The sequence below is a fragment of the Schistocerca piceifrons genome, chromosome 4 (genome assembly GCF_021461385.2).
Source record: "Schistocerca piceifrons isolate TAMUIC-IGC-003096 chromosome 4, iqSchPice1.1, whole genome shotgun sequence".
Taxonomy (NCBI): Eukaryota; Metazoa; Arthropoda; class Insecta; order Orthoptera; family Acrididae; genus Schistocerca; species Schistocerca piceifrons.
Window position 1 is genome coordinate 289,918,994 of NC_060141.1, and position 288,358 is coordinate 290,207,351.

The 288,358-nt window shown below is 41.9% G+C and overlaps 2 protein-coding genes and 2 non-coding genes across 4 annotated transcripts; 1 reads left to right on the forward strand and 3 right to left on the reverse strand.

Annotated features, from left to right (window-relative positions):
• Window positions 1–929: 929 nt before the first annotated feature.
• LOC124796337 lies at window positions 930–33,676 on the reverse strand. Its single transcript, XM_047260473.1, has 4 exons — window positions 33,552–33,676; window positions 20,544–20,696; window positions 16,386–16,544; window positions 930–1,904 (listed from the first exon to the last, which is right to left on the reverse strand). Exons 1-4 carry the CDS (start codon window positions 33,651–33,653, stop codon window positions 1,740–1,742), a joined length of 579 nt encoding a protein of 192 aa, XP_047116429.1. The 5' UTR covers window positions 33,654–33,676; the 3' UTR covers window positions 930–1,739.
• A 25,479-nt stretch (window positions 33,677–59,155) lies between these two features.
• On the reverse strand, window positions 59,156–161,108 carry LOC124794654. Its single transcript, XM_047258178.1, has 5 exons — window positions 161,016–161,108; window positions 125,258–125,391; window positions 85,238–85,384; window positions 74,113–74,280; window positions 59,156–59,442 (listed from the first exon to the last, which is right to left on the reverse strand). Exons 2-5 carry the CDS (start codon window positions 125,339–125,341, stop codon window positions 59,284–59,286), a joined length of 558 nt encoding a protein of 185 aa, XP_047114134.1. The 5' UTR covers window positions 125,342–125,391; window positions 161,016–161,108; the 3' UTR covers window positions 59,156–59,283.
• On the reverse strand, window positions 96,360–96,433 carry Trnat-ugu. The gene has a single exon. It is a non-coding gene; the product is annotated as a tRNA-Thr (tRNA).
• Window positions 102,949–103,023, forward strand: Trnas-cga. The gene has a single exon. It is a non-coding gene; the product is annotated as a tRNA-Ser (tRNA).
• Window positions 161,109–288,358: the final 127,250 nt, after the last annotated feature.

A 288,358-nucleotide genomic window follows, 5' to 3' on the forward strand; every position in this document is an offset into this window, starting at 1 on the left:
GAGTTGTTGATAAAAATTCTTTCCTAGTCATTACTGTTCAACATACACACTAGTGATCGTTTCACAGAGCACACTTGAAGATGCTTGTCTGGGGATAAACTACACAAATAACGTACTGGTTTCTGCCTCGCAGCGTTTCAAATGTTGTAGCTTTATTGATTTAGACTCGGAGCAAAAGTGAGCATCTTTTTATCCTTCTGTTCTCAGCTGTCCATGCTATTTAAGGTACCGTTTGTGGATGCCGTAGTTCGACTAAATACTGTCGAAGTTTTCTCAATCAGCAGCGGTTCCTTTCACAACCCTGAATTTTCCTATTCTCATTAAGGTAGGGTGAGAAACGATGTTTTTGTTTGCGTGATCACATACACTCAGGTATATCAGAGTTTCTCTCATAATACATAAATAATGCACATTGTAGGACGATGCAAACTAACTGGTATTAACCATTCTGCTCAGAAACGTCAGTATTTCGCCACATAAAATAACTGCACTTCAGCATAATGTACTCATATTAATAGCAAGACAGCAAACTCAGATTTTTATAACAAAGCAGAAAATACGTAATTTTTTAGCGTTTCGTTCTTCAGTCGCTTAAAACGGACCTTTTATAGGAGTACTTTGTTGTCTGTCTGCCTGCCTCTCTGTCTGTGCAACTGTTACAAACACTTTTTCTCAGGAATGGGCAGACGTATCAAGTTGAAATTTATATCGGATATTAAGGTCTACGGTCGCTTGGAGGTTTAATCAAAAGATATGGCCATTATGTCATATACTTCGATACTCGCAGACTCACTCATTATAACCTGTAAGGTACTGTCCGTTGAACTAGAATCATGAAATTTTGCAAGAAGGAAGGTTTCACAGTACAAATAAAGCTCTAGGATTTATTTTCTTATTCAAAATTGGTAGATTAACAGGTCCAGTATTAGCAAACTAAAGATAAATCAAAAATTGTTAATCTGTAATGACAATACATGAAAAAAATTCTAATTTGTTATCCGACTGTCTGTCCTATTGCTAAGACCACTTTTTCTCAAGAACGGTTTGACGTAGCAAATTCAAATTTATATTTAATACTAAGAGTACTGTGCCTTGGCGGGGCAAAAATGTAACCTTCTATGTGAGTGCGATCTAAAGATACGGCCATTTAATACCCATATTTTGTACACGCAGATTCACTCACCAAAACCTACAGGGTACTTTGCGTTGACCTGGAATCATGATATTTAGTAAGAACCAAGGTTTGACTGTGAAAGCAAAGGAAAAAAAAAAATTCGAAAATTGTTAATAAGTAAGTAAATTGCACCAAAAAATATTGTCAATTGTTACCCGACTCTCTGTCTGTCCTTCTGTTAGACTCCCTTTTCTCAGGAATCGATAGATGAACACGTTGCTTGTATCGATATCGATAACAGGCAAAAATCGTCGAGATTCTCGATTTCCGTGATGGACGAACCATTTACACACATAACTAAGTTATGTCGAGAGTCCCACTCGCACTCATCCATGTATTTTTTTATGAATTGAGTTTTTGGTTCAAGAGCATAGAAGCTTAAAAATGAGAGTGAGGTGGCTACTTTTTTTATTATTGGTCTAGTAGTTCCCCTGAAGGTAGAGCGAGAAATACATGAAATTCAATTTTTATCAAAACAATGTAAACAAGGTCTGCTTCAGTGTTGGGGACGATCTTTGCAGGAGAATACGGCAGATCTGTTGGCGGCCCAGAAGACGTCGTCACCTCAGGCGTCCACGTTCTCGCTGACTTCCACAAGTATCTGGTAGCAGCCCACCAGCTCTCCCGTCCCCTGCTTCAACTGGATGATTAAGCGGTAGGTGCCATATGGGAGCGACGGCATCTTGTCCAAATCCAGCAGGGGCTTCCACTCGTTCACTGTGTAGTTGCCCTGCAAGTCGCAAGTGCTGGTCAGGCGCCGCTGCTAACTGAAGAAGTTTATACAGGCTGAACTAATGTACTTCCGTCCCTGATCACCTGAATTGTAAGTGTGCGCTGCTTAATGTGGTAATTATCGATTAAGCGAAGGAAGGGATTCTACGCATAAGATTCCTTATTGCTAGTTATAACTACTTATTGCATCATGACCATCGTATTCACTCATTTTCTCTTATTCAGAATTCGGTTTTCCATAATGAATACGAGCCAAGAGCAATGAATGCATATCCATATTAGCTCCTATAAGAAATCATCGTAACTCAACGTCAAAGACTTAATTGTATTGCAAACAGTTTATTTCTGATACTTATTCACCTATCTGTGGAATTTCGTTCTTCACCTGTTTTACAATACAAAAATCGATATAGAACTCGCTCTTGTTCTCCTTCGTGTTAGAGTTTCCAGATGAAAAGGTACTATACTTTTTGATATCATAATTACTAACGAAATAAACTAACTGCTTAAAAATGTAGTATATTTTATTTAAGTTTATGCAATCAGCACCACGCTCCACTAATCTATAAACCTGAATGTATTTTCAGCCTGTCAGTTATTGGAAGTGATCGGTCTGGTTTCAACGTACATCATCCTTGCCCATGGTTTATAATGTTAAGGAAGTCTGAGCATTATTGCTATTACCAGGCAAGTCATATTTTGCGCTGAAACCAAGCACAAAACGGTGTTTTGTCACACCATACTTTTCCGCTCTCCAACAACGAATTCTGTGCCTAAGGCTTCAGTTTCACAAAGATAACAGGTATTTAATCAGTTCAAGATAACTTATTAAGCAGAAGAATTTTATTTCAACTAATTAGCTATAAAACCTACATTTTCATGATTTTGTTACTCACTTGGTATCGTCGATATGATGCTAACTTGTTTCGTGAGCATTTTACTTCTGATTCTAAAACATTTTTAAAAACCCCAACAACCCTCAGTTGCTTATACATAACTAATTCTGTTGTCTTACGACATAAAATAATTATGAATTTGCCACTTGTGAGGCAATCTTTCGAAATAACTCAGAGGAAATTTGAATGTGGCCAACATCTTAGGATCTTGAGAATTTTGATGGTTATTCGTGAAGTTTCAGAGAAGTATGTATAGTGGCTTGTTTCAGTAAACAGATAGGTTCGAAGACTTTTCTTGTAAAATGACCCCACCAAGTTGTTAAATGTTATTATTCCATTATTTTGCAACTAGGGCCGACATAAACAATTATTTTCAAGCATGACTCTAATTTTTTTAATTTTTTTAAATGTCAAAATTTTTTATTTATTTTTAATTTTTTTATAGTGAATACTACATGATTTTTTAGACACACAGGCATGTGATATTCACTACAAAAATTTCAAAGATCTTAAAAGTTCTACCAGAAGATTATCTTCAGAGTGAAGCTAATTGAAGAATGATAAAATAATAACTTTTGACAGCTTCAACAAGAATATGTCTTTTATACAAGCTGTGTCACACAATATTGATTTTATAGGTGTGAAGAATTTCGTGGAAATTACATGAGTTTTAATTTTTAGCTGCGATACTTGAACTGCTGACCATTAAAATCGCAGCACCAGGAAATATAACAAATAACGAAGTTATCTTTCTTAAACTCACTCTGTAAGAAAGACAACCTAATGGATCCGAACAAGTACAGTGGGACCCACATGCTATCAGATGCTTATCAGCTAATCCATAAGGCCCTATTGAGGAGAGCTGAAGAACAGTCTGATCATCTCATTGATAAATGTCAAGCTCCTTTCCGTAAAAGCAGTCTTGAGTAGAACAGAATATATTCAACCTCAAGAGCATTCTGAGAACTAGAGCTATAACAAGCCCGAATACAGCACTAATTCTCATCAGGAGTAAAGGGGCAAACAAACTTTATTTACGGCTTTAGAGAAATTAGGAACAAATAGAGAAACGAAGGAAATCATAAAACAAAACCTGAGAGACCATACCTAAATTAGGTTTTCTGGGGAAATATCTGAGCCCGTTGAAATATAGACAGCAGCAGACAAGGAGATGAATTATTCCAGTTCTCTTCAGTATTGGAGTGGAGCAAACAATGAAAATCTGGAAAGATGTTCTGAAACAGGAACAAAAAGAATATGTTTTGAAAGAAAGGAAATAACTTAGAAAAAAGGTGTTACTTTTGAAGACGACCTGGCCATTTGAGCCTGAAATTGAAAGGATGAGCGAAGATTGCTGGATATCTTGCAGGAAATCGCAGGAAAAACGTGTCTCAATGCCTCAAATTAAAAGACAGAAGACTTGGAATACAGGTACCAAGGAAGAAATATTTGGAGATGAACTAGAGGAAGATTAAAAGGACAGATAAATTCAGATACTTAGGAGAATGTATGCAGCCCAGTGGACTAGAGAAGGGGCAGTCAAAGGAAGCGCTATAAAATTAGTCTGACACAAAACACTCTGACACGGAACAGCTGCAAAAACCGAGCGATTTCCTGCAGAACCAAAATCAGGCACTGTAATTCAGTTTTGGAAAAGGAAGAACTCTATGCTTCCGAGCGTCCAGTCTAAAATGAAAACGAACAGATGGAAGAACTTTAAAAAAATGAAAGAAAGATTTTCAGGAAAATTATGGGCTGCAAACGAATAGTGACGGGTATATATATGATGTCTGTTCTTTTGGACATGTCCGCAAAACAGACACCACATATACAGGCTGAAGAAAAATTCGCTCACCCGGACTTGGCAGCGTGATCCCTCACATAGACGCAATACAAAAACGTCTGGCACAAAATTTCATCTTGCGCATATTTCTGGTAGTAAATGGACGTTAAAGACTGGCAGTCTAGCAAAACTGTAATCACATTCTCGGTAGCTACCTCTGTCAACAGATAGAGCAGTGCTGTGTAGTTGACGCAGTGGAGAGCGTCTTGGGTCAACACGCAGGAGGTCGAGGGATCGATTCTAAGTCGAGGTTTATTTGTTTTGTAGCAATATTAGCGTAACACATGAGATGAATTTAACTGATGAAAGGAGAGAGTACAAAAATTCAGGAAAAGGGAATACCGAAGCAGCGAAAAGGGAATACCGACGTTTAAAAATGAGATTGAAGTAAAATCCAAAATAGCAAAAGTGGAATCACTAAAAGAGAAATGTAAAGCTGTTAAAGCATGCACGACTATGGGAAACATGGATCGCAGGTACAAAGAAATTAAATGGGCCTTTGTGGAAGAGAGAAGGAGCTGTATGAATGTCAAGAGCTAGATGACAAACAAGCCCTAAGCAAAAAGGGGGAGGGGAGGGTGGTGGTGGCAGGAGAATTTCAGAAAGCTCTCGGAACAGAGATCCCTGGTAGAGCCATTCATGAAAAAATATTCACCCCTATGTCATAGATACATTTGATAATGAAATATCCTCAGACTTCTAGAAATCGAACTGTAAGGAAGCAGGTGTTGAATGAGTGAATATTACTTAACCATCCGTTTAGTAAGTCATAGAGGCAAAAACTGTGGTGTCACCGCCAGACACCACACTTGCTAGGTGGTAGATTAAATCGGCCGCGGTCCATTTAGTACATGTCGGACCCGCGTGTCGCCACTGTGTGATCGCAGACCTAGCGCGACCACAAGGCAGGTCTCGTGATACGAACAAGCACTCGCCCCAGTTGTACGGACGACCTAGCTAGCGACTAGATGTACGAAGCCTTTCTCTCTCATTAGCCGAGAGACAGAATAGCCTTCAGCTAAGTTAATGGCTACGAACTAGCAAGGCGCCATTAGCCTTACAGTGATTGTAATTAAAGTCTCCTGTGTATAGTCAAGAGCGATGTACCACAATGATTGATTAAAGATAAGTATTAATCCAGCTACGTACTTTTCTTCATAGCATTAATTACGTAGCCTGTTCCAGACTTGACGCCCGTCGGCGTGTGTGTATGCGTGCCTATCCTACCGGATACTTCAAGTGGCGTAACAGTCTTGTTACGTCACAACAGATTGGCGACGAGGCTTCAAGGAAACGTGTTTTTTGTGATTGCTTACATTTATTTGTGTCATGGCTTCGCCACAATCTCCAGATGTACTGTCCGAATTTTATCGCTTGCAGAATCAGCAGACGCAGGCGTTATTGGATGCCCTTGGACAGCTCGTCCAGGGTCAACGTGCCAGTCAAACCGATGCGGCCGCCGCCGCTTCACCGGGACCGCAGCCACAACTTGCCGTTGCACCACCATTTCGAAGTTTTGATGACACCCACGAGACTTGGCGGGAATGGTCCCGCCAGTTTGCCTTCCACCTCGCCGCCTACAGAATTCAAGGTAATGAGCGGCAGCCGTTTTTGCTTTCTTGTGTCGGTGTGTCCACCTACCGTCTGATAGTGAAATTGTTTCCCCGACGCGACGTAGCAACTCTGTCCTACGACGAAATTTTGTCTGCTTTAGATGCCTATTTCAAAGAAACAGTTAATGTGGTTGCAAAACGGTATACGTTTTTTCGTACAAAACGTACGGCCGGTCAAACTAATAGGGAGTGGGTAGCAACATTGCAAGGACTTACTAGGGAGTGTTCTTTTGACTGTGACTGTGGTCTTTCTTATTCAGATACAATGGTGCGTGATGCAATTGCACAGAACGTTTCTGATGTTCGCATACGGGAGCAAATTTTGAAACTAGTTAATCCCTCCCTTCAACAAGTGATAGACATATTGGATAGACAAGACGCACTTGACTGTGCTCAGGAATCTTTTGAACCTTCGCCAGCAGTGTGTAACATTAACCGGTCCGCCGGGCGAGCTGCGCGGCCCGGCAACTGCCCTCGCGCAAACAAACGTAGCTGCCGCCGCGCTATAAGCCATGTGTGCCGCGCCAGCCCACAAATGCAGTGCAATCATGCCCGCGGTGTGCTACTAGACATTCGCGTGAACATTGCCCGTCACGCCAAGCTATTTGCTTTTTCTGTAATAGAAAAGGACATGTTCAAAGTGTTTGCCAGAAAAAGCTCCGATCAGACAATCACAATCATTCCAGGCCCTTTGCTTCGCGCCGGAATCGAACCACGGACACTCAGGATCGTGGACCTTCGCCCATGGACATTCATGTCGTCAATTCCACTTCGTCCAGTGACACTTTCTCTAACAGTGACTGTGTTCGTCCCACAAAAACTGTGCGTCGACGTCGCCGGAAATCACGTCCATTAGCAAGTGATTCTGTACCAGTGTCTATTCAAATTGCACAAAACAGTCGCTCTTGTCGTCAGCAGGACAATAAACTTTTTGTGGACTTAGACTTTGAAGGCAAAGTGATACCATTCCAGCTCGATACCGGAGCTGCAGTTTCATTGCTCAATCACGACACGTACAAACAACTCGGCGCACCTCCGTTGCATGCCGCAAATGTTCAGTTAAAAAGTTATTCCAGACAGAAAATTCCTGTGTTAGGACAGTGCAGCCTTCTTGCAACTTACAAGGGACAAACAAAACTTGTGTCGTTTTACGTTCTTCATTCTTCGTCTGCAGTGAGCTTGTTTGGCTTAGATTTATTTCAGTTGTTTAACATGTCTATTGTAAATCAGGTCCTATCAGTGAATCAAGCTGTGCCTTCAGACAGTGTTTCTCGCTTATGTGACGAATTTGCAGACATTATTGCACTGGGTTTCGGTTGCGCTAAAAACTATGCGGCACAATTGGAACTGAAGGTCAACGCGCAACCGAAATTTTTCAGAGCGCGCAATGTTCCTCACGCATTGCGTGATGAGGTCGCAAGAACATTGAACAATGTAGAATCACAAGGTGTGAGTGAATGTGCGCAATGCCTCCTCTTTCAGCTCCGCTTCATCGCGTACGCCGTAAAGGTGTTCCGTTCGTCTGGACGACGGAATGCGAACGCGCCTTTCGCCAGTTGAAATCGGCGTTGCTTTCTAATACTTGCCTCACGCCTTTCGATCCCCAGAAACCCCTTTTGTTGATGGTAGATGCATCGGATTTCGGGATCGGTGCTGTGCTTGCGCACAAAGTTGGCTTGCATGATCGCCCTATTGCCTTTGCGTCGAAATTGCTCTCATCTGCGCAAAGAAATTATTCCCAGATAGAGAAAGAAGCTTTGGCTCTCGTGTTTGGTGTTACTAAGTTCCATGATTTCTTGTATGGTCGTCACTTCACCATCATCACAGACCACAAACCTTTGACATCGCTTTTTCATCCGAACAAGCCTGTACCTCCACGTACGGCGCAGAAATTCATTCGCTGGTCTATTTTTCTCTCGCAGTACCGCTACGATATCTTGTATCGGTCCACTGCTAAGCACGGCAACGCTGATGCGTTGTCCCGTTTGCCTGTTGCTGAGGATAAAGCATTCGATTCTTCCGAACTTGCTTGCATGTTCATTGATTCGGAAACCGATGACGTGGTCGAATCGTTTCCGATCGATTTTCGTCGTGTAGCTACAGCCACAGCTGCTGACCCTGTCCTTGCTACTGTTTTGCGTTTTGTTGCTACGCAATGGCCTTTGTCAAAGTCTCGGATCGAGGATCCGTTGGTTCGCCGATTTTTTGCTCACAGGGAGAGACTTTTTGTTCGACGTGGTGTTTTGTTGTTGCGTTCTGATAATGATCAGTCCCGAGTCGTGGTCCCACGTTCGTTACAGTCCTCTGTCTTACGGCTTCTTCACCAAGGACATTGGGGTATCGTCGAACGAAACAACTAGCTCGTCAGCACTGTACTTGGTTCGGAATCGATGCTGCGATTACGAATATGTGTTCTTCTTGCATGGCGTGTGCCGAACAACAATCCGCACCGCCGTGGAAAGTCTTTGCATGGCCCAAAGCCACTTCCCCTTGGCAACGCTTGCACATTGATTTTGCTGGTCCATTCTGGAATGCTCGATGGTTGGTTCTGGTCGATGCCTTCAGTAATTTTCCTTTTGTTGTCCGGATGTCTTCCACGACGTCCTCCGCCACCATCCAAGCGTTGTCTGCTATCTTTTGCATTGAAGGTCTTCCGCAGACTATTGTTTCCGACAATGGCCCACAACTCATGTCCGCAGAATTTCAGTCATTCTGCCAGGCCAATGGTATTCAACATCTGACATCCGCGCCGTTTTCGCCTCAGTCAAACGGTGCCGCTGAACGATTGGTCCGGACTTTCAAGTCACATATGTTGAAATTGAAAGAGTCGCATTCTCGGGAGGACGCATTGTTGCTCTTTTTGTCCTCGTATCGCTCTCAGCCCCGCGATGGTCGCTCGCCGGCTGAGTTGCTCCATGGTCGTCCTCATCGCACCTTGATGTCTTTGCTGCATCCGCCGCATCAGGTTCCATTGCAGCGGCAGAATCCTGCTTTTGCTCCAGGCGACGTTGTATTTTATCGCAACTATCGAGGTTCACGGCGTTGGCTCGCAGGGCGCATTCTTCGCTGCCTCGGCCGCGCGATGTATTTGGTTTTGGGGGCCTCTGGTGAGGTGCGTCGGCATCTCAATCAGCTGCGCCTCTGTCGTCGCACGGGTTCTGCCGCTCCCCGTCTGCTTTCAGCGACGGTGCCGTCCGGTCAGCGCCCTGGGGACCCATCTACTGGCTCGCCTCATCCCCAGGTGTTACCGACGATGCCTTCCATTTTGCCCCATGGCGACGCGCCGCCGCAGCAGCCGCCGCCGCCGCCGCCGCCGCCGCCGCAGCCGCCGGTCCTCCGGCCGGCGCCGCCCGCATTCGACGCTTCGCTGCAGCCGCCAAGCGCCTCCCAGGGTCACGCGCCGCCGATCGCTTCCCGTGACCAGCTGTCCTCCGCCATGGAACTCCCGCCCGCTCCGGACTACATGACGTCATCGCGCGTCGGCTACCCCGACGCAATGGAGGTCGACCCTTCGGCCCCTCCTGTCTCTTTACGGGCGCATACACCGCATGTTGACGTGCACCCTGGACTAGGTTTTCAGGCGTTTCCTAGCTCCCCTCGGACCGAATGGCCGGGTGCGGGTGGCACAGCCTCGCCTGTTGTTCGGCTCCCCACCTCATCGCATACGTCAACATGGGGTCCTCCCCACGGCGGGCGGAAGCCTTATCTCACGACCGTTCGCCGATTTGCGGGGGAGGAATGTGGTGTCACCGCCAGACACCACACTTGCTAGGTGGTAGATTAAATCGGCCGCGGTCCATTTAGTACATGTCGGACCCGCGTGTCGCCACTGTGTGATCGCAGACCTAGCGCCACCACAAGGCAGGTCTCGTGATACGAACAAGCACTCGCCCCAGTTGTACGGACGACCTAGCTAGCGACTAGATGTACGAAGCCTTTCTCTCTCATTAGCCGAGAGACAGAATAGCCTTCAGCTAAGTTAATGGCTACGAACTAGCAAGGCGCCATTAGCCTTACAGTGATTGTAATTAAAGTCTCCTGTGTATAGTCAAGAGCGATGTACCACAATGATTGATTAAAGATAAGTATTAATCCAGCTACGTATTTTTCTTCATAGCATTAATTACGTAGCCTGTTCCAGACTTGACGCCCGTCGGCGTGTGTGTACGCGTGCCTATCCTACCGGCTACTTCAAGTGGCGTAACAGTCTTGTTACGTCACAACAAAAACACTAACACTGATGCTTTATAAAGTAATGGGAAATAATTGGCTAAAGCGTAACACTGATTTTATTCAATCTCTACTCTGAGCAATCTCAGAAGGAAACTAAGCAGAAATTTTAAAAGGGAACTGAAGTTCAGCGAGAAGAAATTAAAATATAGAGTTTTGCTGATGACACCATAATGCTGTCAGAGACTGCAAGGGATTAGGTTGAAGAATTGAACGTAATGCATAACCTCTTGAAATGAGGTTGTAAGATGAACATAAATATAAAAAAAACATAGACAATGAAGCGTGGTGGAATAAAATGAGGCGGTTCTGACGGAATTAGACTATGAAATGAGGTGCTAAAAGCAGTAATCATTTTTATTACGCTGGTGTGCAAAACTATGGACTGAATTAACTATCAAACAGAGTGTCACAGACAAGCAACATAACTGGATAAAACTTGACCATAAATAGAAAGAACTTGTAAGAATAGCACACATGGTAACTGAAAGAAAGGCGCAGTGAGATGAACAGAAATGGCACTTCTATATATAGAAGTTAATCACACAGGAATCCACACGATTTATGATGATCCTCCGAGAATTTAAAATATCGGGACATGGTTATCAATAGGGTGTGTGATCACCACTGACGGCAGTGAGTGCCCCGCAACGTCTCCCGTGCTCGTCACAAGTTGGTAAAGAGTTCTGGTGGTGGGTCGTTTCAGTCTGCCGCCAGCGCAATCGACAATTGCTGGAAGGTCGTTGGTGCATGTAAACGTGCTGCAGTAGTTCACTCCCAAGCATTCCACCGGTGTTCGATGGGATTTAAATTGGGGAAACTGGCGGACCATTTTATATCCCTTCGTTTCCAGTGCTCCTTCATCTGCGCTGTTCGATGTGGTCGAGCATCCCCTTCTACGTCTACATCTACATCTACATCTACATTTATATCGATACTTCGCAGGCCACCTTACGGCGCGTGGCGGAGGGTACCCCGTACTATTGCTAGTCATTTCCTTTGTTGCTCCACTCTCAATCAGCACGAGGAAAAAGTATCATTTATATGCCTACATATGAGCCGTAATTTCTCATACCTTATCTTTGCGGACGCGCAATATATTTTGGAAGCAACAGAATCGTCCTGCAGTCACCTTCAAATTCCAGTTCTCTAAATTTTCTCAACGTTGTTCCTTGAAAAGAACGTCTGCTTCCTTCCAGGGATTCCCATCTGAGTTCCCTAAGCATCTCCGTAACACTAGCGTGTTGATCGAACCTACCAGTAATAAATCTAGGTGCCCGCCTCTGGATTGCTTCGATGTCTTCCTTTAATCTGACCTGAAACGGATCTCAAACATTCGAGCAGTACGCAAGAACAGGTCACAGTAGCGTCCTACATATGGTCTGCTACATATGGTCTGCAGATGAACCACACTTTCGCGGAATTCTCCCAATAAACCGAAGTCGACCGTTCGCATTTCCTACCACAATTCTCACATGCTCTTTCTGTTTCATATCGCTTTGCAACGTTACGCACAGATATTGAAATGACTGTGTCAAGCAGGACGCTACTAATGCTGTACCCTGCTCATTCGCATTAAGGGGAGGTTTACTATCTTTTGGTTAAAAAATCAATTTTTCTTAACTGCATTTTTGGATTCATAAAAGTATTTAGAATCCACCCCTGAAAAGGTTTTTCCGAATACGGTACGGAAATATTTGTTATTCGCGGTTGAAGAAAAAAATGCACTGCCTGAAATCAGCCTTTTTCAAGCACTAGTTTTTTTTTCTTTCGGAGGACGAGTTATTGTACTGGTGCTTGGGAGGAAACACACAAAATTCAAATGAAAGTTTGAACGCGTGTATTTGGAAGTTAGCCCCCAAGCATTTGCATTCTGGTGCGAAGACTGTAGAGATTGCGACTTTACCGGCAGTGAGCAGCTTCAACGAAGGGTATTCAGCAATTCTGAAGACCATGACAACGATGAACGTCTGCCTGGGACTCTATTCGACGCAGTTCGCCAAGCATTTGGACGACCACCGGATTCAGAGGCCGAAAACTTGTCACCGGCCGTACGTGCGGCTCTGGAGCAGCGCAGGATGGCTCAGATAGAGTACAACACCCTCTGTAAGGAAGAGGAACGACTAGTTTATAGACCCGGAATAGCAGATTGAACGTAAGTTGTATAATATTGCATTTATATGTAGTCGAAGCTTCAAACGCGTTTTTCTCAAAATGACTTTTTTTTTTAATCGCGCGGTAAGGTAACTTCAAATCTACTGAACCGTCTGGCATGATTCTTTGTTTTCCACGAAGCTAACTAAATTGTCTAGGAGTTATACCACTTTTATTCCGATCCATCAGCTATAAATATTTTTACTTGGCCGACGAAGTCCAAAAATCGATGAAAAAACCCTATTTTTTTCCAATGGTCACCATTTTGTTTCCTATGGTCCAAATAACTTAAGCGAGGTACAATACCTAAAGAATCTTATATACTTCGCTAACGTCAACTCAATTTCGATTTCAGATGAGCCGGCTGACCTGTGACATCCCGCGCGTGGAGGTCTACATCGAAATTTTGTTTCGTTCCGACGGCACTTCCGCCTTTTCTCTTCAACATTTCCGGTCGAAAAAACTCCAGTTTGTAGAGAAAATATTAATAAACATTTTGAGCAAATTTGACATTGATATCTATAACACTTCCCGAGAAAAAAATTCTCAAAGAACATCCGTTTTCCGGGCCAAAGATAATAAAACTCCCTTTAACTTACATTTTTTCTGCGTTTAATGCTAGATGTCATTCATCACACCAACCAGAAATTTTCTCTAAGCCGCCCTGTATCCTCCTACAGTAACTCAGTTTCGACATCTTACCGTACATCACAGTATTATCAGCACTGCTGGCCGCCCTTTCCGCCAAATCATTTATGTGTGTAGAGAATAACAATGGTCATCTCACACTTCCCTGAGGCACTCCTGACGATACCCTTGTCTCTGATGAACACTCGCAGTCGAGAACAACATACTGGATTCTATAACTTAACAAGGTCTTCGAGCAACTTATATATCTGTGAATCTGTTCCATGCTCGTACTTTTTTTAACAACCTGCAATGGGGCACTGTGTCAACGCTCTCCGTAAACCTAGAAATACAGAATCTACCTGATGCCTTTCAACCACAGTTTTGAAGTACCTATCACGTGAGAAAAGGGCAAACTGAGTTTTAGCACGAGCGGTGTTTTCTAAAACCATATTGATTGGCGCTGATAAACTTCTTTGCCTCAAGAAAATTACATTTGAACTGAGAATATGTTCAAGGATTCTTCAGCGAACCTATATTACGGATGGTGGTCTTTAATTTCTGGGGTCCGTTCTTCTGCCCTGCTTATACACAGTAGTCACTTGCGCTTTGTTTAAGTCGTTTGGGGCTTTTCGCTGGGCAAGAGATTCGCGATAAATGCAAGCTAAGTATGGAGCCATTGCCGTAGAGTTGTCTCTGAAAAACCGAATTGAAATTCCTGTCGTACCTTTTTCTTCCATTAAAATGAAGTTACGGCCGAATGCACCCTGAAAAGACGCAAATTGGGAAGGAGTACAGTGTCACAGTAGCGCAGACTGGTGAGTGTATTCAGAGATTTGGAGGTCAGTACGTCCATGCAACATTATGCCTGTCGAGTCCATAACTCATGGTTCATCAAAACAATCATATTAGACAATGTTCCTGGATACGTTACGTATTCTTCTATGGCGAGAGTTTACGACACGCATTCCCTCAGAACATTCGTGAATGGAACAGGAAAGGAAACTGCTAATATTGGTACCAATTACCTTCCACCATGCACTGTACTTTGGTTGTGGAATACATACGTAGATCCAAAAGATGTTGGAAAGTAACGGCTAGTGTTTTATGGAATTTTCTACAATCGTGAGAATGTCAGCAGAGAATATTACGCTTCACTACTTACGATAGCGAAGAAATATGTTTCCCTCTTACATAAACGTCTTCAGAGGGGATAATGCTCGTCCCTCACAAATCTTTCAGGATTGCGATAATTATCTTCCATTACACGTCTCGTAGAGTTGTGGCAAAACTGCATTATCTTTGCTTCGTAGCGATTCCACATTCGTCGCATACACCGGAATTTGCTTCCACTGATTAATTACTGATACTGGCTTTGAAGAAATGGGAAGGTAAATGGAGGTGTGTATTGATTCACAATACGACTAGATTAAAGTAGATTAGACAGCAACATATTTTACGTCCGGCCCCGGTAGTTAAGTGATCAGCGCGACAGAATGTCAATCCTAAGGGCCGGAGTTCGATTCTCGTCCGGGGCGGAGATTTTCTACGCTCAGAGACAGGGTGTTGTGTTGTCCTAATCATCATTATTTCATCCCCATCGACGCGCCAGTCGCCGAAGTGGTGTCAACTCGAAAGACTTGCACCCGGCGAACGGTCTACCCGACGGGAGGCCCTAGTCACACGACATTTTTTATTATATCTTATACCTTGTGGTTTCTTTGTCAAACATCGGACCTGTTGACTGTCCCTCGTACATTCACTATACATTTTCTTATCTCAGGAATTCGAAATGCGTTAATTATCCTGCCCTGGTCCGCAGTGTGATGGTAGTGGTTGTATCCATCTAATTCTTACCATTACGGGTGTAGACCGTAATTCAGGTATTTCCTCTCTGACTCCTTACAGCTGACCCCGATGAGAATTGCTTCCTAATCCATTCTTATACGCAAGGATTTTTTTATATTGAAGGAAAGTAAATCCTTTATGCCTTTAAAGCCTTCATTGTCCTACGGAATGCACTCTCTTCGTCTAGGTCTTCGATTGCAGTAACCTCTACTCCTCTCTCGTCCCGAACAGGCCATGAAGGCTCAACGGTACCGATCGGCCGCCGTATCATCCATATCCCAGAGGCATCACTGGATGCAGGTACGGAGGGGCATGTAGTCAGCACACCGCTCTCCCGGCGATTTGCCAGTTTCAGAGACCGGAGCTGCTACTTCTCAACCAAATAGCTCCTCAGTTTGCCTCACAAGGGCGGAGTGCACCCCGCTTGCCAACAGGACTCGGCAGGCCGAATGGTCACCCATCCAAGTGCTAGCCCAGACGGGCAGGGCTTAACTGCGGTGATCTGACGGGAACCGGTGTTACCATTGTGGCAAGGCCGTTGGCACTAATCCCTACGCAGCCGCCGATTCGGACGCAGAATGCAATTGGTACGGCGATCTCTGCTAAGAAATTACACTCACATTCTTTGTTCTTGTTTGGTTTACCATCGGTACACATTGTAATTAAAAAGAATGAACATTTACATATGGCACTTTATGTATAACCGACACAAAGGTGTTAAAACCTTTATTACCCTGGAACTACTTTCTTTAGTATGTCACTATCTGGGAGACTTCCGAAATTTAAATGGGTTTGTACCACAAGGTCATAATTTTAACAACATCAGTGTACATCAGTGAAGTGCTGTGAAAGTGTAAGGCACAAATAATAAACACAGAACCCAAATATTGGCTGAATTTGTGCCAATAATTTGTAGCTGTGATAATCGTATGGAATCAAAGGGAAAGAAAATATAGTACCACAGAAGAGACTGATTTTTCTGTGTGGTGCGGTCAGGATGTTTGGTATCATAATCACCTAAGTAATTTTAATGTAGACAATGTTTCTCTAATTGAAGAATTTTACTAACATATTAAACACATAATTAATTGATGGTGTTCATGCTTTTGTATCTGTTGTGTTTAAATAAAACTCAGACTCTGTAACACGGTAAGTAGATTATTTGCTATTCATTGTTTTGTACGAGTATTTAAAGCTCAGAATGTTCTATAGTGTTTAAATTAAGGCCAGACCATGTAATACTTCAAGAATCTTCATTATGTACTTACAGGCTGTACGGGACATTCATCTGGTATTCCAGCCGCTTTCATTAGGGAATTCCAAAATTCTGGGCTGAAGCTTTGGATGGAATGGCAGATGTCGTCATTTGTATAACTGTACACGTTGCGCCAGCCCATGCTGCCTTGTCTGAGGACCTCTGTTTCTGCCTGAAAGAGATTAAATACCGATCAGCGTTCTCTGCCACCACGATAAATTTCTATTAAATCTGAAACTGTAGACAAATCCCGTGCAGGAAGTCTCTGGACAGACGATAAAAATAAATGTAATTCTGTCCAGATAAATTCGTTCCTTGTGTTTCATACTGGTAAACAACCGGGTGCATTATGATATAAATTGCTTCTTAACCTCCTACTTTCGTTAGTACTTAAGAAAGAAACGAATATTGTTTTACTTTCGCTGAGGTTATTCCCTGTTAAATGATTTTCTCACTCTATGAAGTTTCCGCAGACTCTCTGAACTTAGGAGGCAACTACGTTGACGGAAACGATGACACGGCCTCCAGCGTTAAGTCTTTATTGTTGTTGTTGTGGTATTCGGTCCTGAGACTGGTTTTATGCAGCTCTCCATGCTACTCTATCCTGTGCAAGCTTCATCATCTCCCAGTACCTATTGCAATCTACATCCTTCTGAATCTGTTTACTGTATTCATCTATTGGTCTCCCTCTACGATTTTTACCCTCCACGCTGCCCTCCAATACTAAATTGGGATCCCTTGATGCCTCAGAACATGTCCTACCAACCGATCCTGTCTTCTAGTCAAGTTGTGCCACAAACTCCTCTTCTCCCCAATTGTGTTCAATACCTCCTCATTAGTTATGTGATCTACCCATCTAATCTTCATCATTCTTCTGTAGCACCACATTTCGAAAGCTTCTATTCTCTTCTTGTCCAAACTATTTATCGCCCATGTTTCACTTCCATAAGTGGCTAAACTCCATACAAATACTTTCAGAACTACTTCCTGACACTTAAATCTATACTCCATGTTAACAAATTTCTCTTCTTCAGAAACGCTTTCCTTGCCATTGCCAGTCTACATTTTATATCCTCTCTACTTCGACCATCATCAGTTATTTTGCTCCCAAATAGCAAAATTCCTTTACTACTTTAAGTGTCTCATTTCCTAATCTAATTCCCTCAGCATCACCCGACTTAATTCGACTATATTCCATTATCCTCGTTTTGGTTTTCTTGATGTTCATCTTATATCCTTCTTTCAAGATACTGTCCATTCCGTTCAACTGCTCTTCCAAGTCCTTTCCTGTCTCTGACAGAATTACAATGTCATCGGCGAACCTCAAAGTTTTTATTTCTTCCCCATGGATTTTAATACCTACTCCGATTTTTTCTTTTGTTTCCTGTACTGCTTATTATTATACAGATTGAATAACATCGGGGAAAGGCTACAACCCTGTATCACTCCCTTCCCAACCTCTGCTTCCCTTTCATGTCCCTCGACTCTTATAACTGCCATCTGGTTTCTGTACAAATTGTAAATAGCCTTTCGCTCCCTGTTCAAAATGCCTCTGAGCACTATGGGACTTAACGTCTATGGTCATCAGTCCCCTAGAACTTAGAACTACTTAAACCTAACTAACCTAAGGACACCACATAACACCCAGTCATCACGAGGCAGAGAAAATCCCTGACCCCGCCGGGAATCGAACCCGGGAACCCGGACGTGGGAAGCGAGAACGCTACCGCACGACCACGAGCTGCGGACTCACTCCCTGTATTTTACCCCTGCCACCTTCAGAATTTGAAAGAGAGTCTTCATTATGTTTATTAAAACAGTACATGTTTCATCTTATGTCTTTGTTATTCGCTCGTATTTGTATTCGTCTTGCTTCTGTTAGATTTACTGTCAATACACTTACGTGAACTACCGAACTGCCGAACAAACTGGAGATAGTATTGTTGGTGGTCTGTTTTTAAATGTAACTTTTCTAAATCAAGCCAAGACAATATTACCGAACATAAGAAATGTCTGTGCTCCTTATCAGATTTTCTCTTTTATAAGGTGCATTTACAGTGATTTGATTCCTTATACTCTGTTCTTATATCACAGCGAACGTAGGCTGTAAAATTTATGATTTTGTACGGCATATGGGATAACTGTAGTTGTGGGATCTGCTTAACATGGTAAGCGATGTAGAGAAGCAATAAGCGAATGGTGCATTCAGAGCACCAGAAACCGGAACTTCTGAAAGAAAAGATAAAAATTAAATGAAATAAACAAAAGTAAGAGAAATACAACAAAAATTATTAATGGAAACGGAATTCTAACAACTTGTTATTTAGGAGATGCTGAACTCTGAAACGTATTCCCTATTGCTGGCGTCATTCTCTACATATTATCTTTGTCTTAACGCCTAGATCTGATTCTGAATGTCCCAGGTTTAAAAATCAGATAATATAGATCGAGACTTTAATGCCCCTGGGAGAAATAACACAGTAATATTTGAGGTAATAGGAAGCAAATGGACGTTGAGATGATCACATAGGTCTTAAACAGTTGTAACTGATTATTGTGATCTGTATGATGGTGGAACGAAATGAGGTGTGTACAGAGGCTGACGTATCAGAAGGTACTATTTTAGTTACTCATTTGGGAAAAGTTTAGGTTCTACGACGAAATGTGGGTGTAAATTAAACCCTCACCTTGTAATTGAACAGTTAATGATTGAGGAATGCATTAGAGCTTTTATCCGCTGAGTTACAAGCAGTTCCAGACATGACACTGGACCTCATCTGTAATCCAGAGCTCATCCATAAATAAGTTGTCGCCAATGATGTCCGTCTTTGTTAATAAAAAGAAACTAATAATATCTGGTTCTTAGTCTTCGGCAGTACTCCTATAATTAGCAACATGATCGTCGGTACGTCTGAATGAATGCTCAGCAGCACTGAAGAGGGTCTACTACCTTCAAGATTTTGAACGGTGCGTCAACCTCTTTCTGAAACAAATCAGTTTCTATTTCGGAGTCACGTGTGTCTTCAGAACCTGAGATTTCATTGTGCATTTCGAAAGCACCGACAATCACAGACCATTAAAAATGTCAAACCTTTCTCATTTTTATGCTTCTTTTTATTACACTCAGCTCTACGCCGTACACTTACTTTTCCAGAAGATTTCACGACAATTCGTATAGCTCATCTTACTGGCAGTCAATTACTATTTTCATTTAATGCCCTTACTAAAATACCTTCTAACAGACGTTTCAGAAGAGGGACAGGCTGAGATTGTATCTCTTGTTTCTGTCTCTCGTCTCTCTGCTCGCCTCTCCGTTTTACAAGAGGAGCGTTGTTTTCTTCAAATGTGTTAATTATTTAAGAGAGGATATTAAATGCAAGTTAAATGTTTTGTTGCTTAAATGCAAGATAGATATTTTACCTTCTTGTTGCTCATAAGATGGAAACGAAAGCTACAGAACAGGTTCTAGAGATAATTAGAAACAGCTTAAATATTTCAGGAAGAAATAAGGTAAAGCATTCCATTATGAAATTTCGAGACTCGTCATGTCGGACGAAATACAAACGATAAAGAAGTCTTTTTAGTGCTTCAAGAATGTTGGCACACGTGTCGCCAGGTTCAGCCATTCGCATTCTTCACCAGTTGTTTTACGGTACTATATGTTTAGAAAATAGTAAGTCCGGTATTTCAGAATATTTTCGCAGTAGCCTGTTTTTAACGTATTGAAGACATTTGTACCATAACGTAAGCATATCATTCGATATCATGCAGTAATATCTTACGAAAGGAAGTTTCTTACTATCATTGTTCTTTTGAACTTTTCACTTACAGAAATCTTTAACTTCCTCTTTAGCCACGGAACTTACCATGTAGTTAGCAAGATTTAGCTGTTTCAGGCATGAAATCAATCAGTGCATCGCACGAAGTATACTGGAGGAAAATATAGTCTGTCAGTGAGACGAAGAGTTTTAGGTCCTAATTTCCATATTCGAAAAAGGGGACTACTCTCTAAGCAGTTAATCTGATATAAATCCTGACTATCTTTCTCTTGCATCCGTAAAAACTGACAGTCAAACGTGTCTTGATTGTTTAAAAGATATGCGTTGTATTCAAATATTGAATTACAACAAACGACTGAAGTTCATTTTAAGTAATTAACCAATTTACTCACTGTTAATCCTGTTCCGAAAGGGTATTTGAAGAACAGGTGTCCTTCGAACAACATGTCGGAATCGTCTCGGCGACGATAGACGTCAAACATCATCTCTGCAGTTCCTTGTTCTTCGCAGCTGCCCACTTCTTTGACGTCAATTAAGTAAGATCCCTGCAGAAGGATAATGGATTGTCGGTAAATATAATTGGAAAAAGAGTATTAAGGCACCATTTATTAAACAAAAAGCCAGCCGTTGTGGCCGAGCGGTTCTTAGTGCTTCAGTCCGGAACCGCGCTGCTGCTACGGTCGTAGGTTCAAATCCTGTCTCGGGCATGGATGTGTGTGCTGTCGTTAGGTTAGTTAGGTTTAAGTATTTTTACGTCTAGGGGACTCATGTTGCCGGCCGCGGTGGTCTCGCGGTTAAGGCGCTCAGTCCGGAACCGCGCGACTGCTACGGTCGCAGGTTCGAATCCTGCCTCGGGCATGGATGTGTGTGATGTCCTTCGGTTCGTTAGGTTCAAGTAATTCTAAGTTCTAGGGGACTGATGACCACAGAAGTTAAGTCCCATAGTGCTCAGAGCCATTTTTTTTTGTTGGGACTCATGACCACAGATTTTGAGTCCCATAGTACTCAGAGACATTTGCAACATTTATTAAACAAAACAATGAACAAAAATGTCGCAGGACGACATAAAGTGCATAAGCAGTTGATATTTTATGACAGTGCTAACCCCTCTAGAACAACGACATGGTAACAATAGTAATCTCCAGTCTAAGGCGGGATTAGAAGCCAGAACTGGTAAGGCATGCTGTAAGTCCAAACTATGAGTGCTATGATTATCACTGATTAGGGCTAACTGTCAAAACTGCAGCCTTAGTTCTGCGAGCTCAGAAATGGAGCAGTGAAGCTGAAAAATTGCAAGAACGGGCTGTGGTCAAAAATCAGTGCAATGGGAACGCTTCTGAAGCAGATATGACTTGTTAACACCGGAGTGCTTAAATGGCTTGATGTTTGGAAGTAGTTGTTTTGAACTAAAAATTCTTAGAAGCGTATGCGCTGGGACTTCGTGACGAGCCTTCTGTATAACACGAAAGTACTGTGACAACATCCAAAGTAATGGATGTAGCAAAAATAAGGGGTTGACTTCATATGAAGAGCATACGTCATGGCACTTTAAGAAGTGATGCCATAAACGCTGGACATCTGTTGACACTATGAGAGTACAGACAAATGGAAAGCTGGCTTTACGGAATTCGTTCAGTGATGTTACAGTCGAGTTAACATCCGGGATGGTATCGAAAGAATAGTCAATAGCGCTGAGTAGTACTTTAAGTAGGTATTGTTAAGAATTGCTGGAAGATTCCGTATGGTTATTTGATGAATTTATACGGTATACATCATACTTTCAGAGAATATTTCCTCATGAAAGAGAAGCTGAAAATATGATCTCGCTACATCGGTCTCTGAGAACAACTGTCTTGCGGTAGAACAGCTCTTTCGGGAAAGTCAAGAGATATATAACGACGCTAGATTACATATTGACAGTTGTCTTGAAATCTCAGCAGAACATGCGGCACAAAAACAAATGGAACTGTTTCACAACTGGAAGGTGTACCTCGCTGTACAAGTAATCTCGATTATCACTATGTCAGCGTATGGAATTTAAAGTGCCTTAGTAAAGCCAGGATGTCTCCGGAACGAAAAAAACATGTGAGCTGTGAGTCTTTAGTGTTTCCAGTGTACCAACAGATCACTGTCACGTAGACATAAATTAATGGAAATCGCGATATTTCGTATGAAATCAACTTCTCAAAAATCCCAATTCATCAAATAAGTCTGTGCAAAAATGTTGAGGGCATCACTTTGAAAGACCACTTAGAACTTGATGCGGCATCTGACCAATTTTATGGGGAACATGGGTTCCACATAAGTGTGATCAAAATTAATAAGCGGTACGACTCTAGTTCTGTGGATTTTCAACTGATATAACCATTGTTTCTTAACGATGCTTCGTACGTAAACAAAATCTTTCATAAAACGGCTGCAACAGTTTGAAGTTTTTGTAAACACTATTCGGATAGTTGTAACTATTTTAAAATCCATTTGCATAAAGCTATTAATCTAGCCTAGAACGGTTGAAATGCGCTGGGTTGTAGTATTCGCAGAACGCATGCACGTTCAAATTGCATCGTAGTCGCATGTGGATAGTGGTTTATCGCTGCTGAGGTATTAGTTGTGTTTCTCTCGCCAGTAGCTGTTCTTTTTCTTGGAATATTTTATTATTCACGCTGACAGTTTCGAAAGACAATATTGAAAATAACGTAAAAGCAAACGTCATATGGCGTTATTGGTTGGGATATCCCACTGGGTGGTTACCGCCGCCCGTCGGAAAGCTTGGTGTTGCTCACCACACATCGGCCTCTTTCCTTGCGGACGTGTGACGGATGTGTCGTATGTGTAGTTGTAGAGAGTAAGTGAGTATAATGGGTAAGTGCATCGTGTAGTTTTATGTTTATGTTACATGATGAAGTGAGAAGGGAGAGGATGGAAACCGGTGGCAGCACGTAGTGTACTCCTGTCGAATAGCATCTAGGGGACTGCCGAACTTAACGTTTGATGCAGCGGACGGACCACCGTCAACAGTGCCATATGCCATCACTTTAAGAGACGCTCCGAGATACCTGGAATCAGGAATTTTACGCCAACAATTCTCCTCCCCTTGCCGACCTCCGTGGTGAATTGTTAAATGAGAGCCACTTGTTGAACTACCCTTCTAGCCTTTGGACGTGGGTGTTATTTCGAAGTGGTATCCAAAAAACCCCGAAATTTGTATGTTGCTCCAAAATGTTTACGGGTTCAGTGAAATACCGTTAGGCGTCTCTCCATACGGCAGTGTGGTAAGTCGTTACGAGCTGAGTGATTTGGTTAGCTGTTGGTGAGCATGTTTCAACGGCAGAGTTTCCATGATTTGCTTTTTTGCAACAGCTGATATGAAAAAGTAGAGTGTTAATATAAAGTTTCGATTTACACGTGGGAAAACCGCTGCATAAAATCTTCAAAAAGCTTGTGAAGACGACACACTACGTCTTATAAAGACTTACGACTGGAATGACTGTTATAATATTTTCGAAAACGGTCGAACGCCGACTGACGATGGTGGCCGTTCCGGCCGGTAGTCAAATGGTATCAAACCAGAAAATATTTAGAAAGTGAGTCATCTGATTGTACTAGAGCGCAGACAGAGGGTCCAAGATGTCTGCACTGCATTGGTGATGAGTTATGGTGCATTTTAACATGAAAGGGATTGCAGTGAATATGTGCTACGACTAATACAAGATGACCAGAAGCCACATCACTTGGAAGCCTGTAGATAACTTAAATAAACGATACAAGGCAATATAAACGTTCTTTCAAAGGTAGTCACTGTTGACGAAAGAGGGTACTAAGGCTACGACAATGAAACCAAGCAGCAACCGTTACAATGGAAGTATCCATTTTCGCCTCGGCCAGAAGAAGCTATACAAGAGTAACATTAAGTCCTTATTAATCTATTCATTTACAATGACGGGATTGTTCGTAAAGATTTTGTCCCTTCTTGTCTACATCTACATCTACAAGGATACTCTGCCAATCACACTCAAATGTCTGGCAGAGGGTTCATCGAACCATCTTCACAATAATTCTTTTTTATTCCACCCTCGGACATTCACGGAAAAAACGAACAGCTATGTCTTTCTGTGCGAGCTCTGATTTCCCTTATTTTATTATGATGATCGTTTCTCCCTATTTAGGTCGGCTCCAACAAAATTTTTTGGCATTCGGAGAAGGTTGGCGACTGGAAGAAAGAAGATCCCACCGCAACTCGAAACGCCTTTTTTTTTTTTTTAACGACGTCCACCTCAAATTCTGTATCATGTCTGTGGCACCCTCTCCTCTATTTCTCGATAGTACAAAACGTACTCCACTTCTCTGAACTTTCTCGATGTATTACGTTAATCCCGTCTGGTAAGAATCCCATACAGCGCAGTAGTACTCCAACAGAGGACGGACAAGCGTAGTGTAGCAAGTCTGTTTAGTGGATCTGTCGCATCACCTAAGTGTTCTGCCAATAAAAAGCAGTCTTTGTTTCACCTTCCCTAAACATTTTCTATGGGTTCTTCCCCATTTAGGATGTTCTTAATTGTAATTCCGAGGTATTTAGTTGAATTTGCGTCCTTTAGATCCGATTGATTTATCGTGTAGGCGAAGTTTATCGGATTCCTTATAGCACTCATATAAATGACCTTACACATGTCACTCTTAGGGTCAATTGCTAATTTGCGCACCATATAGACATCTTTTCTAAATCTTTTTGCAACTTATTTGATCTTCTGATAACTTTGCTAGACGTAGACGACAGCAGAAGCTGCAAACAACTCAAGACAGCGCTCCGATTGTGTAATAAAATCGTCAATATACAGGGTGATTATAATGAAAGTTAAACTTTCAAAACGCTGTACAAATAACACCACTGGTCAGAATAACGCCAAATTGCAACGGAACATTATCGGAGACGGGGGAAACTGTACGGCCGAAGAAAAAAATAGAGTGAAAATCGATCAATGGATGGTGCTCTGCGTGTCAGAATACGTAAATAAAAACACCTCCCATGCGCACGATCCATTGGAGTTGGTATAAATACGCCAGGTACACGGCTTTTCCTCCTTTCGCGGCTGTGACGTTCGACATGACTGTCCTAATGCAGGATCGCGCTCTACTTGTAAAGCTGTGTTACAAGAACGATGACTGTGCACATGTCGCTCTGCAGAAGTTCCACACACTGAAGAGTTTAAAAAAGGCGTTGGTCCGATGGCTGCCGTGAGTCTGGAGAAAATGATTCGGAAATTCGAAAAGAAGGGTTCTTTTGGTGTGCAAGCTCGTACAGGGAGGAAACGAATTGATTCCACGTCAGTAGAAGCAATGGCCGCAGCAATGCAGGAGGAGACGAGTGGTGGTGTGTGAACGTGTAGTGCACGGCTAAAATGGTTCGAATGGCTCTGAGCACTATGGGACTTAACTTCGAAGGTCATCAGTCCCCTAGAACTTAGAACTACTTAAACCTAACTAACGTAAGGACATCACACACATCCATGCCTGAGGCAGGATTCGAAATTGCGACCGTAGCGGTCCTGCAGTTCCAGACTGTAGCGCCTAGAACCGCACGGCCACCACGGCCGGCGTGTGGTGCACGGAGAATTGCCCAAACATTGGACATACCCAGGAGCACGGTACGTAAAATCCTACGAAACATTCTTCTTTGCTATCCATTCAAAATTACGCATGTACAAGACTTGCTTCCTGTTGAACCATTGCTTTAGAGTTTATTGCTCGCATGAAAGTGGACAGTGACTGGCCGTGGATGATTTTGTGGACAGACGAAGCCCACTTCAATCTAACAGGAAGTGTCAATACACAGAATTGTCGGATATGGGCAACGGAAAACCCACCACTTCATCCTGAAATGATCACTGTGTGGTGCGGGTTAACGGCATCATTTATCACAGGGCCATATTTCTTCGAAGAGATAGGTGATTCCGGTCCTGTTACCTGTACCGTCACTGGTAAGCGCTATGAGTGTCATTTGCTCTACCATGTCATTTCAGCTCTCCAACAGCGTGGATGTGTGGATGGGATCATTTTTATGCTAGATGGCGCACCTCCGCACATTGCAAATCCAGTTAAGCATCTGCTGAAGCACCATTCGGAAATACTAGAATTATCATACGCCATTTCCTTACAGCCTGGCCGTCCCGATCCCATGATCTTAATCTATGTGACTTCTGGCTATGGGGCTGTCTGAAAGATGTTGTGTTTAGTGTTGCGATAGCAAACTTAGCTGCACTGAAGGCACGCATTGCGTAACACATTCTGAACGTGACCCCGGAAACACTTCGATCAGTTAAGGAACATGCATTTTCTCGATTTCAACTTGTTGCTGAAAACGGTGGACAGCTTATTGAATATATTTTGCATCAGTCACACGGAAATTAATAATTCGATTCGATTTTGATTGATGCTTTTATGCGGTTTTTGGCCTCGGGACAATTAAAAACCGTTGTGATGTGATTGGTGCTTTGCATGCACTTTTTGGCCTCGGGATAGTTAAAACAGATTTTTCCCATCCGATGTGATTTTATCTTGCCGTGGTGGATGGGCTTACGTAACTAACAATATCACACCTTTACCCCTATGCAAGTACATTTTGTTTAATGTCAAACGTACACCGCAGGCATTGTTGTATGATTCATTTGTCATTTTTAGCCGGCCAATGTTAAATTATGATGCTTACAGCACCATCTATTGCTAAATTTTGTAACCATTTACTTTTCTTCTGCCATAAGTTTTCCCCCTTCTCCTATAATATTCCGTTGCAGTTTGACGTCATTCTGACCAGTGCTGCTATTTCTACACCGGTTTGAAAGTTTAATTAATTATAATCACCCTGTAGATAAGGAACAGCAGAGGCCCTATAACACAACCTTGGGGAATGCCGGAAATCATTTCTGTTTTATTCGATGACCTTCCGTCAGTTGCTAAGAACTGTGAACTCTTTGACAGGAAATCATGAATCCAATGCGTAACTGAGACGATATTCCACAAGCAGGTCATTTGATTACAAGCCACTTGTGAGGTACAGTGTTGAATGCATTCTGAAAATATAAAAATAAGGAATCGGTTTGATATCCACTGTCGATGGCACTCGACATTTCGTGACAATCAATTTGCATTAGGGAAGTTAAATGCTACCACAGAGGCAGTTCTGATGTTGTATTTGACAATACAAATAAGACAAAAATATCAAGAATTGCATGTGGTCAGATGTAAACAGCTGTACTACTACGGTTTAAGGCGTCTAACGGAGGACACGAGGAGAAAATACTTTTACAGATGTGATAAACGATATTTTATACACTTCACCAAGACAATGTACGACGGCATATACACGCAATATTATTCGTAATTTTTTTATTAAAAACATAATTACAATTATTATTACAAGATTTGGTCCCATGTGAATTCTTCCCCTTATCCAAGATGAAGATCAAAACCTCTTCATCTCAGAGTAGCTACCAACGTTTCCAATTATTTGTTGAATGTATTCCAATCTCTGCTTTCCACAACAGTTTTCGATCTCTGCAGCTCCCTCTAATAAGTCATTCCCTGATGTTTTAACAGATGTCCTGCCATCGAGTCACTTCTCCATGTCAGTGTTTTCCACATATTCATTTCCTCTCCGATTTCGGACAGAGCATCCTCATTCCTTACCTTATCAGTCCACCAAGCATCAACATTCGCCTGTAGCACTACATCTCAAATGCTTCGATTCTCTCCTGTTCCGGTTTTTCCACAGTCCATGTTTCACTACCCTTCAACGCTGTGCTCCAAACGTACATTCTCAGAAATTTCTTCCCCAAATTAAGGACTATGTTTAATAAAAATAGATTTCTCTTGGCCAGGAATGCCCTTTTTGCCAGTGCTGGTGTGCTTTTGATGTTCACCTTGCTCCTTCCGTCATCGGTTATTTAGCTGCCTAGATAGACTACTTAAAATCATCTACTTCGTGACCATCAATCCTGACGTTAAGTTTATTGCAGCTCTCATTTCTGCTACTTCAAATTGCTTTCGTCTTTCTTCGACTTACTCTCACTCTGTGTTCTGTACCCATTAGATTGTTCGTTCTATTCAGCAGATCATGTAATTGTTCTTCACTTTCACTCAGGATAGCAATGTCGTCAACTAATCGTATCATTGATATCCTTTCACCTTGAATTATAATTCCACTCCTGAACCTTTCTTTAATTGAATCTTCGATGTACAGACCGAGCAGTAGGGGAGAAAGACTACATCCCCGTCTTACGCCCTTTTTAATTCGAGCACTTTGTTCTTGGTCGTCCATTCTTATTACCCCCTCTTGGCTCTTGTACATATTGTATATTATCCGCCTCTCCCTGTAGCTTACCCCTATTTTGTTCAGAATTCCGGACGTTTTGCAACATTTTACATTCTCGAACCCTTTTTTCCAGATCGATGAATACTATTTTTTTGTGTTGCTTCAATTATCAAGGGCAACGGCCTTGCCACAGTGGATACACCGATTCCCATCCGCACCGAATTTAAGTGCTGTCGGGTGTGGCCGGCACTGGGATGGGTGGCTATCCGGGCTGCCATGCCCTGTTGCTATTTTTCGGGCTGCACTCAGCTTCGTGATGCCAATTGAGGAGCTACCTATCCGCATCCTCATCTGAGGATGATACGGCGGTCGGATGGTCCCGATCGGCTACTTGTGGCCTGAAGACGGAGTGCTCTCCATTATCAACCGCAACAATTGGATTGCTCCTCTGGTGCCTTTATCTTTCCTAAAGCCAAACTGATAGTCGTCTAACACATCCTCACTTTTCTATTCCATTTTTCTGTATATTATTTTTATAGGCAATTTGGGTGCATGATCTGTTAAGTTGATTGTGCGATAATTCTCGCACTTGCCAGTTCTTTCAGACTTCTGAATTTTTTGTTTGATATTTTTCTGAAAGTCAGATGGTATGTCGCCAGACTCATACATTCTACACACCAACAGAATATTGGAAATTCTGATGGAATATCATCTATCCCTTTTATCTCATTTAATCTTCAGTCCTCCAAAGCTCTTTTAAATTATGGTTCTAATACTTGATCCACTCTCTCCTCTAAATCGACTCCTGTATCTTCTTCTATTACTTCAGACAAATCTCCCCTTCAAAGAGACCTTCAGTATACTCTTTCCACCTACTCGCTCTCTCTTCTGCATTTAACACTGGAATTGCCGTTACACTCTTAATGTTACCACCCTTGCTTTTAATTTTACCGAATGTTGTTCCTATATACTGTGTCAGTCTCTCCGACAACCATTTCTTTTTTGATTTCTTCACATTTTTCATGCAGCAATTTCGTCTTAGCTTCCTTGCACTTCCTATTTATTTTTATTCCTGAGAAACTTTTATTTCTGTGTTGCTGATTTTCCCTGAACGTCTTTGTACTTCCTTCTTTCATCGATCAACTGAAGAATTTCTTCTGTTATGCAAGGTTTCTTCACAGTTACCTTCTTTGTACCTATAATTTTCTTTCTAACTTCAGTGATTGCTCTTTTTAGAAATGTCACTTCTCTTCAACTGTACTGTCTGCTGAGCTATTTCTTATTACTGTATCTATAGCTTTAGAGAAGGTCGAGCATATATCTTTATTCTTTGATACTTCTGTATCCCACTTCTTTGCATATTGATTTTTCTGACTAATCTCTTAAATTTAAGTCTACTCCTCTCCATCACTACTACATAATTATCTGACTATATATCTGCTCCTGGGTACAACTTACAGCCCAGTATCTGATTTCCAATTTCTGTCTGGCTATGATGTAATCTACCTGAAATTTTCCCGTATCGGTCGCTCACTTCCAAGTATACCCACTCCTCTTGTGATTCTTGAACAGAGGATTTGCTACTACAATTGAAATTTATTACAGAACTCAGTTAGCCTTTCTCCTCTTTCTCGTTCCTTGTCCTGAGCCGGTATTCTCCTGTAACTTCTTCTTCTGCTTCTTCTCCTACAACTGCATTCAAGTCTCCCATGAGTATTAGATTTCGATCTCCATTTGTGTACTGTATTACTCTTTCAAGATCATCGTATACTTTCCCTATCTCCTCATCTTCACCTTGCGACGTCGGCATGTATATCTGAACTGTGTTGTCGGTGTTGGTTTGCTTTCGATTCCGATGAGAACAGCCCTACCACGGAAGTGTTCATAGTAACACATTCTTTACCCTATCTTCCTATTAATAATGATTCCCACTCCCGTTATGCCATTTTCTGCTGCTGTTGATATTATCCTGTACTCATCTGACCAGAAATCCTTGTCTTCTTTCCATTTCACTTCACTGACCCCTAATACTGAACCTTTGCATCTGCCTTTTCAGATTTTCTAGCTTCCCTACTACGCTCAAGCTTCTGACATTCCACGCCCCGACTCGTAGAATGTTATCTTTTCGTTGGTTATTCAATCTTGCTTTCATGGTCACCGCCCCTTTCGCTGTTCCACATCGGAGATCCGTATAGGGGACTATTCCGAAATTATTTGCAAATGGAGAGATTTTCAGGCAACATGTCCTGTGGATACACATTATGTATCTTCAGTGCAATGGTTTCCATTGTCTTCTGAATCCTTATGCCGTTGATCATTGCTAATTCTTCCGCCTTTATGGGCAGTTTCCCACCCCAAGGACAAGAGAGTGCCCTGAACCTCTGTCCGCTCCTCTGCTCTCTTTGACAAAGCCATTGGCAGAATGAGGGGACTTCTTATGCTGGAAGTCTTAGGCCTCCAATGCTTATTATTAATAAAAATTTAAGCCGTTGTAATTCGAACCCGGGACCGAGGGCGTTTTGATTATCAATCAAAGACGCTACCCCAAGAACATAGGTGCAACTTGATACACTATATGGTACTAAATAGCTTACCAAAGAAATACTTCCTATATGAATTTCGGAAGTGACAGAAACGTTGGGATTAGTGAATTCGCTATCAGGGGCATTACTTGAAATATGATGGTGCAGAATAATGTATGACACTTGAGACATATCGTCAGACATTCGGAAAAATATCGTTCACACAATCTTGAAAACAGAAAGTGAAAATAAATGCGAGAAATACGCATCCAAATTACTCACAATAATAATATACCACATAATGTGACATGAAACGGGAGTATGTCAGAAGACAATCAATTACGCACTAGGAAAGAGCCGGCCGCGGTGGTCTCGCGGTTCTAGGCGCTCAGTCCGGAATCGCGCGACTGCTACGGTCGCAGGTTCGAATCCTGCATCGGGCATGGATGTGTGTGATGTCCTTAGGTTAGTTAGGTTTAAGTAGTTCTAAGTTCTAGGGGACTGATGACCACAGATGTTAAGTCCCATAGTGCTCAGAGCCATTTGAACCACTAGGAAAGATAAAAGTCACCAGACAGGCAGTTCTGATGTTGCACGTAACAATACAAACAAGACTCAAGAAAAATAAAGATTTTTATCGATCCAGAAAATGCATTCGACAACGCAAAATGGTGCAAACGTTAGAAATTCACAGAAAACTGAGTGTAAGGTATAGGGGAATAATATATTATATACACAGTGAGCATGAGACAATAATACGAATGGGAGGCCAAAGACCGAAGGTGTATGACAGGGATGTAGTGCTTCACCCTTACCATTTAGCCTATATTTCGAAGAAGCAATAACGGAAATCCAAGGTTAAAGGTGAAACGACACTATAATCAGGTTTGCTGATGGCACTGCTATCCTCAGTGGAAGTGAGAAGAGTTGTAATTAAATAAACGTGTGTAGAATATGAACTGCAATTAAACTGTAGAAATACGAAAGTAGTGAGGGTCAGCACAAGTGGGAGCACTGCTAAATTAAACGTAAAAATTATGGACCAATAAGTAGATGAAGTGAAGGAATTCTAGTACCTTGAAAGCAAAATTACACATCATGGACGAAGCAAGAATGACATGAAAAGGACACTACCACAGGGGAAAAGGCTTTTCTGGCTCAAAGAAATCTATTAGTATCAAATAACGCCTTAATTTGAATACAGAATTTCTGAGAATGTATGGCTTGAATACAGTATTGTGTGGAAGTCAGTCACGAACTCTGAAAAAACCGTAAAAGAAGCTAATCCAAGTGTTTGAATCGCTGTACAATAAAAGGAAGTTGAAAATTTTGTGAAGTTTGTAGTCTGACTGAATTTTGTAGTGGTATTCAACAATTATAATTTAGTTTTATTTGCACATTAGTCGGGAATTTGAAAACTAAATAAAGGGATTAAGAACACCATCCATAAGAATCCAATTAGATTATCACAAAAATTAATTTTGGGAAACAAAAGTGCTATGGATCACGGCTGTAAATACTTTAACGTCACTGTTAGTAGTGAAATACGTCCATTATTAATCAAATTATTAATCAGATAAAATACTGAGATTGACGAAAAAGAGCCACATGATATATGACGTTTAAATTTATTATTCCGTTCCTACTGATTCTATTCACATTCTATTTCGCAGAATGCACCTACACCAAAGTATCACTGTACGACACATATTATCTCATAAACACAATTTAAAAACCAGCTTATCATGCATGAAGCTGTAATATATTTATTCTTTACTGCTAAGACACACCTGTAGTCGAGTCACCTTAAGAAAATCTCTGACACCTGGCAACGCTTCCAACTGCGAAGAGCAATTGAATTTAGGCGAGAACGATAGCCGTCTATAGAGCTATGAAGAAGCGTTGCCACGGAGACACTTAGAAAATAGCATTTTAGGTACGCGAAGCGGCAGCGCCCAGCTAACTGAAACCGACTGGGATCATGTTTCCTAATTTGGATTCTGTAATTATGTACATTCGTGCGTTATGCATATTTCTTTGTACGACTATTTCATTATTACAGTGACGTTTCCTCGAAAATATGGAAATGATTATTTTATACTTCACTAGAACACAGTTAATTTTTTGTTTTCATTTCTTATACAAAACTGCCAAAATGGATACCCGGACAGTGCCGGGTTTCTCAGCTAGTAATTAAAAAGAAAGGAAAAGACAACAGTAATGTGCAATTTGCAGAATCAGAGATGGTTAAAATACCGATATGAATGAACTGGCTGTGATGGTGTGCAGATAAATGTCAATTCTGAAAATGGTTCAAATGGCTCTGAGCACTATGAGCCTTAACATCTGAGGTCAACAGTCCCCTAGAACTTAGAACTACTTAAACCTAACTAACCTAAGGACATCACACACATCCATGCCCGAGGCAGGATTCGAACCTGCGACCGTAGCGGTCACGCGCTTCCAGACTGAAGCACCTAGAACTGCTCGGCCTCACAGGCCGGCTCAATTCTGAAATAAAAGAAAAAAAGAAAAAGAAGATATTTTGATTCATCATACTTGTCTATACGTACGATAGGTTTGACGCTGGAGATGGCCACCACCAGCCGACTTGGGGACACCATCAGCAGCAGCAACGCTGGGAGCAGCAGCGGCAGCGGAAGCAGGTTCGCCATCTGGGCAGAGTGCAGGGCCGCTGTGTCTGTATCGGCGATACAGCTGCGCCCCGGGGATTTATGTGGCCAGCCGCGACTATCCGAGCGCCGACATCGCTTCCTGTTGTCCGGCCCTCATTAGCGCACTGCTTTGTGCGCCGTCATGGACCGTCCTCCTGCTTCTCTCAGATATGAATCTGTTACAAATGACCCGCGCGGAAGTCAGCGCAGTAGATAACATCTGCAGCAAATTACACCAAGTGGTGACAAAAAGACCACTGTTTAGCTGTTTTGTCACGATGTTTAACGAGGAATGGAATCTGGCCGGCCTCTGTCTCCTCTCATTTCCCACAGCGACACACTAATACGTGAAATGTTCCTCGTGGCTGCTTTCATCACAAAGCGTGAGTTTCACGTTAGCCGAACGCTACGTCCTGTTTCAAACACTATGTCGTGTTGCGCAGTACTACTGTTTTGATAATTATTCTGTGGGAGACGCCTGTTCGCTTTCTCATGCGCCGGAAGGAAACAGTCCGCTGAAAAGGAAATTTAGAAAAATATAAAACACTAATCTTCATAAAGTTATCTATATTATAAAAAACATTGGTTTTGCCAATTGATGGTGTTATACAAGCGTCGCTGTAAAAGTCATGGCACTTTTTTTGCATCGAAAACGGTAACGAATAAAAAAATTGCGAAATACGCAAATGGGACGTTAGTTTATATGTAAACCTTACATGTATGGAGATGGAGAACCACCACAGAGATATAACACGAGAAAAAAGGCGAAAAGAAGTTTGTTGCTGCAAACTTGTTTTACTGTCAAGCGCAATAGTACGCAATAGTACATTACAAACTACGTGCATTCCAGGGCATCAGGAGTCTCCCCCAACATCCACAGTATCGTGCAGTGACGCTAGATGGCAGTCCTTACCAGGGGAGCGTAGAGACCCTGTATAGGGAGAGAGTGACCATAGGTGAAGTTGCCCGTGATTGGTTGATTAGCTTTGGCATAAAAATGGCGCCAAACGTCTCTCGCGCTTCCTATGTTCGCCGTGCTTTTAAGTTGAATTGAAGTTCAGAAGGCTTTTGGAAGCGATTAAAAGGTATTTGAATTATTGAGAGACTTGTTATGCGTTTTGCATGCATGTTAGATTCAGTTATATATCGTTTTTAGTACGTAATTAGCGTTAGCGATCTTAAATACGAGTTGAAATAATGAAGCGTTTTGTGATGAAGTCGGTAGGCCTACATGTTTGAAGTAAACACGTTAGTAATTGTACAGCATTGTTTTTGACATCTGTAATTCGTTCTGCAGACGTTCGTAAACGATGCCAGGTTGTGCTGCATTTGGTTGTTCCAATAGACGCGAAGGTGGATTTCGCATGTTAGCATTTCCACGCAATGAAGAAAGACGAAAGCAGTGGGCAGTCGCAGTCATCAGGGCTGAGATAAATCAAACAGGAGCCTTGTGGAAATCAACCAAGTACTCTTATCTATGCGAAGTAAGTCGTTTTTGCTTTTTACTACATATAAAACAACTTGCAATATACATAGTTAAATTTGAAAATAGACCTGTAAATTGGCTGTGTGAAAATTATTATACCACGTTATTCTTAGAAACAAAGGCATTTAAAGAATGATTTCGCCATATTGTCTTGTGCTTTTGATTCGGTGAGTGTGTGCTCCACTACTCCACTACTGGCCTTTCAAAAGTCCCGCCCGCGGTTCGACAGAAAAATGGACACCGTATCGTCCGGTTGGCCACTCTCTCCCTATACAGGCACTCTAGGGGGAGCGAAGCGTGAAGAGAGACCACAGTGTGAGTTGAGCAACCGTTCAGGATGAAAGTTACCCGATTTGAATAGCGCTCTTACTCAAAGACTGCAGTCGAGCGTGGAAGGACTATGCGACAATGCCACGAGGACCTCGTGGAGCAGTAGCAAATGCTGTTCTACCGTACCGGACGGTTGCTCGGTGGGTAGATGCACTCAGGCGTGACAGAGCTGCAACGGCCAACACGCACCGACCAGGGGGCCTGTCAGTATGCGTGTGGACTCTTCTCGTACCAAGATCGTCCAACGGCTGAAGCACGACAGAAGATGGACGCTGCAGCAATTACAGCGCCGTACTGGCTTGAAAAGGCAACAATCTACAGGATTTTACGTGACGACCTGCACATGCATGTAAGTTGCTGCGTAGTAAGTGCCTCATATACTAAGTGAAGTGGAAAAGTGGGGCACGTTACGAAACTTCTCGTGTGCATCTAGCACGTTACCAGGAGGAGGACGACAATATATTTGCGACAGTCGTCGCCATAGATGAATTCTGGGCCAACAACTATGAGCCAGAACTGAAACGCCAGGCCGCGGAGTAGCGTCATTCAGGTTCAACACGCAGGCAGAAATTTGTCGCAATCCCTCTCCTGTCAAGTTAACAGTCATCATAGCCTCTGACATTAGAGGAGTGATTTTGTGCCGTTTCGGACCACATGGACAAACTATTAATGCATCATAATAATGTCACACTTTCCTGCAACGACATCTACGATGGGAGAAACGCCCTGATCGTCTGCACGATGCATTAAATCTTCAGGGCAACACGAGAGCCCATACGGCAGCGTGTGTGTGGAATCTACTCGAGCCATGGGGATGGGAAGTACTGGAGCATCCACCAAATTCACCATACTTATCACGTTGCGATTATGACCTGCACCAAAACTGTAAAAGACATTGTGTGGAACATACTTTCGAACACATTGCGATTCACACATGGTGAGGCCACGGATATTCAGCGTCTTCCATAGCGTTGACAGCGTGTGATGGATTCTTCGGGAGACTATTTCGAGGGACTCTAAGGTGTCGCAGGTCCGTGTTCCTGCCCTGTACTATTCTGCATTACTGCAATTGACAGTAAAATACATTCGAAAAGACAAAGTTTGTTTCTTCTTTTTTCTCGTGCTGTATCTTTGCCGCAGTGTGTGTGTTTTTATCCATATCCATATATATTTGAAAGTTTTACGGTGTGTAGGTACGTCCTTTAGGAACAATATTTTCGTTTCTCCACATAATTTCCATCCCTCTCAACTGCCTTACGCCATCTTGGAACCAGCACCTGTACACCCGCACGGTAAAATTCTGGACCAACCTGTTGGAGCCACTGTTTGGCTGCGTGCACAAGGGAGTCATCATCTTCAAACCTTGTTCCACGAAGAGCGTCTTTCAGTTTCCCAAAGAGATGATAGTCACATGGAGACAGGTCAGGATTGTAAGGCGGGTGTTTCAGTGTTGTCCATCCGAGTTTTGTGATCGCTTCCATGGTGTTTTGACTGACATGTGTCCATGAATTGTCGTGCAACAGCAAAACATCCTGCTTTTGCCGATGTGGTCGAACACGACTCAGTCGAGTTTGAAGTTTCTTTAGTGTCGTCACATATGCATTGGAATTTATGGTGGTTCCACTTGGCATGACGTCCTCAAGCAAGAGTCCTTCGGAATCGAAAAACACCGTAGCCATAACTTTTCCAGCAGAAGGTGTGGTTTTGAATTTTTTTTTCTTGGGTGAATTTCCATGATGCCACTCCATTGGTTGCCTCGTCGTCTCTGGTGAAAAATGATGGAGCCATGTTTCATCACCTGTCACAATTCTTCCAAGAAATTCATCTCCACCATTCTCATACTGTTCCAAATGTTCGCTGCATACTTCTTGTTTCTTTGTGAGCCACTGTCAACATCCTGGGAACCGACCTGGCACGAACCTTATTTAACGCCAACTCTTTCAGTATTCTGCAAACACTTCATTCCCCTATCCCAACGTAGCGTGACAATTCGTTCACTGTGATGCGTCTGTCAGCAGTCACCAATTCGTTAACTCTCTGCACACTGTCTGGAGTGTGTGCAGTACGAGGCCTGCCTCTGCGAGGACACTCTTCAATATTGCCGTGCCCGCTTTCATCACGTAACCTGCTTGACCACCGACTAACTGTATGCGATCGACAGCAGCATCTACACACACCTTTTTCAACCTCTTGTGGATGTTTCCCACTGTCTCGTTTCCACAGCACAAGAATTCTATGACAGCACGTTTGCTTCTGACAAACGTCAAGTATAGCAGCCATCTTGAAGACATGCTGTGACGGCGCCACTCATGGGAACAGGTTGAACTAAGATTGAGAACAAGCGGGAAAGATGTATCTACACACTGTAAAACTTTCACACATGCAGAATGAAAACTGTATTTTTACAAAAATAGTGTGCATTTTTTTTGTAGTGACCCTCTAGAAACTATCATCCCCTGACACATATATCCTTGTGTCTAACTGAGAAGTGTAGTACCAATTTTGAAAGATTAAGCTTTAGAATGCTTTCACAATGAAATATTTTCATAAACCTTTTCAGCCTCTATTTCACTCCCTTAGAGTCTGAATTTAAGAAAACAGAGAGATACACATATTTTTTTAAATTTCTAACACAGAAACCAAAAACACTTTTTCATAGCTCTACCCTCAAAATTACGTGCATAAGGAAATATTTCCATAAAAACTTTCATCGCCTAAATCACCCCCTGGCGGTTGAATTTGCAGGAACAGTGAAACACGTGTGTTTTTAATTCTAACCTGGAAGCCAAATTGAAATTTTCAGACGTTTAGCTTTAAAAAAGGTTTCATAATGAAACAGTTTCTTAAAACATTTCGTCCCTTATCCAAATTTTCAAGAACACAGCAACCACTTTTTTTTTTAAATTTGCAACCGAGAAGTCAAATACCAGTTTTCAGAGATGTAGCTTCAAAAATACTGTAGCAGTTGTTTAAAAATGAATTTTCAAGCACTATTTCACTCCTATAGGAGCTAAATTTTCAAAAATACTGAAACAGGTATTTCTTTATTTCTGGACGAGAAACGAAGTAGCAAATTTCGTAGGTGTAGTTTCAAAACTGTCATAATAGAGACATATTAAAAAAACACCCTTCTTTCACCCTCTTAGGGGTGGAATCCTGAAAAAATCCGTTTTCAGACGTCGCCTACAATATAAGATCAACATTTTCTATAAATTTAAAGTTTTTATGTCTAGCGGTTTGGACTGAGTGATGATGTGTGTCTGTCAGGACACACAAAGGAACAGCAGCCACAGGAAACGAAACAAAAGACGACAGTGTCACGCAACATCAAAAGAAAGTACACAAGATGTATGTGCGACTACACAACATGAAAACGAAGATGCTTTATATCTAGGGTCAGTGAAGCGCAATGATATAAAAATGGAGCCATTATGTGTAAAAGAACACTTATGAATGAAGCAGAAAGTGAATAATCGTGAATATTGGTTGTAATTTAATACATTTACATCTATCTGTCTGACTGCTCTGCAGTTCACAAGTACATGTCTAGCAGAGGCTTCATCGAACTACTTTCAAGTATTTCTCTTCTGTTCTACTCTTGAATAGCGCTCTGAAATCTCTTATTTTACTGGAAACTGATCATTTCATTACATATTTTGAGTGATTAAGTTGTTCTTCGTACGTCACCAATTGTATGAACATTTCGTAAGTATTTCAAATTGACTGTTTAACTTCATAGGATCAGTTTAGTGGTACACTGATTTTTCTTCTGTTTTATTGTTGTACAGTTGTCTGGAGTATTGTCAATGACCGAAACGGTAGTAATAAACAGGTATTAGAAGGCAATATTGTGTCATGTATTTTATCATGTATATACTACGCTGTTTGTCTTACAGCCAATCAAAACACAACAGGCAAGTGTAATGACTCTGTACACATAACTGAAGTTACTGGAGTGTGGAGCTGCAATCATGTTTCTCGAGAGATGCATTTCGTCCAGTATGGTTTCAACATTCACCCATGTGAAAAACAAGTTAAGGAATGAAGTTTCCAACAGACTAAAGGAGTACTGTAATGAGAAATTTCTAAAATCGGCGCTTGAAGTGATGTATAGATGGGAGGCCACTCTTAATAAAAGCCTGTCTATAGCTCACTTATTTTTAGTGAAAATGTTAAATGGGCTTAATACTGAGTTTGTGTATGAAGCAATTGTTTTATTGACTTGAAAAAACAATCCCTCAGTGTAAGACACAATAAAAAGATGGACAATTAGGCTTTACAGCAGTGCTCCTATACTGAAAATCACTTACTTACAAATATCACATTGTAAAAGCATTAATACTAAACTTGTTGGGGGCAAGCTTCAGTCCTGGAGACAGATAAAGGCATTCCTTGGCCATTATGTATAACAAGAGTTATCTTAATTTGATTGAAATTTGTGATGCAAATTATGTTCTAATATTAAATTGTGTCCTTAGAGATACTTTCAAAAAAAAAACTTAAAAGCAAAATAAATAACATATAATTTATATTCACTCAAGCTCAAATATTGTCTTGTGATGAACCCACAACCATCCAAGCTCAGGATCCAATCAAAACTCCGTATAAATGGCACACCATTCAGGTAAACTGTTAACTACATTAATAGCCCAGGCTATGAACTTTGCCACAAATGGAAGAAATTAAGAACAACTACGTTCTCCAGGAAAAATGTATAATTAGAAATACCAGTGAGTGCAGTTCCTAGGTAATACTATTTTATGTCCCTTTGATGTGGTAAATCTGTATACAAATGTAACAGATGATGAATCTATTGAGCTGGTTAGAAAAAGCCTTCTGCAACTGCAGAAAGTAAATATCTCATAAATCATGGCACTTAGTGTGTGTTTGAGCTGTAATTACTTCTCCTTCAGTGGAGAGTATTACAAGTAACCTGACTGCCTTGTCATGGAATGCTGTCTGCTAAACAACCTTGCTAATATCGTCTGAGATAACACTGAACATTGAACACTCAATACAATGTAATAACTCTGAAGCCATTAAAAATAATTTGTTGTTGAAGGTATGTAGATGGCACTAGCATTTAATACATGGTGACATTAATGACCTCCACAACTGACTTTAGTTATTTGATGATGTATATCCATCTTTAGAATATGTGACTGAAATTGAAGACAATAGTGCTATAAATTTTCTTGATCTAGGAATAGAAATATATTATGGCAAGCATCAATTCAATATTTACAGGAAATTGGGAGCTATTGACTTTTTATAAACAATGACACCAGTTGCCCAACCATACACAAGCATGACTTCTTCCCCTCCAAGTCAGACTGGATTATCATAGTACCAGTAAAGCTGAACTTGGTTTCTTGAGACAGAAATGGATATAACCCGTGTATTGTGGACAAATTATGTAGCAAAAAAATATGAAAACCAACGAGAAGACAGACAAATATGAAATAAATTTGAAGAAAATTAAATGACAGACCAAAACTAAATATGCTATCCTTCTATATTGTGGGAATGTTTAAGGTAACATTAAACAGCTGTCTAAGCAAAGTAATATTATTTAGTGTCATTTAAGACTGGCAACAGCTTGGGGAAAAACTACAACACAGTACTGAACATGTGCCCATTTATTATCAATTTGAAATATACAGAATCATTCGTCTACAGCATTACAGAAATTAATATTGGTCAGACAGGGAGGACATTAAGGAAAAGATTTAGAGAACATTCACACCATAGCAAATATATTCACTTGAGGCTCACATCTGAAAACACACAAGTACACCCTCGGGAATATTTCTGATCAAATGGAATTGCTACCAAATGAGATAGATGTGTGCATATGAGACTGAGATTTATGATAGTATCGTTACAGGTCCAGATGGAATCATTCAGGATCACAGGCCTAAGTAAGAAAAATTATCTCAATAATTTTATTGATATTTTCAAAGGTACAAGGGGCGATCAAAAGGATACCCATTCACAGGAAAAACAGTACCGAATCGGCATGTGAATCAGGCAAAATCACCATGAGCATTGAGGCAATCATCCCACCTATACAAGAAGTTGAAGAAAGCCTTTTGTTAAAACACTGTTGTGTCTTGCTGTATGAAGAAGTCCGTGAACTGCTTGCTTTCCAGCCAGATGCGACAGAAATCATCGAACCTCCAAGAGCTTTTTTAAGGTCTTGAAGAAGTGAAAATCGCATGAGCAGACATCAGGACCATAAGGCAGGTGCATGGGTGTCTCCCACTTGAGTTGGGGTAACTTTTGTTTCATTCTCAGGTCGATTAGCACCTTGTGTTGAATCGCACCAGCACGAAGTTTGGTGCACCATTCAACAATGGAGGTTTTCCATAGACATGCAGAACCATACCTATTCTTCATTCTCTACTGGAAGTCGACCGGTGTTTTTTCTTTGGTAGCCAAAAAAAGAACAACAAAACGTTGGTTCTACTTTGACCCTATTTGGCAACAAAGTCACCATAGTTCACGTTTTCACATTTACCGCACACATGTCAGAAACCCACGAATGCCACATTAATCCGTTGGCTACATGTTGGTGCTTGTACATCCGCATTTGGGTCGTACTACGTTTCAATGCCCTCAAACGACAACTTCTTGACCGCGCTTTATATACATTGTGTTTTACAATTCAGCCAACGGCCTTGCCGCAGTGTTAACACTGGTTGCCGTCAGATCACCATAGTTAAGCGCTGTCGGGCTGGGCTAGCACTTGGGTGGGTGATTGTCCGATCTGCCAAGCGCTGTTGGCAAGCGGGGTGCACTCAGGTCTTGTGAGGCAAACTGAGGAGCGACTTGATTGAGAAGTAGCGGCTCTGGCCTCGGAAACTGACATACGGCCCGGAGAGTGGTGGGCTGACCACATGCCCCTCCATACTTGCATCCAGTGACGCCTGTGGGCTGAGGATGACACGGAATCCGATCGGTACCGTTGGGCCTTCATAGCCAGTTCAGGAGGAGGTTTTTCTTTTTAGTTTCACAGTTCATATAACACACTATTAGAGGTTTTAGAGAGGAATTAGTAGATCAAGTTTTATATAGAAACCCATGTCCGGAAACGTCATCCAACGACGTCACAGAGCGTCATAGTTATAGACGTTGGCGCCTGTAAATGCATGTATATATAGAGTGATTCCCTGATGATGGTAAAAACTTTCACGGGTGATGGAGAAGGATAAATATATGAGTCTGAGGTAAGGGTCCCTGTACCGAAGACGAATGAGTCGAAAATTACAAGCGGAAACCTTTCTGGAACCACTGACAGTAGAATACATGTACTGTGACTATTGTTGCTAAGATTGTAGGGTAGGAAACTTTAAGAGGTGGTAATATAGACCAAGGCAAGAAAACTTTCTAGTGACCATGGGCTAAAAATGCATCCCTGAGGAGCTATGAGCTTGTGTTAGACACATCTCCTCTACTGAACAAGTGATCATAGGTCTTAACGTATGCGTTTTAGAGCTCATGTTTAGCAGAAATTTTTTCTAGTTTTGGTCCATACTACCACCTCTGAAAGTTGTCTTCCCTACAATCTTAGCAACTACAGTACCGGTACATGTATCCCACTATCACATGTATCAGAACGGTTTTCGCTTATAACTTTCGAATCATTGATCTCCAGGAGAGGGACCCTTACCTTAGATAGAAACATTTACGCGTCTCCATCATCCTTGATAGTTTGTAACATCATCATGGAATCACCCTGTGTATACGTATATTTACCGGCGCCGGCCGTTATAACTTTGACACTGTGTTGCGTCGTTGGGCGACGTTTCCAGTCAAGGTATCCTACGTAAAATTAGAGCTACCAAGACCTCTCTACAAACCTCTAAAAGTGTGTAACATTAATTGCGAATAGCCTGTGTCATAAGACTCTCATATGTGGCCATGAGAAGTATTAAAAAATAGGTTTACCTCTTGGTATCCTATAACCTTTATTTTATTTCTGCTAGGTTATTACCCTCCTGCTCCCCCTCCAGCGTCACCCGCATTACTTCTCTGCACTTATACTTTGCTTACTCCAGTAAGGTGTTTTTCTATGAGTACGAATTCATATGTTGTTAGATAACTTGTGGCAGATACAACTGATAATGGCTCATTATGACTATCTCCACTTACAGTGTTGAACATCATGCTATTAGATTACCTTAGACTATTCTGAATCTTATATGAAGGTGCACAGGAATACAATATTTTTATTTTTGTCCTTTTAGCGTTCTCATTACACTAATCTATTACTATACACGTCATAAAGCCTTATTTTTTTGACAATCATACTGTGGTAAGTTTCAGTCGACTTGAATTACAAATATGGTTCTTAGGTCACACTCTGTTTAGCTGAAGTACATTTGAACTTTGTTCTGGATCAGTCTATTTCACGTTGTTTTAATGCTGGGTTTTAGTTTATTTCTGTGCATGTGAAGTTATTATTTTCACTTCCATTATTGATGGAAATACTATTTCCCCTTTTCATCCCCCTTGCCACCTCTCATTCCCCTCATCCCCCCTATTTTCTTATGTATATTAGGAAAGTGACTCATGTATTACTAAACTACGAAGTTCCTTATGTTATTTCTGGAGTACTGCCTTAAAAATTGGTGTCTTTTAACATACATTGCTGAATACTGGGTTACTCTGCAACAAATATATTATGATTCGATTATTACAGTTCATTTATAAGAATATTTACTCAAGAAATAGAATAGATTTGCTACTATATTTATTCCGTAATATGACTCCATCATATGGGAATTATGTACAATCAGTTAATGGAGATCCATTAACGAGTTTTATTTTCATATTTTCTTGAAATGTGATTTATGACATCATATATTTTATTGCATGGACATGCAGTGTCTTACATTCAACTTTCTTTATTTTTTCTTCATCTATATTAGTTAACAGGTTTTAATTAATTATGATATGGAATTTTAAAACATAGTTTTTTATTATAATTTACGAGTTTTTCAAAGGTAGTCTGAATCTTACGTGTAAGTGCATGAGAATATAATGTAATTGCTTTTCTGCATAACAGCCCTTCCCATTTTTCATTGTCTTTTAGTGCATAATTCATGAACTCTGGCATCGTGTCTTACACAACCATAATGCTACAAGTTTTTTCATCACATAAACACTCACTTAAACAGCTGAACATGTTCCTGCTTCAATACTGGAGAGGTATGCCAGCCCTATATCGAATCTGCCCAGCAAATGAATAATGAGAGATTCCATTTACAAGCAGTTCTGCTTTTAGCTTATCATTGAACGCATGGAGTAATACTCCCATGTCACCCCTCCATCACCAACCCCCTGCCTCATTATTTTGGAAGGCTATTGCAATTACTCGTTTTTTAATATTGTTACCAGTTCTCGGTACCAGCTTATTTCCGTATGTGAGTGTGTACAAGTTTGGCTGTCGAAATTTAGTGCTGTATTATCGTTGTGTAGTAGTGCTGCTGTTAATGTGAGTGTGTCTTTCCGGTAAACGTTAAGTGTGCCTCGATTTATGTGGTGTTCTGATTTAATTGTGTAGCTTGTTCTGTTTTTATGTCTGACTGGATTTTCTTATTTAATTTCATAATTAGAGATTCTTTGTATCCACTGTTTTTTGTAGTTTGTTTTATTATGTATATCTTTTTATTGTTGTATTTCTCTAGTGACACTGTGTTTAATCAGTGGAGCATGTATGTGTGAGCTGCTGTGGGTCATTTGATGATTTGTGCAGAGTTATGTCTGTAGTGGTGTTTTTCCTGTAAATACTGGATAAGTGTTTGTAATTGTTTTTTGTGGTGGTTATAACTAGAAAGTTATTTGCCCTGCTTGGTCTTTCACTAAAGTGAACTTTATATTTTGATATATTTTGTTTGTCTTTGTTTGTAGTAGTTGTACTTTGTTTTCTGTTTCATCCACCATGGTACAATGTCTTTCATGAATCTCCACCAGTACATTAGATACATTAAATGAGATCAATGTAGCTTTACCTCGAATGTATATGTCATTAATGTGGTCTATTAGTTGCTCTGTGTTTTTCACTGTTCTTTCATTTTGTGGTTTGTACAGTTATGTTAGACTTTGAACATACATCTGACAAGGGTGGGTGTGGCTGCATTTCTGTAATTTGCAACTCGTATCATTGATGTGTTTACTTTATAAATTTTTTTCTTCTTTTCAGAATTTTGGAGAATTAAGTTTCAAATGTGTCATATGAGGTTTATGTCTGTCATCAAGTGTGTTTTCTATAGTCCTCAGTACATTTTTCCTTTTTGTGCTGGACCTTTTTATTGGGTCTGACTTTGCTTTTTTTACTTTATTCTGTGTAATAAATTATTGTGCTTTGTCATTGCACTGTTATTTGTCCATGATACTCCAATTGTCTGCCTTGGTCATGATCTTGTTTTCTCAGCTCATTTTTTCTCTAAGAGTATCGACAGTTTTAGGTTCTGTCGTTACCTCTCTCATTTTATTGTGTTCATATCTTCTACCTCTGTTTTAAATTTATTCGCCTATTTTCAGCAATAAAAAAATCTTCTAAAACTACAAGGAAACTTTAAATTCAAAAGGCAATCACAGAAAGGAATCGTACAGTAAACGACCAAACAAACATCAGCAACAAAACGTTATTTAAAGTAATAAAACAAATGCTAGGTACATTGGAATCTGGCTAGCCATCACATCAACGGTATCGAATGAAAAAGTCTACACATCCACTCATGATCGCCCGCCACACTACCACAGTAAAGTAATTCTGACAAAGTATTAATTGTGCACACAGAATGTTGGACTCATATCCCTCCTCCCAGCCAAAAATGAAGACATATCTTTCCACTGGTAGAAAATAAGAGACACCATACTCTCACTCACTGCACCACATCCCTTTTTAAAAAAAATTATATAATCATCATCGCACAAATGCCCATATGGACGACATAGTAACAGCTAGTAGGAAAACAGCAGAAAGATTTGATGGTGAGTAAGTCAACAGGTCCTGATGGAATCCCAGTTCGGTTTTACAAAGAGTACTTTAAAGTTTTGGTCCCTTACTTAGCCTGCATTTATTGCGAATCTCTCGGCCAGCGCAACATCCCGAGCGACTGGAAAAAAAGCGCAGGTGACACCTACATGTAAGAAGGGTAAAAGAAGGAGTCGCAAAATTACATATTAATATCGTCAACATCGGTCTGTTGCAGGATCCTTGAACATATTCTTAGTTCGAATGTAATAAATTTAGTTGAGAAGAACAAGCTTCTGTCCCCAAATCGGCATAGTTTTAGAAAGCAACGCACGGCAAATCTCGGTATGCCCTTTTCTCACATGAGATTCTGCGAGCGATGGATGAAGGGTAACACTCGGATTACATATTCCTAGATTTCCGTAAAGCGTTTAACACGGTGTCATACTCCCTACTGTTAACGAAGGTACAAGTATACAGAATAGATTCCCATACATGTGGGTGGCTCGAAGACTTCTTAAGTAACAGAACCCAGTATGCGGCAAGCGTTCATCAGAGACAAGGTTATGGTCAGGAGTGTCCCATGGAAGTGTGATAGGACCGCTTTAAATGATCTGGTGGCTGTCTGCTGATTGTGGTTTACGAGAATGTGTCGTCGTTGAGGGAGCGTAGGAGGATACAAGACGACTTTGACAAAATTTCTAGTTGATGTGATGAATGGAAGCTAGCTCTAAATGTAGAAAAAATGTAAGTTAGTGCGGATCAGTAGGAAAAACAAGCACATAACGTTCGAGTACAGCGTTTTTAGTGTGCCGTTTGACACAATCGTGTTGATTAAATACCTAGACGTAACGTTCATAGCAGTATGAAAGTAATGAGCACATAAGGAATGCTTTACAGGAGGCAAATGGTGAACTTTGGTTTATTCTGATATTTGTGGGATTGTGTGGTTCATCCGTAAAGGAGACTGCGTGTAGGACACTAATGCGATCCATTATCGAATATTGTTCGACTGTTTGGGATCCACACCAGGTCGGATTAAAAGAGAACTTCGAAGCAGTTGAGAGGCGGGCAGCTGGATTTGTTGTCGGTAGGTTCGAACAACACGCAAGTGTTACGGAGATGCTTCGGAAACTCAAATGGAAATCGTTGGATGGTAGGCAATGTTCTTTTCGTGGAGCACTATTGAGAAAGTTCAGAGAACCGCAATTTGAGGCTGACTGCGAAACGATTCTACTGCCGCCAATGTACATTTCTCTTACGGACCACGAAGATAAGATACCAGTATAGAGGGCTCGTAAGGACGCATATAGATACTCGTTTTCCCCTTGCCCTGTTTGTGAGTAGTTCAGGGTAATCCCCCCCATTCAGCATACAGTGGCTTGCGGATTATACAGGGTGGTCCATTGATCGTGACCGGGTCAAATTACTCACGAAATAATCGTCAAACCAAAAAACTACAAAGAACGAAACTTGTCTAGCTTGAGGGGGAAAACCAGATGGCGATATGGTTGACCCGCTAGATGGCGCTGCCATAGGTCAAACGGATATCAACTGCGTTTTTGAAAATAGGAACCCCAATTTTTTTTATTACATATTCGTGTAGCATGTAAAGAAATAGGAATGTTTCAGTTGGATCACTTTTTTCGCTTTGTGATACATGGCGCTGTAATAGTCACAAACATATGGCTCACAATTTTAGACGAACAGTTGGTAACAGGTAGGTTTTTTAAATTAAAATACAGAACGTAGGTACGTTTGAACATTTTATTTCGGTTGTTCCAATGTGATACATGTACCTTTGTGAACTTATCATTTCTCAGAACGCATTCTGTTACAGCGTGATTAGCTGTAAATACCACATTAATGCAATAAATGCTCAAAATTATGTCCGTCAACCTCAATGCATTTGGCAATACGTGTAACGAAATTCCTCTCAACAGCGAGTAGTTCGCCTTCCGTAATCTTCGCACATGCATTGACAGTGCGCTGACGCATGTTGTCAGGCGTTGTCGGTGGATCACGATAGCAAATATCCTTCAACTTTCCCTACAGAAAGAAATCGGGGACGTCAGATCGGGTGAACGTGCGGGCCATGGTATGGTGCTTCGACGACCAATCCACCTGTCATGAAATAAGCTATTCAATACCGCTTCAACCGCACGCGAGCTATGTGCCGGATATCCATCATTCTGTCATGCAGTGAAACATCTTGTAGTAACATCGGTAGAACATTAAGTAGGAAATCAGCATACATTGCACCATTTAGATTGCCATCGATGAAATGAGGGCCAATTATCCTTCCTCCCATAATGCCGCACCATACATTAACTCGCCAAGGGCACTGATGTTCCACTTGTCGCAGCCATCGTGGATTTTCCGTTGCCCAATAGTGCATATTATGCCGGTTTACGTTACCGCTGTTGGTGAATGACGCTTCGTCGCTCATTAGAGCGCGTGCAAAAAATCTGTCATCGTCACGTAATTTCTCTTGTGCCCAGTGGCAGAACTGTACACGACTTTCAAAGTCGTGGCCATGCAATTCCTGGTGCACAGAAATATGGTACGGGAGCAATCAATGTTGATGTAGCCATCTCAACACCGGCGTTTATGAGATTCCCGATTCTCGTGCAATTTGTCTGCTACTGATGTGCGGATTAGCCACGATAGCAGCTAAAACACCTGCTAAAACACCTACTTGGGCATCATCATTTGTTGCAGGTCGTGGTTGACGTTTCACATGTGGCTGAACACTTCCTCTTTCCTTAAATAACGTAACTATCTGGCGAACAGTCAAGACACTTGGATGATGTCGCCCAGGATACCGAACAACATATATAGCACACGCCCGTTGGGCATTTTGATCACAATAGCTATACATCAACACGATATCGACCTTTTCCGCAATTGGTAAACGGTCTATTTTAACACGGGTAATGTATCACGAACCAAATACCGTCCGCACTGGCGGAATGTTACGTGATACCATGTACTTATGCATTTGTGACTATAACAGCGCCGTCTATCACAAAGCGAAAAAAGCGGTCCAACTAAAACATTGATATTTCTTTACGTACTACACCAATATGTAATAAAATATGGGGGTTCCTATTTTTAAAAAAACGCAGTTGATATCCGTTTGACCTATGGAAGCGCCATCTAGCGGAGCAACCATAGCGCCATCTGGTTTCCCCCTTCAAGCTAGACGAGTTTCGTTCTTTGTAGTTTTTTCGTTTGATGCTTATTTCGTGAGATATTTGGCCCGGTCACTATCAATGGACCACCCTGTATATGTAGATGTAGATAACAGTTTCTGAAGAACTGCATGACATACCGCAAAGAGCCGCGCATGAAATTTCGTTATTGATCAACCAGTTTCGGTCCATAGACTGTTATCAGGTTCAGAAAAAAATACATCATACTAGGCAATAAAATCAAAGGCGTCAAATAATAAAATCCGAGAATTCGTCACTGTTAAACAGTAAGAAGTATACCGTCAATGATAAAAATGTGCCAAACAGTGCACTCGTTCATATTACACTAACAGCGTCTCTTTTTAAGTTTTAAATCGACATCTTTACCTATATCCAGCTACCCACTTTTCAGTGTGTGGCGGAGGGTACTTTGTGTACTAGTGTCGTGACCCCGTTTTCCTGTTCTATGGTTGGCAGGAGGAACTATTGATGGTAAGCCTTCGTGTTGGGGTCGACTCTTTTTAATTTCTTCGTGGCCTTTTCGAGAGATATGCATAGGAAGAAGCAATACAATGGTTGACTCTTGTAGAACATACGCTCTTAGAACTTTAAAAGTGAGCAACATCGTGATGCAGAGCGCCTCACTTGCATCATCTGCCAATGGTGTTGGCTGAGTATCTCCTTGACACTTTCGCGCTAACTAAATGAACCTGTAACGAGACGTCCTGCTCGTCAGTCTATCTCATCTGCTTCCACTAACAATTCCTTCTGGTGCAGACCCCACACTGAAGAGCAATATTTAAGTATTGGTAGAAGAAGCCTCTTTTTTCCTGAGGATTCTTCAGTGACTCACGGTCTGGCATCTGCCTTACCCGCTATTAATTTTATGTGGCCATTCCACTTCAAACCGGTACGTATGCAGACTATTAGATATTTTATGGAAGTAACGGCTCCCAGTGATTGTTCTGCAAATGTGTAATATCCATCAAAGGGTCTTTCTGTGTGTATATATACAGTGCGTCACATTTTTTTATGTTGAGGGTTAACTGCCACTGCTTGCACAACGCGTCGATCCCCTGCAGGTCCTCCTGCATTTCACTACAATTTACGATTTCTCCGTACACAGTAGAAATACCTCATGGAACTCCCCATGTTGTCTACTGGGTCATTCATGTATATTGCGAAAAGAAATGTTCCTATTATCCCCCTCGGGAGTACGTGCGTAGTTACTTTTGAGTCTGCAACTTTCTGATTTCGATCCAATCTCACCGTTGGCCTTATATTCCGTACGCTCGTATTTTGTTCTTCAAGCAGCAGTTGGAAACTGTATCGAACGCTTTGCGGAAGTCAAGGAACACGACATCTACCTGCGTGTCGGTATTTAACTGCTGTCTGGATCTCATGGGCGGACAGAGTGAGCCACGTTTCACACAATCGTGGTTTCCGGGACCCATGATGGTTGCTACTGCTTTCTGGGTCTCATGGACTAACGAAGTGAGCTGGGTTTCATATAATCGTAGTTTTCGGGACCCATGATGATTTATACTCCGGAGATTTTCCGTCTTCAGGAATGTCATATTACACGAGCTTCACAGTTCTGTAGTAGGCCAATAGTCTGGTGAGGCTATTCGACTACCTTTCTCGAAAACCTCCTCTGAAGACCAACGATATATAGCTGCTAGAAGAGAATCAAGTTTATTCGTATACTCTGCGTAAAATAGAACTGGTACTCCGTCATGTCCAGTAGCCTTTCCTCTGTCTAGCGAAATCAGCTGCTTTTCTATCACTTGACCACTTGTTTGAATGTCTATCATTGTGTCATTCGTATGACCATTTAAAGGAGGTATTTCAGCACGATCTTCTTCTCTGCAACAGTTTTGGACAAGACATTTAGTATTTCGTATTTTCTGTGTCATCCTCTGTTCCAGTGTCATTATGGTCGCAGAGTGTTTACAGATTTAACACAAGACTAAAACATTTTAGAAATTTCTGTGAAGTCGGACTGAAGAATTTTCCTTTCGATTCATTGAACGCTTCAGGCCTAGCTCCCCCTACACTAATTTGCTCTCCGTTGTTTTACGTACGTCTCCTATTAAGTGGCATAACATTTCATGCTCTGTCCGCTTGCATTACAAATATCTTTTTCTGATGGCGACATTCTTATGAGGAGTTATCCCTTCCTGGATATTTCATTGGGGAAGCCATTATCATCAAACGACACGGCAGTGCTGTACATCCGTCCATAAATATGAAGGCCTCTTTTCCTTTTGCCTTTCCTATGTACTAATGTGACCTGCGCAACTTTCTAGTTATGAGGTGTGGTTATTTCGTCCAGGGAGCTGTCTTTGTGATTGCTGAATATGGAGGTATTACCTCAGTATACTCCAAACAGAACCTAGTTTTCACAGGAAGGCTCCAGTAAGTGGTTTATGTTGCTTCGCTACACGGACTGTATCTGCTTGTATGAGGACGTGGTGAAAAGCAATGCCTCCGAATTTCTTACGTGAAATCGCTTAAGGCTTTTTCAATGAAGCAAGCGTTATTATCTTTCTACATCATTATTGTTCGTGTCTACATATTTATATCTCAATATAGTCAACAGGACGATGAATATATTTTTATTAATGAGAGACCTTTTTGTTGGTACCCTCACAGTAGAATGTTTGATTTTGTTCACGGAGTCGCAATCTTACCTCTGCTTGCAGCACTTCATCACTAACAAAGTGAAATCCTCGGAGGTCTCCTTTAAGTTTTGGAAACAAATGGAAGTCGGATGAGGCCATGAAGAGTGAGCAAAGACGGTGTACCCAAGGCGTCGGATTGTTGCAGATGTCGCATCGTTGCCATTTTTAAGGAGACGGCACTCTGTGCGTGGACAAACTCTATGAATTCGAAATTTGATCACAGCACGCTGTTTCTCACGCACAAACATTATACATCACCATGTTACACGGTAGAATTTGGAGCACTCTAGTAGTAGAGGGCTGCAAATATGTGGACGTGAAGAACTAAGATGGAGAATGTTTATAACGTTTTTTATTTGAAAAGCTTTAAGAGCTTACACACAAAAAATTGGGAGTCATTACTATTCAGAACGTCCTCTCGAATTATCCATATTGGCAGCTATTCCACAATCTACTTTTTTTTTAATATTGATTTTCATCTTCTCTGGTAAAGGAATTTTACAAAAACATGTTTAGTAACTCCGCTGTCATGTAACGTTACCATGACTACCCCGAAGTTTCTGTAGGTTCTACTTCCTGATCACGAGTCAGTAAATGAAAAACGGCCACGAGCAGTTGTACTTTTTGAAGACAACTAGCAAGACACACCTAACAGGTTACCTGTCTACGATTCAGTTTTTCTACAGCCACAGCGCCAGTCACCGGCTTGCTTACCAAAAATACCAAATCGTCGTTCCGAAATTGTGTTGCTCTAATCAAACTCTATTCGACTTGGTTCGCCAAGCATTCGGAAGACTACCGGATTCAAGCAGCCGAAAACCGCTTGTCACCGGCCGTACGAGTGGCTCTGGAGCAGCGCAGGATGGCCCAGATCGAGCAGAACGCCCTCTATGAGGAAGAGGAAGGACTAGTTTATATACTCGGAATAGCAGTTGCATAATATTGCATAGTATTGTATTTATGTGTAGTCAAATCTTCAAACACGTTTATCTCGGAATCACCTTTTCTTTTTTATCGCGCGGTGTGGTAATATCAAATCTACTGAGCCGATTGGCATGATACTTCGTTTCCCACGAAGCTAACTAAATTGTCTAGGAGTTGTACCACTTTTATTCCGATCCATCAACTATAAATATTTTTACTTGGCCGACGAACTCCTAAATCATCATCATCATCACATCATCATCATCATCATCATCAAAGACTGATTATGCTTTTCAGCGTTCAGTCTGGAGCATAGCCCTCTTATGAAATTCCTCCACGATCCCCTATTCAGTGCTAACATTGGTGCCTCTTCTGATGTTAAACCTATTACTTCAAAATCATTCTAAAATCCTCAAATCGATGAAAAAACCTTTTATTTCAAATGACCGCCATTTTGTTTCCTATGGTCCAAATAACCTAAGCGAGGTACAACTCCTAAGGAATCTTATATACTTCGCTAACGTCAACTCAATTTGGATTTCAGACGAGCCGGCTGACCTGTGACATACCGCGCGTGGAGGCCTACATCGAAATTTTGTTTCGTTCCGACGGCACTTCCGCCTCTGCTCTTCGACATTTCCGGTCAAAAAAAAATCGTCTGTAGAGAAATTATCAATAAAAATTTTGACCAAATTTAACATTGATATCTGAACACATCCCGAGAAAAAAATTCTCAAAGAACATGCTTTTTTCGGGCCAAAGATAGTAAACCTCCCCTTAAGGAAAGATGAGCTGTCAGCATGGAAAGTTGCCTGCCGAAATGAAGTGCACCACAGCAATGTTACGCGAAAACTGAAGAATTATTTTGAGGCAAGAAACATTGAAGATATATCTCTCAGAGGCCGGCAGCGGTGATGAAAATCTTCTGATTACTGCTACTTACAAATTATTACTCTTGGGTACCCCGAGGAGACCTCTGGCTGCCTTTTTGGAGGCAACAAGGAGGGTAGTGTCTACACAGACAGCACGCATCTGCTTTCAAACGATCAACTTGGCCGCCTCCAGGCGACCATTTGAGAAACCCCTCTCCCAGCACAGTGGTGCACGAAGAAAAATGATGAGGGACCGCTTGGGATCAAACCTTGACAGATGACGCCAAGTTCTGTTTACCGACGACTGCAAGGTTTGTCTGACTCCTGATGGTCCGTACAACAGTGTGAAAGTCGGTCAGGTACCAATGCATTCATTACGCACGCAAGCAAGTGGAGAGGCACGTTTGTAGCCAGTATCACGTACAGACGCTTGATGTGCATCACCGCTGTCGAGGGTAGTATGAAGATGAACAGTATTGTTGCATAAACCTCCAATCCATTCTCCAGGCCTACAGTGAATATTGTAAACGATGAGTTCGTCTTCCGAGGTGAAAATGCTGGAGTACATCACTCCCGCGTTCCGCTAGTAAGCAGGCGTCAGTGTACCTACTGAACATGCCCGGAAGCATTTCGCAGTATGTCGTAACAGGAGCCTTACCTACACACTGCATGAACACGGAAGCGCCGCTTGAGTCTGGGTGAGAGATGCAGCTATTACCTTGAGGCTGGCGGCTGGCGCAGCCAACTGCTCCATTGTAAAGCATGGAGAGCGGCTACACCGCTGAGAGAGCGAGCGGTCCAGCCGCAACTGCAGTTCACAATACACTGCTGTTACCAAACCACTGACTGACAATTTCTGCTGTAAAAATGTCACTTACATTTGTAGATGATGAAAAATTAGTGGAAATGGTGTCCAGATTTGTTATTGAGAACTTAAGGCAGATGCATGATGACAGTGATTTATTTTTGGAAGAATAGCAAAGTCTGTCTAAAAACTGAGACTACATTTGAGCAAAGAAGCGAAAATGATGTCACACCAGAACTGGAAAATCGCAACGAACTTTTTGAAAGTTTTCAATCAGCACGTTCAGCATCCCAGACTATTAACAGCGATAAGTCCTTATCATCGCCAAATGTGAATTCTACTGCTATGCGTAACGTGACAGAAGCAAATTTCAGTTCGTTTTCATTATTTTCATGGTACCACAACAAAAGAAGTCTTAAATAAACCTGTGTATTCCTGAATTTTCTTACCTTAGTGTTATGGTCAATTTTTCTTCACGTGTTATTGGATACAAATATCAGTTGGATTGGCCCTTACTGAGATATAATTTGACCATATACAGGGCGTAGCTAAACTGTGCAATATTTAACTCCAGCACTCATAGATATTTTTGTTATCCTTTAATAAATGATGCATGATAAATCTCCTAAAGAAACCTTCGTCAGGATGGGACGTGTTTCAGATTTACCATTGTGTAACGTCTTTTTCTTTATAATTTTCTTCTGGCGAAAATTCTAAAAACAAATTGCGATCACTCACTTTGAGAAACGTGCATCTGCTTGCATGAACCGCTGACGGTTGAAGAACCTAAGAACAAAAAGGCGCAGCAGGCTAACTGCACGTAGCACGAATAGGCAACATGCTAGGTACCCATGCACTCAAATAAAATTCTTCAACCTCTATTTCCTGCATCCAATAGCGAGATGTGGCTTTCGTTCTAGTTTTAAAATTAGTTTTGGTATGTCAGCTACATATAGTATGGAGCAATGTAGCTTCTGAAGTGAACCAAACAAAAAGGAGCCAGCGAACAAAGTTTTTACTGCAGATCCTTCAAGTTTAGTGACGTAGGTTTCTTGGGAGTTAAATGTCTCAGTAACTACGACCAGTATCGGAAAAACAATTAATCAAGCTGTGATGTGAAGTTATAAGATGCAAAGACATCAGAGCTGTGTACCAATAATTTCGTCAAAATCGAATGAGGACTATTATACTGTGAAGGAAAACACCAAGCAGAAAGAAGCAGATTTTAATTTTTTAAAGAAAAAGGAGAACCTTCACATAAAAACTAACTCCATGACCACGTAGCTTCGCTTCATTTAGATGCAACATTTTTTACAGCAAGAAACTCGAGTAAAAAACCCTTTCCCTCACATACTACTATAATCCGCAGGCCTGGCCAATTCATGCGACCCGCTCTTTTTGTGTCTGCCGTGAGCGTCAGTCGCACTGCGACGACTGCCTCACTGGAACCGCTACTTCAAAGTAGCAAAATTTGTGTACGGGTTGCCAATGATGAGTAGCAACGGAACGGTTAACGTTACTTAGGAACTGAATTTGATTTCACAGATGAGCACTTCTGAACAGATTGCTTTCATTTTGGTTATTTTTTATGATTTACTTCACGTATTCGAAAAAAGTATAAGGCTTATGTTCCACTTTCTGCTCCCCTTGAATCTGTTCCCAAACACGTTTGCGGGTGTACAGATGATGCTAAGCCTTTCTTAAGGAGATTGCGTCATATGAACTTTGATTACAATACAGTACTTACAAGTTGTGGTGAAAATTAACTACTTATTCTCTTTGTCACGACAGCTACACAATTGCTTTTAATGTTGCTTATTAAACAATGGATACCATAACATAGAGAACAGATCTGATTTTGGATGGTATCCACCTTTGGCAAATACGAGTACAATATATTCTTCTTCTGCAGACATATTTCGTTCAAGTTAGAACATCATCAGAGATTTTTTTTTCTTTTTCTTTTTCTTTTTTTTAACTTTCTGTCTTGTTACTACATGTTGTGGTTTCTCGGATTCCTATGTTACACATTACAGTTGTTTTCCTTTCACAGTTCGCCAGAAAAAATGACAGACTTTGAACATAGAGTATCAGAAAAAGCACAGCATGTCGCAACAATAAAGAAAATAAGAGAAACCACTATTGGAGCTGTAGCTTTAGCGAAACATGTGTGGATAAAAGACGAAAAAAATTTTGTATCTTCAAGGTGGATTCTACACAAAAATAAATTTATTTGTAAGCAAACACGCAAACAAGATCTTCAACCTCAAGCTGACGAGAACAGATCACTATTCTCCGTAAAAAGTGTGAATCAGCTGACGTCAAAATTTTCTTTCGGCAGGATAGGAAGTGTAAGAATACAAAGATTGTTATAGAATTCAGTTCCGTCACGAACTTCCTTTTTCAGTTTCTCCGGGATAATTATGACAATGAAAAACTTTTGAAGTTGGTTTATTTTCAGTAAATGAATCATTAGATATGACAAAAATATTGCGATTCTGTCATTATTCACTCATAGTGATGACGTTCTTCGGACCAATGTATACTACACATGTATTGTCACTCCTCAGCAAAGCAGGTGTCTGCGTCGAATTTGGGAAGTAGAAAGTATTGAGACGCTGAAATTCTGGATCAGTCTCTTGTACTGGTCCTCTGTAAACGAGAAGTATTAATGATTGGCACGACACGTTTGAACAACCGTTTTTTTGTGCAAACTTCCTGGCAGATTAAAACTGTGTGCCCGACCGAGACTCGAACTCGGGACCAACTGAGCTCAGCTTCGGTAGCTCAGTTGGTAGAGCACTTGCCCGCGAAAGGCAAAGGTCCCGAGTTCGAGTCTCGGTCGGGCACACAGTTTTAATCTGCCAGGAAGTTTCATGTCAGCGCACACTCCGCTGCAGAGTGAAAATGTCATTCTGGAAACATCCCCCAGGCTGTGGCTAAGCCATGTCTCCGCAATATCCTTTCTTTCAGGAGTGCTAGTTCTGCAAGGTTCGCAGGAGAGCTTCTGTAAAGTTTGGAAGGTAGGAGACGAGGTACTGACAGAAGTAAAGCTGTGAGTACCGGCCGTGAGTCGTGCGTCGGTAGCTCAGTTGGTAGAGCACTTGCACGCGAAAGGCAAAGGTCCCGATTTCGAGTCTCGGTCGGGCACACAGTTTTAATCCGCCAGGAAGTTTCATATCAGCGCCCACTCCGCTGCAGAGTGAAAATCTCATTCTGGATTCTTGTTGTTGGCGTTCCACAGCTATTTTTTGTTCAAGTGAAAATATTTTCACAGTTAAGAAAGTTATCAGATTTGAATTAATAATAAGTGTACGATAATTCTAAATGCAAACGATCAAGTTGCTTCACACCGACCTGTTCCTAATTTATTTTACGTATATACCGACATACCAAGGTGGTTTATTTATCGGGATCTTGGATACAGAAAGACTTAACAATGTAAAAAATAATAATACTCGATCCTGATAAGAAGTTGTAGTGAATATGTTGTGTATAGCCTCATGTGAACGTAAGAGGTGTATTAACAGCACAAGTATACACACGCTCACATACAACACACAAACAGACACAAGAAAACATCACTACACCCTAAGATGCGTTCCGATGGTTCGGAGCCGGCCGCTGGTGGCCGAGCGGTTCTAGGCGCTTCAGTCTGGAACAGCGGGACCGCTACGGTCGCAGGTTCAAATCCTGCCTCGGGCATGGATGTGTGTGATGTTCTAAGGTTAGTTAGGTTTAAGTAGTTCTAAGTTCTAGGGGACTGCTGACCTAAGATGTTAAGATCCATAGTGCTCAGAGCCATTTGAACCGTTTGATGGTTCGGAGGTATTTTCTCATCAAAATCGAACTGTCTGGCCCAGAATCTGAATGTGTTATAACGTTTTAATCTGTACGAATGTCTCGTCATCTACGAATGTTAAATGACATGAGTTAAAGATAATTGAGTACACTCATTCATTATGGAGTCGGGAATCGGGAACCTGGGACTGAAATAATTGGTATTGAGCAATTTGGAATTAAGAAAGTTTCTTGCGAAAAAGTTTTAATTTACATCGCATAATCGTAAAAAAAAGAAGATAGGCAAAGTGATTCCTTTTAAATATCGAGCATAGCAATAACAGTCTAAAGGTAAGGAGATAAAATACACTTAAATTTAGTCATTTTTACACACTGATAAATATTATATTACAATATTCATTACAGAAGTGTATGGCTTTACACGGTAATGCACTTCTGCTTTATCTTTTTTTTTATCGAGACATTCGGTGTTACAGACGAGACCTAGGCTGCGCCTGCTGCCCCGTCTCTCTGTGTGACAAGGCGCCCCACGGCGGTGGCGACGCCCTCGCTACTCGGGCCTGGAGTTGTCCACCTCGACGACGATGTTGAAGCGGCCCAGCAGGTGGGTGGCGTTCTTCAGGGAGACCGCCAGCCGGAACTCCCCCGGTGGCAAGCGGCGCGTCACGTTGCTCAGGCTCAGCTCGCAGTTGTCCAGCGTGTACACGCCCTGGCAACACACCAGGACCGCGCTGATTACACAACGAGTCAGCAATCTATCGATTTCAACACACTCATCGTACACGTCACAAGACACGACTACATAATCCTGCTGATTGTTGGGACAGCATCTCATGTCCTAAATTCCTACTGCCGATGATTATTCATTGTTCACATTTGTCCCCATTTAAAAAACATTCTGGCTAGAACAGCGGGAGACATCGGTCACTTGTGTGTGTAAGTTCTGTGTGCATGGTTGTGTCAATGTGTATGAGTGCTTTGCATCCTTTCTGAAGAAGGTTTTGGCTGAAAACTTGTGTGAACACTCTTTTAGTCGGGCCTGCTTGCTGCTCGCCGTGTGAGTAGCAACCTAGCCGTTTCACAGTACAGTTATTCTCTCATGAAGTGTGTTGTAAATAATCTACTGCAGTTCAGCTGGAATAATGATGTACATAATCACAATACCAGAATAAAAAAACGACATTTTTTACGCCACATTAAGGTTGTCTGTAGCACAAACAGGGGTTCACAATACTGCAACCATAAGTTTTGATCACTTACTCACTAGCATAAAATCCATGAGAGAGAACAACGTAAAATTTGGAACTAAACTGAAAACGTTTCTGTTTGACAATTCCTCCTATTCCGAAAAATATTGTGTATTAGTGTAATGTGTGAATCGTGATGGTCAGGAATTACGACCAACAATTTTCTGTCTTTAATTAAAAAAACAAAAAAAATGAATAAACGACCTGCATTTACAGAAAAAAATTGATTTCAATATATAATGACTCGTTCGTTCCCTGTCATTATCATTTATCATGCAAATGATACATGGAACATGAAAGTAACTAAGTAATCAAACAGAGGAAGTAGACGTACATTCCATTGTTGATATGTTTGGTTATTCCTGAAAAACTGACAGAGTTACTGGCGAGAAATATTCCGAGAAAAGAAGCAAATAGGCTACTGCACGAAAGGTAGATCTACATGTTGTATAGGTCAGGCTACCACTACTAAAAAACGACTTACATACATGTTAAAACATAATATCCATTTTGCGGTGTCTAAGTGTTTGAGATTGTTCCCTTAATCACTTCTATGGCATTGCACAATGCTGAAACATTTTAAAAAATTAATCGTTTTTTACCCTGTGAACTGCAGCTATTGACCACACACTGAATAATGCATCACAGGTAAGATTTCAAAGTGAGAAGATGTGTGAAGTGCAGTGAGACAAATGCACAGGCGATGTAATAAAACGAGCACTGCTCTGTATGGAGGAGTGCATCTATGCAGTTGTATTTTATTGACAATTCAATAATCGTTCACTTTGTTGACGTGCACAAGATACGATAGCATCCCTTCCTTCTTTCCTCACTCCACGGATTTATAGGCTAACAAAGCACACGTAAGTAAGTTTTTTGCAAACGTGAACATTAAAAATGTTGTGCATACGAGCTGAAAGCTGGAAGTGTAACGAAAAAAAAAGCAATATCAGTTTGCAAATAAGCATTGGTTTTGGATTTTCAGCTTCATTTGCTATCGACACAAATACAGTAAAGTGGAATTAAACGTATTACGAAAGCATGTTTTATGCATCACTTCCTTCTCTTCTTAGTTATTCGAAATACATCGACAAAAAGAAGTTAGATGAACAAGGCCAAAAGTTTGTACGTGTTATTAGAGCAAATACGTATTTAAGAACAGAAAAATGTTCGAAATTGCCTTCTTGACACTGTGTTATTCAAGAAGCGCTGTAATTTTTAGTTTTTAAAACAGTGTTGTATGCACACGATAGATATAATGAGCAAGAAGCAGTCGTAAACAACAGTCTGCCAATGTTTTGGGCTGCGTAAACTGGCGGCAGATCCTGCTCACTCTGGTTCCAAAACAACGTACAGCGTAGGTGTACAGCACCACCTCCCTTCTTTTTTTACCTCCATGACCATTGCAGTCTAGGCGTCATCTCCCTTTGTATTTTTTTAGCTGCATGAGTGATGTCACAAACCGTATTGTTATCTGTGGTTGATGTTATCAGTTTGGGCAGTATGTATGATCTGCCTAATCAATGTGTGTGTGAGTAGCTATCTTTGGTAATGAATTCAAAGAAATTTTGTATGAAATGGTTAGGTTTTAAATCCGTTTGTTCATTTAAAATCTCAACAAGGTGCTGTGTCGGGTGTTCATAGATACCTATCTCTTCAAGTACGCTCATGTTAAATTTTCAGGTAATATGCATAAAATTTTCATTGTTAAGTCTATTCGTTATGCGTTGTGGTTACCGTTCTGTAGGTTGTTGAAGAGCATAGGTGAACTATTTTCGTTAATTCCCGTGTGCCCTTGACACCTTATTGTGAATTGCGTCCTCTCTGTCCAATTTAAAATTTATTGCAATCCTAGCCAGCCGGAGTGGCCGTGCGGTTCTAGGCGCTACAGTCTGGAACCAAGCGACCGCTACGGTCGCAGGTTCGAATCCTGCCTCGGGCATGGATGTGTGTGATGTCCTTAGGTTAGTTAGGTTTAATTAGTTTTAAGTTCTAGGCGACTGTTGACCTCAGAATTTAAGTCGCATAGTGCTCAGAGCCATTTGAACCATTATTGCAATCGTGATATTCGATTTTGTGTGTGCCTCGGTTTGTGTGTATCTGTAGTTTTGTTTGCCTGAGTGAAGTCTCCGCTGGATATTTTTTTGATTCTGTACGCGAATAGGATACTTGTGTTCTTCATTAGTGCGTTTAATTTGTTTGATATCGTACCTAAATTTTATGTCCTCCTGGATTTTTGGTTGGGTAGGTGCAGTTTTTCTTTTGTACATTTGCATTACTACATCTGGGTTGAAACCGTTTTGTAGTAGTTTATATCCTAATGTATCGAGTTCTTTTTGTATGGCAGTTTGGTTTAATGGTAGATTTTGTATTCTGTGCGTCAGGGCGTGGGAGTATACGTTCCTGTGTTCCTTTAGGTGGTATGAATTAGCATGTATAATGTTGTCAGCTGTTGTGTGCTTCCTAAAAATTTATAAAAGTGTAAATTATTGTTATTAGTGATCGCGAGTCCAAGAAATTAATCGATCTCTTCGTTTCTGTTTCAATGGTGAAGTGCTTTAGGATTGATTTTATTTAGTGCTTGATGGATATGTCGGAGCTTTGGCTCATCTCCATATATAACGGCAAGCGTGTTATTCAAAAGAACTCGATACATTACGATGTATATCCCAATAAAATGGTTTCAGCAGAAACATGTATTGGAGATGCACAAAAGGAAAACTACACCTATACAACCAAAAATTCACAATGAGATTAAATTATCCAGAGAAACATAAATAAGACTAAACCAACATACATTCCTATTACATATTTAGAAACAATATCTAACAAATTAAACACAACTAATATCGAACACAAGTAGCCAACAACAGTATCCAGCGTAGAATTCACTCAGAAAAACAAAATTACCAATATTCACAAACCCAAACACATACAAAATCGAATGCCAGGATTGTAATAAATTTTACAGAGGAATGACAGGGCCCAGGTTCAGTATGAGACACCAAGAGTACTGGAAAATTAACAAATATAATCCATCTACCTCCTTCAGACCTATATCATTGACGTCGGTTTGCAGTAGGGTTTTGGAGCATATACCGTATTCAGACATTATGAATCACCTCGAAGGGAGCGATCTTTTGATACGTAATCAGCATGGTTTCAGAAAACATCGTTCTTGTGCAACGCAGCTAGCTCTTTATTCGCACGAAGTAATGGCCGCTATCGACAGGGGATCTCAGGTCTCAGGTTGATTCCGTATTTCTGGATTTCGGGAAGCTTTTGACACCGTTCCTCACAAGCGACTTCTAATCAAGCTGCGGGCCTATGGGTATCGTCTCAGTTGTGCGACTGGATTCATGATTTCCTATCAGGAAGGTCGCAGTTCGTAGTAATAGACGGCAAATCATCGAGTAAAACTGAAGTGATATCTGGTGTTTCCCAGGGAAGCGTCCTGGGACCTCTGCTGTTTCTGATCTATATAAATGACCTGGGTGACAATCTGAGCAGTTCTCTTAGGTTGTACGCAGGTGATGCTGTAATTAACCGTCTAGTAAGGTCATCCGAAGACCAGTATCAGTGCAAAGCGATTTAGAAAAGATTGCTATATGGTGTGGCAGGTGGCAGTTGACGCTAAATAACGAAACGTGTGAGGTGATCCACATGAGTTCCAAAAGAAATCCGTTGGAATTCGATTACTCGATAAATAGTACAATTCTCAAGGTTGTCCAACTAAGTACCAACTTCAGTTGGAAAGACCACATAGATAATATTGTGGGGAAGGCGAGCCAAAGGTTGCGTTTCATTGGCAGGCCATTCAGAAGATGCAACAAGTCCCACTAAAGAGACAGCTTACACTACACTCGTTCGTCCTCTGTTAGAATATTGCTGCGTGGTGTGGGATCCTTACCAGGTGGGATTGACGGAGGACATCGAAAGAGCACAAAAAAGGGCAGCTCGTTTTGTATTATCACGTAATAGGGGAGAGAGTTTGGCAGATATGATACGCGAGTTGGGATGGAAGTCATTTAAGCAAAGACATTTTTCGTCGCGGCGAGATCTATTTACGAAATTTCAGTCACCAACTTTCTCTTCCAAATGCAAAAATATTTTGTTGAGCCCAACCTACATAGGTAGGAATGATCATCAAAATAAAATAAGAGAAATCAGAGCTCAAACAGAAAGGTTTAGGTGTTCATTTTTCCCGCGCTGTTCGGGAGTGGAATGGTAGAGAGATAGTATGATTGTGGTTCGATGAACCCTCTGCCAAGCACTTAAATGTGAATTGCACAGTAGTCCTGAGATATAGATGTAGATAAAGATCGATAGTTACAACGCAGAACGAATGGAGTCAGCGAGGAAAAATGTACACTTATTACCTAAAGGTTTAACAATGAACGTACTTGAAGGTATAGAAATATACACACACAATGCAATGTCCTGTTGACATTTCAAATGAACAAACTATTTAAAACGGAGACATTCTATACAAAATTTTATGAATTCCTAATCGAAGGTAACTATCCTCCGACAAATGTAATACAAAGATCATAGATACAGCCCAAAATGATTACATCAACACACCAAAGAAACCGTTGAAGTAAATAAAAAGAGGTTAGCTGTCATTATGTCACAAATTCTAAGCCGACGTCCGCCATCTTACATAGCCCAAAGGTTACGTTCATTGCCTTTATGCGTCGATGGTTCACCGCGCTGATACTTCCCTTCACGTCACAGTGACGCGCTCTTCCCCAGTATCGAACATGTTGGGTGCTTTGATTGTGTAGAGACGTAGCTGTTTCATCAAAAATGCCAGCTAGAGTCATTTACAGGTGTACTAATACATCCGATCGTACTCTGAAGTTATTGTTGCACTGTTTACCTATATTGTAGTTTGATTTGTGTCATTTGACTTTAGATTCCTTTACCCTACCTAGTGTCCGTTCTGTCTCTTCTTCCTGGGTTTTTCATTTCCTTCCTAATCGGAAACGCTGCAACATCCGAGCCATGTCGTATCAACGATATCGTCCCCGCACAATACACGGCTACGTAACAGCGCAGATTGTTGGGACAGCGTCTCATGTCCTAAATTCCTTCCGCCGATAATTATTCATTGTTCACGTTTCCTCCTTACAATATCAGAATAAAAAGAATGACATTCATTACGACACATGGTCTGTAGCACAAACAGGGGTTCACAGTGCTGCAGCCAAAAGTTTTGATAGCTTAACCATTGATATGAAATGCCTTACAGAGAGTAAAGTGGTAAATTGCGAAATTAAAATGACAACGTTTCTCTTTGATAACGCCTCCTATTCCGTAGAAGACGATTTTTTTATTTTAATGTGTACATGGCGATGGGTGGAAAAAACAATTATCTGTCTGTCTTTAGTTTTAAAAAATTAAAAGAACTAATAAATGATTAGCATGGAGACATATTTTGATTTAGCATACAAATGATGCATGAGACACGAAACTAACTAACTATTAGTATATCACGAAGAATGATACAAGATGATATACTTTGAAAACCTAAAAATGAAACTCTAACGTATAATCAAGCAGATAATCAAAGCAGCCGTACATTTCAATTGAGATTTGTTTGGTTACTCCTGTAAAACTAAATTTCTGGGGAGAAATATTCCGAGGAAAGAAGAAAATAGGCTACTGTTGGAAACGCAGACCTACATGTTACACAGGTTAGGCTACCACTACTAAAAAATGACTTACATTAATGTTAAACAAAACATCCATTTTACGGGACATTTTTGAGATCATTCTCTTGATTACATTTATAGCGTATCTCAATGCTGGAACATTTTTTAAAAAATTATATCATTTTTCTGTCTTTTAATTTGCGATTATTGGCCACACACTGAATGAATGACGCATTATAGGTAAGATTTCAAAGTGAGAATATGTGTAAACTACAGTGAGGCTAATGCACCGATAGTCTAGTAAACTAACTCTGTTCTGCATGGAGGTATACCTCTATGCAGTTCAGTTTCTTTGACATTTCACTTTCTTGACATGCACGATACACGATGGGGTGCGTTGCTTCTTTCCTCGCTACACGTGTTTGTGGGCTAACAAAGAACACGTAGATAAGTTTTGTGCAAACGTAAACATGACAAAGTTGTGCGTGGGAGTTGACAGCTGAAAGTGTAACGAACAGGAAGCAGTAGCAGTAAGCAGACAAACATTGGTTACAGATATGCAGCTTCATTTTCTATCTATACAAATACAATAAAGTGGAATGAAATGCATTATGAAAGCATCATTTTCAAAGCACATCCTTCTCTTCTTGCTTATTCGAAATATGTCAACAAAAAACAAGTTTCTTTAACAATGCCAAATGTGTCATATTACTAGAGCAAATAATCATTCAAGAATAGAAAATCTTTCGAAATAAACTTCCTTGTTCTATGTTATTTATGTATGCGTTGAAACTTTTCCTATTTAAAACATCCGTTGTGAGCACATCACAGAAATAATGAAAAGAAGCAATCATAAACAGTAGTCTGCTAATGTTTGGGCTATTTAAGATGGCGGCAAGCTCCACCTACTCTATGACGTCAACTCCGTTCTTTTTTTACCTCCGTGGTAACTGTAACCATTTAGCATCTCTGGCTAACTGTCACTACTGCAGTCTGTCAAATCTGACGATGAAATCAAAGGATAGAAATTACAAGAAAGGACGACTGACAACAGGAGCAAACTACGAAGTGGCTTATAGCATAAGAGTCCTAAATTCATACCATATTGTAATACAGTACAGAGTGACAGCGACCACTTAGGACACATGAACGATAAGTACCAAATTTGTATATCCGAAAATGTGATTAACCAACACTGTAATAAAAAAAAATGTAACTTTCGCAGATGGTCTGCACATTGCAGTCTAGCCATAATGAATCCATCACAATAAATACTTCATTTAACTACTATAGCAACACTCTTGAGGTTATTACGAGGACAGTTTTTTTTTCAACCTCCGATAGGCTGTAAATAAAAGAAAAGTGCATAGATAACGATTATTTTATTACAAAAAAATTTGTTCAATTATGTTTACTTTTCAACATAATCAGTGGACAAGCTTTGCAATAACCTCTTCAAAAAATGTTGCCGCCAATAATTTCAAATGCACATTGATGTTGTTTCGAAGATCTTTGTTGATTTGAAAGTGCTGACCTCCTAACCACGTCTTTAGTTCAAGGGAAAGGTGAAAGTCGCTGGGTGCTAGGTCCGGACTGTATGGCGGATGATCGAAAATGTCCCACTGATATTGTTCAAGGAGCCATTGGATTGTGCCAGCAGTATTTGGTCGAGCGTTGCCATGGATCAACACAATTCCTGAAGTCAGCATTCCTCTTCGTTTGTTATGAATGGCTCTCTGCAAACGTCATAATGTTTAAAAATAAGCAGCTGCACTGATAGTGGTTCCGCGCTGCATTAAGTCTACAAACAATACACCTTTTTGGTCCCAAAACACGGTAGCCATAACCTTTCTGTCGTTGAATGTTTGTTTGAATTTTTTTGATTTGTTTAGTGAATTTGGATGCATCTATTGCTGTGATTTCCGTTTTGTTTCCGGTGTGTCGTATTGGATCCAATGTTCATCTTCAGTAACAATTGATTTCAAAAAGCTCTCTCCATCATAATAACGGTCAAGGAAATTGAAAGGTGACGCCATTTGGTGACTTTTGTGGGTGTCTGTCTGGAACCTAATGAGCACAAAGTTTTTGTAGCCTAAATGTTCAATAATGATAGAGTGTATGGAAGATCTTGAAACTTTCGGAATTTTCATAGACAAAGCAGTTATAGTGAACCTACGATTTTTTCTAGTCATTCTGTCAACTCGTTCAACAAGATCGGCTGTAAGACAGACTTGCACGCCATTTTAGCCATCTTTGAACATTCGGCACCATTCACGCACAACACCATCAGCCATTAAGTAATCACCGAACACTCAGCTCATTCTTCGATGAATTTCTGCGGCACTATTCCCTTCTGCTTGCAGAAACCGAATTACACTTAGTAATTCACACTTGGAGGGAGCAAAAATGCTGGGCAGCCATGTTTACGTATCTGTAGTACAACGCAAACTGATGCCTTGAGGTCGGCAATGGCGGAGTGTGTAGTGCGAGAGTTGCGCAGTAACCTGCAGTGCATGTCCACGTTCTGCCGCTAGCGTAGCTTGTATACTAAGGGATCGGAGGTTGAAGAAAAATAAAATGAAATAAAATCGGCCCTCGTACATAGTATCTCAAATTAAAGTCATTTGGCAACATTGTTAACTCATGTACGACATGTACCCTCATATAATCTATGTGTGTCTGCTGCTTAATTGCTACAGTGGCTAGAGTTTGCGTTATGGTATTCGAGTTCAGTTGCAGGTGCAGGAGTGTTCTTTAGTTTTCTGATTTTGATTTGTGCATTAATACTGTAGTACACTGTTTCTCAAATGATTCACATCCTTCAACTACAAGTTTTTTACAATGAAATGAATACCCCTAGCTCCATACAGGCGTTGGTATAAGTCAACGGGGACAGGTGAAAATGTGTGCCCCAACCGGAACTCGAGCACGAAATCTCATGCTTACATGGCAGACGCTTTATCCCTCTGAGCCATCGAGGACACAGAGGATAGTGTGACTGTAGGGACTCATTTCTGGCACGCCTCCCGTGACACCCACATTCCCAACTTATTGTCCCGCACTATATTCATAGTCCGGGAACAGATACCATCTTCATATATATAAGTTTTTTTTAAATGTAGAAAATAACTATTACTGGTCAGACACGTTATGAATATTCATAATCATTAAACATTATTTCTCAGTGAACATAAATGACTACAAAATTTAAAACCGGTGGAATGTTAAGCACACATAGTATTATGAGCAAGAGTGACCAATTTTTTCTTATTTCTTTCTTTTACGTTGGAAAGAGGTATGACTGAGGAAATTGATGGTAATGCTGATAAGGGACCGGTTGGCATGGAGGTACATACTACGTTGAAGAGAAAAGCGTACACGTTTCATGGCAAATTACACTGAGCAACACAATTATAAGGTCATTTCTTTGACATCCCGTAATAGTGTCCTCCTGAGACGCAGAGGTTTTAAATTTCTATGTTGTCAGCGATGCTTATTTCTTCTGAAATGATGTAATAGCATGGAGCCCTGCAACGTCACACTCGATGTCAACACTTCAAACATAAAGGAGTCAACACGTGCTGAAAAAAAAGGTGCCAGTGCTCGAAAATTACTGTGAGGTGAATGGTGGTTCAGTGACTTCTTATTGTCAGCAAAATTCACCACGAATCTCCCCAACACCAGAGCGGACGTGACACACGATGTGAAGACCGTCACATCACCTCTTACCCACATTACCCCCTTTGCCTCTGCGATGGAGGTCAGAACCGTGATGTCCAGCGTAGGTATGACGCAAGGACAAAGAAAATATTTCAGACACCCTGCCGATCCTTAATGACACGAAAATGCCTCTTGCTCATCGCACTGCGAACTGCCGTTTTCGACCGCAAAATGTATGGGAACAAAGCCCAAAAGAAAGAGGTGTTTTCATTGATGTCGTTTACGCCATCCCCTGAGGCCTTTTCGCATCGATACCAAGCACCGTCTTGTCTGCACTTGTAAGAAAATTGCGTGATTTCGACGCTAGGCGTCGTGGTTCCGATCTACGCAGAGTGTCAAAAGAAGGGGTGAAATGTGGGTAGGCGGGATGTGACGACCTGCCGAACGGTGGCTTTGAGCGGAGCCAATGTGTCACCATTAACCCTCTTACATCTCACATTAACATCTTAGCTCTGGCTTTTTTTTTCCGCATTGGTCGGCACCTTGTTGCCTGAAGCGTCGCCGAGCCCACCTTTAATGTCCAAGGGTGCCATACTTTTCCGCCATTACAGGGAAGGTTGCAGGCGCATTTGAGGGAAACAACTGCGTAGTTTCGAAAAAGTAGCCCTTTAACTGCGTTGCGCAGTGCACGTATTTAAAAGTGGAATAATGAGAAATATTGAATAATTCTACGAGCGTTCTATAAGACGGGCTTTGATTGCAATATAACTATGACGAAGCCTGATAGCTTACCACGCAGTCTAAAATCAGAAAATTAATTAGATCCATCTCTTCCTTGTCCACTACCACATTGAATTTTATCTGTTGCGAAGCCATCGTACAACTGTCTCATGAGTCAGTATCGAGAATGTTACGCACCAGTTGTCAAATGTGTGATATTTTTCTACATGTTTCGAGACTACGTTATCCCGTTATCAAGTAAAACAAGGAACCAAATCAATATATCACAAAACTACATATACAGACAACAATGTAAATATCGAAGTCGTCTTGTAGTACGACATACCTCAAAATTTCTTTGCCATTGGTCAGCCTCAAAAGTAAAATGCTAGTAGGAAAGATGCGGTGTAAATTATAAATCTTTTCGTGAAGACCTCATGTTGACGAGTAATACTCTCACAACGTTCGGCTGTAAACTAAAGACAGTTAACTTCACCTACAAAAGATAGTACCATGTTGCAAGGCATACGTCACAGCTCCAACGGTACTACTGTCTACCGCAAAATGACCAACAGGACACATTAAAACCTGTGCCGCTAAGTAGAGTAAGATGTTGTCTGCTTCTGAAGGAGGATGTCGCTAAAGTGTGCCCAGGAATGCCGTCTGGACGCTCCTTTCTTCTAATTTAAAACGGTCACGCATTCCCTTCGTTTTATAGCAGTTGGTAACGGGACAACGTAATCGCGAAACACTTGGCAGCATATGTATCAAACATTTGACAACTGGTGCGTAACATTCTCCATTTGCAGTGGTGCCGGACACATTCATCATGCTATCTCATTGAATGGAGTAGAATTGTACTCAGTGATGAGCTCTGATTCGAAATGAGCCCCGATGACAGGCGAAGATGTCTTTGAAGATATCCTAAACAGTGGTGGGATACCAGCCTGACAGTCGCCCGATATACGAGGGCTATCCACAAACTACATTACGTTTTGGAATTAAAAATAAATAATGTATTGGAAATTTTTTTTATTATATACAGATGAAAGCCACACTTAAATACTACTTTTCTACATAGTTTCCATTTAAATTAAGGCACTTATCGTAGCGATGGACGAGCTTGGAAATTCCTTCGTCGTAAAATTCGGCCGCCTGCGCTTTCAACCACGTGGTTACCTCTTTTGGGACAGAAAAGGTGTGATTTTTGTGGATTTCCTGCAAAGAGGCACTACAATAAACTCTCAAAGGTATTGCCAAACTCTGCACAACCTCAGAAGAGCAATACCAAACAAGCGCAGGAGAAAGTTGGGCTCAAAGATCTTGCTGATTAACGACAACGCCCGGGCCCACACGACAAATGCCACTCGTGAAGTTCTCGAATCTGGGAGTTGTTTCCTCATCCGCCGTACAGTCCCGACCTGGCACTGAGCGACGTCCACTTATTCCCAGCAATGAAGAAGTGGTTGGCTGTGCAGCGTTTTGATGACGACGCACAGCTTCAAGAAGAGGTAACCACGTGGTTGAAGGCGCAGGCTGCCGAATTTTACGACGAAGGAATTTCCAAGCTCGTCCATCGCTACGATAAGTGCCTTAATTTAAATGGCAACTATGAAGAAATGTAGTATATTTAAGTGTGGCTTTCATCTGTATATAATAAAAAAATTTCCAATACTTTATTTTTAATTCCAAAACGTAATGTACTTCGTGGATAGCCCTCGTATATCCCAACAACCGAGTATGATAGTCTGAGGTGCCATTTCATTTCACAGCGGGGCCTCTTTGGATATCATTCGAGCCACCCATACAGCATAGCGGTACGTCGCCGATATTCTACGCCCCGTTTTGTTGCCCTTCGCGGCAAGCAGTTCTGGGCTTACATTTCAGCAAGATAACGTCCACCCGCACACTGCGAGAGTGTCTACTGCTTGTCTTCGTGCTTGTCAAATCCTAACTGGCCAGCAAGGTCGCCGGATATCTCCCGAATTAACAACGTTCAGAGCATTGGGGGCATGACCCTCTTACTAGTTCGGGAATTTGACGATCAGACGCTTGTAATAGAATTTGGTACGATATCCTTCAGGAGGATATCCAACTCTGTCATTCAGTGTCAAGCCGAATAACTGCTTGTATTATCGTTATTGGTGGACCAACGCGTTACTCACTTGCTCATTTTATGTCACTCTTTCTCTTGAATAAATCATCCCATTATTCTGAAATTGTAAACATTCTTTTGTCTGTACATGTACATCAGATCTACCGATTTCCGTCTCATTCAGTTAATTCCCTTGGTAAGTCGTTTTACTGTCTTAGAGTGTATTCTATACGTCGTAAACATGTTGCAGTTACATTCAAATTGGCTCACCTTATTCGTTCAGATTTATAGCCCGCCCTCCTACTTTCGTGATAATGTCTCTCTTAGTTTTCAGTGGGCAAAGTAGGTTCAACGCTAGCTATACAGGGGATACTCTAGTAACATAACATAGATTATGTAATTCTATCCACTCCACTGTCCTATTTTTAAAGTAGAGCTTCGTGGAAGGTGTATACACACTTACTTCGAGAACCATCGCCTAGAAAATTACGAAGTGAGCTAGTGCTTGTTCAAAGTAATTTCTACTGGCACGGAAAAGTTAACCTATGTGGAATTAGGCTAGCTGTAATTTTAGCATTTGTAAGTAATAACGATATAGTACTTACCTAGATGAAGAGAGCCCTTTAAACGCAAGGTAATACGCCTTATAGAAGAAACGACTTTTATGGAGGAAGGTCATTGGTGAATACCTGATGGAAGTTGAAGGAAGGAAGATTAAGTTTAACGTCCCATAGACATCTAGGTCTTTATAGACAGAGTACAAGTTCGGAATGTTTTAAGGATGGGGAAGGAAATCTGCCGTTCCCTTTCAAAGGAAAAATCTCGGAATTTGTCTGGAGCGAATTAAGAAAATTTCGGAATATGTAAATTTGGATGATCAGATGCAGATTTGTATCATCATCCTCCCGAATACTCCGAGTCCAGTGTACTAATCACGCACCACCCCGCTCGGTCGTCGACTTTGAGCTAATTAGTGACATCGCAATAGGATAAACACGGCAAAGAAACTACCTGTAATTGGTATGATTAAATTAACAGAAACTATAGAAAACTTAAATCAAGCCAATTAATCGTGTGTATTTACTACCGTACTTAATGAAACTGTCTCCAGTGTCTCGACCGCTGCAATACCTTACTTGGCGAAAAGACTACTGCAGTTATAAGAAAGAAAGAAACAAGCTCATCGTCCAGGCCTGGAAAGCCCAAGTAATGTCTACCGGCCACCGTGTCACCCTCTGCCTTTGCATTGTCATGAGGATGCTGCTATGGAGCGACACGTGGTCAGCACACCGCTCTTCCGGCCGATTTTCAGACCGTTCAAGCCATAGAGCCACTACTGTTCGGTTAGGTAGCTCCTCAACTGGCATCAAGAGGGTGATTGCAACCCGTACCAGCCCTCCAAACAAGGAAAAAGCCTCGGAAGTACCGGGAATCGAACCAGGGTTCTCCGCACGGCACTCGTCTACACTGACCACTCATCTGTGGAGGCGGACATAACGTACAATAAGGAGAACAATATTTATACATTAATTACCTTCGGGCAAGCACCATAGCAGTGGATAATATCTGAAACGTAATTATTGTTTATTTTGAACAGTAGACAGTTTCGGTTGCTGTATTGTGGTCAGGCGTTAGGTGCTAGGAACGGACGATAGTTACACCACAATATTGAAAAAAAAATTGAGAGAATTACTATTTACCAGTATAGCGAATAGGTAAAAGTTACTTTACAGGCACGAGGATAGGCCAGCAAGTTTTTCAGCTAAAAGCCAGCAGGCAATAAGTAATATATTTTCTCTTCCCCCACCACATAGTTTTAATGGAGATAGTATGCCATTATTTTACTTTCAATAGGCCCTTACTGTCACTTACCAGAGTAGAGAAGAATAAACAGTGGAATCCGGACCACTATGCTACTTCACATTATATTACCATGCAGTACCTGTACACATGAGTCACGTGAAAGTGCTGAGATTTTAGAAGGAGCTCTAATAACTTACCGCAGGCACCGGACAGACTTCTTCGATGCCCATGCACTCGGTTATGGACCGTCCGAAGCTGGGGACTATCCCCAGGAAGCCGCGGCACGCGTCAGCGATGCGGTGGATGTGGAACGTGCGGCCCCACTCACTAGGGCGGTCCATCCAACGCGATATCTCTGTCACCGCCTGTGGAGGAAGTGCGTGTAACTGGTTAAGTGTTGTTTAATAAACCTGTAATTTGTTCGTCCTAGGTCCACAGATCTGAACATGTTGAAGTAATTTAGTTGATATGAATTGCTATACATGTCGAACGTTAAATAACTGACTGTCCAATATGAGGCACAAAAAATAATTACACTATGTATAACTTTCTTGTCAGCTTTATTCTAGGAAACATCTACACTACAGTTTGTGGAAACTGCAGCACCGAGAAGGAAACGCATGAATTCAGTTTATTTAATACCACAGGTTAGGTATATGACAAGTAACAAATGATTGCCTTTTCAAATCTGTACATGTCCTTTGAGTCCTACTACTAAGTACGTCGTGTTGCCACCACGCGCTGCAATTAGAGATGCTATACGCCGTGGCATTGATTCAGTAAGGTTCTGAATACGTTCCTGAGGGATTTCCCTCCACGCAGTTTGAATCCGAACCCATAAATCTGTGACATCATTTACTGGAGGAGCGTGACGCACCAGCTACCGACCAACCATATTCCAGACATGTCTGGTGAACGTGCAGGCCACGGAAGCAATGGTACCCGTCGCTCTTCGGAGGAGGCCTGTACATTACTTGCAATATGTGGCCGGGCATTGTCCTGTTGAAATGTGGACTTTGGAGATGCCTGAATCAGAGGGAGTACCTCAGGCTCCACAACCTCCGTTAAGTACCGGTTGCTGTTCAAAGTGCCCGCAATACGTACGAGGTGAGATAGGTTGTTTCAACCAATGTCGACCCAAACCATCACAGCCGGTATTTGTCCGCTACGCCGCTCCACAATGCAGCCCTCCTGGTTGCTCTCACCACGGTAGCGCCGGACGTGTATGCGACCATCACTATAGGACACATTGATGGGGGACTCATCCGAAAAGATTACATGTTGCCACTTAGCACCCCAGTGACGGTGTTCACGTGCCCGTTGCAGTCGGACGAGCTTGTGGTTTTTGGACAATGGAAGCCGACGTAATGGCATGTGTGCAACCAGTCCATCCTGGAGCAGATGGTGACGAACCGTCGATGCAGACAAGTTCACACCTGTTGCAGTGCTCCAGCGACGAGCCAACCCTGTGGATGACGCTGTATGGTCCGTAATGGCCATGCGGACAAGATGAGGGTCATCCTATGCTGCGCTCATATTCCGTAGTCCAGTTCCCACTCGTCACTGCATACGATCTTCCTCTATCTACTGCTTCCACACACGCATCACTGTCGCAGCAGCATGCCTTGAGAGAGCCGAAATCAAATGAAATGTCATGTGGCTAGGGCCTTCCGTCGGACAGACCGTTCGCCGGGTGCAAGTCTTTCGATTTGACTCCACTTCGGCAACTTGCGCGTCGATGGGGATGAAATGATGATGATTAGGACAACGCAACACCCAGTCCCTGAGAGGAGAATATCTCCGACCCAGCCGGGAATCGAACCCGGGCCCTTAGGATTGACATTCCGCCGCGCTGACCACTCAGCTACCGGGGGCAGACAGAGCCGAAATGTCACGATATGAGAACCCCGTTTCCCGGAGACCGATCATTCTGTCCCGTTCGAACTCGCTCACATGCCGAGCCGGCACGGTAGCTCAGTGTGTTCGGTCAGAGGGTTTAGCTGCCCTCTACATAAAAAAACTGAGTAAACGGATCAACGAGCAACCTGAATGAGTGCCATAGGACGTCCGCCACAAACAAATTCAACGAACAATATAGAAAAAAAAATGAGATAAAAAAATATGGCTCCATTTGACATCGACGAGGTATACTGGCACTCATTGTATTGCTTCCGCCTTGTGTGACAGCTCTGCACCGACTACACTAGGCGCAACAACGACCCTGTCGGACAGACACGAGAAGGCTCTGCTCGGCCTATGTGAACCACATCTCGCTGCAAAACGTATCACGTATTGCATGCACACCCGTCGCCACTTCCACCAAGTGTGGCGGTATTCGGGTAATTCCTTCTCGGTATTGCACTTTTCAGAAACGGCAGTGTATATTTCAGTTTCCACGTACTTATCTCTTGGCCATGCTAGGATATTTGATCCTTTCTCATTTGAATTTCTATCCTGGGCAACCTTTGCTTCTAACTTCCTTCTGTACAATTTATATTTTCTCTTTCACCAGATCAACCCACTTCTCTAGTTCTGTTTTACAGCTTCTGTCATCTCCCGTGCCCCATTCGTATGCACTTCAGGGTAGTCAAAATTGCCAAAACTAGTCGAATTCAGCGGGTTTCTTCTGGATGCAAGGCAGTTTCAAATAATGTGGAAGACAGTTTTGTTGCCATCAGCGTTTCCGTTCATCAGTGATATTGAATTCATTTTCTGTGAGAGACCTGGTTGTGATAAGAGGGGAATATCTTGATATTAGCCTTTTTCGCTCTTCAGGAAATACATCTTTCAATAATGGAAGGTCTGTGTTATTAGAAATGTTCTGGTGTTCAAGTGATAGGGCGCTCTTCCGTCTGGTATCAAGAGGTGGAATGTGGCTCGAGACAGCGAACCAGTACGTGGGCGTACATCGTACTGACCTACAAAAAGGGGTATGACCTCGTGTTCTACGTCTATCTTTTTTACATGTGGACTATTAAGCCCAACAGACGCACAGACTCTATTGCTGAGTATACCAACACGAGTTCTGATAGCCGAAGAGTGTCTGCGCAACGAATGCCGCATAGTGTATGGAGAATGTGGTCCCTGATATTGAGATTAACAGATGTTTGTGCCAGGTGCTCCTTAAAAGAAAGAGTCCCATCTAACGTGATCCCAACGTATTTTGGATAAATGTTATGATAAAGCTGTCTCCCTCAAAATAGACATCGAGGGCTCTGTGTGCCAATCTACTGAACAGGTGAAAACATAAATCTTCTGTTTTGTTTGCGTTTGGAAATACTTCCACTTAAGTAAATGCTGGTCAGAAGTTAGGATTTCTTGAGAGGGGCATGGACGGATACTTTTGAACAGCTAGTGTCTTTTCCTGTAAATACTGTAAATGTCTTTTCAGCTAACATGTTGTGAATTAATATTTTTCAGTCTGCATGGAGCAAGTAACAATAATTTATAAAGCAGTCCTTGCCTCATACGCTCCAATTGGATCAGCGAAAGCAACTGAAGTTTTCTTCTTCACTTGGTATCCCTCTTCAGTATATTTTGTTAAAGATGAGAACCGATTAGCTCAGTTCCTTCCTGTTCGGAATCCAGCTTGCTCAACAGGCAGCTTCTGAAAGATCACTGGAGTGGCCAGATTGTATAGTCGTTCAAGGAATTTATAAATAGTGCTCAATTGTGTCACTGGGTGATAGTTCTGAGGCAGATAAAATGCTTTACCGGGCTTTGGTACTTCTATAGTTTTGACTGTTTCATTTTTTGTGGGACTGAACCTGATATCTTAACGTCGGAGAAGAAATCTGCGCACGGGCGGGGTAGCCACGCGGTCTGGGGGCCTTACCACGGTTCGCGCGGCTTCCCCCCGTTGGAGGTTCGAGTCCTCCCTCGGGCATAGGTGTGTGTGTTGCCCTTAGCGAAAGTTACTTTAAGTTCGATGTCAGATTAAGCAGTGTGTAAAACTAGGGACCGATGATGTCGGCAGTTTGGTCCCATAGGAACTTACCACAGATTTCCAAAATTTCCAAGAAACCAGCCAGCCATCTTTTAGCGTAGTTACCACTATTCGGAAGAAATTCTGCTAAGTTTCATCGTTCATGGTGCCTTTCTAGGTTTCAGAGTTTTAAGAACACCAGAAATTTTAGGTACCGAGAAAGTTCTTTGTGTCTGATGTATTGCATATGAGGCAACGGCCTTGCCGCAGTGGATACATCGGTTCCCGTCAGATCGCCGATGTTACGCGCTGCCGGACGTGGCCAGCACTTGTATGAGTGACCATCCGGGCCGCCATGCGCTGTTGCCATTTTTCGGGGTGCACTCAGCATCGTGATGCCAATTGAGGAGCTACTCGACCGAATAATAGCGCCTCCGGTCACAGAAAACCATCATCACGACCGGGAGAGCGGTGTGATGACCACACGCCCTTCCTATTCTCATCCTCAACTGAGGATGACACGGCGGTCGGATGGTTCCGATGGGCCACTTGTGGTCTGATGACGGAATGCTATCATGTATGAGTTTTATCCCATGGTGCTCTTGATGTGGACAGTAAATGTGACGCAATCCTATTAGCTAATATATGAGTGTTGTTCCTTACTTATATTTGTTTCCATCCAACTTCCTTTGTTGTGATTGTGCACCTCTACTTTATGGTTGGACACTGAATGACTCAAGCAGCATGTAGAGAAGCAAGGAAATCACTAAGAAAGTTGGATGGAAACAAAATTAAAGTAAGGAACAACACACACTTTTTTTTTTTTTTGGTCTTCAGTGCACTGACTGGTTTGATGCGGCCCTTCACAAATTCCTTTCCTGTGCTAACCTCTTAATCTCAGAGTAGCACTTACAACCTACGTCCTCAATTATTTGCTTGACGTATTCCAATCTCTGTCTTCCTCTACAGTTTTTGCCCTCTACAGCTCCCTCTAGTACCATGGAAGTCATTCCCTCATGTCTTAGCAGATGTCCTATCATCCTGTCCCTTCTCCTTATCAGTGTTTTCCACATATTCCTTTCTTCTCCGATTCTGCGTAGAACCTCCTCATTCCTTACCTTATCAGTCCACCTAATTTTCAACATTCGTCTATAGCACAACATCTCAAATGCTTCGATTCTCTTCTGTTCCGGTTTTCCGACAGTCCATGTTTCACTACCATACAATGCTGTACTCCAGACGTACATCCTCAGAAATTTCTTCCTCAAATTAAGGCTGGTATTTGATATTAGCAGACTTCTCTTGGCCAGAAATGCCTTTTTTGCCATAGCGAGTCTGCTTTTGATGTCCTCCTTGCTCCGTCCGTCATTGCTTATTTTACTGCCTAGGTAGCAGAATTCCTTAATTTCATTGACTTCGTGACCATCAATCCTGATGTTAAGTTTCTCGCAGTTCTCATTTCTACTACTTCTCATTACCTTCGCCTTTCTCCGATTTACTCTCAAACCATACTGTGTACTCATTAGACTGTTCATTCCGTTCAGCAGATCATTTAATTCTTCTTCACTTTCACTAAGGATAGCAATGTCATCAGCGAATCGTATCATTGATATTCTTTCACCTTGTATTTTAATTCCACTCCTGAACCTTTCTTTTATTTCCATCATTGCTTCCTCGATGTATAGATTGAAGAGTAGGGGCGAAAGGCTACAGCCTTGTCATACACCCTTCTTAACACGATCACTTCGTTCTTGATCGTCCACTCTTATTATTCCCTCTTGCTTGTTGTACATATTTTGTATGACCCGTGTCTCCCTATAGCTTACCCCTACTTTTTTCAGAATCTCTAACAGCTTGCACCATTTTATATTGTCGAACGCTTATTCCAGGTCGACAAACCCTAGGAAAGTATCTTGATTTTTCTTTAGCCGTGCTTCCATTATTAGCCGTAACGTCAGAATTGCCTCTCTCGTCCCTTGACTTTTCCTAAAGCCAAACTGATCGTCACCTAGCGCATTCTCAATTTTCTTTTCCATTCTTCTGTATATTATTCTTGTAAGCAGCTTCGATGCATGAGCTGTTAAGCTGATTGTGCGGTAAGTCTCGCACTTGTCAGCTCTTGCCGTCTTCGGAATTGTGTGGATGATGCTTTTCCGAAAGTCAGATGGTATATCGCCAGACTCATTAATTCTACACACCAACGTGAATAGTCGTTTTGTTGCCACTTCCCCCAATGATTTTAAAAATTCTGATGGAATGTTATCTATCCCTTCTGCCTTATTTGACCGTAAGTCCTCCAAAGCTCTTTTAAATTCCGAATATAATACTGGATCCCCTATCTCTTCTAAATCGACTCCTGTTTCTTCTTCTATCACATCAGACAAATCTTCACCCTCATAGAGGCTTTCAATGTATTCTTTCCACCTATCTGCTCTCTGCTCTGCATTTAACAGTGGAATTCCCGTTGCACTCTTAATGTTACCACCGTTGCTTTTAATGTCACCAAAGGTTGTTTCGACTTTCCTGTATGCTGAGTCTGTCCTTCCGACAATCATATCTTTTTCGATGTCTTCACATTTTTCCTGCAGCCATTTCGTCTTAGCTTCCCTACACTTCTTATTTATTTCATTCCTCAACGACTTGTATTTCTGTATTCCTGATTTTGCCGGAACATGTTTGTACTTCCTCCTTTCATCAATCAACTGAAGTATTTCTTCTGTTACCCATGGTTTCTTCGCAGCTACCTTCTTTGTACCTATGTTTTCCTTCCCAACTTCTGTGATGGCCTTTTTTAGAGATGTCCATTCCTGTTCAACTTTACTGCCTACTGCGCTATTCCTTATTGCTGTATCTATAGATTTAGAGAACTTCAAACGTATCTCGTCATTCCTTAGTACTTCCGTATCCCACTTCTTTGCGTATTGATTCTTCCTGACTAATGTCTTGAACTTCAGCCTACTCTTCATCACTACTATATTGTGATCTGTGTCTATATCTGCTCCTGGGTACGCCTTTCAATCCAGTATCTGATTTCGGAATCTCTGTCTGACCATGATGTAATCTAATTGAAATCCTCCCGTATCTCCCGGCCTTTTCCAAGTATACCTCCTCCTCTTGTGATTCTTGAACAGGGTATTCGCTATTACTAGCTGAAACGTGTTACAGAACTCAATTAGTCTATCTCCTCTTGCATTCCTTGTCCCAAGCCCATATTCTCCTGTAACCTTTTCTTCTACTCCTTCCCCTACAACTGCATTCCAGTCGCCCTTGTATATTAGATTTTCGTCCCCCTTTACATACCGCATTACCCTTTCAATATCCTCATACACTTTCTCTATCTGTTCATCTTCAGCTTGCGACGTCGGCTTGTATGCCTGAACTATCTTTGTCGGTGTTGGTCTGCTGTCGATTCTGATTAGAACAACCCGGTCACTGAACTGTTCACAGTAACACACCCTCTGCCCTACCTTCCTATTCATAACGAATCCTACACCTGTTATACCATTTTCTGCTGCTGTTGATATTACCCGATACTCATCTGAACAGAAATCCTTGTCTTCCTTCCACTTCACTTCACTGACCCCTACTATATCTAGATTGAGCCTTTGCATTTCCCTTTTCAGATTTTCTAGTTTCCCTACCACGTTCAAGCATCTGACATTCCACGCCCCGACTCGTAGAAAGTTATCCTTTCGTTGATTATTCAGTCTTTTTCTCATGGTAACCTCCCACTTGGCAGTCCCCTCCCGGCGATCCGAATGGGGGACTATTCCGGAATGTTTGCCAATGGAGAGATCATCATGACACTTCTTCAAATACAGGCCACATGTCCTGTGGATACACGTTACGTGTCTTTAATGCAGTGGTTTCCATTGCCTTCTGCATCCTCATGTCGTTGATCATTGCTGATTCTTCCGCCTTTAGGGGCAATTTCCACCCCTAGGACAAGAGAGTGCCCTGAACCTCTAGCCGAGCCGCCGCCCTCTTTGACAAGGCCGTCAGTGCTGATTATTTATCAAAATGCAGGCAGTGGTTGGGATCGAAACCGGTACCCAAGACGTTTTGATTGTGAATCAAAGACGCTATCCCTAGACCACAGGTACAGGTCAACACTCAGATCTCAGCTAATATGATTGCATCATATTTACTGTCCACATCAGAAGCACCACAGGATAAAGCTCATACAGGATACATCAGACCCATACCTACATTACTCAAGAACAATTTAAAGCAAATTACAACCTCATGTATCAGCTAATAAGATTGCATTCACTAATTCTGCGTAGGCAAGTATGTCAGTCTCAGACAATTTCGGAAGTCTTTCAAAATTTTTTATTTCTTGAAATTTCTATTATGATTCTTCCTTTTGTTGATTTCTTTTAGTTTCGTCCTACTGTTCATCAAAGTAGAGCAGTGTGTAAGCTTATATTAATTCCAGTCTAAGTAATATGTAGCTTCAACAACTCAGTCTTAAAGATTTGTTTCTATTATATTCGACTATTATGAAGAATTAGTTACCTTTAAACAGATTGTTTTACTGTAGGGCACCACCATCGCAAGAGTATTTCACACAACAGGGAATAAAGAGCCAAAAACTCATTTAAACATGGACAAATGTGCATCTTGATGTGAACAGTCGTCTGAAGACGAACCTGTATGTTCGAAACCGATTAGGAAGCTGTTTGTACAAATGGCTGGTGGCTTTTTGAAAGTTTTGACCTAAATCTTGTTATCTTTTGCATGAACTACTCCATCAATATTTGTGACAAGTGTGTTTTCCAGTTACGTGAAGTCAAATCTCTCTGGATCTGTTTTTTTTTTCCATAACTGGGAAGAATGCCTCACACTTGTACTAGCTACAAATTCCAATCACCTTCACCACAGTTTAAATCTTACATTTCATTACCGGTATTCACACTAGTCTCTATTTCCACATAACCATTAACTTATTTTATTGTTAGAAAGTGTTCATAAAGTTTCTGATATTGTGAAGAAGTTTTTAATGTGTTGGATATTATCATAACTTGTTACTATCACCAATCCTGTTAACAATGTGCGTATGCAGCTGTTAGGCGATGTCGACAGAGTGAACATTATCTTCAGGTTCTCTTGGCAGAAATTCATCGTTCTCTCCGTTGCACATCATTCAGCATTCCGTCGATCTTAGTCTGCCCGCTTCGGCCACTGTTACTATAAACAAAACGTTAACACTCGCTCCTCTTCTGAGTACCACTTCGCGAGTAGTCCCCGCTTGAGGGCAAATTTAAGGAGTGTGTTTAATATTTTGCGACTATAGACAAATGCAGAGGGTTTCATTTTCTGTGTACAAAATGGTTCAAATGGCTCTGAGCACTATGGGACTTAACTTCTAAGGTCATCAGTCCCCTAGAACTTAGAATTACTTAAACCTAATAAACCTAAGGACATCACACACATCCATGCCCGAGGCAGGATTCGAACCTGCCACCGTAGCGGTCGCGCGATTCCAGACTGTAGCGCCTAGAACCGCTCGGTCACCTCGGCCGGCTTCTGTGTACACTCTATTTATTTATTAAAATTGTGTTCAAGAGCGTCTGAAGTTCCATTCCGTTGATCTTTATTGATTCCTGCAGGTTCAAGGAATAGATCTAATCTGCCAAGCAAGGGCGTTTTCTGAAATTACAATTTCTTGGATACTACAATTTTTTTTTCTTAAAAGAAAGAAAAATATTTAAGTAAAAGGAGAACGTTTAAATGACCTGGATATTGTCACAATGAAATTAGTAACTGGTTTATAGACAGCCGTTGTATTAGGTGAATACAAGTATGCAGACACATCAATCGACGGTTTATGCCGGCAGCCGCATAAACAGTGAAAAAAAGAAAGGTAGGTTCTCCAAAACTGAAGTGTAAACCAAAATTTCATTGCATTATGCACGGAGGTGACGAAAGTTATGGGATAGTGACAGGCACATGTACAGGTGGCGGTAGTGTCGTGTACACGAATTATAAAGGGAATTGCATTGGCGGAGCTGTGATTTGTACTCAGGTGATTCATGTCAAAAGTCTTCCGACTTTATCATGGCCGCACAACGGGAATTAACAGGATTGGAGCTAGATGCATAGGACATTCCATTTTGAAAATCGTTAGGGAATTGAATATTCCGAGGTCCACAGTGTCAAGACTGTGTCGAGAGTAACAGATGCCAGGCATTACTTCTCACCACGGAAGATCGATGGCCGACGGCCTTCATGTAGCGACAGAGAGCAACTGCGTTTGAGTAGAGTTGTCAGTGCTAACAGACAAGCAACACTGAGTGAAATAACAGCAGATACGAATGTGGGACATACGATGAACGCATCCGTTAGGAAAGATCGGCGAAATTTTGCATTAACGGGCTATGGCAGCAGACGAGCGAGGCGAGTTCCTTTGTTAACAGCACGACACTACCTGCAACACCTCTCGTGGGCTCGTCACCATGTCGATTGAACCCTAGACGACTGGGAAACCGTACTCTGGTCAGATGAGACCAGATTTCAGTTGGTAAAAACTGATGGTGCATTCGAGTGTGGCGCAGACGTCACGAAGCCATGGATCCAGGTCGCGAACAATGCAACGTGCAAGCTGGTGGTGGCTACATAATACTGTCGACAGTGTTTACTTGGAATGGACTGGGTCTTCTTGTGCAACTGAACCGATCATTGACTGGAGGTGGTTCGGCTACACGAAGACCATTTTCAGTCCTTTATGGATTTCGTGCTCCTAAACAAAGATGGAATTTATATGTATGACAATGCGCTGTGTCACAGGCCCACAATTTTTCGCAATTGGTTTGAAGAATATTCTTTACAGTCTGAGCGAATGATTTGGGGACGCAGATCGCCCCACATGGATCCCATCGATCATATATGGGACATAATTGACAGTTCACTTTGTGAACAAAATGCTGCATCGGCATCACTTTCGCAACTACGGATGGCTACAGAGGTAGCATAACTCAATATTTCTGAAGGGGACTTCCAACGATATGATGAGTCATTACCACGTCGAGCTGCTGTACTACAAAGAGCATAAGGAGGTCCGACACGACATTAGAAACATTCCATGAGTTTTGTCACCTCAGTGGGTTTGACGCATTACGTTCATTATAAACTCTAAAAAAAGTAGCAAGTCGTGATCAAACAGTGTGCCCAGTTAACAACACGTGTAAAGAATGAGAGTTTTATTATAAATTGGCATGTTACTTTCAAGACACTGTTTTTAGTTCTTGTGATGAGATTCAACAGTCGAAATCGATTATGTGTAATTTTGTCCACCAAATGCGACCGACACATTTGAGAGCACAAGAGTGACCGTAAATGGACGGCGCGCTCCAGTGACCGTTACCGGCTGGCAGTGACAGTGGAGGTGGCCTCACCTGCACATTGCTGTCCAGCGGCCGCTTGAAGATGATGCTGCCCGAGAAGAGGCCGTCGTGCTGGGTGACGGCGAAGCGCAGCTCGTCCGTGCCGCGGTCCTCACACTCCGAGAAGCTCTTCAGCTGCAGCGTCTGCTTCTGCTGAAACTAGGGCCCAGGTACGTGATTATCCAGAGAACCATTAACCGTACATGACACTGGGTGTGAATGACGACACTCTATCGAAACTAACGTGTAGGTCAAGTTACTCGGGGCAGAAAGTGAGGTTCTGTCATTAGGTGCTACGCGAAGCTGATCTAACAGTTACAGTTTATCTCATTTATAACTGAAATCAAGAACTGGTCTCAACAAGAAAACGTCTTTAATTCTGCTACGTGTGTAGTATTAGAGATAACCTAATTTCTCCTGAAGTCCGAAAGTTTACGCGATTGTTATCGTTTTTACGTGTGTGATCAGCTGAAAAGTATCGACAGTTCAGTTTACAAGCGACAGAATTGTATTTCTTCAGTGAATACCGGTTTTTATTGCACTGTGAGTCTTTCAGTCCCTCACTTCCAAGGGCAAACGACAAAATATCATTTTCACTTCAAGAATACATACGAAATGTTTATTAGGCTTATACAAGAAATTAAATTCGTTTGTATCTGTATGTCTGCATTTACACAAAATAAGCGTTTATATTTTCATTTTTGCTCCATGTAGTGATGCCGATATGTAATGTTACTATCGTGATACTGTTATGGTATCTTTTTTGGTTTAAACAGAAGTCATAAATTATGGAAGCACAATTTGTGTAAAGCTACATATTACGGTTGTAAAAGAATTTCATTTCTCGGAAATATATAATAAAACAATTTTACGGGTATTTTTGAGGAATGGTGAGAAATTTAATGGTGCCTGGCAAACGTATTCTGCCATCTGTTCCTCTGGCAGCATTGAACTAAAAAACTCGTAGCGCAGCACAAACAGGTATTCTTTGAAGAAACGTAATTCCACTGTTTATAAAATGAACTGTCAATACGTAACTCTTGGCCACATGTAGAAACGATAACCATCACATGAATAACAGGAACTTTAGAGAAACCGGGTTACCTGTACTAGAACATTACAGCAATAATATACCGTGTTATTTTATTCTTGAAATCAATGCTAGGTTTCAGCTACAACTCAGAAAAACTGCAACTATCAGAGCTACTTCACAGAGCACATAATGACAAAAACTAAGCTTACTGCCCCAAGTCACACGACTTCACATGGGAACTTTCCAATCCGACATGTCAAAACCTGTCCTAATTTTTTTCAAACAGGAATACTATACCGAAAGAAACACTATGTCAGTATTTTAAGTGCTAAGAGACACTACAAAAATTTTAAACATGTTGAAGTTTTCGGAATTCGTAGCTCGCCAGGCGGCTGGAGAAATGTACACTCCTGCCATAGCTGTAACAGAAAGCGTGCGAGCAACACAGCTAGCACATATCTTTGGTTGATGGCACATTGATAAACAGATAACACGGCACAGCGCGACAGTAATTTGTGAATAAAACTGCAGTTTACGTTGATAGTTTGTCTGACACATTTGTTCACAGTTACTATTCGATCGAATATGCGACTGGTTTAATATACGTAAAAATTAGCCGTTACCTTAGCGGTATCGCTAAGTGTTAGCTGTGGAATCAAAACTTAATTTATTTTCTTTGTGATTTTTTCGTATACTCTTGCTAACAGCATCTGCCTTTGTACAGGTTTCAGAGTTTCACAGTAATGCGGAATCGAATTAATATTTTCAGACTTCCAAAGGCGAAGTATAAAGAACGTGGTACGCTGTCGAAATCACATACTTCTGCCAAAGAACTACATGTGTGTTATTTATTAGTTAATTTCTTGAACATCCATTCGAATGATGTCTACATTTCGTTAGAAATTGTGGAAGCATTAGCGGAAACAGGAAACAACTCGGCGATTAGGCCTATGTCAACTGTGGTTTGAACGCTGTTTGTTGTGCTAACTTAAGTCCAGAGCAAAAATAGATTACATTCCAAGGCAAAAGAAAACATGTAGGCCTACAATAATACGTTTCATTGAGAAAGTATAGGCTATAAATATTTGGGTAAACGAAGGAGGGAGGAAACGCTGGTGCAAAAGCAATGTGAAAAGCCGGTTTCGTTTTGTAACATCCGAACATGAATTGTGTATAGGGTAAAAAGAGTTACACTAAGTACGAAATATGTCCCTAAATGAAACTCGCAGACGTGTGAAAGAAAAACTATCCGAAAGATTTACAACTGTTCGTGAGAGTCAGTGCACTGTCACCGAGAGTGATCTGCGTGACTGGGCGCTCTGAACTGCAAGTGAGATGAACTTTAGTGATCTCCAGGTTTTTCGAGCAGGTTAAACAGATTCAGGAAATTATACAGGAAATAAAGTTACAAAATTACGAAGTTTACCTCAAGCAATCCTCCAGAGGATGTGCAACTAATATGCAATACTATAGAGAAATTCGGCGCTGACGTGAAGGCGGAGCTTCTTGCTACGCTCTAAAATACTGTGTATAAAACCAATCAGTCAGGTTTCGTGCAAGAACTGGGTGCAAACAGAACTTCATCATGGAATCCATGGATTCCTGTTTCTGTAGATTTACATCTTTCAACAGCTACTTGTTTAGTTGCAAAAATCTTGTAATCGACATAGTAAAATCTGGAAAGTGAGAGAGAATAACTTTCAATATTACATCCGATACATGTTCTTACTATTCTTGGACTCTTGGTCTTGACTTTACAATATCTCTGTCTTTAGGAGGACAACGAAAAGGCATAACATCATCATCATCATCATCATCTTAAAGTAGTAGGCCTTTTGGCCTGTTCCGTCAGAGAACTTTTTAAGCGATCTTTTTAAGGACGTCCAAAGTTCCTCTTCCCGTTTGGGTTACATTCCATTGCCGGTTTAGTTGTTCTACCATAAGACATACGTCGGACATAGTCTTTCCAATTGCCAGTATTTTTCACATATTTGTAATATATTCAACATTTAGTTCTTGTATGATATCGGTATTTCTTTTGTGGTCCAACAGTGAGTATCCCTATAAAAGCAGAGGAACTTCGTCTCTGATGACTCGACAGCATAATTTCGATTCCATCCGGAGCTAACAGTGTGGTTCAGACTCTTGGTAAAAAATTTAGTCTGCACAGAGATGGCACATGAGTTCGAGTACCGCCCTCTGTCCAAGGCAGTGCTACGCTAAGCTCAGCCACTGTAGAGGCATCAAGTGAAGCGAAAATGTGAAAGCAAGTTGACAGATTTCTTCTTGCTGGGCACCAAAGACTCGATAAATTTAAAGAAGGGTTATTTTCACCACGTTGTTCGTTAAAATGTGTACTTGTAGCACAATGATCGGCTTCGAGAGCACAGACGGATGTGGACACATCCTCCTCGTTAGTTTATATCACATATCGTGTGTTGTATGCATGCTTTTCGGTTGCTCATTCTGAAGTCGAATCCAATGACGACAGCGCTATATGAAGTTGTGCTTGCAGTCAGACATTTTGATCTACGTGGTCTTCCAGGAGGAATGTCCAGTATTAGTGGAAATAACAGGAACGACCACTCGAAGCAAAAAAAGTCTGGTAAAGGTGAGCTGTAATATACATTACTGAAGAACGATGAGCGCTTTTTCGTTCTTGCTACTGTCTGTCGATCACTAGTAGCTCTTAACTTATGCGTTTTAGAACCAACGTTTAACAGACAATCTTTTCTTGTTTTGATCCATGCTACATCCTTACAAAATATAGAAAGCAAAGTGTTCGTGGTAGATATATATTTCACAGTATCGAAGATGAGGAAGTGATCGTAGCGCCTAAGGTATGCATTTTAGAGCCGATGTTTATTGAGGATTTTTTTTTTGTGCTTCGAATGATTGGTCTTGTCATATCCCTGAATATTCCTGTCGCATCTCTGCATACCAGCCATTTCTTCAAGGATACACAGCATTCTTACAAGGAGGACATGTCCACAGCCATTTATGTACTTGAAAATGAGGTAAAACACGAAACTGAGCAGTAGTGCCAAATAATGTACTGATTTACCTACAGAGCCTGCTGGAAATGACGATATATTTTTTTTGAAAGTGCGTCTGGATCCCTTGTTCTGTGTAAAGGGCAGAACACCTGAATTTCAGCTCGTACGAGGTACGACGGTGGTTCATGTGCGAAACAAATGGATGGAAGAGAATCGCATGCAACCGTAGCACGGAATTACGTCTTACTATTTCGGACGGAGTGAACTTTCCTTCACAGCGCGGGCTCGACTCTTCAACACTAGATGACTACCTGCGATGTGATAACCTGCTGTGTGTTGCTGGCTGGACTGGTGGCACTCACTGGGTAGCATTGGCTTTCATTCTTCGGAAACGAACAACCACCTCATATTGCAATAGACAACTGAAACCGGTTTCTTGCGTGAAGATTGGCGGAATGTAGATTTTGCGGACTGGTCCAGCTTCAAGTTGCTCCGTAGTGATGCTTTTATAAGTGTTACACGACACGTGGTGAGTTCAGTCTACTATATGAACTCATGAACTGCTTAGCAAACAAAAGCAGTGTTGTAGTTTGGGTCAACATCGGATACAACATGCCCTTTCAACTCGTACATATTGGCTGCCATATTACCACATGACAATGCATGGACACGTTTATCATGGAACGTATATGTATTCTTCTTAAATGATAGGGGACCAATGTCTCCCACAACCAAATTCGCCCTACACGTTACCCTTTGAACATTCCTATGTGGAATATGATTAGTAGGTCGTTTCTGCATCGCTGTACTCTAGCTAGATACGTTTACACTTTGTCAGCTCTCATACAAATCGAATGGAGGAATATTGTCAGGAAGAGATCGTTCTTGATTCCTTCTTATGACGTTTACAGTCTCTGAGTCAGTACGTGAGGGCTTCAAAGTGCCATGAAATTTCAGAAATCCTAATTTTCGGTGCATTTTAATGTAGGAAGTGTGGTCACAAAATACGGTGAATAATTTTATTACAGATAATATAATAAGAATACACGGAATTTGTTTTAACCGCCTTCAAAGTACTGTATGTGGCTAGAAATGCACTTATCCTAACTTTGAATCCCTAACTGGAAGTATGTCTGGAAGGCTTGCTTTGGAAGAGCGTTCAGCTGCTCTGTTGTGACCCTGTCAACGTCAGGAATTGTGTCAAAATGTTTTTCCTTAACTGCGATTTTAATTTTTGGGAAGAGCCAGAAGTCACATGGTGCTAACTCTGGTCAGACGTATGCGGCCGCACAGGTACACTTTTTCCGGCCAAAAACTAGCAAATGAGAAGCAAAGCGTGGCAAGGCGCGTTGACGTGATGAAGAGGGAAGCCATTGGGCCATCTTTCTTCTTACATCGTTTCGAAAACATTGTAGCACGCCCTTTTACAATTTGACGTTTACGATTGGTCTGCTTGGAACAAACTCTGATTACACTGCGTCCTAAATATCGAAATAGGAAACGACGACCGTGACTTTGATATTCTATTTTAACTGACGTTCCTTTTACACGACGAGAGGAGATTCACTGGTTTTCCGCTAGGAACTCTGAGTTCTCGTCGTAGGGACATACCCATGGAACCGAGGTTCATTTCCAGCTACAAAACTCGACATGAAGTCTGGATACGAATGAAGACGATCTTTCAACTCCGTGCAAACTGACACATGATTTTCCTTCTGTTCGTCACCCGATAATTGAGGAAGAAATTTTACTCTTCGTAAATAGTTGTTGGCCTGTTTTGACACATTTTGCACATATTTTTCTGCTGTTGATGTTAAAGAAGGTCCCTAGAGTTACTCGTCTTCAACTGATGATTTCTGCTTTTAAAACTGTCGTACACCTTGTAAACAGTAAAAATTTCATTTTTTTTGGTGACATCTCGTAGTTAATTTGTGCATATATCCGTCTTCGTGTTGCAATTTCCTCATTCTATGTATGCATATTCCTCCAAGTATTTTCTTCTTCCTTTTTTTTTTTTCAAGTGAGTACTAATAGCGTGCAGGAAACATGTAACAGGAAACGGAAATTTATTTAAAGACCAGAATTTGCCAGGGTCCGACATTACTTGCTCTGTACAAAAAATACCATTATACCGACAGGAAAGTCATTTGAAGTTGAGAAATAAGCACGCCAAGGCAGTAATTAATAATGCAGATAATACATATATATGGGCATATTCTCAAATAATATGACAACCATTCATTGTACAACACTTCAGATGTATAACAACTACATTAAACGACAATGTTGAGAGTGACAATTCACAAGCTGCGCGTACTTTAACAATAAATTTTTAAATATAGTTCCAAAAATAGGATTAAATGGTTTATGATGACTAACTCAAAACCTCAGCTGCCGACAGGTGTTGTTGATATACCTCGATGTGGACAGCTGAAAATGTGTGCCCCGACCGGGACTCAAACCCGGCATCTCCTGCTTACATGGCAGACGCTCTATCCATCTGAGCCACCGAGGACACAGATGAATAGCGCTACTGCAGGGACTTATCCCTTGCACGCTTCCCGTGAGACTCACACACCCAACTGACCACAATTCTGCATATGTATTGTACCTTATACGGCCTTAATAGCATCTACCACTTCATCTGTGGTTACGTCGTCTTGGAGGTCATGCACTGCATCCCCCGGAAGAGTGTTCGTAGTAAGCTGAGCGACTTCTGTAATCAGTGCGGCGCCCTTCCACATCAGTGAGTACTTGGATCAGAGCTCGTCGTTGTCGTTCCTGAAGGAGGTGGTACATCGACCGACGTTCTTGAGGGATATGATTAGAAGAACAGACTACAGTTCCTTCCAAGTAACGCAGCATGATCAAGGAGATCTGCGCCTTCATGCGATGGATCATCGACTGCCGGGCTGGCGTGAAAGGCATCGTCGCACAGTCACATAGTATGGTGTAGCAGAAGTGCAGGGTTAGTTTGCCACGCCTTAAATCCCTTCCCATAACTCATCAGTGTCTTCCTGAGGGTCGGCTTTGCACAGGAGAGCCACCATGATAAGGTGGAGTCATAGGCTTCTCGACGATGGCGGCAGCGTGCCCACGCTTCTTCGACCATACGGCGACAGTCTGAGGAGGTCAGGTGAGCGACATTGAGTTTCCACAGACCACGAATATGCGACAGTCGCTGTCGGGCGAGAGTGACGTCACAGAGGTACGTATCATGGTCTGAAAAGGCCAAAGGCCAGACTTGCGCATGACGTGTGCCATCAGCAAGGGAGCGAGTAACGTAGATGCGATCTATGCGGCTGGACGAGTGAAAGGTGTAGAATGTATAGCCCGGCTGAATTCCGTGGAGCTTCTTCCAAGGGTCAACAAGTCGTAGACGGTCGATGACCACTGAGAGAGATGCACAAGGTGAATGTAGCGGGAGTTGGTCCGCAGGCTCTTGTGTCGAGTTAATATCCCCACCGAGTTCCAAATCGTCCTACGGACCTATGAAGAGGGGTGTGACGCTTTCGGCAAAAAAAAGTTTGCCGGTCATGACGGCGGCCACTTCCGGACGGAGCGTAGATATTAATAATACGCACGCCGAACTGTGTGAGGGCCATACCTCGCGCAGTGGGGAGGTAGATGACGTCCTCTGTAGGGAGTCCGTCGTGTAGCAGGATGGCGACTCCGCTACCGGTGTCGGATGCGGGGGAAACATGGGCGTTGTATCGGGTGGGAACTAGGAAGTCAGCCACAAACACCTCTTGTAAGAGTGCTATATCAACACCTGCAGAGTAAATAGTGTCTCGGAACATGGCCTGTTTGTGGGGGGCACGAATTGTGGCAAGATTCATCGTGGCGATACGATATTGCTGTGTACGGCCATCCTCAGTATTTGCCGAACGTGCGGTAGAAGTAGCCGGCAGGTGGAGACCCACCGGTGGTGCCGCAGTGGTGATAATTACTGACGGGGCGCCAGCCCCAGTGTCGCCGAGGTGGACTCCTGTGCAGACACGCTGGCAGTCTGTTCCACTTCTTCTTCAACGTCATCGGCCCAGGAAGCTGACGACTTGGACATGTGACGGTCACGTACTTCTGGAACGGGTGTTGTGGATTCCACATCATGATTGGCAGGGGGACCGCCACTGTTCCAGTCGCGTATGGTTCGCGGGAAGAACGACTGTCTGAAAGCCTCCGTGTGCGCTCTAATCTCTCTAATTTTACATTCGTGATCTCCTCGGGAGGTATAAGTAGGGGGAAGCAATATATTCGATACCTCATCCAGAAACGCACCCTCTCGAAACCTGGCGAGCAAGCTACACCGCCATGCAGAGCGCCTCTCTTGCAGAGTCTGCCACTTGAGTTTGCTAAACATCTCCGTAACGCTATCACGGTTACCAAATAACCCTGTGACGAAACGCGCCGCTCTTCTTTGGATCTTCTCTATCTCCTCCGTCAACCCGATCTGGTACGGATCCCACACTGATGAGCAATACTCAAGTATAGGTCGAACGAGTGTTTTGTAAGCCACTTCCTTTGTTGATGGACTACATTTTCTAAGGATTCTCCCAATGAATCTCAACCTGGTACCCGCCTTACCAACAATTAATTTTATGTGATCATTCCACTTCAAATCATTCCGCACGCATACTCTCAGATATTTTACAGAAGTAACTGCTACCAGTGTTTGTTCCGCTATCATATAATCATACAATAAAGGATCCTTCTTTCTATGTATTCGCAATACATTACATTTATCTATGTTAAGGACAGTTGCCACTCCCTGCACCAAGTGCCTATCCGCTGCAGATCTTCCTGCATTTCGCTACTATTTTCTAATGCTGCAACTTCTCTGTATACTACAGCATCATCCGCGAAAAGCCGCATGGAACTTCCGACACTATCTACTAGGTCATTTATATATATATTGTGAAAAGCAATGGCCCCATAACACTCCCCTGTGGCACGCCAGAGGTTATTTAATGTCTGTAGACGCCTCTCCATTGATAACAACATGCTGTGTTCTGTTTGCTAAAAACTCTTCAATCCAGCCACACAGCTGATCTGATATTCCGTAGGCTCCTACTTTGTTTATCAGGCGACAGTGCGGAACTGTATCGAACGCCTTCCGGAAGTCAAGGAAAATAGCATCTGCCTGGGAGCCTGTATATAATATTTTCTGGGTCTCATGAACAAATAAAGCGAGTTGGGTGTCACACGATCGCTGTTTCCGGAATCCATGTTGATTCCTACAGAGTAGATTCTGGGTTTCCAAAAACATGATACTCGAGCAAAAATCATGTTCTAAAATTCTACAACAGATCGACGTCAGAGATATAGGTCTATAGTTTTGCGCATCTGCTCGACGACCCTTTTTGAAGACTGAGACTATCTGTGTTCTTTTCCAATCATTTGGAACCTTCCGTTCCTCTTGAGACTTGCGGTACACGGCTGTTAGAAGGGGGCAAGTTCTTTCGCGTACTCTGTGTAGAATCGAATTGGTATCCCGTCAGGTCCAGTGGACTTTGTTGAGTGATTCCAGTTGCTTTTCTATTCCTTGGACACTTATTTCGATGTCAGCCATTTTTTCATTTGTGTGAGGATTTAGAGAAGGAACTGCACTGCGGTCTTCTTTGAGAAAGGGCGTCATCGGAAGGCGTTCGTCGTCGTTTCCTGTGCTTGCGAGGCGACCGCTGCTTTCTGATGTGGCCTTCTGAATCAGAATGTGGTCACCCGTCATCTGACGCCGAACCTGTCTGGACAAAGGCAGACGTCGGCACGACACCGAGGTCGACGTCCATGGTTCCAACAGGAACATCGGTTTCGGTCTGCAAACCGAACGGTCCTGAAGCGAGCACTGGAGGCGACGCCGTGCTTGTGTCGTCGGCGCATTGTGCTGCGGCGGGTGGCGTTGACGATGCTGCTGGCGCAATGGGGAGTGGCACGACGGGGTCCTGTGCAATCTTGGCATAGGTGATGGGTAAGGATGTGACCGTTAAGCCTGGGTCTCTTCATGTGTCGGTGTCTGTATTAAACGGCGGTGTAAGCATTCGGAACGTACATGTCCCTCCTAGCCACATCCTGCGCACGTTCGTGGCTGTCCATCATACATGACGATGACCCTCACACCGCCAATCATCAGGTACGATGGGACATGTTTCGTCAGCTCAATTTCTATTTGCCGGACGCCATTTAGTACGGGGTGGGTGGTAAATGTTTGCCACTTCTCCGCGACGTGACCCAAGACGGTGCCATATGGTTGGAAAGCGGCAATGACAACATCCTGAGGCACCTCGAACGGGAGCTCAAACACCCGCAATGGCCGGAGACCGAATCCAGCATGGGCGACTGTCACAGCACCCATATGTCCATCAGAGTGTTTAAATTTTAGTCCGGTGGCATGACGGTGAATTATGTCAGTGCAAATTTCCTCCGTCAACATCTTGATGTAGACAACACTTCCAGTGATGGAAAAATGTATGCCGATTACGTCCTGGGGGTTCAAACGTAGATCCTCTCGGATGAACCGTTCGACTTCGAAAGCTCTGGGTCGTGGATGTTCGGCCTGAAACGTTACTTTGATCGTTGCACGGCGGTACGAGTGCGCCATGATGTACGTTAGTACTGGACTCGATAGACACAAACACCGCGACGCGGAAGTAAACACCACCGAGAGCGGAGCGTCGGACGGCGCGCGGAGCAGCTCCGCACGCCAACACGGCTGTGAGTCGGCTTCGTCCCATCTGAGCCACCAAGGACACAGATGAAAGCGCGACTGCAGGGACTTATCCCTTGCACGCTTCCCGTGAGACTCACACTCCCAACTGTCCACAATTCTACATATGTATTGTACCTTATAGACATTTGCCCAACCACTCATTACTCGCGCACGCTTTGGCGATTCCCGTAAGAGTTTGGGCAACCTGTGCGAATTCGCACAGACGAAGGTCAATGGCTGGATAGCCTTTAACTATATATACCAAGACAGTAACTTGTTCTCGAAAGAACAGTTACTTTTGATGACCGTGCAGCTTTTCCCTGGAATAAATGATGACTAACTGAAAAGCTCAGCTGCCGACAGGTGTTGTTGATATACCTCGATGTGGACAGCTGAAAATTGTGCCCCGACCGGGACTCGAACCCGGCATCTCCTGCTTACATGGCAGACGCTCTATCCATCTGAGCCACCGAGGACACAGATGAATAGCGCTACTGCAGGGACTTATCCCTTGCACACTTCCCGTGAGACTCACACACCCAACTGTCCACAATTCTGCATATGTATTGTACCTTATACGGCCTTGATAGCATCTACCACTTCATCTGTGGTTACGTCGTCTTGGAGGTCATGCACTGCATCCTCCGGAAGAGTGTTCGTAGTAAGCTGAGCGACTTCTGTAATCAGTGCTGCAGAATGCGGTACGGCTGCGTATAGCCCGGCAAAATGAGCATGGAGAGCACGACCGATGCTTTGTTGGGTGTCGTGCCGGCGCCCTTCCACATCAGGGAGTACTTGGATCAGAGCTCGTCGTCGTCGTTGCTGAAGGAGGTGGTACATCGACCGACGTTCATGAGGGATACGATTAGAAGCACGAGAACGGACTACAGTTCCTTCCAAGTAACACAGCATGATCAAGGAGATCTGCGCCTTCGTGCGATGGACCATCGACTGCCGGGCTGGCGTGAAAGGCATCGTCGCATAGTCACGTAGTATGGTGTAGCAGAAGTGCAGGGTTAGTTTGCCACGCCTTAAATTCCTTCCCATAACTCATCAGTGTCTTCCTGAGGGTCGGCTTTGCACAGGAGAGCCACCATGATAAGGTGGAGTCATAGGCTTCTCGACGATGGCGGCAGCGTGCCCACGCTTCTTCGACCATACGGCGCAGTCTGAGGAGGTCAGGTGAGCGACATTGAGTTTCCACAGACCACGAATATGCGACAGTCGCTGTCGGGCGAGAGTGACGTCACAGAGGTACGCATCATGGTCTGAAAAGGCCAAAGGCCAGACTTGCGCATGACGTGTGCCATCAGCAAGGGAGCGAGTAACTTAGATGCGATCTATGCGGCTGGACGAGTGAAAGGTGTAGAATGTATAGCCCGGTTGAATTCCGGGTCCAAAATTCTGCATATGTATTGTACCTTATAGACATTTGCAAGGGATAAGTCCCTTCAGTCGCGCTATTCATCTGTGTTCTCGGTGGCTCAGATGGATAGAGCGTCTGCCATCTAAGCAGGAGATCCCAGGTTCGAGTCCCGGTCGGGGCACAATTTTCAGCTGTCCATATCGAGGTATGTCAACAACACCTGTCGGCAGCTGAGGTTTTCAGTTAGTCGTCATTTATTCCAGGGAAAAGCTGCACGGTCATCAACAGTAACTGTTCTTTCGAGAACAAGTTACTGTCTTCGTTAAATGGTTTAGTTGAAGAAGCAAAAGAGTATATTAAAATTACAACTACACGAAACTTTAAGCTACTGAAATTAGCGTCAACATCCTTGACTGAAACTAAAAGAATTATAAGAATTAGAAAAAGCAAATACTCATGCATTATTGATGGAATTTCAGACTGAATTCAGAAAAGTGGTACGAATTTAATACACACATCAAAAAAAGTTATGCGTTACCCCAGTTCCCATAACTCCTGAAGATAGATGTTGGCTGTGGATAGTCCCTTTGACTGTCCAGAGATGTCACTAAGCCCGCCCAAAGCTGCAAACAATTATGCATGAGCGGCGCCTTCAGGATAACGACATCTCTTGACTAGAGTGGTCAGCGTGTTGTCCAGACATGAACCCGATCAAAAATACTTGGGATGGATTGAAAAGGGCTGTTTATGAACGACTTGACCCACTAACCACTCTGAGGGATCTACGCCGAATCGCTGTCGAGGAGTGGGACAATGTGGACCAACGGTGCCTTGCTGAACTTGTAGATAGTATGGCACAACGAACACAGGCATGCATCAATGCAAGATGCAAGATACAATAATAGCCTTATGGAACTTGCAACTTATCCACAACATAATCTTTATCTCTTACAATAAAAGGAAATGTCCTTATGGACTGACTGACTAGTTGATTGACTGACTGACTCATCACAGCCGAGCCCAAACCGCTGACAGAAACTTGAAATTTGGAGAAGGTGTGACCCTTATACTGTAGGCATCGTTTAATAAGAGATTTTTCGAAATTCCTGCCCTAAGGGAGAGAAGCAGGGATGAAGTACTTTTTTTTTTTGAAAAAAAATGTCCCTTTTAAGAAAAATTTGAAGCTGGAACTACGAAAAGTGGTATTTGGTTTCTCGGTCAGAAATAAAGAAGAATTTTTGGAAATTTAACCTCACAGGAGTGAAATAGTGGGTGAATGCCTTTTTGAAAATACACCTTTATTAAAGGAATACTAAAGTATTTTTAAAGCTACATCTATGAGCATTGGTATTTCACTTCCTGGTTGCAAATAAAAAGAATACGTGCTTCAGTATTTTTGGAAACTGACCCCCTAAGAGGGTGAAATGGAGAGTGAGATTTTTATGAAAATATTCTATTATGGAAGCATTTCAAAGCTAAATCTATTAAAAATTTAAATTTGATTCCTCAGTTAGAAATAATAAAAGAATCCGTGTTTCACTGTTTCAACATAGGATTGTACAGTCAACCGGTTGCAAATAACGTAAGTGCATTGACCTAGGTTTCGACACCCTCTAAGTGTGGTGTCTTCATCAGAATGAAAAAATTTAGTATGAGGAAAAGTACATTACCTAAGATAACAATTGTCATGATGTACAAAGGTTACCTACGTAAAAATGCATTGCGAAGAAGCAATGGTCAGAAATTAGAAGAGCTATGCCCGAGTCAAAAATAAAATAAAGGCTTTACCACGGGTACCTAGCAAGGAACAACATCATACTGATGGGCCCAGTGGCTTACATTGCTGCCACGAAAACGATACAAGTAGCGCCGCCTATCACTGTTTTTGGAAATTCAACCCCCAAGGGGGCGAAAGAGGGTGCAACTCATTCACCGTCTCATTATCGCCCAGTTGAGGAGAGAAACTTGAAATTTGGAGGGGGTGTGGAACTTATACTGTAGGCATCGCTTAACAAGGGACTGTCCGAAATTCCACTCTCAAGGGGATGAAATAGGGGGCGAAAGACCTTTTGAAAGCATGTCGTTATTAAGGTAATTTTGAAGCTAGAATTACGAACACTGGTATTTGGTTAAAAAATATTACTTATATCAAAATTTTTGGAAATTCAACCACTAAGAGAGTACAATAGTGGGTGAAAGTCTTTTTGCAAATAATTGATTACTAAAGAACTACTAAAGGATTTTTAAGGCTACTTACATGACAACTGGTATTTGACTTCTCGGTTAGAAATTCAGCCTCCAAGAGTGTGCAATAGGGGACGAAAATTTTAAGAAAATATTTCGTTACACTAAAAAATGTTTAAAGTTGCGTTTATGAAAGCAAGTACTTCACTTTTTGATTAGATACAAAGAAATATTTGTTAGGCGATGTAAGTTGCTATGGAAATAAAAAGCTGTGAGTACCGGGCGTGAGTCGTGCTTCGGTAGCTCAGATGGTAGAGCACTTGCCCGCGAAAGGCAAAGGTCCCGAGTTCGAGTCTCGGTCGGGCACACAGTTTTAATCTGCCAGGAAGTTTCATATCAGCGTACACTCCGCTGCAGAGTGAAAATCTCATTCTGCTATGGAAATAGCTTCACAAGAACGCAAAAACTTTGGTTTACAGTGAGCCGTAGCGGCTTCTGTGAGGGCGAGCGCGCGACCCTGCTGGCGACGCTTTGCGTGCGTTCCATCGACTCTGCCTCGTCGTATCGTCTTTGCTGGATTATGTGTTCCCACTGGAGCTATATTGTGGTGAGCGGTGTGTCGGACACGGAGCTGGACGAGTGTGCCAGAGAGCTCGACATCTTGGCGACTGCAGCGAGTTAACTCCGTTGAATGTTGGGCTATGGGGGCCCGCGTTTTCCTGTAGCGTTGACCGTTGCTACCGGCGAGTTAAGTGGGCAAGCAGCAGCCCTCATCTCGAACAACCTGGTTACGACGTGCATCAGTCAACTGCGGTGAGCTACATACGCCGAGATGTATGGCACAACTTGTTAGCAGCCACGTGCGACAGGGCGGTATTGCCGTGCCTAGCTGGAACCTGAAGCTGTTGGCCTCCGTGGCTTTTGTTTGAAATTATCTAGTCAGAGAGAGTATTGTACTTAAGGATTGTTAATTGTGCGCGCTGTGAGCTGGCCAGTAATCCAGTTTCTAAATGCCTTTCGGTGACCCCTTAGGGGTTGTGTGTCTCAATCTGGAGGTTTCTGTATGTGCCAAGCTAGATTTCTGTATTTTTAATCTTGTACTTGAAATCATGGTTTGTTGTTATTGAGTGTTTGATACTAGTGATTGTAATTTCTGTTTGTTCGTCTTCTGGGGCGAGTCATTGGATTTGGCATTGCAGTTGTGTGCGCTAAGCCTAAAGGCATGCATGTGTTGGCCATGTGTGTGTGTGTGTGTGTGTGTGTGTGTGTGTGTGTGTGTGCGCAAGCTTGTATTTACGCACTCTCTTACTTCGTGTGAGGGACCCTTCGGGTTATAGTTTTACAGTTTAAACGGCGATCTGCCATTTGGAACGTATCCCAATTACAGTGTTCATTATCCCCAAAAAGGCCCCAGTAAAGCTCTACCTTGACGTTTTAAATCTTGTTGGAATTATTACGTAATTATTCTTTTAAATGACTTAGTACATTCCTTCTTGTTGTTGCTTGGAAGGTTAACTTGCAATGTTACGAGCGGGCTCCTCCCATATTTAAGTTTTAATAGTTGAATTTTTAATTGTTCGCTTAAGTATTACTGTATATGTTAATTTTTATCAAACTTAGGAAGTAACTGACTCAGAACTTCTGTTATTTTAAGACCCTTGTGGGCGTGTGATGAAAGTCTTTCAGCAAACTGATCACTCAGTTTCTTGCTCTCTAAAAGAAAATTAAGGGTTTAATTATCGTTATCATTTTAATTGTGATTTAGGTGCAAGATAATTGAAGCACTTAACGCGACTTCTGTGGAACAGGGTTGTGGTCAAACAGTGAAGTATTATTGTTGCTTCGGTTTTACGTGTGTGTGTGTATGGGGGGGGGGGGGGGGGGGTTTGGGCGGCTTGGCCGTATCTGGACTATATGAGATCAGAATAACCAGTGAAAGTGTATACATTTTAATGTTTTTTATTTAATGTTTGTTGAACTTATATTCGACTTCTGTTGTGGAATTAGCCCACAAGTGTGATCTAGTTGCAATGACAGAGTGCCGCCGCAGGTTGATTTAATCAATTAACAGTGTGTAATTTTATGTATGATGCAAATGTCCTTATACATCGTGAATTTAATTTAAAAATCTTAATTACTTTTATACATTTCGCAAGAATTTTGGTAACTGTCAGTTGATGCATCACTGAAGTGTTATTACATAATAATATTTGTTTGGGAATGATAAATTATGCAACAATTTTGGCTACCGTTCCACGTGTTTTTCTTAAATTAATCCCAATTCTTGTTCTTCGCCGCAACTGAACTGAAAGGGGAGGGTGACTATGCGAAAAAGATCGAATGACCAACAAAAGAGTAACATTCTTCGAGTTGGAGCGTGGAATGTCAGAAGCTTGAACTTGGTAGGGAAGCTACAAAATCTGAAAACTGAAAAGGGAAAAGTGAAGTGTAATGGAAAGGAGACAAGGATTTCTGGTCAGATGAGTATACGGGAATACCAGCAGCAACAGAAAATAGTGTAACGGGCGTAGGATTCGTTATGAATAGGAAGGTAGGGCAGAGAGAGTGTTACTGTGAACATTTCAGTGATAGGGTTGTTCTTATCAGAAGCGACAGCAAACCAACAACGACGACGGTAGTTAAGGTATACATGCCCACGTCACGAGCTAAGCATGAAACTATGTAGAGGACGTATATGAGGATATTGAAATGGTAATACAGTAAGTACAGGGAGATGAAAACCTAATAGTCAAGTCGGATTGATTGCAGTTGTAGGGGAAGGAGTAGAAGAAACGGTTATACGATAATATGAGCTTGGGACAGGGAATGAGAGGGAAAAAAGACTAACTGAGTTCTGTAATAAATTTCAGTGAGTAATATCGAATTCTCTTTTCAAGAATCACAAGAGGAGGACGTGTACTTGGAAAATGCCGGGAAGATAACATCATGGTCAGGCAGAGATTTCGAAATCAGATACTGGAGCAGATGTAGGCTCACATCACAACGTAGTAGTGATGAAGAGTAGGCTGAAGTTTAAGAGATTAGACAGGAAGAAACAATACGCAAAGAAGTAGGATACGGTAGCACTAGGGAGTGACGAAATACGCTTGAAGTTCTCTAAGGCTATATATAAAGCAGTAAGGAATTGCTCAGAAGGCAGCACAGTTGAAGAAGTTTTCGAATGTTTGTGAAATCCTAAGGAATCAAACTGCTGATGTAATCGGTTCCTAGATTTACACACTACTTCAACTATCTGAAACTAACTTAAGCTACCCAAGCACGACTCACGTCCCGTCCTCACAGCTTTACTTCTGCCAGTACCTCGTCTCCTACCTTCCAAACTTTACAGAAGCTCTCCGGCGAGACAGCTTCTGTAAAATTTGGAAGGTAGGAGACCAGATAGTGGCAGAAGTAAAGCTGTGAGGACGGGACGTGAGTCGTGGTTGGGTAGCTCAGTTGGTAGAGCACTTGCCCGCGAAAGGCAAAGGTCCCGAGTTCGAGTCTCGGTCCGGCACACTGTTTTAATCTGCCAGGAAGTTTCATATCAGCGCACACTCCGCTGCAGAGTGAAAACCTCACTCTGGTCCCATGTCAGTCCAACTGCACACGCCCCACACCATTACAGAGCCTCCGCCAGCTTGAATAATCGCGGCCGCGCGGGATTTGCCGAGCGGTCTATGGCGCTGCAGTCAGGGACTGTGCGGCTGGTCCCGGCGGAGGTTCGAGTCCTCCCTCGGGCATGGGTGTGGTGTTTGTCCTTAGGATAATTCAGGTTACGTAGTGTGTAAGCTTGGGGACTGATGACCTTAGCAGTTAAGTCCCATCGGATTTAACACACTTGAATAATCGCCTGATGACATGGCTCAAATAGCTCTGAGCACTATGGGACTTAACATCTGAGGTCATCAGTCCCCTAGAACTTAGAACTACTGAAACCTAACTACCCTAAAGACATCACACACATCCGTGTCCAAGGCAGGATTCGAACCTGCGACCGTAGCAGTCGCGCGCTTCCGGACTGAAGCGCCTAGAATCGCTCGCCCACCGCGGCCGGCTGCTGACATGCAGGGTCTAGATTGTCTCCATATCCGTACACGTCCATACGATCGATACAATTTGAAATGAGACTCGTTCGACCGAGCAACATGTTTCCAGTCATCAACAGTCCAATGTCGGTGTTGGCGGGCCCAGGCGAAGCGTAAAGCTTTGTGTCGTGCAGTCATCAAGGGCTCACGACGGGCCTTCGGCTCCGGAAGCCAATTTGATGATGTATCGTTGAATGGTTCTCACGCTGGCATTTGTTGATGGCCAAGCATAGAAATCTGCGGGAATTTGTGGATGAGTTGCACTTCTGTCATGTTGAACGATTGTCTTCAGTCGTCGTTGGTCCCGTTTTTGCAGGATCATTTTCCGGCTGCACAGATGTCAGAGATTGGATTTTTTATCGGATTCCTGATATTCACCGTACACTCGTGAAATTGTCGTGCCGGAAAAGCCCCACTTCATATCTACCTCGGAGGTGCTGTATCCCATCGTTCAACCTCATTTAAATCTTGATAACCTGTCTTTGTAGCAGCAGTGACCGATCTAACAACTTTGCCACCCACTTGTTTTTTAGAGGCGTTGCCGACCTCAGCGCCGTATTCTTCCTGTTTACGTATCTCTGTGTCTGAGTACGCGTGCCTATTCCAGTTTTTTTGGCACTTCAGTGTTTAAGAAATAGATTCATTTTCTGCAGTTATGTTCAGACAGATAAACTGCCAGAGAAGAATACTTATCACCACAATCAGAATAAACGCAGTGGACTGTAAAATAGTAGGGGAGAGTGCCATTGTGAGACAGGACGTTATGTGCAGTGGTTGTAAATATTAATAATTCTACACATTTAAGTACATTATAATATTGTGAAACCATTTTTAGGATATTTTAAACACTCAACCACAATGTTTTATGCTGAGTAAAATTCTGTGTATTTTTAAAACAAGTTACATAACGTATGGGCAGTTAAGCCATGCACCGCCTCGTACCTCACCTCGAAACGGTAGGTTTTCCTTCATCACGGAACACGTTATATTTACAAATGAACTGAGTCTACTTTTCCCTGCCTCTAAAATGATAATTTGTATTAATTGTCACATATAGTGTTTTTAACTTGTATCTGGTTTGATGGTGGTTTTTCGTAATTTAATTTCACTTTCTGATTGTTGGTATGCAGTACAGCAATTACGTAATAAATATACTGAATGCAGTATTGACAAGATTTACGCGGCTGTAACACTTTCAAATGAGAAAAAAATATTTGTTTCTAGATACATGACCATGTTGCAGATTTGGAAGGACTTAACTTTTCGGCTTTTCCCTGATATCAGAGTCATTAATAATGTGTCCTCGTCAACTGGGAAGTTGAGAACGGTTGTGAGTAACAAAAATGAATAAGATATCGTTTGAAAATAGTTAATGCATAAGATTCATGCAAACACTGTATGTGGTTTACATAGTAAGCTATAATAAATCTTTTAAAACACTCACCCGCTCACTTCACTCAACTGCTAGTTCCCTGATGTTAGAGGCACTCCCATGTGTTTTTAACAACGTATCCGTAATTGTGGCCTTGAAGACGGATATTAAAAGATTGTAGGTACGGAGCAAAAGTATTCGTGGGATACGGAGGAGATGAAAAACAGGAGACGTATGTGATGTCAGGCGTTGCGAGATGCGATGTACGGCACCTGCGTCGTAGAAGGAGCGTCCTGTTTATTCAGCAGTAGGGGACAGTTACACGAGCGCCAGAGTTTACTGTAGAGAAACACTGCGTGCGAAGACCACACTGGACGAGAGAAGGCAGAAATATCCTTATAAGCTTCTGCGCGGTGCCCTTGGCGTGACGTAATGGTCTTTTTCAATAGCACGAAGTCCTCTCGATATCATGTGACTGCACTGTGATCGATTCTTCCTGCTGCACTCGACGAGTTTCTACCAGCGCAAGCGATGTACTTCATTGTGTTAACGAGAATCCCAGAAATAAGTATTTCAAGAATCTCGTGTAGAGCTTATTTAAAGATGAAAAATTTGGAGAATTAGAATTCATCCTTCTTAAAAAGGTTCCTTGTCCCACAGTAATGTTGTGAAATTGCTATAAGTGGCAGCCACATGAAAGCGAGACAGATGGAAAAAGTCAATAACTGTTATTTTCCAACTGCGTAATCGTCGTGACTATCCATACATTATTTACTCCATTGTGAAACGAAACTGGCAATGCATTTGTGGAAAGATGTTCTTGGATGCGTACGGACCTATGATTGTACCCAGGAGTGAATCTATTCTTCCGAAGCAAATCGATGGCCACGAATATGAATTTGTTACTTCTGGGCTCCGAAAATGCGGAAATCGCATGGGGAGAGACTGAGACTGTAGGAAGATGTGTAAGGGCTTCCCGGTGACACTTCTGAAGCATAGTCGAAAAGCCTTGCCAACATTTGAGCCCTGAAGTAAGACGATCGTGGCTGTAGATTTGCTTCGGAAGCAGAGATGCACGTCTAGGTAAAATCACGGCTCCGAAGGCAACAGCAAACATTTTTCCTTGAAGGGACTGACCACTTTAACAGTTATGGCGATTAGTTTTAAAATAATAAACAGTTTACTTACTCTTTTCCATCTGCCTCGTTGTCATTTGACTGCTCCGTATATACGTGCTGCCGACGTATTTGTTCTTCATCTACATTTGTGTCCATTCACAACAAATAATGAGGGTACTTGACTATGTTATCTGCTGAATTTCTGTTGGAACATTCTATTAACTAATTTAAGAACTCGACTGTTAATACGAATGTGCTCAAGCTGTAGTTTTTTAGAGTGCACTTCTAATTTTTATCCGCTTAATATTCGTCGAGTTCTCACTAAATGCAAATTGTGTAGGATGTTAAACTCTTAATGCGAATCACATATTTTTCAACAGCTTTGTTGTAATGTCCTGTGTTACTGCACTCCACCTGAAATTAGAATGAGACATGAAATTTGGGAATTTTCAAATCGGTTCATTTAGAGCTTTTTCGTCAAAGTAGCACCTTCGGTTATTCCCAGGTATGAAAAAAAAATGTTTGTCCTTTTCCTTGAAATTCGGCACACGTTCTGCAGCGATACGCTGCTCGTCAGCTGTCACTAAAGACGTCTCGTGGGACAAAGCCTCATACTAAATTACGCTTCAGTGTTACGCTTCAGTGTTATAGAGTCTGCACCAGCAGTGCAGAGAAAGAGAATTTAAAACGCCTTGTAGAAAAGAGTAGAACACTGGATATATGAAACGTTCTAAGTGGCAAGTCTCACATTTGTCAATAAAATTAAAAAAAAGGTAAAGTGCGCGTATGATCCGCTCTTTGAAGGTTCCATACAAACCTTATGTATATAGCTAGTTCATCAAGTGAGATTGCAAATAACAAAATGTGTGACTTAAATGACTGCATTCACTCAGAAGCTTAAATTTCTTATATCGCCCAGAGATCATAGACCTTAGTACACTATGTGATCAAAAGTATCCGGACACCTGGCTGAAAATGACTTACAAGTTCGTGGCGCCCTCCATCGGTAATGCTGGAATTCGGTATGGTGTTGGACCACCCTTAGACTTGACGACAGCTTCCACTCTCGCCGGCATACGCTCAATCTGGTGCTGGAAGGTTTCTTGGGGAATGGCAGCCTAATCTTCACGGAGTGCTGCAGTGAGGAGAGGCATCGATGTCGGTCGATGAAGCCTGACACGAAGTCGGAGTTCCAAAACATCCGAAAGGTGTTCTATGTGACTCAGGTCAGGACTCTGTGCAGGCCAGTCCATTACGAGGATGTTATTGTCGTTCAACCACTCCGCCACAGGGCATGCATTATGAACAGGTGCTCGATCGTGTTGAAAGGTGCAACCGCCATCCACGAATTTCTCTTCAACAGTGGGAAGCAAGAAGGTGCTTAAAACGTCCACGTAGGCCTGTGCTGTGATAGTGCCATACATAACAACAAGGGGTGCAAGCTCCCTCCGTGAAAAACACAACCACACCATAACACAAACGCCTCCGAGTTTTACTGTTGGCATTACTCACGCTTGAAGATGATGTTCGCCGGGCATTCGTCATACCCACACCCTGCCCTCGGATCGCCACATTGTGTACCGTGATTCGTCACTCCACACAACGTTTTTCCATTGTTCAATCGTCCAATGTTTACGCTCCTTACACCATGCGAGGCGTCGTTTGGCATTTACCGGCGTGATGTGCGGCTTATGAGCAGTCGCTCGACCATGAAATCGAACTTTTCCCATCTCCCGGCTAACTGTCATAGTACTTGCAGCGGAACCTGAAGGAGTTTAGAATTCCTGTGTGGTGGTCTGGATAGATGTCTGCCTATTACACGTTACGACCCTTTTCAACTGTCGGCGGTATCTGTCAGTTAACAGGCGAGCGGGCTGTACGCTTTTGTGCTGTACGTGTCCCTTCACGTTTCCACTTCACTATCACATCGGAAACAGTGGACCTAGTGATGTTTAGGAGTGTGGAAATCTCGCGTACAGACTTATGACACAAGTGACACCCAAACACCTGACCACTTCGAAGTTCGTGAGTTCCACGGAGCGGCCCATTCTCTTCTCTCATGGTGTCTAATGAATACTGAGGTCGCTGATACAGAGTACCTGGCAGTGGGTGGCCGCACAATACACCTAATATGAAAACTGTATGTTTTTGGGGGTGTCCGGATACTTTTGATCACATAGTGTATTTGACATCAATTTCAATAAATTTCACTTTCACACCTCCACCTGTCCCTGGGAATAACGGGTCTTAACAGACAGACAAACGGAAAACAAATGGCAAAAAAAAAAGCTTTTTATGTGATATAAATACAAATTAAAATTGTCACATTTTTTCTGTACTTGTACTGAATAACCTTGCTTCTTGCCAACTTTCGTGGTTCCAAGTCTACGTGAAGTACCCTGTAGGTTTTGATGAGTGAATCGTCGGATGATATAAATGGCCGTATCGTTTGAGTGCATTGAATTAGAAGCTTAAAGTTCTTACACCACCAAGAGAGCCTAGAGCGTAGTATTTAACACAGATTTTAAATTGATACTTAAGCCTAAAACAATTTATCTCTTTCTTGTACATAACATTAGATATATCAAAAAATTTGAGGTGGTTTTCTCACACCATCTAGTTATGTTGCTCACCTTATCAGTGCAAAAAGTAGGAAGACAAGTTAGAAAAATAAATGATTTATTAAGTTCGTTTAACTGACTGAGTCTAAGTGTCTATAAGAAAGTTTTTCATTCAAGTGCCATTAATACTGTAGCATTACATTTCACGTCTAGTAACACATTTACAGAAATACAACGGCAGCGTTTTAACTAGTAGAACTGCAGCCAATGAAACCTAATTCTCGTATCTTAAATTTTTTGCAAGAGAACAGCAAAATAAAATTCAAGAAAAAAGAGTGTCAGTGCAGAGTTCTGTTTCTTGTACAACCCTATTTTTAAAGATAGATGTTGCAAAGTTTGCAGTAGAACTCCCTGTGCTACTAAGGGAGAAATGGGAACATCGTCAACAGATCTTTCTGTTTTGTAATTGATAAGCACAGCTGGTCTTTCTGATGAAGCAGGGCATGGCATTCATCTGCCAGAGTCTTTTCTCTTCTTTGCATTCTTCTGTTTCACGAGTAAGAATGTTTAGAAGTCTTTATGATGAGTCACTTTGATGACACTGCATTTGAAGATCTTACGCACCTGTTTTGACAACAATGTTTCAGCAACAGCTTTAAAGTCAAGGAAGTCTGTTAGTTGTATGTGCTGAAATTACTTGGAATGGGTTCATAGATGCAGCTGACTCAACAGTCTTATGTAAATCTTTCGGAACAAAGACCTTTCATCTACTATGTGCCGTCTAGTAACGAATGGTTAAAATATTTTCTTCATCGTTTGGAACTTGTAACAAGTCTAGCGAAATACACTCCTGGAAATTGAAATAAGAACACCGTGAATTCATTGTCCCAGGAAGGGGAAACTTTATTGACACATTCCTGGGGTCAGATACATCACATGATCACACTGACAGAACCACAGGCACATAGACACAGGCAACAGAGCATGCACAATGTCGGCACTAGTACAATGTATATCCACCTTTCTCAGCAATGCAGCTTGTAACAAGTCTAGCGAAATACACTCCTGGAAATTGAAATAAGAACACCGTGAATTCATTGTCCCAGGAAGGGGAAACTTTATTGACACATTCCTGGGGTCAGATACATCACATGATCACACTGACAGAACCACAGGCACATAGACACAGGCAACAGAGCATGCACAATGTCGGCACTAGTACAATGTATATCCACCTTTCTCAGCAATGCAGGCTGCTATTCTCCCATGGAGACGATCGTAGAGATGCTGGATGTAGTCCTGTGGAACGGCTTGCCATGCCATTTCCACCTGGCGCCTCATTTGGACCAGCGTTCGTGCTGGACGTGCAGACGGCGTGAGACGACGCTTCATCCAGTCCCAAACATGCTCAATGGGGGACAGATCCGGAGATCTTGCTGGCCAGGGTAGTTGACTTACACCTTCTAGAGCTTGTTGGGTGGCACGGGATACATGCGGACGTGCATTGTTCTGTTGGAACAGCAAGTTCCCTTGCCGGTCTAGGAATGGTAGAACGATGGGTTCGATGACGGTTTGGATGTACCGTGCACTATTCAGTGTCCCCTCGACGATCACCAGTGGTGTACGGCCAGTGTAGGAGATCGCTCCCCACACCATGATGCCGGGTGTTGGCCCTGTGTGCCTCGGTCGTATGCAGTCCTGATTGTGGCGCTCACCTGCACGGCGCCAAACACGCATACGACCATCATTGGCACCAAGGCAGAAGCGACTCTCATCGCTGAAGACGACACGTCTCCATTCGTCCCTCCATTCACGCCTGTCACGACACCACTGGAGGCGGGCTGCACGATGTTGGGGCGTGAGCGGAAGACGGCCTAACGGTGTGCGGGACCGTAGCCCAGCTTCATGGAGACGGTTGCGAATGGTCCTCGCCGATACCCCAGGAGCAACAGTGTCCCTAATTTGCTGGGAAGGGGCGGTGCGGTCCCCTACGGCACTGCGTAGGATCCTACGGTCTTGGCGTGCATCCGTGCGTCGCTGCGGTCCGGTCCCAGGTCGACGGGCACGTGCACTTTCCGCCGACCACTGGCGACAACATCGATGTACTGTGGAGACCTCACGCCCCACGTGTTGAGCAATTCGGCGGTACGTCCACCCGGCCTCCCGCATGCCCACTATACGCCCTCGCTCAAAGTCCGTCAACTGCACATACGGTTCACATCCACGCTGTCGCGGCATGCTACCAGTGTTAAAGACTGCGATGGAGCTCCGTATGCCATGGCAAACTGGCTGACACTGACGGCGGCGGTGCACAAATGCTGCGCAGCTAGCGCCATTCGACGGCCAACACCGCGGTTCCTGGTGTGTCCGCTGTGCCGTGCGTGTGATCATTGCTTGTACAGCCCTCTCGCAGTGTCCGGAGCAAGTATGGTGGGTCTGACACACCGGTGTCAATGTGTTCTTTTTTCCATTTCCAGGAGTGTACAACAGGACACAGCAAACACAAAGCAATAAAAATGAGATTTGTGACAAAATGATATTTAGATGAAAATTTGACCTTTAGAGTCTTTGGTTAACAGCATTTTATTTCTGATCACCGCTATGTGTTGGTATAATGAGAACGTTAGCTTCGGCAGCACGTTTGATAACTTTTGTGCAGGTTGTCTCTCAGTTCTTTCATAAGAAAACTCATGAATAATTATGGCTACGCAAAATTAAGTGTAATGCTCGGCCCTTTGTAGTTGTCAACAGTATATTGTTATATGCATGTAGGATGTTATATACTGGTTTCGTGAGAAGAAACACAATACAGCTTCGCAAAGCCCTTACCAGAGAACAGTATGAAGTACCTCTATTTTAGTACCTTCAGTATTAGATTTGTGTCATCATACTACAAGTTATCGGTCAATATATTCTGCCAGTCTTACCTTTCTTGTTTCACTTTGATAGATACCAGAGTTCACATTTTGTAGTAGTTATATAAGAAAGTTCGACACCTGTTTAATAAAACAGAACATCTGAAACAAAAACGTGTTAATAACTGAACACATTTTCTTTAGCACTGAAGGGTACATATTCGCCTTCGTGTGAAATAGAGACATAAATTCAGTTATGAAGTGAACATTTGAAACTGTTTAGGAACATTCACAAAAATGGTTCAAATGACTCTGAGCACTATGGAACTTAACTGCTGAGGTCATCAGTCCCTTAGAACGTAGAACTGCTTAAACCTAACTAACCTAAGGACATCACACACACCCATAGCCGAGGCAGGATTCGAACCTGCGACCCTAGCTGTCGCGCTGTTCCAGACTGAGCGCCTAGAACCGCTCGGCCACTTCGGCCGGTGAACATTGACACTAACACACTAAGATATTTACTACATGACGGAAAACCACAGTTCGCTTAAAAAATGGTGACTGGAAACTCTAGGCCGACAGCTGTGGTACAACATCAACATTTTGTATGCTGGCATTCCCTGATTATCACCTTCGGGAATAAGGCCTTTCAACATTTTGTGAACCTCCGTATTATCTGGTCTCACATATAACTTTCTGGAAGTCCGTGTCATTGTGCACTAATAATCTCCAATGGCAATAGTCGTCAGTTCTGCACAAGACCACTTTCGGCGATAGGGCATTTTCAAAACTTACATAGTAAATGTGTCCACGGTGTTAATTTGATATTATGTCTTTTCTATTACTAGTTGTAGGAAACTACATTATATACCAGTGACTAGATACCTCATAAAAGGAAACACTACACAAGAAATAGTGTAGGTGCAAAATATTTTCCATGGTATGTGATGTTTTTGGAATTGTTTGACTAAGGCGTTACGTATGAAAATCTGTATGAATCTGATACCTTACGCAAAATTATAGAACTTTTCAATTATGAAAAGGGACAGAGACTGGAAAGCAAAAATGGTAACAACTTTTCACAAAAACTGGTCGCCATTATAGAAAAATATTAAATTGTCTTATTTTTCGCCTTTTATGACACCGTGGGGAACAGAAAATATTTATGTTTAATCAGCGTTCATTTGATTTTTTATTGTTCACGTATTGACGCTTCACATTACGTTAAACGGCAAGCTATAACAGTAACATGTTTATGCAGAAAGGAAAGTACTGATATACAGAGTAATGTTAAGACACAAGAAGGAAACCGGGGTTTCACAGCTGGTACATCATGTATAGACAATATTTTCAAATTATTACAGATTTTGGAAGAAAACATAAACAAAAATAAGAAAGCTTGGATTAGGTGTCATAGATTTAGAAATGGCAGACGATCCCTTTCCAAGGAAACTGCTTTCGAAATCACTGCATGTGACGCCATAAAGGATCCATTAGTCAAAATAGTAGAAGAAATGTACGAAGGCGAACTGAAAAGTAATGCCTCCAAAATTTTTATCTGAAAACTTTTAACGCTTTTAAAACAAAACAAACTTCATAGCATACTACATCTTTATTGCTCATGTCTACATATTTATTTCTCAACACAAGAACGTGGCGACCCACACATTTCTCGGCCGACCGGAGTTTCCGAGCGGCTCTAGGCGCTACAGTCGGGAACCGCGCGACCGCTACGGTCGCAGGTTCGAATGCTGCCTCGGGCATGGGTGTGTGTGATGTCCTTAGTTAGTTAGGTTTAAGTAGTTCTAAGTTCTAGGGGAATGATGACCTCAGCAGTTAAGTACAATAGCGCTCAGAGCCATTTGAAGCCACATTTCTCTCAAGAAGAGACCAGTTTGTTATATACTGTCTGATACTGTCACTGTAGAATGTTCATTTTTGTTTACGGAGTCAGAACCTCCTCCCTGCTTGGACCACTTCATCACTATCATAGCAAAAACCTCAAAGGCGTTCTATAAGCTCTGCAAATACTACGAACTCCATCACACACGTTGAGGTTAGCACCACCACTTCCCTCATTACCGACAACCCAACGTCGCACATTACTGAAGTCGATACAACCATCACCGTACACAGCTTTTATTTTTCTATGGATTTCAGTTGAAGGCAACTTTTCTGCCGTTAGAAAACTGATTGCAGCACGCCGTTTCTCACGCATGTTGCACGCTATAATTCGGAGCCTTCTAGCGGCAGAGTTTTGCTAACTAGCGTTAGCAAAGCGGGAAAGTCGAACAGGGAGATAAAGAGAGGCAGAGAGACAGAGAGAGAGAGAGAGAGAGAGAGAGAGAGAGACACAGAGAAATAAAAAAAAATAAACTAGTGGCATTACTTTTCAACACGCCCTCGTACAAAGAAAATACGATATTTGTTTTACGGGCACAAGATCGTGGTCCAAGGCATATTCTCTGCTTAACGTTTCGTCTTCGAGTGTTGGAGACATCGTCATAGACTTCAACGATTCATAAAGCAGTTTCAGTCTCAAATAAGTTCAGCAAGCCGAACTATCTACATGTATCCACGCAACTGTCCGTTCGTGACGTCAACAGACAGCTGTCTAATATCACGTGGTTGCTCCAACGTGCTCGTGTGTTATGGAGCTTGTAGTCGGGAAGTATCTGGCACTAAGACCCATTAATTTATGTCCTTCTTTTCTCTTAAAGTCTTTTTTCTGGTTTTGAATTTCTGTGGCCTCTCCGCGTATACTAGCAAAGTAGTGATTAGATTTTTCTGAAACCACAATTTCAGATAAATTAAAGTGATGGTTTTCTGGCCGCAGTGCATGATGTATTACTACTGACAGCACTGGAAGACGATACGTTAGAATTACTTCTGTGGATATTGGCCTTAATAAAACATATATTAGCAATAACGTAAATATTGGATGTGAAACCCTTCAAGCAAACGCTACCCCTGTCGTCCGTACTGTTCAAAATGTATACAGATATTAGTGTCACCAAATGCTGTCGTAAATATTAGATTATACGATCAGGTATTGCAGATGGAACAACCATTAATGGTTTGCTGATGACCCAATCATCTTAATACAAGATGGGAAGGACGCAAATTACACAGGGTATTAAGGGTAAGTGGAGATATTTCTATTGATGACTGATAACGGCGCACAGCACAACGTTACATCAGTATTTAATTCGTTTGCAGACTAATAATTATAGCATTTACGAGTATTGTGCTTTCAGGTTGGTTAGTACCTCCAAGTACGCCTGGTGCAAGCAAGCCGTAAATATGTTAAATGTATTCTCAGTTGCGAATATGGACAACCATCTGCTGTATAATGGAACCCGGATTTTGCGCTTATCGCGGTAAGCGGGCAATCGAGTCCCGGTCCGGCACAAATTTACATTGTCTTCATTCCATTATACAGCTGATGGTTGTCCATATTCACAACTGAGAATACATTTCATGTATCTAATAACAGCTGTAGCCGCCGCAGTGCCTTGTCGGAAGGAACACTGCATCGTAATTAAGAATTACACAGACGCTGCAACATCACAAGCCATAAATGTTTATTTTCTCCTAGTCAGCAGGTGAACTATTGAAGTGAGGACGTGTGAATGCAAAATGGGCAGTCTGTACTGACAGATCTAGTCCACTTCGCAGCGCAGTTACGATTATGCGTGAAACATTAGATACTAAATTATGTTACGTGTGTGGAAAGACTGTTAGTCACAGATGATAATGGTGATGTTTTGTTTGCGGGGCGCTCAACTGCGAGGTCATCAGCGCCCATACGAAGTCCCAAGTTTTACACCATTTTTTTTACACTGTTCAATCTAGCCACTGTCACGACTGATGATGATGATGGAATGATGAGGACAACGCAAACACCTAGTCCCCGGGCAGAGAAAATCCCCAGCCCGGCCGGGAATCGAACCCGGGACCCTGCGATCCGAAGCAGATTAGCCACAGAGGGAAAACAGATAACACAATGAAGTGGGTACTTATTAAGGTATCCCTCAAATGATCTTGATGAACAGTACATACAGGGGAAAAAAATCAGAAAAGTTCGAGAATATTTGCCTGCTGGTGTCAACTTTAGGAAAAGAGGGAAATTCAAATTTAGAATTAATAAGAGATTTAGTAATGGAAACGGGATCATTGGGGTGCTCAGTTCAGTATAAGAAGTGGAGGTGTGAGATAGAGAACAAAGGGACTCATATTCATGTCGATAATAGAGAGTATAGTCCTTTATGGAGCAGAGACATGGACAATAAATCAGAAAAACGTAAACAAGCTGAATTTATTAATGATGAATATCCGGAGAATATTAGCAAGAACCTCTAGGAAAGAGCAAGAAAGCAACACGAAAGATAATGGAATTGGAAGAAGTAATAAGTAATGTAATGGATCAAAGAAAATTACGGCGGTCGGACACGTAATGGAGGAAAGAATAACACAAAAAAGGTACAGGAGCGAGAAATCGAGGCGAAAAAGAGACGAAGAATCCCTTGGTCCAAAATGTACAGAAAACAATGAGAAGATCTGATGCAGATGAAGACCATACAAAAGATCGAAATATCTGCAGCTACATTTTGAGGAAATTGTGTTGAATACATACGTATTAAGTTCCGAGTGTATTGGTATACTGTTGAAGAGAAATCTCTGTAATGAGGAAATCTCAATAGATAAAAATAATAATACAAATTTTCTGCAGAAAGCGATATTTTGGTAATTTTTTTATGTAGACTGTAGTTATTCAAGGTATTTTTAGCTTCTGGTGGTAGACAAACGAAGGAATGCAATTCTCTCCGTTCACCGCTTATGAACCAGTCTCTTAGTGTTTGAGATTGTTGAAATGCTTATGTGAAGTGTTATCGAAATGGTTCATTTTTGCTTAAATTTAATCAGGAAGAGGATATCAGTGTTTAAATACATTCAGCTGATTGTTCCCTCAGTACGTTGGATTACAGTATCAAATAATTGCTAGCGTCGAAAAATCTGCTGTGTTATTCGATTCAGCTGCCTAACGTGATTAAGGGCTTTCTCTCTGTTACCACTCTTTTCCCGGGAGAGGAAACAACTTGTTACTGCTGCTCATCAGCACATTATTTATTTCAGAAAATGTACGGGAATATTAGACACGGTTGAAAATCGACCGACTTTATATTACTATCGCCGCTTCTGTTTTCAGTATTTAGCCTACAGGAATATTGTGTTCCTGAATCATTTGGCTGAGTAGTGTTACAATTTCATCGCAGTCATAAATTCTCCAATGTTACCATCTATAATTTATGTTTTCTATCATTTGTTGCCCTTCTTTATTTATGGTTTTTTTCTTCTTGTGTATTATCAATTTAAGCTGGTGCACAATTCTTAGTTTTAAGCTAAACCGACTTTTTCACCCTGTACAGCGTTTAATGTGCCTGCTTCTCATTTTTAGTTCCCCTAGATAAATCTTTCTATGATCTGTAAACCCATGAAGAACACAATCTTTCACGAATATTATTTAGTGATCCACTGATCCTGTAACTTTACAGGTGTGTTCTAAACCGAAAATAGAAAAGTGATGAAAAAGTAATTTGCATTGCGGGACTAACGGTCTGTCTTCCGAACCATTCCGAACACATATCGCGAATTCACTCTAATAATGTTAGTTTCTGTTTTCTACACCCATGAAACACTCGGAGTCTCCCCAGTAAGACTTGCTGGATCATAATCGTATTTTTTTTAAACACGTACAACAAAGAACATTATTTTCATGCTGCAACAATCTGTATCTAGTCATTTTTAAAAAATGTGTAACACAAATGCTGACTTTTGCTGTATTTTATTCACCGATCGGTTTCAGTGAAAGACTATGCTCACGGTAGTCAACATGTGATTACAAATCCAACACTAGGTATAATACATCTTACGAAAACACAAAGCACATAGTCAATTTCAAACAGTACAGCTCCAATACACGGCGGCTGTGTGAGAGGCAGGCGCTGATCTAGTCCAATAGAATGCACTTAACAATCTAAGTAAAGTCAACTACAAATATTGGAAAGGTGGAAACCTATGTCCTTGAGCATGATCACATTGCTCGGAAGGTAAACAGTTTATCGTGAGACAACCGTGTTTAAGAAACAATGCGTGCAAGGGCTTCTGCCATTTCACTCGCCTCTCCGCTACAGAGGGACTTCATTATCCAGGAGTAGTTATTTACTTCTGTCAATATTGTATACTATTCTGAAGAGATGATAAAGAGCGTTAAGTCAGTAATTAGGTTTCTGACATTAACATTACTCTCCCGGGAGACACTATAAAATGAAACGTACCTACATCGTCTGGTGGCTGGGTATACGTCCTCGGAGGATATTGGAGGCTATGCTGGTGATATATTTAACACCAGAAGAGTCACCTTAGCCGAAGAACCGTTGATGTAGCAACCATACAAGATAAGTTTTATGTATGTGAGAAAGGTGGGCTCTATAGGTATGACAAAGTCAACTTATCTTTGAGAGTAAACTCGGGAAACAATGTCACCTGGCTCAGAAACAGCGAAATTATATCCCCTACTACAGCGCCTCTAACGAAATCAGGAATATTTTCAATTACGAAAACACGAAACACAGGTATCTTGTGTGCATTCCAGCGGAGGTAAAGCAGGCAAGCTATATGGAAACAATCAGGAAGAGAAGACAGCCCAAAAGTATTCCTTTGAAACTGGATCGATTTTGGTAAAAGTCGAAACAACTAAAGAACGAATTAAAGAAAGTCATGGTAATCGCACAAATAAGATGAGTAAGAAACTTAAGGGAAACAAAAGTGTTGCTCTAGGCATGATAATATGTTGGTGTTGGCGCACGACAGTGAAATCTTTAGTACCCGTACTAAAATTTCACGAGACGAGTGTGGATAGAAGCCGAGAAATAGTAAATCTTTAATGACGCTTAAAAACAGAAAGACGCTCTAAAAATACGCGTGCAGTCACACACACACACACACACACACACACACACACACACACGCGCGCGCGCGCGCGCGCGCGCGCGCACACACACACGCACACACACGGAACATCTCGCATTTCGTCAAATGAAGGTACTGAAAATAATTAAAATGTATAGCTGATAGCTGATTGCTGGAATACGAGGATGAGCAAGCTACTCTGAACACCCTAGAATCTCCAGTCTAAAAGAATAGCGTCGAGTCCACACACTTCACATTACTTTAAGATCTTTACCACACTCGTTTCGTCGTCGGCTGAAATAAACGGCAAATTTATATCTTAACTTGCTTCCGCCCTCATGTCAGGATTACATCGATAACAACATGATGATATAGCCTGGAGTGGCTAAGAAAAGGGAACATATTGCAGTGTAAATACTTTGGTGCATGACAAGCGGTCATCAAAAACAGTAATAAGTTCTTACCCACACGAGCAATTGTGACAGTGAAGTTGAGAACAGATGGAGATAATCTGTTAATGTGACTGTAATTTGCAAGTATAAGAAAGACGAGACTAAAAAAAGTCTATAAAATTCTATGAAAGTGTACGAACACGTCATCCGGCGATTATGTGAATTAATAGAGTGACGCCGAATCTCCAGTTACATCAGGTAGGTACATTGCCACAAGTTTTCACCGTTTTCATCCGCGTCCTTCTCGGTCATGAAATCGATGACCTCCTCCGTATATAGCCTTGATGCCAGCTGTGACGTCAGTGGTGCTCTGTCCATTGTTAAATAAGGCAATGGCTTCGTCCAGCTCCCGCTGCATCTCGAAATAGCCTTGTCCCGAACTGTCACTGAACTACAAGCTACCGCCTTCATTAATTTCGGTTACCTCTTTTATTACAGGAGCTCGTTGTCTGGCACAGTCTTTATCGAGTGCAATACTGTGTTCGCCGGCAAATCATTTTCTATCACGGCTGGGTATTCGTTGTGTTCGTTGTTTCGTCATATTCCAGAGGTAATAGTAGTCAAATCGTATAACTTGCAAAGTTTCGTTCATATTGATCACATTTTTGAACCCCTGCGGCAAAGATGATTCAGGAATATAATGAATATATAAAAATAAAAATGTCCTAACAGTGCTACGGAAACTTTCATTCATAAGTGCATATATTTTTATACAGGGTGATTTTTTCCACCGTGCACAAACTATAGGGACTGATCGATCAGAGGATATGGAACAAAAAAGGTCTAATGAACTTATGTCCGGAAATGCATTATTTCCATGTTCAATCATACTTTGTTACAGTGAATGCTACCTAATACGTTCTGTACCGTGCAGCCTCAGCCACAGTATGCATGGTTTCCTTCAAGAGGGTGGTAATGTTCCTCATACGTCATGCCCAAGCACCTTCTGCTGCCATAGTCATTGATAATGTTGTGTCCGATTCACTTCTCTCGCTGACTTACCTTCTAGCGGATGTGATACGGCGTTGTACACGTATTCGAAACAAGAGCTTGCCAACATGGTGTTTAGTAACGGAAAGGCAAGTGGCAACGGGCGGCGGGCAGTAAGTTTGTATCAGGCGACCTATCCCCGGCGACAACAACCACAGCATTCAAAGTCTGCAACAATATTTCGCCATTTGTTTGAGAGAGGATCGTTTCAGAAAGCAGGAAATCAGGAAGTACGTACCCGAAATGTTCGGACATCAGACTTGGAGGGAAATTTGTTTAACACTGTGGAAGGTGACCGCTATGTCAGTACCAGGTATTTGGCCAGCCAGTAGAGAGTAAGCCAGACGACCATGTGGAACATTCTCCATGACAATTTTTACTACCCTTATCAGTTACAGCGTGTGCAGGGCTTACTGGCGACAGACTTTCTACATAAGGAGAAGTTTTTTCTTCACCAGGCAACCGCGATTCCAGGATTTGTGTCATCCATCCTATTCACAGATGAGGCATCCTTTACGAGGAGTGTTATCTTCAACTTTCATAAGAGTCATTTATGGGATAGTATGCAGAACTACATTGATACGGTGACAGAATCATTAGCAACGGTGCAGCCGCAATGTTTGGGCCGGGATAATTGGCCACCGTATTTTGGAACTAGTCTTCCTTTCACGTCGCCTAACAGGCCGGAACTATCGCCGTTTCTTGCGGCTGACTTTGCCTCCACTGCAGGAAGAAGTGAAGTTGATAATTCGAAGGGTTATGTGGCTGATCCACGATGATCCAGCCCAACCGTCAACGTTCGTCTCACTTGGTCAATGGATCGGACGAGTAGGCCATTTGCATTGCGTGCTCATTCACTGGATCTCGTGCGATTCCCAGTTATGGGTCCATCTCAAAAGTACCGCGCATGCAGAGCCCGTTCCAAACGTGGAAACACTGGAACAGCGGGACAGCGTATTCACACTGCCTTTGACACTGTTCAGATGCAGCCTGGCCGATGTGAATGTGCGAGACAGAACATGCTACGGCAGGTACACGCTTGCGCTGAACCACATGGAAACCATTTTCAACACGTACTGTAACTGTGGCTGCATGGGACAGCGCGTATTAGACATCAGGCTTTGTAGCAATGTATGATCGAACAAATCGTCCCTAGCATGGAAACCATGCATTTCCGGACATAGGTTCATTAGACATTTAGATACCTAACCTAATTTAAAACCTGATGTTCTCCGCATAATCGTAACTACTTTACCCACACAGCTGCCAAGGGCCACACTGTGGTAACTCGTTGGATTCGTACGATCCATGCCTGGTTTCCATAACGGAATTTAAATTGCCTCCTTCCAAGTTTTCCATAAACACCTCTCATAATTTACTACTTGATGTTATCTGCACAACTGCAATTGCACTACTAAGTGAACTGCGTCCGTCAGTATAGGCTAAACGTTTTGCGTCCATGCATCCACACTTCCAAACCTGGCCTGCTGCCCTGGCAGAACGTTAATGGATTGCACTTGACTCACATACTAGAAGGTAGTAACCAACTTAAAAACATACTACTCCCAACAGCTGTTATTATTAGTCTACAAATAAAGTAAATACTGCTGTAATGTTATTCAGTACACTTTCCTAAGTCACCAATAAAAATAATTGCATTGGTAACTGTTACACACTGCATATGCTAGTGGTCCGACTCCTACTTTATCCTTCACAGGAGTTACCAGTTGTATTTTTTTCTGGGTGTCTGAAGACTTATTTGATGTATAACTTTATTAAACGGTCAGTCTTCCCCATCATCAAATCACTAAAAAGGAATTAGTGGAGCATGGGCTTTATTATTTTATTTTTTATTGTTCATATACTTTTTAATTTTCGATGAAATTCTGCTGGCGGTTCCTTAAAATCGCGTGCAAAATGAGGCTGTGGTAGTAGTGAAACAGTAATTCCATCAAGGCATGGTACACTCTTTGTTTCGACTAGGCTGAATTGTCTTGAAGAGGAATAGACAGCTCTTAAAAGGGCAACCATAGGAGTTGGAAAGAAAAACATAGGTGCAAAGAAGATAATTGCAAAGAAATCATGGGTAACAGAAGAAATACTTCAGTCGATCGATGAAAGAAGGAAGTACAAAATTGTTCAGGGAAATTCATGAATACAGAAATACAACTCGCTGAGAAATGAAATAAACAGGATATACAGGAAAGCTAGGACGAAATGACAGCGTGAAAAATGGGAAGAAATCGAAAGAGAAATCATTTTCAGAAGGACTAGCTCAGCATATAGGAAAGCAAAACAACCTTCGGTCAAATTAAAAGTGAGGGTGATAAAATTACGAGTGCAACGGGGATTCCACAGTTAAATGTAGAGGAGAGAGCAGATAGATGGAACGAGTACATTTAAGACCTCTATGAGGGGGAAAATTTTTCACATATGACAGAAGAAGGACCGGGAGTCGATTTAGATGATATAGTGGATCCAGTATTAGAATTTAAAAGAGCTATTGAGGACTCAAGATCAAATAAGGCAAGAGGGGTAGAAAGCATTCCATCAGAATTTCTAAAATCATTGGGGGGGGGGGGGGGGAGTGGCAACATAACGACTATGCACGTTGGTATGTAGAATGAATGGGTGAGTCTGGCGATATACCATCTGACTTTCGGAAAAATATCATCCACACAATTCCTAAGACTGCAAGAACTGACAAGTGCTAGAATTGTCACACAATCTGCTTAACAGCTTATGAAGCCACGCTGCTGACAAGAGTGATACACAGAATAATGGAAAAGTAAACTGAAGCTTTAGGAAAGGTAAAGGCACCAGAGAGGCAATTCTGACGTTCCGGTTGGTAATGGAAGTAATACTAATGAAAGAAAGTTCATACGATTTTTCGACCTGGAAAAAGCGTTCGACAATGTCAAATCGTGCAAGAAGTTCGAAATTCTGAGTAAAATAGTGGTAAGCTATTGGGAGAGACGGGAAATATACTATATGTGCAAGAGCCTAGAGGGAATAAGAATAGTGGAGGACCAAGAACGAAGAGCTGTGATTGGAAAGGGTGTAAGACAGGGATGTGGTCTGTCGCCCCTACTCTTCAATCTGTACACCGAAGAAGCAATGATGGAAATTAAAGAATGGTTAAGGAGTGGGATTAAAATCCCAGGTGAATGGATATGAATGGTACGATTCTCTGTTGACATTGCTACCCTCAGTGAAAGCGGAGAAGAATTAGATGATCTGATAAATGGAGTAAATATTTTAATGAATACAGAATATGGATTGAGAGTAAATCGAAAAAAGATAAAAGTAATGAAAAGTAACACAAACTTAACATCAGGACTGATGACCACGAAGTCCATGAAGTGAAGGAATCCTACAACCTAGGCAGCAAAATAACTAGAGGCGGGTGGAGCGAGGAGGACATCAAAAGTAGACTTGCACTGGCAAAAATGGTATTCCAGGCCAAGAGAAGTCTATTAGTATCAAACGTAGGCCTTAATTTGAGGAAGAAATTTCTGAGAACGTACCGTTGGAGCACAACATTGTATGGTAGTGAAACATGGACTATAGCAGTAGTAAGTTCCTATGGGACCAAACTGCTGAGATTATCGGTCCATAGGCCTACACACTACTTAATCTAACTTAGACTAACTTAGGCTAAGGGCAACACACACACTCATGCCCGAGGGAGGACTTGAACCTCCTACGGGGGGAGCCGCGCAAACCGTGGCAAGGCGCCTTAGACCAAGCGGTTTGAATTGTGGGAAAACCGGAAGAGAAGAAAATCGAAGCATTTCAGAGGTGGTGCTGTAGACGAATGTTGAAAATTAGTGGTGGACTGATAAGGTGAGGAATGAGGAGGTTCTGGGTAGAATCGGGGAGGGTAGGAATATGTGGAAAACACTGACAAGGAGAAGGTCCATGATGACAGGACATATGTTAAGATATTAGGGAATGACTTCCGTGGTAATGGAGGGAGCTAGTAGAAGGCAAAAACTATAGACGAAGACATATATTGGAATACATCCAGCAAATAGCTGAGGATGCAAATAGCAAGTGCTACTATGAGATCATGAGGTTGGCGCAGGAGAAGAACTGGTGGCGGGCCATATCAAACGAGTGGGAAGGCTGATGACTCAAAGAAAAGAAAAAGAGGAAAGGGCCAAAAGATATGGCCACGAACGAAGGTGGGGCACTGCAGGCGATGTCGTGCTGTTAGCAAAGGAGCTTGCGTGGTTCTTGTGCTGTCACAGCCCGTTAAGGCCAAGTTTAGCCGCACTGTCTTAATGGTTACGTTTTATGTAAGTCCCACGTTGATTTCTGCGGTTATTTTATGCAGTGTTGTTTGTCTGTTAGCATTGACAACTCTGCACAGAGGACCTTGCTCTCGGTTGTTAAGTGGAGGCCGTCGGCTGCTGCGTTGTTCATGATAAGAGGTAATACCCGAAATTTGGTATTCTCGGCACATTCTTCGCACTCGGATGTCAGAATATTGAATTCCCTAACACATGCATGTAGCTCCAACAACCATTCTGCGTTTGCAGTCTGTTAGTTCCCGTCGTGCGGCAATAATCGCCTCGAAAACCTTTTCACATGAATCACCTGATTACAAATCACAGCTCCGTGAATGCACTGGCCTTTTATACCTCGTGTACGCGATACTGTAACCAAGTGCTTATGTGCATATCGCTATCCCATGATTTTTATCACCTCGTTGTATATTTTGAACGCGTCTCCGCACGATGTCAAAATTACTGACGCCGGGAAATTCCGTTTGTGGTTTATAGTGGTATTCTTCCTACATATCACGAATTTCCTTTGAAGATATTATAGTGCGGTCTTTGACTGCCTTTGACAATGTGCTCACTCTACCTGCTGAGAGCATATTTGAGAGGCAAACCAATTGCCGTAGTAGTTGTTCGTTCAAAACTATTGGATAGAACGGAAGCTTGGTATTCAAAAGAAGCTTTGGAGGCGCGGCAATGAAACAGTAGTATTTCGTGGAATATGATGGTCAGGAAAGGTAACATTTGGAGTTTGAACTGTTTGGAACGTCTTGCTGTAGAAACGAGGAACATAATAAAAGGACAAATAATATTACATATAGTTTTCACTTATCATTTCCATTACTAATTCTCATAAGTATCGTCATGCATATGCTGTGAACATGCAGCATAGCGCAGTAACTCAATTTTCAAGAAGAACTACTATTTTCCACATTCAATTTATAATGATATTCTAAAACGAAGATATACTGTAAGATTTGACCAACCGTAGACAGCGCTCTCTCTGCAGAGAGTACTCTGTGTTTAAGAATAAGCTTGTAGAATGGAACTGTGTACCGGTAATTCGGCGTTTGCCAAAACCATTGCAACCATCAGCGTAAGAGAAGCTGTCACAGATATTGTGCACCATTTGGACGACATCTTCTGTCGCTGTGGAGGTCCAGCCGTCTGGTCCAGTATGAGTAACAGTCCTGGAACACAAGAAATATCAGTGACAAAACTGCTTGCTAATGATGATTAAAATTTTCAGAACAAGGAAACTATGAGGGCTGCCCTCTGAAAACTTCGTATCATACAGTAATCACATTGAGTCCTGGTACAGTGGTTTAATTGGTCACGGAGGTATTCTTCAACCTTATTCAGTTGAACTACAGCTTTATTCATAACGACCTCGCTGTTGCTGAGACGTTAAAGTATAACTCCCCTTCATTTTCATTCCGTTTAGGGATCACTAAAGATGGAGGATTAGCTCATCTTGGACGAGGTTAGGGAAGGAAATGCCCCTTGTCTTTGGTGAATAAACAGTTATGACATTCACTTTAAGTGACAGACAGGTAATCTTTCTCCTTCCTACTGCGAATGCTGTGTCTCACAACTGCGCGTCTTCGCCTAGGATTGGCACTGCAGTCTTATTCGAAACACACCTGAGGAATGTCAACATTGGTGAAGTGCAATAAACAATTTAAGCGACACCGTAACTGATCTGTGGGAGAAGTTTGCAATTTTGTACACGAAGGCGCACTAAGAACTCGACTACATATAGATTAGATAATGTCATTGCGTTTTTTGTTATCAATCATGTCACATGACATTCTAGACAAAACGTGTTCTGGGTATGCCATTCCACTGTAGTACTAACATTCGAGAGCTGACGTTATTCTTTCTGCAGATGACTGCGTCTAAGACGACCAACATTACTATTGTCTGGTTGAACACTGTTAGAAAACGATGGCAGTAGTTGTGATTGTCCACGAAATGATTTCTGTTGGAACGTTTTTATCCTTGTCTTTCCCCAACCATTTACTGGCGCAATAAAAAAACTTACAAGAGGACACCAGGATCCCGTACTGTGTGTATTCAGGAGGATGAAAATGATATATTGATATTTATTCGTAAAACAATTTGAGCACCATTTCTAGAATATTAATTTTCATTTTACCTTTCTTCTTACAACCTCTGTGGTGTTACACCCGTAGTTAACTTGGATATTTAGTCTAGTAAGTTTTGGATGTTCAGACTGATCATTAGGAGGCCATACATGACTTATTCATGAGAGGTACTGAACACCAAAAATACTGTAGACATTTTCATCTTTGGTTGCCCTAAATACGACGTAAAACATATAAAAAAGTAAACCAGCATGATTTATGTTGGAACGTTTTTGTTCTTTTCTTGCTCCAAACACTTACTGGAGCAATAAAAATTTTCAAGGGAAATAACAGGATACCCGTACTGGGTCTTCTCAGGAGGATGACGTCATCAGGAAAAACAAACTGAACGTTGTACCAGTCTGACCGTGGAACGTTACATCCTTTAATCTGGCAAGTGGTATAATGTATCATGTTTCTCTTCATGAGTTTCCGTCAACCAGAATTATTAGTGATGGCGCGGCAGTGATCTTTCGCGCACCGCCAACTTGTTCACATTGTTATTATCTTTGATTCTCATTGATTATAATGAATAAAGATGAAATTTATTCCGGGGTCTGTAAAAACCATCGAACAACCAAGTGCGAAAAACACTGAAGCGCCAAAGAAAATGGTGTAGGCATGCGTATTCAAGTACAGAGATGTGTAAACAGCCAGAATACGGCGCTGCGTTCGGCAACGCCAATATAAGACAAGTGACTGGCGCAGTTTTTAGATTGGTTACTGCTGCTGCAATGGCAGCTTATCAGGATTTAAGTAAGTTTGAACGTGTTGTTATAATCGGTACACGAGCGATGGCACACAGCACCTCCGAGGTAGCGATAGAGTGGGGATTTTCCACTACAACAATTTCGCGAGTGTATCGTGAATATGAGGAATCCGGTAAAACATCAAATCTCCGACATTGCTGCGGCCGGAAGAAGATCCTGCAAGAACGGGATCAACGGTGATTGAAGATAATCGTTCATCGTGACAGAAGTCCAAGCTTTCCGCAAATTGCTGCAGGTTTAAATGCTGGGCCGTGAAAAAGTGTCAGCGTGAGATCCATTCAACGAAACATTATTTACCGGACTTTCGGAGCCGAAAGCTCAGTCATGTTGATGACTGCACGACACAAAGCTTTACGCTTCGCCTGGGCCCGCCAACACCGACGTTGGACTGTTGATGACTGGAAACATGTTGCTCCGTCGGACGAGTCTCATTTCAAATTGCATCGAGCGGATGGACATGTACGGTATGGAGACAACCTCATGAACCCACGGACCCTGCATGTCGGCAGGGGACTTTTCAAGTTGGTGGAGGCTCCTTAATGGCGTGGGGCGTGGCAGTTGGAGTAATATGAGACCCCTGATTCGTCTAGATACGACTGTGATGACTAGGGCCCAGATTTTAATGACAAGTCATTTTTTTTCTGAACCATAGGGTGAATTTTAGAACAATTTATACACAAATCTAGGCATTTTAGTGTCGAAAAATGTATTTTGATTGCCCATATAAAGTTATATTTCAACAACTTTTAGTAATAGGTCATATTGCGGCTAATTTTTAATGTAATAGGTCATATTTTCGTCGACTTTTGCCAAAAATTCATATACTGTTTTTCTCGTATCTTACGGGACACACGAATACGAAAATGAATATTTTGCTCACGAGACAATATTTAACATGCTATTATGAAAGATAAACAGATAAATTAGTACACAGCTTTATTTCTCAGGACTGTAGCAGAAAATCGGAGTACCACAACAGTCGTTTCGTGAACATAAAACATTGTTGCGCAGAGTCGACAATACGATCTCAGAGCCAACAAAGGCAGCTTCTGCCGTAATAATCATCGCAGTCGCACAGGTGTTCCCAGTAACCAGTTTGAATACAGCCGTTACCTTGTTCAACATGCCTAAGGCGAAGTGCTCCGACAGCGTGAAGTTGCGAGGATATGTTCGAGAATTTGGAGATCATTTCTTTAGTACTGATGGGAAAATATTATTTTGTTAACAGTGTGAAGTTAAAAGTTAGTGCAGAAAAGCGCATTAATGTGCAACAACACCGTAATACCGCTAAACACAGCAGCTGTGTGAAACGAAGTGCTGAAAATAACAGCACGCAAACGCTGTTGTTTGAACAGACAGGTCAATCGTCAACCGTGCAATCATTCTGCAAGGATATGTGAGAAATAATGGTGTCCGGCAAGATCCCATTGGAAAAGCTGAAGAATCCACGCTTCAGACGGTTCTTAGAGAAGTACACAACACATCCAGTTCCAGATGAATCTACACTGAGAAAGAACTATTTATCCGTATGCTACAATGATGTGCTCAACAAAATACGAATTACTATTGCTGAGCAAAAGATATGGCTGCCGATGGATGAAACTACAGATATTAGTGGGCGATATATTGCAAATGTTGTTGTTGGTGTTCTAAAAGTTGATGGCCCTGGAGATACGTTCCTACTAACGTATGAAGCTCTCGATAGAGTAAACAATTCGACGATTGCTATTTTGTTTGACAACTCTCTGAAGCTACTGTGGCCAGATGGTGTGAAAAGAGACAACGTTTTGCTGCTTGTAACAGATGGTGCTTCATATATTGCTAAAGCAGCCAAAGGGCTTCAGATTCTCTACCCCAGTATGGTGTACGCCACTTGCCTTGCACATGCGTTGCACAGAGTTGCCAAAGAGGTGCTATAAAATTACCCTGACGTGGACAAATTAATTTCCTGCGGCAAGAAAATCTATGTGAAAGCTCCGCTACGGGTGCAGAAATACAAGGAACAAGCACCTTCAACGCCCCTCCCACCTAAACCTGTTCTTACACGATGGAGTTCTTTGCTTAATACTGCTTAGTGTTACTGCACCAACTACACCCAAATAAAGACAATCTTCTGTGAGCTTGACAGCGATGAATCAAGTGCTATCAAAACTGTGAAAGATGTTTTTACAGATACATTGTCTAGAAACTCGGCTTACATGAACGCCAATTTTTCTGTGATATCAAATGCCTCAAACGACTGGAAGCTGTTGGTACTCAGCTATGTGAGGCCCTGAGCATTGTGCAACGTGTGCAGAGTGAGTTGGGTCGAGCTCGTGGTCATGTGGCTGACAAAGTGAAAACCAAATTGGAAAGTGTTCTCCAACGGAATCCTGGATATTCTACACTGTGCAAAATTAGCAATCAGAGAATGCCGCAACATTTGAAGATACTGAAACAAAGATGAACTCCAGTCACCTGGCTGCCTTCAAATACGAAGCAGTGACGTCTTTTGTAGTGGAGAGGAGCTTTCCCAGGTACAAAACTATCCTCAGCGACAACCGCAGATCTTTCACATTGGAAAACCTGAAAATGCACCTTGTCATCCAGTGCAACTTTGCACATACTGAAGATTGACATACGGCGTTAAATAATGTGAAACTTTGAATACTATGTAGAAATAAAAACATTGTTTTACTGTTTCGATGGATGATCTTTTCACTGTACTTTGTGTTTAGAAAAAAAAACATTCAGTCATTAAAAAAATAGGTGAAAATTAACCACAAACCCTACAGAAAGAAAGAACTATACTAACAATATTTTGGGAAGTGAATTTTGTAATGCTTGAAATAAACTTCTTTAAAGTCATATTTTATTTTTAAGGTCATACTTATGTAAGTTTTAAGTCATAAATGCTTGCATATTTCACTGTTTTTTAGGTAATTAAAATCCAGGCCCTAGTGATGACAAGTGATATGTACGTAAGCACCCTGTCTGATCACCTGAATCCATTCATTGTGCATTCCGACGGCCTTGGGCAATTACAGCAGGACAAAGTGACACCATACAAGTCCAGAACTGCTACAGAGTGGCTCCAGGAACACTCTTCTGAGTTCAAACACTTCCACTGGCAACCAAACTACCCGGGCATGAAATTTATTGAGCATATCAGGGATGTCTTGCAACGTGCTGTTCAGAGGAGATGTCCACCTCCTCGTACACTTACGGATTTATGGCCAGGCCTGCAGGATTCATGATGTCAGTTCCCTTTAGCACTACTTCAGACATTAGTCGAGTCCGTCCCACGTCGTGTTGCGGCACTTTTGCGTGCTCGCTGGGGCCCTACATGATGTTAGGCAGGTGTGCCAGTTTCTTTGGCTCTTCAGTGTATATTCTGGCTTGAGTATGTCATTTGCAAACTATAATTAACTGTGTGATATTTGATTCAAGAGTAATAAATGTCTCGCTTGACAAACATGGCGAGGCTTACAATAACTTTGAAGTATCATATTATAATTAACAACTGAGAATAAGTTGGATTTACAATCTTGTCATGATGTCTTTGTGTGACATACTAGCAGTTAATGACAAGCACTAGAACCTGACTTCGGTGACGAGCAGCTTCTACTAGTTTCGACAAATTACGCCGATGGTAAATGTCTAATTGGCGCAATTTGGACATGGCACAGCTATTTAACCAGCCAACAAGTCTGATTTTAAAGGTACATTCCGACATAATTACTTGAAGTTGACTATAACAACGAAGACAAACAAACAACCCAAAAATATTATTAGGTTGGAAAATTATAGTACGTTAGACAATTTAAAACGAGAAATGAGTACATTGAACGTAGACATAATGGGCACTAGTAAAGTGTTGTGACTAAAAGAACGGGACTTTTGTTCAGGTGTGTAAAGGGTTGTGAACACAAAATCAAATATGAGTTATGTAGGGGTAGGTTTAACAATGAATAAGGAAACTGGAATGAAGACGAGCTATTAGGAACAGCGTAGGGAACGTATTATTGTAGACGAGGTAGATCCAAAGCTAACAATCAAAACAGTAGTGCCTGTTCATATGCTGTGTAGACGAAGAACGGCTGTAAGAACGCTAGATGAGAAAATATGAAATTTAACTGAGATAGGGGATTGAAATTCGATAGCAGAAAAAGGAAGAGAAGGAAAATCAGTAGAAGAACATAGACTGTGAGAAGGGAATGAAAGGGGAAGGCGCATCGTAATTATTTTGCACAAAGCACAATCTTGATTAGTGCTATAACTTGGTTTAAGAATCATGATAGAAGGTTGTACACATGGAACATGTTGAGACACTGAAAAGTTGAAGACAGATTATATAATGGTAAGATGCAGAATTCGAAACCCTATTTTAAACTGCAACACATTTCCAGGGGTGATGTATTACCTGACCACACCTTTTTCGCTGATAAAAACTGAACACATTGCACATAGGTGATAAATTAAGGAGATGGGACCTGCGAAAGCACTACAGTTTGTTTAAAGTTTCGAAGGGAGCATTAGACAATGATTGAAAGAAACAGGGGAAAGAAACAAAACTGAAGGTGAATGGAGAGCTTTGAGAGATGGAATATTTAAGACAGCAGAGAAACAACTGAGAAAAGAGACAAGGCTCAGTAGAAATCCATTGGTGCCATATGAGATATTCTATTCAGTGGACTAAAGGAGAAGTTATATAGGGGACGCACGAGTCCTTACTACGCAAAAATACTTTTGTCATCCCAAAGTCTATAGTACTTATGCTCAGGTGCCACCTGAATGTACAGTATATGTTCTGACATAGATATGCATATCTTTCAACAACAAGTTGATGGATGACAGTATCGATAATGTGCAATACGAAAAATTTTCTACAACACAACCTCTTAAGTAGGATTGTATCCTAGTATCTCGTCAATGGCGAGACTGTTTGAAGGAAAGATAGATTTGGACAGCAGAAATAGCGAAGGGGAAAACGGCAGTCTTCCCTTCAATAAAACCAAAACACGTATGACAGGACGTCGTATTGAACTCCAAGACAATGCGATTTGAGTGCTTTACGTAGTGGTTCAGCTCATCTGTGAAGAAGCCTTGCTGCATCACCTGAGGCAAAATTCACCTACACTTTAGATCAGCATTTTGTCAATGAGTACTCAATCCAAATGCCACATGGAAAATTCGTCACCATTATAAGTGCCTCTGACAGCGGCACTGTTATCTGCGAAGCTGCAAATGAGAGGAATGACGGCAACATCAAGTCTGTCCATTGTGGGATGCTCAGCTATGGGCAATAATACGACTGACACAATCAACGTAGCCGATGCTATGTAAATTATAAAATTTAATACATATGAGTACGTACCTGGGAAACAAAATAGATGCGTTCATCAGTGCATGACCCTGTCTGGGTATGTCACTTGCCGTAAGCATTGATTTGGGTTCTGCATTAATGATCAATAGAACTGGTGGTCTCTGCATAGAGGCGATATCCACTGTTACTCACCCGGCGCCGCGACATGGACACTGCCTTTCACTCCACAAGAGTGAAGCCGCTCGATGGTTACACAGGCCAACGAAATTGTTTTTTGAAAAACGTTTTTTACTTTGATAGCCGACCTTTATAGATTTTTATGAGCTGAATGCAAATATAGCCTTAGTTTTTTTGTATTCACCCACATTTTTCGAGCAAAATGCTTTTTATAATATTGTATAAAGATCCTATGCTATATGGTAAACGGGGTAAATTAATGAAACGCTTCGTTACAACATAACCATGGTTTCTATTCACAGTAAGCTACCTAAAACAATGCTGTGTATTAATAGAGATTTCACTTGTCAGCTGGAATTGGGTTGTATTTTCTTTCTCTTTTTTCTTTGAAGCTTCTTGTGTAGCTTTTTCTACGATGAGTCGCTTGCTGAACTTCTCGGTGAAGTGACTAACAATAGTCCTCCATCATGTTGGTTTTCCGGCGGCCTTGGTAGCGTTTTTCCATCAATTTAATGTCCTGGCGGAAACACTCTCCTTGCTCCCCACTAGCATTTCCCATATTGTCCGGGAAGTAATCAAGTGACAGTTCAAAAAGTGAACTTCCAGACTCATTAAACATCCTAAAGTTTTAAATTTCTTTAACATTATAGCTATAATAGAAACATATTCTGGGTCTTTTTAATGTCCTAAGGACCTGTAAGGACTTGACTGATTGATGCCCATGCTTCTTTCTCATTTGAGGTCATTGTGGCTTCAAAGTTAACATCAAACATCAATTTTCTAATGTGAGGTCCGACAAAGACGCCTTCTTTTAGTTTAGCTTCTGAAAGATGTGGAAACTTTTGTCAAAGATAATTAAAACATGTTCCATCTTGGTGAAGCTTTTACAAACTGTTTCATGTAGAGGTGGTAGGAGTACGTTTTTTGGGCCTACTAAGTTTTTGCGTTGAGTGTTCTTTTCACCAGGTGTTAAAGACTCCCTCACAGGCCAGTTCTTTCTGCACCAGTGTTGATCCCTAACCGTAGTGTCCCATTCACACAAGAAACATGGAAATTTGGTAAAGCCACCTTGCTGACCAAGGAGCATGCATGTTACTTTTAGATCGCCACATATCATCCAACCATGAGCAGAATAGCCTATTTTATTTAGCACTATTTCTAGGTTTTCATAGCTTTCTCTCATGTATACAGAACGTCCAACAGGTACAGATGCATATATTTTACCATTGTGTTCTGGATGTTCTGGATGAATAAATAAATAGCCTCCAGTCTTCCTTTTGTATTCAATACCAAACTCATTCATCAGACTGGGAATGTCTGAGCAGTACACTAAATCACATTCTTGTTGAAAAAATTTGGAAAATTGCTGTTCTCTCTTTCTATACATGTATATGTTGGTTCCATCTGCCAATAAGTTCTTTTCTTTTAATCTAGGGCAAGCAATTCAGCTTTTACTTTCGTTAAGCCCAGATACTTAACCAAATCGTTAAGCTCGGTCTGAGTAAACAATTTGGGCTCTTGACTTTCTGTATTACAATGGAATTCATCATCATCTGGTTCGTCTAAATCACGTTGTACATCAGAAAATACTTCTTCCGGAATAGAATTTAAATCATCTGGTGGTTCAGGAAGCGACAAATCTACGACATGCTCTACTGGTCGGATGGCGGACGGGAGGATAGGATAGCTTATTACCTTCTTGCTTTTCGAATTATGACCAGTAATATCAACACTGCAAAAGTAGCAGCCATCAGAATGATTTCTTGGCTCCCTCCATATCATAGGAACAGCAAATATAATGGCTTTTTTCTCCTTTTTGGACCTACCTTATGCGGCGCCCAAGATTTATCGTTATCACCAAGTTTAGATCCAAAGTGTGATAGATAAACTTTTTCACAGTCTGTAATGTTTATTTGGTGTTTTTAATCACAAATTCGCCACAAATATAACAAAAACCGTCAGCAGAGTTTTTACAATCACGATTAGACATTTTACTGAGCACATGTACAGGAAACAAGAAAGTGAGGTTAGGTTGATAGTACACAAAACACCATCTGTTAACACAAAAATATATTCGACCTTTTTTTGGCAGCAAACGTTTTTCAGCAGTGCTACCAACGTCATCTACTTTCATTACACCTCCTTTTTAAATTATTTTAACTACACAAATGCTGTTAAATTCTTTAAAAATTCGCTTAGTTTAATAAATTTAACTAAAATGTGAAGAAATGGTGGATAATACAGTGTTTGGATTTCCCACACTAAAAAACATAAGAATAAGATATTTTCAGCAAAAAAGTTTTTCCATCGTTGGCCTGTGTTATCCAATAAATGCTCAGGTCTTTAGCAACAGCATTCGAAAAATGTGCAATCCATAGCACAGGGTTCTCATAAGAGAAACGATTTTACGTGATTTTGATTAATCTGCAAAATAATGGTGCTAATTATGTCACAACAAGTGTAACTCACTGCTTCGTCGTACCTATTAATTCACAGCTTTGCAAGAACATTTTACCCTTACCTACTGCACCTTAAATATGTAGATGGCAAAAATGATTAACGCTATGCTTCAAAGATGAATTATTCCTCGCATGTCCGTCTGTTTACATTAAACGATACATGTGAGTCACATGAAAGCGAGGCAGGTGGTAAAAAAGTAAGTTAATAGTTTATTATTTCAAAATAAATCGCCACAACTGAGACAAGGCGATCAGTGCCTTCATGGAAAAATGTTTGTGGTTGCCTAAGGAACCATGATAGTACCCAGGCGTGCACTCTTCGTCCGAAGCAAATCGACGACCACGAATGTATTTCTTCAGGGCTCCAAAACCATATAAATCGCATGGGGAGAGACCGGACTGCAGGGAGGATGCGTAAGAGCTCCCCAGGGACACTTTGCACCACAGGCGATTGATTAAACTTGGCAACAAGCGGGCTCGCCCACAAGTTGGAAAGTTGTTTCGAGTATCATGTACACGTTTTGCTTAGAAGCTAAGCGATTTACACAGTCTTGGAGCCTTGAAAAAAGGTATTCTTGCCCGTCGATTTGCTTTGGAGGAACAGGTGCAGGTGAAGGTACAATCACGGTTACATTGGCAACCGAAAACATTTTTTGATGAAGGCACTGGCCGTCTTGTCTCACAGTGGGATAAATGTACACAAAAAAAAAATCATCATCCCAGTTCCCAGAACTCCTGAAGATAATCGCTGACTACGCATGTTGTACCAAAGATACAGTCCCTTTGACTGTTCAGAGATGTCACTAAACCAGCCCAAAGGTGTAACAACCATCCACGAGCAGCGCCTGTTAGACGGTGGGGGGGGGGGGGGGCGGGGGGGGGTCCAACAACCGATCAGTTCCACTCATTCCACCAGGAAGGAGGTATACGGCTCGTGTTGTCTACAGATCAACAATGCCTAGACGGTCAAAACCGCGGTTCGATCGTGTCCGCATTGTTACTTTGTTCCAAGAAGGGCTCTCAACAAGACAACTGTCTAGGCGTCTCGGAGTGACCCAAAGCGATGTTGTTCATACATCGAGGAGATATAGAGAGACAGGAACTGTCGGTGACATGCCTCGCTCAGGCCGCCCAAGGGCTACTAATGCTGTGAATCAGCGCTACCTACGGATTCTTGCTCGGAGGAACCCTGCATGATGCGCTACTTCATTCCCGACGTCCATCGCGAGGTCCATCTTTGCAACCACGACACCATGCAGTACGGTACAGATGGGCCCAACACGCCAAATGGACCGCTCACGATTGGGGTCAGTTCTCTTTACCGATGAGTGTCGCATATACCTTCAACAACTCAGTCGTTGGAGACGTGTTTGGAGGCAACCCAGTCAGGCTGAATACCTTAGACACACTGTCCAGCGAGTGCAGCAAGGTGGAGGTTCCCTGGTGTTTTGGGGTGGAATCATGCGGGGCCGACGTACGCCGCTGGTGGTCATGGAAGGCACCATAACGGCTGTACGATGCGTGATTGCCATCACCCAACCGATAGTGCAACCATATCGGCAGCAAACTGGCGAAGCATTCGTCTTCACGGACGACAATTAGCGCCCCCATCATGCACGTCTTGCGAATGACTTCCTTCAGGATAACGACATGGCTCGACTAGAGTGGCCAGCATGTACTCCAGACATGATCCCTATCGAACATGTCTGGAGTGGATTGAAAAGGGTTGTTTATGGACGCCGTGACGTACGAACCTCTGTGAGGAATCTACGCGCCTAATCGCCGTTGAAGAGTGTGATAATCTGGACGAACAGTGCCATGATGAACTTGTGGACAGTATTCCACGACGAGTACAGGTGTGCATCAACGCAAGAGGACGTGCTACTGGGTGTTTTCAGGTACCGGTGAGTACAGCAATCTGGATCACCACCTCTGAAGGTCTCGCTGTATGGTGGTACTACACGCCATCTGTGGTATTCATGAGCAATATAAAGGGCGGAAATAATGTTTTATGTTGAGCTCTATCCAAATTTTCTGTACACGCGACGGAACTCTCGGAATCGAAGTGATGCAAAACTTCTTTTGATGTGTGTATTAACAGTTAATGGAGATTACGTTTGAAATATTAAACAGATTTACGTTTGTCTCATTTTCCTTTTACTGCTCCTTGTAGCTATAATTTGCAGTACCGTGTGGGAAAGGGGAGATTATGCCCATTCAGTGCGTCTACCTTCCACACATGCAGATGCACACAAACAGACATACACACACACACACACACACACACACACACACACACACACACACACACACATACACACAGACAGTATTATCAGCAGCTGATGGAGGTTGAAAGGGGCTCTTTGTTGGTCTTCAATTGGCCGGCTGGTCAAATAGCGCAATATTCAGCTTTGAGAACTCTTGGGAACTTGAGGGCAAGTATATTCGTCATCAATGTGTTGGCGGTCTACGTCTGACCGCCACAAGGTGGGATCGCCATATTGTGCACTGACGGTATCCAACCTCTTCGCATCTGCCCCTACAAACTGATAACAAGTAAAGCACTCGCTATAACAATTTGTGTTATTTCGCACCACTGGTCTGCGACCAGCAGCAGCCAGACTAGGTAACTGCCATTCCATGTGTAGGGTGCCACTGAATCCGCAACACAGAGAGTTGCGTTCGAAGTGGTGCTGTGATGGGAAGGATGTGATGAATCGTGAATCTGCAGCACCCCCGATGACCGTCGCCAGTGGGCAAGGTGACGACATGGAGAGGGCTCCAATTCTTTCTATGTCTTGGGGAGGCACAGCAGTGTTAATCCTGGTGTCACGATGTGGTGAGCCATCGACTATGATTTCAGGTCACGGCTGATGGAGACTGAGGGAACTCTGACCATACAACGACGTACCACGGACATGCGCCCTCGTGTGTTACCTCGCATAAGACAGTATCGTGGTGTTATTTTTCTACCCGACCATGCTCATCTACACAGGAGGCATGTCTTTATGACATTTCTGCATGACTGAGATTTGTAGATTATCCATGTAGATGTAGACGTAGATGGTGAGGTACTCTCGTGGCCAGAAAGATCATCAGGTTTGTCCGAGATGGACCTGTCATCTATTGTCGACTGCAGTAGTGTCGTAGTTATGGCAATATACCTGTATGCCAGATGATCGAATATCAGATACTAGTCCAACTTTAGCTCCTCTGCTCCTGGCTCCAGTCATTGCGTAGCTGAACTACACATTCGTCTCTAATTGCCTAATATATGCGAAATTTTCTCCTACCAGATAATTCTTCTTAGTGATAACTGCTTAACTTTCAGAACTATCCCAATTATGCACGGCGTTCACCACGCTACAAACAGTGGAAACTGAATCTCTGCTGCAAATCGCAAGAATACAAACGAAACAGAAGTTAGCTTAAGAAAATTCGACTTGTGTGAATTTTAGGAACCATCAAAACACGATTATTTCTGTTTACTTCATTGCGGGTACTTCGTGAAATGTAACTACATGAAGATACACTTTTTTACAATTAGTTCCCTAATTATTCATTTTGTGACCTTGGTTAATATCCCACTGTCTAGAATAATTGGCAAATAAGTTGTGCATAATGGCACTTATGGAAAGAAATTTAGAATCATCAAAAAAATTTGCTCGTACTACCAAGTACACAAAATAATAATCACAATCACAGAAGACTAAAATCAAAACAACAGACAAATCGGTTATTTGTGAAAGATAAAATTAGATTCGGCAATCAGGTTTCGCAGTAGCAAGCTTTGGACAATCTGCTTTACAGTAATTGTTCAAGATGGACGTTGTAGTGTCACTTGAATGAGTTGCAGTATGGTGTCTTGATAATGCCAAACCTAGCTCACTGTAAAATCCAGTTTCGTTGCATTGTGTCTCACTATAAAATGATTTGGCAGCTATTTGTTTTATGATTTTAGTGTTCTATGATTGTAATATTTAGCACTTAATTTCTTTGATGCTTATGATTGTGTTTGTATCATTATCCTTCAAGTGTTCGCTTTGTCAGTTATTCTCGTCGAGGTGTAACTGCCCTAAACCTAAGCTGCAAAAATTAATTGGCTAAAGCAGACGTTGTTTTCTTCAGTGCTATCATTCCATTAGTGACAGTGTAAAAGTTTTCCTCTGGCCAGATGTTTTTGTATGAACGTTACATATTCTCTCTCATATTGCGTTGTTTAGACCTTGGTTATGTATTTTCCTCGAGATTACGAAATTTCTTGAAAAAAAAGCTCATACCAGCGCATCACTTGAAATGAAAGCTAAAAGTTTATTTATTTGTTTTGTTGTACACACTGCTTCCTGGACTCGGATAGGCCCTCCGCCCCCGGATCGAATCCGCCTGGCACATTAACGACGAGTGCTGGTGTGCCGGCCAGCTTGGATGTGGTTTTTAGGAGGTTTTCCACATCCCCCAAGATGAATACCGTGCTGGTCCCCAGGTTTCCCGCCTCAGTTACACGACTTGCATACACTTGAAAACGTTCGTACTCTTTCATGGCTTACATTAGATGCAGACAGCTGGGGTTCACTAATTCTGTCCCTGGGGGTACGGGTGGCGACAGGAAGGGCATCCTGTCACCCTCTCACACTAACATCGCCAAATCTATAGTAACCAGGCCGATCCTCCGTTGATGGGGACAAAGCCCCAAAGCAAATGATGAATGATGTATACGCTTAGTTCTGTAGGATGAAATCGAAGAGCAAAGCTCCAAGGCCATTATATGACAGTAACTTCTCCAACTTGATTCGCAGCTCATGTATTTAATGCAGGTCAAATCCTTAATTATTCTATTAGTTTTAATATTATGTTACTCCTGCTGGATAGAGAACACGTCACTGTTGTTACTATCTTGTTAACTTTGGTACACCTCTTCTGTTTCCGCCGTGGAGAGCTTTCGGAGAGAGATATCGTTCTCAAACCATTGCATTGTTTTATAACGTTTGCATCCATAAATACAAATATTAAAACCTAAATAATACCACGCATGAATGTGGTCATACCAATGGAAGAGAAATAAGAGTGTGTATTGCTAAAAAATTAATTGATTTTCGAACAAGTGGAATAGGAAGAATAGGGGAGGGGGCGTAAAACGTCATTTCTTCGAATACATCACATCAATACAATAAAGATTTTAAGACATTTTGTGCATTACTGCAGAAATAATCATTACATGGATGTGCCTTGTTTCACACTTATATTCGAGTAAATTGATGCCCAACATGTTTCAGAAAGGGGAACATTATGTGCACTCTGTACATTATACTCACACAAGTAATACGAAAAGAAGAGACTCTCATTCACCCACATACTGTGTGTTCATAGCCTACGACATATTTCACAGGGGAAATGAAATTCATTATGCAAAACACTACGAAATACAGTTATCTGAGCGCACTTATTCTCAGTTGCTTAATCACTGAATGTGAATAATAAGATAAGGACTTACTCTCTGAAACGTGAATCAACTACAGACATTAACTAAGCTGCCAGATAAGCCTGTCTACTTCCACTAGCACTCTCTGTTGTCAGAAATAATGCGGCTATAAGACATCATACAACAGTAAACTACATTTTTACTAACAACGATGTAAGTTTGTCAACTATACTGTTTACTGACGAGCAGGTCGAAATAGACAGCAATGAAAGTAAAATACAGACTGCGGTACATAAATTGAACCGGATTGCACGAGTAAAATTAAAAGCCATGACATTTGGAGAATTAGAAGAAGTAACATCAAGAACTGTAGAAAATAAACAAAAACCCAAACACATAACGGAATATAAATGTAAGGAGGATCATATTAAGCATTCAAAATCAGACGATGTTGAAGTGAAGCTTCGAAGATTTAACATTAAAACATGGCATACGAAAGGAATTCCTAGTCAACTTACACAGAGTGATAGCTTTTCCTTCAATGTTGTGCGGGTGTGAGGGATGGACTGGAACGTCGGACCAAATAACGCTAATTGTGTTGTCTGTAGCCTCTCTCCGCTATTTAGCGAGATAATCGCTCCTTGGACTTACGAATAATATTGACATTAGAGAAGAATTAAATGTGGACTCAGTTAAAGTGGACGGATCATGTTCAAAATATGGAAGGCAAAATAATTACAATAATTTCTTTTCAATATAACCCCACAAAGAAAACGAAATATTGGCCATAATTCAAAAAAGACGGACTGAACAATTGTAAGGCTTAACACGCCAACAGGTATAAACCTGACGCCGATAATGACGACCTCAAGTACATTTTATCCTGTCGTTGCTATATATTGAAAAAAGATTTGTCATATGTCTACAACAGTTTTGATTCTCATATCATTTTCCTTAGTAGCAGTTCGTATCTTTCGGATGAGACATTCAGTTGTCTTGAACTGAATTTCTTTACTTTTTTCGTCGAAGCAACAATACAGCTACAGTGTAGCGAGGTATCAGGACATTTGACCGGTTACCCTAGTAGCCTCGGAGCGTGACAACTGTGGAATGTAAGACGCCTTACGAAAGACGCACGGCCTGCTTACGCTGCGCCACTATTGCGAATGCAGCAGACGAAACAGAGGTGTGTGTGTGTGTGTATGTGTGTGTGTGTGTGTGTGTGTGTGTGTGTGTGTGCGCGCGCGCGCCTTGCACCGCCGTGCGCCAGGGACGACTACAATGCAGCGCTTACACAATGGGAAGCAGTTCCGTTGCAGCAGCCATTCTTCCAGAAATAGGCAATAGCCAACGTGCAGCTCTAATGGAAACGAGCCAGAAGCTTAATGCTGTCACCAGACGGCCGCGTTGTATGCCACACAGAGACGAACATACGTTTTTAGCGCCCGGCAACTGGTTCTGTGCAGTCTTTTGAAAGCAAGATAAATCAGGTTACTGTGACCGTGACGTAACCATGATTTTGTTGTTTCTTGTTCCAATAATTTTTTGGAAATGACAAACATGTAGTGCAAAGCCAAAAGATAAATGTAACTAATTACTTCCCACTACTGAAAAGTGGGATGCACTTATTACGAAATACCTTGAATATTATCTTAATTTATTTATCGAAGGACTCTTTCACAAAGGCCTTAATAATGTCTTCTGACAAACATAAAGAACTATACAATGTGAAAGTCATAGTATGGTTAGGATGCAACCATGGTCTAGGGAGAGAGTCTTCGATTAGTATCCAAAATGTCCTCAGTTCCGGGTTCGAAACCTGCCACCGCGTAAATTTTGGTTAATAATCAGAATTTGCGGCCGAAGACTTCCGGCATAAGAAGTCACCCTCTTTCTGCCAACGGCCTGGTTAAAGAGGGCGGAGAGCAGACAGAGGTTCAGAGCACTCTCTTGTCCTAGGGGTGGGAAACTGAGCCTAATGGCGGAAGACTCAGCAACGATCAACGGCATGTGGATGCATAAGGCAATGGAAACCGCTACATTAAAGACTCGTAATGTGTATCCACAGGACATGTGGTCTGTAATTGACGAAGTGTCATGATGATCTCTCCATTGGCAAAAGATACCGGAATAGACTCCCGTTCGGATCTCTGGGAGGGGACTGGCAAGGGCAAGATGATCATGAGGAAAAGATTCAATAATCAACGAAAGGATAACGTTCTACGAGTCGGGGCATGGAATGTCAGGGGCTTGAACGTGATAGGGAAACTAGAAAATATGAAAAGGGGAATGCAAAGACTCACTCTAAATATAGTAGGGGTCACTGAAGTGAAGTGGAAAGAAGACAAGGATTCCTGGTCAGATGAGTATAGGGTATCATCAACAGCAGTAGAAAATGGTATAACGTTAGTAGGATTTGTTACGAACAGGAAGATAGCGCAAGGAGTGTGTTACTATGAACAGTTCAGTGACAGGGTTGTTCTTATCAGAATCGACAGCAAACCAACGCAACAACGATAGTTCAGACGCACATGCCGATACGGCAAGCTGAAGATAAAGAGATAGAGAACGTATATGAGGTTATTGAAAGGGTAATACAGTACATAAAGCGAGATGAAAATCTAATAGTCATGGAGGACTGGAATGCAGCTGTTGGGGAAGGAATAGAAGAAAAGGTCACAGAAGAATATGGGCTTTGGACAAGGAATGAGAGAAGAGAAAGACTAATTGAATTCTGTAATAAATTTCAACTAGTAATATCGAATACTCTGTTCAAGAACCACAAGAGGAGGAGGTATACTTGGAAGAGGGCTTGTGATACGGGAAGATTTCAGTTAGATTACATCATGGTCAGACAGAGATTTAGAAATCAGATACTGAATTGTAAGGCGTAACCAGGAGCAGATATAGACTCAGATCATAATGTAATAGTGACGAAGGGTAGGCTGAAGTTTAAGAGATTGACAGGAAGAATCAATACACAAAGAAGTGGCATACGGAAGTACTAAGGAATGACGAGATACGCCTGAGGTTCTCTAAGACTATAGCTACGGCCATAAGGAATAGCTCAGTAGGCAGTACACTTGAAGAGGAATGGGCATCTCTAAAAAGGTCAATCACAGAAGTTGGAAAGAGAAACATAGGTACAAAGAAAGTAACTGGAAAGAAACCACGGGTAACAGAAGAAACATTTCAGCTGCTCGATGAAAGAGGAAGTAGAAAAATGTTCCGGGATATACGGGAATATTGAAATACAAGTCGCTGAGGAATGAAATAAATAGCAAGTGCAGGGAAGCTAAGATGAAATGGCTACATGAAAAATGTGAAGAAATCGAAAAGAAATTATTGACGGAAGGACAGACTCAGCTTTCAGGAAAGTCAAAACAGCCTTCGGTGACATTAAAAGCAAGGGTTGTAACATTAAGAGTGCAACGGAGATTCCGCTGTTAAATGCAGAGGAGAGAACTGATTGATGGAAAGAGTACAATGATGGCCTCTATGAGGGAGGAGATATTTCTGATTTATTAGGAGAAGAAACAGGAATCGATATAGAAGATATAGGGGATCCAGTATTAGAATCAGAATTTAAAAGAGCTTTGGAGTACTTAAGCTGGAATAAGGCAGAATGGATAGATCACACTCCATCACAGTTTCTAATATCATTGGGGGAAGAGGCAACGAACAGACTACTCATTTTGGTGTGCAGAATGTATAAGTCTGGCAACATAACATCTGACTTTCGGAAAAATATCATTCACACAATTCCGTAGACTGCAAGAACTGACAAGTGCGCGAATTGTCGTACATTCAGATAAACAGCTCATGCATCCAAATTGCTGACACGAATAACACACAGAAGAATGGAACCGAAAACTGAGCATATACTAAATGACGATCAGTTTGTCTTTAGAAAAGGTAAAGGCACCAGAGAAGCATTTCTGGCACTGCGGTTGATAATGGAAGCAAGACTAAAGAAAAATCAAGACACGTTCATAGGATTTATCGACCTGCAAAAAGCGTTCGACAATGTAAAATGGTACAAAATGTCTGAAATACTGAGATAAATAGGGGTAAGCTGTAGGGAGAGACAGGTAATATACAATATGTACAAGAGCCAAGACGGAAAAATAGGTGTGGACCACCATGAATGAAGCACTCGTATTAAAACTGGTGTAAAACAAAGATTCGGTCTTTCACCCCTATTGTTCAATCTGCACATCGAAGAAGCAATTATGGAAATAAAAGAAAGGTTCAGGAGTGGAATTAAAATTCAAGGTGAAAGGCTATCAATGATACGATTCGATGACGGCATTGCTGTCCTGAGTGAAAGTGAAGACGAGTTACAGAATCTGCTGAAGGGAATGAACAACCTAATGAGTACAGAATATGGATTGAGAGTAAATCGACGAAAGATGAAAGTAATGAAACGTAGCAGAAATGAGAACAGCTAGAAACTTAACAGCAGGATTGATGGTCACGGCCGGCCACTGTGGCCGAGCGATTCTAGGCGCTTCAGTCAGGAACCGCGCTGCTACTACGGCCGTAGGTTAGAATCCTGCATCGTGCATGGATGTATGTGATGTCTTTAGGTTAGTTAGGTTTAAGTAGTTCTAAGACTAGGGGACTGATGGCCTCAGATGTTAAGTCCCATAGTGCTTAGAGTCATTTGAACCATTTGATGGTCACGAAGTGGATAAAGTTAAGGAATACTGCTACCTAGGCAGCAAAATAACCAATGACGGAAGGAGCAAGAAGGATATTATAAGCAGACTAGCACTGGCAAAGAGGGCATTCCTGGCCTAGAGAAGTCTACTGGTATCACACATAGGCCTTAATTTGAGGAGGAAATTCCTAAGAATATACGTTTGCAGCACAGCGTTGTATGGTTGTGAAACCTGGATTGTGGGAAAACCAGAACAGAAGAGAATCGATGCATTTCGGACGAATGCTTCAGACGAATATTGAAAATAAGGTGGCCTGATAAAGTAAAGAATGAGGAGATTCTGCGCAGAATCGGATACGAAAGGAGTATGTCGAAAACATTGACAAGGAGAAGGGTCAGGATGACAGGATATCTCTTAAGAGATCGGGAAATGACTTCCATGTTACTAGAAGGCAAAAACTGTAGAGGAAGGGAGATATTGGAATACATCCAGGAAATAATTGAGGATGATGAGGATGATGAGATGATGAGGTTGGCACAGTAGAGGAATTCGTGGCGGGCCGCATCAAACCAGTCAGAAGCCAGATGACACAAAAAAAGTTTACGCTATCAATAATAGGTTAACTTAATGTAATGGTACGAATGTTAAAACAAACTTGCTTCTTATGGTGCTAATTAATTTTATTTGGAAATGAATGCAATATAAAACACAATACAAGATTTACATTTGCAGGATTTCTGCAGCATCTATGCAACCGAGGGCGACTCCAGTGCGTGTATATGAGCACCGACATGCACGTAAGGGGTCAGTGCGGTGTTCTAACGGAAACTTTTTGATCGCCCCTTATAGAATATTAAAAATAACAGTGCGTGATATTTTTATATGAGCCACAAGTTGTATGCGGTGTCTCCTTTGTAGGCAGCGTAGAACATATGTGTTTAACCTACTGTGGACGACACAATAGAATTGGACCACCAGTCTGTATTGGAATTCGGTGAAGATAATCGGATGTATCTTATTTGAATATATCTCTGTCTCTCCGAACTTGGTCCAAAATGCTTTCGAAAAATACCGAAGGATCAAAATCAATCTACTCGCAATACCCCCTGCACGAAATAAATCGTTTATGAACACTAAATTTCTGTTTCTGTTTGTGATCTTCCTAAAATTTCTCTACCACTACTTCCGTTCTCGATTGATCAGAGTATGGTGCAGTTTTCAGAATAACGTTTGTGGGTAAATTTATATAGCTAGGACGACAGAAAATGACTAACCACTGTCAGCTAAATCAGTGGTTTCCAAACTTCGCGAGACCACTACCCGTGAGCGCAGTCAGATGTAAGCTAATATCCCCCCCACCGACCACCCCTCCTTACAATACCCCGGTATCATCAAAAACAGAAGCTAGCTAAAGTAACTAAACGTTTAACAAAGAGAAAAAGAATTTTCTTCGAGCACTTTCATTTTTAAAATGACATTTAGATTGTGTAGGTATTTTATTAAACCATGAACTAATGAGTCAGTGCGTCACTGGTGCTGTTTAACTGTAACAGCCTTTCTTTATAGAATGATGAAACAATTTTCTGTGCATCGCGATTGCACTGTCTATATTTTGTCTCTACACTTCGAGCTTCTTTCGTATTCTGTTTTCCATTTTCATCATTGTAATCGTATTTCAATTTCTTGTATGAGAATGCATGTTGGACTGGCACACCTGTGTAGTACCGACCACCACATGGAGCTCCAACAGGTCTCTTTTCGCTAGAAGACTGACCAATCGATAAATTTTAATCTCATTGAGCCGAACGAATATCTATTCGTGTACCTAAATTTGCCTGTGTCAGGCTTTGCAGAAATGACGTTTCATGCGGTTTTAGAAGAATAACAGAATAGTACTAGAAGTGCATGCTGTTATGTACACACCGTAGTTTTCGTTCGCAAGAATTATCGCGTGCTTTGAGACACAAGTAACCGTATCACCCAAATACCCCGTGGTGATGTCAAATGTAAAGCTTTTTCTGTGGAAACAATAATTTCACCTAAAGAAGTCATACTGATTAGATTTGTCTCTTGCTACACGATGTGTGTTGAGCGAGGGAAGAACATCGCCATTAAATAATGTCTATTCCATAGAATATGATTCACTTTTCCTCTTCCTCCAGACATATTCCAACTAATTCCTATATTCCCAGTGAAGGCGCTGTTAGAAAGAGGATCCTGCTTAGAAACTGTGTGACAAACGTGTAATGAAATCTGTTCCCCATGTCATCATGTCGAAGTCTGCATATTAATTTTCGTTGTGCATTCAATTAACTAGGGTCAATAAGACAAATTTTCTTAGAGACTTCGCATGACATTGCACGCAGAGCAGCAGGGATACGAGAATGGTGTTTCTCCAATTTAGAAGGGTTCTAGAGCTCTTCAGAAGTCCATGATATATGACGAAAGTGATATCTAAAATATGAATATGAATTAGGAGCAAGGATAGCAACTTCACAAATGTTTGTGCGAACTATTACTACTCACACTAGGCAGTGATCATCTGTGATATTTCCTGGCTTTTGTAAACATGTTTCTAACATTGTCAACTCACTGAACGGAACTGAATGGTCTGCAAGCAGCTTCATAAATACAGGCGTTGTGTGCCAGGTGATTTATATTCAGCGTGTGGCAATTCTGATAAATTTCGTGAACATATAGAGACTGAATGAGAAACGAGAATAGCAAGATGTGTCTGGGAACGTCTTCCAATGATGATGCAGACTGTCACTCGGCGGCCTCTTCTCCAGGTGCTGTTAGCGTAGCACCATGCTTTGAGTCTGATGGCTTTCAGGACGTTACAGACGTGAAACTCGTCCATACACGTTGCAACACCTTAGGACCACTGGTTACAGCGACTGCAGAGAAATCAGAGATGGGTTAAGGCAGTGTTACTTAACGTGGGTGGCCGGATGTCACTCCCCCCGCGACGGAATCCGTATATCCCACCTGTCAACGTCTAGAGCACAGCACATGTTCAAGCGTGAAGACATTTCATAAATATTTGCGTTGTGTAATTGATGGCGGAAAACGGGTACCAGCTCGGTATTTACCTAATTGAATGTGAGAAACACCCTAAAAACCACGTCCAAGATGGTCGGTTCACGAACTATCGTCGTTAACCCGAGAGGCGGATTCGAGCCGGGACAGGCTTACCTCCACGAATCTCGAAAGTGGCAAGTTAACGCCCTCGGCTATCTGGACGGGTTTAATCTTTGTCATATAGATTTTAAAATTCCTTGTTCTGCAGCTGACAGTGATCCCAGCAGACCAGCTAACACAGTGACTGTGCGTATGGAGTGTAATGGGGCACATTGGTCGAATGGCTCCACATAAGCCACATATTTCTGTAGTCAACACTGAGCGACGCTTGAGGTGATGTAAAGAGTGCCACTGGATCGAGTTATTTCGAATGATGAGTCACGTTACGTCACAGCTATCCGATGGAAGGTTTTGGGTTTGGCGAATGCCTGGAGAATATTACCTGTCACCATGTCTAGTACCAACAGTGAAGTGCGCTTGTGATAGTGTTATAGTATGGGAGTGATTTTAGTGATTAGGATGTGGTCCACTTACTGGGATTAAGAAAACACTAAATGCGGCAGGATGTGAACACATATTATAGCACTGTGTTTTACTTACAATACTAGCAGGACACTGCATCCTGTTATGAAGCAGCAACTGTGGAGCATAGCTTTTTGAGAATAATGTGCCTAAAAAGGTCTAACCTTCTCAGATCCCCAGCTTGACGCCTTGTAATGAGATAGGACGTTGACTTCGCTCCAGATCCCTGAATCTAACATCACTAATTCTGGTTGCGGTTGTTGAAGAAGAATGGGCTGCCACTCGTTCACAGACATTCAGACACATTTTTGAAAGTGCTCTCAGCAGAATTCACACCACCGTAAAGGGGAAGGGAGGACGTACACACATTCATGCTCACTAATAAATGTCCGGACACTTTGGATCAGGTAGTGTATATGATGAAGAATTATTGACGTATCATCTGCAGAAAAATAGCTGCGAATGTTAACAATATTCTGAAGGCGTGACCCACATAACATCGTAGCGCTAGCGAACATGGGATCATATACCCCATTTATTTCTTAACACACTCTCTACAACCCACTACATGTTTATTGGTATCTTTTCGTTACAAATTATGTAAGGTGAACAGTAGCGCCCCTATCACACTACCTCGTGTCAGCTAAACGATGACTTTGTATATAAAGATGCCCTCCTCCACAACTCCCCCCCCCCCTCCCCCCACACAAAAAAAACAAAAAAAAAGGGAAATCCTCAGACACGCTCTATCGATTCAATCCAAGTCTGGCACATCGCTTGTGCATATCCTCACGTTCCTTCAAACAACTAGATGGATGGTAATTATCGTACAAACAATTGAAACATATTCACATCGCCAAGAAGATTTAATGAATACTGTTACTTCCAAAGATTCGGAGAGAAACTGACTTCGTTTCTATTTGAAAATATTTATTTCGGGAGAACTACATTTAATGCGTACCACGCGTACGATAACCTCCGGTGTAAAATCGGTGTTCAAAGTTGGTGATGAATTGTGGTACGAATCGTTATTGAGTCTAAATGTTTGTAAAATTACCTATGGGAGTACAGATTCAATACGTAACAGAGTGAGTAAAAGAGCGATTGTAAGTCAGTCACGACTAAAATTTTAACACTTCACTGGTGTAATTTGTTTGGAAAATATATTTACCTTCATCAGCATTGTCATCAGCATTGTCAGCCAGCGATTTATGTACCTTATCAGCTCTCTGTTCGCACCAATTTCGACTCGGAGAAGAATACAAACGAAAAAAAACAACAATAAAAAGCTCCAGAATTCATGTGGGAATCGATTGTATCTTCTCCGCTCGTTCAGCCAGGCGACTTGGTCGCCTGACCAGCACCACGTTTCTTGAAGGGTGTTAACCTTGGGTTAACATAAGGAGCAGAGACAGAAACTTTTTTATTCGATTTCTCGCAAAATATGCATTTGAGGACACATAATATTTTGATAGAAAATGTTCAGTATTTTGAATCGATTCCGTGTCATGAACTTTACAGGTGATATCTTCAAAAACACGGGTGGATGTGGGCGGGGGTGAAGGAGAGAAGGGAGTCAATAAATTAAAATGCCTGACTCCTTCATATTAGGTGGACACTGTCGACCTTCCAAGAATAAGGCGAACCGGTTGGCCGCGCCTAAGGCCTGTCCTTGGGAATATTGTCGGCTAGAAAGTCATCAGTCCGATCGCATATGTTATATTACTTCAATTGCACGTATTCTGTATATCGTTCTTGGTGAGGCTGTGGAACTGTAGCATCGGCTTTTTGGAACCAAACAAATACGGAACCAACTTCAGATTCGTTATCGACGGCCTTCTGGATCCCTCACGTACCAGCAACCGAACTTAAAGTGATGCTTGGAGAGAGAGGACTGTCCTTACATAACCTAATTACAGTCTACGCAACATCCGAGGCAGTTTAAATATGTTGTTGGTTACTTTAGTCCGTTGTCTAAAACTGGTAAATTTGCTGCGTTATTTTTTAACAAATGTATTGGTCAAACAACTCTATGGTTTTTTTATTTTTTATTTTACATTTTATTGATATTCAAGAAAACTGCAGAAAACTACATATCCTTGCTTGTTATCAGACGATACAATCACCTACCAATTAAAGGCTACTTCCACTAACTGCGTTGGCAATTACGTTATAAATTAACTTAAACCCCGCACTAAAACTCTTGAAAAATATTTTTTGCTAAGATCGGCACGTTTAAATTCTGACATTAGGTTTACATTCGAAGCACAGGGTCCCAATCAATTTTCTTTTTTTTGTTTTTTTACTAAAACCTCCATACCGTTTTACTTAACATTATACTAATTATTCCCACGAATTTTCGTAACAGGCTCACAGTACATTCTTAATATACAGTGATGATGCTTATTGCAGTTTCCTTATTCCAGTTCACTTAGCGCTTCAAACTCGACTGAAGTACGCGAACTGTTAGTAAATTTGAAATGACCATAGTTGAAACAGTTGGAAAAAGATCAAATAGTAATAAAAGGATTTTGTTGTGTGCGGCTGTGTAAAAAGTTATTACTTTTAACAATTTAGTCATAATATCTCTCATTATACGAGCTGAACCCTGTAAATGTACACCAGAGTCACTCTAACCCTGGAGTTTTTTGTTTATTACCACGCACGTTACACGTACACAGCCCACTGCCACCGATGTAAATCCGGCACTGGCTGAGACCTTCGGAGACATTGTTTAATTAATTTTACATAAATATTTTTGAAGGGTTATTATGATCCTGAAGTACACATTGCGTAACTGTTCTGTCGATGAGTGTGAAGTTCACTTATGAGAAAATAGCAACCACCAACAACATTTTAGTAACGGAAGATGCTATATGTGAAGCGTCGTTAGAAGAACTCAGTCGCAAAAGTGACGTGACTTTCGTGATGAAAGTAGTTCTGAAGCTGATGTTCCTACAGCAGTTATGGACAATGGTGAAGCTGATCAGTGTGGCGAATCGTCAGACAGAAACGAAGAAAATACAGTTGTCCACTTTAGCGCGTAGGGCTCAGGGTTCCAGTCTTGCGTCTAGTTGCCCATAACATTATAGTTTATACTCCAAGAGTGTGCTAAATGAATGCATGGGTTTATGCATATTTGAGAGAGCACCTCAAAATATTCGTGTAATATATGCATGTCATTAAATGAATAGCATTTTCATCTAATGGAACTGTAAATAATGTATCCAGATCCGGATCAATTTCAAGTTTGTTCATTGAAAAGTTTCCATGACAGTTTTTACTTGGTCTCGAGCTTTGGAGCCATGAACAATAATACTGATTGAAAAAGTGCATGACAGAGGTGAATTAAAATGAGCTTAGTACGTGGGTGTCCAGTTTCGGTATAAAACGTTCTATTTTCAGGCAGTTTCTCCAGTAGATAAGTGCAGACCACTGTGACCTTGGTGTACACTTCGCGTGATATTTTCAGAGGTGTGGACTACTAGGGTTAAGTTTCAGTAGTTGTTCTACTGAATCTACTACGCGTATGGCAGAAAAGGGGCAAATGATGAAAACAAAACGATTTAGGATTTAGATTTAAACTTGCCGCAATATAAAAATAAACGACTTCAATTTCTCCTGACAAGGCTATGGAATAGTGACTGCTTATTACTTAATACAGAGGCGGAAAGCCAAGCCTCTTGGTCGTAATTACTGCACGATGGACAGCGCTGGCTAGAGGGTCGACCAGAATTTCCTGTTACAATTAAAAGGCGGAGAAAATTTCAGATTTAGCTTTCCGTCAACACTTAGTTGATTAGAGACGGATCATTATAGTTGTTAAATGCATGAAACTAAAGACCCGAGTAAAGCCTAATTCAGAATTCTTGCAAGAGAGCAGACCCCAGTTCTCAAATTCCATTAGCATCTCACCACTTTGATATACAAGAGGCGCACATGCTCCACTGCAAAATTCTCGGAAGCTGTTAGTGGATATTTTCTGAGTATTTTGGCAACAGGGATCCGCGGTTTCGGGTGGCTTGTTACAGACTAATAGTGTAATTATGAGCTATTGTCTTTTTTTATCCCAATTACCTTCATTTCTATGGAAATTTATCTGAAAGTTCGAAATACGATATCACTATTGCACTAAAGGATCGTGTTTCTCTTAGGCATCTATGTAAAAATGCTAAAATACTAAGAAATGTTTCCCATCGCTGAGGAAACAGCTTGGATTAGTGTCACTGTGATGCTCTTCCATTATACAGGGTGGTTCTTATCAACGTTTAAAAACTGCTGAAGCGATGTTAATGACCGTGAGGCAAGTAAATTAATAAGACACCCATGAGGCCGCAAATGTCGGGAAAAAACCAAAAAATGTATGACAAACTTTCAGCATGTGACGTCACCAGATGACGTACCTCATCGTGGAGCCTATCGGTCTGACACGCTTTATCATTCCAACGCAAGTCAGGTATTCACGCCCTTGTGGCTCCGGGCCTACGTGCGCTACTATAGCGCGTAGGGCTCTGGGTTCCAGTCTTGCGCCTGGCAGGCAGTTTTCTCTTTTGCGTCGCCTTAGACAGTTATGTGTATACACTGACATAAGACTTATTATTTTACTAGCTAATACGGCAGCTCTTCGCAACAGCAAAATACGTATTGGAATTGCATTTTTTATTTTTTATTTTATTTATTTATTTATTTATTTATTTTTTTGTTGAGTCAGCAGTCTTCTGTCTGCTTTGATGCTGCCTGCCCGGAACTTGCATGTACCTCCTAATTCCTTGCCCCCTCTCTCTACCCACCTTGTCATCCCCCTTCCCCCTCCCTACATCTCCTCGGCCCCCATCTCTTTGCATACCCTCCTCACCACTACCTCGGTCCATCTCTTCGTTCCCTCTCTATGTCGATTTCCGTCTGAATGTTCAGTAGAGTGTAAAAATTTGTAGTAAATCGGTCAAGAACTTTTCGAAATTTTCGGTAGCGACGTTTACCTATTATATATTACATATGATTTTTATATTATACATATAAATGTCAAACTGATGTTTTTTGTTATAAAAACATGTGACAGCAGAACTGTCGAACTGATCGCAAATTTCTTTTTGTTTTCTTTTTCATACTAAATACACCATTACCATGCGCAATTACGAACACCACAATGAGAGAGAGAGAAACATCAAATAGGTCGAACCGTTCTGATGTTTCACAATATATTTTTATTTCCCGATTTTCTGGTGGATTTTCGAAAAATTTTCTTTCATATAAACCTTTTGCTGACAATAATGAACACAACAAAGTAACCAAATCGGTCAGGAAGTTCTCAGTTGATGCGGCAATTTATTTTTATTTATACTTATTTACTGGTCTTGCGGTCACCGCTGCTTAACTGCAAAGGCAACATAAAGGTATCGTAATGCATCACAAGTAAATTAGTATAAGTTTCCGAACTGCATCGTTACCAGTAAGTGACCTATATGTTCTTTATCAAACAAAACCTGTGAACAAAAAAGAAGGGACCAAAGGAAAGAAACACGAAATTAGAACAGCTCTTGCTTGGTTGCAGCGAGGACAATAATTTTTTAAAATCCTTGTTTGCAACAGATCACGTTTACAAATGGCGTTCGAAGACATAGTAGCCCAGGAGAGAACTGCCCCATACCGGCGAGTGTAGGATCGACAAACTCAATCGCTGCACATGCAGCGAGGTACGTCATCTACTGACACAGTTGACTATGGCTGCAGTACACCAAGGTACGCGGGAAATAGCGCTCTTAAGTTCTATGGGCAGAGTTTCCGTTTACCATGTGCTTATAGGGCGTTAGTCGCGATGTCACAGATCTGATATCACAGATCAGAAAGATACGTACCTAAAGACTGGAAAATTGATCAAGTCACACCAATACCCAAAAAGGGAAGTAGCAGTAATCCGGTGAATTACAGACCTATATTACTAACGTCGATTTGCAGTAGGGTTTTAGAACATATACTGTATACGAACATTATCAAGTACCTCAAAGAAAACGATTTATTGACATATAGTCAAAATGGTTCAAAAGGCTCTGAGCACTGTGGGACTTAACATCTGTGCTCATCAGTCCCCTAGAACTTAGAACTACTTAAACCTAACTAACCTGAGGACATCACACACATCCATGCCCGAGGCAGGATTCGAACCTGTGACCGTAGCGGTCACGCGGTTCCAGACTGAAGCGCCTAGAACCGCACGGCCACACCGGCCAGCGACATGTAGTCAGCACGGATTCAGAAACTATCGTTCTTGTGAAACACAACTAGCTCTTTGCACTCATGAAGTAATAAGTGCTATCGACAGGTGATGTCAAATTGATTCCATATTTTTAGATTTTCAGAAGGCTTTCGACACCTCACAAGCGTCTTCTAATTAAACTGCGTACCTACGGAGTATCGCCTCAGTTGTGCGACTGCATTCGCGATTTCCTGTCAGAAAGGTAACAGTTCGTAGTAATAGACGGAAAGTCATCGAGTAAAACAGAAGTAATATCCGGCGTTCCCCATGGAAGTGTTATAGGCCCTCTATTGTTCCTATGTATATTAATGACATAGGAGACAATCTGACTAGCAGTCTTAGATTGTTTGCAGATGATGCTGTCATTTACCGTCTTGTAAAGTCATCGGATGATCAAAAGGAGTTGCAAAATGATTTAGATAAGATATCTGTATGGTGCGAAAAGTGGCAGTTGACCCTGAATAAAGAAAAGTGCGAAGTTATTCACATGATTACTAAAAGAAATCAGCTAAATTTCGATTACGCGATAAGTCACACAAATCTGAGGGCTGTAAATTCAACCAAATACTTAGGGATTATAATTACAAATAACCTAAATTGTAACGATCACATAGATAATATTGTGGGTAGAGCAAACCAAAGACTGCGATTCATTGGCAGAAGACTTAGAAGGTGCAACAGATCTACCAAAGAGACTGTTTGCACTACGCTTGTCCGCCATATTCTGGAGTTCTGCTGTGCGGTGTGGGATCCGCATCAGGTGGGACTGACGGATGACATCGAAGAAGTACAAAGAAGGGCAGCTCGTTTTGTATTATCGCGAAATAGGGGAGATAGTGTCACAGACATGGTATGTGAATTGGAGTGGCAATCATTAAAACAAAGGCGTTTTTCGTTGCGACGGGATCTTCTCATGAAATTTCAATCACCAGTTTTCTCCTCCGATTGCGAAAACATTCTGTTGTCACCCACGATAAAATAAGAGAAATCAGGGCTCGCACGGAAAAATGTGTGCTCGTTTTTCCCGCGTGCCGTTCGAGAGTGGAACGGTAGAGAGACAGCATGAAGATGATTCATTGAACCCTCTGCCAGGCACTTTATTGTGAATAGTTGAGTAATTACGTAGATGTAGATGTAGAAATGGTACAGGCATACCGATGACATAGTTTGTGGTTCTATCTGGCTGTAATAAAATTTGCCGTTAAAGGAATTGTGTTCCCCGACGACCAGCTAGCGCAGTTCAATGTGCAACGCGCTAGGTCGAAAATAAAGGGATGAAGATTAGGATTTAACGTCCCGTTGACGTCTAGGTCATTAGAGACGGAGCATAGGTTGCAATGTTTCAAAGATGGGAATGGAATCGGCCGTGTCCTTTCGAAGGAACCATCCGGAAGTTACCTGGAAAGATATAGGGAAATCACGGAAAACCGAAGTCCGAATGGCCGGTCGCGGAATTCAATCGTCGTCCTGCGAAATGCAAGTCCAGTGTGCTAACCACTGCGCCGTCTCGCTCGGGCGCTAGCTTGAGAGACAGAGAGGCCAGTGAGATCCGCATCGAACTGTGGATCGAATTCACACGATAGTTTAACCATTGTTGGCCGGATGCATATACAAGGGCTGAGTATGGTTTGTAGGCGTTTTTCCATGTTCTTTAAGAGAGTAGTTGTCCGGTCCGCGATCTCAGGAAACAAACGACCACAAAAAAAGGGAAAATAATAATTTGAAAAAAGAAATGAAAAAAGCGTTCTCTACTACGGCATAAATTTTAATAAAAGACAGAAATTTTATTTACGAATCCTCTCGTTATTTCTTGGTAGAACAGTTTCATATTTAAATTTGAACAACAAGTAATAAGTAAACAAGTCCTCCGGACTTTGCCAGCCAGCTACACGAGGAACCTACTAGAAGAACCCCTACTAGTTTTCGGCTTATTAGGCCATCTTCACGAAACAACTGAGAAGTGTGTGAAAGGGACATCAGTTCTTATGTAACCAAAAATTATAAGCAAAGATACCATCCCTTGCATAGAGTGTTGTGCACCAAAATTTTTTCTTAACGTTTAGGCCGGCCGCGGTGGTCTAGCGGTTCTGGCGCTGCAATCCGGAACCGCGGGACTGCTACGGTCGCAGGTTCGAATCCTGCCTCGGGCATGGGTGTGTGTGATGTCCTTATGTTAGTTAGGTTTAAGTAGTTCTAAGTTCTAGGGGACTTATGACCTAAGATGTTGAGTCCCATAGTGCTCAGAGCCATTTGAACCAATCTTAACGTTTAAATTATTATTTACACAATGGAAAAGGTTAAGCACGATAAGTAATTAAATGCATAATGTTAAAAATTAAATGGCTATTACGTTGCATTTTGTGAGGTCTTGAGATTGGCTGAGACGATGTTAACCTGAGCACTCTTCATTTATATCGTGCAGCAAAACATGTTTTTTAACATTGTAAACTAAACTTTACGCAATGGACAGTATTATTCACAATGTTACAATATTACAGATTATATGATTGTGACGGCATAATTTGCGAGATCGTGACATTGGATGAGAACTATCTAATGAGCACCAATAAGGTTTGTTGTGCAACAAACACGTTTTATATTATAAATAATATTTTTATGCAGTGGGCAGTATTAAACCAGTACAGCGGTAAAATATACAGTAGTAAAATATTACAAGTTTGTTGTTGAAGGTTATGGAGTCAGCATGGTAAGGAACAGGAAATTAGATTGTGTTTCGATTTTGTATAGCAGTATGTGTCATTGTTGCGGTTTATGGGTATGTGGTTGGTAGATTGCACCTTGTGAACCTGAAAAGTGGGGATATGTTCCCCTGTAACTGATCATTTAGAACTGGTGCATTTGGGGATTTTCAGCTACATGTCTGTTTACCTTAAGTGCTTCTGACGGCCTTAATCTTCCTTTGTCGGCTATACGTAGTACCTGCGCGTGGACTTAGTATTTGTGTCCTTCCCTCAGCGCGTGTTCGGCAAAGGTTGCGTTCGTGTTCAGTCAGCCTGGTTGTTATGGCCCTGCTGTCTGATCAATATACAGTTTGTTGCTGTCATTGGAAGTAATTTTGTGAACTCCACAGCGACTTAATAAGTCCTATTGAACAACAAGGACAACATACCGGGTGTTCAGAAAGTAACTATGCAGTGGCATGTTCTGGTGTGCTAAGTAATGGCTGATACGGTTGTCAATTATTAATGCAACATTTTCCATTGTTTAACATATTTCAACCATATTTGACCAGGTATTTGTATTTTTTCGCAGGTCTGGTTTGACTGAAGACCAAACGTCTTGTGTGACATCATTGTGATCCAGGTCATCATGCTGACGGTTGAACAAAGAGTTTTTCTTGTGGAACATGTGTTCCGCAATGGAGACAATTTTACCTCAGCAGTTCCCAGGTGTGACATGCTTAATCGCAATGCTATATGGAACCTCATCACCAAGTTTCGAGATACCGGAAGCGTTCGTAATGCTCCAAAGTTAGGCAGGCCATTCACACCCACATCCGAGAGGTGGTGGAGGTGCAAGACTTGAAGCTGCAAAGTCCTAGGAAATCGGTTAGGCGACTAGCTCAGCAGGCCCACGTGTCCTTGGGTGCCGCTCACAAGATTGTCCGTTTATGTATCCGTACAAAATGTCGGTCGTGCATAAACTGAGAGACACCGATCGCCCGGCGCGTGTGAACTTCTGCAACTGGTTTCTGTTCTGCAGGACAATGCTGAGGGGATTCTTTACACAATGTTTTTCACTGATGAGGCATGGTTTCACTTCTCCGGTTGCGGGAATAACGAGAATATTCGTATGTTGAATACGGAGAATCAGCATGAATTTAAGATGTCCCCACTGCATGAGCAAAATATTGGTGTTCGGTGCGCCCTGACTCGTAAACGCATCATTGGGCCGATCTTCTTTTAGAGACACCATAAATGCAGAAAATGCAGAACGGTATTGCACCTGCATTCTAGAGCCCTTCCTAGGTGAACTGAATGAGGACGAAATTAAGAATGCCTGGTTCCAACAGGATGGGGCGACTGCACATACCGCCCACAAGGCGATGAAAATTTTAAAGGATATTTTCGGTGATCGCATCACCTCTCGATGACCCTGGCCTCCGCGTTTACCCGACTTGGCTGCACCGAATTATTTTCTATGTGGTATGTTGAAGGGAAAGGCCTGTGAAGGCAATCCGCACATCATACAAGAACTCTAAGCTGCACTGGCACGTCACATTCGGAACAGAGGCCAACGGGAAAGACAGGCCGTGGTGCGTACGTCACGAAGGTAGTCCTGAACTCGCTTGCTCGCTCAGCTCAACAGACAAAATGCTTTTCTAAACCTGTTAATTCGCAGCTGGGCGTGTAAGTACTAACGAGAATTGCATCTTCCACTGGAATCTGCTATTATGAAGTCTTACTGATTAATAGTACCACAGAAAAATTTAATTTAAGATCAATAATCGATATAAATGGTATAACGGCTTGTTTATAGCATTTAGTTCAAAAATGGTTCAAATGGCTGTGAGCACTATGGGACTTAACTTCTGAGGTCATCAGTCGCCTAGAACGTAGAACTACTTAAACCTAACTAACCTACGGACATCACACACATCCATGCCCGAGGCAGGATTCGAACCCGCGACCGTAACGGTCGCGCGGTTCCTGACTATAGCGCCTAGAACTGCTCGGCCACCCCGGCCGGCTAACATTTAGTCTCTTCTGCTTAGCAGTACTCATTACATGCTGGAAGTGGTGCCTTATGTAACTGACAATCATTTTAGTATGATTTTATTTTACTGTACGCCAGTACAGCCGTAACAAATTATAAGTAGGCCCATGGACTTTCCATCATTATAGAACCAATTACAGTAAGATCCCGTAATAGCGGATTCCAGTAGAAGATTCAGTTTTCGTTTGTACGGACACGCCTAGTTACGAGTTGACAGGTGTGGAAACGTAGTTTGTCTGCTGATTTGAGTGAGCGAGCGAGTGCAGGACTACCTTCGTGACGTACACGCGGCGGCCTGTCGTTCTCGTAGGTCTCGTTCGGAACATCACTCCGGATGTTCACGTCACATTCGGAACATCACTCCGGATGTTCTGGCCAACGTCTTCAAGAACATGCAGAAAAGCGTGCAATTGTGTTTTCAAGTTCAGGGGATCACTTCCAGCATCTCTTATAACTTGCATGACTTTAATCCGGCGAGTTATGAGCTGCAGAGTTACTTATTGAACACCCTGTAGTGTGTCCATTGTGCAAAGTGTAGTTTCAACGTAAAGAAACAAGCTTGATGCACAACACTCTAAGTAAGTGACTGTATCTTTGCTTAATTTCTTGGCTATCTAAGAGTCAGCGTCCCTTTCACTCGCTGGTCAGTTGGCCGGTGTGGCCGAGCGGTTCTAGGCACTTCAGTCTGGAACCGCGCTGCTGCTACGGTCGCAGGTTCGAATCCTGCCTCGGGCATGGATGTGTGTGATGTCCTTAGGTTAGTTAGGTTTAAGTAGTTCTAAGTTCTAGGGGACTGATGACCTCAGATGTTAAGTCACATAGTGCTCAGAGCCATCTGAACCACTTTTTGTTTCCTGGTTCAAATGATTCTGAGCGCTATGGGACTTAAAATCAGTGTTCATCAGTCCCCTAGAACTTAGAACTACTTAAACCTAACTAACCTAAGGACATCACACACATCCATGCCCGAGGCAGGATTCGAACCTGCGACTGTAGCAGTCGCACGGTTCTGGACTGAGCGCCTTAACCGCGAGACCACCGCGGCTGGCTTTTGTTTCCTGAAAATGGCCTAAGAAGCCGAAAACTAGTTTGAAAGAAACAAAATCAGCAGAACAAAAACAGCGTACTTGTTATTCACCCTTAAAAAAAGAGAGAAATTTGCCTGCTGCTACTGTAGAACAGTAACTTGGGTAATAAGAACGTGTACTGTAAGTGTCTAAATTAATGTTCGTGTCGGAGTTCGTGGCACACTGATTTTTACAGCGGGGTATGGAACTTACCTGTGACTGGCGTGTCGCTGCGCTGTACGCCGGTGCGTGGTGCGTGTGTCAAGGAGCAGCGGAGCGGTTCATTCGGCGATGCGGTACGCGGGACGGCGGCGGGGCGGCTGTTTGCCAGCTGCCAGCCGCCTTTGAGGCGGGATTACAGGTGGCGCTGCTGACGGCGCCGCTGACGCTGCAGGCCGGCTCGCCTGCTGAGCCGAGCCCGGCCGCTGACGTCGCGGGCCGCGCAATCAGCTTAACGCGCCGCGCCACATCGCGTCTCCTGGCGCACGCCCCCTCTTTACGCACGGAGTGCGGCCGCACTGCGAGGGGAGTGGTCTCAACGCTTAACTCCGTGGGCAACTAATCTCAAAAATTAGAAGTAGTCATCAGCAACCGAAGAACTAACGTGACACTCCTTCCCTACGCGTGACTGTTACAGGTGGTATGTCGTTGTCTTCCTCTGGACTTACTCAACAGGACATATGAGGAACCTACAAGGGGAACTAAGATAAGAGTTTCTACGTCTACATCCACATACGTACTCCACAAGCCAGCGTATAGTGCTTGGCGGACGGTATCTTGCGCCACCACTAGGCGTTTCCTGTCCTGTTTCAATCGCAAACAGAGCGAGGGAAAACTTCTGTCTATATGTCTCCGTGTGCTTCTTCTTCTTCTTGTGGATCATCTTCGCTGGCCCCGATTCTCCACCTTCAGTCGCCATCGTCTTCTGCTTTTGCTTTCCTCAACGTTCACATTCCCTGCTTCTACTGTCTCCTCCACATCACTTTGCCAGTTGCACCGTGGGCGACCACTTTTCTTCCGGTGGGTGGTATCCATAGCAGCATCCTATGTGGCAGCGTCTTCAGTCACCCCATTCACATGGCCAAACCACATTAGCTGATTTTGTCGGACGTCGTCACAAATATCCCTATCCATTTTCATCCTTCGTTATATTACGTCATTTCTTATCCTATCCATCCTAGTTCAGCTTGAGCTTCGTCTTAAGTAATCAGTCTTTTGCTAACGTCCCTGGTCTATGCTCCATACAAAACTAAACTCTTGAAAGTAATCTTATACATTCGCTTCTTAGTTGTACTTCTTATCTTTGTTCTACGGAACAGAGTATAGCCCTTGTTACAGCTCGTCCTTTATTAATCCTACTAGTGGTTTTATCACTGCTTGTGCCCTCTTTATTAAAAGATACCCCAAGATATTTTGCCTTTTCCACAACTACTACTACTTCTCCAAATTACTAACTTTTCATGTTTCAAAGGCCAAGTATTCACATTTATTCATCTTCACCTTCAGGATAGCCTTACTGTTTTTCTTTCTAGCTCTCTTATCATATAGCTTAGATCATCTTCATTTTCGGCTAGTACAATCTAGACATCCGCAAAATACAAGCTAAATATTTTACTGTCCTCTACTGCCATTGCAATAACCTGGCATTTTCTACTCCAAATCTACAGGATTGGTCCTGGATGCAGCTTAAAGAAGGTCGGTGACAGCTCACATCCCTGCCGCAGACTCTTATTCACCGCGAATTCTTCTGCCCTACTGTTCCCAATCCTCACGCTCTCTATGTCATTTTCATACAATACATGTGGTTCCGTACGAGCCCTAAATTCTCTTATCTTCATGGTTTTACACGAATTATTCGCCGGCTGCAGCAGAATAGTTCTGCATTCGGCTTTAAATGCCGGTTCTCTAAATTTTCTCAGTAGTGTTCCTCGAAGAGAACGTCGCCTCTCCTCCAGGGATGTAGAGGGTGATTATAATTAAATTTAAACTTTCAAACCGCTGTAGAAATAACACCACTGCTCAGAATGACATCAAAGTGCAACAGAATACTATCGGAGATGGGGGAAAACACATGGCAGAAGACAATAAATAAATGCAAAATGTAGCAATAGATGGCGCTGTAAGCATCATAATGCAGTAGTGATCGACTACAAATGACAAATGAATCATACAACAATGCCTAGGGTGTACTTTTGACGTTAAGCAAACTGTACTATTCAGTGTGCAAGGATGTACAGTTGTGATACCATTAGTTACGTTCACCACGGCAAGGTCATATCGCATCGGATGGGAAAAATCGGGTTGTAATTGTCCTGAGGTCAAAACAGCATAAAAAGCATTAATCATATCGGTTTTTAATTTGCATGAAGCTAAAAAAAATGGCTCTGAGCACTATGGGACTTAACTTCTGTGGTCATCACTCCCCTAGAACTTAGAACTACTCAAACCCAACTAACCTAAGGACATCACACACATCCATGCCCGAGGCAGGATTCGAACCTGCGACCGTAGCAGTCGCGCGGTTCCGGACTGAGCGCCTGAAGCTAAAAACCGCATAAGAAGCATCAATCAGAATCAAATCGGATTATTAATTTCCGTGTAACCGCCGCAAAAACATGTTCAATATGCTGTCCAATATGCTGTCCAACGTTTTCTGCAACAAGTTGAAATCGAGAAACAGCATGTTCTACAACTGATCGAAGTGTTTTCTGGGTCACGTTCAGAACGTGTTGCGCAATGCGTGCTTTCAATGCAGCTAAGTTTGCAAATCGGAAAACTAAACACAACATCTTTCAAATAGCCCCGCAGCAGAAGTCATGTGGATTAAGGTAAGGTGATCGGGACGGCCAGGTTGTAGGGTAATGGCAGCTGATAATTCTAGCATTTCCGAAATGACCGTTCAGCAGCTGCTTAAGTCAATATGCTATGTGTGGAAGTGCGCTATCTTGCATAAAAATAATCGCATCCGCACATCCACGCTGCTGGAGAGTTGGAATGCATAGCGCTTACCAGAGACGGTACAGGTAACAGGACCGGAAGCAACTGTCTCTTCGCAAAAATATGGCCCTGTGATAAATGATGCCGTAAACCCGCACCACACAGTGACCTTTTCAGGTTGAAGTGATACTACTTGATTTGCGCGTGAATTTTCCGTTGCCCATATTCGACAATTCTGTGTGTTGACATATCCTTTCAGATGGAAGTGTGCATCCAACAGTCCACAAAATCTTTCACGGCCAGTCATAGTCCACTTCCATGTGAGCAAGAAATTGTAAAGCAGAGGTCTCTCTTTCTGGCAGGTCAACAGGAAGCAACACGTGCACATGGGTAATTATGACTGGATGACAAAGAAGGATGTTTCATAGGGTTTTACACGCAGTACTCACGGGTATGTCCAATGCTTGGGCAATTCTCCGTGCACTACATGTTTGCACCCCACCACTCGTCTCCTCCTGCATTGTTATGTCCACTGCGCCAACTGACGTCGAATCAATTCATTTCCTCCCTCTACCAGGTTGCACACCAAAAGAACTCTCTTTTCGAATTTCCGAATCATTTTCTCCAGACCCACGGCAGTCACAGGACCAACGACTTTTTTCAAACCCTTCAGTGTCCGCAACTTGAGCAGAGCGACATGTATCCAGTCATCATTCTTGTAATGCAGCTTTACAAGCCGAGCGCGATCTTACATTGAGAAAGTCATGGCGAACGTCGCAGACGCGAAAGGAGGAAAAGCCGCGTACCCAGCTCGGTTTTATCAAATTCAATCGGTCGTTCTCATGACAGGTGTTTTCATTTATACGAGTATATTCTGAAACATAGAGGGCCATCTATTGATCAATTTTTACATTACTTGTTTCTTCTGGCATATGTTTTCCCCCTTCTCCGATAACATTCCACTACAATTTGATGTCATTCTGACCAGTGGTGTTGTTTCTACAGCGTTTTGAAAGTTTAACTTTAATTATAATCACCCTGTATAAAGAGAATTGCAGCGGTCCTGTCACTCTTCCCTGGGTCACTACTCACGATATCCTTGTGTCTGGTGTACATTCGCACGTTGAGGACAACGTACTGTGTCCTGTTATTTAAGAATTCTTTGAGCAACTCTCATATCTGAAAATCTATTCCGTTAATTGGAACCTTCGTTAACAGTCTGCTGTTGGGCACCGTGTCAAACGCTTTAAGGAAATCCAGGAACATGGACTCTCCCTGTTGCCCCTCATACCTAGAGCGTGGGATATCATGTGAGATAAAGGCAAGCTGAGTTTCAAACGAACTGTGCTTCGCTGAATTGGGGCAGAATGATTTCCTTCTCAAGCGAATTTATTACATTCGAACTGAGAATATGTTCAGGAATTCTGCAGAAAACCGATGTTCACAACATTGACCTGTAATTTTGCGAGTCCGTTTTATTACCTTTCTTATATTCAGGAGTCACACGCATAATTTTTCAATTGCTTCGGACTTTGCGGAGGCCGAGAGCTTCGCAAGAAATATATGGTTCCAGTGCCGTAGAGTATGTAAAGCCGAATACGATTCCATCCAGACCTGGTGACTTATTTGTTTTCAACTTTGTCAGTTGTTTCTGTACGCCAGGGTGGAGTATTACTACAGTATGTCCTCCATAAGGGGTTTTAACGATTCCTTAAACGTGATGTTGAAAACTTCAGCTTTCTACTGCCACACCAGAGTGGGCAACGAGTGACTGGATAGAAGCCCCGGCCCAATTATCGATTTTACGTAGGACCAGAATTTCCTCGGATTCTCGTAAGATCTTTTGCTAAGGTATAACGATGGTAACAGTTGTAGGCATCCTATCGAGAATGAGGCGATGAAAGACTGTGCACAAGCTCTTCTTAGGGAAGAATGGGAAAGTAGATGATCGTGTCCTTTTCAAAGGAATCGTCCCAGCATTTGCCTTAAGCGATTTAAGGAAATAAAGGAAAACCTAAATCTGAATGGCAGGAAGAGGATATGAACCGTCTTCCTTCAGAATGCGAGTCCATTGTGCTAACCACTACGCCACTCAGCAAGGATTTCTGTAGATTCCAAACCACAGAGAAGTAAGAGATAAAATCCTAGTAATGGCCAGGAATCCAGCTGGAGGAATAGGATTATTTTTCTTTTTTTGCCTTTTTATTTCAAAATTTTGTTTGTTGGACCACCTTACCTCCCGTTAGGACCTTTACATTCGCTCAGCTTATTTGGCTTTTTGACCTGGCTTTCGTTTCTTTTATCTTCTTTGTTAGAACTTAAGAATTGTACTGAAAGACAAAGAAATCAAATGGCGTAAGTGTTTATTTTGAGAACTGTAGCCTGTAACTTTACCATTGGGCCACAGAGCCACCCTCTTAAAGAATATGTATGGAAAATTACAAAAAAATTGCTGACAGTATCTTCCAAAGGCATTCACAGTCTTCGACTCACTTGTACAGGTTATTTTACTTTCAGTTAGACTGCTGGACATTGCGGCAGTAAGGACGACGTAAAAATAAGTAACTGAACAACGCAGAGTAATCAGCTGGCACGCAGTGCGTTTTAGAAAGACTCGTCTTCTACACGAATAAGTGCAGAAACTTGGTGTCAATTTTAATTTACGTGTAGAACCGCAAAGTTTTTATTTTCAAAAGTATCATTTTAATGGGGTATACTTTTGCAAGAACGCATATACCATCTTGGGGTACTTTTCAAAATTACTTTCAAGATCTTCTAGGACCCAACGAGAAAGCGATCAGGTGACCTCGGAGCCAATGGTACACTGTGAGAGCAGTACGGTCTTTCCGCTGTATGAAGTGAAGTGCCGTAGTCTCCACAAAATCAAGCCCTATAGTTGAAGCTGCAGTGCATTTGTCGGAAAACTGAGCACAAATAGCGCTTTGGCGTTGCGTTACCACCATCTTGACTCTACGCACGTTGGATAATTAATGAACCAGCAAACAATCTGTACAATTACGAGTCCTCCCAGCAACAAAATGAACTGGAAACCTAAAACTGGCCTCAAGGTAAACTTTTAGTTTGGATGTATACGTTAAGATGTAGCCCCTGTTTTATTCTGCTAGATATTTGGGGCGTATTTTTCCTTATGTACCTAAACTAAATTTCAAGCCGCGCGGTGTGAGGCGTCTAGTCACGGTCCGCGCGTCTCTCCCCGTCGGGGGTTCGAGTCGTCCCTCGGGCATGGGTGTGTGCGTCGTCCTTAGCGTAAGTTAGTTTAAGTTAGGTTAAATAGTGTGTAAGCTTACGGACCGATGACCTCAGCAGTTTGGTCCCATAACACCTTACCATAAATTTCCAAATTTGTAAAAGTTCAAATGAGTCATAGTTGTACGTTGCTGGTTCATGCGTTGCCAGTAGGGTATCATCTCATTTTTCAACAAGCCGCGGCTCCACTGTAGTACCAACTTCGTATAAACGTATTTCTTAAAAACAAGTTGCCTCAAAGAAGCGGTCCTATTGATGTCGCTCTTTAGTATCACCCTGAAAGGTCGTCTAATTTGTCAGCACGTGATTATTTTCTTGTGCGGTTTTCTGTAAGAAATCGTCTAAGTGCCTAATTTTCAACAACTTTGTGTAGCTACGACGTTGCCTAGTGGCTCCAGTGAGTGAGGCAACTGAAGAACTGTCACAAAAGTATCAAAAAGAGTTTGTTTATCGTCTGGATGTTTGTTGTGCACCAGGCAGACGGCGTACTGAAAGGTAAGTGAAAACTTTGATTCCAAGCGCAAGTGTAAAAAGTACCACAATGTTATATATGCATCCGCGTAAAAGCTACATCTTTGTAAAATCGGGTAGTACTACGTGAAGTTAAAATTTACTGCAGGTTTCCTTCTCCATATAGTGTTCTGAAGTCAGATGAATCTTGTTGATACACTGTACAGGGTGATTCCGTGGTGAAGTTACAAACTTTCAGGAATGATGAAGAAGGCTGAATGCATGAACTTTGGCTAAGAGACTCTTGTCAGGAAACCACCGACTCGAAAGCTATAAGCAAGCCATTTTGATATCGCTGACAGTTGAATACATGTACCGGCACTGTTGTTGCTAAGACTGTAGCGTAGGCAACTTTTAGAGATGGTAGTGTGGACCAAAACAAGAAATGCGTACCTTAAGAGCTAGTAGCCCTTCTTCATTTTCGATAATGTGGAAAACTTCTCTTCTACTAGAGCTCCTTAGTTTTCATGTTTTTGGAGGAGGTAGTACGGGCCAAAACAAGAAAAAAAATATCTGGTCAATATGGGATCTAAAATGTACACCATAAGGGCTATAGGCAAATTTACAGTGGAAGAGGTGTGTTTCACAGTAGAGAAGATGAACAAGTAGCCATGACTGTAAAGGTCTGCATTTTACAGTCCATATTTAGTGCACATGTGTGTTTTCCTTTTTTGGTCCGTACTAGTTCCTCAAAAAATATCGAAACCAAAGAGGTTGCAGTAGCAAATCCAAAAACATCAGCATTAAAAGTTTTGCTTTACGGGGGATGAACCACGTAAGTCAGTTTTTCCGGGGAAAGAAGCAAGCAAGTCAGTGGTGACGAGAGGGCACAGCGAACAGAATTCTAATGCTGTCTCTCCCACAAGTAAGGTGGAGGCAACGAAAAACAAAAAGAAGTTGGTTATCTGCATCCACTTCGCAAAAAGGATCTCTGCCAAATGCAGCAACCAAGGACGTTTGCTTTGAGCTGTAACTTTTAATATATTTCATCAATGTCCATGTTCTTGCAACAGGTGGATCATTCTTTTATGCTTATCCTGAAAGCATTGCAAAAAAGGGTGTATAAGAAGTAATGTCACTCATTTTTCACTTAATCACTCATGACTAGGATGAGGATACTGAAGAGCTCTGTATATTTCGTGACACTACTGATGTTCAAACTAAGATTTTCACCATCTTATGCTTCATTCATTATGTCACTCTCTATCAAACGAGTGGTCTGAAGAAGATTAAAATTATATTCCCTGAGCATGGATATTCCTAGTCAGAGAAAGATAAAAGTGCTGGCGCGTGGAACGCAAAGGCACTGATGGAAACACTTAAGATTTTCAAGGAAATGGTGTTGCATTCCCTTTCGCTGTGGTTAGTGCTAAGAAAGAATTGGTGTTAGATTAGAAACCACAACTGGACTCAAAGTATGCTGTAAAATGTCATTTCAAAATGCGGACTATTAACATCATCTCAATCAAACCACAGTATGATGAAATATCAACCCCTGTGGCCTATAGGGCAACGCTCACCAGATGTGGTGGGCACCGGGGAGAGAGAGAGGACCGTCAAAGGCTAAGGAAGAGAACCCCGACAGAAAACTCCTGTGAGCTCGACCCCTGTCAAAGGGCAGCCTTCCCATACAGATAGGTCTATGGGCCGATAACACGTGAAGCTGAAGTCAGCATATCACATAAACTGCAACAGTGAATACCAATAATGGGACGGATTTAAAGGTGACAACTTTATCAGTGAAAAAGGTGACATGAATAGGGTTTTGGAACATGAGAACAAAGTGGCACACAGGAAAACAAACGGAAGTGGTGCAAGAAATGGAACGATACAGATTAGAAATTTTTGGATAAAGCGAAAAGGGAATTACTGGATTGTGAGAAAGAAAGATAAAGGAAGGGCATATTATCGTTTACTCTGGAAGAAAGGATGAAACCCACAGTGAAGAAACTGTACTAATACTAGACCGGAGAGCAAAGCAGTCTTCGATAGAGTGGCACCCAATTACAGAGAGATTCATAGTAACTCGCTTTGCAGGAGGGTAAGACCAGTAACCATTGTACGATGTTACGCACCAACAGGAATGTCTGAGGATGAAGTGAAAGACAAGTTTTACAGCAAACTCCAGAGACGCTACAAAAAATCCAAAAAGAGGTATCCGCCTGCTGATTGGTGTTTTTAACGCAAAAATTGGGACAGACAACCATCGGATAGACATATTGTCGGGCAGCTTGGGTTGGGCATCCGAAATGACAATAGACTTACAGACTTGTGCAGTATGTTTAACCTGGTCACTGGAGGTTCCATTTACATCCGTAAAGAGTGTCATAAAGAGTCGTGGGTTTCACCAGACGGCAGAACAGAGTACCAGGTAGACCATTTTGCTATTAGCAGGACCTGGCGAAGATCATTCCTAAACGTGAGGAATAAAAGCAGAGCAGGTGTCTGTAGCGACCACCACCTTACGCTAGCAAGATTCCGTCTAAAAACAACTGCACGCAAGAGAAATTGAGGGCAGAAGAGGATCAGGTTTAACTTGTTGAACAATACAAAAATCAGAAACGAGTAAACGACCCAACTGTGAAACCGTTTTGAAGTGCTTAGCAGAGGAATCGAAGAGAACAACATTGAAGGTCAGTGGGATACAGTGAAAACGACCTATGCACAGACTCCTGGAGAAATTCTTTGAACAAAGGGCCACGGCAGACAATAATGGATTTCTGACCATACTTGGGATGCAATAGAGCAGAGAAGAAAGGTTAAACTCCGGCTAAACTGCGCACTGACAAGGGCAGTAAAAGAACACATCCGACAGGAACTCTGAACATTAAATAGAGTGGTGAAGAGGAGTTTCAGAAAAGGTAAGGGAACCTTCACCATTCATCTCGCAGCTGTGGCGGAGGCAGCAGCTAACAGAAGGAATAGCAAACCCTACATAATACCACAAGCAACTGTCATATAAGAAATTTGGAGGTAGAAACCAATCAATGACAAGCAAGAAAAATTACTTACAAATCGAGAAGGCCAAATACAGAAGTGGAAATAACATTTTGAGAACCTTCTGAACCGTGAAACTACGGATTACTCTGTAACTCAGCTGAATGTGGAGGGAAAGGACTCTCACAAGATATGTCGATTAATGTAGAACCACCATCAGAAGAAGAAATCGCTGAAGTAGCCCAACAAATAAAAAAATGGGAAAGCTCCGGGCCTGGGAACATCACTTCAGAGTTACTCAAAGTAAATCTCTCTATAACAGCGGAAATTTTACATGCACTCCTGACAGACATATGGAGGAATGAAAAAGTACGAAATGATTGGAACAGAGACATGTTCATGAAGCTCCCCTAGCAAGGAGACCTATCGGCTTGAGTAACTGGAGAGGCATCACATTTCTGTCAGTCCCAAGGAAGATCCTCTCGCGAATAACCCTAAATAGGATAAAAGCGTATCCAGACAAAGAAACAAGAAGAGAACAAGCAGGATTCAGGAAAGGTGGTTCTTGCATTTACCAGATAAACACCTTTAAAATAATAGCTGAACATTCATATGAAAACCAATCGTCGCTTTGCATGCTTTATGTGACTTCTAAGAGGCATACGACAGAATAAACGGAACAAAAATATGGAGCTCACTGAAAACTTTTGGAATTTCCAAGAAAAAAACTGCTCTTGTCAGGAGCGTGTATGAAAACTACACGTGCCAGGTTCAACATCAAGGTCTTCTTTCAGACCGAATAGCAGAGAAAACAGAGGTTAAGCAAGGCTGCATGCTCTCACCGATGCTGTTTAACATAGCACTGAATCTTGTAATGAGGCAAGCAATGGATTAAATGAGAGGAATAAAATGGAGGAATGGAATCAGCAAAATCTACAAGACCTAGATCTTGCAGATGACCTTTGCCTCCTATTCCACAGTCTCAACGATATGAAAGACAAATTAGAAGCTGTGTAAACTGCGGCGAAGGATGTAGGTTTGAAAATGAATGCCCAAAGAGAGAAAATACATTCGGGAAAATGAAAACAACACCGCAGAGCCTAAGCTTGGGAGTCAAGTAATCGAAAGGATGGATAAGTCTTGCTACCTTGGAATCATGATTACACCATATGTTGGTGCAACGAAGACTGTTTTACAACTCTCCGCTCTGTCTGATGATCAAAGGACGTTACACTGAGGACCACACTGCGGATATTTGAAACTAATGTAAACTCAGTGCTTCTACATCTAGGTGAAACACGGAAAGTGATAAAGCAGCTAATCCACAATCTGTAGACGTTCAGCGACAGATGTCTGGGGAACACCCTGGGGGTACGGTGGCCAAATGTCATCCCTGGGAAAGAATCAACCAGAAACCAAGTGAACTAGAAATAAGAAGCAGGAAGTGTCGATGGTTAGGACATACGCTCAAGAGACCTAATGCACATGTAGAGAAGGAAGCACTTTATTGGATCCCACAGGGACGGCGGAGACATGGAGACGATGAGCTGAAGCAGAAGCACAACAGCAGGAAATAGGATGGTACTAAGTGAAAATACTAACAGAAGACAGGACAAGATGGCGATTTTTGTTGTAGTCCTATGCTCCGCATAAGGAGTTACAGGAATTAATAATAAATAACAATGCAAACTTCTGTCACAAGGACCCTATGGGAATGTCAACCAACGAGTGGGCTGTTTGAACAGCTCATATCTGCTTATAACAGTATGTTTAACTTCAGAATTCCTTATATTTCTAACGCACAATAGCTTTTCATTTATCATTTGTTCGCCGAAATCCCACTAACGCAATTCCGTTATTTATTCTAGATCTCTTTCCTGTTTACAGTCTAATATACAACTATTTGGGAAGATTGATGAAGTTTTGGCATCATCTACCCACATAATCACGCGTTTTAAAGCGTCACTTCCAGAGCGGGGTAGTGCGTCGTCTCCGGATCGAGTGTTGGTCGAATCCATCTGGTTGATCAACGGCGCGAGACTTTGTGCCGGCCAGCCTAGATGTGATTTTTAGGCAGTTTCCAACATCCCACAAGCTGAACACAAGGATGGTACCCAAGTCTCGCGTCAGTTACACGAGGGTCAAACAATTAGAAAGCTTTCGCTCACTTTCATGACCACATGCAGATAGGTGGAGTAACAGGGTGGCTACAGGAATGTAATCCGGCCGCCCGTTGAACTTACCATGCCAAATCGATTAATAACCATCCAGACCCTACACCGATGCGGTACCAAGACACAAGAAAAGGAAGAAAGTGCTGTGAGGATTTTCAGTCAGCGCCTCTCACCTAAATAAGCATAGTTTGGTTACTCTCGGACTATTATCATAACAAGAAATTCTTTTATTCGTTATTGTTATGGAGATATTGCGTCCGTTTCGCTTGAATTACCTAATTTTTTGTCATGTCGTGTGACTGCATTTTGGAAAATTAATTCATTCTGGGAGCACATCGGATGCCAATAACACATTAGATGCATCCAAGATATTTAATTTATGAATTAAAAATTATTTTATGTACTTATATATTTACAAAGTAACACTTCAGACATTAAAATCGCTTTTCCTCAACTTTAATAAAATTGACTTACCTTCTTCTCTCCCCCGACCCTTGTATGAAAAGCAGCCCATTTCGTCACAGGACTGTTTACTCGGCGCGCTTATTAAATCATTTGGCAGACACTAAAAGACAGGCAGTGAGCATCACGAAGAGGTTTACTATTGATACTCCGAAAGAGTACGACAACGTCACTCTCCAACGGAATTGCAAAGGGGAGAACAGGCAGTGGTGCCAGAAGTACCCTCCGCCACACTTCATAACGTGGACTGTGGAGTTGTAGATCTGACACTCTGATCAGGATCGCTTTACCGGCTAATACGCGACGAAACCCACCTGAAAAAGCTACGCTGACCGGCGACCATGCCTTTCTCAGCCATTATGGTAAGCGATATGGAGGGATTGGTGTCAGTAACCAGCTCTTCCAGCCGTTGTCAGCTTCCCACGCCGTACAGCCGCTCCTTTTAAATTCATCAACTTTTCAGTTGGCGTCACAAGACAGTATGCATCCCGTTCCAGTCGTCCTACCAGGAAAAAATAAATTCGTGCGGTACCGGAAATCGAACCCACATGCTTCGCACGCCAATGAGACACGATACTATTCAAATAAGGAGCCAGAACACGACCAGCATTAATCTAAATAAATATACTAGAATCATTTTAAGAAAACGTCCCTGTCTGGTAAAGAACGAGTCTTAGGAATAAGGAGTGGTGCTCCAATCCCTGTTACACCAAAAATTTTGAAGCCCCCACAAATGGTGAGAACGTTGTTTCCTTGTTCAGATATGGCGTTAAAGCCATATTATCTGGGAAAAGATGAGATATCCTTAAGACACTTTTTTAACCCGTGAGATGCTATTTAATTCAAACTTCTCCTGGAGTTTCTCTGACCGTTTTCGAAAATCTATTGCGAATATCTAAATACTCCAACCACTTCATTAATATCGCTTAGAGAACAATTCTGGGCCGGAGGTAGGAAGCGATGAAACAACATTTGAACGCGATAACGTACACTAGCTCCGCCGCCTTTCTGACTACCAATAGCGGACTGCATAACCAGCTCCGTGTAGCTTGCAGGGTAACATGGAGAGGATATTCCAGAAGAACGAAATATTGTGAACATCAGGCGCAGACCGCTTGACCAATCACTGCCAGTGCATCATCATCGAACCTTCCAGAAGGCGGCTTGGGCAAAGCACACAGTGTAAATATGATCTTACCTTAGTGAAGAGAAGGATAGTGCCAGCACTGAGCGGATGACGCTCGTCCGTAGGGTCCGGTTCAAAAAAATGGTTCAAATGGCTCTGAGAACTATGGGACTCAACTGCTGTGGTCATAAGTCCCCTAGAACTTAGAACTAATTAAACCTAACTGACCTAAGGACATCACACACATCCATGCACGAGGCAGGATTCGAACCTGCAACCGTAGCAGTCGTGTGGTTCCGGACTGTAGCGCCTTTAACCGCTCGGCCACTCCGGCCGGCTGATGCGTAGGGTCCGGACTTATTAAGTTTCGCTAACTTCAGCCAATGTAGGACACTCAGCAGACTTAGAGAATGAAGAGTTTGTCAGTTATAGATGGAAAACTGTAAACAGGAAAGACTGCCAGGTGTACTTCCAGGAAATATATTCACTTCTGTTCTTAGACAATTCCACTCAGTTTCCTGAGCAACATTATCGAGTTCAGTGCTCTGCACCACTCAGAGCTTCCTTGTCACCCACGGTCGGGGGAATCAGCAGGCGAACCACCAACAGTGTACCTCATCGAATTCATAGAACGAGACAAAAGTCTCCTGTCGAGCTGTCCGTTTTACTACTCGTAGGCATACGACAAATCGCTATTTCACAGCAACTGTTTTAGACGCGTCTCTTTGGGAAAACATCTGTGTGTGGTCTGCGTGTCAGATGTAACCGACAACTGTCACTGGAGACAGAAGTGATCACAGCTAACAGGCGTGAGCACGTATGCGATCGCTTCGGAATGCTGACCAACCTCTCTCGAAACCATGCCGACATTCACGCCTACATTGGCAATCACGACTCGTGTCAGGACTGACTTAATGTAGCAGCTCACACTCTCACAAGACATCCTCTCTCTGTATTCGATGCCATGCCGGTGACTGTATCACTGTTTGTATTGATATCCAGTGGTAAATGTTAGTCGACAGTCGAGGACCGGTCTCTAGACTGTCAGTAATAATTTTGTTGATGGTGCTCACGTGTGCTTTCTGCTTACCACTTACAACTGCTCTCTGTTGGAAGGTCTGCTGTACACCGCTTTTTTTCTTTTTATATGATTTCTGTTTCGGTTGCTTCTACTCTAGTACGAAATCTGCACCAGTTATCCTTAATACCGGCAGTGTATCTTGCTTTTTCTGTGTGAAATAACTCTTGAAATCGTTCATTATTGTGCCCTTTATGTAATGTTTCTTCTGGTGTCTATCCTGAGTGTACGTGCCTGAATTCTATCGATATTGCCTATTGCACCACAAATTATCGCTAAAATTCACCTCTTAGAATCGGGCGTACTGCCAGTGGTCTGCGTTTTTCTAACACAACATTTCGACGTCGTACCTCGGCGTTTTCATCAGGTGCTTCCCGCAAACACGGCAGGCAGCGAGCGAACGTCGGCCTGGAGGAGGAACTCTTAAGTGCGGACGTCTGGGAGCGTACAGGAGGCCACGCCGTTTTGTTGATGTTTGGCGTGACTCGTGTCAGGTGTGATACATCGTTGTGGCCGTGATAGCAACCAATGTTACTGTCTTGGTTGCAGACGGATCAAAGAGATGAGGCCAGGTTTTCCATAGAAACTCGTATCCTACGGATGTCGTCGGACTTAAAGTAAGGCGTTTTGACCATTATTTTGAGTTATTTGCAAGAAACTGGGCATTCCGTCGTCTACAGTAATTCGGCGAAGATTATTTGTTTCGTCGGTGTGTAAATGACTGAACAAGGAGCAGTTTATTTAATGTTCACCTTATGCTCGTGTTCTACGTCTGCTGCTTGCGAGTGTAAACCTGACTCTCACCTTTATGTTTTGATTTTGAACGCATCGTCAAATACTGGACCCAAGTATCGACTTTCAATTAATTAGCTGGATTCTTCCTTTTCCTCGTCACGACGCGTGTTAAATGGCAAAGTAGAATTGCAGACCATAACTTCCTACCTCATTTGCGTGGCTTCAACAACAGAGCCTAACCTGTTAACTAATTACGACTTGTACTAAACAAAAAAAATTAAGTATGTTGTTTTAAAATATTATCTGAAATGTGTCATTGATTTATGTTGCGCTAGTTGATCCTGGGGTATGAACGGATGTTGGTTGGTTGGTTGTTTTTGGGGAAGGAGACCAGACAGCGAGGTCATCGGTCTCATCGGATTTGGGAAAGATGGGAAGGAAGTCGGCCGTGCCCTTTCAGAAGAACCATCCCGGCATTTGCCTGGAGTGATTTAGGGAAATCACGGAAAACCTAAATCAGGATGGCCGGACGCGGGATTGAACCATCGTCCTCCCGAATGCGAGTTCAGTGTCTTACCACTGCGCCATCCCGCTCGGTTTGAACGGATGTGCTGGCACGTCTGCTATGTAAGGGAATCCTGCTACACTCCTGGAAATGGAAAAAAGAACACATTGACACCGGTGTGTCAGACCCACCATACTTGCTCCGGACGCTGCGAGAGGGCTGTACAAGCAATGAGCACACGCACGGCACAGCGGACACACCAGGAACCGCGGTGTTGGCCGTCGAATGGCGCTAGCTGCGCAGCATTTGTGCACCGCCGCCGTCAGTGTCAGCCAGTTTGCCGTGGCATACGGAGCTCCATCGCAGTCTTTAACACTGGTAGCATGCCGCGACAGCGTGGACGTGAACCGTATGTGCAGTTGAAGGACTTTGGGCGAGGGCGTATAGTGGGCATGCAGGAGGCTGGGTGGACGTACCGCCGAATTGCTCAACACGTGGGGCGTGAGGTCTCCACAGTACATCCATGTTGTCGCCAGTGGTCGGCGGAAGGTGCACGTGCCCGTCGACCTGGGACCGGACCGCAGTGACGCACGGATGCACGCCAAGACCGTAGGATCCTACGCAGTGCCGTAGGGGACCGCACCGCCACTTCCCAGCAAATTAGGGACACTGTTGCTCCTGGGGTATCGGCGAGGACCATTCGCAACCGTCTCCATGAAGCTGGGCTACGCTCGCGCAAACTGTTAGGCCGTCTTCCGCTCACGCCCCAAAATCGTGCAGCCCGCCTCCAGTGGTGTCGCGACAGGCGTGAATGGAGGGACGAATGGAGACGTGTCGTCTTCATCGATGAGAGTCGCTTCTGCCTTGGTGCCAATGATGGTCGTATGCGTGTTTGGCGCCGTGCAGGTGAGCGCCACAATCAGGACTGCATACGACCGAGGCACACAGGGCTAACACCCGGCATCATGGTGTGGGGAGCGATCTCCTACACTGGCCGTACACCACTGGTGATCGTCGAGGGGACACTGAATAGTGCACGGTACATCCAAACCGTCATCGAACCCATCGTTCTACCATTCCTAGACCGGCAAGGGAACTTGCTGTTCCAACAGGACAATGCACGTCCGCATGTATCCCGTGCCACCCAACGTGCTCTAGAAGGTGTAAGTCAACTACCCTGGCCAGCAAGATCTCCGGATCTGTCCCCCATTGAGCATGTTTGGGACTGGATGAAGCGTCGTCTCACGCGGTCTGCACGTCCAGCACGAACGCTGGTCCAACTGAGGCGCCAGGTGGAAATGGCATGGCAAGCTGTTCCACAGGACTACATCCAGCATCTCTACGATCGTCTCCATGGGAGAATAGCAGCCTGCATTGCTGCGAAAGGTGGATATACACTGTACTAGTGCCGACATTGTGCATGCTCTGTTGCCTGTGTCTATGTGCCTGTGGTTCTGTCAGTGTGATCATGTGATGTATCTGACCCCAGGAATGTGTCAATAAAGTTTCCCCTTCCTGGGACAATGAATTCACGGTGTTCTTATTTCAATTTCCAGGAGTGTAGTTCTGATTACCTTCTGACCAGAGTCCTTGCTCAACGCTTGTCTTTAAATACGCCGCTAACCTGGTTAGCGTATGTTGTGGCTATTTTAAATTAATCACTGCTCAATAGCCCAACACAGTTTTTCGGCCGTCAGAAGCCGTGTATGGGTTATTTAGTCCTTTATTCTAGTCAATCTATAAGCATGCTATTTATAATGTGTTGCCGTTTATGGGGTTTTTAGATGGAGTGCAGCTCGTCTGAGTATAGATTTGTCCATTTCCAATTTATTGATTTTCCACCAGTTTTTAATTGTTCTTATGCGTGTATACGTATTTATATATACATATATATGGGTGGACTCTAAATTTTTTTACTACTGTTGAGCTGTACTTAATGTCATATAGTAAAGAAAGGAACTTATTGATGGTTAACTGTTTTAGGCGTGGGATTACCGGTCATTTGCTTCGTGATTGTTCACATCAGCGAACAGCTCGTTCCAGTAATGGTAGCACAGCGGGGTTGTTTTCCTTCCTTGTTAAGGGGGGAGGCTTAGATTTGCTTCACTGTCTTGCATTTCCTGTAAGGATTTTCAATTTTATACGTTTTCCAACACCTTGAAATTGTGTTTTACAGTCACTTGTAAATTTGGCGTGTGTCGTGAGGGGGTAAAGTAATTGTGGCCTGGTCTGACCTTCTTAAAGAAGAATCAGTTAGTTTTCGGATTGTTCATTCGTCAGCAGCATACGCAGGGTGCGGTGGCGGACTTGGTCATTAGGTTGCGTGGTGCATTGAACAATCTAGTAGTTCTTTTCAGTGAACTCATCGGGCAGGTCAGCAACGCTCTACATGTCATTAGTAGTGCTGTCGATGAATTAAATCAGAATATTACCTTTCTTGATGGAACTCGTGTTACCTCGATACAGAGGGGACGGGTGCAGGCCTAGTTGTGCCGTTGGCACTCTCGTTTGCAGGACTTAAAGTTATTGTTTTTGAATATAGAACAGCAGGGATTGGTTAGCCAACTTACCCAAAGAGTAAAGGAACTGCATGTTAAGGCCAATGTATTAGGACTGGAAGATGTTCATGATGAAGATGATGAGAGTATGGCTTTCCTGGGTAACAATAATCAGAGTTTTAGTAGTCAAGTGTATAAGGGTAAGGGATCAGAGCTGTTTGCCAAATTGCCCAGTCCTATTATGTATTTATTGCAAGGGATTTCTGAGTTAATGATTGATTACTTAAGTTGGAACTGTTTTGTGGCTTACTGTTAACCTCGACATACATACTAGTGCCCTGCACTGAAGTGATCTGCTATTCCAGTTGTTCCCGTGATTTCATATCGCCACATGTAATATTTAATTGATTGATATAAGACTGATTAAGCCTTTGTTGAAATATTGGAGGGAGGTGCGCTTGTCTACTTTAAGACTCTTCCCTTCCCTCTCTTCACCCCCCCTCTCTTCATGTCATGGTACGGCACGAGTGTCGCATACTATTCCAGAACATATTCTTCTTCCACAACAACAAATACCTACTCACGAACACCCTCTCCCACCACCAGGTCGACACCATCCTCCTGAACGAAACCTTTCGCCAGCCCCACCATACTATCCGCACCATTCCCTATATCCTCCACCGAACTGATGCTCCTGGTCCTCGAGTGCAGGGTTGAGTTGCCTTTGGCCACCTTTAACACATCCCCATCCAGCCACAACCCCCCTTCAATGACCTTACCGGACACCTTATCCTCAGCGTCTTCTTCCCCTGCCTCATTAATACTTGCTCTACAATATATGTCCGCCCCATTGCTCCAGTTCCCTATGACCTCACCTACCACATTGACCACACCTTCTCCATCTATGTGATTGCTGCTGACATCAACATCCATAGTCACTCCCCTGCCACCCTTCGGCTGTGGCATCAGTTCCTCATCATGATCCAAGGTGACCTTGTTCCCCTTCCCCAGCACACCCATCCCAAAAGCAATACCACCCCTGATGTTGACATTGCCTCCACCAACCTCCTTGGGTGAACCCCTACGACATCCTTGACCCCCCAAGTAGTGACAACCTCCCCATCCTACTCACCATAATGTCTGCTCACCACCCCCCGTCTGGCTCCTTGCCCTGCACCCCCTCCCAAGGTAGTCCATGACTACTGTCACGCCAACTGGGGTGCCTACCGCGAACCCATCGCCACCCAGGTCGAAAGCCACCCTCTTAGCTGTCACTATCCTTATGACACTATCCACACCTCATCCTTCCTTCAGAATGCCATTACTGACGCTGTGAAGGTGCATGTTCCTACTAAAACCATCTACCCCCACCATCCCACTCTCCCTCTGTGGGCGGTCCTCCTCCTCTGTGAATCCTGCCACTTCTATCACTATTTGGTGCGCACCCATGACAGGGAAACACTCAAACGCCACCGGCAAATACAGCGACATGTCTGGACCTTATGTCTGCAAAGAAACGCCTGTACACTACTCAACGCCACCCTCCCCATCAACTCCTCCAAGTATTGGTCAGCTTTCCATCGCCTTTCTGGTTCCCATTCCGCACCCTATTACCCCCTTCTCCATAACGACTGATCCCTTCCTGACAACCTCAACCTCGTAAGGCCAACCACTTTGCCTCCCACCTGTCTGAGGTCTTCTCCATCCCTGAAGATCCCAACTTTGATTATTCTCTTTTCCCCACCATCATGGAATGCGCCGATACCTCAGTTGCTCCACTTGCCCCCAGTTTCCCAAGAGCCCCCCTTTTCCTCTCCCCTCCTTCTCCCAGAGCAGATTTTCCTCCTTCCCCCTGAGTCCCTGCACCCCCTCCTCGACTGTTTCTCTCCCACGCCCTTCCCTCCCTAGCCCTCTTTGGCGTGCCCCCCCACCTGTCTCCCCCTCTCCTCCCCTCTTCCTCTCTTCTTCCCTTCTCCCTCATCTCCATGCCCCTGGCAGATCCTCTCAGTTTGCTCATCGCCATCAGTGTTCCACATCAGTGTTATATTTGGTGCTGTTCTCCCTTGACAGCAAGAGCTGTGATTTTTATTGTGTGCTGGATTTGTACATAGTGTTACTGTCAGTGACTGTTATGCGCTACGCCATCCATTGATACTTTTATGCTCCGGCCATACTTCGCCTTGTGTTCTTTTAATTGTCCCAGTGTGTGGTTTTTTTGTGTGCGCTACTTTTTTACAGTTTTTATCTCCATTTTACAGTCGTCCCCATTTTGTCTGTTCTCTTCCATAATGCACCCCTTTTTATATCTGTGTACGCCATATTTTCTCTTTTATGTTATTTTAAATGTCTTCTATTGTATAATTATTGTCTTTCGGCTGAAGAGCAGCGCATATGCTGCTGCCAGCCCGCCTCAGATGAGGCATTGAAATACAATAAAGGAAAAAAAGAGCTACTGGCCTTAGTGATTGTATTTTTATTTTTATTTTATATAGTACAATTATATCATTGCGAGCTTGCGCCACAAATATTTGTGGCTACAGTACGATGGTTTGAACAGTAGCGCTGTTAACAAGACAGCTCTAGACTATACAGTGTTTTATGTATGTGACGGTGGTGGAACTGATTTTGTGTTTATCGTTTGACGATGCCACTATGGCATCATTATGTTAGGACATATTTTTAAAACTGCTATGCCCCATCATATTTAAAGTGCATAATTTTATGATGCATGTCAGTTATATTTTTCATCATGGCCTATTTTATTGTTGTAAGCTGTAGATAATTCACTAAAGGCATTTGTGTTTTTCCCACGTTCGCTGCAGGTCTGAAGAGGGTCATTGCTGGCCGAAACCGGTAGACTGAGAACCTGAACAAGTTTGTGAACAAAGTTTACAGTGCCGGCCGCGGTGGTCTATCGGTTCTAGGCGCTCAGTCCGGAACCGCGCGACTGCTACGGTCGCAGGTTCGAATCCTGCCTCGGGCATGGATGTGTGTGATGTCCTTAGGTTAGTTAGGATTAAGTAGTTCTAAGTTCTAGGGGACTGATGACCACAGATGTTAAGTCCCATAGTGCTCAGAGCCATTTGAACCATTTTTGAAAGTTTACAGAACACTGCGGTGTTTATGTCGTCACCGTTGAAGTTGTCTGCTTCGAATGACGTCAGCTAACAATAAACGATATCAAATGATATTTCAATAAATACACAAACAGTTTTCGAGCTGCGGAGTTGTACTCCTGTACATACTTACTTTCGTTTTCGTTTTGCCTTGGATCTTCAGTTTTCTGGATGGCTTGAGGCGACCCACCACAAAACCCTGGCCTGAGCTAACCTCTTAATCTCAGATTATCACTAGCACACCACGTCTTTATTTATTTGTTTCCCTACTGTTGATCCATCTACAGCTCCCTCTAGTACCCTTGAGGTTATTCTCTGATGTAACGCAAGTCCTGTCATCTTCTACTTTTTCTTGTTAGTGCTTTCTATACGTTGCTTTCTTCGGCGACTCAGCGGAGAACCTCCTTATTCTTTATTCTATCAGCCCACGTAATTCCCAACATTCTTCTGTAGTTCCACATCACAAACACTGTGATTCTATTCTGTTCCAGTTTCCCCACCGTGCATGATTCACTACCATACAACGCTGTTCTCAAAATGTACTTCCTCAGAAATTTCTCCCTCAGATTAAAGAGTGCCTCTTTGCCTCTGACATTCTGCTATTTAAGTCCACCTTTCTTCTTTGTCATAAGTGATTTTGCTGAGTAGGTAGCAAAATTCCTTAATTTCGTTTATTTGTAAGCCCCATGCTACTTCTCATCACCTTTGACTTTTTCCGATTTACTTTCAGTCCAGTTTCTGTACTGATTAGACTGTTCCATTCAACATCTTGTAATAGTCGTTCATTTTAACTGGGGATGTTAATGTCATCAGAGAGTCTTATGGACAATATTCTTTCACCCTGAATTTTAGTCCTGCTCTTGAACTTCTGTTTTAGCGCCGTCATTGCTTCTTCGATGCACAGAATGAACATTACGGGCAAGAAACTACATGCCTGTCCTACATCCTTTTGAATCCGCGCTATTCTTTCTTGTCCGCCAGTCTTATTGCTCCCTCTTCTTTCTTCTTTCTTACATGCATTTCCCTATAGGTTACTATTGTTTTTCTGAGAATTTCGAGCATCTTGGACAATTGTACATATTCTATGAGCTTGTCTTGATTCTTCTTCAGCCTTGCTTCCATTATCAAGCGCTACGTAGCCTTTGTTATGCCTTTACCTTTTCTAAATCCAAAGTGGTCGTCATCCAACTGTGCCTCAGTTTTCGTTCTTGTCAACAGCTTGGGTGCATGAGCTGTTAAACTGGTTGTGCGATAGATTCCGCATATATCTGCCATTGCTATCTACGAAATTTTGAGGATGATATTGTTCCCAAAACTCTGATGATACGTCCACACTGAATAGTCGTTTTGTTCCCCAATGAGTTTAGGAATTCCGAGGGAACGTCATGTATCCGTTTCGCCTTATTTGATCACAAGTTTTTCAGAGCTCTTTTAAATTCTGGCTCTAATACTGGATCCTCTGTCTCTTCCACATCGACTCCAATTTCTCCTTCTGTCACATCGTGAAACAAGTCCTCTCCCTCATAGAGGACTTCAGTGTACTCTTTCCACCTACCATCAGTCTCTTCGTGTTAAACAGTAGTAATCCCATTGCACTCTTAATGCTTTTAATTTCACCGAAAGTTGTGTTGACTTTTCTACATGCTGAGTCAATCTGTCCGATGATCATTACCTTTTCGATTTCTTCACATCCTTACTGCAGCCATTTCGCCTTGGTTACCCAGCAATAGCTATTTATGTAACTTATAAGTGATCTATATACTGTATTCCTGTCTTTCGGTGGAAATTTTTGTATTTCCTTCTTTCGACAATAAATTGAAGTATTTCATCGGTTACCCAAGATTTCATTGCAATTACATTCCTTGTACCTTGTGTCCATCTAAAATTTGTGATTGCCTTTTTAAGAGATGTCCACTCCTCTTCAAGTGAACTGCGTACTCTGCTATTCCTTATCACAGTATCGATATTTAGCGAGCTTCAAACACGCCTCGTCATTCCTCAGTACTTCAGTACCCCATTCCTTCCACACTGATTCTTTCAAACGATTCTCTTAAACTTCAGTCTACACTTCATCGTTACTAAATTCTGGTCTGTATGTGGATGTGCACCTGGGCAGCCTTACAATCCAGTATCTGATTTTGGAATCTCTGTATGTGATATAAACTAGCAGGAATCTCCCAGGTCTTACGGTCTTTTCCAAGTAAAAGTTTTTTAACAGAGTAGCCACTATTGCAGTCTGAAATTTATTCCGGAACTCAATTAGATTTTCTCCGCCGTCATTCGTACTGCCAAGCCCACATTCTCCTGTAACCCTCTCTCCTATTCCTTACCCTACAACACATTCTAGTCCCTTTATATATGACATTACCCATTAAAATTCCTCATATACTTTCTGTACCTCTTCGTCTGTTGCTTGAGGCGCTGGAATATATACCTCAAGTATGGTTGTTGACACTAGTTTGATGTCGAATCTGATGTGAAAATTCCTATCACCGAACTGTTCACAATAGCTCATTTTCTGATGTACTTTTCTATTGATAACGAATCCAACGCCAATATACCATTTTTTGCTGCTGTTGATGTTACCCCATGTTCTGACCAGACATCCTTACCTTCTTTCCATTTCACCTCACTGACCGCCACTATATCTAGGCGGAGCATTAGCATTTTACTCATAAGAGGTTTTCAAGCTTTTCTACTACGTTCGAACTTCTGACGTTTCGCCTCGTAGAATGATAACGCTTCGTTGATTATTCCACCTTTTCCTCAACATCATCTCCCGCTTATGTAACATAAGTCTTCACCTCCGAAGTACTGTTTGGACGATATTTTTTCTATCAGTTTCGTAATTCCATCCAAGGTTTGTGGTACCTACTCTTTACTGTGTGGAAAAATTGGAACTATTGACGCTCTTCTTCGTTTCATTTTCAACTTGATGACAGCTGCCTAAAAATATAACAGATCTGCAATGGCCACTCTACCCCATTTATTGTAAGAAACTAACGTAAAAAGAGAAAATAAGAAAAGAGGATATAATCTCCGAAGGAATGTCAATTAGCGAGCAAAAGGAACGATCAAGGGATAAGTAATGACAGCTTTACTGGAGACACAAATCGGCATCATGTTTAGCCCAATGAGTTCTGCGAACCGTATAAAAACATTAAGCAACTTACACTTGGAATATTAAGACCATGTTTTACTTAGTTACAAAATGTTTTTTTTATTTATTTATTTAACCAGCTGCGTGGGGCTTTGGAAACTGAGGAAGGCACGGTAGGCCTCGGCATAATCCAAGTTGCGAGAGTCGACGGCATGACAACTCGAAAACTCAGTTAGTAAGTTGGACGAGAGAACAGTGAGAGAGAGAGAGAGAGAGAGAGAGAGCGGCCAAAAAAGTAAATATCAGGACGGAAACAAAAAGTCGCTCGCCACTGCGCTGCTGCTGAGGGGACGCGGCAGGCAGCCAACCATGTGCGCCGAGGACAAGAAGGCAGGCCGAGAGTGACTCCAGCCTCAGTTCCAGCTCCAGGGGCGCCTGTCGACCTCCTCCCCCTGGAAACAATCGGTGACAGCGAGCGCCGCCATTTGGTCGGGCGCGGAATCCGATTTAAAGTGTGGGGCGGGGAGAGAGAGAGAGCGTGTGAGTGCTACCTGAGGCACGGCGCTCTTACTTAGGGCGCTTAGCACAACCCCCACCCCTCCTACCACCTCAACGCTCTGAGGCTGCTCTCAGCGGCCTCACCAGGCGCACTCCAGAGTGTCCCTGGGCGTGGCCGCCCAGCTCTGCGCCACTCCAGAGCGCTACCTACTCCACGCCCGCCAGCACAATGATACAGCGTTTCACGTCCCACTACCTGTCTCTAGGGACTCACAGGTAACGCAGAACTGCCGAGTTTCACCATGTATGTCGCAAGCGGCGCTTTAAAAGTTGTCTGCGTCACTTGGATCTGCAGGACGTAGAATGCCTGTGTGTATTGCATTAATTGCTGTAATCGATTAAAGAAGTTTTAGAATTACAAAACTATTCTTCTTTGTAATTTTTTTCTTTTATTTTATAACCATTTTCGAGCCATATGATCATTTAATGTTATTTTTACCAGTCACAGCCTAAATTGTATACAATAGGTAATTAATTTCAGTCTACGATGACAATCTACAAGATTTGAGTACAAACACTCGTGTCTTTCTTTTATAAAAGCTGTGCCATAACTACCATAGTCTTTTTCTTCAGTTTCATTCGTTACTCCCTGATCAGTTATTTGATAAACTCATGTGATCTTCAGCATTCTCCTGTAAAACCACGTCTGAAAATATTCTATACTCCTCTTGACTGAACTGTATATCGTCTATATTTCGCATTTGTTCAAGGCTACACTCCAGACAAATCTACAGGGTGTTTGATTTATCAGATGACCGCCTGTGCGGCGCAGTAGATGAAGGGAAGCGAGCGCTCAGTTGCCTGGCGGTCAGACGCCGTGTCGCCCGTCTACTGCTGCGGTACGACGTGACTACATTTAACCCTCTAACGGTTAGGTGAAGTTTCCTGACATAAACGGTAAGGTGGGGTCGGATCAGACCCCACCCTCCAAATATCGATTTTTCGGGGTAAAATAAAAAATGAATAATGGGAAAAAGTTTTATTATCAATTAAACACATATAATATTTGTTATAACAAGTTTTTTTATTTTTATAGTCAATAAGTAACAATATAAAGTACTTTGGAAAAAAATACGAATTTGATTACAAAAAAATACCTTAATAGAAATATTCTCTATAAAATTATTGAAAACATAGTAAAAATCAATAGAGTCAGTCATCAACTAGAAACTTGAGTGCTTTAGGAATTCTAAAGATAGGAACTAAATGAGAAACATCTCTTACTACTTGTTGAAAATAATTATAGTGTCAGCAGTTTCGAAATATAAAGTTCTCAATAATAAACGTCTTTGTACACATAATGTAATAGGTGGTTTCTGCACAGTTTTCTGCATCGATATTGTCGCCATCCTCTGACTCAGCCTTCTGTCGGAGAAACTCTTTGTATATCTCCTCAGGAGTTCTAAGGAGTTGATGCGCCATTTTAGTAAGAAACTAGAAGAGAAACAAAACTTAGATGTAATATAAACAGCCGGCCGTAGTGGCCGTGCGGTTCTAGGCGCTACAGGGAGATGCTGGAACTGCCAGCCATTATTTCCAGCATTTCTGACATCTACTCAGGAATTTGTTAATCACACAATATAATTCTCTCTGAGATATTGAATTAGTTGATTTACATATATTATCCTTGAGTTCTTCTATCGTGTGGGAATTTGTTGTGTACACTTTGTCCTTCAGCGCACTCGACAAATAAAAATTTCCCGGGGTTAAATCAGGACTTATAGTGGGCCAGATATTGTTGTTTATCGCTCTTCCATCGAACACGTCGTGAATTGCGTGCAAAGAAACACTGGCCGTATGAGCTCTTGCCGAACCCTGTTGAAAAAATGCGAAACCTCGTTCTCCTTCACTCAGTTCATTGCAAAACGGTCGCAAAACGTTTTGCACATATCTTTCACTTGTAAATGCGTCATTAAAAATAATTCGGCCTATTATTCTGTCACCAGTAACTGCATATCAGTGTCCTATTTTCTGGTCATGAAGGGGTTCCTCATGGAGCACAACAGGTCTGTCTGCGCTCCCTCGTCGACAGTTTTGGGAATTAACATACCCTTGTAAATGGAATGAAGCCTCGTCTGAAAACAGAAAGAGCTAAGGATTCATTCCATCGTCATACCGTTGTTTAAAACGCATTCGCAAAACATGACTCTGTGTGTAGGATCATCAGGTCGAGGTTCTTGTACTACTGATATCTTATAGGGCTTAAACCCGAGCAGCTTAGCACCTCTTTGTACAGAGGTGCATGATATTTGTGTTTGCTGCGAAAGACGAGACTTCTTATGGATATTTTCCAGGCAGTACACAGTGTCTTCGAGACGAGCTTCTGTGAGACTGTGCGTCGTCGTTCGCGCTTCTTGGCTTGAACACTTCCGGTTTCACGAAATTTACTCACTGATTTGTGAATTGCATCACGACTCGGAACTCGAAGACCTGGAAACTTCTGATCAAACAATCTCCGAGCAGTACGAGCGGACTCTGTACGCACCGGCAGGCGCGCCGTCCGAGACCGCCTGCAATACCCTGAGCAGGCGGTCATCAGATAAATGGAACGCCCTGTATATTATCAAGCGACTAGTACCAGTTGAGCATTGCTTATCTGAAGGCTTCTACAGATAACAAAAACTGGATTTTCAGTTATTGACAAAATACGAAAATTTGAAATGCCGTCAAAAGCTATTCATTAAGAGGTATAATCTTACGTTAAACGTTTAACGCGATGAGACAAGTATAGCAGAATCTGTGTGTTTGTCATGAGGCAGTGTAATTCACGACACCCAGACTGTATTCATTCTGGACTTGAACTTGGGGCTTCCAACAAGCTTTACACATAGTTCCAGACGTTTGTTGAACTTTTCTCGCTGACACCCCACTCAAAATGACGAAAGATAAATTGTTTATGGTTTACTACATTTTCGCTTTTCATTCAGTACAACTTCAGCATCACACAGGTCGTCAAAAATTGTTACTTCTCTACTACCGACACTATTTGCAACACGGTTAGCAGACAGCATCCTAGTATACCAATGATTCTACCTGTAAAATTATATTACGGTACGACATACAATGCGTGTAAAACTTGGTTTTGCTTAAAATGAAGAAATTAGCCGGACTACATCCATATAGTGTTTCATAAGGAGAGCACTTATCGACTTACAACAAACTTTAAGCATAATTCCAAAACTTTTGTAAATTTCTTCGCCCTTACATGCATAACGCCAGAAATTTAACACATTATCTCATTTGCAAAGTAATCGGACGTTTGGAGCTGTTTCATACAGGAGAGTCAGATTCTTTAAAGAACTGCAGTTTATTGCAGTCTTCAGAAAGACATTCTAATATCGAAAATTTTATTCGAGGTTAGCAAATCTCTCTTTTTCAGAAATGATTTTCTTATTATTACCAGTCAGTATTTTATAGGCTCTCTACTTCACTAATTGTCTGTTACTTTTCTGCCCGTAAAGAAAACTCATATATTGCTTTTATGTCTCATTTTCTAATCCAACTTGCGCACCATTGGATGATTTAATTCGATTACATTCTATTATCCTTGTTTTTGCTTTTGTTAATGTTTATCTTATAACATATTTTCAAGACTCAGTTCATTCCGTTCAACTTCTCTTCCAAGTTCTTTCTCGTCTGTGATAGGAATACAATGCCACTGGAAAACTTCAAATTTTTTATCTCTGCACTCTGAACTACAATAATTCACTTTCAAAATTTCGTCGTAGTTTACTTCACAGCACGCTCAGCGTACATATTGAATAACAGCGGGGATAGGTTACAATCCTGTCTCGGTCCCTTCTAAACCACTGTTTCCATTTCATGCCTTTCGACACATATAAATAAACACACGTTCCTTGTGTTTTATCCCTGATACGTCCAAAATTGCAAAGAACGTATTCCATTCAACACCATCGGAAGTTTTTCATGAATCTACAAATGCTACAAACGCAAGTTCTCTTTATTCAACCTACCTGCTAAGATAAGTCGTGGAGTCAGTACAGCCTCGCGTGTTCCTAGGTTTCTCCGGAGCCCCATATCCTCCAAGCTTATCCACATTTTAAATTTAAAATATCGAAGCAACAAATATATTCAAAAACAGGGATGCAATGTTCAAACGCAGAGCTCGGTTTGTTAATCACGTAAGATGAATGGATGATTGTATATGGACGAAACACATCTTTGAGGTGAAACCGAAAAGAAGAATAACATGTTACATGACCGTCAACAGAGTTCCTCAGAAAACTGATGTACAACTAGCAGACGCGCAAAACCGGGACACATTAAAATCAGCTGCAGTGACGCTCGTTACACGGTTTTCAGTAGTTATCGGGAACACCATTAAATCCTGAAGATGATTCCAGCAAATGTGTCTAAACATCGTTTGTGTAAGGAGGAACTGAAGAAGAACACAACGCAGCTTAACAACCTAGACTTTACAGCCAATTACTTGAAAATATTCTAGACTTAAGTGAGCATGTCAACATGCTCCCACATACGTCTCCACAAATGATGGCACTATGGACGTCCTTTCATCAATGTAGTTGTTCCCTAGATTACTATTCGTATTTACGTGAAATGAGCCGGGCTCGGTGGCCAAGCGGTTCTAGGCGCTTCAGTCCGGAACCGCGCGACCGCTACGGTTGCAGGTTCGAATCCTGCCTCGGTCATGGATGTGTGTGATGTCCTTAGGTTAGTTAGGTTTAAGTAGTTCTAAGTTCCAGGGGACTGATGACCTCAGATGTTATGTCCCATAGTGCTCAGAGCCATTTTTACTGTGTACTGAGTTTGATTGAAACTTCTCATTGCGCTCCATACTTAAAAGTAAAACTTTTCTTCCCTTACTCCTAACATTGACCTTTTGATGCTATCGGCCTTTTAGTCATATAATTAGTCATATGTGTATCAGGTTTAGTTGAAATTACTCTTAGCGTTCCAGACTCATACTTTACATGGCAAACCTCGACGCACCCCTCTCTCACTTTCCTATTCTCAAGGTGCAACGGGCAACTCGTCTACATCTACGTCCACATGAATACTCTACCATACACTCTTAAGTGACTGGCAGAGGGTTGTTCGAACATCTTTCAGACTATTTCTCTACTGTTCCTTCCTCTAACAGGGTATGGGAAAAATGATAACTCGAATCTCTCTGTATGCGCTCAAATTTTTTCTTATTTTATTACGATGACCATTTCTTCCCATGTAGGTTGACGACAATAAGATATTTTAACATTCACAGCAGAGAGTTGGTGTCTGAAATTTCATGAGAAGATCCTGCCGCAACAAAAAACGCTTTTGTTCTAGTGCCTGCCACTCCCATCTCCATTATCATATCCATAACACTCTCTCCCCTGTGTCCCGTTAATGGAAAATGGGCTGTCTTCCGTTGTACTTGTCCTAGCTTGTAAGGATCTCTTATCACGCAGCAATACTATAGCAGAGTACAAAAAAGCCTAGTGTAATCAGTATCAAAAAGACCTGTTGTATCTTCTAAATGTTCTGTTGACAAAACACCGTCTTAGGTTTGGTTTCCCCACATTATGTATGTGGTCGTTCCCATTACAGTTATTCCTAGTTACAATTCCTAGGCATTTAGTTGAATTGATAGTCTTTCTCTTTAACAGTGTTTTTTCATGTATAGTAAGTCACATATGTACCTAGATTAAAAGAAATGAACCCAGGTTTTGATCACCAAATCATTTGTTTATTTTTATGAGAGGTTTCGACCTTGAAATCAAAATCATCAGACTCGTTAGTCTTCCTGAACTGGTAAACGAGAAGATAAAACTTGTAAACATCGTAAAAATATATGAAAACGTAATAATGGTATGATAAACACAAATGGCCCTACACTACGGGTCATTTGCATCACTTTTATTATGTTTTTACGTCTCTTGACGGTGGCTGCCTTGGCTACAAATTTTTTTATGGTTGATTTACTAGTTTAGGAGGGCGGACGCATCCGACGATGATCTCATACATCGAAACCGATCATAAAAGAAATGGAGAAATGAGTGCAGCCGTAAATTGCGAACAAATCTAAAGGAAGGACTGATTCAGCATGTAGTAAAACTGGTGCAGGCTTCCTTGAAATCAAAGGTGTCAACATTAAGAGTGGATGAGAATTTCATACTTACGGCAAAGAGGAGAGAAGGCAGGTGAAAGAGAACTCTGAACGCCTTTGCGAGGGCAACGACTTAAATGATGACGATTAAGAAGAAAAGTTGGAGTCGATATCGATGACATAGGACATCCAGTATGAGAGACAGATTGTAATAGAACTTTGGAAGATTTTCCATCATATATGGAGGAAGGGATAGACAATATTGCTTCGAAATTTCTAAATTCGTTAGTGGAAGTGTTACCTAAATGACTATTCTAGTTGGTTGTAGAAACTATGAGACTGGAAACACATCGTCAGACATTCGAAAAAATATCATTCCAACAATCCCAAAGACAGCTAGGTACATAAGTGCAAGATCTATAGCACAACTACCCTGTCAGCTCATGCATTCAAGCTGCTGATGCGAATTAAATACAAAAGAATGGAAAAGGCAGTTAAGGATCAGTTGGGTAACCATAAGTTTGCCCTTCGAAAAGGTAAGTAACCGTAGTCAGTTCTGACGTTGTGGTTCGTAATGGAAGTAGGTCTTAACAAGTATCAAGACACATAAGTAGCATTTATAGACTTATAAAATTTAATTAATATCCTAATTACAGGTAACGATATGAAGAAAAAAGAGGTTTCGTGGTTTCATTTTCCAATATGGGAAAGGGTAAGACGTACAGCATGCGTTAACTAATCAGTTCCAAAACGCCGCGAATAAAAACTCAGTTCTCACGGGAATTACATCTCGTGTTCTGTTAATAATAGAGAGATAGGGACTTGGTGTAGGGACCGTTAATATACGCAACAGTAGGATCGTCTTAGTGTCACTATCCCACAGCACAGCCCAAAATACACACTTCGTCCTGCTTAAGAAAATGGAGCAAATCGCTTCATTCTTTTGCATTTGATGTGACGTACGGTGGATCTTAAGGTACCTTTTTTCAAAAAAAAAAAAAAAAAAATTCTCTATTTCAAAACAACAATATGATACATAACAATCCACTACCTCACTCATTAGTGGGTCCTAATTCTACACCTACATTTGCAATTACTGCAGCTAATTTGTTATTATTACAGAATGCGTATTCTTATTCCACTACTGGCATTTCTTGTTTTAACTAACGTTATTTACTATGCATGTGACATTTACTGCTAAGTTATCTACTTCATTCCTGTGCTAGTATCTGATTCTATGCTAAGTTCTACACAGTATGATACTTAAGCAACTAATCTACACTACCTTCAGCGTACCAGGTGTGCCAGTGAAACATAAACCTGCACTGATGGCCGTGCGTATCGAGCTCATACCAGAGGGCATGCCCCTGGCACCTGGCTGGCTCAAATCTTGAAATTCACTGAGATTTTCCTACTATTAGTTTGTCTTGTGTAAATCTACATCTAACCTAAAGTTCGTAACACTGCCGTCATAATAGGTGCGTTTTCCAGTCGCTAGTTGATGCAACCGTCCCCTAAGACCGAGACGTGGCCGATCCTAGCCGTAAAACGGCTAGCCGAGTCACACATGCCCCGGTGGTACAGGACGTGTGTCTTAGCCAGTGTATTATTCTATTCGTGATTGTTCCTTAGAAACTCTTTTGGGACTTAGGTTGATATCTTATTGGAAAGCTCATTAAGGAACTCTAATGTGTCTTGTTGCCTGAGCAGTTGGTGCATGTCGTGACTGGGTAACTATCGTCTAAGCCGTGAAGAGGGGGGCACTCGACCACCACATGGTCTTCCGTTCCCCCGCATAGCGCCACAGTCACACATTGGTGTAGCCCGCTTCCCGAACCGCCAAAAATATCTCGGATACGGTCAATGCCCGATGAGAAAGTTCAGCAGTCCTCTGGTAGGTATGAAGTGCCTGAGCTGTAGACGCTCCTTGATATTTGGTACAATCCCCATCTCACTGCTCCTGCCGTAGTTTCTCACTCCCTCTTCTAACTGCAGGTTTATCTCCTACCCAAACACCCACAATTTCAACTCTTTTCTCTCTGTTGTCCTTCTTTAACTAGTACCATAAAGCAAGCTTCCTAATCTTAATATAAAGAGGACAAAATCCCATTAACGCCAACAATCCCTCCCCAGGAGTCGTTCTGTATGCCCCTAGTGAGCACAGGAGCATGTTCCCCTGCACCCTTCTCATGGTTCTGGTAGGTATGACCCTCGTGAGCCTGTGAGCCTATACTTCCAAACCATACCCTACAATGGATGCTAGGATGCTGTTGTGGCACTGCTTAATCAGGTCTGCTGGTACGTGAAAACGTTTATGTCCAATTCCGATCATGTTATTAAGTTTTTTGAAGGACATCATCTTTACGCCAGTGACCGTTATAAGTTTTTATTACACTATTGCAATTTCGGCCTTAGGCCATTATCAAGTGATATTATGGCCTAAGTCCGAAATTGCAGTAGTGTAACAGAAACTTATAACAGTCACTGGCGTAAAGATGATGTCCTTCAAAAAAATTTCATGATTATGAATGCCAGCTACAACAAGTTTATTCAAGTTATTATGTGTTTTCAGCGAACTCAGGCTCATGGTGTCGATATGCGTTGCGCAGCTTAATTTCTCATCAGTGACTACTCCCAAGCATCTGGCCTCACGCTGTCGAAGAACTGGTGAGTCATCTATTCTTGCCGTTGGATTTCTGATGAGTTGCCCATTCAAGAGTAACTAGGATGACTTGCTAGGTGCTACCGCCATCTTTGCTTTGCAGCACCACGCTATTAATATTGACAAAGCCATTTCCACTTTTGGTTCAAGGTCCTCATGGCTACAAGCGTCAACCAGCTGGAGGAGGTCATTTGCGTAGGCTTTGATCTCTAACACATCCACATAGTTCACGTTGTCCGGTCAAGTTTACGTCCCAATAGAGGGCCCAAAGACAGAATCCTGCAGACACTCCTTCGGTATCTTCTTACTGATTTTCCCGCTAGGGCACAATATCTAGACCTCCCTTTCTTCACAATAGCTCCTAATACAGGCATATAGCGTCTCTGGCCACTCCTTCTCCCGCAGGCTTGAGGAGAGCTAAAGCACCACACGTTGTCAAAGGCGCCACTGATACCCACCATTATGTCGACTATGTACCTGTGCAGGGCTGAGCCACAGGCCTCAACCGCTAGGGCGATCGTGTCAGACTATCACTCATCCCGTACTGCGCATGGTGTGCTATCGGTTTGTTTGCTAGCAGCTTCTCAAAAAGTTTCCCCAGTAGGTCCAATAAACAGATAAGCCTATACGAATACACCTCTTTCGGTCTTTGTCTCGACCTTTCTTTATTATAACCACTCTTGCCTTCTTCCATACATAGGGGAATTTTCTGAGCCTCAAACACTCATTGTACAACTTAGAGCCGCCACCAACTGGGAAGCGATTCATTGCATCACCTTTGCTATAATGCTATCTGGACCTGGAGCTTTTCCCCTCTTTAGGGTTTTAATTTGGGCAGCGATTTATTGCTTGGAGAAGGGATATACCATGATGTTGTTCTTGTACTCTTGCCGATCCTCCATCCTGATCTGGCTTTCCTCATCTGAGTCATTTCCTTCGTTGTCAACAGGGCTCTGAGGAGGACCTCAACGGTTTCCCGCCTAGATTCGGTCATCCGGTTCCCACCACTGACACTGGACAGCACCAATGGCGCCTTTATTTTCTCCCACACCAATTTGCACAGAAGACCCCATGGATCTGTAGCCAACTAGCTCTGCACATATCTTTCCCAACACCTTAACATCACTGCCCTTAGCTCTTTCTGAAATTGTTCTTTAGATTCCCACTATTGGTGCAACCAGCAATGCTTTTCCTCAAAGATGACACTTCGCTGATAGTACCTCCTTGCCCTCCTTACAGAGTGACATATCTGCCCCAGCTCAGCTGACCATGGTGATGGAGAGGCCGCAACATCTCTCCTCCTCGTTGGAATGGTTTCTTTCACCCTGGTAACTGCTCTCACCTGCTCCTGATCATACTCATCTACATTCCCTGGTAACTGCTCTCACCTGCTCCTGATCATACTCATCTACATTTTCGTCACCCTCCGGCAATATCGATATGCCATACTCCATCGCTAGGCGCTCGCAATTGGTTCTGTTGTAATTGAGCTGTACCTCCCACCCCATGTCCCAGTCTTACTCCCTTTCGCACAGTGAGAACATTATTAGATTATGGTCACTAGTTGTAACTTTGTCCAATACTAACCAGCCCTTTAAATTGCTTGCAAGATTTGGTGTTACTAACGCAACGTCGATGTTTGTACCTTCGCCTCCTCCACCAGTGTAGGTGCGGGGGTTCCCTTGTCTGTTGGTACTGCCGTGATAGTTCCTCGGCCTTCTCTCCTGTCATCCCGAGTGCCACTGAGCTATAAGGGGGACTTGGCATTTATATCCTCCATCACAATAAATCTGCGCCTCCGTAACACCTTGTCCACCTAGCTGATCTAAAACCTCCTCAGTTCCTCTCCCATACAGGAAATACTTGTTAGTAATGTATAGTACTCCAATAGGTGACAGAAGTTACACGACGTAACAGTAGTCGTTAGGAAGGTGTGAATGGACCATATCTCTCAATGCCTTATTTACCACTAAGATTGCTGCTTTTGGGTCAGCTACACTGCAGATCACTTGCCAATTTTCTGCCATAGATGAGATTTGCCCAGCAAGTGAGTACAGCTCTTGCAAACAGAGCACCTCCAGTCTTCTTTCCCCCACCATCCTTCGAAGCTCCTTCATAACCAATCTGCTGTTGTGCACATTAATCTGTTCCATGTTAAGACTGGTCATCATGGGAAATACATATGATTGTGTGATTCTGAGCAGGTTTTCCCGCAATCATGCGCTATTCGCCTATTAGTTAGGACAGATTGATTATTACAAAGTTCTTCCAGGTCGAACTCTTCGTTCCCTCTTTTGAAGGCATTTTTGACCAACTCTCACAGGACCCCGAAGTCAGTGGGGAGATTCATTGTATTGAGCTGTATGCTGTCCACAGCCTCCATTAGCAAAAGGTTATGTCTCTCCCGTATTGGTGGCCGACATGCACCACATGCTGCAGAGCTATGGTTAGGATGGCTGGCTGCTCCATGGAAGTAGTTGCATTGCATGCTCCAGATTAGGATTTATCCTAAAAGGGTATGGTACCAAGCTTCTTAGAAGAGGTCGGTCTGTTAAGCAGTACTGCTTACAGTGTTACCTGCACTTGTTCTCTCTGAATTGTCATTCTTCATTGCCACCAGTCAACTCCCTACCACAGGATGCGCTCCTGGTCGTTCCTGGTCTTCAGGCGACCTCTGTCCCTGGCTTAGAGGAGAGGGAGCTTCTTCCTGACCAGAGGGGTCAGTTTTAATGCATGCATGTACTCTAATTACTCTCTGAGTTTGCGACTCGTTGGTCGTCCGCAGAAATTCCTTAAATTTACTGTCCCTCACTGCACTCCTTCTTCTTTTGTTCGAGGACTTTCTCTTACGCTTCCTGTGTTCAGAAATGGCCTCAGCCATAGTCATTTCTTGAAATGAGTCGCTGCTCTAGCATGCTGTAGGTTGGGCAGTTCCTCCCAGTGGTGTCGAAGGTCTTTTTACCTCTTCGGGTGCAAGGAATGCAAACCCAGTTCTACTACAATTTTTTCGTACGTGATCCTCGGGCACGCACCTGGAGCAAGCCGGCTTTCGATCACAGTGAATGTGTACGTGTATTAGATCACCACAACTGTGGCAACGAGGTACCACGAGATAGGCTCGGACGTTTACTGCATGAAAACACATGTAGATTTTGCCCATAGTGAGTAGTTTCCTGCACATTTTCCCGGAAACCTCGGCAACATGGTGCACTACGTCATGTGCCTGAGGCCAAGTCTTGAAGAGCAAATTGAATTCATTTTTAAAAGCTTCCGCATTAGTTTCATCATAGATTTGCTGACATATTGTTTCACATATTTCGTTACCCTTTGGTGTAACAGGGACGTCATACAATATTACCTGTGGATTCTGCTTCTTTGGCGGCTCACACTTCACCACTTTGCTCAATTTCTGCTTATGAGAGATTTTGTTTCTGTCTTCTTCTGTCGCAACATCTACAATAACCACATTCTTCGTCGCCTGGACTTTCTTGTTTTTTTTATTTTCTCTTTCGCAGGTTTCATCATTGTAGTGAAAAATCTTCTGCACTTTTTTATATCTTGACTGGGCAGGGGTCTTCGAAAGACTACTGTGTCCGTTCTTCGCGACGCTTTTGCTGTTGTTTCCTTAGTCGTTAGGGCTTGTGGGCTGCTTACATAGCCACTCCTGCCCATGTTTTCGACAGATGCTTCCGCAGCCGTTCGTTTTCCTTTTCTTATTCTTCATCTCGTCCCTCGAGCTTTGCACTTGCGATAGACCAAGTAGCGAGTTCATTCTTCATTGCCAAGACTGCTGCTTAGCTTACCTCCCCATTTCTAACATTTGAGTCCAGGATTTCAGTTATCCTGGCATGTTTTTCAAAAACAGTTTCTACAATCTGTCCAAGGCCCTCTTTTGCGGACGGAACATGTATCAATGAAGCTCTCGAAGTCGCACTCGAATCACTCGTCTCTTGTTCAGCCACCATGATTGTTAGACATGTGAAAAAGATGGGAGCCTGTCTCTTGCCCCGAACTGGCTCCTCTGGTATCGGAGGAGACAGGAGGGGGGGGGGGGGGGCTGCAGCAGTTCGCCCCTAGGCCAAAGGCTCTAATGAGCTGCCGGGATCAGAACGCTATCGCGAGCCTACTGGTCCCTCTCGATGGCCCCGTCGCAGACGATTTCACTTAGCACTCCACCCTCCAGAGAGGACCCACTCTTACTCAGAAGATGAGCTGGTCGCACAGGCATTCAGCGATCTCAACCCAGCTAACCTGGCCCAGGCGATGTCACCGCCCTTGGCCTTGGCAGAACATGCCCGATTACCCACGGCATGGCGAAGCATCCTAGCCTACTTGCGTTGAGCCAACAAACGAGGTCGCTAGCATGTAGAGCACTTGGTGTTCTGTGCTCTGTGCGAAGAGGAACAGCAGCTGCCTCTCACATAGGAGTCGCTCATGAAGTGAGCAACACCGTCCCCCCACGCACCCTTCACTTTTGCATCGGGCTCGATCGCATCTCTCCCTTATGACCTAAGGGAATGTCCAGGCGGACACAGGAAATGCCAACTTGACGTCTGGCACTAGACGAAGGTGGAAAGAGCTACTTGAAAAGCAGAGCCTATGTATGGCGCGTCACTCCTCCATGTGAGACCTGTCGCCGGCTCTCTTGGCCTTCTTGGCCTTGAATCAAGTGATTCCGTGCCTTACGGCGCGCCGACCGCGGGCTGTCCGGCACCAAGTGTGCTGCACAAGCGACCAGGGAACAGCGAGGTTCCAGCCGCGCAAGCCACATCTTAAAGGTGCTCACAGAGGCACCATTGATTCATGACCGATGCCTTATAAAAACCCAAAAAAGGTTGTTTACCATTTTTTCGTATCAGAACCCAGGCGCGGACTCCAAGACGGCTTTGCACAGGCTGACATTTTTGTGATATATTCCTAAGGTTCCAAACTCGAAGAACGTTGAAAACACCGCAAAAACATGGTTTTTGGTTATCGAAACAGAGCCGCGGGTTACAAGACGGCTACACATAGCAAATGGATAATTTTTACGAAACATTCCAAAGATCCCGGTCCCAAACAAATTTTAAAATTTACTTGATATTGTTATCCGTTTCCGAGATACAGAGTTTCAAAGGTACCCTAATAGTACACGTAAAATACGCATGCAAAATCCCGTGTGAGGCCAAAAGCAGTTCATAAAGGAACGTAGCACAGAGAAATGCTGTAAAGTGACTCCATTATTGTCATCAGGGTTCTATATACCCCCTTCTGTTGTACTAAAGCACATGCAAAATGTTTGTGCACATAAAATCCGAGCTAAGGTGTAAAATTTCTAATGCCTTATTTCCGTTTCATGTAAATAAACTATCAAAATTTTACTGACGCGTAAAGTACTTTTCATATGAGTGAAATTCTGCTGTGGTAGGGAAAAGAAGGGAAAATAGCGGAAAAAGGCGAATATTCTGTTGTTTAAAAGACTCTAACTGAAAAGTGGTGTACCATCCCGTTTAAAAATTTTTCCAAAACTTTTGGTATACAAATATATTCACGCTTCTTTATGGTGAGAGAGGAAGAGGCAGTGGCAATGGGAAAGAGACGGAAAAGTAATGAATACTGGAAGATAAAAGACAGTGGTTTAATATAGAAACACTGAAGGGGACAATTGCAGTGTGAAACAAAGACAGGGACACAGTAGCAGTGGAACATAGTTGACAGCGACACAACAGTGCTAGGAAGTGAGTGAAGGTGCCATTGGAAGAGGAATAAAGAGAGTGGGAAAGTAGAAGTGGTTGAGAGCCGGTGATGCTGAGCGGCAAAGTAGGTGACAATGGCAACGAGTAAGAGGGAGACGGTGGCAGTGAGAAGATACAGCAGCAGTGGGAAGGAATGAATGGTATAACAGTAGAAAGAGTGAAAAAGAGTTTAAGAGGGAGACAGTGACAATGAGAGAGGACAGGACAGAGGAGACTGCAGCTGTGAGACATGACCCATTAGAATGACACAAAGAGATACTGGCAATGAGATGGGTTGAGTGAGCGAGAATGGGCAAGTGGGAGTGTATGGGTGCGAGTGACTTACGTGGATGGACTAACAGTGTGTTACAGTGGTGGGAGCTTGGGGAGTGAGATGTGAGTTGCCTGTTGAGAGCACGAATATACTCGAAAGACAAATCTTTGGGAAATTTGCAAAGGTGCGGAGAACAGTAGAAAGAGGCAGCTGGTACCCCACTTTTCACTCAGAGTCTTTTAAATAGAAGCATATTAGTCTTTTTGTGCTCCAACTGGAGCATTTTTCCGCTGGTTCATAGGTACCTCTGGTGTTTCAGAAGATGGATGCGCAAAACCTGCACCACATACAAAAATAAAGACACACATTAGTGAAAAGAACATCTCTCGAAGTTTTAAACTATTCTTTTTTTGTTGGGGTCATCGGTTTTCTGACTGGTTTGATGCGGCCCGCTACGAATTCTTCTCCTGTGCCAGTATCACTTGCAACCAACATCCTCAATTACTTTCTGGATGTATTTCAACCTCTGTCTTCCTCTACAATTTTTGCCGTCTACAACTCAGTCTAATACCATGGAATTCATTTACTGATGTCTCAACAGATGTCGTGTCATCCTCTCCCTCCTCCTTGTCCCCTTTTTCCACATATTCTTTTCCTCTCCGATTCTGCGCAGAACCTCCTCATTCCTTACCCTATCACTCCACGTAATTTTCAACATTCGCCTGTAGCACCACATCTCAAATACTTCGATTCTCTTCTGTTCCGGTTTTCCCACAGTCCATCTTTCGCTACCATACAATGCCGTGCTCCAGACGTGCATTCTCAGAAATTTTTTCCTTAGATGAAGGTCTACGTTTGATACTAGTAGACTTCTCTTGGCCAGGAATGCTCTTTGTGCCAGTGCTAGTCTGCTTTTTATGTTCTCCTTCCTCCGTCCATCACTGTTTACTTTGGAGCATAGGTAGAAGAATTCCTTAACTTTGTTTACTTCGTGATTAAGTTTCTCGCTGTTCTCATTTCTTAGTAGGAGGGAAAGACTAGATCAGTAACTTACACCCTTTTTAATCCGACCGCTTCGTTCCTGGTCGTGCAGTCTTATTATTCCCTCTGGGCTCTTTTACATGTTATATATTACCAGTCTCTCCCAACAGCTTACACCTATTTTTCTCAAATTTTCGAATCTCTTGCGCCAGTTTACACTGTCGAACGCTTTTTACAGGTCGACAAATCCTATGACGTGTCTCGATTTTTCTTTAGTCTTCCTGACATTATCAACGGCAACGTCAGAATTGCCTCTCTGGTGCCTTTACCGTACCTTAAGCCAAATTGATCATCATCCAACACATCCTCAATTCTCTTTTTCATTCTTCTGTATATTGTTCTTGTAAGAAAATTTGATGCATGCGCTGTTAAGCTGACTGTGTGATGATTCTCGCAGTTGTCAGTTCTTGCAGTTTTCGGAATTGTGTCGATGCTATTTTTCCGAAATCAGATGGTACGTCGACGGACTCACACATTCTGCACACCAATGATATAAGAAATTTTGATGGAATGTTATCTATCCCTTCTCCCATATTCGATCATAAGTGCTCCAAAGCTATTTAAAATTCTGATTCTAATACTGGATCTCCTATTTCGTCTACATCGACTCCTGTTTCTTCTTCCATCACATCAGACAAAATTTCCCCCTCATACAGGCCTTCAGTGTGTGCTGTCCACCTATCCGCTCTCTCCCCTGCATTTAACAGTGGAATTCCCATTGTTTTCGTAATGTTACCACCCTTAAAAGCATCTCACTGAAGGTTGTTTCGATTTTCCTGTATGCTGAGTCAGTCCTTCCGACAACCGCTTCTTTTTTTGTTTCTTCACATTTTTCATGTAGTCCTTTCGTCTTTTCTTCCCTGCACTTCCTGTTTATTTCATTCCTCAGCGACTTTTATTTCTATATTCCTGAATTTCCATAAACATTTCTTTACTTACTTCTTTATCGATCAGTTGAGGTATCTCTTCTATTACCCATGGTTTCTTCCCAGATACCTTCTTTGTACCTATGATTTTCTTTCAAATTCCTATGATTGCCCTTTTTCGAGATGTACATTCCTCTCCAACTGTACTGCCTAATGCGCTACTCCTTATTGCTGTACCTATAGCCTTAGAGAATTTGAAGCGTATTTAGTCATTCCATAGTACTTCCGTTTAGTATGGGAGTATTCACTATTTTCTCCGCTATGATTCACTCGCCCATACCTAGGGAGAGGGGGTGGGGGCGGGAGATAAAGGTAGGCGAGCTCGTGAGCCGGGAGTTTTAGCTGTGGAATTCCTGTTTGAACTCTGGAAGGAAAGGGAGACCCTGTCTCAGCTCTCGAAACACAACGAACATTTTGTTGTCTCAGTTCTCAAGTGCACGAAAGAATTCTGTTTTAGACTGAGTGCGATGCAGAACGTCTGTCACAAAGATCAGTTAGGGCACTGTAGTTTGCTGCACGTTTAAAGACGATACTGTACTCCGCCTTGTGATGGGAGTCCTAGACTTGCGTCCGGCATACATTTCTTGGGAGCGCTTCGCTGTTATTCAGTTGTGCCTAAGACGTTGCTGACTTCTGCCTCGTGTTGAAAGTTCACGCCTTATGTTTGTTTCTGTCAGAAATGTAACAAGATTCAGCGTCGCTTTACCATTTTTAATTAGCAGTCTTAGGATTCAGCTCTCACAATATTTGCGGGTTTGTTGCAAGCGGCAGTTATATCGAGTATCATCATAACATTTAAGCAGCACGCTTTTACTATGGTGATACAGTCAGCGGCACTTGCTTCTTAGGGCAGATAAAGATTAAACTGTTGGGAACACGTATAATTGTTACTCCAGTAAGGTTACATACCGATCAATCGATTCCAGTAGTTTCTTCTAGTTTTTGGTGCGACAAACGAAGTAGTAACTGTCAGACTGAGTTATCCACTTTGGGGAGAAGCAGGCAGAAATTTTTCAGTATTAGTTAAGTCCATTTATTTCACAACTGTTTGAGCCCACAAGATATGTATTGTCTCGTATTTGTGTTGGTAAATTTCTGGACTTTTATTTGAAATAAATTGTTTAGTGAATCCTAGCATTTGTCCCTCCAGTAGCATCATACTTTATCCTTCATCAGCTTTCTACTGATAGGATTATTGATTTAATTTGTGCTCTGACATTAGATACAGGGGATATATTTTGGTGACAGGACCAGATTTCAAGATAGCGTTAATTTAAAGTTTCCGTTACGCACATTAACACTGACGGTCTCCCTACCCGCTTACCTCGAAACTCCACAGGTGTGAGGTAGAAAAGTACTCATCATCCTTGTACCAAAGACACACAGTAAACTAGAGCGTTTGCGTTAGAAGTGAAGAGACTAGATAAAACGTTGGTCGCCTCCTCTCATATCCTGACGGAGCCTAAAATCAACAAGAGTTGATAATTCGGCGATCCGCCTGTCCACCATCTTCAGTAGAGCGCAGCTGCTGCAGCTGAGTCCCACGGAAAACGGATGCCAAAGCTGCAAACCCTTGTCCTATATAGGGCCTCCGTACCAGACACGGCGCATTCGCCGTCCACCAAAAGTTAATGCATCCTAGACCTGGCTGGTGATGCCGCTCCTAATAGAACACAGGCCCCAACGATACAGGATGTATCACAATAATAGATCATGTTTTATATAGGAACTCATATCCAGAAACTGTTCGATTCCATTTTACAAGGAAGACAAGAGCTACTCAACTGCACGCTAAATGTTTATTACGTAGCTCGCCTGTAATGGTAGGCTACCCACATTCACGAATAGTACGATGACCCGATGTCATGGGATGTCCTCTGTTTCCATCTGCATTGTTTTCATACGTCCTGGTGATGCGACAATTGAGTACAAATACTAGCACTGCAGTAAATGTTGTTAATTTACAGTGAAGCTCGTAGTAATGGAAGAAAAGCTCAGCCTCTGTACCACAAGTACTTCCCAAAACGTGTGACTTCATTTCATCTCATGTTTTCCAGAGTAGAACAACTGAAAAGCGGGAAATTCACAAGCAGTAGAGCAAACTGTTGTTCTCCAAGAAGGCGATGCACTACCGTAGTCGAAGAGGAAGCGCTTCATCAAGTTGAAGAGAACCCATCGACGAGTACTCGAGCCACAGCATGTGACTTGCATATGTCTCACTCGTCTGTCTGGTGTATTCTACATGAACAGGAACTCCATCCATATCACCCTCAGGAGGTACACGCCATGATCACGGGGGATTTTGTTGCACGCCTCAGTTTCTGTATTGGTTTTTACACCGTTCGGTGGGTTGTCCTCAGTTTCCTAGTTTTTATTCACTGACGAAGCGCATTTTGACATGGAAAGTGTTTTGAACCCTCAAAATAGCCACATTTGGGATCAACAAAACTCCAAACCCACGTCTACAAGAGGATTTCAGCACACATTCAGCATCTATGTCTAGGCAGGTATCTACCATGATCGTGCGAGTGGAATGTACATCCTTCCTCCCCATCTAACGGGTCCCAGGTGCTTGATTTTCCTGCAAGTGCTGACGGAATTTTTTGAAGATGTGCATTGGACATTCGGCATGAATAGTCGTTGCATCATGACGGCGCGGCAGTACATTTTGCAGCTCGCATCCGATACCATCTGAACGTAGTCTACGGTGACAGGTGGATCGGTCGATGTGGACCACATGTTTGGCCACGAAGATCCCCAGACATAACTCCATTGGACTTTTTCTTGCAAGGTCATATAAAGAGTCTCGTTTTCTAAACCCCTGTCGAGTCAGAGAGAGATCTGGTTATATGGATCACGGTTGCGACAGAAATGATTAGTTATCGAGCAGATACACTGTGCGTGCCAAACGTGGTGGTCGTCATATCGAAGAGCTGTTGTAATCTCACAATCAATAGAGTGATATCTGAACATTTTGTTTTCCTTGTAACATGGAAACGCACCGTTTCCGGAGATGGATTACTATGTAAAACTTTATCTACCATGTCCGCACTATAATCTCTAGACGTGTGTAAGATGAGTTGTGTAACTACCTGCTCATCGTATTCACGCCCTGCTGTATAGGAAACCAGTCTCTTTATTAATCACATTGTCTGCCAAGCTAATTTGTTGTCGTTTTTTAAACACTGCTCCAGAAACTGACTGGCAGCTGTCTTCGTCCCATGTCCCTAGTCCCATATCCCTACCACCGATATTTCTGATTTTTGTGCCCTTGCGTGACGGCGATTTTCTACGGGCCAGTCCTGAACTGTGCGAATCGAACGGCCGATTTAAGCCTTCTCACAAACACACAGAATTTTGTATACGCCAGGCATCCTGTACCCCATACCATCTTCAACCGAGTCGAGTAGTGGCTTAATCTCGGCAGGTTGATAGAACCCACTATCAGTCTTAAATATTTCTAAAAATCTTCCAGTCTTAAAGCATATGCACCCAGCATATGCGTACGATATGTACTTCGTAATGTTAGGTGACTGATTTGAGAATGGGCGAGTCACCCCGAAACCGGTAACCACTGTAGTAATAAATTGTATATTCATGCAACAGCGATGTGAATTGCAACAGTGCGTAACAGTTAATAGCAAATACTCATTTTGTTTCTCGGCGATCTCCGATGCTGCAGCGGCTGTAAAACTGTGAGAGTATATGCTCCACCAAAATTTGCCGCAACTTGTTGAGTTCTTGACAGCGTAGCTAATCATTTGGTTCTGTAAAGAGAAATTTCAAGAAACTCAGGATGGCACTATTTTTCACTTTCAGATTTGCGTGTTTATTGCGTAATACGGCTACAAAACTGTAACAAAACTGGCTCACAAAAACTGTCGGGAAACTGAGACCCAATTGGCTGATTCGCCACTGCTTGTATAGGACGAATCACCTAAAACTTGTGCCACACATACTGCGGAAACGGAAAGTGCTACTGTTGTGTTGTTTCCACAGAATGGACTAGTGGTTAGGGGCTCGAATTGTTAGGAATGAAACAGATTGCGATAACACTTAGGAATTCTATTTTTGTACACTTGGGTTGTCCTTTAGCGTGTGCTACCACAGGTATTGTAAAATTGCCGTTGTGGGAACTTTTCAAAAATACGATATCTCGTAAACTACTGTCACTAGAATCTTGCAACAAACACCACCGACATTCCAACTTACCCTACTTTTAGTTTGTTGATGTCAATACGCACTGTTAAATTTAAAAAAGTTTATGTTTGTACAAAAATATACATTCTAAACATTATTGCAGTCTGTTGATTGGCTAACAGTAAGAGCCCCTGACTGCCAGTCCATTCCGTGAAAACCGCACTTCAATAGCACTTTGCATATCCGCAGTATTTGCAATGAAAGTTTGAGGTCATTTACTCTGTATATAGTTTTAACCATCGCTTATTACGTCATCCATTATGACAAACAGAAGGTTTATGAATTACAATCAAACTCTTGCTGGTACATATAGACTGTCTTCGCGGAATTATGTATTAATTCGTTCCTCACACATTGCGAGATAAAGTTTTACTTCACTTAACTTTTTGTATTGAGATTCTTAAAATCAATTCGTCAAGAATGGTTTTTATAAAATTGCTTATATCAGATTACTACTTCAAAAATTTTGTTACTCAAATGGCTCTGAGCACTATGGGACGTAACATCTATGGTCATCAGTCCCCTAGAACTTAAAACTACTTAAACCTAAGTAACCTAAGGACAGCACACAACACCCAGCCATCACGAGGCATAGAAAATCCCTGACCCCGCCGGGAATCGAACCCGGGAACCCGGGCGTGGGAAGCGAGAACGCTACCGCACGACCACGAGATGCGGGCTTTTGTTACTCTCATGTACATGCGTCTATTACATAAATACTTCTTATGAAAGGTATTCTGGAGTTATAAAATGAGAATTGTTTATGTTTTATAATCAAGTATCGATTAATAATCAGAATGGAGATGTAATTAAATTGACAGTACAAGAAACTGAGCTTTAAAATTATCAGACAACTGAAATAAGAATGCTACAAAATTCATATACGGTGGCAGCCTGACAGCTGTGGTCAACACTTTAGTGACAAACTTATCTGTTGCCTTTCAGAAGGACACAATAAAAATTTATCAAATTTTCCTCAGTAAAGAATAAAGATCTTCTCTCCGTGCAGCACTGGGGATGGTCTGACCCCATAAGTCAACGTATCTGCTTGTCATAGTGTAAAATATTATTTTCTGGTGACCGATGAAGGAAGACTGGGAAGCTTAAGTAAGATTTAATTTGTATGCACATGGGTACTATTCAATATGTTTTGACCGAGCGAGGTGGCGCAGTGGTTAGCACTCTGGACTCGCATTCGGGAGGACGACGGTTCAATCCCGCGTCCGGCCATCCTGATTTAAGTTTACCGTGATTTCCCTAAATCGTTCCAGGCAAATGCCGGGATGGTTCCTTTGAAAGGGCACGGCCGACTTCCTTCCCCGTCCTTCCCGAGACCGATGACCTCGCTGTTTGGTCTCTTCCCTCAACAACCCCAATCCCTCAATATGTTTTTTCGGAAAATCGTGTAATTTTATACTACTTCTTCTAAATTTTGAAAAATTGTTATCAACAATAAAAATAAAAACATTGCTTGATTTAACTCTTTTATTTAACTCTGCTAATCTTTGTAAAATCTGTGGAAATCGACTCTGTCTCTCGCTTTTATAGATTGATTTTAAAAACGGAGAGATTGTAGCTGATGAAGAGTATGTAATGTAATCTTTTTATCACCGAGTCTGTACCACAAGGCGTCAATATTTTTCTCCGTACGACACTTCTTTACTATATTACTTCTTTCCGTTCGATACAGCGTCTCCAGAGAGAGAGAGGGAGAGAGAGAAAGAGAGAGAAAGAAAGAGAGAGAGAGAGAGAGAGAGAGAGAGAGAGAGAGAGAGAAAGAGAGAGAGAGGTTGCATATGAGAAGGCCTAAGTGCGCTGTGCGCACACTTACATCCTCTTTTAATGTTCCGCTTCGTTGCTGGCCGCAGCGGCCGCGACGGTCCCCAAACGCCGGCGCTCGGTCAGCGGGCGCAGTAAAACTCCCGTCGACCCCAATACCGCGGAGGACGGCGGGGAAGCCGGGGCGCGGTTTTACGGCGCGGAGCGGTATCCGTAACCGTAGCCAGCGGCTTTAGAGGCGACGCTAGCTGAAAACTAGGAGCTGTGCGCCCGCAATCTCGCACCGGCGCGACGCCGGGGCGGAAGGGACGCAGGGCGGCGCCGAGTGAGGTCGCTGCAAAGCTGAACAGCCGACAACAGGCTCCACTCTCCGGCGAGACCCAGTTGCAAGGAAGGACAAATCGTTAACCGCTGCAACTGGTTTCGGAACTTTAGTTTCCAGTGGCAGTACTCAACCAGCGGTAGTGCAGGCTTTGGCGACAGAAATGTGCAGTCAACTTCAGTTCCACGAGGAGATCACATGCCAGTCGAATTATTACAATTTTTAAAATTCGCGGTACGTGAAGTGTAAAAGTCAAAAATCAGTTTCCCCAAGCAGTTCGCTGCAATGCCCAAAAGTTGACGAGAAAATCGACGTTGAAGTTTTCCGAGCATATTTGAAACCTAAAGTAGGGTCTACTTTTTCGACAGGTAGCGTGGTACTGTGGAATAATGTTCGCCTGCGATGGGGTCTGGAGGGAGCATGGGCTCGATTCCAAACCCATGCAAGTTTTCTGCCAATGCTGTATTTTCTACAGTGATTTGCATGAAGCGCAAAATACACGCAGATAGAAATTGATTTTCAAATGATAGAGTACAGCAATCAGTCTTCCTTTTCTTTCAGGTTTTGTTAAGCACTAGCCGAAATCTAGATTTGTCTAATAAAACCTCAAAGAAAAGGACGACTGATGGCTGTACTCAGTCATCTGGAAGTCATATCATAGTCGTTCAGTGCATCCAAATTCCTAATGGAAGGTAATCCGCATAAATTTCGTAATCGCTTGATCGTTGGTTCCCGTCTCTTTTCTGTTATTATTATTATTATTATTATTATTATCACACATCATAAAAAGTTTTGCATTACCCCGGTTCCCAGAACTCCTGTAGATAGACGTTGACTGTGTATATTGTTTCCCATACACAGTCCCTTTGACTGTTCAGAGATGTCACTAAACCCGCCCAAAGATAAGATGTAAATTATCATGCATGAGCAGCGCCTATTAGACGGAGGGGGTCCGACAGACGAACAGTTCCAGTCATTTCCCAAGGAAGGAGGAACACCGCTCGTGTTGTCTGTAGTTCAACCACGTCTAGACGGCCAATACTCCGATTCGATCGCGCCCGCATTGTTACTTTGTGCCAAGAAGGGCTCTCAACAAGGGAAGTGTCCAGGTGTCTCGGAGTGAACCAAAGCGATGTTCGGACGTGGAGGACATACAGAGAGACAGGAATTGTCGATGACATGCCTCGCTCAGGCCGCCCAAGGGCTACTACTGCAGTGGATCACAGCTACCTGTGGATTATGGCTCGGAAGAACCCATACAGCAACGCCACCATGTTGAATAATGCTTTTCGTGCAGCCACAGGACGTCGTGTTACGACTCAAAGTGTGCGCAATAGACTGAAAGATGCACAACTACACTCCCGACGTCCATGACGAGTTCCATCTTTGCAGCCACGACACCATGCAGCGCGGTACAGATGGGCCCAACAACATGCCGAATGGACCGCTCAGGATTGGCATCACGTCCTCTTCTCCGACGAGTGTCGCATGTACCTTCAACCAGACAATCGTCGGAGACGTGTTCGGAGGCAACCCGGTGAGGCTGAACGCCTTAGACACACTGTCCAGCGAGTGCAGCAAGGTGGAGGTTCCCTGATGTTTTTGGGTGGCATTACGTGGGGCCGACGTACGCCACTGGTGGTCATGGAAGGTGCCACAACGGCTGTACGATACGTGAATGCCATCCTCTGACCGATAGTGCAACGATATCGGCAGGATATAGGCGATGCATTCGTCTTCATGGACGATTATTCGTGCCCACAACGTGCATATCTCGTGAATGACTCCCTTCAGGATAACGACATCGCTCGGCTAGAGTGGCCAGCATGTTCCCAGACATGAACCCTATCGACCATGCCTGGGATATATTGAAAAGGGCTATTTATGAATTACATGACTCACAAACCACTCTGAGGGATCTACGCCGAATCGCCATTGAGGAGTGGGCCAATCTTGACCAACAGTGCTTTGATGAACTTGTGGATAGTATGCCACGACGAATACAGGCATGCATCAATCCAAGAGGACGTGCTACTGGGTATTAGAGGTACTGGTGTGTACAGCAATCTGGACCACCACTTCTGAAGGTCTCACTGTATGGTGGTACAACATGCAATGTAGAGGTTCCGGATCTCCCAGAAACGAGGTGATGCAAAACTTTCTTTGATGAGTGTGTTATTGTTATAGTTGTTGTTGTTTTCTTCCTTTGAATTCGAATACTTACGTCACTTGTAGACAAAATTCATCAAATACATGCTAACTAACACTTATGTAATTGCCATTTTTACGAACATATATTTCTTCTCATTTATAATTACGTATCGGTAGCAGAAATCCAGTTTCCATTGAAAATATAAAAACTTAATTACCAACTTTTTGTGAAAGACTGTTAACAAAGATCGTTTTAATATTAAAAAAATTGCGCATTAGGTTTTCCATCTCTGTGGATTCGACGCTTCAGGAAATACTCGTAGAAGCTTTTTTAAAAAATTTACACCAGTCTACAATCGAAACTGGGCCATCCAATTAACAGCTTTCTACCACAGAGCCATTCGAACCGACGATCGAAAGTTTTGCAATAGCTCCGCGACGCTCTGCAGTGACTCAAATCTCCTTCAGCAATGAATCTAGGTGTAATAACAGATGAAAGTCTAAATTAAACCGAGCGCTTGACTGCAGTTTGCCAGAAGGCCAGAAGCCCTTCAAATATATGCACCTCTCTCTTTGCCTGAAACAGAAACTTGCACAAACACTTATTGATAATGGGAGGAGGGTAAAAATGGAATGGAAACTGTCAGGCAAAAATATATTTGCCAGGGGTATTGTACACGCTTTTTTTGATAATTGTTTAACACTTGGTTAAAAAACATTTTTAATCCAAAGATCAACAGAAAAACTTTTTTTAATCAACGTAAAAAATTGAAAAATGGTAACTGGAGAGGAAAAAGATGTTAAGAGCACAGTTCCAAAATTTATTTTAGCCAAAAAATTGTTAGATAGCCTTTTTTTCAATTACTGTGATAAATGAAAAATAGGAAAACAGAATTCGCAAAGGTGATCAGAAACCAGAAAGCGTTACGGTGTTTGGTAAGATTATGCAGAAGGGGAATTACTGCATGTAGAGAATAATAGACTTACATATTTTTTACTCAACCTGCATCCATAATGACAATTTAACAAGAAGATTAAATAAACACAATGACTGATCATCTGATGGCTCTTAATTAAATAAAAGGCTCCGTTACGCAATTACAATTGTGCAAGGAATCCTATTATTTGTCTATAAAACAGGATTTTGTGTATGAAGTGTGAAGCAAGCAGATGTTTTCTCTATCATAAACATTAAATTGGTTAGACCATGCAATACCTTCGGATTAGGTGCAGCATTTTAGGATTGACGAAATGTCCCAGTAATTGTTCACGTCATATGCGGAAAGTAGGAAGCAGAAAGTTGTTGCCCTGGAGCAACAAAGAGGAAAGACGTTTGAATCAGACAGGAGTCATATAAAGAAATAGGTGCCACCGGTTTCTGGTCTGGTCCGTTGTTTTTCTTGATATATAGCGGGCAGTCAAATGATAGAAAAGTGCATGAAAACAACGGCAGGTGCGAGTAGGTTTTCGTAAAAACTTACTTATGAATGTAGACGGTTCATTCATTCCAGGAATGGGGAAACACGATACGTTTTGCCTATTATCGACAGTGATAATGGAAAGATATCTGCTCCATTGATTTCAGGACTTTCGAGAGTGCTGTAGTTTCTAGTCTTAAGTCAGGTAACAAATGATAAAAGAAAAAAATTTTCATGTGAAATAATTATGAAGTAGCAATTATCGGTTTTTCCCCTTTACTTGTACTGTGATACCTTGCTTCTTACCAAGTATCACGGTTCTACGTCAACGAGAAGTACTCTGCGTGTTTTAATGAGTGACTTTGAGATTATCAAAATATGCGACATAAATGGCCGTGTCATTCGATTTCATTGATATAGAAGCTCAATTTTTTTACACAATCGTGGGATTATAGACCTTAGTAGCTGAAACAAAATCCAACATGATACGTTTACCCACTCCTGAGAAAAAGGGTTTTTGACGGTCGCAGAGACGGACAGAGAGACGAACACCAAAGTGACCCTATAAGGATAACAGTTTTACCGACTGACGTACGGAACCCTAAAAAGTAAGTATACCATCTGTTATTTCAAAAGTAAACCCCGTAACTATTAATACATTTATCCCACTGTGAGAGACGACGGTCAATGCCTTCATGGAAAAATGTTGGCGGCTACCTCTGGAACCATGATTTTACCCAGGAGTGCACCTCCTCGTCTTTAGAAAATCGACGGTCTTTCTTCAAGGCTCCAAGAATATGGCAATCACATGGAGAGAGATCGGCACAATAAAGTAGACGTGTGAGGGCTTCCCAGCGGAACTTACGCAGCACTGTCAAACAACCTTGGCAATATGTGTGGAGGTGAAGTATCTATACCAGAGAAATAACATAAGGGGTAGAAAGTTATTCAGAATAGACTACAAGATTAATTCAGTGAAGACTATGCAGAGGAACTTGCACTTTGATGACACATCGTTCAGCACTGTACAGGAAGGTAAACACTATTCAGCAACTTTCATCTTCAGTATATTTCCACCGTGTCTGGAAAAAAGACTGAGTAAGAAACCCGCGTATCAAACTGAAGTTGAAAAGTTTCATTGTGGAACATTGCTTCTGTTCTGTACAGGATTAACTCGCAATAGTTCAGAACAATTTTTTACAATGTCTTATTTAATCTAACTCTCTCTTGCAATAATTTAGGTGCTTTATCACTTGTTTAACTGTTTTGTTTTTAAATGTTCTAATCAACATTGTGCTAATTACGTACTGACCCCTTCGAAGACCAGGGAGTTCTGGCTCACGTGGCCATACGGAATCTGATAAATAAATAAACTGATAATTGCATCATCTGCGAAATGTCTGGGTTTTTTTTGTTTTTGGTCATCAGTCTACTGACTAGTTTGATGCGGCCCGCCACAAATTCCTTTCCTGTGCTAACCGCTTCATCTCAGAGTAGCACTTGCAACCTACGTCCTCAAATATTTGCTTGACGTATTCCAATCTCTGTCTTCCTCTCCAGTTTTTGCCCTCAACAGCTCCCTCTAGTACCACGGAAGGCATTCCCTCATGTCTTAGCAGATGTCCTATCATCCTGTCCCTTCTCCTTATCAGTGTTTTCCACATATTCCTTTCCTCTCCGATTCTGCGTAGAACCTCCTCATTCCTTACCTTATCAGTCCACCTAATTTTCAACATTCGTCTATAGCACCACATCTCAAATGCTTCGATTCTCTTCTGTTCCGGTTTTCCCACAGTCCATATTTCACTACCATACAATGCTGTACTCCAGACGTACATCCTCAGAAATTTCTTCCTCAAATTAAAGCCGGTATTTGATATTAGTAGACTTCTCTTGGCCAGAAATGCCTTTTTTGCCATAGCGAGTCTGCTTTTGATGTCCTCCTTGCTCCGTCCGTCATTGGTTATTTTACTGCCTAGGTAGCAGAATTCCTTACCTTCATTGACTTCGTGACCATCAATCCTGATGTTAAGTTTCTCGCTGTTCTCATTTCTACTACTTCTCATTACCTTCGTCTTTCTACGATTTACTCTCAAACCATACTGTGTACTCATTAGACTGTTCATTCCGATCAGCAGATCATTTAATTCTTCTTCACTTTCACTCAGGATGGCAATGTCATCAGCGAATCGTATCATTGATATCCTGTCACCTTGTATTTTAATTCCACTCCTGCACCTTTCTTTTATTTCCATCATTGCTTCCTCGATGTACAGATTGAAGAGTAGGGGCGAAAGGCTACAGCCTTGTCTTACACCCTTCTTAATACGAGCACTTCGTTCTTGATCGTCCACTCTTATTATTCCCTCTTGGTTGTTGTACATATTGTATATGACCCGTCTCTCCCTATAGCTTACCCCTACTTTTTTCAGAATCTCGAACAGCTTGCACCTTTTTATATTGTCGAACGCTTTTTCCAGGTCGACAAATTCTATGAAAGTGTCTTGATTTTTTTTTAGCCTTGCTTCCATTATTAGCCGTAACGTTAGAATTGCCTCTCTCGTCCCTTTACTTTTCCTAAAGCCAAACTGATCGTCACTTAGCGCATTCTCAATTTTCTTTTCCATTCTTATGTATATTATTCTTGTAAGTAGCTTCATTGCATGAGATGTTAAGCTGATTGTGCGGTAAGTCTCGCACTTGTCAGCTCTTGCCGTCTTCGGAATTGTGTGGATGATGCTTTTCCGAAAGTCAGATGGTATGTCGCCAGACTCATATATTCTACACACCAACGTGAATAGTCATTTTGTTGCCACTTCCCCCAATGATTTTAGAAATTCTAATGGAATGTTATCTATCCCTTCTGCCTTATTTGACCGTAAGTTCTCCAAAGCCCTTTTAAATTCCGATTCTAATACTGGATCCCCTATCTCTTCTAAATCGACTCCTGTTTCTTCTTCTATCACATCATACAAATCTTCACCCTTATAGAGGCTTTCAATGTATTCTTTCCACCTATCTGCTCTCTCCTCTGCATTTAACAGTGGAATTCCCGTTGCACTCTTAATGTTACCACCGTTGCTTTTAATGTCACCAAAGGTTGTTTTGACTTTCCTGTATGCTGAGTCTGTCCTTCCGACAATCATATCTTTTTCGATGTCTTCACATTTTTCCTGCAGCCATTTCGTCTTAGCTTCCCTGCACTTCCTATTTATTTCATTCCTCAGCGACTTGTATTTCTGTGTTCCTGATTTTCCCGGAACATGTTTGTACTTCCTCCTTTCATCAATCAACTGAAGTATTTCTTCTGTTACCCATGGTTTCTTCGCAGCTACCTTCTTTGTACCTATGTTTTCCTTCCCAACTTCTGTGACGGCCCTTTTTACAGATGTCCATTCCTCTTCGACTGTACTGCCTACTGCGCTATTCCTTATTGCTGTATCTATAGCGTTAGAGAACTTCAAACGTATCTCGTCATTCCTTAGTACTTCCGTATCCCACTTCTTTGCGTATTGATTCTTCCTGACTAATATCTTGAACTTCAGCCAACTCTTCATCACTACTATATTGTGATCTGAGTCTATATCTGCTCCTGGGTACGCCTTACAATCCAATATCTGATTTCGGAATCTCTGTCTGACCATGATGTAATCTAATTGAAATCTTCCCGTATCTCCCGGCCTTTTCGAAGTTTACCTCCTCCTCTTGTGATTCTTGAACAGGGTATTCGCTATTACTAGCTGAAACTTGTTACAGAACTCAATTAGTCTTTCTCCTCTTTCATTCCTTGTCCCAAGCCCATATTCTCCTGTAACCTTTTCTTCTACTCCTTCCCCTACAGCTGCATTCCAGTCGCCCATGACTATTAGATTTTCGTCCCCCTTTACATACTGCATTAGCCTTTCAATATCCTCATACACTTTCTCTGTTTGTTCATCTTCAGCTTGCGACGTCGGCATGTATACCTGAACTATCGTTGTCGGTCGTTAATATAAATATGAACAGCAAGCCGATCTGTCAGTGACTTTCCATCTAAGATACCACGTTGCGTCAATACAATCACACATTTCGTTCGCTGAGTTAATCTGATTTGTGAATGACTTTACATCTAAGATAACACGTTGCGTCAATACAATCACATATTTCGTTCGCTGAGTTACATCTGATTTTTCTGAGAAGCACTGTGAATACTTATGAATACTTCGATTGTGGGTACTCTTGAATATATTTACCGTATAATTTGAAGAATTTAGTGGAGCGAATGGGGCACTTTTCGCTTCCTTTAGGGTGACGTTTACTCTCGTACAAAACATATCCAGCGATTTCAGACGGCGACATAGGAAACAAATCGCATTGTAAAATGATTATTATATTTCAGTATGACTAATAAGTCACCAAAGACATTTATTTTCTCACAGAACATATCCAGTGATTTCAAACAATAATATAGGAAATAAATACGTTTGTAGAGTGATTATTGTACTCCGGTATGATTAATAAGCCACCAAAGACGTGTAAAAGGAGGATGGGGAGCATTGGTACTTCCGAATTCCACTGGTCTGTCTGAGAAACATGCGAACGTGTCTAATATTTGAGCAGTACTCTGGTTCCGTACCGAGCAGCGTCGAAGGCAGCGATGAGGCTGGAACAGCCCCTGGAGCTGATGTCGAACCGATCTGGTCGCCGCTGTGACCCAAAGCCGAATCTCGGCCGCAGCCCATTTGTCTCGGACGTCAGCCGGCCGCGGCAAGGACGCCGATATCCGCGAATCTGGCACCTATTGTGGCCGCACAATGGCGCCAGCTGCAGATTGGCGTCTGCGATTGCCGCCGACAAGGTTCCGCTGCTGCTGCTGCTGCTGATTCCAAGCCGCGCTTCGGCCGTCTTGCGTTCCGCGCTGTCAGTGTACGACTGACGCATTAGAACGTTATTTAAGACGTAAATACTAGACGTAATCGGCAATTAAATCTCGAGAATCTTCAGTTCTATAGTTAATGTGGTGATTAAATTGTTGGTACTATACTGGGAACCAAATTTGTGTAGCGGCTGTACTTTGCTGGATACCACACTGCGCAACAAATTGTACAGATATCTTGCTGTTCTCTCAGTTAGTAAATGATTGTCCTGTATCACATCGCTGCGGGCAAAACAACAACGATCTCGTAAAAGAGAAACAACACCTACAGAAAAACAAACAACTGCATTATTTGTATACTCAATTAAATAAAGGAAATTAAATAATATCGTGTAACATTATAATGACTACATTAATAGAGGGTCCTCATTGAGTGACATCTAAGATTACGCAATATTGGGCAATATGTTGCCACTGGATTGCAAGAGAGAGACAGGGTAAATATATGCTACAAAATGGAGGGCTATGACTGACCGTAAATACGAGGAAAAGCTTTCCTACACTGCGACTCAGAAGGCAAAACAAATGTACATATACTAGAAAATGGAGGGAGAAGGCAAAACAAATATACATCTACTACAAATTGGAGTGCAGTGATTGGCCTAAAACACGAGGAAGAGCTTTCCTACCCTGCGTCAAGGTAACAATGCGACAGTCGGGAAGGGGCAACGTAAGTGACCGGTAGCATGTTGGGCATATCCTGCTGAGGACTGTAGAATATGCTGTATAAGTTAAATTGTGGCACTGTTTAGAGTTTGTTGAATGTAGCTGCCATTGTTTTGACGTGATAAGAGAATGTAAGAGCGTTACAATTTGCAAATGTCGCAGATGGGTGATAAGTGGTTACGTAAATGTGTTTTGTAAATTAACAGAAAGGTAATTGTAGAATAAAAAATGGTACTCCTTCAAAAGTAGTGCGCGCTGTGTGTCGACCACTACCTCCTGTCAAATTTACATCGTGCTACACTCTTTACAGCCTTTTATTTTGATCCTGAGTACAGAGAATGCATGACCAATGCGTCTGCTGTGCAGAGAGGGCAACACATTTCTAAAGACGCAGGTCAGTGTATTTCCGATACCTACAGTAAGATAGGATTGTCGTGGTGTCCCCATGAACAACCTCGCTGAGTTCAGACCAGCTATCACCAATAGGTTCTGTGAACGGTCTTGACAGCACATGGGGAGTGCTGGAACACCTCAGATTCGTTTGGCCCGGCTGTGAGATTAATTGCACATAAAACATTCTGTTAAGTCACTGAAAGCATTTCTACCAACATATTTCAAATATCTGGCAAGCTACTGAGTAAAGCGTCGCGCGGATTAAAATTCTGAGCTCCTCCCCTCCCCCCCCCCCCCTTCCTCCATTGTGGTCCAAGTACGCAGATTTCATTGTTCATTTTCTCAGAATCAGCCACTACATGCAATGGCTCACCACCTACATGAGTCTTGGTGCACTGTGTGTATGCTACTGAATGATGGTCATCAGTGAAAGTGAATCTAGCCATCTTTGTCGGCTCGGCGATGGAGAGTTATGCCGATCAGTGGTAACCCACATGCAACAAATTATAATATTAAGATCAATTCTGACGAGTGCACTCCCTCCAAAAGACTTTACGGTAAACTGCAAACCTTTCGTTCGTCAGAACATATTAAAAATCTTAAAATATAAATTGTTTAATCTTTATGATTTTTTAAACTTTGATACGTGCTAAAATTTTAAAAAAAGTTTAGTGGGTTTCTAGTCGAAAACAATCACAGGCTCTTTTCGTTATGTAAAGCTTTCTAAAGTCTTTCGCATCCAATTAAAGTATAAAAAAAATTAATCTTTATTTATCTAGATCGTGAGTTTGTAAAATGATATGACGGGTTAGATATTCAGATCTAAAACAGACAGAAAAAAACATTCTTTGTGAAAAGTTCTGTTTTATCTTCTTAAAATATGTGCAACATGAAGTGAGCCATTAAAACTACAGTGTGTTTCGTGATGCTACTATTTAAAATAGGAAGCGTCGTGCATATGCTAGAGAGCACCACTGTATGCACTATTGCATAAGAAAATTTATAATATTAAAAAAACTAAACAATATACAAAAGAATGTTAGAAGGTATTTTATGATAGTAAAAGAGTTCAACAACTTAAAATATAAAATGTGGTGAGAGTATGTAAGAAGATAAAACAATAATTCTAAGGAGCAGGCCGATAATTGATAAGGGAAGTTGTCCAGTTGTAAATAACGAAGTAATTTAAGAAATAAAATGTGAGGTGCAAGAAAGAAATGCTGTACCGTCAAAATAAATTACCTGTGGCAAAAAATTTTCTCTCTACCTTTCTGTATTTTGCGCTTTATTTTTTAAACTATTTCGTAACATACTGACATGAAATGAACTTCTTGACGGTGCAGCCAGATTGACAGAGTTTGATTGAAGGGATAAGTGTTCGCTTAGCTCGGAAGGTGTTCTCCCATTTTGAAGCTGACATACAGCAGGGGGCCCCGCCCAGATCCAAACGCCTGATGGCACTTCAACGAAGGCCTACACACATTCATGTTACATACAAGCGGGTTTGTTGTTATGCTGACAGTTCACGAATTCAGATAAACCGTTTTCCATATGCATACCACACAACTGCATTAACAGTCTCTTACTACTACCCGGGTGATGCTGAGGGAATTAGATTAGGAAATGAGACACTTAATGTAGTAAAGGAGTCTTGCTATTTAGACAAGAAGAGAATAGAATCTTTCGAAATGTAGTGCTACAGAAGATTGCTGAAGATTAGGTGGGTAATCACATAACTATTGAGAAGGTGTTGAATGGAATTGGGGAGAAGAGGAGTTTGTGGCACAATCTGACTAGAAGAAGGGATAGGTTGGTAGGACATGTTCTGAGGCATCAAGGGGTCACCAATTTAGTACTGGAGGGCAGCGTGGAAAATAAAAATAGTAGAGGGAGGCTAAGAGATGAATACACTAAGCAGATTCAGAAGGATGAAAGGTGCAGTAGGTACTGGGAGATGAAGAAGCTTGCTCGAGATAGAGTAGCATGGAGAGCTGCATCAAACCAGTCTCAGGGCTGAAGACCACAACAACAACAACAACAACAACTATTACCCGGTTCGGTATTATACCATCACCTCTGTATCTGTCAAGCATTTCGAAAAATACATTTTTGCTATTGAAAATCGCCTATAAAATATTCGAATTCTTTGCAATTTTCATAAGACAATCAACACGGAACCGCTAGGAAACGCATAACCCGTGCTGTGAAGTGCGGAACATGGAACAGCATGAGACCAATGCGGGAGTTCCCATGCTGTCCAGAGACAATCCTACCCACAAAATCGCAAACTGTAGTACCGTGCTCAAAACCGGGACGTGTACTTTAATGGTGTGTCATTCAAAGGTAGGTATTGCAAATTCAACCCGCCAATGATAAAGACGATATGATAGAAAATCCAGCGTCCATGAGTACAATGTCGGTGAAAAAAAAAACTGACGATCTGGGGCAGCCTATGGATTAATGAGGAAGAGGAAGACCCAGAGATTTATGACAAGAAATGATAGTTGGCAGCTTCTCTCAAAGCGCTATAGCTTTGTCTTCTGGTGGCGTGTCAGCTTACCGTGAACTCAGTTTTTAGACTTTTAAGCGAATCCCTGGATTCATTCCAAAGTATTTTCTCACTTTGCGACATTCTCATTTTCCAGTGCACGTTGCTCGGATTTTCTTACGGTCTGATGCTTGATACGTGTCTGACTGCGTGTCCCTTGCCTAACCTCAGCCTGCAGTGATACTGCAGATAAATGACAAAGAGCACGAAGATAATGTCACCGTGTCGTCACCAGACAGTCTTCTACCTCCAGGGTCAGGCTTGCTATCAGTCTGCACGAAGAATGGGTTATGTTGCAGGGAGCACCATAGCTTATTCGTGAACATGGAAGATGTCACTCTGCAGCCACATGACACAAAACGACATCAACACGTCATGCTACTATCGCCTCAGTTATAACTGCACATAACGCTGATCCCGTCGTGTTGTGACATGAAGTGAATATCCACATCTAATTATGTCTAAGCCCTGCCAAACAGGCCTTGAGATTGTATTGGTAATTTGTAAACTAAAATAATAAGCATAGCTTTTTCCGTACCTTTCTCATTTTTTTAATATCGTCTACTACATTTTGGCGCCAAGCTTTGTGCCATTTGCATACCAGTGTATCAATCAATTTATTTTCGTAAATTTTGGTGCCCAGTTTCGGTAGATTAGCACACAAATCCCTCAGTAAATTTAGTTATCTACAAAATTTTGAGACCCGGAATGGGTTGGCCTTAATAGAAATTCAGTTCACTATGTTTTTGGCGTCCAGCGTGAGGCGTCCGGAGTGGGGCAAACTCAACTGTAATAAGCAGCTCGTTTGACTATCCTTTTGTGCCCAGCGTGGTGCCCAGTTTAATTTGATCTTCCTTTCATTGCCATTCTGAAGACTTCGAAATTAATACACACGACTTGAAAAAAGTTAGCCTCCCATAGCGGTAGAGGAAACGGTAGCCTTTTTGTATGCAAAATTAGCTACAAGGATGATGCTGCTGCTCATGATGATGATGGTGTGTGTGTGTGTGTGTGTGTGTGTGTGTGTGTGTGTGTGTGTGTGTGTGTGTGTTTGAATGAACACGTAAACATGTAGCAATTCAATGTCAGAAAAGATCTGAGGAAAATTCTGGCCCCATGTAAAATCGCTAAGCGAGGCTATGGCTTCCATTCAGTCCCTTGTTACTGTTGTGGTGTGGCAGTTGAAGAAAGCAAAAAGAAAGCCGAAGTTTTAAATTTCATGTTCAAGAAATCGTTTACACAGGAGAACCGTGCGAACGTACCTTCAACTGACCATCGGACAGACTCCCGTACGGACAACATAGTAATAAGCATGGCGAAGAGAAATAAGTGAAAGATTTGAAAGTAAATAAATCACCAGGTTCGGATCGAATCCCAATTCGGTTTTACAGAGAGTACTCTACGGCATTAGCCCCTTAACCCAACCTGCACGTATCGTGAATCTCTCGCCCAGTTTACAAGTTCCAAGCGTCTGGGAATAAGCGCAGGTGATTCCAGTATACGAGAAAGGTAGAGGAACATTCCTGCAAAATTATTGACTAATATCCCTAAATCCGGTTTGATGCAGGATCTTTGAACATGTTCTCAGATCGAATATAATAAAATTTCTTGAGTCTGGGAAGCTTATGTCCACGAATCAGCAAGGTTTAGAAAGCATCGCTCGTGCGAAACTCAGATTGCCTTTCCTCACATTATATGAATGCGAACTATGAATGAAGGGAAACAGGCAAATGCCATATTTCTAGATTTCTGGAACGCGTTTAACACATTGCCCCATTGCATGCTATTAACTAAGGTACGAGCATATGGAATAAGTTCACAGATACGTACTATTAATTAAGGTATGAGCATACGAAATAAGTTGTAAGTAGCTTATTTATATGTTTGTATGTTGGCAGCGCCTTGTTGTTGTTGTTGTTGTTGCGGTCTTCAGTCCTGAGACTGGTTTGATGCAGCTCTCCATGCTACTCTATCCTGTGCAAGCTTCTTCATCTCCCAGTACCTACTGCACCCTACATCCTTCTGAATCTGCTTAGTGTATTCATCTCTTGGTCTCCCTCTACGATTGTTACCCTCCACGTTGCCCTCCTTTACTAAATTGGTGATCCCTTGATGCCTCAGAACATGTCCTACCAACCGATCCCTTCTTCTGGTCAAGTTATGCCACAAACTCCTCTTCTCCCCAATTCTATTAAATATCTCCACATTAGTTATGTGATCTACCCATCTAATCTTCAGCATTCTTCTATAGCACCACATTTCGAAAACTTCTACTCTCATCTTGCCCAAACTGTTTATCGTCCATGTTTCACTTACATACATGGCTACACTTCATACAAATACTTTCAGAAACGACTCCCTGACACTTAAATCCATGCTAGATGTTAACAAATTTCTCTTCTTCAGAAACGCTTTTCTTGCCATTGCCACTCTACATTTTATATCCTCTCTACTTCGTCCATTATCAGTTATTTCGCTCACCAAATAGCAGAACTCCTTTACTACTTTAAGTGTCTCATTTCCTAATCTAATTCCCTCAGCATCACCCGACTTAATTCGACTACATTCCACTATCCTAGATTTGCTTTTGTTAATGTTCATCTTATACCCTCCTTTCAAGACACTGTCCATTCCGTTCAACTGCTCTTCCAAGTCTTTTGCTGTCTCTGACAGAATTACAATGTCATCGGAGAACCTCAAAGTTTTTGTTTCTACTCCATGGATTTTAATACCTACTCCGAACTTTTCTTTTGGTCCTTTACTGCTTGCTCAATATACAGATTGAATAGCCGGGGAGAGGCTACAACCCTGTCTCACTCGCTTCCCAAACACTGCTTGGCTTTCATGTCTCTTGACTCTTATAACTGCCATCTGCTTTCTGTACAAATTGTAAACAGCCTTTCGCTCCCTCTATTTCCCCCCTGCCACCTTCAGAATTTGAAAGAGAGTATTCCAGTCAACATTGTAACAAGCTTTCTCTAAGTCTACAAATGCTAGAAACGTAGGTTTGCCTTTCCTTAAGCTTTCTTCTAAGATAAGTCGTAGGGTCAGTATTGCCTCACGTGTTCCAACATTTCTACGGAATCAAAACTGATCTTCCCCGAGGTCGGCTTCTACCAGTTTTACCATTCGTCTGTAAAGAATTCGCATTAGTATTTTGCAGCTGTGACTTATTAAACTGGTAGTTCGGTAATTTTCACATCTCTCAACACCTGCTTTCTTTGGGATTTGAATTATTATATTCTTCTTGAAGTCTGAGGGTATTTCGCCTGCCTCATACATCTTGCTCACCAGATGGTAGAGTTTTGTCTCTCCCAAGGCTGTCAGTAGCGCTAATGGAATGTTGTCTACTCCATTGGCCTTGTTTCGACTTAGGTCTTTCAGTGCTCTGTCAAACTCTTCACGCAATATCATATCTCCCATTTCATCTTCATTTACCTCCTCTTCCATTTCCATAATATTATCCTCAAGAACATCGCCCCTGTATAGACCCTCTCTATATTCCTTCCACCTTCCTGCTTTCCCTTCTTTGCTTAGACCTGGGTTTCCATCTGAGCTCTTGATATTCATGCAAGTGGTTCTCTTATCTCCAAAGGTCTCTTTAATTTTCCTGTAGGCAGTATCTATCTTACCCCTAGTGAGATAAGCCTCTACATCCTTACATTTGTCCTCTAGCCATCCCTGCTTAGCCATTTTGCACTTCCTGTCGATCTCATTTTTGAGACGTTTGTATTCCTTTTTGCCTGCTTCACTTACGGCTTTTTTGTACTTTCTCCTTTCATCAATTAAATTCAGTATCTGTTCTGTTACCCGAGGATTTCTACTAGTCCTCGTCTTTTTACCTACTTGATCCTCTGCTGCCTTCACTACTTCATCCCTCAGAGCTACCCATTATTCTTCTACTGCATTTCTTTCCCCCATTCCTGTCAATTGTTCCTCATGTTCTCCCTGAAACTTTTTACAACCTCTGGTTCTTTCAGTTTATCCAGGTCCCATCTCCTTAAATTCCCACCTTTGTGCAGTTTCTTCAGTTTTAATCTACAGTTCATAACCAATAGATTGTGGTCAGAGTCCACATCTGCCCCTGGAAATGTCTTACAATTTAAAATCTGGTTCCTAAATCTCTGTCTTTCCATTATATAATCTATCTGAAACCCTCTAGTATCTTCAGGGTTCTTCCATGTATACAACCTTCTTTCATGATTCTTGAACCAAGTGTTAGCTATGATTAAGTTATGCTCTGTGCAAAATTCTACCAGGCGGCATCCTCTTGCATTTCTTAGCCCCATTCCATATTCACCTACTACGTTTCCTTCTCTTCCTTTTCCCACTACCGAATTCCAGTCACCCATGACTATTACATTTTCGTCTCCCTTCACTATCTGAATAATTTCTTAGACAGCATTAATATCACTGACAGCGCTGTGCGCCCTCTGTAAGAGACTCTGTGGCTGGACGGAACCGCAGTTAGGAGTTAATAGTTGGCAGTGACGGAGGTGGGCAGTGTTAGTTCGGGCGGACGGTTTGGACATGTGTCCGTGATGGGGATTTAAAATTGGTTGGGCATGGATTGTAAAATGATGTTGGATGTATCTGCTAATGTTTGGGAAATGGAATTATTGACGATTATATAATTTTGGAACTGGTTGTCAAATGAATAAGGTAAAAACCTGCTAAATACATTGTTTGCTCTGCAACAATATCTTTCCTTTGCTAACCACATGTCTACTAGTAGTTAGAGCCTATAGTAGTTAGAATCCTTTTAATTATCTGGCTGTAGATGCTGCTTGCTGTATTTACTGTAGTTCGTGTCATCAAGATTTCCTGTGCGGTAAGTGGCTCATGAAATGTATGGGTTATTGTTAGGATCTCTTCTAATTCAGGGCCATTCTTTTGTGTTAACTATTTGAAGTCAGACGGCTTTGCGTTGTTATGTTGTGGGCAATAAATGAATAGAATAAGTTTGAGTTGTATTTCTCAGGGAAAATTCTGTAGGTCAGTGTAATGATAAAAACAAGTAAAGAGAAAGTACGTTCAGTTGCACTCAGCGAGTTTAAGAAGGTTAAGTAAAAAAGTATTGCCATGCGGCATTAGCCGAGCGGTCTAGGGCGCTGCAGTCATGGACTGTGTGGATGATCCCGGCGGAGGTTCGAGTCCTCCCTCAGGCATGGGTGTGTGTGTTTGCCCTTAGGATATTTTAGGTTAAGTAGTGTGTAAGCTTAGGGACTGTAGACCTTAGCAGTTCAGTCCCGTAAGATTTCACACACATTTGAACATTTGTTTTTAAAAACGTATTAACAAGTTTCAAAGTTCTGAGATATGTGAATGGCTAGGAGACTTCTTAAATAATAGATTCCAATATGTTGTCCTCCTCGGCAAGTGTTCATCAGAGACAAGGATAATGCCCTGAGTGTACATATACACTACTGGCCATTAAAATAGCTACACTAAGAAGAAATGCAGATGATAAACGGGTATTCATTGGACAAATATATTATACTAGAACTGACACGTGATTACATTTTCACGCAATTTTGAGTGCATAGATCCTAAGAAATCAGTACCCAGAACAACCACCTCTGTCAAACAGAGCTTGGATGGTGTGTACAGGTACAGCTGCCCATGCAGCTTCAACACGATACCACAGTTTATCAACAGTAGTGACTGGCGTATTGTGACGAACCAGTTGCTCGGCCACCATTGACCAGGGGTTTTCAGTTGGTGATAGATCTGGAGAATGTGCTGGCCAGGGCAGCAGTCGAATATTTTCTGTATCCAGAAAGGCACGTACAGGACCTGCAACATGCGGTCGTGCATTATCCTGCAGAAATGTGAGGTTTCGCACTGATCGAATAAAGGGTAGAGCCACGGTTCGCAACACATCTGAAATGTAACGTCCACTGTTCAAAGTGCAGTCAATGCGAACAAGAGGTGACCGAGACGTGTAACCAATGGCACCCCATACCATCACGCCGGCACATACGCCAGTAGGGCGATGACGAACAAACGATCCTATGTGCGTTCACCGCGATGTCACCAAACACGGAAGCGACCATTATGATGCTATAAACAGAACCTGGATTCATCCGAAAAAATGGCGTTTTGCCATTCGTGCACCCAGGTTCTTCGCTGAGTACACCATCGCAGGCGCTCCTGTCTGTAATGCAGCGTCAAGGGTAACCGTAGCCTTGGTCTCCGAGCTGATAGTCCATGCTGCTGCTAACGTTGTCGAACTGTTCGTGCAAACGTCGCCATCTGTTGATTCAGGGATCGAGATGTGGCTGCACGATCTGTTTCAGCCATGCGGATAAGATGCCTGTCATCTCGACTGCTAGTGATACGAGGCCGTTGGGATCCAGCACGGAGTTCCGTATTACCCTCATGAACCCATCGATTCCATATTCTGCTAACAGTCATTGGATCTCGACCAATGCGAGCAGCAATGTCGCGATACGATAAACCGCAATCGCGATAGGCTACAATCCGACCTTTATCAATGTCGGAAACGTGATGGTACGCATTTCTCCTCCTTACACGAGGCATCACAACAACGTTTCACCAGGCAACGCTGGTCAACTGCTGTTTGTGTATGAGAAAGCGGTTGGAAACTTTCCTCATAGCAGCACGCTGTAGGTGTCGCCACCGACGCCAACCTTGTGTGAATGCTCTGAAAAGCTAATCATTTGCATATCACAGCATCTTCTTCCTGTCGGTTAAATTTCGCGTCTGTAGCATGTCATCTTCGTGGTGTACCAATTTTAATGGCCAGTAGTGTATAAATGAGATGTTGGCTGATGATGCTGTGGTGCGAGGTCAGGTGTTGAAATTGAGTGACTCTACGAAGATACAAGACGCCTTAGACAAAATTTTAATTGGCGGGGAAAAATGTAAGTTAATGAGGATCAGTTATAAGAACGAGCCTGTAGTGTTTGGATAGAGTATTACTAGTGTCCTGCTTGACACAATCAAGTCGGTTTAAATATCTGGGCGTAACATTGCAAAGCGATATAAAATGGAACGAGCATGTGAGAACTGTGGTAGATAAAGTGAATGTTCGACTTCGGTTTATTGGTAGGATCTGTGATCGCATGCGCGACGTGTCCATTGTTTCATGAAAATATATGTTTTCATAGCTGAGTTTCGGGAACTGGAATAATTTCAGGCGTCACCGCGGTCAACTTGGAAAAATTTTAGGGTTACAGCTTGTGAAGGGCCTCAAATATTGCCAACGTTGTTTCGTCTACGATGCAAAAGTTTCGCTGGAATCCTTTACGCGTCTTCCACACAGTCCTCATCTCTCTCCATGCGGTTTCCATATTTTCGGAGCCCTGAAGAAAGACATTCGTGACCCTCGGTTTGCTATGGGTGAAGAGGTATACACATGGGTAGAATCAAAGTTCCGTAGGCAACAGCAAACACTTTTCCTGAAGGCATTGAGCGTCTTGTCTCACAGTGGGATAATTTAATCACGTTCATAGCGGTTACTTGTGAAATAATAAACAGTTCACTTACCCTTCTTCCATCTGTTTCGTTTCCGTTTGGCTACCCCTGATAATTTGTGTACATGGCAATTATTTATGCACATGGAGGGTAATTTACACATATTTTTATGTATGTCATATAATCGTTGGTAAAGGCTGATTAAGGTCATTCTTTGTGTTAATTGTCATTGACATGCTTCAAGTGTGATTACAAACATTGTCACATCCCCACACAAACCACTAAGCTTACGAGTAGGGTGCAATATTTTTTGACTAGGAAATGAAAATCTTTCTTCACGAGCAGGAAGGGTGTACAACGGGCCTAGAGAGCATAGATGGCTCGTATTACCATGATTCTCAGTTCGATGTACCAAAAGCTTAAGAGTCGAGCCAAGGATCAATGTAACACTTCGTCATCATGAGCTCAAGTTAAAAGTGCTCCACGTAAGACACATCTGGACGTAGAGAGACTTTTCCGAAAGAACATTTTAGCTGACGTGTTTTCATATAGGGTTGATTGTTAGCAGGGGACCACCGTCGACACCAACCACCTTGCATGAAGGCTTGCAGGCATTCTCGTTACATATAAGCAAGTTTCCTGTTGCATTACAGTCTTACTGATGACTAAGGAACACATATAATCACTTGAAGAAATTCATAGCGGATTTCCAAGAAAATCCGACACCGAAACCATTAGGGAACTCGAAGCCCATGGTTTGAATGCCACAACACGAAACATTTTGGTAACATTTTGGGAGGTTCACTTCTACGTACATGGCCAGTCGCCGCGGAGGAACATTTCGACTCGTAAGAACGGAAATTTTAGAGATCTAGACCTGGATGCAAACGCTATTCCAAGGATATTACAAGAAGAATGAGCATAAAAGAGATCATCTAGACCCTTGCACAGACCAGATATAATCATAACACTAAAATGAAGCAGTCTTGATAGAGAAAATGAAACATTATGCACAAATACAGAAACAGATGTTGAAGCAATCACACATAAGACAAACGTATCCATAAAACTAAATAAATACGTAGAATAATATTAGACAGGTTTCAGATAGATTATATAATGGTAAGACACAGATTTAGGAACCAGATTTTAAATTGTAAGACATTTCCAGGGGCTGATGTGGACTCTGACCACAATCTATTGGTTATGAACTGTAGATTAAAACTGAAGAAACTGCAAAAAGGTGGGAATTTAAGGAGATGGGACCTGGATAAACTGACTAAACCAGAGGTTGTACAGAGTTTCAGGGAGAGCAAAAGGGAACAATTGACAGGAATGGGGGGAAAATGTAGTAGAAGAAGAATGGGTAGCTTTGAGAGATGAAGTAGTGAAGGCAGCAGAGGACCAAGTAGGTAAAAAGATGAGGGCTAGTGGAAATCCTTGGGTAACAGAAGAGATACCGAATTTAATTGATGAAAGGAGAAAATGTAAAAATGCAGTAAATGAAGCAGGCAAAAAGGAATACAAACGTCTCAAAAATGAGATCGACAGGAAGTGCAAAATGGCTAAGCAGGGATGGCTAGAGAACAAATGTAAGGATGTAGAGGCTTATCTCGCTAGGGGTAAGATAGATACTGCCTACAGGAAAATTAAAGAGGCCTCTGGAGAAGAGAGAACCACTTGCATGAATATCAAGAGCTCTGATGGAAACCCAGTTCTAAGCAAAGAAGGGAAAGCAGAAAGGTGGAAGGAGTATATAGAGGGTCTATACATGGACGACACACTTGAGGACAACATTATGGAAATGGAAAAGGATGTAGATGAAGATGAAATGGGAGATACGATACTTCGTGAAGAGTTTGACAGAGCACTGAAATACCTGAGTCGAAACAAGGCCCCTGGAGTAGACAACATTACATTAGAACAACTGACGGCCTTGGGAGAGCCAGTACTGACTAAACCTTACCATCTGGTGAGCAAGATGCATGAGACAGGCAAAATACCCTCAGACTTCAAGAAGAATATAATAATTCAAATCCCAAAGAAAGCAGGTGTTGACAGACGTGAAAATTACCGAACTGTCGATTTAATAAGTAACAGCTGCAAAGTACTAAAGCGAATTCTTTACAGACGAATGGTGAAACTGATAGAAGCCGACCTCGGGGAAGGTCAGTTTGGATTCCGTAGAAATGCTGGAACACGTGAGGCAATACTGACGTTAAGACTTATCTTGAAAGGAAGATTAAGGAAAGGCAAACCTACGTTTCTTGCATTCGTAAACTTAGAGAAAGCTTTTGACAATGTTGACTGGAATACCCTCTTTCAAATTCTGAAGGTGGCAGGGGTAAAATACAGGGAGCGAAAGGCTATTTGCAATTTGTACAGAAACCACATGGCAGTTATAAGAGTCGAGGGACTTGAAAGGGAAGCAATGGTTGGGAAGGGAGTGAGACAGGGTTGTAGCCGTTCCCCGATCTTATTCAATCCATATTTTGAGCAAGCAGTAAAGGAAACAAAAGAAAAATTCGGAGTAGGTATCAAAATCCATGGAGCAGAAATAAAAACTTTGAGGTTCGCCGATGACATTGTAATTCTGTCAGAGACTACAAAGGAATTAGAAGAGCAGTTGAACGGAATGGACAGTGTCTTGAAAGGAGGATATAAGATGAACATCAACATAAGAAAAACGAGGATAATGGAATACGGTCGAATTAAGTCGGGTGATGTGGAGGGAATTAGATTAGGAAATGAGACACTTAAAGTAGTAAAGGAGTTCTGCTATTTGGGGAGCAAAATAACTGATGATGCTCGAAGTAGAGAGGATATAAAATGTAGAGTGGCAATGGCAAGTAAAACGTTTCTGAAGAAGAGAAATTTGTTAAAATCGAGTATAGATTTAAGTGTCAGGGAGTCGTTTCTGAAAGTATTTGTATGGAGCGTAGCCATGTATGGAAATGAAACATGGACGATAACTAGTTTGGGCAAGAAGAGAATAGAGGCTTTAGAAATGTGGTGCTACAGAAGAATGCTGAAGATGAGATGGGTAGATCATATAACTAATGAGGAGGTCTTGAATAGCATTGGGGAGAAGAGAGGTTTGTGGCACAACTTGACTAGAAGAAGGGATCGGTTGGTAGGACATGTTCTGAGACATCAAGGGATCACCAATTTAGTATTGGAGGGAAGCATGGAGGTTAAAATCGTAGAGGGAGACCAATAGATGAATACACTAAACAGATTTAGAAGGATGTAGGTTGCAGTAGGTACTGGGAGAAGAAGAAGCTTGCACAGGATAGGCTAGCATGGATAGCTGCATCAAACCAGTCTCAGGACTGAAGACCACAACAACAACGACAAAAATATTAGAGAAAAAAAGTATATGAAATCTTATGGGACTTAACTTCTAAGGTGATCAGTCCCTAAGCTTGTCCTATGGACAAACACACACACCCATTCCAGAGGGAGGACTCGAACCTCCGCCGGGACCAGCCGCACAGTCTATGACTGCAGAGCCTCAGACCGCTAGAATATTAGAGACAACACAGCTACATGGAAGGTACAAACAAAGAAAATGTTGTTTAGAAATACATATATCGATGAACCCATTCTCCTATCTGCTTTCCTGACAGTCCCCGCAACATACTGACGGCAAGAACTACTACAATAATTAATAATTGTCCTTGAAGTATGAAGAGTGAATGGCTTTTGTTACCTAAGAGTGTCTTAAAAAGAGTAATTAATTTAGAATCTAAACCTTAGTATAAAAATTATATACAACCTGTAATCCCAAGTCGAAGACAAAAGACCCTGTGCAATTCCGAGGCTTTTGCTTCCGATCGTTTTTCAGTGCTTTCCTATTCTCTTCTCCTACTCTCTTATAAATCAGTTAGGCCCACATTTTTCTTAACACCCTCGATTTCCTTTCACTAATTTGCTGCTTTTATCTTTTTTGACAAGGTTTATAATCAATATTACATTGATTTTTCTTTGCTGATAGCAATATTTGCCTCAATAATGAAAACACTTTTTGTCATTACATGCTGAAAACTGTAAAATGTACGACCTGTTTTAAAATACTAAGTCATAGGTATTTAACTATGCAGTAAATGAAATGAAACGGAAAAAAAATGAAATATCAGTCAGTAGCCACACGACATCGACACTTTGTACTGACATTTCATACGCCTCAAATGCCTGCACGTAACACTGACTCCGTCATGTCTTGAGACGAAGCCATAACACGACTCACCTCCCCCCCCCCCCCCCCCCCCCCCCCCGCCCAACATCTTCTTGCCCAATTACGGATGCGTATCTCTATGTCTATAGCAAGCTAAAATGACCCTGAGTTTGTTGTGTTGGAGTGTGAATCATGATACTAATAAATGTAAATATTTCTTTGTATTTATCATTTCTGAATTTAATTTACTCCCTTGGGTCCCCAGTTTGGGGGCATTTGCAGATCATACCATCAATCAATTCACTACATTTTGCCGTCCCGTGTGGGTTGACCTCGTTAGCATTTCAATGCAGGTTAGTATACTGCAAATCAATAAACCAATATTTGTATTTTTAATTACAACCGACATCGAGAGAAAGTAGCTTGCTTTCCATTATCACCAAGTTGCGTCTGTGACACCCCAGTGTTGGTTCTGAGCGTGAAAGAAATTTATACAACGAAAGCTTTTTGAAAATATTTACAGAAAAAGATTATACTCTGCAGCCTGTGGCTGTTTGACCTTGGCTTGCAGTATACATACACTCCTGGAAATTGGAATAAGAACACCGTGAATTCATTGTCCCAGGAAGGGGAAACTTTATTGACACATTCCTGGGGTCAGATACATCACATGATCACACTGACAGAACCACAGGCACATAGACACAGGCAACAGAGCATGCACAATGTCGGCACTAGTATAGTGTATATCCACCTTTCGCAGCAATGCAGGCTGCTATTCTCCCATGGAGACGATCGTAGAGATGCTGGATGTAGTCCTGTGGAACGGCTTGCCATGCCATTTCCACCTGGCGCCTCAGTTGGACCAGAGTTCGTGCTGGACGTGCAGACCGCGTGAGACGACGCTTCATCCAGTCCCAAACATGCTCAGTGGGGGACAGATCCGGAGATCTTGCTGGCCAGGGTAGTTGACTTACACCTTCTAGAGCACGTTGGGTGGCACGGGATACATGCGGACGTGCATTGTCCTGTTGGAACAGCAAGTTCCCTTGCCGGTCTAGGAATGGTAGAACGATGGGTTCGATGACGGTTTGGATGTACCGTGCACTATTCAGTGTCCCCTCGACGATCACCAGTGGTGTACGGCCAGTGTAGGAGATCGCTCCCCACACCATGATGCCGGGTGTTGGCCCTGTGTGCCTCGGTCGTATGCAGTCCTGATTGTGGCGCTCACCTGCACGGCGCCAAACACGCATACGACCATCATTGGCACCAAGGCAGAAGCGACTCTCATCACTGAAGACGACACGTCTCCATTCGTCCCTCCATTCACGCCTGTCGCGACACCACTGGAGGCGGGCTGCGCGACGTTGGGGCGTGAGCGGAAGACGGCCTAACGGTGTGCGGGACCGTAGCCCAGCTTCATGGAGACGGTTGCGAATGGTCCTCGCCGATACCCCAGGAGCAACAGTGTCCCTAATTTGCTGGGAAGTGGCGGTGCGGTCCCCTACGGCACCGCGTAGGATCCTACGGTCTTGACGTGCATCCGTGCGTCGCTGCGGTCCGGTCCCAGGTCGACGGGCACGTGCACCTTCCGCCGACCACTGGCTACAACATCGATGTACTGTGGAGACCTGACGCCCCACGTGTTGAGCAATTCGGTGGTACGTCCACCCGGCCTCCCGCATGCCCACTATACGCCCTCGCTCAAAGTCCGTCAACTGCACATACGGTTCACGTCCACGCTGTCGCGGCATGCTACCAGTGTTAAAGACTGCGATGGAGCTCCGTATGCCACGGCAAACTGGCTGAAACTGACGGCGGCGGTGCACAAATGCTGCGCAGCTAGTGCCATTCGACGGCCAACACCGCGTTTCCTGGTGTGTCCGCTGTGCCGTGCGTGTGCTCATTGCTTGTACAGCCCTCTCGCAGTGTCCGAAGCAAGTATGGGGGGTCTGACACACCGGTGTCAATGTGTTCTTTTTTCCATTTCCAGGAGTGTATTTCCCTCGTGTTTCAATTTTGGACTGAAATGTATGTTTTCCATGCCTATAGGGATGGTTTTTCAGAGGATTTATTAATTGATGCGGAATTGAATTCGAAGATTATCTTTACGTACGTTATTAAACTGCGATGCGGCAAGACCTTTTGTTTGTAACACTCTCGACTGTTTTGCAGTGATTTTTCTTTAGTCTTAAAACAGCGGCTAGGGACGCTACTCTTTCAATATACTGTAACTATTTTAGTGTGTATTAATTGAAGATTAAATAAGTGATTATGGTTTTAAAAAATTCTGCTAAGTAATTGTCGGACACAAATAGCTTTCAAACAAATTTTTGGAAATTTGTTGTAAGGACTATGAGACCAAACAGCTGAGGCCATCGGTCCCTAGGCTTACACACTAATCAATGTACGTTAACCTAACTCACGCTAAGGACAACACACACACCCATGCCCGAGGGAGGACTCGAACCTCCGACGGGGGGAGCCACGCGAACTGTCACAAGACGCGTTTCAACATGTCGACTTAAATGCGACGAGCTTCAAATCAAATTTTAACAAAACAACATAATATACAATACTGTGAACCATATCAGGATTAATTAATATCCTGTGTGAAATTACGTTCATAAATCTGAGGGCGATCTTAACTGTCTACTAGGTAGGCGGCAGTCGCAGTCACCCTTCATTAATTTGTGCCAGCGCGTACTCTGCCCTTGCAAAACTGTGGGGCTCTAAAAGTGTGAACCTATTGTTACCAGCGGTTACAAAATTTTGTTCAAATGGCTCTGAGCACTACGGGACTTAATATCTGAGGTCATCAGTCCCCTAGAACTTAGAACTACTTAAACCTAACTAACCTAACGACATCACACACGTCCAGGCCCGAGGGAGGATTCGAACCTGCAACCGTAGCGGTCGCGCGGTTCCAGACTGTAGCACCTAGAACCGCTCGGTCACCCGGCCGGCACGAAATTTTGCTGGGCGTTCGTGTTCTGTAGTTTCACTGTTGCAGAACATTGACTGGCTGGCGCACAGTACAAAAGACATAAACAGAACAATGATAAAATGTACGGCATGTTCACACGTTGCAGTCATGTTGACGGGTGCAGTATTCTGCAGGATTTTCGGAGGAGTGTTCCGAACTGCGTGGAAGTTGGGATATTCACAACGTAAGCAACTTGACGGTGGTGGGCGGCTGGGTTGTGGTGGGGTAGGGGATGGGGGAAAGTGAGAGTAGTCTTCGTAAATCCAAACACAGTACACTACTAAGGGACTCTTTCACTGAAAGAAGTATTCGCGATGTTTACCGCAACGTGGCGGAAAGTTTTCTCTTAGTACAGGCCGCCAAATTCGATTACGAGGGTAGTGTTGTTCGCTGTAGAGGCATGTAGATGTGTGAGAAGACCCGTGAGTGAAATACAAACGCTAGGCAACTACACTGTTGATTGACCAAGGAGTTTAAATTTTTGCCAGCATTCCACTTGAGACCATAGACGTATCACGACACTGCATTGAACAGATATTTGAATGTTGTGGAGTGGTTATGTACATAAAAAACAGTATTCCACTTGAGACCATAGACGTATCACGACACTGCACTGAACAGATATTTGAATGTTGTGCAGCGGTAGTTGAATTTAGTGAAACTAAACTTCTAATTGTTGTTGTTTATAGGTCCTCAAACTCTAACTTCAGAGCATTTCTGCTCAACCTAGACAGGGTTCTTGATTCACTTTGTAGGAAGACTAGAAACTAGTTATATGTGGTGACTTCAATATAAATTTTGTATATGATGGTGTAAGAAAAAGAATCTCCTAAATTCATATGATCTGATGCAGACTGTGTTTTTTCCAACTAGGGTGCAGGGGAACAGTTGCACAGCCATAGACAATATTTTTATTCATTATTCATTACTAGATGGGCATTCTATTAGTAAAAGCGTGAATGGACTTTTGAGACCATGATGCACAAATTTTAACACAAAAAGGCTTTTGTACTCAAACCAATGTCATATTTAATTACAAACTATGTAGGAAAGTTAATCCAACAGCAATAGAGAGTTTCCTAAACCTTGTCAAGGAACAAGAGTGGCAGGATGTTTATAGTGCAGATAACACAGATGATCAATGCTTTCCTTAAGACATTCCTCATCCTCTTTGAGAGTTGCTTTCCATTAGAACATTCTAAATGAGGTACTAGCAGTAACAGGAAGTCCGGGTGGCTGACTAGTGGGATAAGGACATCATGCAGAACAAAGCGGGAATTATATGAAAATGTTAGAAGTAGTCACAATCAAGCTACAATATCCCATTACAAACGGTATTGTAAGGTGCTTAAAATGTTATTTGGAAGGCAAAGAGTATGTGGTCTGCAAACAGACAGAATAGCTAATTCACAGGATAAAATTAAAACCATATGGTCAGTTGTGAAGGAAGTGTCTGGTCAGCAGCTCAAGGTCGACGATATAAAGTCAGTTCGCAGTAAAAATATTTCTGTTACTGATAAATCAGATGTATGTACACTATTTAACAACCATTTCCTGAGCATTGCTGGTGAATTAAATAAAAATTTACTTTCTACAGGAAATCATTTAACATTCTTGGCAAATGCCTTTCCAAGATTGATGTCTGAAATACTCCTCTGTGATACAGACAAGAGGGAGATTGGGTCAATAATTAAATCACTGAAGACCAAGGACTCCCATGGTTATGATGGAGTGTCTAGCAGAATATTAAAGTACTGTGCTGCACATGTTACCCCAGTATTTAGCCAAATTTTTAATTTTTCCTTTACGAATGGTCAGTTTCCTGATCGATTAAAGTACCCAGTAGCAAAGCTGATTTATAATAAGGGAGAAAGGGATAATGTAGGTAATTTTAGACCCGTTTCTATGCCGTCAGTGTTTGCAAAAGTTATTGAAAAGACAGTGTATGTAAGGATAACTGATCATCTTATATCACACGATCTGCTATCAAATGTACAGTTCGGCTTTAGAAGTCGTTTAACAACTGAAAATGCTATATTCTTTTTCTCTGTGAGGTACTGTATGGGCTAAACAAAAGGTTTCGAATGCTTGGCCTATTTTTTGATTTAACTAAGGCATTTGATTGTGTTGATCACAAAATACTGCTCCGGAAGTTGGACCATTACGGAATACGGGGAGCAGGTCACAATTGGTTCACTTCTTACTTTAGCAACCGGTAGCGAAAGGTCATTATTCACAATATTGATAACGGCTGTGACGTGGGATATGAGTGGGGTACTGTAAGTGGGGGGGGGGGGGGGGGTGCCCCAGGGATCAATGTTGGGGCCACTCCCGTTTCTTATTTATATAAATGATATGCCCTCTAGTGTTACGGGTAGTTCTAAAATATTTCTGTTTGCTGATGACACTAGCTAGCTTGGTAGTAAAGGGTGTTGTGTGCAATATTGGATCGGTTTCAAATAATGCAGTACATGACCTAAGTTCATGGCTTGTAGAAAATAAACTAATGCTAAATCACAGTAAGACTCAGTTTTTACAGTTTCTGACACACAATTCAACAAAACCTGACGTTTTAATTTCACAGAGCGGGCTTATGATAAGTGAAGCTGAACAGTTCGAATTTCCGGGTGTTCAGATAGATAGTAAGCTGTCGTGGAAAACCCATGTTCAGGATCTTATTCAAAGACTTAATACTGCCATTTTTACTATTCGAACGGTATCAGAAGTGAGTGATTGTTCGACACGAATTAGTCTACTTTGCTTATTTTCATTCGCTTGTGTCGTATGGTATTATATTTTGGGGTAACTCTTCCTATTCTAAAAGGCTATTTTTGACTCAGAAACGGGCTTGTGAGTTCACGAACTTCTTGTGGACCTCTGTTCACGAGTCTGGGTATTTTGACATTGGCCTCTCAATATGTACATTCCTTATTGTCGTTCCTTGTTACCAATATTAGTTTATTCCCAAGAATAAGTACCTTTCACTCGGTTAATACTCGGCAGAAATCACACTTGCATTTGGATCGGACTTCCTTAACTCTTGTGCAAAAAGGTGTGCACCTGCATCCATTTTCAATAAGCTGCTACTAGAATTCAAAAATCTTAGCAGTAATCCACGCGCTTTCAAATCGAAACTGAAGAGTTTCCTCATAGGTCACTCCTTCTATTCTTTCGAGGACTTCCTTCAAAAATTAAGCTGATTCTTATTGTATTGCCGATAGCGTTTACGTAAACTGACTTTTTTCAGGTTCATGAACATTTATTTTTATCTGCTGTTACTTCTGTGTTGTAATTTCATGTACGTTCCATGACCTTGGGGATTTGCTCCTCAATTTGGTCCTAATGAACTGGAAGGGTAAATAAATAAATAAATAAATCTACATACATGCTCTACAAACTACTGTGAAGTGCACAGCAAAGGGTGCTTGGTGTTGTACCACTAACATGGGTTTCTTCCAGTTCCAATCACGTGTGGAACATGGGAAGGAAGACTGCAAATTTGCCTTAGTGGGCGCTGTTATTTTTCTATCTTTGTTTTCGTAGTCACTATGGGACCGACACGTACTGGTCCGGATTCAGGACGTTGCTTTGTGGTCGGCTGCGGACGCTAGTAGTAGGCAAAATGCGGACCTGATTGAACCTGACCGCAGAGTGTTATCGGGAATTCCGAATATCATATACAGTGTTAATCCTTTGAGATCAAGAGAGTGTCAGTTTACGTCGGCAGATTTGCTGCGTTAATGAGCATGCAGTTATTTAGTTCAAATTTGCGTAACTATTGTTCGGAAGTTTTATGAAGGATAATCGAGTTATTAGCTCCAGCAGGTGCTGTTGTAAGAAAAGGATTTAACAAGGTTTATTATATTCGGATTAGACTACATTGTTTCCAAATTATCAGGAATGGTTAATGGATTCTGATGTGTCTTTTTCGTCTCCACATCTTTCCACAATTCTTCGCGCACCTATTTCGTCGACTCAGTAGTGAAAGTTGCACAGAGTAATCTTGAGTTTAAACTTTTTTTTATTTTACCGGTCCTATGGGTGTATCTTGGAGTTTATCCCTGTGTAGTCGTTTTGCTACAGTCGTGTCACAGCTGCGACTAGCGTGACACTACACAGAGTTAAGCCGGGCTCATTTTTCAACAGTTGTTTCGGCGCCTGTACATCATTTACACAGTGAGATGTATGTTGCTGAGACCTAGATTTTTCTGTGTTCTCTCTTCCTATCGCAAGTCGTGCTAAGCAGTCGATTATCCGTTTTTGTGTTTCCTTTGGCAATGGCAAGTGGTGCTAAGTAGTCGATCACCAGCACTCAAATTAACAAGCCCTAAATCTGCAAAAATGTGACGTAACGACAAGTATCCGTAAGGAAGTTGCGGAAGAGGATTTCCAGCAGGGCTAAGTACACATTTTATAGACGCTATCGTGACAAATTTCAGAAAGAGGTGGCTCACGTTACGTTCGTAATCAATCAAGTCCCTGATGCATCCACTGTTTAAATCCTTCAGAGCACCTATGAAGACAGCCTGTCAGCTTCAGGATTAGGGTTCGACCTTTCGAACAAATGCTGATCAGCTGCAGAGAATCTCACTGAGTCCACTATGACCAGAGAAATTCAGTTTGGCGGCGTGGATGTGAGGTTTTACTTGTTTCCAAGTGGTTGCTCGTCACGTAAGGGAACGTTTTCGGTGGACACATGTACACTGGACTGCAAATTTATGAAGGACCACACTGTTCTGTTCAACGCTATGTCACTAATACGGTTTCCATTTTATGGCTAGCCAGTATCTGTAGCTTCGCTCTTAGCATATCCCAACTGTCCATTACGGAAACTACCTTTGTTACACTGCAAACTATCAATGCTTCCCTCATCCCTTCCTATGTCCGTTTTCTTCCTTTTATCTCATCTGATAACCTTAATCTGTTGTTTATCACACTTCCTCTGACCACACAGCTACGTCTCCACGTAGATTTCATACGTACTGCTGCCATGCATTTCTTTGAAATGTTATTACTCACATTCGACAGCAAAGTTATGAAGAAATTGCTCAATACATTGTTAATGGGACGGACAGTTCTGAAATCTGAAATGTAATGTTGGTTTACTAAGGATATCTGGTTAGATCAGTTATCGGTACGTGAAAAAGACGATTTTAAGCGAGCATTGTTTGCATGTGAAGTGACTACATTTACGTAGCCACGCACACTTCCAGTACTTTCAGAGAAGGTCTTTGAATGTACTTGGCTATCGACATATAATGAACATGATTCTATAGTACGCCCTGAATATTATTGTAGAATATTTTTCTAGAGTACCACTTCCACTTGGATAATTAAATACAACATAAACATTAGCGCATGTTGTTGTCACCCCAATGTCAGGAAGCTTATTGCAGTTTACACTCGTACTTCACAGAATCCTGACATACGCGAAACGGCCTAATAAAATCACTGGCATTTACTTCCTGTGGAGCAACATGCGAAAAGCTGCTGCACGCGTAGTCACGACTGTATCCAGATAACCTACTCTCTAGTGGCCTTTCGTGTTACACGTCATGTGCAGTCATAAAGGTCATAAGTAGAACTACAACTTACACTGGGTCACAAGAGCAACGGAAGTTCCTGTTCCCTCACATATGGCAGTGGCTGTCTTTCGTTCCGTCCACACTCCTATATGGTCTTTGTTCAATACTTTTTTCAATATTTACTGTGAAATTATTTTAATGGAGTGGAGACGACATGTGTTGGAAGCCGTTTCTTGGCCTTTGCCTTTCTTCTACTTCATTATTTTATTTTTTAATCCAGCCTGTCTCTACCCACCTTACTTTGTCTGTATATTTATCTGTCTCTCTGTCATTTCATCCATTTCACTTACACCTTCTCCTTGTCCCCTCCTTTTCTCTCATCTTGCTGTGTCCATTTTCGGCCAGATGCTTATTTTGTTATTCTTTTTTTTGCACGATTTATTAGGGTTGGAATTGTTACAGACGACTAAATGTAGTCCATCTGTTCCTTATGCTTAAACATAGTGGGATACATTGGTGGCTGTAAAACTGTCATCAGGCTGGCAATAGAATATGTTCTTCGTATTAGGATAGTTCTATCGGCAGGATGCTATCTATACAGAAAACTGTATTCTGAAATTGTAGGTGTCTAAAAATCACTTGGTCGTTACGTTTCTCAATCCAACTACACCTGTGACCTCAGTAATTTCAGGAAGAGTTAAAGCTATTCATAGAGGACCTACAATCACTACACAGAAGCTGAACTACAACAATGGTCTATTTACCCTACTGAAGGCTGTTTGTTAGTGCTTGTGTGTATCGAGATTTTTTTCACACAGTAATAGTAAGGGCGTTTGCGTAATAGGTTCCATTATGGATGTTTCTGAAACGTTTGCTGCGGTAATCTCGTTGATGAATCCTTTACGGACATCTTTCCCAAACGTACAATACCTTCTTGTACTTTAGAGAAACAGAGAAAAGAGTGTCAACAGGGATTAGTTTAAACTCATTGCTTTGCCCTAGGTCAGACCCTCCAAAGTCTCCAGTGACTTAGAATTCCTTTCTCTCGCCTAAGACTATAGGCTAATCTTTTAGTCAGACTGATTCACTATAATGTTATTTTTTCAGTGATCGATCTTGTGAACTCACGACTGTTAACGATCAGTTGCTGGAGAAGGCAACCAGCCCAAAACACTTTCAAAAAGCTTCATTTCAATCACATAATTTGTTTCGGGCTATCATGTCCATCATCAGATGGCTAACGTTTCCGATTGCATTAATGTTCTCTTCACCAGCATGTCGTCCGCTCTTGCACTGCACAATAATATTTATATATATGGCGTTACATTACATGTTATTTGGATGCTAAAAACACAGTAACATTTTTTCATATGCTAATACGAGCATGATAGCCCTAAATCGGTTCTCTCACGGAAGTAAAGTTTTTTAAAGGTATTTATGGCTGGTTGCCTTATCACCAAGAATCACGTGCAATATTTTCTGATTATCAGCTTGAGACTTGTGTGTGTAATCCGGTTCACTGGTAGATGCTATTGCCTTCATTCCAGTTGTCAGAAGAGGAAATGTATCTTCGTGTTGCTCACGGAATTTCGGTCTGCTGTACTATAATCCTTCTTATGAAAATGCAAACACTGTTGTTAAAACCCTGTAATCATCTGAGTGAAAATTCAGTCTCGAAACTTTCCCAGGCTGTTGCTAAGCCATGTCTCTGCAATATCCTGGTGCTAGCCCCACCAGATTCACAGGAGAACTGTGAATTTGGAAGAGAGGAGGCGAGATACTGGTGGAAGTAAAGATGTGAGTCTTTGCTTGGGTAGCTTACAAGGGAATGGTTCAATAAGACGTGCCGAAACCTTACCTGAAATTTTTACCCAGAAAGAAGACCACGAAAGAAATGCACTGTCAAAATTTTAGTTCCTAAGAGGCACTGAAATTATTAAAAGAAAAAATAGCTGTAATTGCCAAATTCGTAGCGTGCTAGGCAGCGGTAAATTTGTAAACAGGACATATGACACAACCCGATAGTAATTTGTAAACGACATTTCAGGTTACCGTTCGTTGATAGTTTCTCTGACACTACAGTACACAGTCACTATTCTCTCGAATTAGCCACTCAAGTAACATCTATTGCAAATTATCAGTTGCTTTTTGCAGTATTGGTAAGTACTGACAATATAGATAAAGCTGAATTAATATTTATTATGCTTTCGTAAGGCGTGCCCGCTAATAACATGTCTTTTTTTTCTTCCAACTTCACAATAATGTGGAATGCAGTTAACGTTGTCAATTTAGCAATGATGAAATATAAAGAACGTGGTTTCCAACCGAAATCAACTACTTCTCCTGAGGACGTACATACGTGTCATTTGTTAGTTGATTTCCTTGACATTCATTAGAATGATATCGACTTTTCGTTTGAAATTGTAGATATGTTAGAAGAAACCGGAAATAACTATGACGATTCCATGAACTGTTAGATTAGATTAGATTAATTATTCATTCCGTAGACCCACAAAAGAGGGGATCCTCCTGAGTGTGGAATGTCTCAGATAAACACATTACAAAAATGTTATTAGAAAAACTTGAGTTTCATTAATTTCAATGATCCTCAGTCAATTAACAGTAAAATAATGTACATGTATTACAATTAAAATTCTAATATTTACAGGTTTAATAATTACATCTGCCTTCATTAAATCCATCATTCATACAGTAGCTATAACAACGAATTATTCTCAAAAATTAAAGTAAATTATTCATTTCAATAATCTTCAGTTAAGAACAGTCAAATTATGTAGAAGATTTAAAATTAAACTTCCACTATTTACAGACTTAAGACTAAAATCTGCTTTCCATACATCCATCATTCACACAGTAGGTAGTTTGTCGGCTGTTACAACCAAGTATAGTCAAACATTAAAGTATAATAAATTTTCATTAAAATGGTCTACTGCACTTGTTGAGAAATTCATGGGATAGAATAGGAGGAGCTGGCCACCAAAAATTCCTTTAAATTATGTTAAAATTTTGCCTTGTCTGAAACTAAACTCTTAATGGTTGATGGTAACTGATTGAAAATATGTGTTGCTGAATTCTGGACTCCTTTCTGGGCAAGAGTAAGTGATTTTAAATCTTTATGCATATTCTTCTTATTCGTAATTTTGATACAGTGTACTAAGCAGTTAGTTGGAAAAAGAGATGTATTATTTACAACAAGCTTCATTGAGGAATAAATATACTGAGAAGCTGTGGTTAATATGCCCAATTCTTTGAACAGGTATCGACATGATGTTCTTGGATTTACACTACACATTACCCATATTATACCCTTCTGTATGGTTTGTTGGAGTTACCCCAAAATATGATACCATATGACATAATGGAGTGATAATAAGCAAAATATGCCAGTCTTTTTATATTTATACCTCCTAAGCCTGGCATCATTCGCACTGTAAACACAGAGTTGTTTAGCCGCTTTAGCAGTTCGTTATTATGTCGCTCCCAACTAAATTTATTATCAAGTTGGAATCCTAAGAATTTTACGATCTCAACTTCTCCTATTTCCATGCCATCATATTTTATACACCCACTAGAATGAAATTTCTTGGAAGTTCTGAACTGCATGTAGTGGGTCTTTTCAAAGTTTAATGACAGTGAATTGGCTATGAACCACTCATTAATCTCAGTAAAAATTTGATTAGCTGCCCTTACTAAATTTATATTTGATTTACTATTTATTGCTATGTTTGTATCATCTGCAAATAAGACAAACTTGGCATCTGGTAGTGTAACAGATGACAGGTCATTAATATTTACAAGAAAAGGTAGTGGACCCAGTATGGAACCTTGGGAAACACCACATGTAATTTCTTTCCAGTCAGATGATGTCTGATTGCCAACTGCTGAAGTGTTATGTAATGATACCGTTTGTTTTCTATTAGTAAAATATAACTGAAACCACTTTGCAGAGTTAACAGTGATGTCATAATATTTTAATTTACTTAAAAGAATACTGTGATTCACACAGTCCAAATTATTTGACAGTCATAGAATATACCTGATGCCTCTAATATGTTGTCTAATGAATTAAGGACATCTTCACTGTAAGTATAAATAGTCTTCTCAATATCAGAACCCTTAAGAATCCCAAACTGCGACTTTGACAGTATGTTATTTTCACTAAGGTGCTTAAGTAGACACTTGAACATAACCATTTCAAAGAATTTTGAAAAAGCTGGCAAAAGTGATATTGGTCAGTAATTTGATGGTATTTATTTGTCCCCTTTCTTGTGGAGAGGTATAACTTCAGCATATTTAATCCAGTCCAGGAATATTCCTGTGATAAGTGACTGATTACACAAATAACTTAAGATATGACTAAGCTCACATGAACATTCTTTTATTAACTTTGTTCATATGTTATCATAACCACTAGAATGCTTTGATATCAAGGTCTTTATGATGAATTTTTGTTTCTTTGGGTGAAGTAAGTGTCAATTCCATTTTACTGAGATTGCTCGTGTGTGCAGGTGTCAGATATTCCATTGCATTATTTACTGAACCTGACAACCCCATGCTATCAGTAACAGAGACAAAATACTTGTTTAAATCGTTTGCAACAGTGCATGTTGTAGGGAAGCAGCCTACTCACGATGTAGTAAATTCACATCAGTTTCCATTGTATGCCAGCCAGTCTGCTGTAACTAGCTCTGACGTCATAAATGTTGCGCAATACCTTACAAATCAAGCAAATGAACTAAAACTTTTCTAGCATGTCAGAAATAATATTAAATTAATGTGTGTTAAATATCAGTTCGATAACTTCAGCCATTTCCGAGATTTGGACGTTTTTCTGGAAAAATCATTGGCGCAACAGAAAAGAGCTAGAGACTTCAAAATTTATATTTAGATTCATCCTTCATAATGATGTAATAAAAACAGTACTTTGGATTTCACAAATTAAGACTTTAGTGGAAATTCATGATTTTCTGGTTTTCGTCTCAAAACTGAAGGAAGCAAGATAGATTAAGTAGGTTAGTAAATAAGGCTAGGATGTTTAGATTTAAATAGGTTGGAGGTCCGCTATGATTATGAAGATGTGTAAAGTTTCTTTTTAATACCTATAAAATTATAGCGATAGCGGATCTCAACAGGGCCAGTTCAGAGCTCATCTAGTGCGTGCAGGGCAATTAAATTAATTCTCTCGCCTAAAGTATTTAACTTAGCCACGTCAAAATTTTATTATCAATACTTACCTGCGTGCTGAATGCACGTTTAAATTAAGAGCTTCTTCGGCCATCAGCCAAAGAAGCTATAAATTATTATGTAACTTGAAGTGGTGCGTTACTAGCCCAGCGGCTAGTCGAGAGAGCCGGAAAGATCAGGCGTTCCCTTCGCCGTCCGCACCGCGGCTTTATATATAAGAACACTGCGCGAGGAAGCAAGGCCCCAGTTCTCTCCAGACGCTGAATGACACGCCATCTGTGTCGGTAGTCGCGTCGCATCAGTGTATCTGCTACAAACAGCCTCGGGTGCCGTATTAAGTTACTAGAGATACGCGGAACCATGAAAACATTTCATGTGAAGTGTTAATTCTGGAATGATTTTTATTATCTAGCTTCAGTTTGCGTATTGTCGTATTTTCACGTGCCGTCGCGGGACAGACATTCTACCAAATATTTAGCGTGGCGTTTGATGAAGTATTTTCATCAAATTATGGCGAGCATTCTTTTTTAACATTTAATTCGGACATTTATAGTTGCATCAGCGCATTAGACTCTGAACTGCTCTGTTAGTTAGGTTGTAGGGATACTTGTGGTTTTTATCAGTGAATTTCAGAATATACTCAACTATTTTGGAAAACCGTTTTTGATTAGAAATCCCGGACAATCTCCTAATTCCTCAGAGCTATAAGCTGCAGCTATAAGAACATTCTCAGGTAAAGTGGGCACTAGGATATCTATTTACTGGCTCCAAGTTTTATTAAATCACTTTCTGGGGGCCACGAAGTAAATAGAGAGCCAGTGTTGAGAACGGCAAAAGACAGCATTAACAACATTCTAAAAGCTAGAAACTGATTCAACACGCAAGCGTTTATACAACAGTAGATTATTTAACAAACTCACCCGCCGCCCCACATATGGTGCATCGGCCGGGAAATCAACTAAGTGAAAGTGATTTTTAACTATTCGGATTCGCGAGTGGAATGCGACACGCAACTGAGTATAAAACAGTGAAAGTGTTACGTGTTCATGTGGACGACGCAATTGGATTAACAACGCATCTGGATTGACGGAGCTGGCACTGAGTCTAGCGGTGCTGCCAGCATCGCGAGAAGCCAGTTTCGCCGCACCGCAGTCGTTCGCTGGAGCAGCCGGCGCAGAGCCTGCAATTGCGGGCCACGCAAACACACAACAGCCGTCGGAGAGCCGTCTGCAGTTCAACGTGCCACGTCGCATCAGGAATCCTGGTACGCCGCGCCGGCAACGCCATACGTCGTGCAGAAGGAACTAAGTTAAGTGAAAAGCTGTTAAATATTTTACTAACCTGCACTAAAAGACTGTCGGCGATGGAACCGCCAAAAGAAACTGAAGTTAAACTTATATTAGAACCTATGTCTGTTGAGGGAACTGTAAATCCAGACAACGGTTCAAGTGTAGATATACATGAAAGTAGTAATGTTAAAGTGAAATATGAAGTATTGTCTCCTGACAGTAGTGTGCGAAGGGGCAATGATTCAATAATAGAGACCCCTGTAGTGAAGCAGAAAGTAGAAATTGTAAATTTATTGGATGATAGTTTCTCTGATGAATTAAAAATGAAACAGTCATCAGAGATGGTAGAGTTTAAGAAGGAGCAGTTAGATATGACTAATCAATCAGAAGTTTCATTTAGTTTTGATGATTCTGGTATTGGAGCTAGTTTTTCGTCACCTGAGTGTGATAAAAAGCCAGCTAGTGAGCAAACCAAAGATGCTGGGGCTGTTGATCTAAATGTTATATTACAAGCAATAGCTGCCAGTAATGCAAAAATGTCAGCCAGTAATGCTAGAATGACAGCTGAATTAAAGTCTGAGATTGTGGCCAGCCAAACAAGTTTTAATAAGCGGTTGGAGGTAATGGACGATACCTTCAAGGCTGGTTGCAATAAGTTGAAAGAGGATCTAGACAGTTTGAACTATAAAATTGATTGCAATCATGAGGATATTAAGAAAAAGGTTGCTCAACAGTTTTCTGAAATGTATAAAACAGTTAAATCCGAAGTTGCTGAGGTTCGCAAAGACTTCCAAATGGAAGATGCGAAGCTGGAGCACAAGTTAACAGAAAAGATCGAGGCGGAGTCTGAACTGTGCTCAGATAGATTTAAAGATGTTAATATAAAAGTAAACATATGTCAAGCAGAAGTAGAAGCAATCAAAACTGATACTACTCATATTGTGCAAAGAGTAGATAATGTTGAAACGAAAGTAGAAAATATCAGTACTAACATTGCTAACATTGAAAGTAAAGTAGCTTCAGTAACTTCTGGTAATGGTAATGTACAACAAGTTGTAGCTGCAAACGCCGCTTTTATCGGGTGTCGGCAGTTTTTGCGGTTCGATCCAGATAAAAATATCCATCCGCTAGATTTCTGGAACGATTTTGAAGATGTGATTCCATCAACTTGGTCTGAACGAGAGAAAATCTCGTTTATTAGAAGCCATTTAGCAGGTGACGCCATGCGTTGGTCAGCTGATGTTATGTTAAAGTGTAAAACATTAGCGGAATTTAAAACAGCTTTTATTAATGAATATTGGTCTAGCAATAAGCAAAATGAAGTGTTGAGAGAATTTTGGAGTGGAAAACGCTTCAATGCAGGCAAGGAATCTATTAAAGAGTTTGCTAGGTCATGGATTTCACGTTTGTCACATTTGGCGGAAAAGCTAAAACCAGAAATGATTATACTAGGTCTGGAAGCCAAACTGCCATGGTACTGGCAAACTAGAATTATATCAGCCCCTAGAGACAATCTGGATCGTTTCATTGAATATTTGGAACGTGTAGAACGTGTTGCTGCCAATGAGGAGCAAGCACGTAATAACCGTAATGCCAATAATAATAATAGTAATTTTAGGAACGAGCAAAATGGCAATGTAAACATCAGAACAGTAGGTGTTCGTCATCCTAAGAGAGATAGGAATTGGGGAAATAATTATCAGAACCAACAATGGCGTCCAAGGGATAATAATTTTGTTCCAAACAGAAATATGCATGTAAACAACAGTACGGAAAGTAAGGCTATGCCAGTTAACTATAATGAAAATAAAGGAAACAGCAGTAGGCCGAGGCAGGAAAACTAGTTCCCGTCTATGAGGACACTGGCGCTCACCAGGCGGTTACTTTTCCTAAGCCAGTAGTTAAAGGAATTGGTAAGACAGATCAGAATACTCAAACTGAACATGTGGATGAAGAGTCGGTAGCACCTAAGGATACAACAGAAATATTAGATCACTCACAGTATTTGATAGATACCGTGTTAGAGACGCTTTCTAAGTGGGAAGAGAAAGAGAAGGCGCAGCTGTGTAATGGTAGGGATGAGCTACAAAATACTGAATTGACAGGTGAAGAAGCAGAAGAAATTCATGCTTATATTTACGATGAGAATGATGTGCTCTTATCTAAAGTGCCTGTGCAGGAGGTTGATAATGTACTAATAGATTTAGGACAGGAGATAAGTGGGAATGTAGAGGGTAGGCTGTTTGGGGTCGATGAACCCAGTAGCTGTGACCAGTTGTCACTTGAGAAGGAAACCGACGATAATGGTAAAAGTGGTTTAGCTGTAACTAGTATTATGCCATGTCTGGAGGCGCAGAATCGCTCAGACTACAGTAATTTGGGTCATGTTCAGCAAACTAAATGTAATGAAGTCGTGCGGTGTTTCGATTTAAAATTAATAGACCGACTGGAAAAGGCAGCTGAAAATGTAATTCAGGAAACCCCTACACACTGTGACCTAAATGTAATGAAGACAGATGTCGATCACTTTAGTTGGAGACAAATCCAAAAGGAACTACTAGATGAATGTGAGGAACCACCTGTACAACCTAGAATAAGCCACCCTATAATAATAGTGAATATGTTGGGTATCAATGTACGTTGTCTCTTAGACAGTGGAAGTGAGGTGAGTGCAATATCTCAGTCCTTCTTTGATGCATTACCTGGTAAGGACAAGCTTACAGTAATGGGGGTATCAGGACTAAGAATAATTGGTGCTACTGGCAAAGTGTCAAAAACGGTAAAGCAAGAAGCTTTACTGCCCTTTAATATTAATGGTAATTTAATTGATCATCCATGTTTAATTGTAAATAATCTCAGTATTGAGGTTTTAATTGGCATAGATTTCTTGTCGAAATATCAGAGTGTTGTTGATTTTGAAAGAAGCCAGTTAAAAATGGTCTTGCCAATAACCGGAGTAATTATAGTACCTTTTAGTGATAAACATGTAGTAACTGATCATGAAACTTGGGAGCTGCCTATACGAGTTCTGAAAAATAGGAGGTATTGGGACGAAGGTGTTAATCTTAATAACAATAAGCTGAATACAGAAGAAGAAGAAGAAGCAATTATTTTAGACAAAATAGAAACTAAATTGCAGGAAATCGATAGGATTTCAGCCAATCAAAAGGAAGAACTGAGACAGGTTCTAAAAAGGCATCACAAAGTATTTTCGGATCGACCTGGCATAGTCAAGGGTTATGAATGTCAATTACAAGTGAAACCCGGCCAAGTGTTTTTCAGGAAGCCATACCAAATACATGTAGCAAGGAAGGAGGCGGTTCGAAAGGAGATACAGAGAATGCTGGAGTGGGGTGTGATTGAGAAAGCGGTCAGTGAATACAATAATCCTCTTGTTGTTGTACCAAAAAGAGACGGGAGTGTCAGATTGGTCTTGGACGCTCGTTGGTTGAATGAAATAGTGGTTAGGGAAAGTGATAGACCGCAGAACATGGACGAGTTACTGCAAAAATTCCGGGGAGTAAAATTCTTAACTTCTATGGACATCACGTGTGGGTATTGGAATTTGCCACTGGCGGAAAGTTCAAGGAAGTACACAGCTTTCTTGTACGAAGGAGTTTGTTACCAATACCGTGTGGTACCTTTCGGACTTAATATCTCTGTTTGTGCCTTCGTACGTGTGATGTGCCATGTTTTAGGACCAGCTTTAAGCAATAAAATAACAGTTTACATAGATGATCTGTTAATAGCAACTCCTACCTGGGAAGAACACATAGATTTATTAGAGGAAGTGTTAGAGGCTATTGAGAGAGGTGGCATGAAACTAAAGATTGAAAAGACTGAGTGCGTTAAAGAGGAAATAGGTTTCTTGGGATATAGGATAAGTGGAAAAGGTATTCTGCCTGACCCAGGCAAGCTAGCAGTCATTGAAAAATTTGAGGCTCCCAGAAACAAGAAGCAGTTGAGATCAATGTTCGGTCTTTTCGGCTTCTATAGGCGTTTTGTTAGTGATCAGGCTTTTAATGCTCCCTGTCTTCACCTCCTGCTGAAAAAGAATACCCCTTGGGTTTGGACAGCAGAATGTCAACAGGCATTTGAGGTGCTTAAACAATCTTTAATTAATAGTCCAATTTTGCATCATCCTGATTTTGAAAAACCATTCTGCATGTCTGTTGATGCTAGTGGCTATGGTATAGCTGTGGAGGTATTCCAAGTAGAAATAGAGAACGAACAAGAAGTGCACAAGACTATAGCTTTCGCCAGTCGATCTTTACAAGCAGCAGAGAGAAATTATGGCATCTCAGAACTAGAAGCGTTGGCAATTGTATTTGGGATACAGAAGTTTGAGCAGTATCTATTAGGTCACAAGATAATAGTTTACAGTGACCATAAGGCATTGACCTTTTTAAAGACCTGTAAATTGAGGAATGCTCGTTTGGTAAGATGGTCATTGTATCTCCAGCAGTTTGACCTTGAGGTTAGATATATTCAAGGGAAAGACAATCTGGTAGCTGATGGGTTATCTAGAAGTGCGGAGCTCTGTGATGACGCGGGAATTACAGCAACAGACCCAAATGAAATTCGAATGTTTGCATTGCACGAAGTAAAGGAAGAAAGTGCATTAAAGAGAGTGATTAAGAACTTGAGACGTGAGCAGAATGCAGATGACCAACTGAAATTAGTGAAGAGCTATTTAGGAAATGCGAGCTATCCTAAGGTTTCGCAATACTATTGTCTGCATAAAGGTATTCTGTTTAGAAGGAAGAAGGTAGGTGTTTCTGAGTGGAAGCTGTGCTTTCCCTCACAACATGTAAACTTACTAATCGACTATGTACACCTGAGGTATGGGCACTACGGTGCAAAGAAGTGCATTGCAAAATTACAAGAGAAGGTTGTATTTGACAACATGTACCGCCGTGTGGCCAAGCGTCTAGCATCGTGTGTAGTGTGCCAGAAAGTCCGTGCTGCCAACACCAGAATACAAGGGGATATGCATTCAGTAGAGCCAACTGAAACCCTAGAATTACTGGCTTGTGATTTGTTTGGCCCTCTTCCTGTTTCGAGAGGTGGTTGCACCCATGTTTTTGTTGTGGTGGATGGATTCAGTAAATATGTTAAGCTATACCCAATTAAAAGAGCAAATGCAAAAACATTGGTCGAAAAGTTGGAAAAAGATTTCTTCGTGAACGTTGGCGTTCCGAAGAATTTGCTGTCAGACAATGGACCTCAATTTACTTCTGATAGATTTAAGGAATGTCTAGATAAGGCCGGCGTGAAACATCTGAAAATATCTGCGTACTTCCCCCAAGGAAATATGAGTGAACGTATTATGAGGGAATTGAATAGGCTTTGCAGAACTTATTGTGCTCGGAAACACTCAAGTTGGGCAGAGCACATTAAGTATTTTGAGGATGTAATTAACAACCTAAGACATGATGCAACTGGTTTTGCACCTTGCGAATTGATGTTTGGCCAAGAACCGCACAATGTGATTGCAGATATGGTAGAATTCCCTATTCTAACGCAAATATCCACAGACGAGAAGAAACTAAAGGCTAGGGCTAATATGAGAAAAAGAGCGTTGGAAAGGAAGAAGCGTCATGACGCAAAAGCTGTACCTACTAGCTTTGAAATAGGTCAATTAGTCCTTGTCAAAACCAAAGAAAAATCAAAGAAAGTAAATGCAGAAACAAAGAAATTCATGTTTGTATACCAAGGACCTTTCAGGATAATAGGAAAACCACATGCCAATGCATATAGGCTGGAGTACCCAAAAAGTAAGAAGCTATTAGGTCTCAGGAACGTGATCGACCTAAAGAAATTCATAGGTAGTGAATGAATGCTGTAGGGAGGAGGTTGTTCTGTAACCTCTACACAGTGTGGCAGCTGTGCAGTCCCAGCTGTGTGAGATCTTCTTTCCTTTTCAGGTCTCACTCACTCTTCATCTTTTCTATCCACCAAAAATCTCTAACTCTTCTTTACAGCGTTAAACCAATGAATGCTGTAGGGAGGAGGTTGTTCTGTAACCTCTACACAGTGTGGCAGCTGTGCAGTCCCAGCTGTGTGAGATCTTCTTTCCATTTCAGGTCTCACTCACTCTTCATCTTTCCTATTCACTTAAAATTTCTAACTCTTCTTTACAGCATTAAGCTAATGAATGCTGTAGGGAGGAGGTTGTTCTGTAACCTCTACACAGTGTGGCAGCTGTGCAGTCCCAGCTGTGTGAGATCTTCTTTCCTTTTCAGGTCTCACTCACTCTTCATCTTTTCTATCCACCTAAAATTTCTAACTCTTCTTTACAGCATTAAACCAATGAATGCTGTAGGGAGGAGGTTGTTCTGTAACCTCTACACAGTGTGGCAGCTGTGCAGTCCCAGCTGTGTGAGATCTTCTTTCCCATTTCAGGTCTCACTCAATCTTCATCTTTCCTATCCCCAAAAATTTCGACCTCTACTTTCCAACACAAAATTTTCCGGTATGATTATCACGTCAATAATAAGCTAATGAATGCTGTAGGGAGGAGGTTGTTCTGTAACCTCTACACAGTGTGGCAGCTGTGCAGTCCCAGCTGTGTGAGATCTTCTTTCCCTTTCAGGTCTCACTCATTCTTCATCTTTCCTATCCACAAAAATTTCGACCTCTTCTTTCCAGACATGAAAATTTTCTGTCATGACTATCAAGCCATGAGTTATGTAACCATTCTATCTACCGATTAGTGACAAAAGAAAATACCTAATGTGACAAACCTAATAGTGACAAACAATAGGGAAGTATGAAGTAATTAAGATATAAAATGTATTTGAGTAACAATTATGTATAGTACCCTGGTAATATAGTAAGTACAAAGTGTTGTTTTATTGGAAATGGTCCACCAACAGTAATTTAAAAAGATATATGAATTCATGTACAAGCAGGATCTGAAATGGTAGTGAAACCTAGTGTATGCTGTAGAGCTAACTAATTAATAATAAAAGAGATTGCTTAGTGTTATGAAAAATATGCAGCTAAGTTGTAAGGATAAACTCACCTGGTATAGCAAGGAAAGGCAGTGTAATAGAATTGAGCAGTGTTTGTGGTTGAGACGTGAAGGACACGTCCCTGAAGTATTTATAAGGTTGGAGCTGGCCATTATTTTAGTGTAGTGTGTGACAGGATACACCTACACATATTGAGGTTATGAGTTGGAGGCGTGAATGCGACCATAGGTACCCTTACATTAGATGAGACAGAGTAGCTCATGGTGTCCTATAGGTTTAAGGAATTTAGCATTACGCTCGTCCATAATTACTTGATGCACTTTAGTGGTAGGTCCGAGAGAGACTACCTGAGGTTTCAGCGTCCGATCGAGTGGAAATGGATTGCCACGTGAGCAAACTGATCAGCTGCAATACACTATGAATATGAAATAAATGTGCTATCCTATGCTTTAAATTTAAATGGAGTGAGTATTACTTAAGTTCATACACCAGCAAAGTAAGTAAGTACATAACGGCAGACGTAAAACATAATTTTAGCTCTGCATAAATACACTTCAAAGTAAGTAACTACCTAATTGCAGATGTGGAACTGGCAACAGCAGAGGACCAATTAGTGGATTTTGTAGTCAACTAAACGTAGTGTGTTTTGAACACTCACAAATGTACTATTACCAAAAGTTACTCACATGTACAAAGAAGCTGAGAAAACCACTAATCATACTCATACTATCTCTAAGAATAAGGTAATCAAATATGAGTCAGTTAAGTAATAAAAGACAGATTTGTCAGGAATGTACCGAGCATTGGTTCAGTGTTCCGGTCCAGAAATAATAAATTGAAATTGGATAGAATTTAGGATTGTATGCCTTGAGCATAAATTTTCTCTAGTACGTGACTAACGGCGTTTTGAGCCATTTGTTTACCGATTTTATGACAGTTAAGTAACCACGAGAGTAAAACTGAAAAAGTTCTGTTAACTTTGTTCCAGCAACATATCAAAGGATAAAATGTATATATCCCCATTTCATTGTGACCCACCCATAGATATTAAGTGAACAGAGTCTGAGGCACTCTTTTTGTTTGTTCTACAGGACAAACCAGATAATGGCAGCCTGGTAGCTGCATGAAAGCGTGGAGTGGCTTGGACACAACTCACAGTGACCCCTCCCCTTTCCCCCATGTAATTTAGAGAGAACGTGAAGGACGCACACCATAGCAACTTCCCCTCCTCTACCCTTGTGAATGGAAGTGTAGGACGCCAGCCAAAGCGGCTACAACCACGTGTGTAAAAATTATTTGTGAACTTTTCTTTCAGGTTTAGAAAAGACTGCTAAGAGATAATCATCTGTTTATGTGTCATGTTATTTTCTTTGAATTTGTGTATGGAAGAATGTATTTAATGGATCTAAGATTTTCATAATTTTTCAATTTGTGTGTGTTTGTTTGTCTAAGGCAATATGTATGCCAAAATATTTCGTTGACTTTGCTTAAAATTTTGAGTAATGACATTGTTTAAAAAGGCAGTGAACATGCCTACAATTTAAATAATTAATGTAGGTAATAAGTTTTCTTAAATGTGTCTACAGGTTTATATTTCAATTTTGATTTTTCATAGGGAGTTAAACTGTACTCTTGCTTCCCTTTTTGTAATTAAATTTTTTTTCCATTCATTAACATTCATAAACAAAAAAATTTAAGTAGAGGGTGATGTAGGGAAGCAGCCTACTCACGATGTAGTAAATTCACATCAGTTTCCATTGTATGCCAGCCAGTCTGCTGTAACTAGCTCTGACGTCATAAATGTTGCGCAATACCTTACAAATCAAGCAAATGAACTAAAACTTTTCTAGCATGTCAGAAATAATATTAAATTAATGTGTGTTAAATATCAGTTCGATAACTTCAGCCATTTCCGAGATTTGGACGTTTTTCTGGAAAAATCATTGGCGCAACAGAAAAGAGCTAGAGACTTCAAAATTTATATTTAGATTCATCCTTCATAATGATGTAATAAAAACAGTACTTTGGATTTCACAAATTAAGACTTTAGTGGAAATTCATGATTTTCTGGTTTTCGTCTCAAAACTGAAGGAAGCAAGATAGATTAAGTAGGTTAGTAAATAAGGCTAGGATGTTTAGATTTAAATAGGTTGGAGGTCCGCTATGATTATGAAGATGTGTAAAGTTTCTTTTTAATACCTATAAAATTATAGCGATAGCGGATCTCAACAGGGCCAGTTCAGAGCTCATCTAGTGCGTGCAGGGCAATTAAATTAATTCTCTCGCCTAAAGTATTTAACTTAGCCACGTCAAAATTTTATTATCAATACTTACCTGCGTGCTGAATGCACGTTTAAATTAAGAGCTTCTTCGGCCATCAGCCAAAGAAGCTATAAATTATTATGTAACTTGAAGTGGTGCGTTACTAGCCCAGCGGCTAGTCGAGAGAGCCGGAAAGATCAGGCGTTCCCTTCGCCGTCCGCACCGCGGCTTTATATATAAGAACACTGCGCGAGGAAGCAAGGCCCCAGTTCTCTCCAGACGCTGAATGACACGCCATCTGTGTCGGTAGTCGCGTCGCATCAGTGTATCTGCTACAAACAGCCTCGGGTGCCGTATTAAGTTACTAGAGATACGCGGAACCATGAAAACATTTCATGTGAAGTGTTAATTCTGGAATGATTTTTATTATCTAGCTTCAGTTTGCGTATTGTCGTATTTTCACGTGCCGTCGCGGGACAGACATTCTACCAAATATTTAGCGTGGCGTTTGATGAAGTATTTTCATCAAATTATGGCGAGCATTCTTTTTTAACATTTAATTCGGACATTTATAGTTGCATCAGCGCATTAGACTCTGAACTGCTCTGTTAGTTAGGTTGTAGGGATACTTGTGGTTTTTATCAGTGAATTTCAGAATATACTCAACTATTTTGGAAAACCGTTTTTGATTAGAAATCCCGGACAATCTCCTAATTCCTCAGAGCTATAAGCTGCAGCTATAAGAACATTCTCAGGTAAAGTGGGCACTAGGATATCTATTTACTGGCTCCAAGTTTTATTAAATCACTTTCTGGGGGCCACGAAGTAAATAGAGAGCCAGTGTTGAGAACGGCAAAAGACAGCATTAACAACATTCTAAAAGCTAGAAACTGATTCAACACGCAAGCGTTTATACAACAGTAGATTATTTAACAAACTCACCCGCCGCCCCACAATGTGTTTGTTACCAGGGTTTCATTTATTTTTAGAGCTGTTTGTTCCTCGTCATTTCTTGTCCTACCTGTCTCTGACTTAACTTTATCCCGTATCGCTTTTATTTTATTGCTGGATGTATATATCTTCTTCTCATAATGCAGGTGCTTGGATTTCTGGATAACCTTCTTCAATATTTTGCAGTAATTTTTGTAATGAGTTATAATGCTAGTATCAAAGGTGTCCCTTCATATCACATAGAGTTTCCTTTTTGTCTCACATGATATTTTTATCCCTTATGTGTCTATTATTTCTTATTAGACTTCTGCTTAATTTGAGCTACCTTCAGGGGAAAACAATTTTCAAATAAGGTGCTAACTATGTTAATCAATGTTTTGTATTTTTCATTTGTGTCTTGGATGCTGTAAACAGCCATGCAATGAATTTCTTTGAGCAATCTCCTAAATTTCTCAGTTTTTGATTGTTTTATTTGCCTTCTGTACTCAGTTCTGATAGATGTTTTACCCTGACAATTACTACATTTACTACTGGTTTTGTAATGTGGCTTATTTGCCTAGAATTGTCTGTAAAGATATTATCAATGGCAGTCTTAGAACACTTGTATACGCTAGTTGGGAAATTTACAGTAGAAATTAAACTGAATGACAATGTAACTGATTTCCGTAACTGTTCACTAACAGTGTTTTCAGGACATTTATATTAAAATCAACAGCAACCGCAAGTTCATGGTTTTTTAATTTTACATGAGATAATAACTCTTCAACACCGTTTATAAACAGGTTGAAATTTCATGAAGGTACTCTGTAAATGACCAGTATTATAAAGGACCTATTATGAAATTCTACCTCCGTTGCACATGCTTCTAAGTGCTGCTCTAAGCAAGATTTATTAATGTCAGTATTCTTAAATTTAAAACTGTTTTTAACAAATGTGGTAACTCCTCCTTTCTCCATATTTTGTCTACAGAAGTAAGAGGCTAACTTAAATTCTGTAAGGTTTAACATACCTATACCAGTGGTCATATGATGTTCAGGGAGGCAGATTATATCAACTGGGTTCCATTTTACTTCTAAGCCCTCGAGTATTTTGATGCACTAAAGATAGTTAGCATTTCACATTTATCGAGATGAAATTGGGTGGAAATAAAATTTCTGCTGATTGCTGTGAATTTTTAAGCAACAGCTGTGTTCGCTGATCCAATGTGGCAGGATTATGCTGTTTAATTTCTTTCTCAAACTGAAGGTTTGTTTCAATCTTTACTTCTCTCAGAACTTGACTTCGTTCTGTCCTACCTATCCTAAAAAAGGTGCTGCTCCAACACCTATGACCACTCGTATATTACTACTCATGGCAGTGCCTACCCCCCTTACATTTCCTGCTATTAGCCCAGCAAGTTTACTCTTCCCTTTCCTGTTGAGGTGTAGGCCATGTCTAGTATAATCCCACCTACTGAGAGAATGAACAGGAACCAAACCAATATCTGAACCTGCACCCAACCCAAGTAACCTTTGCAACTCCAAATTAACTCTCTAGATAGAAGAGTTTAAATGAGGTCGGTCATGGCGCCTCAGAACAGACACAAACTCAACACTGGTATTTCTCGTTGCTAATACAATCTTTGCCAGGTCACACTCTATATTGTACCCAGGATCTCTGTCAATACTATTGCGCGACCCACCCACAATAACCACTATGTTTTCCTTGGTAAAATCTTTACAGAGTGAACCTAAATCATCTGTGACCTGACCCAGACCAGCACTAGGTTTACAAAAATTTGTGACCTAGTATTCTGATCCTAACTGGTGCTGCAAAAGTTGGCCTACACCTCTGGCATGTCAACTACCTAACATCAAAACTTTCTTTCTCTTTGGTGACTTCCCTACATTCTTATTCAATTTTCTACTGAAAGTTTGTTGTGCCCTCTCTACACCTACCTCTGTCTGAGCTTCATCAGTTTCTAACCGAAGCCACAGATTTTTGACCTTTTATTAAATTTTAACAACGAAATGGCTGAAGTTTGTTTGACAGATTGCAGAATGCTTAGTTATTTTCAGGTGGTAGTGCCACAGACAGCAAAGTACTTGGAAGAGCGTACGAACGATATCCACAGTATCTTGAAAGGAGAATATAAGATGAACGTTAATAGAAGCAACTCAAAGGTAATGGATTTTAGTCGAATTAAACTAGGCGATGCTGATGGAATACATTACGAAATGAGACACTAAAAGAACTAGATGAGTTACGTTACTTGGGCAGTAAAATATCTGATGACGTCTGAACTAGAAACGATATATACTGTAGACTGGTAACAGCAAGAAAAGTGTTTCTGAAGAAGAGAAATTTGTTAACACCGAATGCAAGCTTCAGTGTTAGTACATCTTTTCTGAAGGTACTTCTCTCATGAGTAGTCTTGTAGGGAAGTGAAACGCAAAGGACAAGCAGTTTAGACAAGAAGCGAAGACAAGGTTTTTGAATGTGGTGCTACAGAAGAATGCTGTGGATTAGATTGGTAGATCGACTAACTAAAGAGGAGGAACTGAACAGAATTGGGGAGAAAATAGTCTGTGACACAAACTGACTGAAAGAAGATATCGGTTGGACACAGTATGAGACATCTAGGAATCATTGACTTAGTATCAAAGGGAAGTGTGGAGGATAAAATTTTAAAGAAGGACCAAGAGATTAAAACAGTAAACAAGTTCAGATGGATGTCGGTTGCAGTAGTTGTTCAGGCATGAAAGGCTTGTACAGTACAGAGTACCATGGAGACCTGCATCAAACCTATCTTCGGACTGAAGGCCACAACAATAGCAACAATAATACAGTAAATATATTGCCTCCCGTAAATGAACTGAAGACATTCTTCCTACCGACTCCGTTGCTTCGTTCGAGGATGAAAGACTACTGGGATTGCATAGATTCGTTAGTAAAAAGTGACGTCATTGTACATTGTGTTCTCTCTATATTTGTGTTAGGTTTCATCTGGGTTATGTGACCTGCAAAATGAGAACACATTAAGTTATAGTAATTTAAGTAAACCATCTTCTGCATTAGGTAATGAATGTATTTTACATTCAGAAATATTATTTGACGAATGTGATGGTTTTCCTTTTCCTGGATTTCTCTATTTCGAAACCTGAAGAGAGTCATGAAACAAAGTGCCATATACGACCCATAGTATTGTGCGTGTATGTATTATGTGCAGTAATCTTTCTTATTTTGACTAGTTTCAGTTGAATTTGTGTCCTCGATCACTCATGTGACCACGTCATGAAGAAGTTAGCCTTTGTATTATCATTCTCATCAAAATAGTTTGGGATGTGACAGTTTCTATAAGTTATATGTCTCATTTCGAACGAGATTCATGTTTATTGCACCATCAACTAGTTTTCGAGTCATTGCAGGCTCATCATCAGGTGGTGTTACAGGACTATTATTCTTTGTAACCCATGAAAAATCCTTATAATCAAATCGTACTATTCTCCCACAGTCAATCCAGGATAATTTATCGAATTCCTATGAAAAATCTCTTAGTACGTTATCCTTCCATTGGTTTATAGTGATTTACTCTGTTGCTGTGGCTTTCAGCATAGTCATCGCCTCTTAGCTACATGATTCCGCGCAGTTTTCGCACTTGAACGTAGATCTCACTTCTGTAACAGTTTGCGTAATGGTTTTAATTAGGTTGTTCGCTGTATTATTGGATTATTTCGCATTTAATATGTTAGTGGGGTGATAAATTTTATTGTTGTTACAGTAAAGAATTAGCTTACTACCAAATACAACAAGAGGAAGGAAAGGGGAAGATAGCATGGAATAGCTGCCAGCTCGGGGGGAGGGGAACAAGAAGGAAGGGGAGATTTATGATTTCCACAAATTTGTTTGTTGCTCATTTTACAATGGTGGTATGGATAGCCGCAGAAGCCATAGCTTTACGTGCTTAGGAACAACTGAGGAGCTAAAAAATAACGAAATATTTTGATATCAAGAATTTTATGATAACTCATCAACTATGAATTTTGTTTCAACATATACGGCAATACATTTATCTATACAGTTTATGTTTCACAAAAGCATTCATTCATCGGCGAGATTTACAAGAACAGTGATATCAGAAATATACAAAATTATTCTTTTTGGTAGCTTTATCGGGTACTTTATGCAAAGTACGAAGCCGTTATTTAAGAGTATCGATCATCATTTTAACTTTCTTGTTACAAGAAAAGCTCCCATGAGGCACAAGAGAAACTGTGTAAATACTGACAACTTACGACATCAAGTTATGAATAACTAATATTCCATTTGCGCTTTGAAGTTCACTCGAGCAGTAGAGGTGCATGTTGGCACAATTAGTACCAACGAACAGGAGTCAACCTACATACAGTAACTGAGCAAAAATCACACAGAATATGTAGCAAATATTGAAATGAATAATCGATTTTCTTGCAAATTTCTTTCCGTCCGAAGTTATCCTACCGAAAGAATGGTTGACCGTAACCATAAGGACCCCAGGATAAATACGGATTTCCGCCGTATGACGGAAGGTAGCCACCAAATCCTCCTGGGTAGGGGTAGGAGGAGACCCCCAGGGCCCCCAGACCATAGCCTAAGGGGCCGTAGCCCCCCTGGCCGCCAGAGCCGTAGGATGAAGCCTGGCTGCTCGCCTGCAACAGGGACCTCACCTGCCGCCGGCCACCTGAAACACACAAAGCAGCCACATGTTAGGACCCAGTCTCACGAGTCTCCACTGATCCTATGCGTTCACTGAAACGTAATGTCACACACAGTGTTCATGATTCAGAACTTTACTTTCTTAGCAAGTGAAGGTGGGTAGCATCACCTTTGCATTTACATTCGTAGGGTCTATGAAGCACACTGGACAAAAATTCACCCCAGAGAGCCATCACACTAATAGCGTGCAACACCACCTCTAGCGTTGACTTTTCTTTTTTGGGTCGTTAGACGTCTGAGCGATGCGGCTCACCATGAATTCCCATCCTGTGCTAATCTCTTCGTCTAAAAGTAGAACTTACGTGCAAAGTCATCTGTTATTTATGTCTTATCCTCTGTGTCTCACTCTAATACCGCTACGATATGAAAGCATTACATTTATATTTCTATAATTTTTGTTAATATCTGGTAACAATTATTTTGATATGACTACGTGGAGAGTGTGTTCTATGATGATTGTAAGACTATATTGTGATTTAATTGTTATACATTTACATATTTAAATCAGAGTAGGTGGGTAGAGTAGTTTACCATGGTAATTATTCCCTAATGTCTCTGCCTGTGTTCTACTAGCTAAGAAAGCAGGCATTCCCTTGATATTTATTTATAATTGTGGCCGAGATTTCATGCGTTTGGAATTTATATTTGACTTACAAAGCTTCTTTGTCGACAACGTGTGAAGTAGTATGATTGGCGACAGGAACGAAGTGCTTGTTTGCTTCACTAACACAAGAGAGAGCCACGTGGAGCTTGCCGAGAGAAAAGCAATGGCGCTAAGGTCCAGACCTACAATATGCAGACTTGCGCTTTGTCCTTTGTTTATAGTCATGACATAAAATAAGTTCACGAGGAATTGTACACGTTTAAAAAGTAATGGTAATGGAGAAATGTAATAAAATAAGCGTGATTCGGGGTGTAAAACTCGCACATTTGCGCCACTTCCCGTCAATATTTCCGCTTCTACGACCCTTAAATTTCGCAATAGAATAATCGGAGTGCCGTGTTTCAACTTAATTTTGTGTGATGGAAGATTATACAAATCTTTACCATTGTGTCACCTGATCAATAGTATTTGTCAACACATCTCTGTTTAACGAAGCGTTCGATACCAGTCATAATTTGACAATGTCTCTTTGAAAATTGCGATGTGTTATTTCCATTGTGCGAGTTATAGGGAGCATTATATTCTTAGAGACTAATACTTGAACTTTCATTAACCTTTTTACATTTTTTGCATTATATTTCAAAATCCATTACTTTCACTTTAGTGTCGCTTGTGAAAACGTCATTTACTCTGTAAAATGGCATTTGTTTCTGTCGTCAGTAACTGGCAGACGTTTGAAAATTTAACATTATTTAGGTACGATAAACTACATTACAAAATTATACCTAAGATATTCAACTGAATCATTAGTATCAAATTTGTTCACATCTGGAATGTTAGTTTTTACGGTAGATATGAACTTAAACATTCTATTCCTTGCACAAACAAGTCGTGCTATCTTTGTTTACTGTGAGTTTTGAAAGAGTTTTTGGACAGGTTTTGGTGTGTGCTGGAAGAGGACAGATGTGGTTGAGCATGGCTGCGACTTTTACCTGCACGTTATATGTAAACGAACTTTTGTCTTCTTGTTTTGAGTATTGTCAAATACAAGTGAAATGTTAATTTTAGCAATTCAACAATTATAAGATAGAATACAAATACATCATAGTAAAAACCAGAGCTTACTTCCAAAGTGACCAACAACATTCAGACTGTTGCATAATAATGATGAGAATAACTACAATTTATATGTTAACTATGGAGTGTCTTCACGGAAAATTATCTAACCCGGGCGTCTTATAAATTATCCCGTAGCAGATTATCTGACGACGAGCTGAGCCACCTATTCAACGAGAAAAATCAAGGTAATTTCCTGCTATGTCTTACACTTCATATAAAAACCCTTTTAAAGTGAATATTTACTCCCTTTCCCATCAAATGCTATCATACATTTATACGTTAGGTTGTCCTCAAAGAAAAATGTTGGAAAACTGGAACTTTATGCTTTTTATTATCTAACTGTTAATGAGACAATGTGGACAGGCTATTTATAAAGGCCAGGTATGCTAAAAGAGTTTAAAAATGCGACTGGATAATTAGTAGAATCATCTTGCTCCATGTCAGTGTTGATGGAGATATACTCTACATTTTGTTCCTCCAACTGCGTAAGTATAACCGAGTTAATTCTACCACAAAGCCAAAATTATGCCAGCAAAGTTGTCTATCTCTGTTTTTCTAAGCGATCTGTAATGTTTTCTGGGTTAAAATACACCCGCTGTCCTCCTTCAAGATTAACATCGAGATAAATCACAGGTGGTGTTTTTAGTGAATAGGGAAGCTCAAAATGCACCACATTGCCTCTACAGAGCTATTGGTCCGACAGAAACTTTGTGACTTCATCGTTTTCATTCCTCAATGGAAATGTGGCTTGGCCACTGCCCGTGGTTACGTATTCTACTTGCAAACATATTTAATGGATTTAACGCCGTTACACATTTCACCGTTTTGTGAGCTTTAACTGTTGTAGATAAATAATATCGGTGAATAGGGCACGATACATCTATTGTCTTATTTCATAGACACTTGATCTTATTGTAGCTGTAATTCCGCCTTGTTAAGACGAACTTCAGCAATATGACAGGTATCCATCTTCTACCATTATCGTTGCTCTACCAGTGTTCTTGGATATCTTTTAGAGCACCGGCTGCCCTACTGCAACAAGAGTTTCTGTTTGATACCCCCTGTGGAATGTGAACATGTGTGTCCTTTCGAATTTAAACAGTGTTAGTTCTGTGTTACTGACCAGCAATTCAGCACTTACCAGCTTGTCGACATCACTGGGATGTATTTTTTTTCTTCCGGTCACAGGAGGATATTTGTGTGATGCAGGCCACGTTATTGTCACTCAACGCTGTACATGAAGCATAAAACAGACCAAATTCTTTCGTGATGAGACTGACCAGAAACTTCAGTTCCAAGTGGAAAACTCAGGCTATTATATTGCGTCGGTCACACGACACTTACTCAGCATAATGTTTGTGCCGTATGTTCATCTTTCCGGCGATCTGAATTCACGCGTCTGTTTGCCGCCGTCGGAGGCACTAATTGGCCACTAGCTTCCAGACCTTAAGCCGTCGGCAGACGGACCATGCTGTCGAACGTCAACGTTGATCGTGCTGAGTTCAACGTGTTGCTGAAATCTGAGGTACGATGCCAATTGTGCATGCGGTACATGGGCCCCTACGAGGTATACGCGGTCAAAACGTACTCGAGCGGCTGTTGCGGGATGTTTCTAGCTAGTAAATCACGCTGTTTACTAAATGGGCGCTCGTAAAAATAAATCCCACGTAAACTCTGTTAAACAGTTCATTTCCTCCACTGTCCATACGCTAGTCTCGTTGTTCTATATGTAACATGCACAAATAAAAACCGAGCGAGGTGACACAGTGGTTAGCACACTGGACTCGCATTCGGGAGGACGACGGTTCAACCCCGCGTCCGGCCATCCTGATTTAGGTTTTCCGTGATTTCCCTAAATCGCTCCAGGAAAATACCAGGATGGTTCCTTTGAAAGGGCACGGCCGACTTCCTTCCCCGTCCTTCCCTAATCCGATGAGACCGATGACCTCGCTGTTTGGTCTCTTCCCCCAAACAACCCAACCCACAAATAAAATCTACACTATCCATGTACATGTTTTAAGACGAAAAGGAAATTACCATGTCCAATGAGTAAGGACACAGGCTTATAAAAGTTCTATTACAAATAGTGCGATACAAATTTGCAATAGTTCTCCACATAAGATAAGCATTATTTCATCATTTCCACATTTTAGTAAAACCCCAAGATCATTCTTATTTGATCACTGTTGCTACCGAGTAGCATCATGTGAATTACGAATTATAAAAGGAAGAGGAACAAAATATCGTTATACAAGTAGTGCAAGCTGTTCTGTAGGTTAAGACAATCGCCGGTCGGAGTGGTCGAACGGTTCTAGTCTGGAACCGCGCGACCGCTACGGTTGCAGGTTCGAATCCTGCCTCGGGCATGGATGTGTGTGATGACCTCAGGTTAGTTAGGTTGAAGTAGTTCTAAGTTCTAGGGGACTGATGACCTTAGCAGTTAAGTTCCATAGTGCTCAGAGCCATTTGAACCATTTTTGTTAAGACAATCGAACAAATTCACTCCTCAGAAAAAGGCAACTTATATTTACATAACATCAAATACTATAGTATATACTTACATTAAACTAATAATAAAGCATCAGGAACTATTACGCGAATGTTAGAAAAAAATTAGACATCGTGAGACACGAACCAGCTTCATTAGACGTACTTTGATGACAATCGGGAACGCTACCTACAACGTTTTCTTTTGTTTTTTTTTTTTTCATTTTGTTCGCAGCTTGTGTTTGGTCGTTGCAGACGTCACATGACATCCGGTCAAGTTCGTTTGTTGACCCTTTCAATCAGTTTTTTTTTTTTATTACAAAGGCCAACCAGCTCTCTGACCGAACACGCTGAGCTACCGTGCCGGCACACAAAACCGACAACAAACCTCAGTTAGCCAATACTACCATGTTGGCGCTTTCTGAAAGCATTGATCGGAGCTATGTTACTTATTGAAATTTCACTGTAACAAATTCTACCAAGAACAATGCGTTTCTGGTGGTTCCTCAATGTGTCGTTGCCTTCAAACGGCATTCTCTCGTAGCACGCAAGTTACAATAATACTTTGACCACGAATAAGATGTTTCTCATTATTTTATTGCAAAGAATCACACAGTTAACAACTGGTTTTCGAGTGATTCTCAATTTGCTGGTTCTCAGAAACGGTATGTATACGTATATGCTTGAAGCATAGAGATGCAAGCAGTGATGTACACATGGCCACCTGCTGATTTGTGTGATTTTGGTTTGGAGCATGCCGTAGACATACACACGAATTTTGGGGGGACCATCCGCATTGCACGCAAATGTCACAGGATGTTGGAATGATCACAGTTCAACACATCTGACAGATCTCAAGTACACTGACTTGGGTCATTGCGGATGAATGCGTTTAATCGATCTTGATCAATCCCCGAAGGTCTTCGTGAACACAGAGAGTCACTACTACTGAAATGATCCTCCTTAAAACGAGAAAACCATTTCCCTACCGTACTCTGTCCAATGGGGCTATCCCCATACACGGCGGAAATGTTTGTGGTTGTCTCTGCTGCTCGTACACCTCTGTTGAACTCAAACAGAAGAATAAGTCGGAAATGTTCGGATTTCTGCACATGGCATTCCATTTTATAGCGTCCAAATTTCCACTCACAATCTCCAAATTACAAAATGGCATTATGTAAACTCAAATAGCAACAGTGAACTACAAATAAAAATGACAATCGATAAATAAACCCATATCAAAGAGAATACCGACATGCAAAACAAAACACTACGATCTTATACACCGACCTAATACTTTCTATGTCGTTTTTAAGTTAGAATTGCAAAATAAAGTTTAGAAGAATGTTGCGTTCGCTTCTAACAGAGGGGAAGATAAATTTAACGAACACTCTACAACACAGAAGTGGATTAGGAACCAGGGAAACGAAGACAAATGTTCGAGAGAGCAAAGGAATTATACTACTCAGGAGTAAGCAGAATGTGGGGAACGAGACTCCCATAGCGAAGGAGATTTCTGTTCAGACAAACTCCACTGATATCAAAGGCAGTACAAAAATTGAACAAATAAATCATTTCTGCAACTTAAAATGTGATGATCAACACTATAACTATGTGAAAGTCGATCAGTGGGTAAGCTGCAGAAGGAAAACACTAGATGTTACTGAAGTTATGAGGTGCAGAAAGAAAGTGAAAATTTAAATTTGCGGTTATTCCTGAACGAAGATTTATTAGATGGATTAAAAATTATGTGCGAGTAAATCTTTCATTTAGGTTATGGAACTGGCACACCGAGTTTATGCAGTTACGTTCAGAATTAGTTTAGGTATAGGGGGAACAGTAGTGGCTAAGGAATAGAAATATAAAACACATGTTCCGAGGATGTTACAATGATGTGTAATGATAGGCAAATAATTTAAACGGAGTTGCATGTGATCTCTCTAAACACTAATGCTTCAAAAGTGTACTACTCACTTTGATGTCCATATCCAGTAACGGCTATCACTACCAAAACAGCCAGCATACAAATGGTCTTAGGCTTCATTTGGCCGCTTGCAAGAATACACTGAAAGAAATAGTCCGCCCTTGGCTTGCGTTAACTTTGTCCTTGCAGGGCCTGCGGATGTTTGCCTTTTATATTTGATTGGCGCCGGTGAATCAGGCAGGTAGGCAGTTAGCTAAAGGGTGATAATAAGTCAGAACAAGGGCGCCACCGAACGAGAACGCTGATAGCGCTTAGGAAGGACTGGCTTCAAACAAAGACGATAAGAACGTGCAGTGTACTGACCTATGACTAACGTGATAACGATACGTTGTGGTAGCAGAGGGATTTAAACGAACGCTTTACTTTCGACCTTGTGACTTCAGTCGGCGTATCGCTTTTTTAAACACTGTCAACAAAACATGGACAACCCTCTGATAGGCAGATGGATCTGGTCGTTCACATATGCCGTTGGAACTTGATTATTAAGAACACGAACACGTCAGTTGGAGGTGTATGAATCATACGTGGATAATCCAATTCCTGCATGTGGAACTTTTTACCAATTTGAAACATTTTACAGTAGAAAACAGTTTTATGTGATTTTTGAAACATTAAAAGATTTGTATCTGAGTTTTATTAAACATTATGGCTTTTTTCACATGATAAATTGCTCTTCCAGATTTCGTGCTGTACATAGCACCGTCCACCACTGAGCGGTCTGGGTAAGAAGGTGGTCGAAGGGTAAGGTTTAGATGTGTTCTGGTGTGCATGAACGCATAGCCACTTTAAGGTTTTATTCTTCAGTTCACTTTAACACGGGCAGCCAAGGAGGACAAAGGAAACTACACAGTTCTTAAACCAGAATTAGTTTTGTTTGAGGGTGAAGTTCACTTCTCCGTGAGACACGTTTGTATAAATCTCACCAATCATTCACATACAAGTTTCACTGTGAATGTAAGATGCAAAAGAGAACTGTGCTGAAGCGGGTCCGAAACGTTGACAACTACATCAATCGACTCCACGTAGAAACTTCTCATCTACTTTTCTTATCTACTACTAGGACATCTTTTGACTCATGAATCAGTAAGCACGACTAGCAGAGGCACAGCTAGTTTGCTTGCATCCTGAGAATTTGATATTCTAAATAAATTTGAAAAATTAGACAATCGTATCCACATTAGTTCAATCAATTGCATAAGAAAAGAATCGCCTTTTATACTCCTCCTCTCTAACCAAATGATTTAATTCAATTGTCACCATCTTTGTACCATAAAGAGCAACATTTTAACTGCATAAAATGCTGGGAAAATTTTACTAGAAATTTTATATCTGCCTGCGTTTATCTGCTTGGAAATAATTAGTCAGATTTTCACGCCAGCATTTATGCAAAAAATGTTGAATTACGTTTCAGTTATCTGACTCAGATAACCATTTTCTCATTATTCTACACTTTTTAAGTTTCGTTTGCTTCTGGTTTAGTCAATTTCCAAGGTTTACGAACTGTATTGTTCACGTTTTATTTTACAATTATTACTTCGTGATTATAATTACATAACCACAATTTCTGTTTATTATATTGACAAATTGCAATCACTTTTTTGTTCCTAAAGTAACGCCAAGTGTTTTGTTGTAATCTTCTCTGTATTTCTAAATATGTTTTAGCAGTTAGTTGATTTAAACTTACTTCTCCTGTGTATAGACATTTGTTGTTTTCTGAGAGTGTGTAACTTGATAGAAAATAAATTTTTCTCTTAAGTGTTTGGCTGAAACTGTAATGACCAGTCAGCGAATAATATAACGACCGAATGATGAGAGAGTGGATAGCGTTCTTATTCGTAGACTGAGCTGCATTCCTGAAAAGCACATACAAGTTTATTACAAATAAAATGAGCCATGACTGCTTCGTGTCATCTTTTCTTCCACCATCATTTGCTGGCTCCCACTAGGTTGCGAGAATTACCCTTGGAAACGAAGGCTGTGGAGTTGGGAAGTGTCTGCGTACGCGGCGAGAGGACAACACAGACAATGGTCGGTCTGTCGGCTGTTTGGGTCGTAGGCTCTATTTGTGCGGAGACTAATTAGTCACGAGTCTAACGTTAGTGGCTGCATCGAAGTTTTCACCACACTCAGTGGTGTCTTCCCTTACGCCCAGGCTGTGCACTTTGGATGTTGGCGTTTTGGATTGAGCTGAAATCGTGGAATCACAACCTCTTGATGTAACAATGGTTCGTATGGCTCGCGCTGTCACTGCCCGCCTCTGTGACTCTCGCTTTATGGATCTCAATTATCGTTAACTATGCCTGATCTGTTTGAGTTTGATCTGTTTGATGGCTAGGCCTTGTGCTTGTTACGCACATCTAACGGTGGCTGCTTGCCGTTATAGATGCAGCCTGAAATATTGCCTGTTACTTGTTTACACAACAAGCTGTCTCGTGCTTTAAATCTGGTGGCATTCAAATCAGTGTTATTTTCCTGAGAGCCGTCAGGCCATTTGTTGTTACCCTGACGGTTTATCAAACTGGGTATCTAGTGCAGTGAAACTGCTTATACGCTCTGTGGTAGATCTTGTTTATTAAGTGGTTATTTTTAACGGCTTGAAATATTTTCTTGGATTTATTATTTAATCTTTCAATTATATTAAGGAAATTTTCAAACTAATGCATGCTGTTCAAATTGCTTTAGATCGTTCTGAGCTATTGAGTGCCATGGAACGGAGGCTTACTTGTAAATGCTATGAATTAAGTATCACCTTCTGGAAGTAAGCTTCTGCTTCTCATATAAATTTCAGTTTGGTGCAAATAAGTCTCTAGCTGTGTAGCCGCGGTGACTTACTGACTGTCTTTCCATTTGAAGTAACGTTCGGACGTTCCGAGATTAATGATTTCACCCGATTCAGTTAAGGCGTTTTGGGGGAGACGTTTATTACGCCATCCTTTTACCGTTTATGTTATTCAGCGGTTTTTACTCCGTGCAATTTTGAGTGACGTTCCTGTTTATTATGGGACACTTGAAGGTTTTATAGCATTGAGTTATTAAGGCGTTAGCGAATTACATTTTCCTATCTTGAATCTTTTGGCTCTTGTTTCACCTGAGTAGTGCTTAACAGCTCTTAGTTTTACGAGTTGCAGGTCCGCTGTTTGAGGGTGGTACTTCGCTGCTGGGACCTGTTGCTGTTACGCGCCAGCATGGTGCTTTTTGCAAGTGTTTGTGGCTGCCTCACATTAGCTTAGTAGAGCTGTTCGTGCCAGCACCGTATTTCTTAAGTTTGTTTAGCCTACGCACTTATTTACAAGCACTTAATATTTTTCACCAAAAACATGACACCTCCCCTGAAATGGGTAATAGTATCTGATTAATGATTAACTCTCAGATTTTCTAAATCAGATTATTTCAGCCTGTACTTATTGAGCTAATATTTGGAAACTCTGAGCTTACTTTCTCCAATGCTCAACGTTGGGGAGGTTTTTCTAATTATTTCTCTTCATTTCCGTATTGTATACATTCAATGCGTGTAAGAAAAAATCTTGTCGATTCTAACTGTTGGCACTTAACTTTCATGATTGGTCTAGTCTGAAAATTGATTGTTTGGACTTGTGATTTGGTGATTAGTAATCGCAGCTGAAGAGGTTTCTTTCGACGGGTAGTCTATGTAAAGATGAAATTAATATAAATTTTTTAAAACTCTTTTAAGAGCCATAAGTGGTAATTTATTCTTAAGGTTCTGGGAGAGTGATTCTTGTAATTATTCCAAGGCCAGATTGCCATAATTAAGAAATGTCTTGCCTTATTATTTTGCACTTTTCTATCTGTGATTGGTATCTTGCGGCCTTTGATCAGTGGCTTAAGCAGATTACTTGTAAAGAAGAAAGAAACAATTGTAGTTCTTTTGCTCATTACTTAGCATGGTTAATATTGTATTCGATTTCTCAGTGTAATGTGTTCTGTAAATTAATGTGAAATGTCAAAGGAAAAATGACGCGATTGTCGTAGGTCCTCCCTTCCATGTACCCTTTTCCTTTCCCATCTTACGTGAGGACATTTCATAACACTTGTGGGAAATTCATAGTTTGTACCGACACAAGTTTGTGTCGACATAAATGAACATCTAAGATGAAATTAGCATTATTGTTCTTTATAGAGTTTTACCAAGAAGGCATTTTGAGTTCCTTACTCATCATCATACTACGAGTACTGTATGGCTAGCACCTCTTTTCGCTCCCCTTATTCCTCTTCTTCCGGTTATATGAGTCTTCTTGCAGTCCTGTGGCAACCATCGCGTCCCAGACGTCTCGATCGCAGCTTCTTCGAGGACACCCTCGCTTTTTTCTCCGCTGGGGTTCACTGCCACACATTCTTTGGCCATCGGCAACTTTTCTAGATGCCCACACCGTTTTACACATTTCGTCTCTATGGTGTGTATTTCTGATTTATTGACACCCACAGACTCCTTTACGTTAGTAATTGGCATGCGGATCAGCTTGGAGATGCCACAAGTGCGTCTTCTAAAGTCTGTATCTAGTGAAAGCAACTTGTTTCTCTGACGCTTGTTTACTAACCACGTTTCTACTCCACGTGTAACGATGTTTCCAGCGATCGAACGGTATATTATCTGCACTGTTAGTTTCTTATTCCAAAGCATCAAATTCAGTTGTTGCACAGCCCTCCTTTCCTGCCTTATTTTATTGGTTATGTCTTCATTTTTCCGTTTGATATCATGGTCCTAGATACTTAAAAGACTTACATTCCCTGAATTTACTGGCTCTTGTCAAGCTATTTGTGTAGCCCAATGTTTCATACTCCTCTTTTAACTTCTGTAGCATGTACTCACCATCATCCTGGTCCACCAAGTAGATTTTAGATGCAATCGGTGCTCCAGAACACAATTGGCGTAGTCCTTCTGTAACAGGAAGTTGCATTCATACTGAATTTCCTACTTTGGCAGCATTCACACAGTCCATATAGAACTGTATAACTACTTTTACGTAAGTAGTTGACGCACCAGTATAATTTCATATTTGTCCACAAATTGTTTTGTGACACCATATCATACACCTTCTACAAATCCACCAAGACTAAATGGGCTCTGTACGTGTGGGAGTTCTCATCCCTACTAGATTCCGTAATGTGAATATTCCATCAATACATGAGCACCCTGGTCTGAAACAATTCTGTCCATATGATTTTACAGCCTCAACCTCAAATATTTCTGTTAATATTCTCCTGTATAGTCGTGCTAGCATTGGCATTACACATACGTTCCGGTAATTTCCACAATCCTGCCTATTCCCTTTCATGTGGACTGAAGTCATAACATTTTCAATTCCTTCGGTACCAGGTCCATTTATAAACAGTTATTATACATCTGGGACAAGATATCACACACTAATGTAATGATTTCTTTACTAATACTTTAATTTTTTCTCATACTCGTACTTCTATAGTTTTTACCTAAATGTTTCCCAGAAGAGCATATTTTGTATGTGTGTAGGCTTCTCCGGTTGAATGTAGTTTCAATAAATTTTTTTCTTTAATTTGTGCTGTGAGACTTTCTGGCATATTCCAGCTTTTTCGCCACGGTGCAAGTGGCCTTCAGGACGCTGTGGATGTGTAGGTTTTCGTATCATGTCGCAGGAGATTGGCCACTTCTTCATTTCTGGAATGTGATCCAAACTACGATGACGGCAGACTTTAAGACAGTATATTTCGTGCACTTCAAAACTTTGAACAGTGTAGATAACCTCATAGAGAAACACTACTCCCCAAATTATATGGAAACTCATCTGAGAGTCCTCAAAGGAAACTGTGCACTCCATCAAACACTAGCAATAGGTGACAAATTCCACACATAAAAACAGAAATTCAAGGAAACACTATTACCATACTTAATGAACTGTACAAAGATACCTCCTCAAAGAAAAAGTAATGATCAAACGCGATCTGCCTCTTTTCTAGCGTTAATATCGTCGCGTGGGGCAGAAATATGTTTTTAAATAAAATCAATTTATTTTACTTTGAGGCCTGCTGTTCTTTCTGTTGTCATAGCCCCCAGTTAACCCACGGGAAGAAAGTCGCGCGCACCAGCTGTCTGTCTACCGCGTTAACTTTGTTCTGTGTGTTGTCGTGTTTTAACTGATTGTGATCACATTTTCTGAGGCGGAGATAGGTGTCCATATCGGTCGCCTAAACGAGCGCTGAAAACTGCCTTAACAACACAGTCAGGCTAACCTGTGTGTCAGAACGTGTATCGTTAATTAACTGCAGATTCCATGAGGGTCTGGTTTACCTTTCTGTCTAGCCAGCCAGAATTCTGCACAATAAGCTAGGCGAACAGGTCGGTATTAAAATACGCTGCCATCCAAAATATCTTCTTCTCTGAAACTTCCTGCCAGATTAAAACTGTGTGCCGGACCGAGACTCGAACTGGGGACCTTTGCCTTTCTCCGGCAAGCGCTCTACCGACATTTTTTTTCTCTCTACCAAGTTTTTTTATTTTTTTATTTTTTTGTTTTTAATGTTTTTTTAGCTTATAAGAAAACAAATAAAAACCTCTTGTGTATGAAAATAAAAGACGACGTTCTTCATAAAATAACACAATATCGTTTGAAAACGGAAATCATAAAAGGTAGCTATATTTCCGCAACGGCCTTCTGTTTTTATTCTTTTTTATTTTTATTTTTTGTTAACATAAATGAGATACAGTCTCACCATCAGCAGCAACCTTTTTTTTTTGTTTGGGAGCACAGGAGAAAGAAAAACAAAAGAGGCTGTAGATAGAGAGCTATGTGTGAAAAGGATAAACATGTGTAAGGAGAAAAAAAACTTAGAAGAGGAGGAGAAAAGAGAAGTGAAATAAAACAGGAATACTTTCCGAGCCAAGCTCCACTTTGGCGCGCCATCAGAACAAAATGCATTCTATCATTGACCATTGAAGGGGAACATAGGATCGTCCAGTCTTGGCTGGCACGGTTCGTTGAAATTCCAGCTTTGAGGCGGGTTGGTGAAAATACTCTGTAAATAGTTCGCGAAAGTGGCCCGATAGTGTCGATGTCGGCGAAGGGTGTGGTGATGTATTTGGAGGCGTGTCCAAAAGTCCGCTGGATTGACGATGTCCTCCCGGAAGAGGTAGTTGACAGCCATGCCACTGATCCATGTGATGGCGTGCCACTTAGCCGATGGAAAGTAGGTCGTGTCGGGATATATCATCATGGTAGGAGAAACGTGATGTGGTGGTACTCGCGGGCATGTGCTCTACAAACTAAGCTACCCAAGCACGACTCACGATCCCGACTGAGATACCCAAGCACGACTCACGTCCCGTCCTCACAGCTTTACTCCTGCCAGTACCTCATCTTCTACCTTCCAAACTTTACACAAGCTCTCCTGCGAATCTTGCAGAACTAGCACTCCTGAAAGAAAGGATATTGCGGAGACATGGCTTAGCCACAGCCTGGGGGATGTTTCCAGAATGAGATTTTCACTCTGCAGCGGAGTGTGCGCTGATATGAAACTTCCTGGCAGATTAAAACTGTGTGCCGGACCGAGACTCGAACCCGGGACCTTTGCCTTTCGCGGGCAAGTGCTCTACCGACTGAGCTACCCAAGCACGACCCACACCCCGTCCTCACAGCCTTACTTCTGCCAGTACCTCGCCTCCTACCTTCCAAACTTTACAGAAGCTCTCCTGCGAACCTTGCAGAACTAGCAGTCCTGAAAGAAAGGATATTGCGGAGACATGGCTAGGAGTGCTAGTTAGATGTAGGTTAATACAGTATTTATTCTGGCATTTTAAGCGGAGCTCTGATGTACATGACGAAAGCAGGAAATGTTTCGTAATACCGGTGAAGGAGACGGGAAGTGCTAACTGGTGCAGAGCGGAGAACCTGGGACGTGATTGATGATGGCGGTAATGAGCTCTTAATGCAGTGGAATGGTTTGCAGCGTTTTTCATTCAGTTTTCAGTAACCCCGAGTATTAGGGATAATTAATATAAATCACACTAGAAGCATCAACTTACTACAGGATCTTCTTCACACTAGCCATAACATGAATTGAGACTCACTGGAAGAAGAAATGCTCTCGTACAAAATGCTTTGTTACTATGTTGACACATAGTAGCAGTGCCCTCCTTTAGACCATAAATCAGTGTAATGGAATTCATAAACGTGACACGTGCAAGCTTCATTATCAGATGCTGTGAACTATCAAATGCTGGAACCTCTGATTTCAGCGGGCTGGTACTCTACCGACTATGCCAATCAGTTATGACTCAACAGCCTAAGACTTTTCTGTAGAATGAGAAATCATGTTGTAAACAATGCCCCACGCTGTGGCTAAGCCATTTCTCAGAGAAATTCCTTTTTTTAACTGGAATGCTAGACCCTTGAGGTACTCAGCAGAGTTTTTGTGAAGTCTGAAATGCACAGGGAAGGAAGGTACTGGCTGAGGTAAAGTTGTCATTCCTCGTGCTTGGGTAGCTCAGTAGGTAGAGCACACGCCCGTCAGAAGCAGAGATCACTGTTTCGTGTCCCGGCGCCGTGCACAGTTTTAATCTGCCATAAAGATTCAGTAGCCTACTCAAGATGTTACCGTAACTTTCGACAATGGAAGAGTAATTTTACTGCCATCATACGGCTTGAAAAATATTTGTTACCTATCTCATTACTTTGTTCTTTTTTCAGTTCTTTTATTATCAAACTTACCACTTTATTCCTTTCACCGTCAATAATATTCTTCTGGTCTTTGGAGTGCTTCCTTCCATTTGCAATGCAGCCTCCATTCTTCTTCATTTCCTTATATTTTTACAATTTCCCTTTAGTAACCATACTGCTGCTCGACGAGAGTTTTTTAAACTGTCACCGACAAAGACCAGCACTGACCGACAGGAACTGTTTCAAATGGATACAACTAATAACAACGGCCAGCTCTGTGTCTCATTTGGGTCTTTAATAAATATATCAAGTAATACACTAAAGCATTTTTTAGTTTCTAATGGAGAGAACGGGAAATTGCTGTAGAGGCGAGGTCTCTCATCCGAGCTTAGTGGAATGGAGCTCACAACGAGGGTTCTATGAGAGTCGTACTGCCCGACCTAATCGTATTTAATGGGCTGCCCCACCAGCATCACAAGGAGACTTTCAAAGCAGCTCACAGAAATCAACATGAAATGCATAACAATTTGCTGGATGCGCTGTATTGCTGTTTGGGGTAGGTTAAATAGTAATGAAATTACTTTTGCCGTACAATACCGAAACACCCTTTTCCTATCATTCAAATATTGTAAATATGAGCACATGGTTTTTTTGTGGAACTATGTTGTCATCTTTTATTATTATTTTCTCTTCTTTCAACAATAGTCGTCAGGATCACGTGAAATAAATACTTATTGACTTTCCTTTGGCCCAGCGATTATTCATGCCCAATGAGTGAGTCTGCTTCCGTTTCTCTGTCAATGCATGTTGTTCAATACTTCTCCATTATTTCTCAAAACCCCGTATTTGTGTGATTTTCTTAATAGCATATCGGTCCTTTAAATTTGACCAACCTTATTCGTGACGGTCTTTTTCTCATTGATTGAAATATTTTTCAAGCCATGTGAATATGATGCGTTACATCGTTTGGCTACATTTTATGTGTCTCGTGAGTTAGGTTCATCGCATACGCATTGTAGCTGTGGATTTGCTGTGGAGTTCCGCAGTGGGTTCTGGGCTACGTATTTATTTTATTCTTAGGCATTTTCCTCGTAGCATTTCTAGGTTGATCCCGTTTTAGAGGTTGATTCATCTACCCCTCTCTCCGAGTTTTATGCAAGACGCAGAATTTTCAAATAGCCAGTGTACGTTAAAATGAAATTAATACCCCTAGCTGCATACAGGCGATGATGTAAGTCAATGGAGACACTTGAACATGCGTGCCCCGACCGGGACTCGAACCCGGGATCTCCTGCGTACATGACAGACACTCTATCCATCTCAGCCACCGAGGACACAGAGGATAGTGCGACTGCAGGGACTTATCTCTGGCACGCCTCCCATGAGACCCACATTCTCAACTTAGTGTCCCGCACTATATTCATAGTGCCCCTGCCCATTATAACTCGCGGCTTTTTGCCGATTCCCGTAAGAGTGCGGGTACTGTTTGTGCATCCGCGTAGAAGAAGATGGTCAAATGGCCGATGAGCCGTAACTATATATATATATATATATATATATATATATATATATATATATATATATATATATATATATATATACAAACTCCGCCATTGCCGGTCCCAAGCCCGGATCCTCATCTTACAAGTGATGAGGGAGGAGGAGGGGGAGGAGTAACAACCTCGTAAGAAAACCTGGGTCCATCTGGCTCCGGATGGTAGCACCCTGTGAGGGCCCCTGCCTAGGGTTACGGGTGAAAACCGGTCAACGGTCTCATAGGCGGATGAGGAATTTTTGACTCCCAACGGCTGAGAGAGCGGAGGAACCAAAAATCTATAACTGCAAGCGTCTGTACCCAGATTGGGCGGCGTGTGGGCAGCGTCTGTTCCTCATGTTAGAGGCGGCTGTTTCAAGAAAACCTTCTAACGCTAACAACGTTAGTCGTATTCCTGGTAGGTTACGCAAGTAATCTCCCCAACTTTGAAGAATTTCAACAGTTACAATCTTAACGCATGATGGAAATGTCTTTCAATAACGAAACTACCCCAGGTGGCCAATTCACCGTCGGCAACGACGCAAGCAGACCCATGGATTCTGGGTAGTCTGCAACACCATGCAAATCCAACAAGATTAAACCCAGAAAAATCTTCAACATAGCAACTCTCAACATAAACTCCCTTCTCAAACTGGGAAAACTTAAGCACCTTACAGACCAGTTACACACGGAAGACACACAAATTGTAGCGCTACAAGAAACTCGCTTCACTGATGAAAACACATTTGAATCAAACAAATTCAGAATATTTAAAGGAAAACCTGGAAAAATTGTAATGAAGAAATGAAGAAATGCCCTCAGCTTGGCACAGATTTTGCTGTAAACACAAAAATTCTGAACTCTGTCGAACATTTTTGGTCAACATCTTCGAGAACATACTTCCTCACTTTTCGATGTGCAAATACACATTAATCAATGTTCACGCTCCCACAAATGACAAAAATAATGCTAAAAATTGGGAAGAAACAGATGAATTCTGGGGAAACCTTAAGGATCATATATCAGAAATCCCAGAAAACAATGCAAAAATACTTCTAGGAGATTTTAACGCTCAAATTGGAAAAGAAAAGAAATTCCGCTATATTGTCGGCAACTTTCCCGCACACAAACGAACCAACAAAAATGGAGAAAGGTTAATTATGCTCTGTAAGCAGTTTAAACTCAATGTCAACACGTTTTAAACATCTTCCCAGGAAACAAAAAAACCTGGGTATCTCCGATAAAGAGTATCGGAGAATTTCAAATAGATCACGTTGCCATCTCCTCCACATGTGAAAAAGAAATATTGAACACACGTGTCCGAAAATCTCTAAACCTCGACTCCGATCACTATCTCACGAAAATAAAAACTAAACTGATCCCACAAAACAAACAGAAAAGCAGAAACGGTGAATATAAAAACAGAAATAAAATAAATTTTGATCTTACAACCCTGAGAAATTACAACCTTAAGTCCAACTCTAACCTCAAGGATTTTCAGAAAAAACTAAAGACATTCTCCCCTTCACAAAACCTCCAAGAATTTCAGAACAACTTGATTGAGGCAACAGAAACAACCTTTCCAAAAAAGAGCAAACCGAGACACCCGTGGTGGGACAGCAACTGTAATGAAGTTCTGCATGAAAGACTTAAACCCTGGAAAAAGTGGAACTCACATAAAACTGAAAACAACTTTGATGAATTTAAGCAAGCCAGAAAGAATGCCTCGAAAACTATTCGCAACACCAAGAGACAATATGAAAAACAAAAACTGGACTGAATCGAAGAGAATTTCAAGAAATGCAACACGGCAGCTTGGTACAAAACATTCAACCAGAAACTCCGAGGATACAAGTCCCCTTGCCTAAACCTTATGAGAAATAATAAGACTCTCGCCACCAACAATACTGAAAACTGTGAAATCCTGCCTGAATATTTTGAGACACTCCTAAACTGCCAAACACCCATCCAGACTCTCAGTTTTACGCAACCAGAAACATTACCAACACATTCAACACCTCCGACACGAGAGGAAATCAAAAACATAATAAAAAATCTCAAAAACAGGAAAGCATGTGAAGAAGACACAATTACAGCAGAAATGCTCAAGCTTGGGGGAGAAACATCAGTAGAAGCACTACACAAAGAACTTGAACAAGTATGTGAAACCAAGAAAATCCCAAGTCACTGGAAAACTGCCCTAATTCACCTTTTGTTTAAAAAAGGTGACAAAAGGGATGTTAACAACTATCGTGGAATATCGCTTCTCCCAGTCCCATACAAAATTCTATCAAAAGCCCTGCTCAATCGTGTATCACCAATTATAGAGGGAAAACTTGGAGAATATCAAGCTGGCTTCAGACCAGTAAGATCCTGCGCCGAACAAATTTTTAACCTCAAAACAACAATGAACTATTTATCTACAAGGGGCAAGAAATATTACATAACATTCATTGATTTCAAAAAAGCTTATGACTCAATCGACAGGGACACACTCATCAAAACACTTCGAGAATATGAAATAGATGAAACAACAATCACCATAATCAAAGAAACATTAACAAATACAACATCAAAAGTAAAATTCCAAGGAGAAATTTCACGGCATTTCGAGGTCAAAACCGGCGTCAGACAAGGAGATGCGCTGTCCCCGGTACTCTTCAACTGTGTTCTGGATAAAGTCATAGCAGAATGGAGAAAACTCACGCAAAAACATGGAGTTGAGAAAGTCCAAATTGGAGGGAAGTACTACAAAGCCATTGAAACCAACTGTTTTGCCTTCGCTGACGATCTCGCCTGTTTAGCTTACACAATAAAACAAATAGAATTACTTAAAGAAACTGCTGAAAAAGCAGGCTTGCAAATTTCATTTGAAAAGACAGAAATCATTACAAATATCAAAAATCCACCAAAGAAAATAACTACGAAATACGGGAAAATACAGGTATATAAACATTTTAAATATCTTGGTGAACTAATTCAGCCTGTGGCAAAAGGTCATCCAGCCTGCAGGGCTAGAATACAACAACTAGAGACAGCAACTCACTACTGCAGACAAATGTATTCAAAAAAATTTATATCCAAAAACATTAAACTCAGACACTACCAGACTGTCATTAGACCGCAGATGCTATATGCATCAGAAACACTGGCAAATTTTACATACGCAGAACAGATAGAAAATCGTGAAAGAAGAGTTGTGAGGACAATTCCTGGACACAGGAAAATAACAGATGATCAAGGCAAGCCGGTATAAAGACTAAAAAGCAACAAAGAAGTGTATACGAAGTGCAGCAAAATTACAGACGAAATTAGAAAAAGAAGACGCTCCTTTTATGCTCACATCATGAGGATGAACAGGAATAGGCTTACAAAACAAATATTTTCGTACATCGCAAATCTAAAAAATAAAAATTTATGGTTTATCAACACAGAAAGAGATCTAAAAGAAATGGACATAGATCAGGAAACAATATTTAACAGAAACCTTTTTAGAAAAAAAAACTGAATTCATTCACGGGTTTCGGTGTGAAAATTAAGAAGACTTGTGGAACTAAATGGTCTGAAGAGAGAAAAGCCGCCTTCAGCGCAAGAATGAAAGAAGTGTGGACTGAGAGAAAGAAGACTTCCCAGAAGCGCAAGAAATAACTGTTTTCACGGTCTTTAACGGCCAAATTTGTATAATAATAATAATATATATATACAGGATGTTACAAAAAGGTACGGCCACAAACTTTCAGGAAACATCCCTCACGCACAAAGAAAGAAAATATGTTATGTGGACATGTGTCCGGAAACGCTTACTTTCCATGTTAGAACTCATTTTATTACTTCTCTTCAAATCACAGTAATCATGGAATGGAAACACACAGCAACAGAACGTACCAGCGTGACTTCAAACACTTTGTTACAGGAAATGTTCAAAATGTCCTCCGTTAGCAAGAATACATGCATCCACCCTCCGTCGCATGGAATCCCTGATGCGCTGATGCAGCCCTGGAGAATGGCGTATTGTATCACAGCCGTCCACAATACGAGTACGAAGAGTCTCTGCATTTAGTACCGGGGTTGCGTAGACAAGAGCTTTCAAATGCCCCCATAAATGAAAGTCAACAGGGTTGAGGTCAGGAGAGCGTGGAGGCCATGGAATTGGTCCGCCTCTATCAATCCATAGGTCACCGAATCTGTTGTTGAGAAGCGTACGAACACTTCGACCGAAATGTGCAGGAGCTCCATCTTGCATGAACCACTTGTTGTGTCGTACTTGTAAAGGCACATGTTTTAGCAGCACAGGTAGAGTATCCCGTACGAAATCATGATAACGTGCTCCATTGAACGTAGGTGGAACAACATGGGGCCCAATCAAGACATCACCAACAATGCCTGCCCAAACGTTCACAGAAAATCTGTGTTGATGACGTGATTGCACAATTGCGTGCGGATTCTCGTCAGCCCACACATGTTGACTGTGAAAATTTGCAATTTGATCACGTTGGAATGAAGCCTCATCCGTAAAGAGAACATTTGCACTGAAATGAGGATTGACACATTGTTCGATGAACCATTTGCAGAAGTGTACCCGTGGAGGCCAATCAGCTGCTGATAGTGCCTGCACACGCTGTACATGGTACGGAAACAACTGGTTCTCCCGTAGCATTCTCCGTACAGTGACGTGGTCAACGTTACCTTGTACAGCAGCAACTTCTCTGACGCTGACATTAGGGTCTATCGTCAACTGCACGAAGAATTTACCTCGTCCATTGCAGGTGTCCTCGTCGTTCTAGGTCTTCCCCACTCGCGAGTCATAGGCTGGAATGTTCCGTGCTCCCTAAGACGCCGATTAATTGCTTCGAAAGTCTTCCTGTCGGGACACCTTCGTTCTGGAAATCTGTCTCGATACAAACTTACCGCGCCACGGCTATTGCCCCGTGCTAATCCATACATCAAATGGGCATCTGCCAACTCCGCATTTGTAAACATTGCACTGACTGCAAAACCACGTTCGTGATGAACTCTAACCTGTTGATGCTACGTGCTGATGTGCTTGATGCTAGTACTGTAGATCAATGAGTCGCATGTCAACACAAGCACCGAAGTCAACATTACCTTCCTTCAATTGGGCAAACTGGCGGTGAATCGAGGAAGTACAGTAAATACTGACGAAACTAAAATGAGCTCTAACATGTAAATTAAGCGTTTCCAGACACATGTCCACATAACATCTTTTTATATTTGTGTGTGAGGAATGTTTCCTGAAAGTTTGGCCGTACCTTTTTGTAACACCCTATATATATATATATATATATATATATATATATATATATATATATATATATATATATATATATATATATATATAAAATCTGTTCTTGCGGACATGTGCGAAAGAACAGGTACCATCTTCTTATATACCACGTGCAAGATTTTCACATTCTCTCGCTCATTATGTGAAAACTAAGAGTCCTACAGAAAAAAAACGAAGACAACTATTTTGTAAGAACCTTAATGGAGTTACATTTTGTACCGGGATACGCTCCGCCACGATTTTAGGGTTGCTCGAGAATAATGCGTATGAAGGTAGCCTTTCTACGTTATTTTTGAATCCTTCGAAACTACAGCCTCTAGGGGAAACGTATCCAAGCAAAACATTTTACATTAAATTTCCTACAAAAAGGTACTGTTAATTTTTCCTGTAGGACTAGTTTGTACATAGCAAGCGAGAGAATACGCTAACGCTGCAAGTGGCATTTGAAGGTGCTATGGGCTACATAAAAGCCAGCAGTAGCGCCAGCTGAATCATCCCACATAAAAACGGATTTTTTGTTATAAATACGTTTTCTTAACGGAAACGTGGTTTTTGTTCTTTGTAATACTGATTCTATATCCTTCTTACCGTTCTAGTTTTGCTGTCCCTGTTTCAGTTCTTTATTATTAACTACTTTGCTATCACAAAATTTGAGCTCACCCTGTGTTTTTTGTCAGCCAGATTAAATTAGCTGACCAATTCCCTCCTTCTTGTACATGAAATATTTCCAGCTGTTTTTGTGGTTAGGTGATGTCTCTGGCAACCAGTGCTATGCCATTTCTATACATTTGTGTTTTGGTCTGGGTTGTTCTATTGGTGCACCTGCTCTTCCCAATCCGTTTCAAGGACACAGAATAGGGCACCGTTTTTCATATTTTCCAAACTTCAGGTCAATCTCATCAGAGTGAAATTTTTTGTCCATTGGGAACCACGGTATCGGGCATCCCGTGGTGAGCAGTCTAATTTGTCTTTTAATCTTGAACAGCTTGGTTTCCGCTTTAATATTCAAAGGCACAGACTGAGAGTATAGACTGGAGTACTACTCAAGCAGAGATTATGACTCAAATCGAAGACTCCTGGCTAAAGTGAGTCATCATCTTAGTGAGCGTAGACCAGAAGAGCTGTCATCCTTGAAGTGTAAGCAGAGGGGACAGCAAAGTGCTGAATTTTTCTTCTCAGTCGGTTTAGCGCCGAGCTGTTGCGCAGGGAACGGCTACCGTGTTGTGCCGCTGCAGCCAATGAAAACACGCAGCGTTGTCGGCGCGCCGCAGCGCACCGCGCGGTGGCGTGTGCTGGCGGATAGCATGTCGCGCCGGCTTATCGCGGCAGCGGCCCGCTTATCAGCACCGCTACGTCACGCGGCGCCGCGCTGACAATATGCCGGTGTGGGGGCGCCTGCCTTTCGCTGAGACTCAGCCGCTACCGGCGTACTTTCTACACGAGCCGTCAGCTCGCGCGAGGTGAATGTGTCATTGCCCGTCCCTGAGACTGTAAAATCGTGATTGGGGACCAACGAACCTTCTGCGTGAAACTAGCCTGTTACTGACCCTCTCTGATTTGCAGCACGATGGCAGTAATGAAATACTGTGATGTTTCGACGGAGAGACATAATCTTCTACATGTACGGTGGAACATCGTACCAGTATTATTAACTTCCTTTCCTACTCATTCCGCGCAAGAGCAAGAGAGAAATGAGTTTCTCGTATGCCTCTGAATGAGCCTTGACCTGTCTTACCGCCGGCCGTGGTGGCAGGTTCGAATCCTGCCTCGGGCATGGATGTGTGTGATTCCTTAGGTTAGTTAGGTTTAAGTAGTTCTAAGTTCTAGGGAACTGATGACCTCAGAAGTTAAGTCCTATAGTGCTCAGAGCCATTTGAACCATTTTAAACCTATCTTATCTTTTCCCGTAACCCCTACGTTACTATACGTTGGTAGTGGCGTACTGGTGATACAGTCATCTTCAAATACACTCCAAGAAAAGACAGGAGAAACCACGAAGGAATTATGCACCCTAGTCGCAAACGGATATTCCGTCTTATGAGCGGAAAATACAGAACTGTAAACTTTGGTGGCCGATGGATGAATGAGTGACGCTGCAGCACTATTTCAACAAGCAGCTGGCAAGAGTAGTAAACAGGGGATATGTCGATACCAGGGCATAAAGTCTTTGTGAATTTCATTCCTTGTACTCAGTTGGACAGTAAACTATGCCTCGCAGACAGGCGCGTGGAAAATATACGTAGAGTCAGCATTTGAGTTGGGGGTCAAAGAAGCTTGTTGCAGTAATCGTCTAACCGCTCGACATTTGAATACGAGCGACGCCAGTATTCTACAATTTGGCAGGAATGGGTGAACCATGGGCGAACACAGAGTCAAGAAGGAAGAGGAAGACCTAGGTAGACGACAAAATATGAGAACAGAGCAATGGTCAGAGAGGTGCGCGGAACCCCGGATTCATCATTACCATCGGTTTAACGTGCAACTGGAGATTCAGCGTTAATATGCGGTTCATAAAATGGAGGTTGATCTCACGGCGCTCGTTGGGCCGACTACCATTGACCTCTTTATACCAACAAAACCGTCTGCAATGGTCTCGGGCGGATTAGGCCTGGAATTTCATTGACTGGAGTAGAATTGTCTTCAACGATAAGCACCACTTCGAACTGATCTGCGATAACCAGTGAAATCGTATATAGAGACGCACTGGATAGCGGTGGGATACCAGTATGACCGTCGCCCTCCATACAGCCGACAACCTGGAGTGACGTTCTGGAGTGCTAATAATTGTCATAGCACGACGCCATTGGTTGTTATCCGCGGCACCCTTGCAACACAGCGGTATCTCGATGATATTCTACCCCCGCCCCTCGTTTTGTTGACCTTCATGGCAAGCCGTCCTGGGACTACATTTCAGCAACATTATGCCCGCTCGCACGCGGGGGGGATTTCTACTGCTTGTCTTCTTGCTTGCCAAATCCTGCCTTGGTCAGCGAGGACGCCGGGTGCCCCCCGATTGAGAATGTTTGGAGCATTATGGGTAGGGCCCTCCAACCATTCCGGAATTCTGGTGATCTAACGTGCCAGTTGGACAGAATTTGGCACGATATACCTCAGGTGGACATCCAACAGCTCTTCCAGTCATTGCTGTGACGAATAACTACTTGCGTAAGGGCAAGAGATGGACCAACGCGTTGGAACGCCTCCTGCTCTGATGCAAGTCTGAATCCATGGTAACATACCGTCGACGGGATCATCAAGCCAGTCCTGGTCCCAATTCTTCCACACTTTAATGCCGTTTCTGCGTAAATCGCAAAGAGTATTTAGTAGTTCAAATGGTTCAAATGGCTCTAATCACTATGGGACTTAACTTCTAAGGTCATCAGCTCCCTAGAACTTGGAACTAATTAAACCTAACTAACCTAAGGACATCACACACATCCAAGCCCGAGGCAGGATTCGAACCTGTGACCGTAGCGGTCGCTCGGTTCCAGACTGTAGCGCCTAGAACTGCTCGGCCACCCCGGCCGGCCTATTTAGTAGTGGTCGACATCTAAAAACAGCTCCTTTCAATCAATTGCTGCTGGCCAGTGTGGCCGTGCGGTTCTAGACGCTTCAGTCTGGAATCGCTTGACCGCTACGGTCGCATGCTCGAATCCTGCCTCGGGCATGGATGTGTGTGATGTCCTTAGTTAGGTTTAAGTAGTTCTAAGTTCTAGGGGACTGATGACCACAAATGTTAAGTCCCATAATGCTCAGAGCCATTTGAACCATTTTGAACCAATCAATTGCTCATATGCTCGTTTGAGTTCATATCCGGAGAACAGGCAGGCCAGTCCACTCTGGTGATCCTAGCATGCTGAATAATTCTGTTCACGAGAGAAACAGGAAGAGCACTTGATATACCATCCATCAAGATGATATTCTTGCCAAAATGATGCGATACAGTCCTACTCTGGACTGCGGAATCATGTCCCTCTACGAGAAGTATACGGTAGCAGCGTGTAATTCCACCCCAGAACAGCATTCCATCAATGTCTTGTAGCAGAAGTGGGACTCAGTTTTGAAGGCGTTTAGTATTGCAGGGTTGTCTCGAAATACGTCTGCGTCAGGGGACAACCAGATCAGAGTTTCATACGTAAACAACATCCAACGTCAATCATGGAATCGCCACTCCTCGTGAAAATAACTGTGTTCACTGTGTTGTAGTGTATGACTTGGTGCTCGGCATGATCGTCGGGACAGGAGAT

Bases quoted from the DNA above. Each gene is read 5' to 3' on its own strand.
- LOC124794654 (XM_047258178.1), bottom strand. From the start codon at position 125,341: ATGTCGTCCAAATGGTGCACAATATCTGTGACAGCTTCTCTTACGCTG. The intron at 74,281-85,237 runs GTGAGGCCACCT...CTTCCTCCACAG, and splicing joins CGCTGGACAGCAATGTGCAG to GCGGTGACAGAGATATCGCG. The intron at 59,443-74,112 runs GTAAGTTATTAG...GTGTGTTGCCAG, and splicing joins AAGTCTGTCCGGTGCCTGCG to GGCGTGTACACGCTGGACAA.
- LOC124796337 (XM_047260473.1), bottom strand. From the start codon at position 33,653: ATGGCGAACCTGCTTCCGCTGCCGCTGCTGCTCCCAGCGTTGCTGCTG. The intron at 16,545-20,543 runs GTGAGTAAATTG...AATCTCTTTCAG, and splicing joins CTTTCGGAACAGGATTAACA to GCAGAAACAGAGGTCCTCAG. The intron at 1,905-16,385 runs GTAAGTACATAA...TGCGACTTGCAG, and splicing joins ATGAATGTCCCGTACAGCCT to GGCAACTACACAGTGAACGA.